The following is a 288,358-nucleotide window of genomic DNA, read 5'->3' on the forward strand; positions in this document are numbered from 1 at the left end:
CGCTTACTCTAGAGTAGCTGTCATCTGCTGTATGGTGTTTAATTGGTAATTTTTTTATTTTGTAATAAATCTTTGGGCAGCAATGATTTTTTAACTACTTACTCATAAAATAGTAAGTACTAAATTTCTATTTTTCAAGAATGTTAAGAGTTGCCATCCATCATGGGGCCTATAGCAACATCACTGACCACATGGAAACCTGAAGACCTGAACCTCTATAAAGCATCAGCATCTACTTCAAAAGTTATTTTCAGAAGAATGTGACCCAAAATTAAGATTTCCCACTTTCAGTTGCACAAGGTATATTTTTATATCACTCTATGAGGCACGAATTTTGATCTAGATCAAATGACTGTTCTAAATTAATTTTACTTATTTTATATTCCAAATGTTTCTGTGCAGATTCCAAAAATAAAGAGAAAGCTGGATGGATTGCCTCTGTAAGCAGAAACTGTCTGTTTTATATCAGTGTCAGCACTGAAGTTTCAAAGAGAAAAAATAATTGGTTAATTCCAAAAACAGATCTAATATTTTCAATATTTCTACCCATCTCATAAAAAACTTCAACAGTGAATATTAAAATTCCTATGTGGAAATATAATTTTTGAAATACAATATCATGGTTAATGCAATATTCTTACTAAATCAAGGAACCCATGGGGAGAGCAGCTGAAAAGGAAAGCTTGATTAAAATCCACGTGTTCTAGAAGACATACAGATGGCTAACAAACACATGAAAAGATACTCAACATCACTCATTATCAGAGAAGTGCAAATCAAAACCACAATGAGGTACCATCTCACGCCAGTCAGAATGGCTGCTATTAAAAAGACTACAAACACTAAATGCTGGAGAGGGTGTGGAGAAAAGGGAACCCTCTTACACTGTTGGTGGGAATGCAAACTAGTACAGCCACTATGGAGAACAGTGTGGAGATTCCTTAAAAAACTGGAAATAGAACTGTCATATGACCCAGCAATCCTACTGCTGGGCATACACACTGAGGAAACCAGATTTGAGAGACACGTGCACCCCAACGTTCATCACAGTACCGTTTACAACAGTTAGGACATGGAGACAACCTGGATGCCCATTGGCAGACAAATGGATAAGAAAGCTGTGGTACATATACACAATGGAATATTATTCAGCCATTAAAAAGAATTCATTTGAATCAGTTCTAGTGAGATGGATGAAACTGGAGCCCATTATACAGAGTGAAGTAAGTCAGAAAGAAAAACACCAGTACAGTACATTAACGCATATATATGGAATTTAGAAAGATGGTAACAATGACCCTATATGCGAGACAGCAAAAGAGACACAAAGAACAGACTTTTGGACTCTGTGGGAGAAGGCGAGGGTGGGATGATTTGAGAGACTAGCATTGAAACATGTGTATTACCATATGTGAAACAGATCGCCAGTCCAGGTTCAACGCATGAAAAGGGGACTCAAAGTCGGTGCCCTGGGATGGCCCTGAGTGATGGGATGGGGAGGAAGGTGGGAGGGGGTTCAGGATGGGGGACACATGTGCACCGGTGGCTGATTCATGTCAATGTATGGCAAAAATCACTACAATACTGTAAAGTAATTAGCCTCCAATTAAAATTAATTAATTAATTTTTTAAATAAAGTAAAATCCATGTGTTCTAAACATGCCATGTCAATGGCTCTTCTGATAAGTCTGATGTGTTTCTTAGCACAAACACCAACAACAAATGTAAGTACAACCTATGGAGCAGAAACGACTTGGCATTGGTTAAGATACAACATAATTTATAATTATGTCCAAATATGTTGCAACATTCCACCAATAAAAAATAAATATAATGGTAAAATTTTACTAATTTTTTTATATAGTGGTTACAGTAATTGAACCTGAAAATAGTTCACTGAAGTTGATGTAAAATGCAGAAAAAACAATTTGCCCATGAATTAGAAAATACTTCAGAAAACTATGCATTTTAATTATTTGTAATTCCTTTCACTTTCAAAAGTCTTAATTTTTCTCCAAAGTGTTCTGAAGGGCACTCCATCTAAAACTCAGGAGAACAAAATGAACACAATCAGAGGAAGGCAGGAAGAGGCAGATTTCAATTCAAGGTAGAAACCTTTCGTCTAATCAGAGACATTTGACAAGAGGGAGCATGGTGTGGTAGGAAAATCACCTGCCACATATCCAACGAGGCAGCTGATTTCATTATTGACAATGGGATGGGCCACTGCCAGAGGCCATGGGCTCACCATCACTGGAAATGTTTAAACACTATCAGTGAAGGGACCTCCCTGAGTTGGAGAAGGATCCAGAATTTCTCTGAGCTTCCTTTAAACCCTGTGACTGATTCATTCAACAAATGATCATTGCTCTCTCTTGCTCCTCACCCTGGGAGTAGCTAGTCAACCACTATGTCGTGAGGCATCTTACACACACGTTGTGTGAGATGATAGATGTTTGTTGTCTGAAGTTGTTAGAAAAAATTTGAGTGCCTGTTACATGTGAGGCGTGGTTCTAGCGGTGGTGAACAACTGTATGAAATGCCGATGATTGCTTGATATCTGGCTACCAGAAAAATAGGCCAATAAATCAAGCAGTGAAAAATGTGAAAATGAGTATGTGAAAAAGGACTGAAAACTGTCAAGTACAACACAGATGCGAGCTATAATTGTTGTTAAATTGAACTATGTATTTATGTCTTTAATTTATTCTTTGATAATTAGTCATACATAGAGCTGTTTTATATAGATGATTCTAGTCTTCCAGGTTCAGGTTTTCAGATTTCTGTTTTCAGTTGGGTACCCCTTAATTGGTGTTAACTTCTATTTAGTTTTCTGAAGCCATCCTTCCATGTAAGCATGTTCTACTTCCAGAATAGCTTGTGTGAGTCTCAAGGTCAAGGTCACATCTTCCCTCTTTCCACTCAGCACTCACAGTGTTTAGACCAAGGTTGAGCACTCATAGAAATCTCAGGACACAAGATTGGTTTCCACAAAGATACTTTCTTCCCCATTTGGTGTCAGTTAACTCTCAAAATTTTCCCACCTTTTTTTTTTTTAATAAGAAAAATCATTTATTTCAGGAAATAAGAAAATCTGTGGTAAGAAGAAGCCATTAGCCCACAGAGGATGTGCTAATAAGAGAAAAAAATATTTTATCTGCCTGATATACATTTTTCTCTTGGAAAATGTATATTTTAGTAGGTAAATATACCACTAGGAGTATATTTACATACTAGGTAAATATACCTACTAGGTACCTACTAGGAGAGCTGTGAAGAGGATGTTCTGATTGAGAAGGGGCATATTTCTGAAGGAGACAGTGCCTTGGACAGAGGGAGGAATGACCTGTGGCAGTGGTCCGTCTTGATCCGTGCTGGCAGGCTCTGCCTGGAGGGGGACCCAGCTCCCTGCATAGGAAGGTCCACGTGTCCCTGGGACTGTGCCACTCACCATTTTGATGACAGCTCTGGCCCGCAGGAGTCGCTCAGTGATGGCAGGCTGTTTGTCTCATCACTCTCGTGTTCTTGATAGGAGAGAAACCTGCGCTAGCAGTAAGGTGGAGCTCCTGGGGCCTGGAGTTCTGCTTTGTACCCATTTAATACTGAGGAATGAAGTCCGTGGTGAAGCTCCACCTTCTCTCCTAAGATCTGTCCAACAGCTGTCATGAGAGCCTGAGCTTCAACAGCGTTGCTGTCTGTAATCAGACTTCTTTCGACAGCTCTGCGGCTCTGAGCAGTTCCAGCAGCAGTCTTGCCTTTTTGGTGGGGCTGTTCTGGTCTTTTGCCTTTCTGGGGAAAAACCCACTGCAGAAAGTGCTTACTCCTTTCTCTGAAGTGGTTTTCTGAAGAAGCCTTCCCCTTCTTCAGGATTAACTGGTGAGACTTGCTTTGTAGGGACTCTGCCGATCCCTTTCTCTGGCCAGGGTGGCTCATCTTGCAGGCCTGGTAGGACCTCCATGCTGCCAACCCCTGTTTTATTTTTTTTTTAATTGAAGGATAATTTCTTTACAGAATTTTGTTTTCTGTCAAACCTCAAAGTGAATCAGCCATAGGTATACACATGTCCCCTCCCTTTTGAACCTCCCTCCCATCTCCCTTCCCATCCCACCCCTCTAGGTGGATACAGAGCCCCTGTTTGAGTTTCCTGAGACACACAGCAGATTCCCGTTGGCTGTCTATTTTACACATGGTCATGTAAGTTTCCATATTACTCTCTCCATACATCTCACCCTCTCCTCCCCTCTCCCCATGTCCTTAAGTCTATTCTCTGTGTCTGTTTCTCCATTGCTGCCCTGTAAATAGATTCTTCAGTACCGTTTTTCTAGATTCCGTATATGTGTGTTAGAATACAATATTCATCTTTCACTTTCTGACTTACTTCACTCTGTATAATAGGGTCTAGGTTCATCCACCTCATTAGAACTGACTAAAAGGCATTCCTTTTTCTAGCTGAGTAATATTCCATTGTGTATCTCTACCACAACTTCTTTATCCATTCATCTATCAGTGGACATCTAGGTTGCTTTCATGTTCTAGCTATTGTAAATAGTGCTGCAGTGACCAATGGGATACATGTGTCTTTTTCAGTTTTGGTTTCTTCAGGGTATATGCCTGGGAGTGAGATTGCTGGGTCGTATGGTGGTTTTATTTCTAGTTCTTTAAAGAATCTCCATACGCTCTTTCATAGTGGCTGTATCAGTTTACATTCCCACCAACAGTGCAAGAGCATTCCCTTTTCTCCAAACCCTCTCCAGAATTTATTGCTTGCAGACTTTGATGATGGCCATTCTGACTGGTGTGAGTGAAATTTCATTGTAGTTTTGATTTGCATTTCTCTAATAATGAACGATGTTGAGTATCTTTTCATGTGTTTCTTAGCTATCTGTATGTCTTCTTTGGAGAAGTGTCTGTTTAGGTCTTTTTCCCACTTTTTGATTGGATTGTTTTTTTCTGGTATTGAGTTGTATCAGCTGCTTATATATTTTGCAAATTAATCCTTTGTCAGTTGTTTCATTTGCTATTATTTTCTCCCATTCTGAGGATTGTCTTTTCACATTCCTTATAGTTTCCTTGGCTGTGCAAAAGCTTTTAAGTTTCATCAGGTCCCAGTTGTTTACTTTTGTTTTTATTTCCATTACTCTAGGAAGTGGGTCATAGAGGATCTTGCTTTGATTCATGTCATCGAGTGTTCTGCCTTTCTTTTCCTCTAACAGTTTTATAGTTTCTGCTCTTACATTTAGATCTTTCATCCATGTTGAGCTGATCTTTGTGTATGGTGTTAGGAATTGTTCTAATTTCATTCTTTTACATGTTGCTGTCAAGTTTTCCCAGCACCACTTATTGAAGAGGCTGTCTTTGCCCCATTGTATATTCTTGCCTCTTTAGTCAAAAAAAGGTACCCATAGGTGCAGGGGTTTATTTCTGGGCATTCTATCTTGTTTCATTGGTCTATATTTCTGCTCTTGTGCCAGTACCATGCTGTCTTGATGACCGTAGCTTTGTAGTATAGTCTGAAGTCAGGAAGGCTGATTCCTCCCACTCCATTCTTCTTCTCATGGCCGCTTTGACTATTCAGGGTCTTTTGTGTTTCTACATGAACTGTAAAATTTTTTTATCTAGTTCTGTGAAAAATGTCATGGGTGATTTGATAGGGATCAGGAATCATGAATCTGCAGACTGCATTTGGTAGCATAATCAATTTTCACAATATTGATTCTTCCTACCCAAGAACATAGAATATCTCTCCATCTATATGTGTCGTCTTTGATTTCTTTCATTAGTTCACTTCAGTTCAGTCACTCAGTTGTGTCCAACTCTTTGTAACACCATGGACTACAGCATGCCAGGCTGCCCTGTCCATCAACAACTCTCAGAGCTTGCTCAAACTCATGTCCATTGAGTTGGTGATGCTATCCAATCATCTCATCCTCCATCATCACTTTTCCCTCCAACCTTCAATATTTCCCAGCATCAGGGTCTTTTCAAATGAGTCACTTCTTCACCTCAGGTGGCCAAAGTATTGAAGTTTCAGCTTCAACATCAGTCTTTCCAATGAATATTCAGGACTGATTGCCTTCAGGATGGACTGGTTGGATCTCAGCGCAGTCCAAGGGACTCTCAAGAGTCTTCTCCAACACCACAGTGTAAAAGCATCAATTCTTTGGCACTCAGCTTTCTTTATAGTCCAACTCTCACATCCACACATGACTACAGGAAAAACCATAGCTTTGACCAGACGGACCTTTGTTACCAAAGTAATGTCTCTGCTTTTTAATATGCAGTCTCGGCTGGTCATAACTTTTCTTCCAAGGAGCAAACATCTTTTAATTTCGTGGCTGCAGTCACCATCTGCAGTGATTTTGGAGCCCAGAAAAATAGTTTGTCATTGTTTCCCCATGTATTTGACAGGAAGTGATCGGACCGGGTGCCATGATCTTAGTTTTCTGAATGTTGAGCTTGAGGCCAACTTTTTCACTCTCCTCTTTCACTTTCATCAAGAGGCTCTTTAGTTCTTCTTCACTTTCTGCCAGAATGGTGGTATCATCTGCATATCTGAGGTTATTGATATTTCTCCCGGCAATCTTGATTCCAGCTTGGGCTTCTTCCAGCCCAGCATTTCTCATGATGTACTCTGCATATAAGTTAAATAAGCAGGGTGACAATATACAGCTTTGACATACTGCTTTCCCGATTTGGAACCAGTCTGTTGTTCCACGTCCAGTTCTAACTGTTGCTTCCTGACCTGCATACAGATTTCTCAAGAGGCAGGTCAGGTGGTCTGCTATTCCCATCTCTTTCAGAATTTTCCAGAGTTTGCTGTGGTCCTCACAGTCAAACGCTTTGGCATAGTCAGTAAAGCAGAAGTAGATGTTTTTCTGGAACTCTCTTCCTTTTTCTGTGATCCAACGGATGATGGCAATTTGATCTTTGGTTCCTCTGCTTTTCTAAAACCAGCTTGAACATATAAGTTCACAGTTCACATACTGTTGAAGCCTAGCTTGGAGAACTTTGAGCATTACGTTACTAGCGTGTGAGATGAGTGCAATTGTGCAGTACTTTGGGCATTCTTTGGCATAGACTTCCCGATTGGAATGAAAACTGACCTTTTCCATTTCTGTGGCCACTGCCAAGTTTTCCACATTTGCTGGCATATTGAGTGCAGCACTTTCACAGCATCATCTTTCAGGATTTGAACTAGCTCGACTGGAATTCCATCACTTCCACTAGCTTTGTTCATAGTGATGCTTCCTAACACCCACTTGACTTCGCATTCAAGGATGTCTGGCTCTAAGTGAGTGATCACACCATTGTGATTATCTGCGTCGTGGAGATCTTTTTTGTATAGTTCTTCTGTGTATTGTTGCCACTTCTTCTTAATATCTTCTGCTTCTATTAGGTCCATACCATTTCTGTCCTTCACATCTTTGCATGAAATATTCCCTTGTTATCTCTAATTTTCTTGAAAAGATCTCGTCTTTCCCATTCTACTGTTTTCCTCTATTTCTTTGCATTGATCACTGAGGAAGGCTTTCTTATCTCTCCTTGCTATTCTTTGGAACTCTGCTTTCAAATGGGTATATCTTTCCTTTTCTCCTTTGCCTTTCACTTCTTTTCTATTCACACCTATTTGTAAGGCCTCCTCAGACAACCATTTGGGCTTTCTGCATTTCTTTTCCTTAGGGATGGCCTTGATCCCTGCCTCTGTATAATGTCACAAACCTCCATCCATAGTTCTTCAGGCACTCTGTGTATCAGATCTAATCCCTTGAATCTATTTCTCACTTCCACTGTATAATCATAAGGGGTTTGATTTAGGTCATACCTGAATGGTCTAGTGGTTTTCCCTACTTTCTTCAATTTAAGTCTGAATTTGGCAATAAGGAGTTCATGATCTGAGCCACAGTCAGCTCCCGGTCTTGTTTTTGCTGACTGTACAGAGCTTCTCCATCTTTGGCTGCAAAGAATATAATCAGTCTGATTTTGGTGTTGACCATCTGGTGATGTCCATGTGTAGAGTCTTCTCTTGTGTTGTCGGAAGAGGGTGTCTGCTGTGACCAGTGCATTCTCTTGGCAAAACTCTATTAGTTTTTGCCCTTACTCCAGATTTTTCTTGACTTTCTACTTTTGCATTCCAGTCCCCTATAATGAAAAAGGCATCTTTTGGGGGTGTTAATTCTAGAAGGTGTGCAAGACTTTTTGGGCCTGTGGCAGCTCTGCCCAGCGAGAGTTGAGTGTGAAGGTGGCACAGATGCTTGGCTTGCAGGGACCCTGGTGGCGCCCAGTGTGCAGGGACACGGACTGCCTCTGCCGCAGGAGTCGTGGCCCGATCAGAGTCTTTTTTCGAGCCTCTTGAAGCTGGTGATCAGAAGGCCTCTTTGGCCAGTCTTTCTCCATAGCTCTGCCCATTCAGGCACTTAGAGGGCTCCCTTGCCTGGGATCTTTCTCTGTTGTTTGGCATGTCAGGCACATAGAGGTCCGCCTGGCTGGGGTCCTACTCTGTAGATCGGTGTTTCAGGCACTTAAAGGGGAGCCCTGGTGGGATCCTACTCTGTACTTCAGTAGGTCCGGCGTTTGATGGGCCAGCCTCTCTACTGTTCAGCTGCCAATGCTGGCATGGGGTGGGGGAGCGGCTCTGGTGATGGCTCTACCCCCTACGCATGACTCAGCAGTATTGCCTTGCTGCATGGCTGCCCAGCTTTCCTCCGCAGGCATTTCCCACCACGATCTCCTCCCTCACTTCCCCTCAATCTGTCTCTCCACTGTCAATGGCATCCCTCACCCTAGGATTGCTCCACAATCCCTCAACTCCAGCTCCCAGACGCTGCCCCTTCCAGGGGACCTGCGTGTCTGTCCGGGGTGTGTATGGCTGCGGCAAGGACTGTCTGAGTCTCATTCCATTTAGGCTGCCACAGGTCAGCTGTTTCACTCTCAGCCTTAAATGTTTCTCGTCTGACTCAGACAATTGCCCTGATGTGGGGCTCGGACCCCTGCTTCAGTTCCCCCACCCGCCGAGGGCAGGTCCATTCCTACTGACACTCCTGTTTTTTCCCCCTAGTTCCTACGTCCTACCGAGTTTTGCGTGGTTCTATACATTCTTTTTCACTGGTCAGGTCCTCCTGTCCGCTCTCAGCTGGTGTTCTGCATGCACGTCTGTATCTGAAGGTGTGTTCCTCATGTATCCATGGAGAGAGATGTACTCATGTCCACCTACTCCTCCACCATCTTGTTCTCCCCCACCTTTCTTTTATAAAGAGTAAGCCTTTTCTGTGCTCCTTCATTGTTCCCATCTCCTACTATTCCCCCACAAAATGAAATGTTATTATGACCAAGATTCAGCAAACAAAAGTAACACAACTCAAATCCTTAAAACCTAAGAATACATCTCAATAGAAATTCAAACCCACTGCTGTGCCCAGCAGCTTTTGATTCCCAAAAAAGATTAAAAGAAAAAAAAACCTGTGCCTCAATATCTAATTCTTCTCTACTCCCCTCAATCACACTGGATCCTTTTATCATTATTACAATGTTTATTTGCATAAATGGCTGAAAGCATTCTATGCTCTTGAGAGCTCGTCTGAATCACACCCACACAGATCATATTGGGTGAACTTGCAATTATTTCCTGCGAACACTCTGTGAATGTGCCGAAACCGAGCATGAACACTGCCAGCCCAAGTGCATTTTTATTTTTCCCCCAAGACTGTGCAGCATCTAATTTCTGAAAACAGGGGGTGTAAATAGTAGTTTCTAACACAAAACTCTGGGTGCTCAATTTGCAGAGGCAAAAAGCTTCCAGTTCCTACATTCATGATTTTAATGTTTAAATTGGGCTTCTCTCATAGCTCATTTCGTAAGGCATCCGCCTGCAATGCAGGAGACCCCAGTTCGATTCCTAGATTGGGAAGATCCGCTGGAGAAGGGATAGGCTACCTGCTCCAGTATTCTTGGGCTTCCCTTGTGGCTCAGCTGGTAAAGAATCTGCCTGCAATGCAGGAGACCTTGTTTTGACTCCTGGGTTGGGAAGATCGCCTGGAGAAGGGAAAGGCTACCCACTCCAGTGTTCTGGCCTGGAGAACTCCATGGACTGTATAGTTCCTGGGGTCACAAAGAGTCGGACACGACTGAGCGGCTTTCACTTTCACCCGTCCACCTTCAGTAAAACTGTAAATAGTATTTGATCAGCTGCCACATCTCTTTCATTCCCAACAAATGTTATGACAGAAAACGTCCACAGTTTAAGGACGACAGGGGCTCCCACTGTCTTCTAATGTGCACATAACTGGGAAGACATTTGTGAAACTCTTACGGCTACATGGTTCATGTTCCCTGATCACTACTTCATGCCAGGGAGCATGAAGGTGGGATGGGAGGGGAGAGTCAACACCACACCAGGAAGGAGGAGAATGTGACATGGAGGAAGGCCCTTCCACAGAGGAAGAGAAAACGGAAAGCCTCCCACTTCGAGGTCCCAGTGCAATACAAGGAGGAGCGATCAAACGCCCGTGACTTCCCTGTCCCCTCTGAAGTGGGACCCGAGGAGCAGAAGCCATGATAGAAACATCCAGACAAGCAGACACAGAGACGCATGAGAACTCTGGATCTGTGATTGGCGTGCTTTCCTGAGCAGAGCTTGGGGAGCCCCTGAGGCTGCAGGGAGGGTTTCACCCTAAGAAGCATGGGCATGAAGTTCAGTCCTGGAGAGGGGGAGCCCGGACAGGGGAGCCCTGGCAGTGCTCCTGGCTTCCCGAGGCTGGAGCGAGGTGTGCCCCCAGCAGGGGCTGACTGTACAGCACAGGGAACTGTACCAAGCATCTTGGAACACCATCTACTGAAAAAGAAGCTGGAAAAGAATACGTGTGTGCAGGGGAGGGGTTCCCAGATGACTCGGTAGTAAAGAATCTTCCTGCCAATGCACGTTCAATACCTGGATCAGGAAGATCCCTGGAGATGAAATGGCAACCCAGTCCAGTGTTCTTAAATGGGAAATTCCATGGACAGAGAGTCAGACACAGCTGAGCAACTGAGTACACACATATACACGGAACTGAATCTTTGCTGTGTACACCTGATGCTAACACAACACTGTAAATCAACTACACTCAAATAAAAGATTTTTAAAGGCATCCAAGAGATCTGGGACCTCCCACCTGCTCTGGAACAGGGATCCAGAGACCAGAAGGGATTTGGGAAGGACTGTGATTAGGATGAAAGAGTTGCAGCAGAAAAAACTTCATGATCGAAGGCAAAAGCCAGAACTCAATGTTGGAGATCTGACATCCAAATGACCAGAGGGGCCCATCTCCAGCAGCAGCACAGGGAACAGACGGAGCAGCCACAGCAGAGAAGATCAGTGAGGGGCCAAAGACCACTGCACGGCTCGGAAATTCCCACCCCTCCCGTGCGGACGGGAGGTCACAGGAACCTCGCCCTTTGATCTACCTCAGTATCATCTCAGAATAGGAGGGGCAGGAGGGACCGGCCTCTAAAAGACTGAATAGTTACCCAAAGGGGACTTAGTCATCCAAGGGAGCCTATTTAAACCCAAAGGTACAGAGATAGCCTATATCTTTGTGACTGTGTGGATCACAAAAAAACTGTGGAAAATTCTTAGAGAGATGGGAATACGAGACCACCTTACCTGCCTCCTGAGAAACCTGTATGCAGGTCAAGAAGCAACAGCTAGAACCAGACATGGAACAACGGACTGGCTCCAAATTGGGAAAGGAGTGCATCAAGGCTGTATATTGGCACCCTGCTTATTTAATTTATAAGCAGAGTACAACGCAAGAAATGCTGGGCTGGTGAGGCACAAACTGGAATCAAGATTGCTGGGAGAAATATCAATAAACTCAGAGATGCAGATGACAGCATCTTTATGGCAGAAAGCAAAGAAGAACTAAAGAGCCTCTTGATGAAAGTGAAAGAGGAGAGTGAAAAAGTTGGCTTAAAACTCAACATTCAGAAAACTAAGATCATGGCATCTGGTGCCATCACTTCATGGCAAATAGATGGGGAAAAAAATGGAAACAGTGACAGACTTTATTTTGGGGGACTCCAAAATCACTGCAGGTGGTAACTGCAGTGAAATTAAAAGACACTTGCTCCTTGGAAGAAAAGCTATGGCTTATTAAAAAGCAGAGACATTATTTTGCCAACAAGGGTCTGCAGAGTCAAAGCTATGGTTTTTCCAGTAGTCATGTATGGATGTGGGAGTTGGACCATAAAGAAAGCTGAGCATCAAAAAATTGATGATTTTGAACTGTGGTGTTGGAAAAGACTCTTGAGAGTCCCTTGGACTGCGAGGAGATCAAGCCAGTCCATCCTAAAGGAAATCAGTCCCGAATATTCATTGGAAGGACTGATGCTGAAGCTGAAGCTCCAATACTTTGGCCACCTGATGTGAAGAACTGAATCATTGGAAAAGACCCTTATGCTGAGAAGGATTGAAGGTGGGAGGAGAAGGGGTCAACAGAGGAAGAGATGGTTGGATGGCATCACTGACTCAATGGACATGAGTTTGAGCAAACTCTGGGAGATGGTGAAGAACAGGGAAACCTGGCATGCTACAGTCCATGGGCTTGCAAAGAGTTGGATATGACTAAGTGACTAAACAACAGGAATATCATAAACTGACAAGTGTTAATTTCCACACCTCCCACTACCTACCCCCACCCAGCTGAGTATGGTCTGGTAAGGAAGATCACATCAGATTTTGGAAACAAAGAAATCCCATTTGCTTTGCACATCTGTGTGAGTCATGTGAATTTAACATACTACTTACTATCCGCAGTCCTAAGCTCTCCCTTGCTACCATCCAAGTTTAAAATACTCAATTTATTTCAAATGTTGTGTGTGTGTTTTCGGTCCCAATAAGATTTCCTTTTTCTTCTAGGTCTTATCTCATCAAGATGTACCTGAGAAAATATTGAAACTTGGTAAAAGATGCCCCCCAAAAATCCCACCACTGCCCTGACAAAACCAATTGGGGGACATCCCCAGACTGCCAGCCACTGGGATCCAAGGGCTACGCTGACTTAATGAAATCAGGAAGGAAGAAGTGTGTGTGTTTGTGTTGCCAGGCCAACGACCTCTGCCATTCACCCACTGAAACATTCAAAACCAGACTGGGGGGCTCCAGGGGCATCTAAATGTAAGGGAGACCTTTAAATTTCCCCAAATGAAACACACCTCCCCTCCAAATCTGCAAAGTCTTAAAAGTGGCTGCAAACTGACCCAGTGGTAGGAGGTTACAGTGAACCACCCCTGCACACACAGAGCAACCTTGTGTTAGCTTCCCACCACCACCTAACATGCCATCACCATGGTAACAAGGCTAACCTGTCCCTCTCATCCCAGGGGTAGTCTCCTGCTTGAGTCTCTAGGTTACCCATTTGTAAGCTGTTTTCCTCCATTCAAGTTCACCTTTGATGTTCCATCAACATCTTTAAATCCTTTTTGGAAAGAGAAACCGAGTGAGTAAATTCGTTTTATTCTTATAAAAATGAATACCATTCCAAGATTAACCTGGGACAGGAGTAGAAAGGATGGAACATGTGCCTTTCTCAAGGCAAGCCAAAGCCCTGCAGAACAGGGTTCCAGGGTTTGACTGCTGTTCCTTCTGTTGCTGTCAACACGGTCCCTTCCCGCTGACAGTTTTCTTTGCTTTCATCTGTCCACGGCCTACCATGGTTTGAGTTGTTCAGGCCTGAGCCCCCATTGTGTGCAGTGATGTCAGAGACCTTTGCCTTCTTCAAGGTAGCCTTGCTTCTACACTTTCCCTACGCACTCTTTGCTAGGCAGCGTGCTTCCAGTTACCAAAGACACACCGTTACACTCTGGTTTGCTATTTTAAAGTGCTGGCTAGAGGGTTGGGATGGGGGCATGGGAGGAAGGCTGGGAGGGAGGGCATATATATACATAGTTGTGACTAATTCGAGCTGTTGTACCACGCATTGTAAAGCAACTATCCTCCAATTAAAAAATAAATAAAAGGCTTCCCTGGTGGCTCAGGGACAAAGAATCTACCTGCCAATGCAAGGGACACAGATTTGATCCCTGATCCAAGAAGATGCCACGTGCCTCGGAGCAACTAAACCTGAGCACCATAACTAAAGAGCCTGTGCTCTAGGGCCGGGGAGCCCCAAATGCTGAGCCCGTGTGCCCCGATGACTGAAGCCTGAGAGCCCTGGGGCGTGTGCTGCGCAACAAGAAGAGCCGCCGCGGTGAGAAATCCAGGTACCGCAGCTAGGGAGGAGCCCCCGCTTGCCAGGACTAGAGAAAAGCCTGAGCAGCAGTGAGGGCCCAGGACAGCCAAAAATAAATCAAGAAGATTATTATTAAAAAAAAAGAAAGAAAGAAAGAAAAAACAGCCCAAGAAAGTGCTAGTTCTTTCTTATATTCTGCCTTGTAAAATGCCTCCCTTCTCTCACATCTCAGGCAATAATTAGCATCTGGGGGAGCTGGGGATGGAGCGTGGGGAAGGGGGGTCTGCTGTTAAGAAACAAAAGAAGGCATCCTCCTTCCAAATAATTTTCTTCCTCCTTGAGGTCCAGGTATCACTGGATGATGAAAAGTCCAGTTGCTGCTGCTGCTAAGTCTCTTCAGTCGTGTCCGACTCTGTGCAACCCCATAGACGGCAGCCCACCAGGCTCCCACGTCCCTGGGATTCTCCAGGCAAGAACACTGGAGCGGGTTGCCATTTCCTTCTCCAATGCATGAAAGTGAAAACTGAAAGTGAAGTCGCTCAGTCCTGTCCAACTCTTAGAGACCTCATGGACAGCAGCCCACCAGGCTCCTCGGTCCATGGGACTGTCCAGGCAAGAGCACTGGAGTGGGCGCCGTCGCCTTCTCTGGAAAAGCCCAGTGCACGCGGATTGTATTTCCCAGAGTTGCTCTTTTCATTTTTACAAGTAGAAACTTTTTTAAAATGCTCTATCAATATTTAATGATAGCAATTATCTTTGGCAAAAGTTCCTTCAATTACATAAGATAGCAGGACAACATTTGTATAGCCCTGGTGTAAAGATTCTCATTCCATTACATTCGGTGGGCGGCGGGGGGGAATGTGATAAATTATTAACTACCTAAAATTGTTGCCGTGAATAATAACGTAGTCAGCGAGGACTTCCATCAATACACAAAATCAATCCTATGAAGATGCCGCCACCTACAACCGTATACACAGCCCTCCCTGCTCACTCCTGAGGCAACCCCGGGGCCCGTTTCCACCCTGGCTACACCTCCTCTTCCTGAACTGGTGTCAGTGTTGAGAAATGAAATCTGAAACCCTGAGAGAGGCACAGAGTTTTCTGAAGGGGAAGTCTGGCTGGGAGCAGAGCCCTCGGCCCATGATGTCACCACTGACGCTGAAACACGGAACCCCAGTGCAGTCCTGACTGGGCTCTGTGCTTCATCACTCAACGTGTCCCACTCTTTGGGACCCCATGGACTGTAGCCCACCAGGCTCCTCTGTCCATGGGATTCTCCAGGCAAGGATACTGGAGCAGATTACCATGCCCTCCTCCAAGGAATCTTCCCAACCCAGGGATTGAACCCGGGTCTCCCGAATTGCAGATGAATTCTTTACTGTCTGAGCTACCGGGGAAGCCCATGGGCTCTATGAACTCTGGCCACTGGCCCGAACTCTCTCAGACTTCCCAAGGCTGACTGTGTGACTTCCACCAATGCTGTTTTGAAAAAGGCAAGAGAAAAGAAACTTGAGTTTTCATGTGAAAAACAATTGAGCATTTACATCTTCCCAAATATTTCTGGAACTCTAACCCAGTAATGAGCTCTAATCAGTAATGAAAAAATTACTGATAAACAAAAATTAGAAGGCACTTTCTTAGCGCCACAGCTAAATAGTTCTCCCTTGTGGGCCACAAGGGCACTGAGGCTGCTCACTGCAGTGCAAGTGAAGGTGTTAGTCGCCCAGCAGTCCTGCCAACTCTGTCCTGCACGGACTGTAATGCTGTAGGCTGATTGTCCACGGGATTCTCCAGACAGGAGTACTGGAGTGGGTTGCCATTCCTTCCTCCAGGAGCCTTCCTGACCCAGGGATCAAACCCAGGTCTCCTGCGTTGCAGCCAGTTTCTTTACCATCTCAGCCACCAGGGAAGCCCACTCACGGCAGCGATTCCCACTGTTTTGTCCCAGGTGGCACTTTCTGCCACGGCTACTTGAGCTCCTTGTCAAGAAGAATGCAGCTCTCCCTGGGAGAGAAGTAAAGAAGACCAAGGGACTGTCACATCTGATCCTTCATCACGTCTTCCTGAACATGGAAGAAAAGTTCTTCAGGAGGGAACCCTGGGAATTTCTCCCAGCTTCATCCTAAACCTGGAATCCATCCCTCTTTGCACTGGGTTCATGGTATATTTTCTACCCAAATATATCTCTGTAGTTACTGCAACTACCTTCTCTACCACCACAGCTCATCCCCGCAACCATTAGTAAAAGAATATGGATCATCTCTATGAGAATCAGCTGATAAATCCAGTGGGCAAAAATTCACCTAGCTAGACGACTGAAGCTAGCTTCGACCAAGCACATCCAAGATTTCACCGACAGGGGAAAGGAAACAGGCCTTGGTCCAGATGCCCCACTATCTGTTTGATGTCCACAAGAAGAGCATTTCCCATGGTCTTGAAGGATTCTTACTCAAAATGGCAGCAGGATAAAGAATTCAAGGAAGCAAATATCACATGGGCTCCCAGGACTTGGTGTAGAATATAACGTGTCAGAAGGCGCAGAATCGCACACGCGGTGGTGTGGAGCAGAAACTGCAGAGCATCTCTGCCTGGCAGGAAAGGAGATGAACGCCAAAAGCAGCTCAGCTCTGAAGCTGCCAACAAAGAAGGCTCTGTAAGTGAACTGGCAGGAAAGGAGATGAATGCCAAAAGCAGCTCAGCTCTGAAGCTGCCAACAAGGCTCTGTAAGTGAACCCCACTTTACAAGAGAGGGCAGGAAGCAGTTTGCAGTCTGAATGGAAACTAGTCTGTACGACAATGAAAACGTTCTCTGTATAATATTGATCCTGAAACTAATCATTACTTCACATGAAAATGAAAGAATTTGGCAATACTTACTCAACATCTCCCCCTACTTTTTTCATTTTTCTGTGACTACTAACAAATAAATGGTTTTTAATTAAATATGGTATATTACTAAAGACTATCAAGTTATGGCTTAAATTTATAACTTAATTTGCTATCTTGAAAAAAATTAACAGCTGAATTGAGGTTTACAAAATTCAAGGAAAGCAGGGAAGGAGGGAAAGAGAGAGGGGAGAGACAGGAAACAATCCACTTGTCTGAAAATTGAGGAATGGTAATCTATACAGTGGAATATTTCTAGAACCATTAAAATCATTTCACAAAAAAATAATCTATGTCATGATAATAATCTATGTTCATGATACAACAAGTAAAAAATCAGGAAATAATACATTGTAAGACAATTTTTCTGAAACAAAATAAAAATGAAACAACTTAGCCCTGGTAAAAATACCCCAAAATACTCACTTTTTCCCCTTGATGATGTGATAGAAGAATTTTTATTTCCTTTATATTTTTCTGTGTATGCATGCATGCTAAGTCGCTGCAGTCATGTCCAGCTTTTTGCAACCCCATGGACTGTAGCCCTCTGTCCATGGGATTTCCCAGGCAAAATACTGGAGTGGGTTGCCATGCCCTCCTCCAGGGGATCTTCCTGACCCAGGGGTCAAACCTGCAGCTCCTGCAGCTCCTGCACCGCAGGCAGATTCTTAACTATTGAGCCACAGGGAAGCCCGTATGTTTCTGTATTCTCTACAATACATGCATGTAACTTTTATGTTCAAAAAAAAATAGTGTTTTTAAAAGACTATCTCAATCATAAGACATACCATAAGGATTTAAGCATATAAAAAGATAAGGTAAAGGATCAGAGAGGTAGATATTGGCCGTGACCTTCCAAGTTCCATCTGGGGTGTGACCCTGGAGATGACCCCAGCTGATATTAGGGGTAAGAGCAGCAGGCTGTCCCTGACTGAGGCTATTTAGGATTCAGATTAGAACTACCTCTTCATTTGGGGGGGTCATTGTTGCTGAAAAGTCCTTCTGAAATTCAGTTGTATCTGAATTAAGTGGGTAAAATTTCTAACCTGTGATTATTCCCTAATCTGGCCATGTCTTATGATTTTATGCAATGATTAAGATAGGCTTTACAAGCCTAGAGATAAATCCATCCACCTATGGACACCTTATCTTTGACAAACGAGGCAAGAATATACAATGGAGAAAAGACAATCTCTTTAACAAGTGATGCAGGGAAAACTGGTCAACCACTTGTAAAAGAATGAAACTATGGTGTATATGTACCACGATTCATGTCAATGTATGACAAGACCCACTACGATATTGTAGAGTGGTTAGCTTCCAGCTAATAAATATAAATGAAAAAAAAAAAAAAAAGAATGAAACTAGGACACTTTCTAACACCATACACAAAAATAAACTCAAAATGGATTAAAGATCTAAATGTAAGACCAGAAACTATAAAACTCCTAGAGGAAAACATAGGCAAAACACTCTCTGACATAAACCACAACAGTATCCTCTATGACCCACCTCCCAGAATATTGAAAATAAAAGCAAAAATAAACAAATGGGACCTAATTAAACTTAAAAGCTTTTGCACAACAAAGGAAACCATAAGCCAGGTGAAAAGACAGCCTTCAGAATGGGAGAAAATAATAGAAAATGAAGCAACCGACAAAGAATTAACCTCAAAAATATACAAGCAACCCCTGCGGCTCAACTCCAGAAAAATAAATGACCCAGTCAAAAAATGGGCCAAAGAACTAAACAGACATTTCTCCAAAGAAGACATACAGATGGCTAACAAACACATGAAAAGATGCTCAACATCACTCATTATTAGAGAAATGCAAATCAAAACCACAATGAGGTACCATTTCACACCATTCAGAATGGCTGCTATCCAAAAGTCTACAAGCAATAAATGCTGGAGAGGGTGTAGAGAAAAGGGAACCCTCTTACACTGTTGGTGGGAATGCAAACTAGTACAGCCACTATGGAGAACAGTGTGGAGATTCCTTAAAAAGCTGGAAATAGAACCGCCATATGACCCAGCAATCCCATTCCTGAGCATACACACCAAGGAAACCAGATCTGAAAGAGACATGTGCACCCCAATGTTCATCGCAGCACTGTTTATAATAGCCAGGACATGGAAGCAACCTAGATGCCCATCAGCAGACGAATGGATAAGAAAGCTGTGGTACATATACACTATGGAATATTACTCAGCCACTAAAAATAGTACATTTGAATCAGTTCTAATGAGGTGGATGAAACTGGAGCCCATTATACAGAGTGAAGTAAGCTAGAAAGAAAAACACCAATACAGTATACTGATGCATATATATGGGATTTAGAAAGATGGTAATGATAACCCTATATGTGAGACAGCAAAGAGACACAGATGTATAGAACAGTCTATTGGACTCCGTGGGAGAGGCAGAGGGCAGGATGATCTGAGAAAACAGCATTGAAACATGTATATTATCCTATGTGAAACAGATCGCCAGTCCAGGTTGGATGCATGAGACAGGGTGCTCATGGCTGGTGCACTGGGATGACCCAGAGGGATGGGATGGGGAGGGAGGTGGGAGGGGGGTTCAGGATGGGGAACGCATGTAAATCCATGGCTGATTCGTGTCAATGTATGGCAAAAACCACTACAATATTGTAAAGAAATTAGCCTCCAATTAAAATATATAAATTTTTTAAAAAAGAAAAAACAAACAAAAAAAATAAGATAGGCTTTACAATCATAGAAGCTTTGTCTTATAACCATACAGTCAGACAGGAAGACAGTGCCTATCTATTTATATTGCATGGAAGAAAAATCCAATGAAGATATCTGTCCCTCAGGATGAAGAACAGAGAAATTAATCAATCTTAAATTTTCTCAAAAGTTTTCATCTTCGTTGACTGTTCAACTATCCAAGGCCCTTTGTTTGCTCTATTAGATCATAAATCTAACTTAATAGCTGGCGAAACCTAAGCAATTTTAGGTCCAAGTGGACTGTTTACCAGTTTTCCTTTAATTAAAGATGATTTTCTTCTTAAAGGAGACTCCTGCTTCTGACTTTACATTTTCTTTCTCAAAGAGGGAGCTGATATTGTTTCTACATACAGCTTACATCCTGGCAGCAGCAGTACCCAGCTTTACCAGACAGTAGCCTTCAAGCCACAGTCTTCAAGGTGCTGGAGGCTCCATTTTCATAGGGAATGGGATCTGGGTTAATACAGCAGGTCACTGAGGCTGCAGAAGGCTAAGGATGTTTCTAGAGGACTTCTCAGAACTATCTCGCCTTAGTATCTCTGCATAGAACTTGTCCCCCACAGCCCACCCTTCAGAGCACCAACATTTGCCGCCCTCAAGGTTTAGATTCCTACTCAACATTTATCTGTGTTTTCCCAATATCTAATAGAACTTATTACCTAAACAGAAGCATATTGAGCATCTCCACTCTGCTCAACAGACACTGTGATAAGTGTTGGTTTGAAGGCATTGAACAAGACAGACCCAGCTGCCATTCTCAAAAGAGTTCATTCAATAGGGAGAAATAGATGGGAAAAATACTTAAGCCCAATTTCAGTCAGTGTGAGATCAGTGCGGAAAATCAAGCACAGTAATGAAATAGCAAGTTACAAGGGCAAGAGCTTAGGTTGGATGAACAGGGAAGGCTCCATGGAGAAGGAGGAATTTAAGCTTAAATCTCATACAGAGAAGGAGCTGCCATTAAGAGATCAAGGGAGGTGAGCGCCAAGAAGAGAACTCCAAATTCAGAAGGACTGAGCAGAGCAAGCTTCATTCACAAGAGGAACAAGCAGGGAGCTGATCTGGCTAGCATCCAGGGAAAGGAGGGCCAGGCAACGTCAGAGAGGTGGACTGAGGCCAAGTCCTGCACGACCTTGTAAGAAGGAAGCTCGCATTTTATTTTAAACATGGATGGGAAGATGCTAAAGCTGTACTATCACTGTCTGAAGAAGCTATCATCTCATCTATAAAACTCAGGAAGGACGATTCTGGTCTGTACCATTTTACATCAAGGCACCACCAGCCCTGGGATTTCCTACCGGACACAGCTCCAGGGTATCTGAAGGTCTTAAAGATGCCCAAAGCCCCGCAGTATCTTCATGAATTAGAGGCAAGCCAATCAGTCCTTCTGTATTCATTTTTCATCTAAAATAGTTGTGCTTTCCCTTTACTTTTAGAAGATATCACAAACTTTAATTGTGGTTAGAGAGAGTATTGGAGAAGGCAATGGCACCCCACTCCAGTGCTCTTGCCTGGAAAATCCCATGGACGGAGGAGCCTGGTGGGCTGCAGTCCATCGGGTCGCTACGAGTCGGACACGACTGAGCAACTTCACATTCACTTTTCACTTTCACACATTGGAGAAGGAAATGGCAGCCCACTCCAGTGTTCTTGCCTGGAGAATCCCAGGGACGGGGGAGCCTGGTGGGCTGCCATCTATGGGGTCGCACAGAGTCGGACACGACTGAAGCGACTTAGCAGCAGCAGAGAGAGTATAGCCAAGTTCCACATTCCCAACTGCCTCCACAAGTACCCCCAAGCTCAATCTCAACCCAATCCCACCTGTCCTTCTCTGAAACCCACCTCTCCATAGCATCCTGCATCCAAGGACCAACAAATTCACTTCTCTAGTTTCAAAAGCCAGGTATTTCGGAATTATCTAACACCCTCACCTCCTATTTAATCCTCACCAAGTCTTTATAAAACCCTCAATTCCATCTGCTTCTCTCCAGCTCAGCCACCATCATACAGCAAGTATCTCTGAACTGGTCTCCTCACAGTCACTTCTGTTCTCCTGCAATACACTGCAGCCTGCAAGGTCTCAAAGACGCTCAAAGAGCTCGGCAAGAGCTTCTCGATGTGCTTAGGACAACTACTGAGCCGGCCTACAGGGTTCTGTGTGGTCAGGCTCGTTACTCTAGACTCATCTGTATGTCTGTGCTCCAGCCACCCTGGCCCCAGTCCATTCCTTAAACCATCTCCAGGTCTCTGCCCTTATTTTTACAACCCATATCTTTGCTTCACTTGGCTAATGCCTACTGATTTTTAAGATCTCACCACAAACATCACTTCCTTAGGAAAACTCTCTTGGGTTTCCCTATTTGATTTTCTCACAGCTTGCGAATTCATTTAGCGCTTATGAAAACAATGGAAACAGTGCACAAAACTAATTCAATTGTTTTTATTTCACATCCTGATACATGCACATTCTAGCAAACTTAGGTTAACTGATGAGTAAGGAAGGACTGAAAGGAATAGGAACTCTAGGTTGTCTAGTCTTTCCTTTTAGGTCATCATTCTCAGTGTAAGCAACTGGCTAGTGAAGGGACGTAACACAAGTGAAAATGGGCAAGATAGACATCTCTGGTGTCTTAGAATGCTATTGTTAACTCCCATCAGTCAAAGCAAGTTCTGGTTCAAATGCAAAGTGTGGCTTCATGGGTATGGTTGCCAGAGTTTGCAAATAAAAAATGCAAGACATTTAAATTTGGATCAGAGATAAATAACAAATCATTTTTCAGTATAAGTACATCCCAGATATTGCACGGGACATACCGTATCTTAGAGATGTTGGTGCTCCCTGCTTCCTCAGTCCTAGGTATAACCTTTTTTTTAATTGTGATAAAATACATGTAACATAAAATTTACCATACCAACCATTTCCATGACTCAGTTGCATTAACTACATTCACGTTGTGCAACCATCACCACCAAACATCCACAAAATTATTTTTATCTTGCAAAACTGAAACTCTAAACCCCTTAAACACGAACTTCATTTTCCCTTCCCCAAAGTCCCTAGCAACCACCATTCTGCTCTGTGTCTCTATGAATTTAGCTACTCTTAAGTGCTTCAAATGATTTAATCATAGAGGTTTGGGTTTGGTTTTTTTTTTTTTACAGTATTTTATAGACAGGCTATTTCAGTTAGCATAACATCTTCAAGGTTCCCCTGTGTTAACCAAGTGTATGTCAAGATTTCTTTCTTTTTTTTGTAAAAAAAAAAAATTTAATCTTTTTTCAGCTTTATTGATGTATAATTGACAAAAATTGTATATTTCAAAGGTGTGCAATATGATGGTTTCATGTAAGTATACACTTGATCACTAAATCAAGCTAACTAGCATTCATTACCTCCCATAATTACCTAGCCTCCTCCCGCTCTGGCGACCACCTGTTTGTTCTCTGTATCTATGATTCTGTTTCTGTTTTTTTATGTTTGTTCCTCTATTTTTTAGACTCCACATATTAGCGAAATCATACCATATTTGTCCTTCTCTGTCTGACTTACTATCTCTCTCACTTAGGATACTACCTTCTAGGTGCATCCATGTTGCCGGCAAGATTTCATTCTTCTTTATGACTAATATTCTGTTACATATACCTACCGTGTCTTCTTTATCCATCTGTCTACCAGTGGACACTTAGGTTGCTTCTACGTCTTGGCCATTGCACACAATGCTGCAATGAACCCAGGGTGCACACATCTTTTTGAAATAGTGCTTTTCTTTTCTTCGAAAAAAAGCCTGAAGTGGAATTGCTTTATTACATGGTAGTTCTATTTTTAATTTTTTGAGGAAACTACATATTGCTTTCCATAGTGGCTACACCAATTTACTTTCCCACCAGCAGTACGCAAGCAGCCCCTTTTCTCCACGTCCTCATGAAGACTCGTTTATTGTTGTCTTTGGGTGATAGATTCTGAGAAGTGTGAGGCGATATCTCATTGTGATTTTGACTTGCATTTCCCTGATGATGAGCGAAGCTGAGCATCTTTTCATGTGTCTTTTGGCCATTAGTAAGGATGTAAGACATTCTTATAGGCCATTAGTAAGACATTGGGGAAATGTCTATTCAGGACCTCAGCACATTTTTCAATCAGGTTGTTTGTTTTTTGATGTTGAGTTGTATGAGTTCTTGGCATATTTTGGATATTAACTCTTATCAGATATATCATTTGCAAATATCTTCTCCCATTAGTAGGCTACCTTTTCATTTTGTTGATAGTTTTCTTCATTATGCAAAAGCTATTCACTGTGATATAGTCCCATTTTGTTTCCCTGGCAAAATAGATCCAAAAAATATTCCTAAGATAAGGTCAAAGAGCATACTGCTTACGTTTTCTTCTTAGAGTTTTATGGTTTCAGGTCTTACCTTTAAGTCTAATCCATTTTGAGTTTATTTTTGTACCTGGTGTGAGAAAGTAGTACAGTTTGATTCTTTTGCATATAGCTGTCCAGTTTGGGGGTTCCCTACTGTATAGCTTCACTGTATATTTTAAATTGAATTATTACAGTATTCAATCAAGCTTTCCTACAAGTCTATGAGCTCCATGAGGATAAGGGTGTTGTCTTCTTAGTTAGCCATCACCATGATCATCTAATACTGAGCTGAGCACCTAAGAGATGTTCAACAAATATTTGTCGACTGAATGAATGGATTGTAACATCCAAGATTGCAATTGCATTCACATTCTATGCCTAGCACAAGCTAGGTGCTATGGTGATGTGAAGGAACTAAATGTGACCCTAGCCTCAAGAAGATCTGGAGATGAAAACAGACAGACAGTAACAGAGAAGGTGTGAGAAGCACAGTGAATAACAGAAGCAACCAGAGAAGGGAGAGATTAATTCTCTAAAGGAGATGGAGGCAAAGTTAGGAGATATGGTCTGAATCCCCAACTTTCATCTAGGCTTTCTTCAACCTCCTAACAGATTTTACATCCTACTCAATACTTTAGCTTTCCAAAATGAAGATCTAATTCTTTAATCTATTAATTTGTATATTGGACCAAAGTATATAAAGGTGAAATGGAAATAAAATTATCACTTTCATTTTCAAACCTGATATAGTCTTTCTTCTCCATCCAAAGCTGCTTGGAATGCTATCAGAAGATCTCAACACCAAGATCTCTGCTCCAACCTTGCTGTGTGTGTTAGTCAGCTCAGGCTGTCATAACAAAATACTATAGACCAGTTGGTTTAGACAACAGACATTTATTTTCCCACAGTTCTGGAGTCTAGAAGTTCAAGATCAGGTTGCCAGCATGGTCAGGCTCTGGTAAGAACCCTCTTCCTGGCCTGTAGATGGCCACTGTTGGGGAAATCCACTGTTTTTACCTCTATCCTCACGTTCTCAGCACTTCAGGTATCAGATACTCGGGGCTTTTTCCCTGACCAGTTTTCCGATCCCAGCTGAGTGTCCTACAGCTCAATTCTGACACTAATTGGAGTTACCACTAACCCCAGAGGATAAGGACTATAAGTCCTATAAGACTGCCTCCCTCCTCAGATGTTAATCGCAAGTAGTAGGTCCCCAGGTTACTACCCACACCTCTGTCTGACTTGGCTATAAATCATGTCTCACCACCTCCATTTCAGGTTTGAGAATTTGCTAGAGTGACTCACAGAACTCCAAAAACAGTTTACTTACTACAGCCCATTTAGTATATGTGGTATTTTAAAGGATACAAATGACCCGTCAGATGAAGAAATACATAAGTGAACTCTGGAAGCGTCCTTCCCTGTGAAGCTGGGGTGAGCAACGCTCCCAGCATGTAGGTTGTTCACCAGCCTAGAAGCTCTATCAACCCTGTACTCTGGGACTTTGTGGAGGTTTCATCACATAGTAAAAAAGTAAAGTCACTCAGTCGTGTCCGACTCTTGCGACCACATGGACTGTAGCCCACCAGGCTCCTCTGTCCGTGGGATTTTCCAGGCAAGAATACTGGAGTGGGTTGCCGTAGGCTTGACCAATTATTAACTCAACTTCTAGTCCTTCTGCCCTCTATGGAGAATGGGGGATGGAGCTTAAAGTTCCAAGCTTCTAGTCATGGCTTGGTCTTTCTGGTGACCAGCCCTCACCTAGGAACTCATCAAAATTGACCTTATTAGAACAACAGATACTTCTATGACCTGGCATAGATTCCAAGGCATTTTAGGAACTCTGTGCCAGGAACCAGGGGCCGAGACAAGTAAATTTTCTATTATTTCACATCTGTTTTTTCCCTGTGTCCTCACATGGTGGAGAGAGAGAGAAAGCGATCAGGCACTCTGGTGTCTCTCCTTACAAGGACAGTAATCTTACTGTATCAGGGACCCAACCTATAAGCTCATTTAACCTTAATTACATCTCTGTAGTCCCTATCCAAATATAATCACTTTGGCAGTTAGGGCTTCCACATATGAATTGGAGGGTGGGGAACACAATTCAGTCCATATTTCTGTGATCTTGATCAAATGCCAAACTACTCTGGTCTTCATCTTCAACCAGAGCCCACAAGCTTCCTGTTTTTGTGTATAAAGTTTGATTGGATTGCAGCCATGCCCAATCATTTACATGTCTATGGTCGTGTTTGCACTTCAAAGGTATAGTTGAATAGTTGCAACAGTGATCTATCTAACGGCCTGCAAAGGCTAAAACGCTGACAACTTGGCCCCATGCGGAGAAAGTTTGCTGACCTTGCACTTTGGTGATCCCTCACAACTCTTTCGGCTTTAACATTCTAGGATCCTATTCATGCCTGCGACCTGGGATAACTTTTAGTTCAAGTCTTCAGGTTCCATAAAAAACATTAGTGACCTAATGACTGTTTTAGTGAGCATTAAGTGCTTATACCAATAGAGATGTTTCTTTAATCTCACACTGTCTAACCTCTGCACTGTTATTAAGTGAGCTTAAGTAGACATGGAACAAAGTCCTTCCACATAGTAAATGCATTTTGTATCTCCATAGCCAAATACCTTCCCGCTAAATCATTGTTTTAGGGGCTCTGTTGAGTGCCTAATGTAGTGAGAAAAGTCAGAAGTAGCAGTGTTCTGGCCTCACTGGTTTCCCCTCTCTGCTCTTGTATAGCCCCTGTAATCTGCACCACACAATCTGGCACAGAGATATGCACCATTTTGAACTGCTTTCTAGTTACATCATGTGCATTAGCCTTGTATCCCACACTAGACAGCCAGCAGCTTGGGGTCAGGCATCATGATTTCTGAATCAAAAAGTACAGAATTATAGAATTAAAGAGCTAGAAAAGATATTAATCATCATAATCCAACCTTCTTGCTTCACACATGAATAAACTGAGGCTCAGACCAAACAAATAGCTTATCTTACTTCTCGTTAACTGCCATAGTATTTATCAAGTGCTTGATTCAGCATTTCTGTGTGACAAGGACTTGCAAAATGATTAGAGAAGGAAATTGAGAAGAAAGGAAATTTCCTGGGCCTTAACTTGAAAGACTTCTGGTGGTATGTTCCAGGAAGCAACCTAAACTCAACATATTCATGTACCTCTAACACGGCATTTTCTAACATGTAGTCTGTGGAACACCAACCCCAAGAGATACTTCAAGAAAATATGGTCTGATAGTTAAGTAAGTTTGGGAAAGGCCTCATACTGTATGCCTGCCTGGAGAGCCATATGCGCATCATTACAGCAATGCTCTGAGCAGCTCTGAGGTGAATATACCTGATTTACACCAAGATGCACACACTCCTGGCAACAGAGCAACTTTTTTTCACAGAATATCAATCATCTTCTCAGAAACACGGGGAAATATACAAGACAGACAAAGGTGGACAAACGTGGAGTTTGGCTAAACCAGTGGATAACTGCCCACTCTCTAGTAACAAGTGAACTCTCTCAAGTCAGGCCAGTACACTGAATAGATTTTCACTCCCACAGCCTACATACAACTGAAACACTGATGTTCAGTTCAAAGAAGGAAATTATCTTCTTCTCAAAATGAGTGCAATAATATCTTTCCAATTAAAAGTAGAAGCCACTCTATTGGCACCCTGCTAAAGAGTAAGTTGAGCTGATGAAGACAGCTATCAGTAATAACCATGGGTGTCAAACAAGTAACAAATTAATGGAATATATTTTGAGAGAAGAAAAGGTCTATTTAGAAACCACATGTAACTTGCTCTTCAGGCTTGGTCACAGTACTAGTAAGTTGGTGTTTAAAACACTCCCAGAGACTCCCATTGCTGGCCAAGACTGGATAGCAGGGACCAGATTTACCTTCCCAACTGAATCAAAAAGTGGACAAGTGTATGAAATAATAGTTTTCAAGGCATAGGACATAGGCAACAAAGAACAATGATTCCTGAAACACAGAAAACAAATGAAGTGAACCCTCCAATTGATCTGGCTTAGTGCCTTGAGAAAGCTCCGTGCCACAACACAGAGAGAGGGAATCCTGGCAGAGCCCATAGACAACCTGAGCCAGAGAGAGCTGGGGTATGGGGACACCCAGACAGCTGGAATTCGTAAGACAGAGCATCGGAGAGAAGAGGCATGAGACACGGCTGCAGAAATCTGAAGAAACCTCCTGGAAAGCTTAAAGGGAGCAATGCCCAGCTGTTCCCACCATCCAGAGTGGAGAACCTCACGGCTCATGGGTAGAACAAGTCATTCATGAGTAGGATGACCTGCAGAGACGGGACTTGCACTGACAATAGGGAATAATTGTTTAGTCACCAAGTCATATCTGACTCTTCTGCGACCCCATGGACTGTAGCCAGAGGGAATAATTAACCCAAGACTAAATGCTGCCCTGCTCCTCAAAATAAACCTTAAAAGCAAGACCCCGAAAGAACAAATGTTTTCAAGTAAGTTAATTGTTCCCATGAACAAAGCTCAAGAATATTAATAGTTATACAAAAATATCCAGTGTATAACACAGCAAAATTCAATGTCTTCTATTCAAACAGGAAATTTCCAGATATGCAAAGAACCAGAAAAATACAAGCAAAAATGAGGACAAAAAGCAAATTAGAATTGACACAGATGCTAGCATTAACAGATAAGACATTAAAACAGCTATTACAACTGCATTTCGTGTGTTTAAAATGTTAGCTAGAGACATGGTAATATAAAAAGACCCAAATTGAATTCCTATAGATGCATATGACAATGTCCAAAATAAAAAACTCATTTGTGAAAACAGTTGGAGTCATTTTTCTAAATTCAAATCTCTACAAAATCAACTGCTTTCTTAATTAAGAAAGCAATTGTTGACAATTTTCAATTTACCAACGAGTTTACAGATTCCAGAAGTTTTACTTGGTCAGACTTAGTGTGGAATTAAGAACTTATTGCCTATGAAAACAATGCTCGTATTTATTGATTCACTCAGCAAACTTCTAGAAGATTGCCAATAATATTGACTCCTTTGAGGATTCAGACTATGCAGGACATTGTTCCTATATACAAAGAGTATTTTAGTAGAGAAGATAAGCAAAAAACAAAATTAAATTAAAAAATATATATATATAATATATGTTGATGTATGTTAAGTACTAAGAATATCATTTAGATCAGTGTTCCTTAAAATTTGGTCTATAGCTAGTGAGCACCCCAATTCCCTAGGACTTGCTTAAAATGTAGATCCTTTAGTCTTTCTCCACTCTCCTGAACCCAGATCTCTGGAAGTTATTTGTAGAAACACCAAAGTTTCAGGGTAATGGCATAAATGATGCAAGCAATATACTCTAGAAAAAAAAAAATTTTTAATCTCTTTCAGCTGCTATGGTCAGGGAAAGGTTTAGAAATTCAGAAATTGATTAAAAGAATTTCATTACATGGAAACTGAAACTCCAAGCATTTTATGCAAGGATCTGACTTCTGAATAACAGAGTGCATGCGTGTGTGCTCAGTCACTAAGTCATGTCTGTCTCTTTACAGCCCCACGGACTGTAGCCCACCAGGTTCCTCTGTTCATGAGATTTCGCAGCCAAGAATACTGGAGCGGGCTGCAAGGATCTTCCTGACCCAGGGGTCAAACCCGCATCTCCTGCATTGGCAGGCGGATTCTTTACCAACCTGGGAGGCCTCACTGACAGAGTAAGGAACTCCAAAAATCCACTCCTCCCACAAGAAAGCAATGAGAATACTAGCAGAAATTGTCAAAATTATCTTTTTCAGGACTCTAGAAATTAGCCAAAGTTTTTAACAATCCGAGGTGGGTTTATTCAAAACAGGAGCTGAATCTCCATAAAAAACAGGGAGTTTTGTTTAACTAGCCTTATTCCCATTCCTCTCTCCCTAGCGCTGCAATGATCTTGAAAACCCACAGCCTTGCAATCACAATAGTCATGAACACCAGCAACCTAGAAACCATTAGAAGCGGAAGGATGAATTCGGGGCTATTCAAAAGCCCCATTCCACTATTTGACCTACCTGGAACATCCCTAAGAACCCCCACTTTCAAGGTTCATATTTATTCCTCCTGATTCAGAGCTCATTCAGCAAAAAGAGCCTTTTCCCCTTGAGTTACTGTTAAAAAACAATCAGCAGCAATTGCTTAATATTAGCTCGCTGAGGCAGCAGTAACAGCTGGGACAAATGAGATGCTCACCAAAAACTTAAGAGGAAAAGCTGGAGAACGGGATGTCCAGAGGGAACAGTGAAGGGTTGTGGCCTATTTTTGGATATTTAGAAGGTCTTTTGCAGGACTGGGTATAATTCTCACCTCTGTTTAACCATGAAGCTCTGGATAAGCAGGAAATAAAGACTAAGGTAGTGTTGTAAACTGTCTGCCACAGCATTAAAAACATTTCCTGACACACACAAACTCACACACACGCACACACACACACCCCCTTGCCGAGGCTTCAAGACTTATTAGTGCAAAGCATTTAAGGAAATCTCTGTCTTATCATTAACTGACCACTAAGCAACTGGGCAGAGACTGCAGTGACCACACACAACAAAGAATACAGGCTTTACCGAATTAGTTCAGGACAGTCACTAAACCAGAAAACCATCAACAGCAACCAAGCCACGGCAGCAGCAACAACCAAAACAAACGGCAAGAACAAATCCAGGTGAGGACGCGCAGGGAGTGGAATCTGACCTCCAGAATTCCTACATTACTTTATTTTAAATGTTCCAATTTTAACAAAAAATTATGAGACATGCAAAGAAACAGGTGAATAAGGCCCTATAGGATGTGAGGGGCAATAAATATCAGCTGTTCCTACAGTAGCTGTGTATCAGAATTACTAGGCAAAGACTTTAACTTAGATTAAGATGTTAAAAGAACTAGAGAAACATGTCTATAAGAGTAGAAGAACAAAGTCTCACCAAAGAGAAAATATCAATAAAAAGACAGCAGTTATTAAAAAGAAACAAAATTATTGAGTTGAAAAGTACAATAACTGAAATGAAAAATTCAGTAGGACATTTAGCATATTTGAATATACAGAGGAAAGAATCCATGACCCTGACAATGCAACAATTGAAATTATACAGTCTGACAATACTACAAAGCCACAGTAATCAAAACAGCACATTGGCACAGAAACAGACACAGGGATCAATGGAAGAGACTAGGGAGACCAGAAATAAACCCACACACCTACAGTCTATCAACTTTCAGAAAAAGACAAAAAATGAGAAAAAAGTCTCTTTAGCAAGTAGTGTTGGGAAAGTTGGACAATTTCTTGTAAAGCAGTACATTTAAAACACACCCTCTTACCATACACAAAAATTTAATCAAAATGACTTAAAGATTTAAACAAAAGACATGACACAATAAAATTCCTAGAAAAGAACATACGAAAAACACTCTTTGACGTAAATCATACCAGTGTTTTCCTAGGTCAATCTCTCAGGGTGATAGAAATACAAACAAAAATATATAAAGGGGACCTAATCAAACTTACAAGCTTTTGCACAGCAAAAGAAACCATAAGCAAAATGAAAAAACAACCTACAGAATGGGAGAAAGTATTTGCATACTATAAAAACAATAAGGGCTTAATTTTCAAATATACAAACAGCTCATATAACTCAAAACAATAGACAACCTATTTGAAAAATGGGCAGAAGACCTAAATAGATATTTCTCCTAGTGGAGAAATACAGACATCCAATAGGCACGTGAAAAAATGCTCAACATCGCTAATTATCAGAGAAACGCAAATCAGAACTATAACGAGGTACCGCCTCACATGAATCAGAATGACCATCGTTTAAAATTCAACAAATAACAAATGCTAGAGAGGGTATGGAGGCTACACAGTTGGTGGGAATGTAAGTTGATGCCGTCACTGTGGAAAACAGAATGGAGTTTCCTCAGAAAATTGAAAATAGAATTACCCTATGATCCAGCAATCCCACTCGTGGGCATATATCCAGACAAAACTCTAATTCAAAAAGATACAAGCATCTCTGTCTTCACAGCAGCACTGTTCACAATAGCCAGGACCTGGAAACAACCTAAATGTGTATTGACAATGAATGGATAAAAAAGATACGGAGAGAAGAGGGAAGGTAAGAATATTTGTAAAAATAACAGCCAATGGTAAAGGAAAAAATAAACATTAATCACATCCAAGAAACTCAAATGGGGATAACCTCAAAGATATTCTCACCCACACACATCACCATCAAACTACTGAAAGCCAAAGTATTCTGTACAGGACAGGAGACAGTAAGGGATCTGGATTAGATACTCACGGAGTTCCAGGACAAGCAGGAGAAAGCACAGTTTAAAAGTTCATTTGGAAAAAAAGTAAATAAATAAAAGTTCATTTGGGATTAGGCCCCCAAAATAGCACCAGCTTGAAGCGATAAAGGACTAAACCAAAACAGCAGCGCTGAAAAATGGAAAGGAAGGAGTAAAATAGAACATTATAAAAGCCAAATCAGTAGACCCAGACACTGATGCCATTGGCAGTGTGTATGGGGAGCACTCAGAAATGACCCAAGCTTTCAAGTCTCAGTCACTGCAAGATGGCAAAAGTAAAGAAATCAGGAATGGTTGGTTAGAAAAGGAAAGAAAAAATATGAAGAGTGTGATTTAGGATATGTGGAATCTGAAGCCCTGAACAGACACAGAAACCACTATAGTAAGGGATTGAAAATTTGGAACTGAGAGAGATGGGAAGGGCTGCAGTCCTGGTTTACGCCTACCGCCCGGACATCACATCCAGTTTAGCATTTGTGCCAGGCAACAGGGTCCCAATTTGGGTAATATATTATATGACCACATTATCTCTGAGGGAGAAAGTAAAAAGGTGAGCTGAAAAGCTCACAGCACGGAACACTGGGAAAAGCCCACACATAGGTGAGAAGAGAAGGAACAAAAATGAGTCCTGGAAACAGGAAAACAGAATCTGAGAAATAGGAAAGTACCTTCAGAGAAGAGAACAAGGTGTATGACTGGGGGAAAATGGTCATCTTTGATGTGATTTTTCAGAAACCCCAGGAGAGCAGATTCCATCAGGTGGATTATGAAACGTCCAAATATTTTTATTTTTGTCATTCAGTTCAGCTCAGTTCAGTCACTCAGTCATGTCTGACTCTTTGCGACCCATGAACCGCAGCACGCAAGGTCTCCCTGTCCGTCACCAACTCCCAGAGTTCACCCAAACCCATGTCAACTGAGTCAGTGATGCCATCCAACCATCTCATCCTCTGTCTGTCCTCCTTCTCCTCCTGCCCCCAATCCCTCTCAGCATCAGGGTCTTTTCAAATGAGTCAGCTCTTCGCATCAGGTGGCCAAAGTATTGGAGTTTCATCGTCAACATCAGTCCTTCCAATGAACACCCAGGACTGATCTCCTTTAGGATGGACTGGTTGAATCTCCTTGCAGTCCAAGGGACTCTCAAGAGTCTTCTCCAACACCACAGTTCAAAAGCATCAATTCTTTGGTGCTCAGCTGTCTTGATAGTCCAACTCTCACATCCATACATGACTACTGGAAAAACCATAGCCTTGACTAGACAGGCCTTTGTTGACAAAGTAATGTCTCTGCTTTTTAATATGCTATCTAGGTTGGTCGTAACTTTCCTTCCAAGGAGTAAGCATCTTTTAATTTCATGGCTACAGTCACCATCTGCAGTGATTTTGGAGCCCAGAAAAATAAAGTCTGACACTGTTTCCGCTGTTTCCTCATCTATTTCCCATGAAGCGATGGGACTGGATGCCATGATCTTAGTTTTCTGAATGTTGAGCTTTATGCCAGCTTTTTCATTCTCCTTTTTCACTTTCATCAAGAGACTCTTCAGTTCTTCTTCACTTTCTGCCATAACGGTGATGTCATCTACATATCTGAGGTTATTAATATTTCTCCCAGCAATCTTGATTCCAGCTTATGCTTCATCCAGCCCAGCATTTCTCATAATGTACTCTGCATGTAAGTTATTAAGCAGGGTGACAATATATAGCCTTGACATACTCCTTTTCCTATTTGGAACCAGTCTGTTGTTCCATGTCCTGTTCTAACTGTTGCTTCCTGACCTGCATACAGGTTTCTCAAGAGGCAGGTCAGGTGGTCTGATATTCCCGTCTCTTTCAGAATTTTCCACAGCTTATTGTGATCCACACAGTCAAAGGCTTTGGCATAGTCAATAAAGCAGAAAGAGATGTTTTTCTGAAACTCTCTTGCTTTTTCAATAATCCATTGGATGTTGGCAATTTGATCTCTGGCTCCTCTGCCTTTTCTAAATCCAGCTTGAACATCTGGAAGTTCATGGCTCGCATACTGCTGAAGCCTTGTTTGGAGAATTTTGAGCATTACCTTACTAGAGTGTGAGATGAGTGCAACTGTGTGGTAGTTTGAACATTCTTTGGCATTGCCTTTCTTTGGGATTGGAATGAAAACACCTTTTCCATTCCTGTGGCCACTGCTGAGTTTTCCAAATTTGCTGACATATTGAGTGCAGCACTTTCACAGCATCATCTTATAGGATTTGAAATAGCTCAAGTGGAATTCCATCACCTCCACCAGCTTTGTTCGTAGTGATGCTTCCTAAGGTCTACTTGACTTCACATTTCAGGATGTCTGGCTCTAGGTGAGTGTGAGTGATCACACCATCATGATTATCTGGGTTGTGAAGATCTTTTTTGTACAGTTCTTCTGTGTATTCTTGCCACCTCTTCTTAATATCTTCTGCTTCTGTTAGGTCCATACCATTTCTGTCCTTTATTGAGCCATAACAGAAGAAAGGAACAGAAAATGAAGGCGTTATCATTCCTTGCAGTCTGGAATGGCCCTTATTCATTGAGTGTAAATGCACCTGACCACGTGGATTCAAAGTCAGCTCTGCCACCAATTCTGTTACTTCAAGCAAGTTGTCTGACCTCTCTGTTCTTCCATTGCCTCATCTATAATAAGAATAATCATATCATTGTAGTAAGGTTGAGTGTACACAAGCAAAAGTGCTTAGAATAGTAAGTATACAAGTAATACTTACACAAGTAATAGTGCTTACTATGTAAGCACTCAATTATTATTTGCCTAGTATTATCTGAAGCTCCCTAAATATCCCACAAATATATGAAATCAGAGTTGACATAATCTGCTGGAATGGTGTTGAAAAATAAAGATCAAGAAGATGAGCATGCTAGAATTCTACAGAAGGCAAAATTAAAATAACTAACATATCAAGATCATGGTTAAGGGAGAGACTCCTAAAACCAAAGAAAGTTGATGGTGACTGGTATGTGATAAGGATGAAGGGAAATCTGTGTAGGTGTCAGGGAATGTGAGGGGAAGAACCCAGCAAGCTAAATGATGAACTCTCCAATATTCCTATATAATGAAATGCCCTAGTTATCCCCACAAGGTCTGGGAGATCGTATTAAGACAACATATTACAGAAAAGCACTTGCCAATTATGCACACACATGGAAACCAGATTAAAATGCAAAAATCTTCTTTGTTTTCTCATTAAGTCATCTTTCAGTTAATTTAGTCCACCTCAAATAAACCACCTGAAGTTTCACGTTGTCTTTCTGGATTTCTTCCCTCTTCCATCTCTCCCTGCCCCACCTCAGCTCACAGGTCCTCTTCTACCCCCTTCCTCTACTTCCAAGTCCCAGCTCCACCCAAAGGGGGCAGTATTGCTATATAAAGAGACTCCAGGACCTTCAAATCTTTCTCAGTTAACATTGACAATGTCTTAGAGCAAACCTGTCTGACTCTCTGTGACCCCATGGACTAAAGCCCACCAGGCTCCTCTGTCTGTGGGATTCTCCAGGAAAGAATCCTGCAGTGGGTTGCCATCTCCTCTCCCAGGGGATCTTCTCGACCCAGGGGTGGAATTCATGTCTCCTGCAGCTCCTGCACTGGCAGGCAGATTCTTTACCACTGAGCCACCTGGGAAGCCCAAAGCAAACTTGCTACTATATTAGCAAAATCTCTATCTCTGTCATTTAATTTAAAGAACACATATCCAAGATGAGAAAAGGAACAGAAGGTGGCAGGGGCAAAGGAGGCTCTGTCCTGTCAGGTAATCATTTTAAACACAAAGTTGGTCCCAGCCTCCAGAACAGTGTCTAAACATGATCGTCCCCTAAGGAACTTTGGATGGATGAATAAATGAATAAATACTAACTTCAAAGTAAAACATGACTGCCTTGAACAGTAATGACTGCTGGCATCTATGATAGTCTTTCCTGAACTTTTCGTTTGCTAACTCACGTTAGACCTGACTGCACTGAGTCCCAGCATTTCTCACTTCCCTGTATCCACACCCTTGGCTAGCTGTCTTCTCACCTTGACGCCGGGCACAGCCATTTGATCTGCTTTGGAGAATGAGAGAGAGCAGTCAACTGGACTGAGCAGAAGCTTAAAAAGATGCTTGTATATGAACTATCATGAACATGAGAACAAGCCTGAGCTAACCTAGTGGAGGAATGTAACAAACACACAGGAAGGACGGATGATGTGTCCCTGTCAAGGTCATCCTAGGACCACCGGCCACCAGCCTACCCACCAGCTGATCACATCATTGAGATCAGCGGGACCACCAAATTCATGAAATAGAATCGTTTCTGTTTGAAACCACAAGGCCTCCCCACCCTGATCGCATTAGACTGGCAGCCCCACTGCACCACTCTGAAGCGGGAAGGACCAGTTGCGCCATCATCTATGTTGTGCAATGCCGGGCCGTTCAGGCCGCACACAGCAGCACCGCTGGGGGAGCACCGGAGGAAATCAGACCCTCTCTCCCCTACGTGTGAAAGGAAAGTTAAAGGTAGCCTGAGCTACCAAAAATAACTGCGTATTGCAAAAGGCACCATTTCGCTTGACTGAACAGTTCAAACAAATTTCAGCTCCTGAGCATTTTAAACACAGAGAGAAAGCAATATAGATAATGTATGTGTGTGTGTATATGTGTGTGTACATACATACTCATACATATATATCTATATAGCTGTTAATGAATCATTTGCAAGGGACATTTTGAATGTAAAACGGTGTGAATTTCTACACTCCTTCTTTCTGGCTTTTCAGGCACAAGTGCCATCAATCTCTAAACCCTGACACCAGGCAGTTCATTGTTTTTCAAATTTATGACATTTTTCAGTCCATTGTTTTTAAACTGTCACCCTCAGTGGGTAGCTGGCACAACTCATTGCGACTCTCCTCTCCCACTGAGCTCATCGCCCTAGGAGTGATGTGCTAGCAAAATTTTCAGCTGACTGATCTCCAGGATGGCAAACACTCTCTGTGTGCTTCCTCTGATGACATCATTAGCTTTGTCCTCCAACCTTATCCAGAACAGAAATAATTAAGATTGTGATTGTCCATCCCAAACACAGATAATGAAAACGAAGGTAATTGAAAATAGAACCAGTCATTCTACTCAATGTCTTGGTGGAATAGAAGACTAACTCTCTCCCAGACATCCCAATAGTTTTATGTGACTGTTGCAAAACGTCTCTAATATTGCAGGGTCTATCTGGTCTATTGAGAGAATATTCTGTATCTGGTTCTTCGCTGAAACAGGCTTATTTTGATCTGCTGAATTTTCTCATTTATTTTATGAAATGTATAACTTATGCACTCAATTCTCATCTCAGGAAACAGTCTGATTTCTCCCAGACTTCTCAAACTAAGTACGTGGAATTCCGTGCACGTGGAAGTCGGATTCTCCCCTTTGTCCTTGGTTGGACATTAGGGTGGAGTATGTGCCTGAATGAGCTTGCCAGGTGACTCAGTGGTGAAGAATCCGCCTGCCAGGAAGGAGATGCGGGTTCAATCCCTGGGTTGGGAAGATCCCCTGGAGAATGGAAATGGCAACCCACCCCAGTATTCTTGCCTGGGAAATCCCATAGATAGAGGAACCTGGCGGGCTACAGTCCATGGGGTCGCAAAGAGTTGGACACGACTGAGAGACTGTTAGGTAGTTAGAATAGAAAAAAAAGGAGTTCAAAATGGCAGTGGCTAAAAGACAAAGAAGGGAAAAGCCCGTGAAAATAGAACAAAGGAAGGTCCAAGGACCGGAGTGAGGACCTCAGGTAAAACAAACATCCCTACTGGCTAGCCCAATTTACACAGGGCAGGCCCAGGAGGAGGAGAAAAAATGTATAAAAAATGGAGCCAAATTTGAGCCAGGGGCCTCTCCTCTCTTCTCGTCTTTTGGGTCAGCATGCCCTCATGCCTCAAGAATATATTTTCCCTTACTTTCTAAATAAAATGGAGCTGTATCGCTGGTCCATTTGAGGGCTGTAAAGCTGGTCCATCCGTCGCTTCAGATTTCTGTCACAAGACAGAACCGAGAATATTACACATTCCCCCAACACGAATAAAAAACAACATGTGCCTGAGTGGAGGAATCAGAAAACCAGGATCAGCTGCTTCTGCCCCAAGCAGGGCTGCAGCCTGCACGCGTCACAGTCACGTCTGATCCTCAGATTCCTTACCAACAAATCAAGGGCTCGGATGATCTCCAAGGCACTGAAAGCTTATGTGTCGGGTTGGGCAAAAAGTTCATCTGAGTTTTCTCAACAGATCTTATGGAAGACCCAAACGAACTTTTTGGCCAGATCAATATTATCCACAGATTTTTGTGATATTTCCGTTCACTTTTCTAGAGAGCATACACTTATTTCAACCTTTATGGCATTTCCCATTGATATACCTCCTTTTTTTCATTGTTTGCCTGGGATAAAATTTTCATGAGTATATTTTTAGTTCCCCCTTCAGTCTTGGGGTTGAAAGTATCTGAAAAGTAATTGTGCAACTCACGCATTCAACAAACATTTAGTGAGCACTTATTGTGTGCCAGGCCCTAGGCTAGAGGCTTGGGAAAATAAAATGCAAGTGATTATAATACTGATGTTCCTAATTATTTCTCTTCAAAAACACTGAGTCGGAGACTTGATCTCAGCCTCAACCCAGAGTATACATCTAGTCTAAGAAAATGCTTAATTCAGAAGATCACTGTGTTATCCCAGAACAAGAAGAGACTAAAACCTTTTGCTAACATGGTATTGGCAACACATACCCTCCAGCCCATTTTAAAGAGATAGTGTGAAAGTAATTTGAGCTCTGAAAGTGTGTTAGTTGCTCAGTCGTGTCTGATTCTTTGCAACACTATGAACTGTAGCCTGCCAGGTTCCTCTTCCCATGGAATTCTCCAGGCAAGCATACTGCAGTGGGTTGCCATTTCCCTGACTTGTCTAGCCAGGGCCTGGTACAGTAGGGAAGAACTGTTTTTAAGTTTTATCTTCCTACCCCTCCTTCCTTTCTTTCCATCTCTTTTTCCCTAAAATTAACCTGACTTCTCTCTCACTCTTCCTACCCCAGCTGAAATCAAAGTGTACGTCACTGAAGCAGCAAGATCAGCAAGCATCTTCTTCATCCCCACTTTCAACACTAATGAACTAACAACTGCCTTCTTTGCTTCTAACCCAACTACATTCCCAACCTTTTGTTCAGTACATGCTTCAGTTCAGTTCAGTTGCTCAGTCATGTCCGACTCTTTGCGACCCTATGAATCGCAGCATGCCAGGCCTCCCTGTCCATCACCAACTCCTGGAGTACATGCTTAACCAATATAAACTGGAAACCAAGTAGGTGAAAGGAAACCTGGTATTATCCATAGTTTGCTATGTTATTAAGAAAGCTGCAGAGTCTGATATTAATCAGGAAGTCAAATAATTCACATTTGCAGGAAAATTCTACATCTACTGTTCCCCACTCCCTGACAAGGCTTGGTGAGATTGAACCTGTTGTGTGACCACATATTTACATAACACATTTTTCTCTGCTTTTTTGTTGATTTAGCTAACTGATTTAGAATGTAACTCTAATCTCCGGTGCCTCTCCCACCAGGAACTAAGTCTATTAGAATTCAAGAATAATGAAGACTCATTAGTAGTGGTGTATAAGTCATTAGAAAAGATAATTCCCCACACGAAGGAAAGAAATAATTAAAAAGGTTTTCAAACACAGTGTTTGGTCACTTTTTTAATCAAATATATCCTAAGATGCAATCACATGGACCACAGCCTTGTCTAACTCAATGAAACTATGAGCAATGCCATGTAGGGCCACCCAAGATGGACGGGTCATGGTGGAGAGTTCTGACAAAATGTGGTCCACTGGAGAACGGAATGGCAAACCACTTCTGTATTCTTGCCTTGAGAACCCCACGAACAGTGTGAAAAGGCAAAAGGATAGGACACTGAAAGATGAACTCCCCGGGTCAGTAGGTGCCCAATATGCTACCGGAGATCAGTGGAGAAATAATTCCAGAAAGAATAAAGAGATGAAACCAAAGTAAAAACAACAACCAGTTGTGGATGCTACTGGTGATAGAAGCAAGGTCAGATGCTGTAAAGAACAATATTGCATAGGAAAGTGGAAAGTTAGGTCCATGAATCAAGGCAAATTCAAAGTGGTCAAACAGGAGATGGCAAGAGTGAACGTCGACATTCTAGGAATCAGTGAACTAAAATGGACTGGAATAGGTGAATTTAACTCAGATAACCATTATATCTACCACTGTGGGCAAAAGTCCCTTAGAAGAAATGGAGTAGCCATCATAGTAAACAAAAGAGTCTGAAATGCAGCACTTGGATGCAGTCTCAAAAAAGACAGAATGATCTCTGTTCATTTCCAAGGTAAACCATTCAATATCATGGGAATCCAAGTCTATGTCCCAACCAGTAATGCTGAAAAAGCTGAAGTTGAATGGTTCTATGAAGACCTACAACACCTTCTAGAATTAACATCCAAAAAAAGATGTCCTTTTCATATAGGGAACTGGAATGCAAAAGTAGGAGGTTGAGAAATGCCTGAAGTAATCGGTAATTTGACCTTGGAGTACAGAATGAAGCAGGGCAAAGGCTAATAGTCTTGCCAAGAGAATGCTCCAGTCATAGCAAACACCTTCTTCCAACAGCACAAGAGAAGATTCTACACATGGACATCACCAGATGGTCAACACCAAAATCAGATTGATTATATTCTTTGCAGCCAAAGATGGAGAAGCTCTGTACAGCAAAAACAAGACCAGGAGCTGACTGTGGCTCAGATCATGAACTCCTTATTGCCAAATTCAGACTTAAATTGAAGAAAGTAGGGAAAACCATTAGACCATTCAGGCATGACCTAAATCAAATCCCTTACAATTATACAGTGGAAGTGACAAATAGATTTAAGGGACTAGATCTGATAGACAGAGTGCCTGATGAACTATGGACAGAGGTTTGTGACATTGTACAGGAAACAGGGATCGAGACCATCTGCAAGGGGCAAAAAATGCAAAAAGGATTTGTCTGAGGAGGCCTTACAAATAGTTGAGAAAAGAAGAGAAGCAAAAAGCAAAGGAGAAAAAGAAAGATGTACCTATATGAATGCAGAGTTCCAAAGAACAGCAAGGAGAGATAAGAAAGCCTTCCTCAGGGATCAGTGCAAAGAAATAGAGGAAGACAATAGAATGGGAAAGACTAGAGATCTCTTCAAGAAAATTAGAGATATCAAGGAAACATTTCATACGAAGAGGGGCTCAATAAAGGACAGAAATTTAAAAAAATAAAATAAAAATAAATAAATAAATAAAGGACAGAAATAGTATGGACCTAACAGAAGCAGAAGATATTAAGAAGAAGTGGCAAGAATACACAGAAGAACTATACAAAAAAGATCTCATGACCCAGATAATCACAATGGTGTGATCACTCACCTAGAACCAGACATCCTGGAATGTGAAATCAAGTAAGTCTTAGGAAACATCACTATGAACAAAGCTAGTGGAGGTGATGGAATTCCACTTGAGCGTTTCAAATCCTAAAAGATGATGCTGTGAAAGTGCTGCACTCAATATGTCAGCAAATTTGGAAAACTCAGCAGTGGCCACAGGAATGGAAAAGGTCAGTTTTCATTCCAATCCCAAAGAAAGGCAATGCCAAAGAATGTTCAAACTACCGCACAATTGCACTCATCTCACACGCTGGTAAGGTAATGCTCAAAATTCTCCAAGGTAGGCTTCAACAGTCTGTGAACCATGAACTTCCAGATGTTCAAGTTGGATTTAGAAAAGGCAGAGGAACCAGAGACCAAATTGCCAACATTCGCTGGATCATGGAAAAAGCAAGAGAGTTCCAGAAAAACATCTACTCTGCTCTATTGACTATGCTACAGCATTTGGCTGTGTGGATCACAATAAACTGTGGAAAATTCTGAAAGAGATGGGAATACCAGACCGCCACACATGCATCCTGAGAAATCTGTATGCAGGTCAAGAAGCAACAGTTAAACTGGTCATGGAACAACAGACTGGTTCCAAATCGGGAAAGGAGTACATCAAAGCTGTATATTGTCACCCTGTTTATTTAACTTATATGCAGAGTACACCATTCGAAATGCTGGGCTGGATGAAGCACAAACTGGAATCAAGATTGCTGGGAGAAATATCAATAACCTCAGATATGCAGACGACACCACCCTTATGGCAGAAAGTGAAGAACTAAAGAGCCTCTTGATGAAAGTGAAAGAGGAGAGTAAAAAAGTTGGCTTAAAATTCAACATTCAGAAAACTAAGATCATGGCATTTGGTCCCATCACTTCCTAGCAAATAGATGGGGAAACAATGGAAACAGTGGCTGACTTTACTTTGGGGGGCTCCAAAATCACTGCAGATGATGATTGCAGCCATGAAATTAAAAGACAGTTGCTACCTGGAAGAAAAGCTATGATCAACCTAGACAGCATATTAAAAAGCAGAGACATTACTTTGCTGACAAGGTCCATTTGTCAAAGCTATAGTTTTTCCAGTGGTCATGTATGGATGTAAGAGTTGGACCACAAAGAAGGCTGAGCACCAAAGATTTGATGCTTTTGAACTGGGGTGTTGGAGAAGACTCTTGAGAGTCCCTTGGACTGCAAGGAGATCCAACCAGTCAATTCTAAAGGAAATCAGTCCTGAATATTCATTGGAAGGACTGATGCTGAAGCTGGAGCTCCGATACTTTGGCCACCTGATGCGTCAGAAAAGACCCTGATGCTGGGAAAGATTGAAGGCAGGAGGAGAACGGGACAACAGAGAACGAGATGGTTGGATGGCATCACTGACTCAGTGGACATGAGTTTGAGCAAGCTCCGGGAGTTGGTGATGGACAGGGAAGCCTGGCGTGCTGCAAGTCCATGGGGTCACAAAGAGTCGGACATGACTAGCAACTGAATAAAAAAACATGCACGTGAAATATATGTCTGGAAGTGAGAAGGGTGAAGGGAAGGAAATGAAATTAGAGAATTAAGCAGGAGTTCACATACTGAATGCTTTCTCCCAGAGAGAATGTGAAACCATGGGAGGATTTTAAGTGTGATCCTATTTGCATTTAAGAGAGGAAACATTGACTGTTTTATGAAGAGTAGACTGGAGGGGGCAAGAGAGTTTAGGGCAACAAGTTAAGAGATTGGTACCTATCCCAGCTGGTAGGCTCTCTCTACAACACCAGTATCAAGACACTTTGAGGCTCCTTCACAGCCTTTATCCCTCTGCTTTGAAGCATTTATTCTCTCTCCTTCCAGAACACTCTTCTTAAGGGTGGGAACTAAGTCACATAGCCTCATAATAGCTAGCAATTAACACTTACATACTATTGCCCTAAGTACAATGCAGGAGACTCCGGTTCAATTCCTGGGTAGGGAAGATCCACTGGAGAAGGGATAGGCTACCCACTGCAGTATTCTCGGGCTTCCCTTGTAACTCAGCTACTAAAGAATCCACCTGCAATGCAGGAGACCTGGGTTCAGTCCCTGGGTTGGGAAGATCCCCTGGAGATAGGAAAGGCTACTCACTCCAGTACTCTGGCCTGGAAAATCCCATGGACTGTCTTGTCCAGGGGGTCACAAAGAGTCAAACATGACTAGAAGACTTTCACTTTCACCTTTAGGTACGAAACTTTTAATTCCACAGTAACCATGGTTATGGTTGGTTGAAGTCACTCAGTTGTATCCGACTCTTTTCGACCCCATGGACTAATATAGCCCACCAGGCTCCTCCATCCATGGGATTCTCCAGGCAAGAATACTGGAGTGGATTGCCATTTCCTGCTCCAGGGGATCTTCCTGACCCAGGGTTACACAGTAACCATACGAGATAGCTATTATTCCCCATTTACCAATGAAGAAACTCTCATTCAGAAATATTTGCCCAAATAAGCTGGTAAATGGTGGCACTTGGATTCCCACTCAAGTCTGCCCTGCTCCAGGTCTCTCCACTTCTGCAGTGATAAATAAACACACATACCGCTGAGTTGCAGGATGTCTGAATCCAATCTTATCAAACTACAGATTTTCTTTAGATGTGTGCTTGCCGACAGATGGGTGGAAAACTGTTAGCCATATTTCAGGCTTTTTTTTTTTCCCTAGAGTATGCTATACCAAGGGGCTTTTTATTCTCACAGTAAATGTGAAGGTGCAATTTGGGGGGTTTCAAAACAATACCATAAGTACTGAACAGACTTCCCGGAAAGGTTGGATGAAAAGGAAAAGGATGCTGGAACCAAAGAGGAAAGCCAAGGCCAGCCAAGAGCACCAGCAGCAGGCTCTGTGCAGAACCAGGAAACAGTAAAGGCTGGCATCACTCCCCTCTTCATCCATAATGTGACTGAGCCGCAACCCCAGTGGTTTTGAGAAAAAAGAATCAGCAGAATTTTGCAACTTTAATAGAATGTATAAGCAACTAAAAGTTTCAGGGACACCTTCCCTTCATTACCTCAGCAGTCATACTCTGACCTTGTGGCCGCTCTTTGTGAAAAACCCTTTTATGCTTTCTCACTTAAGTAGAATTAACATTTTTCCTCTGTGGCATGAACTCACGGTAGACGAAAGCTAGCATAGATAGCAAGCAGTTTTTCAATGTCACATTCCTATCACAGTGTTATGGAACAAAACTAATTGTCATCAGGATTGAAGGCAATTCTATTCACAGCAAGATAAATTGGATTTCTAAACTGTGATTTCCATTGTGTTACCTCTGTGTATCATGAAAGTTATCCTGATGTGCACAGCAGTCAGGCTACTTGCTTATACAGTGAGGTCCAGCTTTCTGCTGAATCTGTCGTCTTTTGCTTCCCAAGGGAGGACAGAAGCACAACAGAAGCATAATTGGAAGGGGTTAATGGGGATACACTGCTTTAAACATCAGTGTGAACGTTCAAAGACTACAAGAAAAGAGCCCATTCCCTTAGAAGAGTAGGCATCCTTGTGAAGTATCCATTTCATCACTGTGGAGTTTTATGTGTATGTGAGGTTTTCTCTCTCTCTGCCTTTTTAATAATACTTTTTTAGATATACGCATACAGTATAACTGGGTTTCCCAGGTGGCTCAGTGATAAAGAATTTGCTGCCAACGCAGGAGACACAAGAGATAAGGGTTCAATCCCTGGGTAGGGAAGATCCCCTGGAGGAAGAAATGGCAACCCACCCCAGTATTCCTGCCTGGGAAATCCCATGAACAGAGAAACCTGGAGGGCTACAGGCGGTCCCAAAGAGTCAGACACAACTGAGAACAGCATCAGTTCAGTTCAGTTCAGTTCAGTCGCTCAGTCGTGTCCGACTCTTTGCGATCCCATGAATCGCAGCACGCCAGGCCTCCCTGTCCATCACCAACTCCCAGAGCTTACTCAAACTCATGTCCATTGAGTCGGTGATGCCATCCAGCCATCTCATCCTCTCCTCCTGCCCCCAATCCCTCCCAGCATCAGGGTCTTTTCCAATGAGTCAACTCTTCACATGAAGTGGCCAAAGTATTGGAGTTTCAGCTTCAGCATCAGTCCTTCCAGTGAACATCCAGGACTGATCTCCTTTAGGATGGACTGGTTGGATCTCCTTGCAGTCCAAGGGACTCTCAAGAGTCTTCTCCAACACCACACTTCAAAACCATCAATTCTTCAGCACTCAGCTTTCATCACAGTCCAACTCTCACATCCATACATGACCATTGGAAAAACCATAGCCTTGACTAGACAGACCTTTGTTGGCAAAGTAATGTCTCTGATTTTTAATATGCTATCTAGGTTGGTCATAACTTTCCTTCCAAGGAGTAAGCGTCTTTTAATTTCATGGCTGCAATCACCATCTGCAGTGATTTTGGAGCCCCCAAAAATAAAATCAGTCACTGTTTCCACTGTCTCCCCATCTATTTCCCATGAGGCAATGGGACCAGATGCCATGATCTTAGTTTTCTGAATGTTGAGCTTTAAGCCAACATTTTCACTCTCCTCTTTCACTTTCTTCAAGAGGCTTTTTAGTTCCTCTTCACTTTCTGCCATAAGGGTGCTGTCATCTGCACATCTGAAGTTATTGGTATTTCTCCCAGAAGTCTTGATTCCAGCTTGTGCTTCTTCCAGCCCAGCGTTTCTCATGATGTACTCTGCATATAAGTTAAATAAGTAGGGTGACAATATGCAGCCTTAACGTACTCCTTTTCCTATTTGGAACCAGAGAACAGCATACAGTTTAACTATTTCAAAATGTAAGCCACCATCAATAAAAATATCCCATCTTGCAATCTGTAAATTTGGACTCCACTAATCTTAACTTTTAATATATTGAGCAATGTCTTGGGTGGCATTTTCAAAATCTTTTAGAAAAAAATAAGATTTTCTAAGTGAATTAATAGATTAAACATATTATGGAAAACGTGGTGGACAGTATAAATGTTCATGCTTTTGTCATTAAAAGGCAAACTGGGACTTGCATGGTGTCCAGAGGCTAAGACTCCGAGCTCCCAACATTGGGAACCCAGATCTGATCCCTAGTCAGGAAACTAGATCCCACATGCCAAAACTAAGAGAAAGAGTGCCACAACAAAGATCAAAGATGCTGCATGCCGCAACTAAGACCCAGTGCAGCCAAATTTTTTAAAAAAAAATTGTTTTTTTGAAAGGCCTCACACACACAAAAAAAAAAAAAGAATGGCAAACTGGGGATAATAAAGCTTAGAACCGTGGACTTCAGAGTCAGTCTTCCGGCTTCAAATCTTGTCTCACCACTGTTGTGATCTGGACAAATTACTGAACCTTACTGTGTCTCCATTTTCTTATCTGTAAAATGTAGTTCACAGTAATACACACTTCATAGTAGATTGTCATGAAGATTAGAGCTAACAACACACTTAGAAAAATTCCTGGCACACACTAAACACTCAGTGGTACAACTTATTATTACTACTATTTTATTATTATCTGAAAGCAGCCTGTTTTTTAAACAAATAAGTGATAAACTACTCATAGTTCTATCTCAGTCACTCCAGCAGGTTAACTTAAAATCTCTTGCAAGCAGTATCATGTTACCTCATTCACATTTCTAAGCATCTTTGAAAATAAGAACACTGCAATCCTAAAAAAAAGAAAAACAAAAACTTGTCATAGTTTACTTTTCCCCACTTATTTCTTATTGATGGTAATTTTCTGTGGTGAAAGCAAATTCAAGATATCCAGCCCATTGCTCTTGTTCGGCCACTAAGTCCTGTCTGACTCTCTGCGACCCTGTGGACTGCAGCATGGCAGGCTGCCCTGTTCTTCACTATCTCCCAAAGTTTGCTCAAACTCATGTCTATTGAGTAAGTGATGCCATCCAACCATCTCATCCTATGTTACCCCCTTCTCCTCCTGCCCTCAATCTTTCCCAGCATCAGGGTCTTTTCCAGTGAGTCGGCTCTTCACATCAGGTGACCAGCGTAGTGGAGCTTCAGCCCTGGAGCCAAAAGAACAAAATCTACCACTGTTTCCACTTTTTCCCCTTCTGCTCGCCATGAAGTGATGGGACTGGATGTCATGATCTTCGTTTTTTGTTTTCTTTCTTTTTTAATTGGAGGCTAATTACTTTACAATATTGTGGTGGTTTTGCCATACCCTCACATGAATCAGCCATGGTTGTATATGTGTTCCCCATCCTGACCCTCCCTCCCACCTCCCTCCCCATCCCATCTCTCAGGGTCATCCCGTTTTTTGAATGGTGAGTTTTAAGCCAGCTTTTTCATTCTCCTCATTCACCTTATCAAGAGACTCTTTAGTTCCTCTTTGCTTTCTGCCATTAGAATGGTATCATCTGCATATCTGAGGCTGCTGATATTTCTCCTGGCAATCTGGATCTAGTTTGTGAGTCATGACAGCCTGGCATTTCACATGATGTACTCTGCATATAAGTTAAATAAGCAGGGTGACAATATACAGCCTTGATGTACTCCTTTCCCAATTTAGAGCTAGTCCATTTTTCCATATCTGGTTCTGACTGTTGCTACTTGAACTGCATACAGATTTCTCAGGAGGCAGGTAAGGTGGTCTGGTAGTCTCATCTCTTTAAGAATTTTCAAAAAAAAAAAATTTCCCACAGTTTGTTGTAATCCACACAGTCAAAGGCTTCAGCATAGTCAATGAACCAGAAATAGATGTTTTTCTGGAATTTCCTTGCTTTTTCTAAAATCCAGAGGATGTTGGCAATTTGACCTCTGGTTCCTCTGCCTTTTCTAAATCCAACTTGTACATCTAGAAGTTCTCGGTTCACATACTGCTGAAGCCTATCTTGAAGAATTCTGAGCAATATCTTGCTAGCATGTGAAATGAGTGCAATTGTATAGTTTAAATATTTTTTGGCATTGCCTTTCTTTGGGATTAAAATGAGAACTGACCTTCTCCAGTCCTGTGGCCATTGCTGAGTTTTCCAAATTTGCTGGCATATTGAGTGCAGCACTTTCACACCATCATCTTTTAGGATTTTAAATAACGCAGATGGAATACCGCCACCTCCACTAGCTTTGTTTCGTGTCCAATCAATACCTGGGCCTTTTTCCTTTGTGTCCTGTCAAATCCTTATAGGGTCTTGGAAAATATCACCAACTGCAACACTCCCCACTATAAGACACAGGGTAAAATTCCTTTGTTTTTGGCATGGGTCATTTATGTATACTGGAAATTATACAATCATACGTCTTATCTGCTAAATACTAAAGGGAAAGGAGACATTATGCCACCTTAGAGTGTTTTAGAAAGAGGTAAAATAAAGATAATTCAAACAGGTAAGGGTTTCCTAGTTCACTTGGATTAAAGAGAATTCCTAGTTACACACGATGAGGTTTTCACAAGCAGCAAGTTAGAGAACCTATATTTTTGTGTCAATGCAAAACTGCCAAATGATTTTTCCTAAAATTTAAATTTTTCCATCTAACAGAACTGATTTTCTTGAGTCCAAGGAGGGCATATTATTCATCCAGGCAGTATCTAACAAATATAGAGTATACAATATTTATTGACCTAAGTCCAGCACAGCACTGGACTCAAGGGAGACACTCAAATATTTTTCGAATGGAATGAATGAATCAGAGGAAGACTGATGGAAACTGGTTCCGGGTGATCTGTCTTGCAGGTTGTAATCCAGATTAAGACAGAACTGTAGGAGGGAAGAATGGATACCATCCCGAAGCAACACGCACACACATGCATATCTAATACAGAAAGTCCCCTCCATATGAATGCCTTCCATTCTGATACCATGCTCCTCCATTTGTTCAGTTGATTGTCAAGTCCAACAAAGGTAGCCCAGGTACCCAACCAACACAACTGGGTATATAGTACTGTACTGTAATAGGGTCATAATACTTTTCACACAAATAATACATTAAAAAAACACAAAAAATAAAACATGCTTAACCTTTCAGTGCAGCACCTTGAAAAGCACAGTAATACAGAACAACAGTATTACTGGAGCTGGCATCAAGTGAACAGACAAGAAGAGTTACTGACCAGAGGAGGGGGAGGAGTGGGAGATGGCAGAGCCAAAGGATCATCAGCAACAGGAGATGGAGGGCAAGCTTCAGTTTCACTCATGCCTGACACTGATGACATAGGTCCTGGTTCCTTGCTGAAACCAGATGCACATTTCCCACCTTTGAAAGTTTGCAACTTGAAGATTCATAGTAGTGGACCTGTTGTATATGTATTCCCATGCACACCCTGAAGCAACCTCAATAATTAATATTCAAAATTAATAGGAACCAGGACTTCTCTGCTGGTTTAATGGCTAAAGACTCCGAGTTCCCAATGCTGGGGCACTGAGTTCAACCTCTGGTCAGGAAACTAGATCCTGCTTTCTGCAACTAAAAGATCCCACGTGCAGCAATGAAGATGGAAGATCTTGCAAGTTACAACTATTATATAAATCATAACAATATTAAACAAATTGCTTGGATATAATCCACCATTTACCATAGGCTTGATCTGTTCTTGAGGTAGAAAATTTCCCCAATTTATATAGCTTTGGCTTTCAAATCTGAAAAAAAGGAAAGAAACTTTCTGAAGTGTTTACTGAGACAGATCTAAACTCCTGCATCCCTGTTCATCACATTCAAGTCTAGAGTAACCATGTGTCATCATCATTCCCCAGCACAGGACCGGAGAACTGAGATCAGTCCTCGCACGTGACATCATTATTCCTAAGATCTTTCAAGGCATCTGAAAGCCCCTCAAACTCTCTTATTCTTCTCAGTCCCTGTCCAGTCCAACCAGGAAGGCAGACAGTTGCCAGAACGGTTAGGTCAAGGATTGAAACAAGTGGGGAATATCTCTTTCTACAATGATGAGTATATTCATTCTATGCAAAAAGATAAGTAGATAGAGGTAAATCTATATTATAATCAAGGGTACTGCTCTCCATAGTAGAAATATGCAAGACATTTCCTCCAGATTTTATTTCATATGCCATCATTTCTCAACACTGATTTCTGTTCATAAACAAGTTTCACTGAGAAATTTCCATTTAAGACAGTATACTTAAAGTAGCCCAAAGAGAAACCATTTACACATTCTGCTGTAGTTCTGAGTAAGGTCAATTCCACCGAGGCATATGGCAAAATTTTTTAAATACCTAAAAGTCATTGAAAAAATTGCATAATCAGAGGAGATCGTATGCATGTTCACAGAGGAGATGCAGATGTTACACTGAGATTTGTCAGGTTGTCAAGGGAAACAGCTCAGGACCAGGGCCAGAAGGAAGGAATTCTTGTCTCCTGAGGCTAACCAAAGTAAGGGGAGGCACCCCAGCTTGCCTATGCCAAGAATGCTATTCCATAGCAATTAAAAACTCTGGATGGAATACTGAAAACATCTTTTTTTAATGCAAGCATGGGCTTATCGAGAAAACAGAGTCCTCAGAACCCAAAAGTCAAGAGAAAGGGGAAACACAGAGAAGCCAGAGCCCCAAAATTAACATTTACTCTGACGGCATGTGCCAAACCCCAGGGTCCTTAGACTTCATCTTCTGACCTCAAAGATCCGAAGGGTCAGTCTAAAGTGGGAGGCTCTACAAGAGGTTCCCTCCCTCCATAATGTGGAACCACAAAAGGCCACACTCACAATGTCAGAGTGAAATAGAAATCAGCCAGCCCCTGTTCAAGGAGGCGGCAAATAAAATTGCCTGCCTGCCCTAAATGCTGTCTCTAGATTGGGGGTGGGGGTGGAGGGGGTGAATCTCCCTTGAGAATTCTTAACACAAGCTGATTCTTTCTGATGCTTGTAGCCCAAACAAATAATACCTTGGAGTGAGAAACCTTAAATAGACACTTCAGAATAAAATGATCTCACGTTGGTAATGCCCCGGACATCTAGCAGAAAAAGATGAAAACCCTAGAAGAACCCACCTTCAATGTAGGCTTCAAAAATTCTCATGGATAAAAATAGGAAATCAGAGTCCAAAATCCCAAACCAGGGAAGGATGTAACTCACTGTGAAAGGCAGCAGAAACAGCAGACGACATAAACTAACTTGTAAACTTCAAATATAGGAAGAAACCTACAAGTATGTTTACTTTTGTTTAAAAATTAAAAAGGGAGGATTGAAACTGTGACTAAGAAGAAAAAGAATTCAGTAGCCACAGGAAGCAGCAGAGTCTGGAGCTACGGCAGGAAAAGAGGGACAGGCGGGGGCAGGGCCGCCTGGCCCACAGTCAGCCATCCCCCAGGCTCCCAGCCTGCACTGCTGCTGGGAGCTTAAGTATCAGAGATAGATACCCGAATGGATGCCTGTGGAGTCCTTCGCTGTGACTTCCAAAGAGTGACCACACCCTCACCAGCGCATTGTCAGCATTCCTCACACAGGTGCGCTACCGACTGAGAGGTGAATTTCCTCTGCTGACATTCAAACGTGTTTTCTGAAAGGGTGTTTGCAAGGAGTTGCTGTGGTTTATCAATCAAAGGATCCACAAACATTAAGGAGATGCCTTCCAAACAGGGTGAAAATCTAGGATGCCCACGGGTCCCGAGATCTCTTGGACAGCCTGGAACTCTTCACCAGAAAAGAAGGGGGCGAAGGCCCAGTTTACAGGTTTCAGTGGAGGTTTTGGGGGTTCCATATACAAAGATGTGGATTCAGATTATTCAGATCAAGGAATAATCAACTTCAAAGGTGATTGACACAATCAAAACCAGCCCTGAAAACAGAAGAATCATCCTCTCTGCTTGGACTCCAAAAGACCTTCCTCTCATCATCCCCCTCTGACCCCGCCTCTGTACCATGCCCCTTGCCTCTTCTGTGTGGGGAATCGTGAGCTGACCTGCTGGCTGTACCGGAGGTCAAGAGACAGGGCCTCGTGCGCCCTTCAACATCGCCACGTGGTCAGTGAATTTCAAGAGTGGTATATAGCGATTCCCCCAAATTTGAGCAAGCTGAATAATACCATCAGTCATAATAATGGCTAGTGTGGTTATGAACACTTAATGTTTATTTGTTTTATATCTTGCTGTAATAAAGAAGTGTTCTGCATTCAGAGAAAGACTTTAGAAAAAAATTTAATAGAATCCTTAGAAATAAAAATCTCATAATTAAAATTTAAAACTCAGTGAATAAGTTTACTGTGTGGCTAGACCCACTGAAAGAGCATTTGTGAAATAGACGATAATGCTGAAGAAGTCAGCAAGAATGTGGAGCAGAGAGACAAAGAAACTGAAAATAACGAAGCAATCATTAAAAAGCAAAGAAGATAAAGTGAGATGCAATGGGAGATCTAAGTCAGTGAGGTAAGGCAAGAAAAGGAAATAAATGAATTAAGTACTAGAAAGGAAGAAACAATTTTATTTGCGTATGATAAGTTATCTATACAGAAACCTCTGAAAAAAAATCATCATAGTTTTTTAATAAACAGTAGAACTTAACATGAGATCTGAATATAAAATCAACTGTCCTTCTAAACCACCAGCAAAGAGTTCAAATGCATAGTTTTTTAAAAAGATAAAATTTATGGAATTTTAAAAATGTGAAGAACCTAAAAATAAGCATACCAAAGATATTTATAAGAAAAAAATTATAAACTTTATTAATAGACATTAAAAATATCTAAATAAATTTAGGCCATGTTCATGTGTAAAGAGAATCATTATTAAAAAGACGTCAATTCTCCTCAACTTAATTTACAGATTCAAGACAGTCAAAACTGTAGAGAGTCTTCTGAGTCTTGACAAGCTAATTCTAAAATACATATGGAATAGAAAACATCCCATAAAACCTAAGGTATGCCTGAGGAAGTAGGTGGGAGAAGTTGTTTTTTAAGTGATACATGAAGCTATGTTAGTTAATATATTGTGGCATTTGCATTGGAATAGGCAAATACACCACTAGGACAGGATAGAAACCCAGAAACAGCCCCATGTGTTCAGAATGTGATTTATATTAACAGCAAAGGTGTGGGAGCACGGGGCAGTGGGAGAACGCTGGATTCCCAATGGATTCTGCTGCCCCGAGTAGTTATGCTTATTAGAAGGGGGTGGGAAATCTCACCAAACCCACAAAACTCAATTCTATATCAAAACTCAATTCTATATGGATTAAAACTTAAATGTAGAAGGCAAAACTGTAAAATGGGTGAAAATCTCAAAGATTATGCTTATGATATTAGGGTAGCGAAGGATTTCTTTAGTAAAGTACACATATGTGTGTACACAAACACACACACACACACTCCTAACCACAAGGATGGGTAAGTTTGAGTAGGTTAAAATTAAGAAATTCTGTTCACCAAAAGATACCATTAAGACAGTGAAAAGGCAAGGCACAGATAAGGACCTGACAAAATGACAAAATGTTCAGATCTAGACTATATGTGGAATGAATACAAATAAATAAGGAAAAGACAAACAATCCGATAAAAAAAATGAGCAAAGATGAACAGAAGTTTCGTGGAAGAGGAAGATAAAAAATGTTCAACAAGCACTGGAAAAGACACCAATCTCGTTAGTAATTCGATTCAGTTCAGTTTAGTCGCTCAGTCGCGTTTGACTCTTTGTGACCCCATGGACCTCAGCACGCCAGGCCTCCCTGTCCATCACCAACTCCCAGAGCTTACTCAAACTCATGTCCATTGAGTCAGTGATGCCATCCAACCAACTCAGCCTCTGTCGGCTGTCTCTCACTGTTTCCATTGATTCCCCATCTATTTGCCATGAAGTGATGGGACTGGATGACATGATCTTAGTTTTCTGATGTTGAGTTGGAAGCCAACTTTTTCACTCTCCTCTTTCACTTTCATCAAGAGGCTCTTTAGTTCTTCGCTTTCTGCCGTAAGGGTGGTGTCATCTGCATATCTGAGGTTATTGGTATTTCTCCCGGAAATCTTGATTCCAGCTTGTGCCTCATTCAGCCTGGCATTTGGCATGTTGTACTCTGCATATAAGTTAAATAAGCAGGGTGACAATATACAGCCTTGATGTACTCCTGTCCCGACTTGGAACCAGTCTGTTGTTCTTTAGTAATTAGGAAAATGCAATAAGTTATGACTTAGAGCCATAAATTATGACTTTACTCCTGCCAGATTTGCAAAAATTTAAAGATAATGTTATCAAGTGTTGGCAAGGATGTGGGATAACAGAAACAGTGATACCCACTGGTAGGGAGGGTAAATTGGTAAAAATCACTTTGACATTTTTATAGTTTGTCTGAACGTGCACACAGTATAGGATCTAGCAACTTCATTCCTAGATAAACTTGAGAAGCTCTTGTTCATGGGCACCAACTAACAATGTTCAGAGCACCACAGTTTGCTAGGGAAATGGATAAATTATGCTACCTCATGTAATGGAATTATTTGCTGACATGAGCTACAGCTACATGCAAACAAAGTGGATGAACCTTAGAAACATGTTGAGTGTAAGCAGTTATCAAAGAAAACTTACAATATGATCACATTTATATGTCAGGGACATGTAAGCTAAGTACTAGATTATTTGTGGACACAGATTTATGTAGCAAAACCACAAAGAAAAACAAGGGAATGATAAACTCAAAATTCAGGGTTGTGATTGTTCTGAAAAGAGGGTAGAACCAAAGGGACACATGCAGGACTTCATGAGTAATGAGTAAGTACAAGTTTTTAAACTGGGCCATGAATTCCTGGCAATTTATTCTATTGTCATTCTTTGGAGATTAAACACATTTCATATATACTGTTTTGTATTTACAATATTTAATTTAAAAATTTTTAAAGATGATAAGACAAATAAGTGACAGAAAATATCTATCAGGCGTGTAAAAACAGACAAAATGAAAAGCACAAAATAAAATAATCTTCTAACAATTACTAAGAGAAAATGAAAACACAGTAGAAAAATGAGCAAAGGGTATTGTGCAAATCACACAAGAAATACAAATGGCCAACAAATACATAAAAAGACATTTAATTTCACTAATCAGTGCAAATGAAACAGAACTATATTTCACCCATCAAACTGGAAGCATTTTTTAATGTGATAATAGCAGGATTAGTAATGGTATGAAAAATGAACTGACAAAGTCTTGTGGAGGACAATCTGATGTTATCTATCAAATTTTAAATGTAAATACTCTTCTGCTCAGCAATTCTGCATCTAAGAACCCATCTGATAGAAATACACATACATTTTGGTCATGTTGCATATAAAATGCTCATTGTAGCATTGTAATAAAGGAAAATTGGAAATGACTTAAATGCCCATCAATAAAAAACAGTTTATTTAGAATACAACTATATTTTATCATTTTGAAATGTCTTCAACTACCAGCAGAAATTGTGCCTTAAATAAATAGGGACTCTTTTTTTTTTAATCACATAACAAGCTATGAATAAAACTCATACCACTGTTTGCTCAGCTGCTCCACTTTGTCATCAAGGACCCAACATCTTTTCACCCCTCAACTCCTCCGTCTTTGAGTACTGACTGGATTACGTTCTCAGCTCTTCACTCTGTCTGCAGTGTAAGCTTGCAGTGTGCTAGAACAGGCTGATGTTAGACTTGGCCTTGCAACCTTGATTAGCCAGTTGAATGTGAGTGCAAGTAACTGTGTATATGCCAGTTCTAAGCCAAGATCATAAGTATCTTGTGTTTCTACTCACCTCCTTGCACTCCTGGGTTCCTTCATAAAAAGAACTACATTAGAGAGCTACTGATGCAAGGAAAATGAGGAAATACACAGAACAGACCTGAACCTAACACCCAACTTGGAGCCACACCCAGCCAGTCTCAAATGAGCCCAGCAGAGCCAGAGATAGCTTGCGTACCTCTGAGCATGGAAACAAAAGTTTACACTTGTAATCCACTGTGATTTCAAGGTGGCTTGTTAGACAGAAAAATGAAATAATAAGCTTGGCATGTTGACTTTGAAGCCTTATGCCTATGGCCTTGTGGCCTCAAGATAGTTTCAAGCTCCAGAAATTGCTACTGACTTCAAAGCAGGAAGTGGAGGATGTGAGAAGAACAGCCAGGGCAGAGATAAACCTCCTTGTGATGCTTTCGCTTTTTTTCAAGGAATAGAGATCTCCCGGACAGCTCTGACAATTTCCCCTCACATTTCATAGTCCGGATTGTGTCACTCAGTCTCTCTAGCTGTTACAAACGGTGGGAAGTACATACTTGCAAAGGGGGCCGACTGGCTGGAGAAAGGGCCTACCTTCTCTGAGAACAAGAGATATTTGCCCTTTCAGTCAGTCAGTTCAGTCGCTCAGTCCTGTCTGACTCTTTGTGACCCCATGGACTGCAGCACGCCAGGCTTCCCTGTCGATCACCAACTCCCGAGGCTTGCTCAAACTCATGTCCACCGAGTTGGTGATGCCACCCTTTACCTGGACCAAATCAAGGGCTACTGGCAAAGTATGAATAACTGTGGTTTCTTCCACACAAGTTCTGTAACACTGAGCAAAGCTCAGATACAGTAGATTTATATGTAGTGACATGAAAAAATTTCAAGATCATTCAAAAAGAATAGCAAATTGCAAAACAATACATGTAATATTTTCACTCATGTTAAAAAATAAGAAATTCAAGTTAGAGTGCATACATATGTATGTAAATACACAGATAAGGGTCTGAAAAATACATATCAAACTGTCCTAGCAACCACTGCTGAGGAAGAGGTGGTTTGGGAAAAGGATGCATTTAAAAGAACCTTCCTGAGAACCTTCCGAAAAACAAATACCGTGTATTAACATATACATGGAATCTAGAAGAACCAACCTATTTGCAGGGCAGGAATAGAGATGCAGACATAGAGAATGGACTTGTGGACATAGCATATGGGAAGGAGAGAGTGAGGCAAGCTGAGAGAGCAGTGTGAGAGTCAATTCCGAGGTAGGTCGGTAAGAAGTCCGGGGAGCCCGGGGCCCCAGGAGGGGGGGGCCTGGGGTCCTTGAGGAGAGGGGGGCCTGGAATTCTCAAGGAGGAGGAAAGGACAAACATCTTTGTTCTCTACATTCCTTAGTCTTAGTCACATAAAACGTTTTTTTCTTTAAGCCCCAAACTAATGATTACACAACAAAAAACTCCGTTCAAACTCTGTACTAAGGATTATATAACAACAGTGTATCCTGTGTGAGGACAGTTTGTCCTTCCTGAAAACCTTCTGACTCAGACTGTTATCTTAAAATGTACATCATGGGAGTGGGTCTGGTAAAAATCTTTACAACCTTGAGACATTCTTTTTATTGTAATAACCAATTTAAAAAGAATATAATTCCCTTGCTAAAGTCTAGCGAGGGGGTCACTGTCCATCCCCCTTCTGATGTCTCTTTCAGAAGCTTTCTCTGTTCCTTTTCTTACTTTACTAAAACTCTGCTACACAAAAGCTCTTGAGTGATCAAGGCTGGTCCCTGGTCCCGAAGCTAAATCTTCTTGGGAGATCACGAATCAGACATCATTCACTGCAAGCTATCAGTAACATTGACATATATACACTACCATGGTAAACAGATGGTTCCTGGGAAGCCTCTATATAACAAGGGAGATAAACTGGGTGCTCTGTGATGACCAAGAGGGTCAGGATTCAGGATGGAGTGAGAGTGAGGCTTAAGAGGGAATGGTACGTGTCAGTCACTCAGTCCTGTCCAATTCTCTGCAACCCCAGGGTCTGTCCATAGGATTCTCCAGGCAAGAATACTGGAATGGATTGCTAGAGATTGGATTGAAGAGATTCTTCAGGGGATCTTCCTGACCTAGGGATCAAACCCATGTCTCCTGCATTGCAGGCAGATTCTTTACCATCTGAGAATATACGTATACTTATAGCTGTTTCACATCATTGTACAGCAGAAATCAACACAACATAGTAAAGCAATTAACAGTCAGTCAGTTCAGTCACTCAGTCGTGTCCAACTCTGTGACCCCATGGACTGCAGCAAAACAGGTCTCCCTGTCCATCACCAACTCCTGGAGTTTACTCAAATTCATATCCATTGAGTCAGTGATGCCATCCAACATCACAGATGATGCTATGAAAGTGCTGCACTTGATATGCCAGCCTATTTGGAAAACTCAGCAGTGGCCACAAGAATAGAAAAGGTCAGTTTTCATTCCAATCCCAAAGAAAGGCAATGCCAAAGAATGTTCAAACTACCACACAATTACACTCATCTCACACACTAGCAAAGTAATGCTCAAAATTCTCCAAGCCAGGCTTTAGCATTATGTGAACCGTGAACTTCCAGATGTTTAAGCTAGGTTTAGAAAATGCAGAGGAACCAGAGATCAAATTGCCAACACTGGTTGGATCATTGAAAAAGCAAGAGAGTTCCAGAAAAACATCTACTTCTGCTTTATTGACTATGCCAAAGCCTTTGACTGTGTTGTGTAGATCACAATAAACTGGAAAATTCTTAAAGACATGGGAATACCAGACCACCTGACCTGCCTCTTGAGAAATCTGTATGCAGGTCAAGAAGCAACAGTGAGAACTGGACATGGAACAACAGACTGGTTCCAAATCGGGAAAGGAGTACGTCAAGGCTGTATATTGTCACCCTGCTTATTTAACTTATATGCAGAGTACATCATGTGAAATGCCGGGCTGGAGAAAGCACAAGCTGGAATCAATATTGCCGGGAGAAATATCAATAACCTCAGATATGCAGATGACACCACCCCTATGGCAGAAAATGAAGAAGAATTAAAGAGCCTCTTGATTAAAGTGAAAGAGGAGAATGAAAAAGTTGACTTCGAACGCAACATTCAGAAAACAAAGATCATGGCATCTGATCCCATCACTTCATGGCAAATAGACGGGGAAACAATGGAAACAGTGACAGACTTTATTTTGGGGGGGCTCCAAAATTACTACAGATGGTGACTGCAGCCATGAAATTAAAAGATGCTTGCTCCTTGGAAGGAAGGCTATGATCAACCTAGACAGCATATTAAACAGCAGAGACATTACTTTGCCAACAAATGTCCATCTAGTCAAAGCCACGGTTTTCCAGTAGTCATGTATGGATGTGAGTTGGACTATAAAAAAAGCTGAGCACCGAAGAACTGATGCTTTTGAACTCTGGAGTTGGAGAAGATTCTTGAGAATCCCTTGGACTGCAAGGAGATCCAACCAGTCCATCCTAAAAGAAGTCAGTCCTGAATACTCATTGGAAGGACTGATGTTGAAGCTGAAACTCCAATACTTTGGCCACCTAATGTGAAGAGCTGGCTCAATTGAAAAGACCCTGATGCTGGGAAAGATTGAAGGCAGGAGGAGAAGGGGCTGACAGAGGATGAGATGGTTGGATGGCATCACTAACTTGATGGACATGAAATTGAGTAAGCTCCGGGAATTGGAGATGGACAAGGAAGCCTGGCATGCTGCAGTCCATGGGGTCGCAAAGAGTTGGACAAGCTGAGCAACTGAACTGAACTTGCCATGTCTTTAAAATTGAAATTCTTTGTTAAGTCCTATCTCGCTTGTTAACAAGTTTCACTAAGAATGTAAGACTAACCAGCATTAATCTCCGCATACCCCAGCCTTCCTAACTGGGCAACTCAAAGACTAGCTTATTTATTGTGTCAAATGTTCATTGTAAGTGCATTCTCTTATATTCACATTGCCAGCACATGCAAGCGCTTTCATGTAAGTTCAATCTGCCTCAGATGAAATCATCCTTTACTTTTAAAACCGTGAGTATATAATCAAAGATGTTACCAAATCCAAAGATCACTGAGGAAAAAAAAAAAAGACAGTATAGTTCAAAACATAGCTTTTATAGAAAGTATTTCTATATTCTGAGCACTCTTTATAACGTAAGAAATTTTTCTGTATTAAATAAGAGAGTAGGGAACTTGTTTCTTTTATAAAAGATTTTATAATTCTTATGGAAACTTCTTTATTTTACTATATATATAAAGACTTGAAACTATAAAATAGTGTCATTTCAATTCCATTTATTACGAGCTGAACTAGGAATGAAACTGGGGTCTGGGTTCCAAAAAGATGAGTTAGTTGTGCTTCCTCCCCACAAAAAGCTTGTCATATGGTCAGAAACATAGAAGTAAAAGTAGATGAATTTAATCAAATGGGTAACCAACTTTAAAAGGGTAGCAATGTAATGAGACAGAGAAAATCGTGTTTTTCCGGAACTCCTCTCGAGGTTAACATGTGAGGTTGGAAGGCAGACTTGGGAAGAAGAAAGGAGATCAGGGAAGGAAAGAGGTGAGAACCAGAGGGAGCAACTGGGTTGGAGACAGCTGATAGATTGCTCACCACCCCCAACCCACCCTGCGGTCCCCTTCAGCGGTGTGTGTGGCTGGAGGTGTCAGCTCCTAGGGGGTCTGCCTTTCCTTCTCCTCTCTGGGCCCGCAGCCTCTCCAAACCTGTGCGGACAAAGCATTAGGAGAGAGAGATACTGTAGATGCAGGTGTGTTTTGTTTTGGGGGTTTTTTTGGAAGTATAGTTGATTGACAATGTTGTGTTAATTTCTGCCATACAACAAAGTGCTTCAGTCGTACATACATATGTTCTTTTTTTATACATCCTTTTTCATTATGGTTTATCACCAGATATGGAATGTAGTTCTCTATACTATGTGGGCTATTGAATGGGCTTCCGTGGTGGCTCAGATGGTAAAGAATCTGCCTGCAATTTGGGAGACCTGGGTTCGATCCCTGGTAAGGAAGATCTCCTGGGGAAGGGAATGGCAACCCACTCCAGTATTCTTGCCCGGAGAATCCCATGCACAGAGGAGCCTGGTGGGCTACAGTTCATGGGGCACTACAGTTCACAAAGAGTTGGGCATGACTGAGCGACTAACACTTGACTTTTCTTGCTATATAGTAAGGCCTTGTTGTTTAGCCGTTTTATATATAATAGTTTGTATCTACTGACCCCAGACTCCCACTCCATCACCCCCAACCCCTCCTCCTGGACAACCACAAGCCTGTTCTCTATGTCTGTGAGTCTCTTTCGATTTCATGGGTAAGTTCATCTGTGTCATATTTTACATTCCACATATAAGTGATATTATAGGATATGTGTTTTTCTGACTTACTTCGCTTAGTTTAACAATCTCTAGTTACATGTTGCTGCAGATAGCATTACCTCATCCTTTTCTATGGCTGAGTAGCATTCCATTGTATACATGTACCACATTTTCTCTGTCAATCAATGACATGTAGGTTGTTTCCATGACTTAGCTATTGTGAATAGTCCTGCTATGAACATAGGGGTGTATGTATCTTTTTGAATTGGAGTTTTGTCTGGATATATACCCAGGAGTGGGATTGCTAGATCACATGACAACTCTATTTTTAGTTTTTTGAGGAATCTCCATACTGTTTTCCATAGTGGCTGCACCAATTTACATTCCCACCAACAGTATAGGAGAGTTCTCTTTTCTTCACACCCTCTCCAGCATTTGTTATTTAGACTTTAATGATGGCCATTCTGACCAATGTAGTGAAGTGGTACACTTCATGTGAAGTGGTACCTCATTGTAGTTTCAATTTGTATTTCTCTAATAACTAGCGATATAGAGAATCTTTACATTGCCTGTTGGCCATCTGTATGCCTTCTTTGGAGAAATGTTTACTTAGCTCTTCTGCTCATTTTTCTATTGGGTCATTCATTTGTTGTTGTTGTTGACTTGTATGAACTGTTTGTATATTTTAGAAATTAAGCCCTTGTTGGTTACACAGTTTGTAAATATTTTCTCCCATTCTGCAGGTTGTCTTTTCATTTTGATTATGGTCTCTTTTGCTGGGAAGCACTTTTATTTTAATCATTGCCTCAAAGGAACCATAAACAGAGTGAGTTGCTTGTTAAGGCCAGAAACACACTGAAATCCATGATGTGTAGACAAAATACTTAAAAAAAAAAAAAGCATTAAGTTAAATTCGTGGATTTCCACTATACTCTCTCTTCCCTGAGAGGCTGGCACTTCTCTACTGAGCTCCAGACCTACATCGCTCATCACCAGAGTCAATCTCATCTTTGCCCAGCAAACCTGCCTTCCTTATCTCAGCAGATGAAACACCATCAACTCCTTTGCCTTCACCAGAAACAGGGAAGTTAGGCTTCACCCCTCTACAGTGAGTCCCTGTCTGATCAAGGCTACCTGCCGAGCATCTTTCAAATGCAACTCTGTGATCCCGGGGCGTCACTGCCTTAATTCAGATCCTCAGCACAGCCCCCTTCCTTCCGCAGCAGCTCTCAGCGCTGTCTCTGCCCCAGCCTCACCAGCCTCGAGCTGTGCATCTTTCTATTGCTGCCAACGACCTTTCTAAAATGGTCATTTGATTGTGTTATGCTGCAATTCTTCAGCGCTGTCATCCACCTACAGAAAGTTCAAACTTTTTAACGTGGTGAACAAAGTGTGTGATGATCTTTTTCAGCCAGGCTTTTCAGTCTCATCTCCCGTCACTCCCTACATGCAAATCCTATCCTTGACCTGCGTTCTGACTCTGAGAGCCACGTCTACTTTTGCTAGCTCAAACTCTATAGTGAACCCTAGAGACACAAGAGTGAGCCGAGAGAGCAGGGCCCAGTCCTCTGGGACTTAGGGTGCCCTTGCAGGACCCCAAGGGAAGCACCTCTCCCTGCCCTCTCTACCTCTGCACCTGCTTTTTACTCGCCCCACATCCTGCTTGTCAGAGGCATAGCCGCGCTGGCCCAGCCAATGGTTGACTGGGTGAGGGAATCACTTAACCCCTGCAGGCCTCAGTCTTTAATCTATAACATGTCTAGGTAGCCCACATGATCTTCAAAATTTCTCCCAATTTTTGCAAGTTATAAATCTAAAGAATACTTCTAAATTTCTAAATTAGGGAAGAAAGAGTCCTCAGAAATGTCCCAACAAATAGTGATGTTTAAACTCTTGTAAGCAGCTCTGTGAACATGTTGAAACTGCCAAGTTTTCTTTTGCCATAAAAGAAGAGATCCAGATTTCAAGCAAGATATGTTCTCCACTGACTCTTAAGCTCCGACACCTAATTAAGGTGTAGCTTTATTTAACTAACGCCCTTTGTAAATTAGAAAGCACTAAAGAAAATGTTTCAGCCATTCCTTTTAACTGTGTGCTGTGCTATTTTTCCATGAAGTCATTATATAAGTGCATTCCCTGAATTTCAAGGGAAAGGAAGATGACCTCACCTCTGAAAAGCTGTTTCTTTTGCGTCTAACAAAAGGAAAGTGGGCCTTTGGCATTTTTTTGCTGGACACCTCAAATCCAAATTTATACCATTGAATTACAAATAAGTCTCCTGGAATAGGGTCAGACAGTGCCAAACTGTCTTCAACTCAAAATAAAGCTAGCTTTGATGTATTTTTAACCTAGGTTCATAAATTAACTTTCAGAGAAAAACCCATATTTCAAGCTGAAATAAAACTGTGAAACACATATAATTAACCAAATCATGAACAGTTTTCATTTTGATTCTTTCACTAGACTTTTAAAGGGAAAATGTTATCAGATACGTTTTTAAATGTACTATTATTATGCTGGTGTCAATTTCCCAGTTTTGATATTGAACGAGGGTTATATAAGATGTTTACTTCAATAGCTATGGGAAGTTGGGTGAAGGATACATGTGACTCTCTTTGCAATTTTTGCAACTTCCTATGAGTTTATAGGGGGCTTCCCTGGTGGCCCAAATGGTAAAGAATCTGCCTGCAATGCAGGAGACCTGGGTCGGGAAGATCCACTGGAGAAGGGAATGGCAGCCCTTTCCAGTATTTTGCCCGGTGAATTCTATGGACAGACCCTAGGGTCACAAAGAGTCAGACATGACTGAGCGACTATATAGGGTAGGATGAGTTTATAATTACTTCAAAATAAAAGCCAGGGTCCACCTAATGAATTAATGAATCTAATCAGGGATCACCAATGGTTGTTACCATCACAAGAAGAGAGATAACTGGGTATCATACATCCCCTAACAGAAGCATAAGTCCATCTATGAATAGTGAGTGAAAGTCACTCAGTCATGTCCAACTCTTTGTGACCCCATGGACATACAGTCAATGGATTTCTCCAGGCCAGAATATTGGAGTGCGTAGCTGTTCCCTTCTCCAAGGGATCTTCCCAACCCAGGAATGGAACCCAGGTCTCCTTCATTGCAGGCAGATTCTTCAAGAGCTGAGCCACCAAGGAAGCCCAAGAATATTGGAGTGGGCAGCCTATCCCTTCTCTAGCGGATCTTCCCAACCCAGGAATCAAACTGGGGTCTCCTGCATTGCAGATGGATTCTTTACCATATTCTTTACTCATCCTTGAATGAGTCTTACCAAAAAGCAGCCATGAATGTAATCCAATCTCCATCCAATGACCAACTTGTAGGAAAATAAAGAGCAGAAAAATAGACTGAGAGATATCACAAGGGGTACAATCAGCAAGATGCAGTTAATGGGAAAATCTACAGAACAAATGATCTTGTTTCTTCAACAAGTAAGTTGCAAAGAGAGACAACAGACAGATGGGGAAAATCTGGGGACAAGAGCCTTAAAGACACATCAACCAGCCTCAATGCATGGGCCTTATTTAGATTCTGCTTTGAACAAACTGTTAAGACTAAAAATCCTATAGGATTTAAGAAATGATTCAGCATTTTAACACTCATTGAATAATTTATAATTTTTTAATGTTAACTTTTAAAAAAGTCCACATTTTATACGTATAATACTTTCATTGACGTGTATTAATGGCATCTTCCTAAGTGTTTAAGTGTTTTTGTATGGAGGGTACAGTGCCTGAATTGTGGTAACTAGACCCAATAATGACCTAAAGCCCTGGCCTGCAGGGGGCATCTGGTCACCAGGAGGAAAAGAAAGCAGGAAGGTTGAGAATTAGACACTGACTTAGATTTGTCCTCCTCTTCCAGTGAGGTTCCGTAACTCTCCAGCTGAAATATTAAATACTTGGCAAAGCTAAATACCGGATAGGTTCCTTTCATCAGCCTGGGCGGTTCCAGGTGTGTGTGCGGGAGTGAAGACTATCCAAATAGAAATCACTCTGCTCCACTAGCCTGAGATGTGGTTGAGAAGAAACTTCAATTACTGCTCCTGTTCTCAAGTATTTATTATCTGAACAAATTACCACTTGCACCTAAGTCTCCTACAGTTCTCAGCAAAAGACAAAGCAAAACAGTGAGTGTTTTAGGACAGTGCTAACTAAATTTTAATTTTAGAAGTCTCAATATGTTAAGTATGTTTTGTTCAGGAATTTTTCAGCAAGACTTTGTTGACAACTACCTCCTTCAGAATATTTCTCTGTGTGATTTACTTGATGTCCTTTGGGAATTTGAAAGGAGAGATTAAAGTTTACTAAACCTAGTTCTCAGGAAATAGCTGAGATTTTATAAACACACCAAGACTTCCCAAGGGTAAACTGAATTGGGGTGATGTCCCTAATCCTTCCTGTTAATGGGGCTGCTCAGCTGTGATAAAGGATGGGAGATCCCTTGGGATGGCAACAAGAGAGAGAAAAGGAGGTGGCTCTTACGGTTGGTTTTTTAAACCTCAGAGAGTGAGGTATATAGATTTATATGGAATTCATGTATTTGCATATAAACCCAAATATCAGTCTCTGCCACCCACCCCACACACCCTCACATCCCCCCCTGCCCCGCTCAAAGGGAACCTCCCTCCAGTGTAGTTTTCCTTTCATCAGCTCCTGCATGGGATTTAAGCTGCAGCTTCTCTGTACCCCAGGAGCAACTATCACGCATTGCCAGCCACAGCCTGCTCCCTTGGACCTCAACTTTGCTGCTCAACACAGGATCAGCAGGTTGGGGAGTGGGGCGGGCAGCCACATCTTCCTTTGCTGCCCACCCCTTTATTCCCTCGAATCATCCCTAAACCTGGTTCTACGAGTCTGTCACATCTTGCTAAAAGGATTGCCTGCAACAACACAAACAGTTGGCAATTAAATATTAAATATCCTGACCATCCACCACTCCACTTAAATTCATTCATAAAGAAATATGTATTGATCATCTACAATATGCCAGATACTCTGATAAGCTTAAGGGCTGTATTGGTCAGAGTTAAACTACAGATAACAGATATTATACCAGCTAGTTTAAACAGAGAATAGTTTTCAGAAGAATTTAGATGCTCCCCCAAAAGTCACTGGAAAGACAAGAGAAGCCTCTAGCTAAGCAAAGCAGCCAAGAGAATGTGTGCTCAGGTCTTTTTTTGAGAAGACACTCGCTTTGAGGAGCATGGTGAGCTGACGGCTGCCGCCTGCAGGGCACAGACAAGGCCACGCGTTTCCCAGGCTGCCCCCAGCCCCTGGCTGAGCCCAGCGGGCACTGGATCAGGCTCCTCCTGCGCCAGTTGCATTGTTGAGCAGTCTTTACTCAGGGACTTCCAATCATCCTGGCCGAGATTTTCTCAGCACTATGCTACAACCTGAGGGTCCCCCTTCCTTCCCTCCAGGTGTCGGAGCTTCATCACGGTCCGAAACTCTCCTCACCCACTGCAGCCGCCTCCCCCTGGTTCTTCACAAGTACTTCCTCCAGGATATTTCTCGCACATTTAACTCCATCCTGATACCTGCTTCCCAGCCCACCTGAACTGACTCTCTGGGCCTCCAGGAACAACTCCCAAAACGATGCAACAAAAGTGGACCACCGAAAGGGCCACACACGATCAGGAAGCCGGGGAATCGGACCACTTGGCCAGGTTCAAATTGGACCACTCGGCCGGGTTCAAATCGGACCACTCGGCCGGGTTCAAATCGGACCACTCGGCTAGGTTCAAATCGGACCACTCGGCCAGGTTCAAATCAGACCACACAGCTAGGTTCAAATCGGACCACTCGGCCAGGTTCAAATCGGACCACACAGCTAGGTTCAAAGAACCACCTGCCTAAGTCACCGCATCGCTACTCAACATGCACGATGCTGGGGGAGAGCCTCCACTACAGTTACCATGAGGGAAACAAATTCCACCCACAGGACCATGCCTGCCAGAAAAAGAAAATAACAGGAATGGCAAAAATGTGGCCTCTTCCTCACAGCGTTCATGCTGGCACCGCGGGTCACCTTCAGAGTTCCATCTCTAATGAGGTTGGATTGCAGGCCAGAGAGTATTTCTCAAAAGGAATACTGATCCAGAGAGGACGGAAGAACTTTGCTCAAAAACCTAAAGACTGCTCAAGTATTTACGATGGAGTTTGTCAAGGACACTTCCAGAAACACTGAACATGTTGGGTCATATGTTGTCTTTTTCTTATCAATTTTAGGAAGTGTGTGTGTGTGTGTGTGTGTGTGTGTGTGTGTATTTATATATCAGTTCAATTCAGTCACTCAGTCATGTCCAACTCTTTGCAACCCCATGGACTGCAGCGTGTCAGACCTCCCTGGCCATCATCAACTCCCAGAGTTTACTCAAACCCATGTCCATCGAGGCGGTGATGCCATCCAACCATCTCATCCTCTGTCATTCCCTTCTCCTCCTGCCCTCAATCTTGCCCAGCATCAGGGTCTTTTCAAATGAGCCACCTCTTCGCATCAGGTGGACAAAGTTTTGGAGTTTCAGCTTCAACATCAATCCTTCCAATGAATATTCAGGACTGATTTCCTTTAGGATGGACTGGTTGGATCTCCTTGCACTCCAAGGGACTCTCAAGAGTCTTCTCCAACACCACAGCTCAAAAGCATCAATTCTTCGGTGCTCAACTTTTTTTATAGTCCAACTCTCACATCCATACATGACCACTAGAAAAACCATAGCCTTGATTAGATGGACATTTGTTAACAAAGTACTGTCTCTGCTTTTTAATATGCTGTCTAGGTTGGTCATAACTTTCCTTCCAAGGAGTAAGCATCTTTTAATTTCATGGTTGCAGTCACCATCTGCAGTGATTTTGGAGCCCAAGAAAATAAATTCTGACACTGTTTCTACTGTTTCCCCATCTATTTGCCATGAAGTGATGGGACCAGATGCCATGGTCTTAGTTTTCTGAATGTTGAGCTTTAAGCCAACTTTTTCACTCTCCTCTTTCACTTTCATCAAGAGGCTTTTTAGTTCTTAACTTTCTGCCATAAGGGTGGTGTCATCTGCATATCTGAGGTTATTGATATTTCTCCCAGCAATCTTGATTCCAGCTTTTGCTTCATCCAGCCCAGCATTTCTCATGATGTACTCTGCATATAAGTTAAATAAGCAGGGTGACAATATACAGCCTTGATGTACTCCTTTCCCAATTTGGAACAAGTCTTTCGTTCCATGTCCAGTTCTCACTGTTGCTTCTTGACCTGCATACAGATTTCTCAAGAGGCATGTCAGGTGGTCTGGTATTCCCATCTCTCTAAGAATTTTCCACAGTTTTTTGTGATCCACACAGTCAAAGGCTTTGGCATAGTCAATAAAGAAGAAATAGATGTTTTTCTGTAACTCTTGCTTTTTTGATGATCCAACAGATCTTGGCAATTTGTTTTCTGGTTCCTCTGCCTTTTCTAAATCCAGCTTGAACATCTGGAAGTTCACAGTTCACGTATTGCTGAAGCCTGGCTTGGAGAATTTTGAGCATTACTTTACTAGTGTGTGAGATGAGTACAATAGTGCGGTGGTTTGAGCATTCTTTGGCATTGCCTTTCTTTGAGATTGAAATGAAAACTGACCTTTTCCAGTCCTGGCCACTGCTGAGTTTTTCAAATTTGCTGGCATATTGAGTGCAGCACTTTCACAGCATCATCTTTTAGGATTTGAAATAGCTCAACTGGAATTCATCACCTCCAGTAGCTTTGTTCATAGTGATCTCTCCTAAGGCCCACTTGACTTCACATTCCAGGATGTCTGGTTCTAGGTGAGTGATCACACCATTGTGATTATCTGGGTCATGAGATCTTTCTTGTACAGTTCTTCTGTGTATTCTTGCCACCTCTTCTTAATATCTTCTGCTTATGTTAGGTCCATACCATTTCTGTCCTTTATTGAGGTCATCTTTGTATGAAATGTTCCCTTGGTATCTCTAATTTTCTTGAAGAGATCTCGAGTCTTTCCCATTCTATTGTTTTCCTCTATTTCTTTGCACTGATCACTGAGGAAGGCTTTCTTATCTCTCCTTGCTGTTCTTTGGAACTCTGCATTCAAATGGGAATATCCTTCCTTTTCTCCTTTGCTTTTTGCTTCTCTTCTTTTCACAGCTATTTGTAAGGCCTCCTCAGACAACCATGTTGCTTTTTGGCATTTCTTTTTCTTGGAGATGGTCTTGCTCCCTGTCTCCTGTACAGTGTCACGAACCTGCATCCATAGTTCATCAGGGACTCTGTCTATCAGATCTAGCCCCTTAAATCTATTTGTCACTTCCATTGTATAAACGTTAGGGATTTGATTTAGGACATGCCTGAATGATCTAGTGGTTTTCCCTACTTTCTTCAGTTTAAGTCTGAATTTGCCAATAAGGAGTTCATGATCTGAGCCACAGTCAGCTCCCGGTCTTGTTTTTGCTGACTGTACAGAGCTTCTCCATCTTTGGCTGCAAAGAATATAATCAATCTGATTTCGGTGTTGACCATCTGGTGATGTCCATGTGTAGAGTCTTCTCTTGTGTTGTTGGAAGAGGGTGTTTGCTATGACCAGTGCATTCTTTTGGCAGAACTCTATCAGCCTTTGCCCTTCTTCATTCTGTACTTCAAGGCCAAATTTGCGTGTTACTCCAGGTGTTTCTTGACTTCCTATTTTTGCATTCCAGTACCCTATAATGAAAAGGACATCTTTTTTGGGTGTTAATTCTAGAAGGTGTTGTAGGTCTTCATAGACTACTATAGGTCTTGTCTTCATAGACTACTTGTCTTCATAGACTACTTCATAGACTCTTGTAGGTCTTCAACTTCAGCTTCTTCAGCATTACTTGTTGGGGCATAGACTTGGATTACCATGATATTGAATGGTTTGCCTTGGAGACAGAGATCATTCTGTCATTTTTGAGATTGCATCCAATACTGCATTTTGGACTCTTTTGTTGACTATGATTGCTACTCCATTTCTTCTAAGGGGTTCTTGCCCCTAGTAGTAGATATAATGATCATCTGAGTTAAATTCACCCATTCCAGTCCATTTTAGTTCGCTGATTCCTAAAATGTCAACGTTCACTCTTGCCATCTCCTGTTTGATCACTTCCAATTTGCTTGATTAATGGACCTAAGATTCCAGGTTCCTATGCAATATTGCTCTTTACACCATTGGACCTTGCTTCCATCACCAGTCATATCCACAACTGGGCATTGTTTTTGCTTTTGCTCCATCTCTTCATTCTTTCTGGAGTTATTTCTCCACTGATATCCAGTAGCATATTGGGCACCTACTGACCTGGGGAGGTCAACTTTCAATGTCCTATCTTTTTGCCTTTTCATACTGTTCATGGGGTTCTCAAGGCAGGAATACTGAAATGGTTTGCCATTCCCTTCTCCAGTGGACCACATTTTGCCAGAATTCTCCACCATGACCCACCCGTCTTGGCTGGCCCTACACGGCATGGCTCATAGTTTCATTGAGTTAGACAAGGCTGTGGTCCATGTGATCAGATTGGTCAGTTTTCTGTGATGGTGGTTTTCAATCTGTCTGCCCTCTGATAGAGAAGGATAAGAGGCTTATGAAAGCTTCCTGATGGGATAGACTGACTGATGGGGATACTGGGACTTGTTCTGATGGGCGGGGCCATGCTCAGTAAATCTTTAATCCAATTTTCTGTTGATGGGTGGAGCTGTGTTCCCTCCCTGCTACTTACCTGGGGCCAAACTATGGTGGAGGTAATGAAGATAGCGGTGACCTCCCTCAAAAGATCCCATGCTACAGTCGGTGCCCACAACCCTGCAGCAGGCCACCACCGACCCACGCCTTCACTGGAGACTCCTGGATACCCACAGTCAAGTCTCCTGTGGAGTCACTGTTCCTTTCTCCTGGGTCCTGGTGCACAAGTTTCTTTTGTGCCCTCCAAGAGTCTACTTCCATATATATATATACATATTCTAGACATTAAGCCATTGTCAGTTACATAGGATTGAAATTATCTTCCTCTAGGTTGTGGCTTATCTTTTTGTGTTATTTATATGCTTTTCTGATGGGCAGAAGTTATTTTTAATGTAGTTGAATTTATCAGTCTTTTCCTTTGTAGGACTTGCTCTTTGTGTCTTGTTCTAAAATCCTTCCCAAACCTGAGGGCATAAAGATATTCTCTAACATTTTCTCCTAAAATTTTAAATGTTTACCTTTAACATTTTAAGTCTTTAATCCTTCTAGAATTGGTTTCTGTCTATGATACAAGTAGTAATCCATTTTTTTTCAATAGAGACAGCCAATTTTCTAACACTTTCTATTGAATACTCCATTTTTCGCTATAGTCTGAAATATGCCATATATCCTTCCATGTACAAATGGGTCTATTTCTGGACTCTCTTTTCTGTTTCATTAAACTGTTTATCTCTCCATGAACCAATTCCACATTATCGAAATATTTGTACAAGATTTATAGTAGAATCTGTTTCCCATCTCATTATTCTTCAGCAATATATTAGCCATTTTTAATTCTTTGCTTCTCAATTTAAATTTTAGAGTAAGTTTTTCAAGGTCACCATAAACTCCTTTTAGGTTTTTTACTGGAATTTTATTGAACCTAATTGATTGATTTGAGGATAAATTGCTTTTTAATGTTATTCCTTCTATTCTTGAAAATAATACGACTCCTCATTTTTAAATGTCTTTCAGTAAATTTTTATTATTTTCTCCATAAAATTCCCACATATCTTTGGTGAGGTTCATATCTAGGAACCTTTTATTTTGTTAGCTAATATAAGTGTTAAGACATTAAAACTTTGTTTTTTAAACTATTTGCTGTTGATATGTAGAAACACATATGATTTTTGTATAATAGTTTTGTGACCAGCAATCTTATAAAATTCTCTTATTAACTCTAATAATTTTCTATAGGTTCTTAGAAGCTAAACAATCATATCATTTGAAAATAATTAGAATTTCCCTACGCCCTTTCAAATTCTGTATTTTCTTTTCTTGGCCTGTTATTTGGGTAAGATATCTAGTACAAAGTTGAACAGAAGTGTAATAGCATAACTCTTCCCTTTTAAATAGAATGTTTTGAACCGATCATCATTAAATATTGTGTCAGGTCTTCACCAGACCCACCCCTTCACAGTCTGCTCTGTGATGCCAAGGCTGGGAGCCTATTAATACATACTACATTTCCCAGACACCAACTTTTTGTTAGATTCTGCCAATGAGAGATTGGAAGGCAAGAGAAGGGAAGACAGGACTTCCTGTTTTTTAGTTCCTGTTGACATTCCTCCTCTAAATGACAGCTTCAGCTACTAAGTAAGACTTTTGGCAACTCAAGCACTAAACCCCAGGACGCCTCCTCAGTGAGCGAAGCATTAGTTCTGCAGCACGACCTCTCAATCGATGACTGTACAAGCCCCTTATGAGCCAGAAGGTGGCCTTACTTAGAGATATTAAGATATGCAAGTGTATTAAACGAGTTGAGAATATTCCCTCTTCTTCTATTTCTAAAATAGTCTAAATGTGATTAATAATATTTTCCTTGAATGTTCAGTAGAACTTGCCAGTGAAGCCATCTGGCATAGTGTTTTCTTTCAGGGACAATGTTGAACTACTGATTTAACTTCTTAAATCGTTATAAGACCATTTAGGTTTTCTATCTTTTCATAGAAAGAAAGACTCTTTTGAGAATTTGTGTTTTTCAAGAAATGTGTTCATTCCAGCTAAAAAATTTATAGGCAAAATGTTTTTCATCATAGTCTTAAATTTTCTTTTTAACCTGTACATCATCTGTGGTGATAGTCTCTTTTTTTCTTCCAAATATTTTCTTTTTGTGCCTTCTCTCCTTTTTAAGTATTCTTCTCAGAGGTTTGTCATTTTATTAATCCTTCAAAAATACAGTTTTGTCTCTTTTGATACTTTCTATGATATCTTTGTTTTCTATCTACTATATTTTTATAGCAGATATCTACATGGTATCTGCTATATTTTTACAACATGTGTGCATTCATGACTATATTTTTTTTCACAGTACTGTTTTGGCTTCATCTTACAAATTATTTGCTTTATGTTATTATTTAGCATTTTGTTTTTATCATAATTTCTTCTTTAACCCATAACCCTTTTTAGCTTTGTGTTTTTTAAATTTTACAAGATTGTGGGTACGATATTCTACCTATGTCCTTTAGACCAAGATTATCAATTACATTGCTAACATCTGCAATTTTGATTTTTTTATCTGCTTAATTTATTAATTACTGGGAGAGAGAGGTTAAAATCTCCAGCTCAGTTACCAGATATGCCTGGCAGCTCGACCTCTTTGTCTCTTTGCCTTTCTGTCAATTCTGCTTTATATATTTTAAAGCATTTTTTCCCCATTTATTTTTATTAGTTGGAGGCTAATTACTTTACAATATATATTTTAAAGTATGTCGTTAGTGTATATCAGCTGAGAATTTTCATATCTCCATGGCGAACTGAACCTTTGTCATTATGTGGCAACACTCCATCTCTAATAATAAATACTCTATCTTAAAGTCTCTTTTGTCTTACTTGATATAGTATATCCTCTTTTCCTGATTCTGTGAACTTTATTATATTTATCAGTCTACCTAATGAATTGAAATGGTAGCCATATCCTGGTCTCTTTGATCAAGAGGCCCAAATGACTCCACACCTTTCTCTCTCCTTGCTAAAGCATGATAGCATCCAAATAAGTATGGGTGGTTTCAACTTGCAAGTACATTCTAATAATCACTTTTGCCCCGTGGCAAGAGGTAGACTTCCCTCCTCCACGCTTCCATTCAGTGGCCCTATAGCAATATAGATGCCTATATCCACTATGTTACAAATGTAGGCATTGCTCCTTTATTGCTGGTGGCCAAATTATCACTGTCTGAAAGCTGCATTGGATGAGGTTCCATCTGCTCTGAGTAACAAGGCCCCTAAAAGGGTCCTATACTTACAGTTGTCTTTTTTATCAATTAAAGCATACAAATAGCCTCTTCAAAATATCTTAAGTTGAAATAGTATCCTTTTACTAACTCATCTATCAAGATTATTATCAACATAAATCTACTAATCTTACCGAATAAGATGGCTACCATACCTAATTAAATGAATGTGTTAGAAGATAGTTGACTGAAATCTAAATCACCTTGGATATCAAAAAGCTTTCTTCTAATCGTGTGTCTTCATGGTGACATGCAGTGAGTGTAAGGCATAGCAGAGATGACATAATAAAGCGGAGGGGAAAGTATGCTTCAGAACAAAGTCTCAGTTCTCTGATTTGGCAGCTGTGTGACCTTGGGCATGTTACGTAATCTCCCTTTCCTAGAGTTCTTCATCTGTAAGATGAGGATAAAAAGATACACCTCAAGGGACTTCCCTGTGGTCCAGCGGTTAAGACTGTACTTCCACGGTAGGAGCACAGGTTTGATCCCTGGTTGGAGAACTAAGATCCCACATCCACACAGCCAAAAAAAAGAAAGGATATATCTCAAAAGGCTGGTAACGGACCAGCTCCACCCCTTGCCTGTCTTTACTGAAATAAGTCCAGATTATGCCTAAGCAGAACAGCACAGAGTTAAATATCCAATGAAGTCTTGCCAGGTCCAAGGACTGAACTATTAGCTGACACTTGATTCACCAAATTTTAAGTTAAAAAACAAAAAGACTCTGCTGGTATTCCTCAATGCTAAATAAACTCCACACTCACGTTTTCGAATTGATAAGGCTAAAAATACTAATAGCTATGACATGGCCTGAAACCTTGGCAACTTTGTTAGGATTCAGAAGATGTTAGAGAGCGGCACCTGCTGGCAAGCTGAGATACTGCGGCCCACTGGGTCTTTCAGTGAAACAGTGAGACCGCTGAAAATCCTTCGTCCCAAAGTGGTCCTGCATTCACACGGAGGGGCAATCCTCCCGCCCATCTCTCGATCACCCCTCAATAGCCGAGGCCTGCCTGCCTGTCTGCCTCCCAAACAGTTCTCAGGGTCTTCCACCTCCCACACTTGGTCCCCATGCTCACCACCCCAGTCCAAGCTGCCACCACTAATTACCTCCTGGATCCAGGAACGACTGCCTCAGTGATTCCCCAGTGATTCCCCAGATTTCAGTCTGTTTTCCACTGGAACTTGTCCTTTCTGTGTGGTCTTGTTTACACTGCACCGTTACGATCCTGTCCCTCCCTGCACAGCAGTTTCTTATTGAAGAGGTTAATCTTCTACTGAGTTACCAGATTTTTCTCTTCACCATGGTTGCCCTTCTTCCCCCCAGCATCATCTCTCCACACAACTTCCCTCCGCTCTCTGCTCCAGCCACAGTGCACATCACTCAGTTGTGGTCACCTCACACACACCCCCTGTATCCTGCTCTTCCCTCCACGTCCCATTATCCCCTTCACCTTACATCTCTTCATCCCCATCCCACTCACCTAGCTCTTACTCATCCTTCGCCTTAACTTTCATTCCCCTGGGAGGACTTTTTTGACCTCTCTAGAACGGATCAGGTTCACTTGCTGTAAATCTGAAACTGTTGTTCACCTGTTAAACTGACTGTGTAATTGTCAGCCACCCCCTCTAGAATGTAAGCTTCATGAGGACAAAACACTTTACTATTTTGTTCACCACAGTAACTTCAACACATGGTATAGTGCCTTAGCAGAAACTTAATAAATATTTGTTAAGGTGTTGAATTGAAATCTAGTATATATTCAGTTGAACTACATAAAATCGCCTTTCTAAGGTCAAAATGGTCAAGTATTGACAATAATATATGTTCACCTAATAAATGCACCTAATAAATGCTGTCTCTTTGGGAGAAGAAAGGAGCCTTAAACAATTGATAGAGTTACTGAAAAAGATCAATAAATGTCTTTCTAAAAAGGTACTTTTAGATTTTCACTGAAATCCATATCCTGGGCCATGTGTGCGTGCTCTGCCTCTTCCGCCGTGTCCCACTCTTTGCGACCTTATGGACTGTAGCCCGCCAGGCCCCTCTGTCCATGGGATTCTCCAGGCAAGAATAATGGAGTGGGGTGCCATGTTCTCCTCCAGGGGATCTCCCTGATCCAGGGATTGAACCAGCGTCTCCTGCATTGTAAGCAGACTCTTTACCACTGAGCCACGGGGGAGCCCATCCGGGGCCATACACACAACTAGAAATCCATGAATTCGGAAAGTGACCTTCAAAAGGAAAAACCAAACACCTGTACTAGCCCTTAAAAACGCAGCTACCAAAAGTTAATTTTTTGACCTTCGTGAGTATTTTTGCTAAAAACGACTTTCTGACCTCACTGTGCCAAAGTGCCAACCATAATTGGCCATGCGCACAGAGGAGTTAAATCTAGAACATTCCCCATTCTGCCAAACGCTCATTGCAGCTGTTGCCTTATCCGTCGTTCAACATGTCTCCCAAGTGGACATCATCACTCATCCTGCCCAGCCCCGGACCATTTCCTTCATCTGAACAGGCAATTCAAAAGAAGCAAGGCTCTGCTTAAATAAATGCATCTGTATTTCCTCTGGAATTTGTTCATACTTTCAGATAAACAAGCTCAGTGAGAGAGAACAGGGTAACAGGCTCCAGGACAAAAGAAAGTCTGTCAGGCAGATGTTGCTCCGTACAGCTGACTATGCCTCAAAAGCTTCACATAAGACTAACAGAAGGCAGAGAGCCAGGGTAGAAGGGAAATTATTTTTAGCCTATTTAGTGCTTTCTCTACTTTTAGATGAAGAGGGAGCCTGGTCCAATTTCCAGGTACAATGGATTCCTCACAAACTTTCAGCGATTGGGATACTTTTATGTATTATAGTCCATATTTTAAATTCTAGATTTTAAATTATGTATTCTTGCTAAAATATACTGGCTTTCCACTTCTGTTTATTACTGTTAGGGCTGAAAACAGATTTTCTTATTTAACCTCCATTCCCTGTGTCTTATTGGTCCCCAAATAATTATCGTTTATGCTAAAACTTTTCCCACTTTCTTCCCAAGGGAAGGATGTAGAAAAAAAGAAAGAAGAGCAAGGCAAAGCCTTGGGGGTCACCAACATTTAGAGGCTGGTGAGAGATGGAAAGGCCAGTAAAGAAGATGGAAAAGTAACAGCCAAAGTAAATCATTAAATTGTCCTAATTAATAGCATAAAAATGAAACCATCTAAATGTCACAAAATGCCATATATTCAATCAAGAATGGAATACCTGTGTAAATGAAATCCATGAAGACATTAAAATGATTATTAAGACCTGTGTTTATTGACTTTGGAGGATAGTTATGAGACATTAAATGAAAATGTGAGTCTCAAAACAGCGTATATAATATGATTTCATTTTTTTAAGTTAAAAAATCTGGAAAGATACATGCCAAAATAATAGTGATAGGTTTTCGCAAATGTTCTGTTTCAGGTTTTCCTACAAAGAACATGTATTGTTACACAATAATAAATTCCTTTTATTTGTTTGGTTGGGGTAAGGACAGAAAGGGCTTCCCTGGTGGGTGATAAAGATCCCCCTGCCAGGGCAGGAGGCTCGGGGTCAGTCCCTGAGTAAAGAAGACCCCTTAGAGAAGGAAATGGCAACCCCTCCAGGATTCTTACCTAGGAAATCCCGTGTTCGAGACTGGTGAACTATAATCCATGCATGCATGCTCGGGCACTTCAGTCCTATCCAACTCTTTGGGACCCTACAGACTGTGGCCCCGGAGAAGGCAATGGCACCTCACTCCAGTACCCTTGCCTGGAGAATCCCAGGGACGGGGGAGCCTGGTGGGCTGCAGTCCATGGGGTCGCTAAGAGTCGGACACGACTGAGTGCCTTCACTTTCACTTTTCACTTCCATGCACTGGAGAAGGAAATGGCAACCCACTCCAGTGTTCTTGCCTGGAGAATCCCAGGGACGGGGGAGCCTGGTGGGCTGCTGTCTATGGGGTCGCACAGAGTCGGACACGACTGAAGCGACTTAGCAGCAGCAGCAGACTGTAACCCACCAGGCTCTCTGTCCAACTGGAATGGGTTGCCACACCCTCATCCAGGAGATCTTCCTGACCCAGGGATCAAACCCGAGTCTCCGGTACTGCAGGGGGATTCTTCACCCACTGAGCCACCTGGTAGGCCCTGGACTATAGTCCATGGGGTCGCAAAAGAGTCGGACATGACTTAGTGACTAAACAACAACAACGAAGGATAGAAAAGGTTAAAAAAAAAAAAGGTTAAAAGAAAGCGAAGGATAGAAAAGGTTTAAAAAGCCTGCAAAGTTAAGGGCTTGTCCATAGCAATGCCCTTAAATTTCAACCATGGAAGTTTAGCCTTGATTAGTCTTAATCTCCCTCACTGAGCCTTACATTTCATAGGTTGCAGTAGAAGCAACTAAAGTTAGGAAAGTTGGTAAAAATTTAAAATGCACCTATGTCATCTAAGAGAATAATATTTTATACTGGCATTTTCCAAATATTTTTAGCCACAGAAGGTTTATTTAAATTAAATATTTTAGGAAATCCAAAAGCAGGCTAAAATAGAACTACTGCAACTGAGGGGAGTAAGGAGGAAGTAGACCCCAACCAGTCTGAGTTCCCATGGGAAGAATAATAACAACACAATAACAGGAGAGAGGCAGTATCGTGTAAGGGACAGAGCGTACATCCAGGAGCAGATTGCCTGGGTTCCAGTTCTGGCCCCACCGCTAACCAACTCCGTGTGTTTAAGCACTTACTATCCGCCAGGCAACGCGCTAAGTCCTTTGCATGTAGTGTCTCAGTTAATTATCAGAGGACACAGAGAGGTTGATTAAATTATTCTAGATCCCACAGAAGAGCAGGAACCTGAATGCTGGCATCTAATTTCAGAGCCCATGCTCTTTTTTCCTTTTTTTATTGACATATAGTTGATTTACAATGTCGTGTTAATTTCTGGTATACAGCGAAGTGATTCAGTTGTACCTATATATTCTTTTTCTTCTCCAGTATGGTCTACTACAGGATATTGAATATAGCTCACTGTGCCACACAGTAGGACCTTGTTGTTTTATCTATTTTATATGTAGTAGTTTGAAGCTGCTAGCTTTTCTGTAGTTATACTGAGCAGTCATTATAAGTAACTGGAAACGACCCAGAGAGGGAGCAGAACAAAAACAGGTTGTCTCCTCATAGTATTTTCATCTGTAGAAGGGCTCCAAGTAGACTTACATCAACTTCATAAATTCTGAGAAAATGAAGTTTCACTATTGTACTTAATTAAGCTCTCTTACAAGTTCCCATCTCCCTTCTAAGCAGGAAGAGGGAACGAGATATTTTAGTTCAAGCCTATAATCTCAGTCCAAAGCTCAGATCTGAACAAAGTCCTTAGATAATTTGATGTCTTTAGGATAAATGTTATGCACTTTCCAGGTGGCACTAGTGGTAAAGAACCTGCTTGCCAATGCAGGAGACACAAGAGACACAGGTTCGATCCCTGGGTTGGGAAGATCCCCTGTAGAAGGGCATGGCAATCCACTTCAATAGCCTTGCCTGGAGAATCCCACAGACAAAGGAGTCTGGCAGGCTGTGGTCCACAGGGTCACAAAAAGTCAGACAGGACTGAAGCGACTTAGCAGGCACAGGATAAATATTCAGGTTTTCAGGCGTCCTTGCTTCTTCTCTTCCCCAAAATGATGTTCAAGGAAGGGGAGGAATCCTTGGTTCCAGACGGTGTCCCCTGCTTCAAAATGCCCAGCCTGGACTTGTTCTGAACTGATAAGCTTTAGGAAGCAGACAGCTGCTGGAGGGTTCTGGTGTCTCCTGCAGAAGACCCTAGCTGAGCAGTTCCACAATGGCCTGGTGGTTCTCCCTGGCTGACTCACATGAGCTCTGCCACATCCTTCCTCTGGCTGCCTATCTATGTGGCCAAAGCGGGGTCGCCTTCCTCTTGTCTTGCCAGATGCCAAGGCAGGCCCTATGACTCTCATTCGATTAGGTCCCCTTCCCCATCGGGTCAGGGGAGGCACATGGCCTCTTCTCAGTCTCCTCCATACCACAGAACTGGATGCAGGAAATGCCTGGGAGGAGGAGATAATCCAGCCACCTTCCAGAGTCCCAAGACTAAAATGAACCATCACCCTGCATCCTGGTAGGTAATGACCCAACACACCCATATCCCACCTGCCTCCTTTTTTTCTTTCCACAATCCCTGAAGCCAGAACAGGTGAGTTTTTATTTACCTCCCTTTCCTCACTTGCTAGGACTTGCCACCATCGCTTTCTTCTCCTCCTCCCAGATTCCAGGCTCATGGCTAAACCTTCCTGGAGAATAGAGTTCAAAAGAGGAAAAGATCATCTTTACCAATTAACATAAACCAAATTTGAAGTTTTATCATAAAGATGAACCTCATTATTCTGAGGAGAAAAGATCTCTACCAAATTCTCAGAGAGCTCTCTTAAAATCAGGCAAGCAATGATTTGAGGGTATCCTTGTATAAAGTCAACACAAATGGCATTTGAACTTGCACATAATTGGGATGCATAAGTATATCTATAGCAACAAGGTGTGCAAAACTTGTGAATCCCCTGACTCGGACCACAGAAGAACAGAATGTGACTATTATGCTAATGGATTCATTAATATCATGAATACAATTAACAAATGAAGTTGATTATCACTGGCAAGCATTCATTACAAAGAGATAAGCTACTGTGCTCAACCACACAAGTAACTATTTTACTGTGTTTGTCCGGAAGCATTCTTTTCATCTTTGCTCATTTATTACCGTTAAATGGATAAATGCCTGGGAATGTGGGCTCAGCTCATTACTTATATATATTACCTTGATTATAATTTGACCTCATGCACATTTCAGTTAGAAGAACCCTACAAAATATCACTTCTATTTATAATACAGCCGCATCTACCAAGTCTACAGAGAAATAACATCCTAATTGGAAAGAATAAAGGTTACCTTTGAGCGTAAACTGTACATTCATTTAGTCATTGATTTTATTCCTTTCTAATTATTGGTGGTTGTGCATCTCCTAGTAACTGAGATAGAGCTGTTTTTCCTCCTAACAACTCCTGAGAGATGGAAACCCTAGTGATCAGATAAGTGGATTGGGAGGACATAGTTTTAACATGCAGTTTATTGGGGCCGTTGAAAATTAAGAAATATGTAGGATTCAAACTTTAACTTCCTTAAGTTCTGCGGCCCAAGGTCTGTTTTTACATCACTTCTTCTCTGTGTCATTAGATGTACATCTTCTTTGCAGTTCAGAGTAAAATAATGTTGCCAATACACCCAAAATTAAATATGCATGCATGCATGCTAAGTCTCCAGTCTTGTCCAACACTTTGCAACCCTACGGACTATAGCCCTCCAGGCTCCTCTGTCCATGAGATTCTCCAGGCAAGAATACGGAGTGGGCTGCCATGCCCTCCTCCAGCGATCTTCCTGACCCGGGGATCGAACCTTTCCTCTTTATGTCTCCTGCCTTGGCAGGCAGGCAGCACCACCTGGGAAGCCCTAAAATTAAATACACATCTTGCCAGCGGCAGTTTTTCTTGCTGCCCATCCATAAGAAGTGAAGACATGGTCCGCGGCTGTGGGTTTTGAACTCCTTGAAGAAAAGAATAAAGTCCATCTCCACTGGGAAACTTCCCGATCACCAGCCCTCAGCACCATCCTCTTGCACAGTCACCTAAGTTGTCCCTGCCCATCTCATCCTGCCTCCCAGTCACTGAATCACCCGCTGTCTTAGTCTGCTCAGGCTGTCACAACAAAACACCACAGGCTGGGTGGCTTAAATGGCAGACAGATACTTTCTCACAATTCCGGAGGCAGGAAGACCAAGACAAGGGTGCCAGCATGACTGGGTTCTGGAGAGAGCTGTCTCCTCAGCCGGTGGATGGCCGCCTTCTTGCCACCTCCTCCTGTGGTGAAGAGACGCCTCTGAGGTCTCTTCCTCTTCTCATAAGGGCACCAGTTCTATCGGATCAAGGCCCCACCCGTGTGACCTCATTTAAACAATCACCTCCTTACAGGCCCTGTGTCCAAGACAGTCACACAAGGCTTGGGGCTTCCGCATATGAATGGGAGGGGGACACAATTCAGCCCACACCTCCCCTGGCCTGGCATCCTTAATTACAATTGATACCCTGAGTGGGGAGATTGGCTGGTAGGTAGCAAGGCTCAGCCAACTCACCATTTTTGCCATTTGGCTCCTGAAATAACTTCTCCAGGTGGCCCCTTGCAGAGACCAAGACATAACTTTCTCAAGGAAATTGTAAGGGTTGATGGCGTATGGAAGGTGTCAGTTAGCCAAAAGACTTAGGTGTGATTATCTGAGCAAAAAATGGCTCTGACTGTGGAAGGGTGAGCACAGGGTTACACTTCAGAATGGACTGTCACCTGCATCCTAAGATCTGAGAAGCACTGGAAATGTCCTCTGAAAATATTTCTCTCATTGGCCTGATGCTTTCACCATTAGAGATGTATTCCATTGGCTTAAGGAAAAGAGGCCCAATGTAGCTCTCAGTTAATAGAACATGGAGGGAGAAGAAGAGACTGTTTCTTAATTTTTTTTGTTTGTCTGTTTTGTAAGAGCTTCTAGGAGAGGAACAGCATTTTGTCACCTTTGAGCCGTCACTTCACCTACCATGGTGCCTTGCACAAAAAGGGTGTTCATTAAGTATGTCTTGAGTGACTGCTTATTATCCTAAAGGAATTGAATTTCTTTCACTTCCACAAGCCAAGTGCTGAGCAGAAACTATTCTCTTCACTGTTCTCTATGTCTCTGAATATATTTGCCCATTTCTTTTTTACTTCCTGAGCCAAACTGAATGTGAATGCCATACAAGGTCAAGCAATAAAACCACCTAAGCAGTCACATATCAATACTCACTTATCCCTAGACTTCTCCCTACTTTGTGAATATGTTAAATAGAACACAAGTTAGTTCCTGCTTGGTGTGGATCTGTATAACTGAAAGTCACTGTGGGCCACAGGATAATCACAACCATTCACGTTGCAAATAAATCTACTCTTTAGCATTCTAACCACTGATTCATTTATCATGTTTTCTGGTTGTTTTTATGTCGGACAGCTAAATGTTCTGCCTTCTTCAGTTTGGGGCATTGGAAAAATATTTCTGTTTTGAAATTGCGTCTCTTAGCTAGAGGAGTTGCCACTAAAAGAATGGACAAGTTAACATGGCCAGAGGAAGGTCTTGTCCCCAAAGGCACAGACTTGGTGTTCCCGACGGGGAGATGGGGAAGCAGGAGAAGGTGTCAGGCCATGGCCAAGGGGAGGTGATGCTCGGTGACTTGGACCCCGCATCGAGCTCTTCTCTAAATGCTAGCTTTTGATGCATCTTCTTGAAAGGAAGGAACAGAATCTCCCTCAAATTATCTTAAGAAAAGCATCTCTGTTCAAAAGGTATATCTCTTGGGGAATCCAAGGACAAAAATAGGAAAATAGGAAAATCAGGACAACAGTAAAACAGACCTCAGAGGACAAACCAGAGCTTGATGGGGACCCTCTACAGCAGAGTTCCCTGGTCTTCACACCAAAGCCACAGTGACAATGTCTGGCTCTTACTTCTGTCTGTCTCTGTGACTTAGTCCCTTCAATTGCTAAGTGTGGCCCTGGGACATACATCATTGCATCACCTGAACTTGTCAGAATGCAGAATCTCAGGCCCTACCCCAGCCCTACTGAACCAGGATCTGCATTTTAGCGAGATCCTTGGATGAGAAGAGAGAGAGAGAGAGAGGCATGGAGAAATGATACAATAGGCGGGCTCCTCGGCAGTGGACTGACCATCCCTGAGGCAAGAGGTCACACTTGGTTGAATGATCTTTAGGGCCTATAAACCAAAGGCCATGAACAAGAAGAAAAGAGAGGCACGTCAGGCAAACTGGCTTCCCTACGTGTTTGAAATGCGTTTCTGAGCTCAGTGGAGCCCGAATACATTTTGAGTGTTTCGTCCCTGAGAGTCTCCACTGCGGGCCGTTTCCACCTTTGTGCCCATTTCCTGATTAGGCATCCTTGTCTCTCAGGTGACAAGCACTGTCAAGTGTCATTAGCAGAGTGAATGTTTGTGAGCTCTGCGGTCCCACCAGAAAAATACATTCAACGCACACAGAAAATGAAAGAGAAACGGGAGCTCTTTATAATTCCCACCACTTCAGTGATGCAGTAATGAGCTCTCACCGCCTCTCTTTTTTTCTAAAATCCGAATCCTTCCAAAGCAGGATGTGCACCGATGCTTTCATCCTGGGTGGTGGTTTCTATACCTGCAGGTACAGAACGGAGCTCGACGTCATTTCTCCTCAGGGCTTAAACCTAACTTGAGAAGGCAAGCCTGTGGGTAGCTAATTAATAGATTTTTTTTTTTTTTTTACAATTGCATGTATCTGGAATTTTCTGATTAAATTTCTGAGCCAATTAAAAACGAGACCAAAAAATTAGTAAGCGTTTTCTTCCTGCCTTGTGGAGTTGAAAACTGGCTGGGGAAGCCCCCAGGCAAACTTCTGAGTTGGGAGACACGCCATAATAAAGTGGAAGGCTGTGGGAACAAGGGTTCAAACTAGACACTGTTCTCCCTCTTTCTCTCTCTCTCCCTCTCCCTCTCCCCTCCCCCACCCAATAAAGCGCTAATCTCTCTGTATCTGTGCTGTAGTTTTCAGCACACAGGAGCTTTTTCTTATCTACTGACAGCCAGAAACACAGAACCCTCCTCCTCCCCACACCCCAGGATCACAGAATTTCTACTCTACCCCAAAAGTCCACTTACTGTGTCCTGCCAGTCAACACACATTCAATGGCTCCTGCTCCCTGGGGACAGACAGCCTGCGTCCTGCCTTATCCTCCTGGGGCTCCTGCCCTGAGCACACCCTTTCTTCTTATCAGAAGAGACACTGGCAACTCACTTTTGTTAAGAATGTTCAGAAGCAACCATGCGCTAAAGGGAGATTAGGACCTAACAGAGGCTCTCTCTGTGATGTCATTTTTATAAATATAAGGAGTCAGAGGGAGGAGAGCTTCAAAGAAAAAATGTACTAAAATGATGCCCAGAACAGCATCTGCAGGTTAATACTTTCTCAAACCATGTGGTTCTAGCGGATGTTGCCAACATGCCCCAAGAGGAGGGTGCCTGACCCAAGATGGGCCAATCAGAACGTCTCAATCCTATCTCTGGGATTGGCCCAGGAATAGACATGTGACCCAAGTCAAGCCTATCAGAATTTTATTCTGGATTTTTTTCAAACCTGAGAGGTGGAAAGAGTCGTTCCTCTCCAGTCTTGGAAATGCAAATATGCCGGGTTGGAACTACAGCCACAACCACCCCAGGCACAGGAGAAGCCAGTCTGAGCAGACGAGGTGATGCTCAAGAAACCCAAGCAAGGCCGAACAGGGGGAGCCCTTGCAATGCCCGAGTCCCTGGGGCCAGCCTCCCCCAAGGCCCGCTCTGGCGCCGCCCTGGCCTGCTCTCCCTGGTCCAAGCTCCGTTGCCTTCATTTGCCCCCAGGAGAGCGCGGAGCCCAGGACCTCCACTGATGCTAGAGACGCCCAGTGAAACCCCTCCCTCCACTGATGCTAGAGACGCCCAGTGAAACCCCTCCCTCCACTGATGCTAGAGACGCCCAGTGAAACCCCTCCCCTCCGCTGATGCTAGAGACGCCCAGTGAAACCCCTCCCCTCCGCTGATGCTAGAGACGCCCAGTGAAACCCCTCCCTCCACTGATGCTAGAGACGCCCAGTGAAACCCCTCCCCTCCGCTGATGCTAGAGACGCCCAGTGAAACCCCTCCCTCCCTCTTCAGACAGAAACGCTGCCTGATGAGCAGGCAGAGTTGATAGAATTGTAAAGATCCACATCACAAGGCAACCAGAAGATTTGACGGGATAAGAAAAAATGAAGAAAAAACAGACAGCTGTCCAAACATTTTATGTCAAGATCAATTGCCATTTTACACACGTCTCTATCATGAATGGAATATGCCTAGATTTTTCTGCTTATATGGATCACACACAGCGCACTCACCGTCACATCACCCGAGAGCATTCAGTAGTGAGAGTGTGTGTTAGTCCTCAGCCGTGTCCAGCTCTTTGCACCCCGCAGACTATAGCCCACCGGTCCCTCTGTCCGCGGGATTTCCCAGGCAAGAACACGGGGCGGGTTGCCATGCCCTCCTTCAGGGCCTCTTCCTGACCCGGGGACTGAACTCGGGTCTCCTGCGTTGCAGGCGAATTCTTTGCCATCAGGTCCTTGCCAGTGCATAGGATAGAGGCTGAACTGAACACCCCAGGGGTTCAGCAGAGACTGTGAGTCAGCAGAGAACGCTGACTTTGGTGACCACTCACTTAGCTCTGCGACTCTGTTTTCTCATCTGAGAAAGGACTTTGATAAAGAAGGAAATTGGGGTGGGGGGGGGGGGAAGCTGTTAGAACTAATTAACAGGGACTTCCTTCACAGCCAGTGGTTAAGACGCCACACTTTCACCGCACGGGGCACAGGTTCAATGCCTGGTCAAAGAACTAAGATCCCACATGTTGCATGGTGCAGCCAAAAAATAAAAAAAAAAATTTAAATAATAAAGTAAACTTACAAAGAACTGATAAACTCAGCAAATAGCTGGATATAAGGCTAACACCCAAAAATCAGTTGCATTTCTGTACACTAACAGTGACCAATCTAAAAAGGGAATTATAAAAATAATTTCATTCAAAATATTATCAAAAAATAAAATACTTAGGAATTGATCAAGTAGGTGAAAGACTTGTACAATGAAAACTACATAATATTGCTGAAAGAAATTAAAGAAGACATGAATAAATGAAAACATCCTTTGGATGTGATAATTTCATGGATTGGAAAACTTAATGTTGTTAAAATGTCAGTATTACCCAAAGCAATCCACAGACTCAGTGCAGTCCCTATCAAAATCCTAAAGATATATTTTTAAAAAATAGAAAAATCCATCCTAAAATTTATATGGAATCTCAAGGGAGAGTAAACCAAGGTTCATGCATTCTCAGGTCAACTCCAAGCCAGAACAAACCCTTTTACAAAAATTTCTAAGGGACTTACAGCAAAGATGTCTAGGGCTATTTCATCCCAAGCAGGCTTCACAATTTATTATAAAACCAAATTTATTAAAACAGGATGGCACTGGCCTAAGACTCAAGATAAATCCATAGTTTAGAGAAGAAAACTATGAAAAAAAATCTTAAAAGTTAATGTGGGGACTTCCCTGGTGTCCCAGTGGTCGAGAGCCCGCCTGCCAATTCAGGGGACGCAGGTTTGATCTCAGTTCCGGGAGGATCCCACATGCCATGGAGCAACCAAGCCCACGTGTCAGAGCTCCTGAACCCATTGCTACAGCTACCGAGGCTGACGAACCTAGACCCCATGCCCCGCAACGAGAAAAGCCGCGGCAAGGAGAGGCCAGTGCGAGGCAACGAAGACCCTGTGTGGCCAAAAGTAAAACCAAATAAATACAAATAAATTTTTTTGAAAAGAATTAACATGGCTTATTCCATAGACTTAGGTATAAATTTAGTTACAGCTCTTCTACTTTTCTAATTGCTCCAGTTTCCCACCTGCCTATTAGTAAGAAATTCATTATCTTCTTCAGATTTTCCTTCATTCCAGTCAAATTGCTCGGGAACTGCAAGGGCCTGTAGCATCCAAGAGAACTGGGGTTCAGTCTGCTGCCCTCATCCTAGCAGAACAGGAACTGGGTCTAATCAAGTCACTACTTCCATTGTTTCTCGTTGTAATACAGTCATCTTACTGAAAAAAAAGATCCTACATATTTTGCTAGCTGTTGCTAGCCAACTGCTACAATAAGATTTTTGTGAATACAGATTTCTACAAAGGCAACTTCTTCAAAGAATGCTTTGTGCCAAGTTCAGTCAAGAGCACCAGATCTCTTGGGGCTCTCAAGATTGCGGTTCCTAGTGGTCTGTTTTTTCCATTCCCCTTAGAACCACCTTCCAGGGTACAAGATAAACACTTAATAGATTAGAAGGAGGCCGAAGTAGGTAGTAAATAATAAAAGACTTTTGCTGGCTTTTGTCCCCAGTTTCTAGGAGGTGGCCTCCTAAATCTTCAGAATTTCCTGATGATAGGACTGTCTTTGTTACTCATGGTGGGTCCATCAGACCACACGTGACTATTTATGCTAACAAAGTGATTCCCGGTGGACCTCTAAAGTGACTGAGAATGGGGGCTGGCCATACCAGAAAGAACCAACTGTGTGATTAGAGGGTTGAGCTTTAAAACACATGATGTTAGCCCAATCTCTAGGTAGGGAAGGGAGACTGGAGATTTAGCCACATGTCAGTGATTAAATCAACCATACCTATGTATGACACCTTGATAAAAACACCAGAGCATGGTGAGAAATGGCCGTGGACCTCTGAATTTGCAGCTGGTGCTTGAAGCTGAGGGCACTCTTGTAGATGACTGTGCTTTTACCTCAAATAAATAGAGGACTTAGAATAATGCAGGCTAGAAAATGTGGTAGTAGAGGTGAACAAAAGTGGACAGGTTCAAGAGATGTAGGGTGAAATCAATAGGACTTAATGATAGATATTGTCATGCACAATCCTGAAACGCAAATTTTTAAAAATCAATGAGTTACCAATCTTATGTTATAGAAAAAATTTTAAATAGAAATTTAAAAAACATGGTTTTTTAAATCATTACCAAATAATACCTCTATGTATCACTGCATAATAAGGATAAGGAAAAGCAAATAACTCTAATCTTTATTTTCATGTGCACTATTTCACACAAATCACATCAGTCAGGGACTAATAGACACAACTTCAGGGAAAACAAACTATAAACCATAATAGAGATTTGTTATTTTTTAAGCCATTAACATTATAATCTCGTGTCATCTGTCATAGGACTTGTCACTATTCATACAAGCCTCAGAACTGTGCCTAATTGACTGAGTAGAAAATAGCTTTAAATTTCTCTCTCCCTTTTTCTATGGTTGAAATTTAAATCAAGTCAGTACTACAGTGCTCATCAATGAGCTTGCCCAAAGGAAAAACCTTAAGAGAAGCTTATATGATGAGAGAGCTAGCACAAGAGCCAGAGGAAAACTGGGAGCCCACTGCAGAACACCACCTACAAATGAAACCTGTAACAGTGGCTCCAGAGCTTACTCTGTGCTGTCAAGTTGCAAAAAATTGAAGATGTAAGGTCTTTAAGCTACAAAGGTCCTGGGACTCCCCCTGGTGGTCCAGTGGCTAAGACTCCACTCTCCCAGCGCAGGGGGCCTGGGTTCAACCTCTAGTCAAGGAACTTGATCCCACATGAGCAACTGAAGATCTCGCATGCTACCGCATGCCACAGTGAAGCCTGAAGATCCTGCATGCCACAAGGGAGACCCCACGACAGCCAAAGAAATAAATAAGTATTTTTTTAAACACTTTACTTCTGTCAAAATAAAATCAAAGCTAATAGTCCTCAATGGCTTTGAGAATCAACTGGCCAAAGAGGCAGATTGTCACATGTGTCTATATCCCATGGATGCAATCAACAGGAAAGACTGGAAAGGTAGGCAGTTGAGAAACTGCTTCTCCACAATTAGGGGCACGGGGAACTGTAGGGAAAAGGAAACGTGCGGCTTTCTTTAAACATCTGTATTTCTGCCCCTGAGTAACCCGGAGGTCTGCAAACCGCGCCAACCTATGAGGTCACAGCAACACCACCCACACGTCGCAGTTTCCTAGCCTGGTGTTGTTAGGCTACGCGGCTGCCACTGCAAAACCTCGCCCATTCTGAGACTCTCCGCTTGTTGTTATGCTCAGACAGAAGTCTGTTCATACCCCCCTGCTCCAAGTGTCCACTGTCAAAGAGCCCCTGACCCTGCCACGGCTGCCCACGGCCTCAGACTCTGAGGGCCACCCTGGGAGGATGGCCTCATGACACCCAGATTCCCAAGCAGGAGCAGCTGGTTCGCCAAGGCTCGAAACATCCTTCATCGAAGTGACCCCTTCTCTTCTGCTGTCTCCCTCCACTGCTGCCTAAAATACCTTTTACTTCCTCTCAGAGTCAGACCAGCAGCAACAGATGGCCATGCCCATCCCAAGCCACAAAGCCCTCGGGAGCCCAAGTAGGGCTCGGTTCTGTGCAGAGACCCGGGGAATAAACTGAGAGAGAGAGGGATGCAGTGAGTACCAACACGGGATGAACCTGGAAGACAAAGCTTATACATCTATTCATTGTTCTAGGATTCCCATTTTTCTATAGATTTGAAATATTTCAAAATAAAAAGTTGAAGGAACAATTTAAAAATAAAAGGACTGCAGAAGATAGAAATCAAATTGCTTTAATGATTACATCCTAAATATGGTTCAATATAGGGCTTCCAAGGTGGCTCAGTGGTAAAGAATCCGCCTGCAATGCAGGATATGCAGGAGACATGGGTTCAATCCCAGGGTCGGGAAGATCCCCTGGAGGAGGAAATGGCAACCACTCCAGTATTCTTTTTTTTTTAATGGAAGGATAATTGCTTTACAGAATTTTGTTGTTTTCTGTCAAACCTCAGCATGAATCAGCCATAGGTATACATTTATCCTCTCCCTTTTGAACCTCCCTCCCATCTGCCTCCCCATCCCACCCCTCTAGGTAGATACAGAGCCCCTGTTTGAGTTTCCTGAGACACACAGCAGATTCCCGTTGGCTGTCTATTTTACACATGGTCATATAAGTTTTCACGTTACTCTTTCCACACATCTCACCCTCTCCTCCCCTCTCCCCATGTCCATGAGTCTATTCTCTATGTCTGTTTCTCCATTGCTGCCCTGTAAATAAATTCTTCAGTACCATGTTTCTAGATTCCGGATATATGTGTTAGAATACGATATTTATCTTTCACTTTCTGACTTATTTCACTCTGCATAATAGGTTCTAGGTTCATCCACCTCGTTAAAACTGACTCAAACGTGTTCCTTTTTATGGCTGAGTAATATTCCACTGTGTATATGTACCACAACTTCTTTATCCATTCATCTGTGGATGGACATCTAGGCTGCTCCCATGTTCTACCTATTGTAAATAGTGCTGCAATGAATAATGGGATACGTGTGTCTCTTTCGATTTTGGTTTCCTTAGGGTATATGTCTAGGAGTGGGACTGCTGGGTCATATGGTGGTTTTATTCCTAGCTTTTTAGGGAATCTCCATACCATCTTCCATCATTTACATTCCCACGAACAGTGCAAGAGCATTCCCTTTCCTTCACACCCTCTCCAGCGTTTATTGTTTGTAGGCTTTTTGAGGATGGCCATTCTGACCAGTGTGCGGTGATATCTCATTGTGGTTTTGATTTGCATTTCTCTAATCATGAGCGATGCGGAGCGTCTTTCCATGTGTCTGCCGTCTGCACCTCTTCCCGACTCCAGTACTCTTGCCTGCAGAATCCAACGGACAGAGGAGCCTGCGGGGCCACAGTCCACGGGGGTCACAGAGAGCCGGATACAACTTAGCAACTGAGCGCGCACCCGGCGCACACATAGTTTATAATCATTAAAACCGGGAGTGGTGACGGCCTGGGCGAGGGCAGTGGCGGTGAGTGCAGAAGCTGGATTTGAGAGAGGTGTCTGGCTGGAAACAAGAGGAGGTGATTTATCGGATACGTGGTATGAGGGAGGGGGGAGTCAAGGGTGACACTACGATACACAGGTTGGGACAGATGATTCAAGAAGAGGACAACACATGTGGACACGGAGCAAAGGACGCGGGAGAGGAACTGGGAGACCGGGACTGCGGTGCGTGCAGTGTCGTGCGTAAAACAGGCGGCTGGTGGGAACCCGCGGTGAGAAGAGGGCGCTCGGCCGGTGCCCTCTGGAGACCTAGAGGGGCGGGGCGGGGGCGGGGCCCAGAGGGCGGGGCTGGATGTGCGCACGTGGCTGGTTCGCGTCCCGGTGCGGCAGAAAGGGGCACAGCACTGTAATGCGACTCCACCCCCGCTCGGAAGTTAGTACGAGAGAGGACAAGAGATCAATTCTGTTTGCACAGGACAGCCAGGTGGGGGTGCTCACAGGACCCTGGACCATAAACAGAGCTGAATCTGTGAGGAGTTAGGCGCCAGGAGAAGCTGGAGCCAGTGCATGCATCAGGTCCTCCACCATAAGGGAGAAGCGGGAGCCGGTGCATGCATCAGGTCCTCCACCATAAGGGAGAAGGAGGAGAGGGGGAAATGAGGACAACCCGCTCAAGGAGCCAGGAGAAGCGGGAGCCGGTGCATGCATCAGGTCCTCCACCATAACGGAGAAGGAGGAGGGGGGAAATGAGGACAACCCGCTCAAGGAGCCAGGAGAAGCGGGAGCCGGTGCATGCATCAGGTCCTCCACCATAAGGGAGAAGGAGGAGAGGGGGAAATGAGGACAACCCGCTCAAGGAGCCAGGAGAAGCGGGAGCCGGTGCATGCATCAGGTCCTCCACCATAACGGAGAAGGAGGAGGGGGGAAATGAGGACAACCCGCTCAAGGAGCCAGGAGAAGCGGGAGCCGGTGCATGCATCAGGTCCTCCACCATAAGGGAGAAGGAGGAGAGGGGGAAATGAGGACAACCCGCTCAATGAGGCTAAGGGGAATCCCTCATTTCCAAGACAAAGTACTCATGTTAATCCCACACTCTATGTCGTCTCCCTGTATAATTCATTCCTGGGCAAATTCCACTCCTCATTAACATTTCTTCTTTCCTTAGATTGTTTTTTTATTATTTCAGTTTTATTATGCTGGTACAAAAGCCAAGTATTCCTCCTAATAAATGGCCTTTTTCATCTGTTATATCACCCAAATGAATTCAAGCGCTTATAATTAGCAAGGTTTACATAACAGGTATAATTTCTTGATAATAAAGTCAGGCCATTATCATTGGTTTTTCTTAATGGGAGCATTTTGTTTTTGAAATAAACAGCAGGCATTAACCAAAGATATCTGGATAGTAATAATATCCAACTCTGATCATAACCCGTTTGCTACTCTCTTGAAACTAATCATAATTCTACAACAAAATAAAAACATTAGGGGATTAATAAAAGCCATTTTATCAGACAAGGCTCATTCTTCTTTAGTGCTATATTTGTCACACAAGGGGAAATTACTTTATTACATGGATAGCAATGCATTTATGACAAGGCACTTGAAAAATAAGTCTGACACTCATTTTGAAGTGAAATTCCATTTCTTAGTAGTCAAAAGCCATGCAGTCATCAAAATCCTTTAAAGAGAAAAAAAAACACTGCATGCTTTTAGTGCTTTTAAGGGCTTTGTTCTTAAATAAAAGGACTTAGTAGGTGCAAGTATTAACAGTTTAGACTGTTGATAATGGTTTAAGTTAAATCAGAAATGAAATTCAGTACTATGGTCATACCAGACCAAAATAATTAGGCAAAAGAAAGGATTTTTTTTAATTAATCAGTAATGTTATATAGGCAAGCAGATGATTTCAAGGAAGGGGGAGAGAAAAAAAGCCACTCCTTCACTTAGAAGATAAATGGATAAATCATTGGTCTTGTCACCTATGTGTCACTGGCTTACCCCACCAGCCACTTAGGAAACTCCAAGGCTCTGCGAAGTATCAGCTACCCCACCCCAGTTCCACCCCTGAACAAGTATGTCTATTCAGGGTAGGAAAGACTACCTATCAGAATGGTCTCCAATTTCTCAATACAAAGTTGTAACTGGAAAGCATCTGCCCAGCCTGTAAAACCCAGTTTCCACTCCTTTTGCACCTAGGTGGAAACTCATAACCCATTCTCACTGTGAACTGTGCCCCTTCTGGACCTGGGCTTTTAAGAAGGCAGGCGTCTCTGCTCCATACTCTCCTTTTTCCCTCCTCCACCAGCTCGATGCAGATGACAACTAGGTCCAAGGGAACTGCAGAATCTCCGGATGGAAGTCTCCTGGGCCCCTGAGTCAACATATGGAGAACCATCCACTCTCCACTGGCCTGTATGTGAACAAAATGTAGATTCTTATTGTGTCTGAGCCATTATGCATTTTGGGTGTATATGTTGCAGCAAGTTATCCTCTGTAAGGTACCAGAGATGACGTGTATGTGCTGCTCACAGACAAGGCAAATCCACTGTCCAGCCAGCCACCGTGTACCGTAGCTTTCTTCTATCTTCTGCTCTATTCCTTGAACATGAGGCATCCCATTGTCAACTCGGTACCACTGCGTCTACTGGGCTTCGCTCCTCATGACCTCAGTCGGGCACATCTGCCGCTTCTGTTAGGACCCCCAGACTGGCTGCCACAGTCGCTGAGCCCCTCCGCCTCCGCCGGTACTTCTGCACAGTCCGGGTACCGCGCGTGCTCTGACCTGACACCACCACCCTTTCTGCATCCTGCTGCCTCTCCAGCTGGAGCCCATAAAACACCGAAATGCCTCCACGTTTTGTGAGGAAATATAAGCGAGAGGGGCTTCACAGGTGGTTCAGGGGTAACGGGTCCACCTGTCAAGGCAGGAGATATGGGTTCGATCCCTGAGTCTGAAAGATCCCCTGGAGAAGGAAAGGGCAACCCACTCCAGTCTTCTCACCTGGAAATCCCGTGGTCAGAAGAGCCTGGCAGGCCACGGTCCACGAGGTCACAAAGAGCTGGGCACGACCCAGTGACCAAACAACAACAATTTAAGTGAGAGTGTCTCTTTCCGTTTCAAAGTCAAACTCATTTGGCTCCAAGCAACTGACAGAGAAAACCCAGTTCATGGTGGCTTAAGCAATAAAAGTATTTCCTTACCTAATGTGACAAGAAGTCCAAACGTGCTGAACGCCAGACTGGGTGCACAGCTCCCCAACACCATCAAACACCTTATTTCTTTCTATCTTGACTTGGTCCTTCTCCTCAGCCAGCTTTTCGCTCTTAGTTATCGCAAGATAATGGCCACCAGCCCAAGCAGTATATCCTCATACAACATCACTTGGGTAAAAAAATAGGAGACGTTTTTCCCAGAAGCCCAACTGCAGATATCTCCCACCATAGCATTGGCCTTACATACATAGCCACCCTGACTCCAGGGAGCACTGGAAAAGGAAAACCCTATCGAAAGGAATGAGATTGCCAAGGAACTTCCCCGGCAGTCCAGTGGTTAGAACTCTGGGCTTTCAATGCCAGGGGCACAGGTTCAAACCCTGGTCCAGGAACTAAGCTGCTGCATGCCCCACAGCTCAGGTGAGAAATTTCTTTAAAAAAAAGGAATGATATTGCCATTCATGACTAAAATCCATCATGATTTTAGTCCCTAACTTGGCGCCACCGCCCCCGCCCCAAAGAAATTGCATTTACCAAAAAGGAGGGAAATGGCGATTGGGGGTGGAGAGGCAACCCACAACGGCTGCCAGATTCTGATACCACCACACTGCCTCCCACACAGGCAGTGCAGTCGAAAGCTTCTCTGCCTTCTGAGACCCACACCTGTGCCCCTGGGGAACTGACCAGGTACAAGGTTAAGGGGTAGACATCTGCCCTCTATGTTCACACACACATTTGTTATGTCAATGGTTTTGATAGTGGGTCACCCATTATTAAGCCTGTCTCTCTCTTAATATGATCACTCACCTAGTCATAAAGTGGCTTCCTCGCAGTGGCACCCCGCCAGTTTGAGAGATGAGCTCACCATACCTGTGTGTACTATACCTCATAATAGTCATCATTTGGGCTCAAGCCATAGATTACCAGCCCAGTCGTATCACGTCTTATTTTTGCTTTGACAGAGCTGGGCTTCAAATTGACAAGCATATCATTTTTGATACATAAAAAAACACTGGTCAGAATGTGTTAGAAAAAAAAAAGCCTTCTCCAAAAAGAAAATATCACTGGTGTTCAAGTCGCCTTAACAATAAACACTAATAATGACAACAGATTGTTTGTTCAATATTAACTGCATTTAACTGTGAGACAAATCAAAGATCGCCATAGGGAACACATGACTTGTTAGGAATAGTATGTTTTAATAATTCTGAGAGAAAAATTCTAATTCATCTACAGCGTCAAAGGGTAACATTTCCCAGGGGAAATGAAATTAATCATAGCAAAGGAAAATGCAGCTGAGTTAAATGCATTTTTTTTAATGCTATTAATACTTTCCTTCTACTTTTCTGAGTGAATTCCCAAAGTGATGGGCCCTTGTTGGCGAAAAACTCCAGAACAATCCGAAATGAGACTTTCTGATCACCCATGCTTCCTATTTGGGCCAATTCACAGGCCTTTGAGATAAGACAGACAGCGCCACTGACAGTGGGTGTCCAATAGCAAGAGTGAATTTTTTAAAACACGTTATCTATCGAGGTGGTAACAGGTAAGATGTCTTCGGGGCGTCAGTTTAGGTCGGTGATTTCTAATCTACATAAATTTCCTTGGAACTGACTGCAAACTAGTTAAATGGTTGGCTGATGACAAGAAGACGAGGAAAATAATGCATGCATATCAGGCAGCACAAAAGCTTTGGAGGGGTTTGTATCCACTCTGTAATTATGTTGGCGCGTGGGACATTAAAATTCTGGCTGGCCTCTCCCTTCGCTTTCTCCCTCCCCGCAGGCCCGCTCATCTTGGCCCCAGTAAATGAGCTCTTGGAGGAAAAAGTAGTTTGAGGTGGAAGAAAGCAAAGAGAAAGATGAGAGAGCAGGATGAAAAGACAGCCCAGCAAGGCCTCCCTGTTCCCCAGCGAGGCACCGGGCTCTCACACAAGCAGGAAAGGCTGTTTTAATTAAAACCTGTGGTCGGCTCAAGGAAGAAAGTCGTTCAGACGAATAGTTTTCCACAGACATCCCTCATTACAGCTTGCACTTTGGGTTGTCTATGTTATTTCTCTGGACCAGGGGCGAACAGGGACAAATCTAGCCCATCACCTGTGTTTGTATTGCCCTCAAGAACGGTTTTTACATTTTTTACATAAATATCCACATATTGCTCCCAGTTTTTCCTCTTAGCCTGCCAAGTCTAAAAAACATTTACGCTCTGGCCCTTTAAGAAAAAGGTTTCCTCTCTGTCTCTAGTTCAGACCTCCAGGGGGCAGCAGTGCTCAGTACATGCCTTTTCTTTTTTTAATCTCTCGGATTCTATAATGCCTGATGGTTAGGTTTCTTAAAGTTCCAAAAGAGAATCCTGAATGCGGGAAGACATTAAAAAAGAAGAAGAAGATGAAGAACCTAAGGCTTAGAGGTGCTAACTGGCTGGTCAAAAGTCGGTAAAGGGAGACCCAGCCGACTCCTACCTTGGAAGAATCTGTGTCCCAGCTTGGAGAGGATAGTAAGAAGTTTTATAGTAATGGTGCAAAGAGGGTGTGATCAGCTTGTGGACGTCCATCTGATGGACTGGTGGTGAGGTAAGTAGGAGTCAGCATGACCAACCTTCAGGTTCCTACTGGTCTGGGGTCTTAAACGCTTGTGGGCAGAGTACCATCCTTAATCCGTAAACTTCTCCCACCTGTAGCGGGTTTCAGAGATATTGTAGTTCAGCTGCAAAACAGCTCAAAGCTGTTGTTGTGTGTATCCACTGACAGGGAACGGCTTCCCTGATGGCTCAGTGGGTGAAGAATCTGCCTGCAATGCAAGAGACACAGGAGACACAAGTTTGATCCTGGGTCGGGAAGATCCCCTGGAGAAGGAAATGGCAACCCACCCCAGTATTCTTGCCTGGAAAATCCCACGGACAGAGGAGCCTGGCAGACAGGCCACAGTCCAAAGGGTTGCAAAGAATAGGACGCGACTTAGCAACTAAACACACTTTTTGATAGGGAACCAGGACCTTGCCCTAGAGTTACACTATTGTTTCTCCCTGGTCTCCCTCCTTTCCCGAATTAGCAACTGCTTGAATATGCCCCTTGGGATTCAGGGAAGGTCGTGGAGACTGAAAGAAGACTGTTTCCAAAAATCAAAAAAACAAGGGACGCAGGAAGGCTTTGTGCCCAGGGGCCCCACAGGACCCTGCAGAAGTGTACCTTGATGAAGAGAGGCCAATGCATTTAAAAACAAACAAACTAATATTATTCCTAAAGAGAGGTAGTTTGAGACTCAATCCCTGGGTAAGTGACAAACCTAACATTGCCCTAAACAATATATTTATGATTATACGGGCCTTTGGGGGGGCACTGAAAAACGTTTACCGTGGGGTTCAAAACTGATTTGTGATGTACTTAATGGTAAACTGAGAGAGGAGAAACACATTGAGAAAATAAATTCCTTTCATTATGTTTACTAAGAATTACACCAGTGAGAAAATAATTTACTTGATATACTTTATGCCCATTTTGAATGTCTCAAGTGATAAAGAGTTTCTGATGCTTTCCTTGGGGGAGGTGGGGGCTATCCCTAAGCTAATACTTTTCATTGTCATTCATGTTTTCTAAAGCAATAGCTCAAGGTCTAAAAGGTTTACTCACCACTCTACACAGATGCTGAATTAAAACCTTTCTAATAATACCCAAACTGTATTCTAATTTTTTGCTATGCTTTCAAAAGCTTGGGGATATAAAACCTTGATGTGTATATTTTAACAAATATTGATGCTTTCTTTGGAATTTGGGAGGCAAGTGTCAATGGATTGGCTATAACTAAATGAATTGGATATAACTAAACACTTTGACCTATCATCTGGGCAGTTGTAATTAGCCTAATTCTATTGCATAGGTGAACTGCGCCTTTATGTTATCTAGACAGTGTTAGAGAGAAACCCTTCATTCCTCTCCCGAGTGCTCTTTTGAAAGTCTTGCTGCTCTAGTTAGTTCAATGCTATTTATTTTTACTTGTGTTCATTACTTTAGTCCTCAGGAGTAATGTTCAATGTTTAGCAACAATAAATTTTATTTCCCATGTGACAGTCTGGTTACAAAGCTGATACAAATCCCTCTAAATCTTTTGTGTCGCCTAGTATGCATTCATTATTTTCTTCATCTTTTTGTCACCAGCCAACCATTTAACTCGTTTACAGTCAGTTCCAAAGTAATTTATGTAGATGAGGGATCAAGAGGAAGCAAAGCCCTCCAGGCATCTCACTTGGCCCTCTCAGCTGAGGACTGGGGTCTTCCTCTATCAAACCAATCCCTCATCCACCCTCTTCAGAGCTGTGATGTTGGCTTCAACTTCCAACTTCAGAACACACACTCTCTAATCATAATCAATCGACCAACAATTATTTATTTCTATCCATGTAATGCTCTCCTAAGGAGTTGCTCTGGGTAAAAAATAAATAAATAAAACCAAAACAAATGACAGCAGATGGCAAAAAGTAGTATGAAACAAGTGATTTTTCAGAGTTGATTTAAATGCTTAGCTAAGCATTCCAGAAAGTCTTGTCATTTCAAAAGTGAGTGTTGTACATATAGGGTAGAGGAAATCAAGCGGTCCTCAACTAAAATGTCTCTCGGTGTTAATTTATCAAAGGGCGGACCAAGACAACCTACGTTAAAATATATTTTGACTATTCAAGCTGTTGTGGACAGTTTTTAAATATTACTCCTGTAAAAGTCAAAATGGAATCAGTATTGCTAAGAGAGCTCTCTAAAATGGAGTTGAGAGCCCACTGAGAAAGTGTGAATGTACACATCTCAACTGGATGGTATCTCACCTTTTTTTTTTTTAATCAACAGCTTATACTGCAAATCACATATCTCATAGAAAAAAAGAACAGGGCATCAGGTCAGGTTGTATGAAAAATAACAAAATGCAGGCTTGTCCTGGTTGCTCTGTTAACACCCGGGGCAGGCTCTCCCTGACATCAGGCTCAGCAGCAGCCCTTGTCGGCTGCCCCTTGCCAGACGCATCCTGGGCACAGTCAGCAGGGCCAGGGGCCATCAGGAGCGGCAGCTCCTCCTGCGGGAGGTGTGTCTGCAGGTTTCACAGCCGCAGGAGCTGCCAGTGGAGCAGGAGCAGTCGGAGTCCGTTCGGAGGAGAGGTGAGGCTGGGGTCCCAAGCCAGAAAGCAGGCTCACTTGTCTGGTGGGAGGTGTGTTGGAGCCTAGGAACCCAGGTGCCCAGTTATCTGGAATCTGACCTTTAGGCCACATCATCTCATCACTGGCAACCGGGACGTCTACCCAGTGTTCCATAGACTCAAGATACACATCAGACCTTGACTCTAAAATAGCTCGTGACAGCCAGTTCACTGCATCCTTACCCTGACACAACTCATGGCAGCCAACACTTAAGGACAAATATTTCCTTCCCTGTGTCAGAGTACAGTCTCAGGGGCTTTGGCTTTGTAAGCCTCTGACTCTCTCTTCCCCAGAGTGCTTTCATTTTTCCCTAAATCTGTGTCTCCAGAATTACAGTTCTTAAGATTGCAGATAAAGCTCTTTTCTTATTTGCAGCCTTCTCCACTGGGGGAGGAGGTTGTTGCTGTTGTTGACACTCCAATACAACAAAAACTCCTTGTCTATTTCGGTTATATCAGATATGGACAATGCCGTTTTCTCTAAGGTAAAGTCGATCATCAAATATTTATTGAGTTCAGTTCAGTACAGTTGCTCAGTTGTGTCCGACTCTTTGTGACCCCATGAACTGCAGCACGCCAGGCCTCCCTGTCCATCACCAACTCCCAGAGTTTACCCAAACTCATGTCCATCAAGTCGGTGATGCCATCCAACCATCTCATCCTCCATCATCCCCTTCTCCTCCTGCCCTCAATCTTTCCCAGTATCAGGGTCTTTTCAAATGAGTCAGCTCTTCACATTAGGTGGCCAAAGTATTGGAGTTTCAGCTTCAGCATCAGTCCTTCCAATGAACTCCAGGACTGATCTCCTTTAGGATGGCCTGGTTGGATCTCCTTGCAGTCCAAGGCACCCTCAGAGTCTTCTCCAATACCACAGCTCAAAAGCATCAATTCTTCTGCACTCAGCTGTCTTTATAGTCCAACTCTCACATCCATACATGACCACTGGAAAAACCATAGCCTTGACTAGATGGACTTTGTTGACAAAGTAATGTCTCTGCTTTTTAATATGCTGTCTAGGTTGGTCATAACTTTCCTTCCAAGGAGTAAGCATCTTTAATTTCATGGCTGCACTCATCTGCAGTGATTTTGGAGCCCAGAAAAATAAAGTCAGCCACTGTTTGCACTGTTTCCCCATCTATTTGCCATGAAGTGATAGGACCAGATGCCATGATCTTAGTTTTCTGAATGTTGAGCTTAAAGCCAACTTTTTCACTCTCCTCTTACACTTTCATCAAAGGTTCTTTAGTTCCTCTTCACTTTCTGCCATAAGCATGGTATCATCTGCATATCTGAGGTTATTGATATTTCTCCCGGCAATCTTGATTCCAGCTTGTGCTTCTTCCAGCCCAGCGTTTCTCATGATGTACTCTGCATAGAAGTTAAATAAGCAGGGTGACAATATACAACCTTGACATACTCCTTTTCCTATTTGGAACCAGTCTGTTGTTCCATGTCCAGTTCTAACTGTTGCTTCCTGACCTGCATACAGGTTTCTCAAGAGGTAGGTCAAGTGGTCTGGTATTCCTGTCTTTCAGAATTTTCCACAGTTTATTGTGATCCACACAGAAAAAAGGCTTTGCCATAGTCAATAATGCAAAAGTAGATGTTTTTCTGGAACTCTCTTGCTCTTTTGATGATCCATCAGATGTTGGCAATTTGATCTCTGGTTCCTCTGCCTTTTCTAAAACTAGCTTGAACATCTGGAAGTTCACAGTTCATGTATTGCTGAAGCCTGGCTTGGAGAATTTTGAGCATTACTTTACTAGCGTGTGAGATGAGTACAATTGTGCGGTAGTGTGAGCATTCTTGTCATTGCCTTTCTTAGGGACTGGAATGAAAACTGACCTTTTCCAGTCCTCTGGCCACTGCTGAGTTTTCCAAATTTGCTGATATATTGAGTGCAGCACTTTCACAACATCATCTTTTACGATTTGAAATAGCTCAACTGGAATTCCATCACCTCTACTAGCTTTGTTGAGAGCCACTGTTTACTCTGTCTTATGTTGAGAGCTGTAGAGAATGTCATAACTGGACTCAAAGAAGTGATGATTGAAGACCGCTTAATACAAAGTTGTCAACAAGAAGGCCAAATCCAAAAGGATGGAAAGTGTGGAGGGAAAGAGAGGTGTATCTATATATCCCTTTCCTCTCCCTTTTTACCTAAAGCTCTCCCACCCACCAACAGTGTTGGGAAAATTAAACTTGATGCATTAGGACATGGGTACCATTAAAACTCTTAGAGCAGGAATAGAATAAAAGCCATTTTCATACAATTTGTTCGTGGGGTTCTCAGTGCAAGAATACTGAAGTGGCCTGTCATTCCTTTTCCAGCAACAAAGCTAAGACACTTACACCTTGGAAGAAAAGCTATTACAAACCTAGACAGCATATTAAAAAGCAAAGACAAAGTGATGTATAGTCAAAGCTATGGTTTTTCCAGTAGTCATGTAGAGATGTGAGAGTTGGACCATAAAGAAGGCTAAGCACCAAAGAATCAATGCTTTCAAATTATGGTGTTGGAGAAGACTCTTGAGAGTCCCTTGGACTGCAAGGAGATCTAGCCAGTCCATCCTAAAGGAGATCAGTCCTGGGTGTTCACTGGAAGGACTGATGCTGAAGCTGAAGCTCCAATACTTTGGCCACCTGATGCGAAGAGCTGACTCATTGGAAAAGACCATGATGCTGGGAAAGATTGAAGGCAGGAGGAGAAGGGAGAGACAGAGGATGAGATGGTTGGATGGCATCACTGACTCACTGGACATGAGTTTGAGTAAACTCCGGAAGATAGTGAAGGACAGGGAAGCCTGGCGTGCTGCAGTCCACAGCGTCACAAAGAGTCTTTGTGACCAAACAGCATCAACAAGAATAAGGCCATAGAAACAAGAGCAACCAACTTTTCTTGTGAGCAAGGTTTTGGATGGCATTTGCAAAGCTCTGTCCAAATTTTCTATGGCTCTATTGAAGTAAGCTCCCCCCCTCCCCCCACACACACAGAGAGAAAACTCTTGCTTCCAAATGAGATTGTATCTAGACCATGTTCAGCAGACTCATGCTTTATTTACACCTCTTTAAAATTACATTATTAAAGAAAAAATCTTTGAAAAGCCCAAATTTATAACTGTGTCCTTTTAGAAATTAGGTCATGAAAAGTTGAGTCAAAACAAAAGATTTAGGACTGCCCAATCCAAAGCAATACAACCAAAACCTTCATCAAGGGCAAACAAAAATTCACCCAAACAGAATTATGGTGATGGGAAGATAAAACCTATATATCAGATTTTCTTACTGAAACAATTGGGATATTTTGGAATTTTATTATATTTGACCATCTAGTCATTAGTTAAATATGTCATTTTTTAATCCACCATTATTTTACCATGCCTTCAAGTTTAAATAAATATTGTGGGTCATGGTTTTCTTTTGAGTTAGTAATTAATCTGTTCCTATGGGAGCTGATTTTCCACACCTCTTTTCATACTGGAAGTTTCCTTCCAAATTGTTTCATCTTCTGGACCATTCTAAATGGCAATAGCCCAGGCTTCATTAATAAACACCCAGCAGCCCTCTCACCTCTTCACCAGGGACGCTCAGGGTCGGTGTCAGGAGGATGTGTGCATCTTTTCCCAGCTCCTCCGCTTTGATGGTGACTCGAAGCACGCAGACTCCCTGGGCTGCTTTGCATGTTAAAGGTAGCATTGGCAGCTGTCTGGTTGAAGATCTAAAAGCTCCTCTCTTGTGTGAGCAAGGGCAAACGCTCCTCAGTGCCATGAATTGACAAGAAGAAACATATTCAATAAACTTCAATAACCCTTTGTACCCACCTCTTTAAGCCAGAAAACCTGCATTAGAGAAAGTTTGGACCTAATGTTTTCTACTGTGTCCCTCTGCCCTACTTGCCTTGGTTGTCAACATGAAACCTTTCCGCATGTCCCTGCTTCCTGATTCCAGCAAACAGAGGCAGAAAATTCCAAGTCTGGTTTTTTAATTATTTTTTCAATTCTTTTCCATTTCTAATTCCACTTGCAGATCACTCACTTGCTTTTTACACAGAGCAGAAGTGCTTGAATTATGCATAAAACCTTTTAAAAGGCATTTTTTCAGATAAAGCACTTTGTATTATTAAGCATTGTAAAATTATTATTGCACATCACTTTTATTATGTAGCTCATTTTAAATGGGCCAGAATATTTTAATCATCCAAGAAAAACCATAGTTTATAGCTTAAAATTGAAAATATATCTGCACATTTTTTCCATAAAATATGCATGCATGATTTTCAGCTCCATTTAACTAATGTGTTTTGGAAATATGTTACAATAGTAAATGCAACAAATCTCAGTTGAGGGGAAAAAAGTAATATAAAAAGTGTGATTAATAGCAATGTATACTTTTTTCATTTTACAGAAGTCCCTATTTTGAAATATGAATCATTTTACATAGATAACCTCTGTATTTCTGTGCCGTTTATCTAAACTGTAGTATATTACAACTCTGGGTGCAGAATTGCAAATTACGTCAAAGAAACAGTCAAAACAACATAAATTACCCATAATGCACTTGCAAAGAAAACATTGCAACTGGTAAAGAATTAAAGAGAAATAAAAAAAATCAGGTAATGCCTACAGCCTGCATCTAGGTAGGATCAGAAATGTAATACAGCCTCAATGATATTATTGAACATCATTTCTTAATTGAACTAGTGATGTAAAAATGAAAACTGTGAGGTCATTTGGATTAATGATCTTCATAGTCATTTCTTGGTAAGCATCTAAAACATGTATGGCCCTGTATGTAAGACACATTTCCTAGATGGCATCACTTTTCTCAGATGTAACTTCACGGTAAAACTGAGCCAGTCTTCAAAACGTGTATTAAAAAATTTGTATGGGAGCACATTTCTGTAAGGCAAAATTAGTTTGTGGTTTCTACTCTAAGAAAGGGAATTACTGTGTGCAGTATAGGAAGTCTAATTTTATGGTCTGCATGACCGGGCAGTAGCTAGAGTTTTCAGCTCTACCACACATGTCATGAATAACAATACGTTGAATTTACATAGCTATTTCCTCAGTGGAATTCAAAGACCACATAATCTCATTTAGACTCATAACATCTCTCCCAGGAACCACGAAGTAAGAAATATGTCCATTTTAAACAATGGAAAATGAGGAGACATATAGAGATTGAACCACATCTGGCACCAAATAGATTAGAAAATATAATACTTTCCTAATAATGGCAGAACTTCCAACAATCCACTCAGAGAGATTCCAAGAGTGCAGACCCTGCTGACCACATGCACGCACCATACTTTCGCAGTGGCCAGCTCAGACCACTGCTGTGAAACAGACAAACCTCAGTGTTGGGAGAACCAGACTTACCCATTTTCAACACTGACCCCAGCACCCTTCCACACCCAGACCACTGCCAACTACCACCCCCACTCACACCACCTGTCCGTCCCTCAGGACTGTGCTTAATCGCTTAGCTGTGTATGACTGTGCCCCCACGGACTGTGGCCTGCCAGGCTCCTCTGTCCACGGGATTCTCCAGGCGAGGATACTGGAGTGTGTGGCCATGCCCTCCTCCAGGTGATCTTCCCAACCCAGGGACCAAACCCAGGTCTCCTGCATTGTGGGTGGGTTCTTTACCATCTGAGACACTAGGGAAGCCCGGTGCCTTCTATTAATAGGGCCCAGCGCTCATCCCTTGGTTCAGCCCCTAATAGCTCTGGTCTTCCTAGACTTTGGCTTGTGCAAACTAGATCTTCTTCCCTACTATTCCTGTGGATTAGCATATCTGAACACAGGACTCTCCTCCTCACCTTGGACTTCTGGGCCTCAGGTCTCCGTCCTGACTTCTCCTTCCACATGGGAGCTGTTGATCATCTTTCAGCCCAGCCTGAGACTCAACATTCCCACACATCACTCCATAGGCTAGACGCTAGCCAGCCCGCCCACAGTCTGGATCTGCATGGCCCCAACTGCCGCTTGAGGGCAAGCAGGTCCTGTAGCAGTGGACTCTAGCATGTTCTATACGACTCTGACGGCCTGAACACAGAGGACAGAATCACAGACCTAGACCCCAGGCAGCCTTGCCATTCCATGGCCATAGGTGTACTGCCCAGTGACCAGCCAGCAATGCACTATAATCATCTTCACATTCTTCAACACAGAGGGGACATGAAGGCAATTAGTGGCTGGACAAACAGCTCCAAGATGTAGCTTCTACAAGCAATGAAATGTAGCAAAATATTAATACGATCTTCCTAGGAGATGCAGCATTGAGTAATCGTGGTCTTCTTGCTCAAAATCCAGCCCTGGGCCTGTATTGCTCTTGTAACCATTTATATTATCACCTAAACAAGACAAAAAACTAGCGGGGGGGGGGGGGGGGGGGGGGGAGGGGGGGAGGGGGCGGGCTTTTCTGCTGAGAAACAGACCAGTTTCCTGAGATGCTCATCTGTTGTCAGGGAGCAACTTGCAAACCACTTTGCGACAGGCAAGATACTGCTTCTTCGGAAGGTAGAGAGGTCACTTTGACTGTTTGACTTGGCCTTAAAAATTATGTCCATAAATGCTGATGTTTTTCTCTTGGCGCTGATCCTTCCTGGCCACTTCCTGACTTGGTTCCACCTTGTTCTTACAGCCTCTCACCGTCACTCCAGCTGGTTACCAGTGAGCCTGGCCCAGGCTGAACCAATCAGTTCCTCACCATTTGAAAGTTCAATGCCCTAGTGCTCTGGTCAGCAGCCTCTCCCAACTGAGCAATTGGTTTAAGTGATTTTTCAATCATCACTGTCCATTTACACTCACTCCTGACCTCACCAGCCAAAAAGCAAAAATCTAAGAATTGTATGTTTCTTATATATTTTTTCACTGAACATCCATTTCCCTTATTTTTTCTAATGTACATAATTTTGTTCAGTATGGAAGTGAACCCCGCTGAAAAATTCTCCTTCCTGGACTCCCCTGAAGTTAGGGTGGCCCTGAGACACAGTTGCGCTTTTTTTTGGCTGCACTGAGTCTTCATTATTGCTCAAAGGCTTTCTGTAGTTGCAGTGAGCGGGGGCTACTCTCTGCTTGCAGTGCAGAGGTTTCCCATTGTGGTGGCTTCTCTTGTTGCACAGCACAGGCTCTAGAGTATGTGGGCTTCCGTAGTTGTGGCACACAGGCTTAAGTTGCCCCCAGGGCATGTGGAATCTTTCCAGACTAGGGATCAAACCCATTTCCCCTGTACCCACAGCAGACTCTCGATCACTGGACCACCAGGGAAGTCCTGAGACCCAGGTCTTAACTCTAGATGCAGAGGGAAGTCTTTGGAGAGAGCATCCCTTTCCAAACACCAAAGATAGACTCAGAGGCAAACAGGCTGGGCACTTCTTCTTCCAGTATAGAATGTGTAGTTGGAGCTAGAGATAGAAAAGTGAACTCACAATCATTAGGCAACACACCTGAAGACAAACACTAAGGATGGCAGAAGAAGGAGAGGAGGAGCTGCTCGGATGCATTGTGTGGGTGCTTCCCCAGCCATGGACCACCCGCCTCTGGACTTCTTATAAGAAAAAATAAATAAAATCCCTGTTCGGTTAAGGCACTGCGGTCAGATATTTCTGTTCTTCTATTGCTTATAATCAAATGCCTTCCTGCCTTATACTTGCTTCCTTCTTTACCCATGGAATTTCTACCAGACTGGTCTATATTTATAACATCCTAGTGGTCAAAGCTCAGGTCTTATTTTCACACTTCCTGGCTTTTTAATTTTTAGCTGGAAAAAACACATGAAACATTTGACCTATAAGACTAAAGCCCCTTCATCTTTTGCAAAAGCACAGTAATGATGAAATAAAATAATATTTAAGCATGAATACTTCAATTATACACCCTGGCTTAAACCAAGGGGACATGAAGTAACAAAAAAAGCAAATCATTTCATCGAGATTTAAAGAAGAGAAGGTCAAGGTTTACATCTCCTCTTCATTAGTCACTATTTGTACAGACATGAGCCACCCACCTAACTCTCCCCAAGCTTCGGCTTCCTTGTCTATAAAATGGAGATAACAATAATGTCTACCCAGACGGTTGCCCTTGTCACCCAATGAAAAAGCAGACATATGAACAGTAACAGTTATAACTGACTGTAATAATTATCTAAGAGTCTTTTCATCATGTGAATAAAAATGCATTTTGACCTATTTTCTTTTCTGAACATATTTTCTACAATTTTGATAATACCCTCCCCACCATTTCCAGAAAAAAAGATAAGGTAAAGGAGTTAGAAGCTATCTTTCCTGTGAATGCTCAATTCTAATTAGAATCCTAAGAAGGACTCCTCCAGCTGTGGACTGGATCTGGGACACATTGATACTCCAGCCCACACCCGTGAAGCACAAAAGAGCAGATACCCTCCCCCATGTATGACGTGAAAACCAAGCACCCAAAGCCAGCTAGAGCCAGAAAACTGGGAATTTTCCAGTGAGCACATTCATTAAGGGGGATGTCTTTCACTTTGCATACCATGAATTCATCTATTCTTCACCATGCCTTAAACAGAGATTATCCTCTACGTTATATGAATGTGTGCCACATTACTACAATTTTTCAGAAAGTATAGAAAAAGCAAAACGTATCTGTAAAATTTTTCTTTTCTCTTCCTCCTTTCATTTTTCTACTTATTAATAATTGACCATAAATATCCAGAAACTACAAAGATTCGGGAAGAATTTGATACATGTCTTATAAATTTACAGAAGAAAGTACCTGAAACCAAGGACTCAGGGATTCTTAAGGACGCTGAGAAGCAGTTCATGTTTCTAAGAATCTTCTCCCAATGACAATAGCTCTCCTCAAGTTGTCATTGTCATTTCCATAATGCTTAGATCCTGAGATTTTAAAGTGCGTGGATTGTCTGCAACATCCAGCGCCGCGCCGATGAGGGCTGCAAGCGTTTCCTTGTAGAGTTTAGGCTTTTGTCCCTCCTGTCGAGGTTGGTAAGTGTCACTGTCTTCATCGCTGCCTGCGTTTCGTGCAGATCTGGACATTAACTTCTGTACCAATTTCTATGAATGCTCATTGCAACCTTGTTGATCATCAAGCCTGACAAGGTTAAACTCGAGAACGTGAAAGTCGGCTGAAAGCAGATTGGAGAACTGTGCTCAGAGAAGTGTCTGGATGTTCCCAAGCCTGGGAGGAGAAGGTGTTAATGCCTCTCCTAGCATCCCTGAAGCCTGAATCCAGCCCCCGGGCCTGGTCCCCAGGTCTATTCCCCCTGGGGAACTGGCCCCGTGTCCAATCCTATCGCCTTTCCTGCTGCTGAGTCACGATGCTGTGTGAAGGAAAGCAGGTCATTTGGAGTCTCGGACAGAGGATATTTGTGCAACTGCTTACCTTCTCTAAAATGCCCTTGCTTTTTCTGCTTACCTGCTTTAAAATGTAAAAATTACCTACAATGTATGGGTACCTTCCCAAGTTTCTGGGCTAAGGGATAGAAGAAGCTAAACAGAATGACTCCTCCCCAGAGCAATTTGTTATCAAGAGCCTTAAAAATATCTAGATCCTTCAGCACCACCATCCCCCACCTCCTCTGCCTCCTCCAGTTAGGGACTATACTTGCCTGTTCTCTTGATACCAGTCCCTGGATGAAACAGGTGTTTCATCCAGCTATATGACTGTACTTTTCAGAGTACTGTGCTGTAAGATTATACATGGGGTTTCTGTTTTTGTTGTCTATTTTTATATTTGTTTGGTTTTTATGTGTTATTTGTGTGGAAAGTATTATAAACTTATTACAGTACAGTACCATAAAGCTAACTGTGTTAGTTGTGTACCCAGGCTAAACTTTGTTGGACTGAGAAGCAAATCGGACTTGGGAATGTGCTCTTATTTGTCCGTATGTTGGGGACTACTATAATTATCATCCCCATTTTATAGATGAAAAGCCCAGGGCACAGAGAAGAAAAGCAAATGCTTTGCCCAGGATTCCACAGCAAGTGAATACGAAGTGGCAAAGCTGGGATCTGAACCTCAATAGTCTGCTCTGACTCTCCCCAAGGGAGCCCCATGATCTTGGAGATGGTGGAGGAGGGGAGGTGACAAGTTTTAAGAGTCCATTTGGTATACATTTCAAGCCACGTTCACTCACCAAGCTCTTAGAGTAATGAAGCTATTTGGTTACTGCAGTTGGACTCCTGTGTCTATTTCTCAATTGTTGCAGAATTTAGATGGAAAGGGTTGCAAATTGCTTGCTCCCTCAGAAACCCCAACACTAACCTTGTCCACTTTTACTGAATAAAGGATTAGGATAAAGGATTGAAATTAGATAACCCCGTCTTTCCAATTTACTCCAAACTGGGGACGCTTAGCTCAGTTAGGCAGCATTCATGCTTCCCCTGTCCAATGGCTAGACTTTCTTCCTCAACACTTGGACCATCACTGTATCAAGGACTCCCTAATTTCCGTGGTCCTCCAGCAGCCTTACCCACGGCTCAAATTTCTGATCTAATCCAGGTTTCCTTCCATTATGAGTGAGTAGAGGAGGGTGGGAGGCCCTTATTGATGGGTTGGCCCAGATTCTCTGAGGGGCCACACACCCAACTACACGTCTTACCCATCGTTCAAGTTGCACGTGCCCTCTTCTCACTCCATGAGCACACACCAGCCCTCTTTGTTCTCTCACCCCACTTTACACGTGTGGGTGCATGCTTAGTTGCTCAGTTGTGTCTGACTCTGCACCTGCTTAGATTGTAGCCTGCCAGGTTCCTCTGCCCATGGGATTCTCCAGACGAGAATACTGGAGTGGGTAGCGATTCCCTTCTCCAGGGGATCTTCCCAACCCAGGGACTGAACCTGGATCTCCTGCATTGCAGGCAGACCCTTTACCATCTGAGCCACCATGGAAGCCCACTGTAAACCTATACTCTAAAGCAAAAGCTTCCAACAGCTATTTATTGGGTACCATTTGCTCCTTGGAAATACCATTTGAAGTGCCCTTTGCTCTTTGGAAGAAAAGCTATGACCAACCTAGACAGCACGTTAAAAAGCAGAAACAGTACTTTGCCAACAAAGGTCTGTCTAGTCAAAGCTATGGTTTTTCCAGTGGTCATGTGTGGATGTGAGAGTTGGACCATAAAGAAAGCTGAGCACCGAAGAATTGATGCTTTTGAACTGTGGTGTTGGAGAAGACCCTTGAAAGTTCCTTGGATTGCAAGGAGATCCAACCAGTCAATCCTAAAGGAAATCAGTCCTGGGTGTTCATTGGAAGGACTGATGTTGAAGCTGAAACTCCAAATCTTTGGCCACCTGATGTGAAGAGCTGACTCATTTGAAAAGACCCTGATGCTGGGAAAGATAGAGGGCAGGAGGAGAAGGGGACGACAGAGGATGAGATGGTGGATGGCATCACCGACTCATTGGACATGAGTTTGAGCAAGCTTCAGGAGTTGGTGATGGACAGGGAGGCTTAGCATGCTGCAGTCCATGGGGTCGCAAACAGTCAGACACAACTGAGTGACTGAACTGAACTGAACTGAACCATTTGAAGTGAACTGAAAGTTGTTCAGTCACGTCCAACTCTTTGCAACCCCATGAACTGTATAGTCCATGGAATTCTCCAGGCCAGAATACTGGAATGGGTAGCCTTTCCTTTCTCCAGCAGATCTTTCTGACCCAGGAATCGAACAGGAGTCTCCTATATTGCAGGCAGATTCTTTACCAACTGAGCTATCAGGGAAGCCCAAGTACCATTTATGTACCTAGAATTCAGCAGCAAAGAAGAGACAAATGTGGCTTTTCTGTGGCTGGCCTCACTTAGAATTCATTCAGCCTGAGTTAAACAGCTGTAAGGGTATATGAATCTATGTTTTCCTCCTCTAAGTTCCAGACAAGCTGAATGCCACTCAGGACTAAGCCAGAAATTTTTGGAAAAGTTTCTTCTATGTTCAAAAATAGGAAGGCCCGTACAATTATCCAGTAGACAATGATTTCGATTAGGGATTTACCTTAGTTCTTGGATAGCTTTCATGGGGTCTACAAATCTTCTGATGTTGTTTGCAAATTTTTTGTGCATATACGTCTGTGCATTTTACTCTGGAAAGGGTCTTTAGAATCTCCAGACCTCCATGAACCAGGTAAGGTTAAGAAACCATTGCTTTAGAGCAACTGTGATGAACGGACTCCTAAGGGAGAATCTGGGAGGATTTCTTCACACTCTGAGTCCTGGGGCTCTGGTCAAACCACTAAAGCGACATGAAGTCAACTGGATGCCAGGGTACCGTGGGTATAGAACGTGCAGCACTCTGGATGCTGAGCCAGGAGCACTATGGGTAGTGAGCCCACAAGGTCGTCTGTCTGTCCTTCTGCACAGTGACTACTGAAGGCATTTCCCTCAGGCTCTCTCCCCCTCAAAACTCCTCTTTCCGCTCCTCAACGCAGGGCAAGACGTAGACAAGACATCACACACTGAGAGCATAAAAATCTGTGATTAAAATCTCCCCAATCAAGAAGAGGTTATGTTTTCCTTTCACTTTATATTTTAACTTAATAAAGTAAAATTTCAAAACTTTGATGTAACTTTGTTATAACTTAACTTGTAGCACAAAAATAGTAACGAGGCAATGAAACATTATCAGTCTCTCAGTTTGAAGAGTCTTTTCAAATATCCTGGAAAGTTGTGGGGCCATGTAAAAATTCATAATATAATGATAAACTGATCATAGCTACAACAAGTCATTCTTTTGCTAAAATAAGGTGCTTATGTTCAAGTTTGGATAAATTTAAAAAGTAACTCTCCCACTTTCCTCAGTCTTCTGTATTTATCACCTCCTTCTCTGAATTTAAATACCCACATTGCTATATTTCTGTTGCTTTCTTAGATTGTATTTTTTTAATTGGCAAATACATATATCTCCAAAAGGGAGAAAGACATGCTACAATTTGCACAGAATTTCACATGCCAAAACACAGCCTGGGGTTTCCTTTTTACTCTTAAAAAAGTGAAATGCTAACTTTCTAAGTGAAAGCTTCTAGAAGGGTAGCTTGAAATTTATACACAATGACATCCTAAACAACTCACCAGGGAAAAACCAGTTGCAACCCACAGCTGGTACGAACTGCCTGCAATTGAAAACGTTCTCAAAGCTCTTCCTTAGCAGGACCTACATCTCCTGAGACAATCATCTTGCCAATCTTTCTTTTGAGGTTTTGGTTTTATAGGATTGATCTGGAGTAAATCTGTGATGGGATGACAGAGAGTGTGGTGTCCCTTTCCATTGAGAGCTAATGTAAGAGACTCCACCACGCAGAGGTGGGGGCACAGGGCTGACAGACTGGCAGCAAACTTCGTCTTCAGGAGAGATCGCCTCTTCTCTGATGCCCTCTTTGGTTATGAAAGGGAAAGCACACAACAGCGTGATCAAGGCCAGGACGATGAGAGAGCTGAATTGGTCCACACATTCTAATGAAATGTTGAGGAATGTTGAGTTGCCAGAACAGGATTGCAGATTAGAGAGGCAAAGAGAAGAGAGAAGGAGGAAGAAGAAACTGGCAGTTGGCAGAAGGCCAGGGAGCTGGATTTTTCAAAACAAGAGGGGAAAATATTCCGCTTTTAAGTCATCTGCTATAGGTATTTTGTTTCAATGCAATTCTCATTTTTAACCATAAAACTTTTATGAAATTTCCTGCTTTCGTGAGCGGCGTCTGAGGTAAATGAAGGAGTCACCATGCTCTGCATCGTGATTGACTCAGGACATAAGCGAGAGGACAGAGACAGGAGTCGAGACAACAGTGAATTAGAAAATTCTGAGAAGCAGGAAATAGACCCAAACATGACTAAGACCAAGTTCTCCCCTGGAAACTGTCAGAGGGATGCTGTGTCCCTTGGACTTTGTCAGACAAGCAGAACCACCACGCGGGATTTACAATGGGGATCGCCCCTTATCCAACAGTGGGAGCTGCTGAGGAATTCTTTGGAGGCTGTTGGTCTCCTCGACTGATGTGGGCTTGAAGTCTCTGTGGAGCTCAGGACCACCGATCGGGAGGAAGAGCTGGGCATGAAAAGGGGAGAGCAAGGACAAGCTGGACCCCTCACGCCTTGTCACCTCTGACCTCAGAGACACAGGTGGTCTGCAGAAGGAGCTGCTGCTCTTCACCACACGTGCGGACCCACACACACACCTGGCCCAGGATTCCGAGCAGCTGAAGGAGGTGATCCAGCAGGAGCTGGAGGAACTATGGGTTTGGCTGCTGCCTTGTACTACCAAGATGTGCCAACAGATCAGTGACAACATGCCTGAAACCCAAGGGTGACTGGTGCCCCATGCTGACCTTCAATAACTAGTAGCTAAAGACCCTGATGCTGGGAAAGATTGAGGGCAGGAAGCAAAAGGGGCAACAGAGGATGAGATGGTTGGAAGGCATCACCAACTCAAAGGACATGAGTTTGAGCAAACTCCAGGAGATGATGAAAGGCAGGGAAGCTGGGTGTGCTGCAGTCCGTGGGGTCTCAAAGAGTTAGACATGACTTAGTGCTGACAGCAACAATGATGGGCAATGGTGAAAGGAGTCACTCCCGACTTTCACAGTGTTTTCCTGGACCCATGGATCCTAGTAATAGAAGAAATAGCATCATACACTGTTCATTGATTTAAAGCATACACCACATCCTGGAGGGTTGGATCTTAATCTACAAGGTGTTGCTATCCAGCTGGCATGGAAACTAAATCTGCAAATGGCTAGTCTGGCATTCTAACAGACCAGTGACCTCCAGACAATGAGGGACACAGTAAGATCAGTGAGATTCATTAGCACGAGTCCACGGCTGCACTTCAATTACTAGTAAATGAGTTCCTTGGTCAGGAGGAATGCTGTGGGAATACCTTGACATGAATCATACTCTGCATCTCCACAGATGGTGGTTTTGGCAAAAGCATTGAGGGCAAGGAAAACAAATTCATATCAGGAGTGTCACTTCCAGTAAGAACCAAGTACTGCCTCTTCCAAGATGGATGTGGTCCAGTGTACAATAATCAACCCATCCCCAGGTCTCATCCTCCTGGGGACTGGGGCCATGTAGTGGGGCTCAGAGTTGGTCTCTTTACTGGCTGGCTGGGCACTCAGCAGTGACTGTAAACAGATCAGCCTTAGTGAGCAGAAGTCCATGCTGTTGAGTTCATGTATAACCTCCATCTCCGACGCCATGGCCACTTTGTTCATGAGCCCGTTGGGCAAGGATGGATTGACTAGGGAAAGAACCTACTGACGTCCACAGAGCAGGGCATCTCTTCCATCTGATTGTTAACATTCTCCTCTTCTGAGGTTGCTCTTTCCTGAACAGTCACATCTTCATGCCCTATGACCATTCAGAAAGATCTATCCACACCCCTCCTTGTCATCAATTTTCCAGTTGTGTTGCTTCTTAGGCAAACACATTCCAGCCCATAACACTGACCATATTATCAAACCATTAGCCATGGTCTATGAATCAGCATGGGTTTTCCAGGTGATGCTAGTGGTAAAGAACCACTAGCAATGCAGGAGACATAAAAAATGTGAGTTCGATCCCTGGGTCAGGAAGGTCTCCTGGAGGAGGGGATGGCAACCCACTCTAGTACTCTTGCCTGGAGAATCTCATGAACAGAGATCCGTAGGGTCACAGAGAGTCAGACCCAAATGAAGCAACTTAGCATGCATGCATGCATGAATCAGCAAAGAGCCATATCTCAAGGCGTCTCTTCTTCCAGGAAAAATGACTGGATGTACTCCTTGAATTACTGTCCAACAATAAGACTTTCCTTCACTACTGTACATCAGAGCCACCTCAGAGGGGGCTAATAGTACTTACTGAGCTATCTGCTTTGGTTTGGGCCACATAGCATACAGATCTATAAACTAGGCCTGAGTTTTATTCTTCCTCAGTCAACTTTAGTCATGGGGAACTCCCTAAGAGGCTACTCATGTGAGTTGAGAAAGAGGAAGCAAGATAGCAAGAGTCAGGGCCATGGGCATCTGTGCCACCTGTTCATTCAACTCACCTGTCCTTTCAAGACTTCTCAAGCTGTACTGCAGGCCCAGCTTTATGATCTGGGGGGCCAGCCAACACTCAGTTTATAACAGGCAGCTCAGGCTCATTTGATGGCCCACAGTTAAGTGTTGACTCGCTAGTAAGGCCTAGTTATAAGCCATAAGCTGTTTCTCCAAAGAAAAATAGTCATCTACAAAGGATAGCCGAGTTTTGCTCCAAAATTCTGAAGGCAATATATGCTGTAGTTCACCTGTGGAGGCTTCCAAGGTGCCACATACATCTTAATCTATGGTTCAGTTCGGTCGCTCAGTCATGTCTGACTCTTTGCGACCCCTTAGACTGCAGCACGCCAGGTTTCCCTGTCTATGACCAACTCCTGGAGCTTGCTCAAACTCATATCCATCGAGTTGGTGCCATCCAACCAACATCAGGCCAACTTGCCGTGTGCTTTCCCCTTCTCCTCCTGCCCTCAATCTTTCCCAGCATCAGGGTCTTTTCCCATAAGTCAGTTCTTCACATCAGGTGGCCAAAGTATTGGAGCTTCAGCATCAGTCCTTCCAATGAATATTCAGGACTGATTTCCTTTAGGATTGACTGGTTGGATCTCCTTGCAGTCCAAGGGACTCTCAAGAGTCTTCTCCAACACCACAGTTCAAAAACATCAATTCTTCGGTGCTCAGCTTTCTTTATAGTCCAACTCTCACATCCATACATGACTACTGGAAAAACCATAGCTTTGACTATGCAGACCATTGTTGGAAAAATAATGCCTCTGCTTTTTAATATGCTGTCTAGGTGGGTCATAGCTTTTCTTCCAAGGAGCAAGCGTCTTAATTTCACGGCTGCACTCACCATCTGCAGTGATTTTGGAGCCCAAAAAAATAAAGTCTCTCACTGTTTCCATTGTTTCCTCATCTATTTGCCATGAAATGATGGGACTGGATGCCATGATCTTAGTTTTTTGAATGTTGAGTTTTAAGCCAACTTTTTCACTCTCCTTTTTCACTTTCACTGTAAAACTCTGACTTTCACTGTAGATCACTTTTTGATCTACAGAGACATGTCAGATACCATTGGATCCACTAGATCACATGGCAGAGCATCCTACACGGCAACCTGGACTTACTTACAAAGACTCCTCTTTTGCTAAGGGATATTTTGGGCTATTTCTACACTCACTCGAATATGCACATGCTATACGATCATTTGGGTTTTTCCCTCCACTAATTTAGAACTTGAGTAAGGAAACATGGACTCGTGTTGTGTGTTCCTCAGACGCTCTGACACATGGGATGCAGGGACTCCGGCTGCTCTCATTTAAATGTGTAAGGAAAGGGTAGCTCCCTGAAGCCGGAGTCCCCAGGACACCCAGGTGACACGTGTAAGATAATCTGACGGGTGTAAGACATAGGTCCTAAAATGGAGGAAAGGGCCGAACAGTGATGACCCTCAGACTACTTATCTGATGCCAACTATTTATCAGAAAGTAAAAAAATATAGTTAATTATCTCTTTGGTCTTTCTCACTGCACTAAGCATCCAGTTTGACTGATAGGCCCATCAGTCATTTTGGTCCCACAGCCTATAAATAACAATCTATGCTTCCATGAAAAGAAGGGCCTTCCATGAAATGGAGAAGCATTTTGACTATGTGAACCCTGTAATTTCAAACTCTTTGCTGCTTATCATATTTACTTTGTATTCACTCAGGCCAACATGAACAGAAATGCTAATTTAACCCAGTTTGAAAAACAAAGTGGACATAGACTTCACTTGAAATGGGATGCTTTTTATTCTGGTCATCTCTGCCTCGGACACAAACATTTAATATTTAAATGTTACTCCCTGTGAGATCTGGACTTTCTGCATTTTGTGGCTATGACAGGATTCAAATTTGATTCCATCTTGTGTGAAAATATCATTTCAAAGTGTGTGCCCCAGGAGAATAATAACAAACCCAAGTCTTGGCATTTTTTAAAATGGACTTTTTTCAGGGGTGTCTTAAAACATGATTCATCCTGTCTCCTTCTAGACACCAGGAATTCAGCAATGACGCTTTTCATTTTCTCCCAAGCTTAGTTTGAATCTGTTACTAGTGACTTATGGTAAGCAGAATGATAATTGCAAAATGAAGATTATTGTGTCTGCATTTAACACATTAATTATAATATTTTATAATATGTTAACCTTGCCCTTTTATTCTAAATTTAAATGCTACATTAATTGTATCTAATTATAATTAGACTAGTTAAAACCTATCTGTTGTTTTCCTTTGTTATTAGTATAATCCTAAAAACACCTGCCCACCATCTACTAAACACTAGGGCTGCAGTGATTAATAGCAACAAATCCTGTGAAATCACTTTTTATCCTTAAGCAGTCTGAACAAATTGGGCCGTTAAAATATCTTCACTTAAATGCTACACTGCTCTGGAATGTTTCATAAGGTTGCATAAATTCTGTCACTTCGCATCCCATAATTCACATAATATGACAAATGCAGTGCAGAGTTTAACCACTTAGCATCCATGACTGACAGTGGCCTGGCAAAGCTTAGTGGGCATGTTGTTCATCTAAAAAAGTATAAAATTATGTTTATTTTCTATTTTTTATTTAAATATATTTTTTCTTAATTTTTACAAGGTTGTGTTTGTTTCTGCCACACGACAACACAAATAAACCGTAATTATACGTACACCTCCCTCCTAGCCTCCCCCCCGGCCTCCATCCCATCCCTCCAGGTCATCACAGGGCACAGACCGGGCTCCCCGTGCCACACACCAGCTCCTCACCAGCTCCCCGTCCTACACCTGAGAGTGTGCTTATGCTGATGCTGCTTTCTCCATCCGACCCCCTCGCTCCCTCCCTCACTGTGTCCACAAGTCTCTTCTCTACATCTGTGTCTCCATTCCTTCGTGCAAATAGGTTCATCAATATCATTTTTCTAGATTCCATACACATGCATTAATCTATTATATTTGTTTTTCTCTGACTTACTTCCCTCTCTATAACAGGCTCTATGTTTATCCACCTCACCAGAACTGACTCAAATTCATTCTTTTTTATTTCTGAGTAATATTCCACTGTATACAATACCACATCTTCTCTATCCATTCATCCATCGATGGACATCTAGGTTGCTTCCATGTTCTGGATCAAAATGGGAGACAATAATTGCAAATGAAACAACTGATAAAGGATTAATCTCCAGCATATATAAGCAGCTCATACCACTCAATATTAGGAAAACAAACAGCCCAAACAAAAAATGGGCAGAAGACCTAAACAGACATTTCTCCAAAGAAGGCACACAGATGGTCAATAAACACAGGAAAAGAAGCTCAGCATCCCTAATTATAAGAGAAAAAGCTACAATGAGGTATCCCCTTACACTAGTCAGAATGGCCATCATCAAAAAATCTACAAACAATAAATGCTGGGGAGGATGTGGAGAAAAGGGAACCCTCCTACACTGTTGGTGGGAATGTAAACTGATACAGCAATTATGGCAAACAGTATGGAGATTCCTTAAAAAACTAGGAACACATCTACCATATGACCCAGCAGCCCCACTACTGGGCATATACCCTGAAAAAACCATAAGCAAGAGACATACGTACCCCAATATTCATGGAAATAGTCATTTTAAGATTTTCCTTAAAGAGGATTTTCTTGTTTGGGTTCTCCCAGACTTTTTTTTATAGTCTCTATTGTAATAGTATTCAAACGTCATCCTGAAGGAGAACTGACTTTAAGCAAATCTACTGTATAAGTTCTATCTTTCGACACATGTCAGAATGACCAGCTAATTCACACTTGAATTAGAGCTGGCTCTTTTGCTGTAGGCCATTTATATGACTAAAAGGCAATTAACAAAAATGTAGAAACATTAAGAAAAGCACTACTATGCCTCTATCTAGCTTTTGTTTTCAAAGTTTGTTATGATCAGAAACATAACAAACATTTCTGCTCTGTGCTAAGTAGGCCAAGACAGTGCCTAAGAGCAAGATTTCTGGAGTCAGACTAGATTTGAATCTCAAATTCACCACTTTACTTTGTGACCTTGAGCCAGTTACTTAACCTCTCTGCTCTTAATTGTCTTTATCTGGAAACTGAAAATCATAAAAACACCTAGCTTGTGGGGTTTTTCTGAGGATGTAAGTGTAAAAGTTTTTGAACATTATTTGGCCTATGATAAATATTAATGTTAGCTAATGGCTCAGATCATGAACTCCTTAGTGCCAAATTCAGACTTAAATTGAAGAAAGTAGGGGAAACCACTAGACCATTCAGGTATGGCCTAAATCAAATCCCTTACAATTATACAGTGGAAGTGAGAAATAGATTTAAGTGACTAGATCTGATAGACAGAGTGCCTGATGAACTATGGATGGAGGTTCGTGATATTGTACAGGAGACAGGAATCAAGACCATCTCCAAGAAAAAGAAAGCAAAAAAGCAAAATGGCTGTCTGAGGAGGTCTTATAAATAGCTGTGAAAAGAAGAGAAGTGAAAAGCAAAGGAGAAAAGGAAAGATATTCCCATTTGAATGCAGAGTTCCAGAGCATAGCAGGGAAAGATAAGAAAGCCTTCCTCAGCAATCAATGCAAAGAAATAGAGGAAAACAATAGAATGGGAAAGACTAGAGATCTCTTCAAGAAAATTAGAGATACCAAGGGAACATTTCATGCAAAGATGGGCACAATAAAGGACAGAAATGGTATGGACCTAACAGAAGCAGAAGATATTAAGAAGAGGTGGCAAGAATACACAGAAGAACTGTACAAAAAAGATCTTCACAACCCAGATAATCATGATGGTGTGATCACTCACACTCACCTAGAGCCAGGCATCCTGGAATGTGAAGTCAAGTGGGCCTTAGGAAGCATCACTACGAACAAAGCTAGTGGAGGTGATGGAATTCCAGTTGAACTATTTCAAATCCTAAAAGATGATGCTGTGAAAGTGCTGCACTCAATATGTCAGCAAATTTGGAAAATTCATCAGTGGCCACAGGACTGGAAAATGTCAGTTTTCATTCCAAACTGAAAGAAAGGCAATGCCAAAGAATGTTCAAACTACCACACAACTGCACTCAACTCATATGCTAGTAAAGTAATGCTCAAAATTCTCCAAGCTAGGCTTCAGCAATATATGAACCATGAACTCTCAGATGTTCAAGCTGGTTTTAGAAAAGGCAGAGGAACCAGAGATCAAATTGCCAACATCCCATGGATCATTGAAAAAGCAAGAGAGTTCCAGAAAAACATCTATTTCTTCTTTATTGACTACGCCAAAGCCTTTGACTATGTGGATCACAATAAACTGTGGAAAATTCTGATAGAGATGGGCATACCAGACCACCTGACCTGCCTCTTGAGAAAGCTGTGTGCAGGTCAGGAAGCAACAGTTAGAACTGGACATGGAACAACAAACTGGTTCCAAATAGGAAAGGAGTACCTCAAAGCTGTATATTGTCATCCTGCTTATTTAACTTATATGCAGAGTACATCATGAGAAACGCTGGGCTGGAAGAGGCACAAGCTGGAATCAAGATTGCCGGGAGAAATATCAATAGCCTCAGATATGTAGATGACACCACACTTATGGCAGAAAGTGAAGAAGAACTAAAGAGCCTCTTGATGAAAGTGAAAGAGGAGAGTGAAGAAGTTGGCTTAAAGCTCAACATTCAGAAAACTAAGATCATGGCATCCGGTCCCATCACTTCATGGCAAATAGATGGGGAAACAGTGCAAACAGTGGCTGACTTTATTTTTCTGGGCTTGAAAATCACTGCAGATGGTGAGTGCAGCCATGAAATTAAAAGATGCTTACTCCTTGGAAGGAAAGTTATGACCAACCTAGACAGCATATTAAAAAGCAGAGACACTACTTTGCCAACAAAGGTCCGTCTGGGTGTTCATTGGAAGGACTGATGATGAAGCTGAAACTCCAATACTTTGGCCACCTGATGCAAAGAGCTGACTCATCTGAAAAGACCCTGATGCTGGGAAAGATTGAGGGCAGGAGGAGAAGGGGATGACAGACGATGAGATGGCTGGATGGCATCACCGATTCAATGGACATGAGTTTGGGTAAACTCAGGGAGCTGGTGATGGATAGGGAGGCCTGGAGTGCTGTGGTTCATGGGGTCGCAAAGAGTCGGACATGACTGAGCAACTGAACTAAACTGAACTGAATGATATTTTTTTTTAATTTTTCCCTTTATCTGAAAAGCTTATAATTGCAAAAACTTCCATTCAGCATGCTTGAGGAAGGTTCTTTTCTACTTGACAGTTATCTCTGTAATGTAACAAGAAGAATCTGTTTGTATTTTAGGAAACCATTACCTCCAAAACATCTGCAGTGCTTCTGTTTTCAGTGGTTTCAGATGAACCAAGATTCTATCAATCGTTCCTACTACGGTATGACATGACATGATTTTTGCAAAGAATGAACTTTCATTCAGAAGTGACACAGACCTGCTTCCTCTCCTCAAGGAATCCTCATCCTAGTGAAAGAGTTAAAATGTATTATCAGCAACTGTAATAGGAGTAGAAAGTAACAGATGCAATTAGAAAGGCAGTAAATAAGACTTGTGGAAACCCCGGTCACATGCTTCCTCCTTAGGCTGGAAATTTAATCCAACTACACCCTTCAACTTAAATTAAGGATAATTATTGCTAATGGAGTTGTATAGACTATATCATGGGGATAAAACTTTCACACTATATATTGGTCAGAAAAGCATAGTTTGTAGTGCAGGGACAAGCCAAAAGTTGCAATAACTTCTAAGAAGGAAGTCTCCTCACTCACCATAAATTGACAAAGGAGTTCTGCCCATCTTGGTCCCTTGACATGAGTTCCATCTCATCACATGCTTCCACAGGGATAAAAGGTAGAGGTTATTTTTTAATTTAAAAAAGATTTTAAGAACCTTCCCTCGTGGTCCAGCGGTTAAGAATCAGCCTGCCGATGCAGGGTACACGGTTCTATCCCTGGTCCGGGAAGATCCCACATGCCTCGGGGCAACTCAGCCCATGCACCACGACTCCTGAGTCTGTGCATTCTGTGGCCTGTGAGCGGCAACGAGAGAAGCAGCCGCCGGGAGAAGCCCGTGTGCGGCTGCTAGAGAGGAGCTGCCGCTCACTGCAGCTAGAGAAAACCTGCCCACAGCAACAAAGGCCCGGCACCGCGAATAAAAGCAAATAAATAAATTAAATAATAATAACAACACATTGTAAAGCATGACTAGTCATATGTCTTAACATTTCTGCCTGGAAGAGTCCCCCTCCATTTCTGCACACATTTCATTTGTCAAAGTGAGTCACATGGCCAGAGCTTAACAGGGCGAGACTGTCCGATCCTCCCCTCAAGGGGCCACTGCAAGCCTGTGAACCAAAACATCAACCACACTAAGACTCAAACATCAAACGAAGAAGTAACCCCATTTACTTTCTAGCACTGATCTCAAGACTCTCTGGAGCCTAGTTCCCAGTGATGGGATTGCTGTCCAGGATTTCCCTAAAGACCTCTGATTACTTTTATTAATGTTTATTTATTTACTTATTTATTTGGCTGCATTGAGTCTTAGTTGCGGGACACAGGATGTTTAGATGCAGCATGCGGAGTCTTTTTAGTTACAGCATGTGGGATCTAGCTCCCTGACCAGGGATCAAACCCCAGGCCCCTGCATTGGGAGTGTGGAGTCTTAGCCACTGGACCACCAAGGAAATCCCACTATCATTACTTCCCTAAAGACCCTCAACCATCATGGCAGAAGGTGGACAAAGGTCCTTGGGCCAAGTCCTTCGCACTTTTCCTCTCCAACTCTCTGCTCCTTCCGAGCACTAAGGGCAACCCTCCAAATCTGGGGCCTGCGATATTTAAAGGGAAGCTTCTAGAATTTAGAAAGGATGTTCTTTTCAACCAAGCCTGGCTTTCAATAACTGCATCACTGTAGATTTAACAAATCTAGTGTAAATAGTATGAACTGGACAATGACAAATCATCTGTGTGAAAACATGGTACTCTGTCCATTTTTATGTCTGCACACTTTTCTTTGAAAAATTTCCACTCCCACTTGACAGTAAGAAAACTAACTGTAGTCCAATCCACCAAACTCTGCCCAGTCCAGCAGTTCCTTCTAACCCACTTCAGGAATTACTGTCTCAGTTAGTATCATCCAAGTCTCTTTCCTAGCTTCCTTCTCTTCCTACCCTCTGATGGTGGTGGTCGTTTAGTCACTCGTGTCTGATTCTTCTGCGACCCCATGGACTGTAGCCCCCCAGGCTCCTCTGTCCCTTGGATTTTCCAGGCAAGAACACTGGAGTGGGTTGCCATTTCCTTCTCCACCCTCTGACTCTACACCCTGGGTAAAAGGCAAGATTGCAAACCAGCCAGCCACTGCTCCACTCACTTGCACAGGTGGGCTCTGGGCCCATAAAAAACTCAAGCATCCTTGCCATGTTACATGGTGCTGGGGACCCAGCACCCCTTCCATCCCTTCCATACTCAGGCAAGGCACATCTGTGAGCCCCTAGTCTTCATGGGAGCTCCAGGCAAGAAGTAGGCATGAGCTTCAGGTTCTAGAATCACTGTTCAGACCCCATGTGCCACTCCTGGGCACCCCTTAGGCTGGTGGGGATTGCAGAGAGAACAGGTCAAGAACCCCTACAAAAGAGAGAAAGGGGAAGGGACCAGGTGTCTCATGTAACATTCCATGAACTCTGCCCTCTGGAATTCTATCCTCCTTTCCCAGATGGCTTTATATTTTCCCCTCCAGGCAGGAATTTGAGCCAGTTCTTCTCAGAGCACAGTCATTTTGGCTCAATCTGACAAGTATTATGGGCATGGACTTGGGGGATGCATGGGTGAGTAGTCACAAGGAAAGGAAAGCTGAACTTGTAGTCCAGCATTTCAAGTTATTTCACATGTAAGTATTTAACACAAGGAGCCTCTACAACTCGATCTTTGAAGGTCAAGCTCATGGAACTTATTTCTTGTCCCCAAAATGGTTAATACATACACAAGGGCCTAATTAATATTTTTGGAATACTGAATGGATGATCCCTAAAGTAACACTTTGAAAAGTTCCCAATTGTCATTCCCCTATGTTTCCTCTGCTTCTCCTCCCAGCCCAGGTCCTTAGAGCAGAGCCCACTGATGCCTTTTGCCCACAGGTCAGGGGCAACATCACCTGAGGGTTACGGTTCACAGGTGCTAGACTTAGGACCAGCTGGAGCACAAGCTTGGTCCTCTAGGAATGCTCAATCAATCAAGAACTGAAAAGAAGTTAAGAATTGGGCCGTGTCTAAAAAGAGTCAGGGTTGGGCTCTATTTCTTATTTTACTGGGAAATATCTAACTATCTTCAGGTCAATCTAAATAAGGATCTTCAACTTTAACAATTTCTCATGTTGTTTTCAGATTCTAGTAACAAGGAATAGAATGCACTTTCTCTCTCTCAACACACACACAAACACACATACACGGATCTTAAACATAGGCAGGTATCCCTCAGTTGTTTTAGTAGTCAGTAAGACTATTAAACCATGAACTATTAGATCATGAATTTCCAGATGTTCAAGCTGGATTTAGAAAAGGCAGAGGAACCAGAGATCAAATTGCCAACATCCGATGGATCATTGAAAAAGCAAGAGAGTTCCAGAAAAACATCTATTTCTGCTTAATTGACTACACCAAAGCCTTTGACAGTGTGGACCACAACAAACTCTGGAAAATTCTGAAAGAGATGGAATACCAGACCACCTGACCTGCCTCTTGAGAAATCTGTATGCAGGTCAGGAAGCAACAGTTAGAACTGGACATGGAACAACAGACTGGCTCCAAATCGGGAAAGGAGTATGTCCAGGCTGTATATTGTCACCCTGCTTATTTAACTTATATTCAGGGTACATCATGAGAAACACTGGGCTGGATGAAGTACAAACTGGAATCAAGTGCCAGGAGAAGCATCAATAACCTCAGATATGAAAATGACACCACCCTTATGGCAGAAAGTGAAGAAGAACTAAAGAGCCTCTTGATGAAAGTGAAAGAGGAGAGTAAAAAAGTTGGCTTAAAGCTCAACATTCAGAAAACTAAGATCATGGCATCTGGTCCCATCACTTCCTGGTGAATAGATGGGGAAACAGTGTCACACTTTATTTTTCTGGGCTTCAAAATCACTGCAGATGGTGATTGCAGCCATGAAATTAAAAGACACTTGCTCCTTGGAAGGAAAGTTATGACCAACCTAGACAAAATACTAAAAAGCAGAGACATTACTTTGCCAACAAAGGCCCGTCTAGTCAAAGCTATGGTTTTTCCAGTAGTCATGTATGGATGTGAGAGTTGGATTATAAAGAAAACTGAGCACCAATGAATTGATGCTTTTGAACTGTGGTGTTGGAGAAGACTCTTGAGAGTCCCTTGGACTGCAAGGAGATCCAATTAGTCCATCCTAAAGGTAATCAGTCCTAAATATACATTGGAAGGACTGATGTTGAAGCTGAAACTCCAATACTTTGCCACCTGATGCAAAGAACTGACTCATTGGAAAAGACCCTGATGCTGGGAAAGATTGAAGGCAGGAAGAGAAGGGGATGACAGAGGATGAGGCGGTTGGATGTCATTACCTACTCAATGGACATGAGTTTGAGTAAACTCCGGGAGTTGGTGATGGACAGGGAGGCCTGGTGTGCTGCAGTCCATGGGGTCGCAAAGAGTCGGACATGACTGAGTGACTGAACTGAACTGAAGACAGATTGAGGGCAGGAGAAGGGGATGCCAGAGGACGAGATGGTTGGATAGCATCATTGACTCAATGGACACGAGTTTGAGCAAGCTCCAGGATAGTGAAGGACAGGGAAATCAGGCATGCTGCAGTCCATGGGGTCACAAAGAGTCAGACACAATTTAGCAACTGAACAACAACAAAGACAGTATGTGCGAAAAGTTTTGTAATGTATAATAAGCTTTAAAAGTGTAAATCAATGTTAGTATAGAATTACCACTTTTATTGCATCTCTAAAACTGGGACCCTTGCCCTTACTTGGCAATAATAGAACAGAGTAGCCAGACTGTGGCCGTTGGTGTCACGGAGACTTGGGTTTAAACCTGGCTCTGTCACTTACCAGCTGGGACCCTGAGAAAGGGTCTTAACCTCCCTCAGGCTCAGTTATCCCATCTGTAAAAGGCAGATAATAAAACCTCTTAATAATACCGCAGAGGAGTCTTATAAGGATAAATGTATACACAAAACATTTAATGGATGTACAACAGTGTGTGTTTTAGAAAGAGCTCAAGAAAGGGCCCATCATTACTTTTTAAGACTTTATTTGTTACTTTTGTTGACATCACACTTTGCTTCTCCTGGACCCTTACTCAATAGTCCAAGAAAATATATATTTCTGGGCACCCAACACTCTCTTTTGAGAGTACACTTCATACAAGTATTGCGGAAAGAGGTTTAGTTGACAAACAATAGGGCCTCTCAAAATATCAAGCATCATCTATCTTGGAGAACCATTGAAAGCTAAGAAGCAAGGGTGGTTGTATGAGTCCAGCCCACAGAGGGTCTCCAGCGCCATGATCAACCTTTGCCCGACAAGCATCTGGCAGTTCTCAGCCTTGTTACACCCACTGCCACACCCGTTATGGATGACCTTCATGGCACCACTGAGAGTGAGAGCTTTGGCACAGATGGAATATGCGACATGGGGTTTACATCCCCCTTCTCCAGCTCACAGCATCACATGAAGAAATAGTGAGTCCCACGTCCTTGTGTGACCTCGTTGTACAGATCACTTTGAGTTTGCTCTAATTCCTAGTAAGTGATTCATTTCAAAACTTTTACCAGAACTTTTATGGGAACTTTTATTAATCACTGACTTGATGGACATGAGCTTGAGTCAACTCCAGGAGTTGGTGATGGACAGGGAGGCCTGGCATGCTGTGATTCATGGGGTTGCAAAGAGTCGGACACGACTGAGTGACTGAACTGAACTCAACTGATTATTAATCACAAATTGCCTGTGACCCACTTCACAAAGGACAGATCTCAATTGGGAACTGCTGCAGGTGAAGTGCTGCTCCAGGTGAGAGACACTGAAATTAGTTAAAAATATTGATGCTAAGTGTTATTAGTGGAAGTTGCAATAACCTTACTTATCCTATCACCTGTATTCACTTATGTTATAATTTATAGTCCACTTTTAAAAATCTGTTTAAATACCTAAGTTTTTTCTTCAGTGATCCAAAGTATTTAAAAGGACAGCATGTTTCAGAAATAGTTTATTACATTTTCTTATCTCAAACATTCTTCATGGAGCTGCTCACAGTTATTTTGAATATCATGAATTAACTGCCACCAAGCTTTTATTACACACTTTTCAGTAGGCATGATTTATAAAGTGACTTGTGTCAAAATATGTTCCCATGTTTTCTTTATGTAGTATAATTAAGATTGAAATATTCACTCGCCAGCACATGTATGCCTATGGAGTTCATATTTGTGGCTACTTCTAAAACACTTAGATGAGAAGGAAGTAAAAATGAAAGATACTTAATATAAATGGTTGTTCTCAAGACACACCGCCCATATTAAAGCGTCTGTAGATCTGGTGCTCATCTCAATGGGCAACCAACAGATGGAGTGTTCTGTCTGTCATATTAGTTTGGAGCTTCTAAACGTGCCTGGGGGAATTCCATTACTTGCACCAGCTGTACCAGTGACCTTCTTGCCTTCCACTCGCCAGATTCAGAATACAGGAGGCAATTTTAAGCATGATTCTAAAATACAACATATGCAAATATGACTGTACTTGACATATTTACTCTAATGCCAAAAAAAAAAATAAAAGTCCTTTTCACTTTAATCCCTGGAATCATGGGTTTTCCATCTTCTCAGTCTTTCTGCAAAAAGCCTTTCTACACCGGGAAAAATTTTTAAGATTTTTTTAATACCTATGGAAGGGGTTTTCTTCTGGGGCAAAACTTGATGAAGAGTTCTTATCAAACAGAATTAAATAATTAAAAGGTAGAATTTGGGAGACATCTGGAAGGTACTCTTAAGCTAGAAATGTCTTCCTTCAGAAAGCCTGAAGTTTCTCCATTAATTATGTGCTATTTGGGGTTCAGCAGTCTCTGTCTGGGCGCCCTTTTTGTAAAATGCAAAAAGGAGAGCCAGGATTGAAACTCAGTTCCTTGTTGCAACACTCTTGCGCTTTTCCCCCACTATATACTGCTTCCATCAGAGGATGGTCACCAGCAAGAAAATAAGTGGGGTTTCCTAAGCGAGAGAAAAAATCAGTACCTGAAAACACTGAGTCAGAAGAAATGAAGACACAGGAAACGGTGAAAGGACACGATAAGGAAGCTGGGAGGTGTCAGAAGAATAAGGCCAGGGCTTCCCTAGTGGTCCAATGGTTAAGAATCCACCTTCCAATGCAGGGGATGCAGGTTCGATTCCTGATGGGGAAACTAAGGTCCCACATGCCACAGGATCTGAGCTCCAAGCCGCAACTACTGAGCCCTGATGCAGTAAACAAAGATCCTGCATGCCTTGGTGAAGACCTGACAGAGCCAGATAAACAAATATTTAAAAAAACAAGAATGACGTCAACTGCAGTTTTGCCTCGAGTGGGCCTTCACTTGAGCTCGACTTCTAAGAACCCTATCTACAATGTCACCGGTAGAGTAACCCACACCTTCAAGACCTCCTGTCTGAAATTTCAGTTCCGTGCTCTCTGCTTCTTTAACGTGTATCACAATATGTCAGATCAGATTAAATTAGAAATGGAACATCCAGCTATTTTTATCTGCTGCCTTATTGAGTGGGTTATAAAATAACCTTCCAAAATATCACAGTAGTGATAAGCACCCTTAAAAGCAGTTTGTTTACCATTTCCCACTAAAAGGAAAAGTGCTTCTTGGATAAATTACTCATTCCAGGAAGATCTTTTGGACACAAGCTTCAACAATGAATGAATGTGCATCACAGGTAAATAGAAGCCCTTAAATGGGTCCCCACTGGCTTAAAGGAAGTCAGAAAAAATGGTAACTGTAATGGATTGAAACTCACCAGTGCTAGGAAGCACTGAAAAAGTGGAAATGCTATGGGGAAATGAGGAGGAGGAAATGTATTGGTTAAAAGAAACCTTGTGAACATACAATCAAATGCACTGTTTTTATCCTTGCTTAGCCCTTGTTTCAAACAAACCAACAGCAAGAAGACATGAGGACAACTTGGATATGGACTGGACATCCAATGATGTTAAAGAACTGCTAATTCTATTGAGTGTGATCATAGCTCAGAGGTTTTATTTTAAAAATAAAATTAACTTACCAGAAATGCAAATGAAAGTATTTACAGCTGAAATGACCCAAGTTCAGGAATTTGCTCTAAAATGCTTTAGCCAAAATAAAAAAGCTGTGGTAAAGGAAATAGATGAGGCCAAATTCACCACCTCTCTATTTGTTGACTCTAGCCAATAGGTATATGAGCTTCACTTTACTAATCCTTTACTTTTTTATTTAAAATACATATTTATACTTTTATTTAAATTGTCTTTAAATTAAGTAATTATTTAAAATGTGTTAAATTGTAGCTAAAGATTTAAATTTTTACATGGGGCTTTTTATCCATTGTATTATTATACCCGTGTCTGCATAACACCGGAAAAGGGAACTGAGAACTTGGTGGTTGCCGGCTTGCACGATGACTACTGCTGACCCTTGTTCCTGGCACTCCCGCCCCTGCCCAGTCCCCTTCCGCTGTTTCAGGGCTGGTCTGGGTCACCAACAGAACCAGTGGAATGATGCTGTGTGACTCCTAACGCTAGATAATAAAAGATATGTCTGCTTCTGCTTTGCTCTTCGGGTCACTCACTCTGAGCGTCCTGAGGATACTCAAGTGGCTTTATGGAGAGGTCTCCGCAGCATGGAACTGAGGCGTCCAGCCAACAGCCTACCCCAGTTTGCCAACTGTATGAATGAGCCATCTTGGAAAAAGATCTTCCAGTCCCAATCAAGCCTTGGATGACTGCAGCACTGACCAACATTCTGACTACAGCCTCAGGAGAAACCCCAAGCCAGAAGAGCCCAGCCAAACCATTCTATATAAGTCAGGGTTCAATCAGAGAAGCAGAATCAGTAGGCAACATATGGACTTAAAACAAGGCATTGGCTTATGAAATTGTGGGGACTGGCTTGGCAAGTCTGAAGTCCATCAGGAAGGCAGGCAATCAGGAAGAAACGGTCACAAGCAGACGGAAGCCCCAGGCACACAGACCAAAGCTGTTCGTTTACAGGTGGGAAGAGAAGATCAAAAGCAAATAGCAAGTAAGTGAGCAAAGGTGGAACTCCATGGATGCAGGCAGGGATGTCACCTACAGATGGAAGTGTCTCGCTCACGGTCATGTGGGCACACTCTCTCTCTCTTTCCTCCCAGCCCTCTCTCACCTAACCCTCTTTTAAAAGGCTTTCCAACTGTTTGACTCATATCCACAAAGGAAAGGATAATCTCCCCTCCAACTGGATAAGTCAGGCCCACCCAAAATAATCTCCCTAACTTAAAGACAACTGATTAAAGACTTTAATTATATCTGCAAAATCCCTCCCCAGCAGCATCCAGATTCATTCTATTAAATAAATGGGAGGATGTATATGCATGCTACAAAATGGTTATGCTTCTTCTCTATCCTCCAGCTCTCAAAAGACAACATCTCTAGGTGCCCACCCTATCTGGAAACATACTAGAAAGGGAATTTTGAAGGACACAGTTTGATCCAGCAAAGTCAACACATCCCAAACTCCCAACTCACTAAGACTGAGAAATATAATAAATGTTCATCATTGTTTTAAGACTTGGGTTTTGAGGTAAAGGGTTACCCAGCTGTTGAGAACTAATACTGGTTTGATGGAACAAGTTATTTGTAATCAAGTATAACAAGTGAAATGTCTAAGGTCAGCTGAATTTTACTACATAATATTTGTGAGTGGATAATGTGGGGGCAGTGACTATATGGGTCGGGTGGGTTTAGATACAGTCTTCATCAGAATCAGACCAGCAAAGTCACATAGTACAGGAGAACATCTTGATTATCTCTAAAACACTTCACGAATCCTGAAAACTTGCTGGAGAATGAAGTAAAAAGACTTAGGAACCTACATTAATACAGGTTCTTTGACCCACAATGCCTCATCTCTGAAATGACCCTACAACCTCAGGGTGGTATTAAAAGGGCAGGTTACATGGTCACACACACGTGGGTTCTTGCCTCAACTCCATCCCTTACCGGTGGCCACTTTACCTACCTGCCTGCTATGGACTGAATTGTGTTCCCCTCAAATCATGTTGAGGCCCTAATCTCTCATACCTTAGAATGTGACTGTACTCGGGCCTTGACAGAGGTAACCAAGCTTAAAAGAGGCCATCAGGATGGGTCCTAACGCAGCATCACCAGTGTCCTTGTAAAGAGAGAAACACCAGGGCACGTTCACACGGAGGAAAGAGTGGGTGGCCATCGAAAAGCCAGGGAGAGAGGACTCAGGAGAAACCAAACTTGCAGACCCCTAGATCTTGGTCTTCTGTAAGAATTAATTCCTGTTGCTTAAGCCACCCTGTGTGTGGTCTTTGTTACGGCAGCCCTAACTAACTAATACTGTATTCTTCCTGAGCCCCAGAATCTGCATCTACAAAACAGTACTTATAGCTCTAGGGTTTAGACCCGCCTTTGGCTGCCAGAGTCCTGGAGGGTTTAAAGACGGACAAAAATGTTTGGCAAGAAGAACCTTAGGTTTTATTGAAAGAATAAAGACCAGCCTTGGGAGTCAGACCATGTCGCAGAAGTTTTATAAGCCAGAATGTTACATTTTCCCAGTCTTCTCAGAGAAAACACCTTTTCTCAACCACTCATATAATAAAATGGGAAGGAAAAGAGGTTCCTGGGGCTGTCTTGTCCAGGGGAGTTATTTTCTTTGACAGCCCATGATTTAAGAGAACCAATTTACATTCACTGTTGTTCTCTGAAGAAGGCAGTTACCTGTATTTTCCATGTTGGTGAGTCTGATTCCTATTAGGGAAACGGGAGAAGGGGGAAGAGGTTTTTGTTAAGAAATAAGAAAGGATTTCCCAAAGAAATTACTAGGAGCAACAGAAAGATAAAACGAACAGGCATTCCACCAATACCAGGCTATCCATAGCCACGTAAAGCTATTCAGCTCTGACGTCCTTAGAGGAAATGGAGAAAGAGGAAAAGAAAATTTTCTATCTATCAAATTCACTCCCAGGTCTAGTTTCATATTAAAATTGCTTGTGGGACTTCCCTGGTGGTGCAGTGGAAAAGAACGTGCCTGCCAATGCAGGGGATGCAGGTTCGATCCCTGGTCCAGGAAGATTCCACGCGCCGCAAAATAACTAGGCCCAGGCTCTAGAGCCAGAGCCCCTGTTCTTCCAACCAGAGGAGCTGCACCATGAGAAGCCCGCACGCCTACAGCCCCTGCTGGGCCAACGAGGGAAGCTGCACCATGAGAAGCCCGCACGCCTACAGCCCCTGCTGGGTCAACCAGGGAAGCTGCACCATGAGAAGCCCGCACGCCTACAGCCCCTGCTGGGTCAACAAGGGAAGACGCACCATGAGACGAAGAGTAGCCCTGCTCGTGGCAGCCGGAGAAAGGCCAGGCAAAACAACAAAGACCCAGTGCAGCCAAAAGTAAATGAGTAAACATGTTCAGTTTCTTGTGATTAATAACTTTACTATTGCTTAATATCCACATAACACAGAGATTATTATGAGGATTAACACAGTAACACATAAAGCACCAAAAATAAAGCCAATGCTAAGAAAATGCTCAGTTCTTTCTTCTTCTTAAGACAACAAAGTCAATTCCTTGTTTAAGTTTTTATATCCTCCCACCTTCTCCTGTGCGTCACACACACACACACACACACACACACACACACAGCCTGGTGTTTTTGAAGACTGAAAACAACAAGGCCCCACCAAGAAATTCTCTAAGGTGAGGGATTTCCAAGGGCTGTGTCGCTTCCCCGTGAAGGAACCCACCAGAAGTTGTCTTCTTCCCTGGAATGCCTAAATGACCCCGTCTCTAGGCTGTGATCATTGACTTCGTCTCGATTCTGCTCTGTGGGAATCCTTTCCTCCTTTCAGTCCTGACTTGAGCAATGCCACAAAATGAGTCCTGCATGCTGCCTGTCCAAGTCGATAATGCTTCGATTAATACCTCACCGGTTTACCTCCAAATGCCTCTTCAGGAACACAGAAGCCTTTAAGCACTTTAACATTTGTTCTTTCCAGAGACCTGCTTGACAGACTTTTACAAGCACAGTTTAAATTAGGCAGGATCTTAGAGTCAATATTTTTTTCTCCTTTTCAGATAGGATTTTTCTTTTCCTCCTGGCAAGGGAAAGGTTTGGGAACAATACATATTTGTTTGATCTAGGAGACAGAAGGAAATCTGAAATGTGTTTATGTCACCTTTTTATAAAAGCATTTAAACAAGGTGCTCAGTACACAAAGAGATGCCTCCAGAAACGGAAGAGGGATGGATCTCAGCATATTTAAGGTTAGAATTTGGCCAACGGTTCTAAAGGTTGATTTCCAAATCTCTGCCCAAGAATCGTTTGTTTCTCTCTGTGCGCGGATCCCACGGAGCCAGTGGACCAGGGAAGGCGGCAGGATAACCGGGCAGCAGCACAGCTCATCTCTCAGTTGGCAACATTTTAAAGCCTTTAAAGTCCTCAACAGCAACTGGCCTTTCCTTTCCTCTTTTCTCCTGGCTGATGTCTGCACAGACTTCGCTGCCTCTGTCCTGATGGGCCTAAGAACTCCACCCACGGCTTATAACCAGGAACAACACCCAGCGCAAACCACCTGAACATAAAAAAAACCAGCCACCCAATAGCACGGGGTGTATTCTGGTAGCCAAGTTTCTGCCTAATGGGAAAAATCTATTTTCAGCTTGTACTGCAATAGGGAGATTATTTATCTTGTGAAAGATGGTGAAATGAAACAGTCCTTCCATTTGGTCAGCAAGCAACCCTCCAAGATCTGAGCACTAGGAAAAGACAGAACCCAGAGCTACACAAACAGTAGGAATTCCCAAGTTCAAAAGATTAAGAGCAGGCCTTTTGCAGAACTGCTTTTGAGGGAGTAAATCCCCTTAGCAATACTGAAATGCAAACTTTGGCTTTTGAAACATTGATTCGCAGCTCAGGCTGCACGTTAGAATCACCTGGGGAGATTTTTAAATCTATGTGCCTGGGACCCATCCCCAGAGATTTTTTTTTTTTTTTTAATCTCCACCAGGGATTCTGATACACAGCCAGAACTGAGAATACACAGCCAGGTTTGAGAATCACTGACTTAGAATATGGAGAAAGTTTACAAACAGAGACTGGATGGAGATCAGAACCCTGGCTGCAGGAAGAAATCTCCCAGAGCAGATCAGCCTGACAGGTATGTAGAAAGAGAGAGTAGATAAGTGGTCGCCAGGTGCTGAAGAGTGGGGGAAATATGGAGAGGTTGGCAAAAGGGTGGCAAGCTGCAGTTATAAGATTAGCAAAGTCTGGGAATCTAGTGTATAACATGGTGACTACAGCTGATAACACTGTGTTGTATAATGAACATAATTGTGATTTTCTAAGAGAGTGGAACGTAAATGTTCTCACCAAAAAATAATAGTTAATCTGTGAAGTGACATGCGAATAAGCTCAATGGGAGAAATCATTTTATGACTTGTACATATATCAGATCTCACTTTGTATACTTTAAATACCTTGTGATTTTGTCAATTATACCTGAGTAGAGCTGAGGGAGGGGAGAAATACGGCATACAGCTACAATGGAATATTATTCAGCTATTAAAAAGAAGGAAACCCCACCATTTATAACAACATGGATAAGTCTTGAGGGCATTATGCTAAGTGAAAGAAGTTAAATGAAGACAAATACTGTATGATCTCACTTACATGTGAAATCTAGGGGGAAAAAAGAACTCAGAGAAAGAGAGTAGGTTGAGAGCAGACTAGGGAATTGATAGATTAAAAGTCATAAAAAGACAGGACCAATGCAAATACATAGGCCTGATTTCAACGAAGCAAATGTTTAAAAAAAATTTACAAGGCAACAAGGAAATCTGAATATTGCTAGATGTTTGACGATCTCAGGACACGTATGTTACATTTTTAGGTCAGCACTCTTTTCAATGAAGGGCCAGACAGTGTGTTAGGCTGTATGTGTCCCAGTCTGTTGCAACTCCTCGACTCTGTCACTGCAGCCTGCAAGTAGCCAACAAAACAACACATAATGGACTTTGTCAAACTCTGTTTTACAGACGCATCCACAAGAGCTTCTGGATGGAAGAATGTGATTGGAGAGGAGAGGAATGTGAGTGAGTGATATAAATGAAACAAGCTTAGCTTGTGCTGATCGTAAGCTGAGGATGGGTAGGTTATACCAGTGATTCTCAAAGTGTGGGCCCCAGACCAGCAGCAGCAGCATCACCTGCAAGTTTGTTAGAAATGCAAATTTCAGGCCCCACCTGAGACTTACTGAATCAGAAACTCTGGGGGTAGATCTCAGCAATCTGGTTTAAGCCCTCCAGCTGATTCTAATGCACACTAACCGCTGCTCAATCCCAGCCACATTTCTGTCAGCAGCATTGAGAAGGGTGTCAAGCTGCTGGGAGTAGCTCAGGTGCCCGCTCAGAGCCTGCTGCAGACGTCTGCCTCCCTGGCCTCTTGGGCCCTTGTTCTCCCCGCCGTGGACACCCAAGGCATGCCCAGGAAAGACCACAACTTCAGATCAGAAGAGGTGAGTGGAGATGCAATACTGAAAATAAGGATGCAGTATCAGACCAAAACTGGGCCTCTGGGAGTAGTCAGGGAAGCAGCGTCCTTGGAAAACTGGGGGGAAAGTAGGACAGGACACCCTGATAAGCAGGATTCAAGTGAAAGTTGAAGGTGCAGAAAGCTTGGTTGAGACCTTCTGGGAGGAAGGTCACAGGCGCGATCACACCGAACCTATACTAGCAACTGTTTGCAACCTATCTTAAAATGCTTCTTAGATTAATTACTTAACTCACAACACACAACTAGCACACACACACATTTTTTGTTTGGTCCTGGGCTTTTTTGAAAAGCATTATTATTAAAATAGGAGCTAACCCACCAAAAGTAATGGAAGAAACCGCCAGTCAATGCAGGAGATGCAAGAGACGTGAGTTCAATCCCGGAGTCGGGAAGATAGCCTGGAGAAGGAAATGGCAAACCCACTCCAGTGTTCTTGCCTGGAAAATTCCATGGACAGAGGAGCCTGGCGGTTTACAGTCCATGGAGTCACAAAGTCAGACATGACTGAGAACACACACACATGTTTATTTTATATGTATCATCATCTGAACATCCTTATCAATGTTTCAGGGAAAAAAAATCAGTTCTTTGATCTCAAAACACCTCTATTATCAAGAATGTATTATTTTGCAATATATACAAATATCAAATCATTACACTGTACCCCTGAAACTAATATAATGTTATCTGTCAATTATTCCTCAGTTTAAAAAAAAAAGGAACATTTTTTTCCTAATACTTGATTTTTTATAAGTATCAGATTTTATTTTCCAGATTTTGTGACATTTCAATGATAATTCACATTATTTATTATGATGATGTCTTGAGTTAATTTGAGTTGAAAAATGTACCAACTTTCTTAACCTCATCACCAGCAGATTTTTTAAACTTCTCATTAAGCCAGCGAATAGTTTGCTATTGTTTTGGAGATGAGGTATGTGGAGCATGTCTCCATTATTCTTTAAAATTTATTCTAGCTCTATTCTTTGTTATAGAGCAAAGATGCTGTCTGTGTGGCAAGACAGTCTGTAACATGCCATTTTGTTGCATAAATTCACTGCAGACTCCAGTTCCTCTACAACTAAGCTCTCCTATAATTGCATCTAAGTCTATCAATCATGTGTTCTAAAACTACTCGTAGTGACAAGAACTCTAGAGGAGGCATCCAAAATATAATATGTTGTATCTAATGTAACTTGAGCAGAGATTCCATCACGCCTACTTCCTGATCTCATGTGCCTAAATGCCTCTAGTCTATCAGGATTGAAATACACTATCAAAAGTTGTCATTTTATGTTCAATATTCAGTATCTTTAAAAACATATTTTTTACAGAACGAGTGATCTGGGCATATTATTTTCCATCTGTATAATAAGATACAGATTCTCCTCTAATGATAAAGTGAATTATTTTATCAGTTAAGATGATCTGGTTGCAAGAAACAGAAACTGCCTGGGGAACTTAAACAGAAAAAGACTGTATGGGAAGAAGAGAGGGTAACTCACAATATGGAACAAAATGTGGAATAAACAGACTCAGAAAGGGCAGGAACTACCACAACCTCAGAGAAAACAGGAGCTAGCCAGACCTGATGGACGGTCACTTTGAGAAATGCCGCAGAGGTGAATAGTGTTGCCCATTTGGGGTCTTTATATCACTCTTTTCAAGAATGTGCATGCCTCCCGCCATCTGGCTGATGTCAGGAGTCACCATGTCACTAGTCAGTAGTCCATCAAAGCAAAGCTGGGGTGCTGTTAAGAAGGGAAATAGCAGATGGGGGAAAAAATGGCAAACGTCCCCTGAAATCACGAATTTTATTTCTTTTTCTTTTTGTTTAATTGAAGCATAGTTGAGTTTCAATGTTTTGTTAATTTCTGCTGTACAAAGTGATTCAGTTATACACATATGTACATTCTTAATATTACGTTCCATTATGATTTATCGCAGGATAGTGAATCTAGTTCTCTGTGCTATGCATCAGGACCTTGGTGTTTACCCATTCTACATTATGATAGCTTACTTCTGCTAACCCCAGCCTCCCACTCTATCCTTCCGTCTTCCTTCTGTGCCTGGACAACCACTCTGTCTCTTTTCTATGCCTGTGAGTCTGTTTCCGTTTCACAGAGAGGTTGATTTGTGTCGTATTCTAGATTCCACATGTAAGTGATATCATAAGGTATTTGTCTTTCTCTTTGTGACTCACTTCACTTAGTATGATAGTCTCTAGTTGAATGCATGTTGCTGCAGATGACATTCCAATAAGCCCCCCACCTACAAATCTTCACGTTGTGAACTTTCTAAGATGCGCACCTGTGTTCCATCAATGTCAGGTGTGAGTAAAACTGCGACTCGCCCTCCATCGCCTGCTGCTGATGGTCCTTCGGCTCCACCATCTCCCCCTCCTCCCCCTCCTCCAGACACTAGCTCTTCTGCCCTGCTCGCTCGAGGCCAGCCCCTGTGTGCCAGCTCTGTACGGTACCGCTGTGCTTTTCAAGGCGCTGTACTGTGAGACTAAAATGTTTTCTTTATTGTGTGTGTTTGTGTTTTATATATTATTTGTGTGAAAAGAATTATAAACCTACTGTGCAGGGCTAAGTCACTTCAGTTGTGGCCTGCTCTCTGTGACCCTATGAACTGCAGCCCGCCAGGCTCCTCTGTCCATGGGATTCTCCAGGCAAGAATACTGGAGTGGATTGCGTTCCCTCTCCAAGGGATCTTCCAGACCCAGGGATTGAACCCGCATGTCTTACATCTAACCTGCATTTGGCACGCAGTTTCTTTACCACTCAGTTCAGTCACTCAGTCGTGTCCAACTCTTTGCGGCCCCATGAACCGCAGCATGCCAGGCCTCCCTATTCATCACCAACTCCCGGAGTCCACCCAAACCCATGTCCATCGAGTCAAGGATGCCATCCAGCCATCTCATCCTCTGTCGTCCCCTTCTCCTCCTGCCCTCAATCTTTCCCAGCATCAGGGTCTTTTCAAATGAATCAGCTCTTCGCATCAGGTGCCCAAAAAACTGGAGTTTCAACTTCAACATCAGTCCTTCCAATGAACACCCAGGACTGATCTCCCTTAGGATGAACTGGCTGGATCTCCTTGCAGTCCAAGGGACTCTCAAGAGTCTTCTCCAACACCACAGTTCAAAAGCATCAATTCTTCGGTGCTCAGCTTTCTTTATATTCCAACTCTCACATCCATACATGACCACTGGAAAAACCATAGCCTTGACTAGATGGACTTTGTTGGCAAAGTAATGTCTCTACTTTTTAATATGCTGTCTAGATTGGTCATAACTTTCCTTCTAAGGAGTAAGCATTTTAATTTCATGGCTGCACTCACCATCTGCAGTGATTTTATGGCCCAGAAAAATAAAGTCAGTCACTGTTTCCCCATCATCTGCCATGAAGTGATGGGACTGGATGCCATGATCTTAGTTTTCTGAATGTTGAGCTTTAAGCCAGCTTTTTTCTCTCCTCTTTCACTTTCATCAAGAGGCTCTTTAGTTCTTCTTCATTTTCTGCCATAAGGGTGGTGTTATCTGCTTATCTGAGGTTATTGATGTTTCTCCCAGCAATCTTGATTCCAGTTTGTGCTTCCTCCAACCAGCGCTTCTCATGATGTACTCTGCATGTAAGTTAAATAAGCAGGGTGACAATATACAGCCTTGACGTACTCCTTTCCCGATTTGGAACCAGTCTTTTGTTCCATGTCCAGTTCTAACTGTTGCTTCCTGACCTGCACACAGGTTTCTCAAGAGGCAGGTCAGGTGGTCTGGTATGCTCATCTCTTTAAGATTTTCCACAGTTTATTGTGATCCACACAGTCAAAGGCTTTGACATAGTCAATAAAGCAGAAATAGATGTTTTTCTGGAACTCTCTTGCTTTTTCAATGATCCATCAGATGTTGGCAATTTGATCTCTGGTTCCTCTGCCTTTTCTAAAACCAGCTTGAACATCTGGAAGTTCACGGTTCACTTATTGCTAATGCCTGACTTGAAGAATTTTGAGCATTACTTTACTAGCATGTGAGATAACTGCAATTGTAGGTAGCCCCATGGGAAAGCAGCATTATATAGCAAATTGTGTTAGCTGGGTATCTAGGCTAACTTTGTTGGACTCACAAACATGCTCTTGGAATGGAACTCATTCTTATATAGGGGACTTCCTGTGTTTCATTCTTTTTTGTGGCTGAGTAGTATTTCATTTCACATATGTACCACATCTTCTTTATCCATTCATCTGTTGATGGACATTTAGACTGTTTCCATGTCTTGGTAATTGTGAATAGTGCTGCTATGAACATAAGGATGCATTATCTTTTTTTTTTTCACATGTGTTTTTTACAATTAAAGCCTTATCTGGATATATGCCCAGGAGTGGAATTGCTGGGCTAGATGGTAATTCTATTTTTAGTTTTCTGAGGAACCTCCATAATGTTTTTCATAACAGCTGTTATCAACTTACATTCCAACCAACAGTGTAGGAGAGTTCCCTTTTCTCCACACCCACTCCAGTATTTATTTCTGGAGTTTTTACTGATGGTCATTCTGACTGGTGTGAGATGGTACCTCGTTGTAGTTTTTGATTTGCATTTCTCTAATAATTAGCAGCATTAGACATCTTTTCACATGCCTACTGACCGTTTGTATTTCTTCTTTGGAGAAATGTCTATTTAGATTTTCTGCCCATTTTTCAATTGGATTATCTGTTGTTGAGCTGTTCGAATTGTTTCTATATTTTGGAAATTAAGCCCTTGTCCATTATATCATTTGCAAATGTTCTCTTTCATCCTGTAGATTGTTTTCATTGTGTTTATGGTTTCCTTCGCTGTGCAAAAGCTTGGTAAGTTTGATTAGGTCCCTTTTGTTTATTTTTGTTTTTATTTCTATTGCCTTGGAGGCTGACCTAAGGAAACATTAGTATGATTTATCAGAGAATGTTTTACCTATGATCACTGCTAGGAGTTTTATGATGTCCTGTCTTGTGTCCTGTCTTATATTTAAGTCCTGAAGCCATTTTGAGTCCATTTTTGTGTATGGTGGGAGGATGTATTCTAACTTCATCGATTTACATGCAGCTGTCCAGCTTTTCCCACACCATTTGCTAAGAAGAGACTGTTTTGTATATTCTTGCCTCCTTTGTCGAAGACTAATTCACTATAGATGTATGAGTTTATTTCTGGGTTCTTTTCTGTTCCACTGATCCATATGTCTGCTTTTGTGCCAGTACCTTGCAGTTTTGTGAAATCATTAATTTTAAAATAAAACTTAAAGTCAATCACAGTAGTTCCTCATTCAAGAAAAAGAGGCTGTCCATAATACTAAGTCTGTCATCTCTTTAATCCTGGTTATATAATTGAACAGACACACACACACACACACAGACACACACACAAATATCTGTAAAAATTACAGATAAAGTGTGTTAAGTTTCTGTTATATTTGATCTAATTATATAAGGAATTCATCCATTCATTTATCCACAAATATTTAGGCATAATTCTAGGTATTGAAGATACAGGACTGAAAAAATATTTTAATCCTAGCCTCACTGTTGTGAGAAAGAGAGAAACAATAAACAAAATAAGTAAATTTTGTAGCATCTTAGAAGTTGACATGTGAGGAATAAATAAGGAAATGTTGACAGGGGATAGGGAGTGCCAGGCTGAGTTTCAAGTTTGAAGAGAGTGATCAGGAAAGGCCCCACTGGGACTTCCCTGAGAGTCTGGTAGTTAAGATCCCACCTTCCTATGCAGGGGCACAGGTTCTATCCCCGGTCAGGAAACTAAGGTCCCACATGCCTCAGAGTGTAGCCAAAGGATTTTTTTTCCTTTAAGGAAAGGCGTGGACTTCCCTGGAGGTATGGTGGATAAGAATCCACCTGCCAATGAAGGGGACATGGATTTGATCCCTGGTCCAGGAAGATCCCACCTGCTGCAGAGCGACCAAGCCCAGTGGGCTGAAGCCGCTGATTCGTGAACCTCGGGTCTGCGCAACGAGAGAGGCCTCCGAAGTGAAAAGCCCGCATGCCGCAGCCGGAGAGCAGCCCCACTCGCCACAACCAGAGAAAACCTGCTTCCAGCAAGGTTCAGAGCAACATAGATACATATGTTTAAAAAGAAAGGCTTCACTGAGGTGACGTTGGAGAGAAGTCTGGCGGGGAGCGATGAATTAAGTGAGCAGGTATCTGCAGGAAAGTACCCCCTTCCGGGTCTAAGACCCTGAGGCAGGTAACGCCAGGGGCATTCAAGGACCACAAAGAAACCAGCGTAGCTGAAGCCACTGGAGTGAGCCCTAGGAGAGGGCTTGGAGGTGAGGTCAGGTGAAGAGTGTGATCGGGCCCGGCAGGCCTTGGAGGCCACTGTGAAGACCGGCTTTTCTCTAAGTGAGGCGGGAAAATCACACTGCAGAGAATCAGTGTTCCTACCTAAGAATTGATCTTCCCTCGAATCAGTTTTCCATTTCAAAATATATCTAATAACAAAACATTCTTCCCCGCCCCCCGCCCCACAGTTCTCAAAGCCTATCTACACACGTCCTGCAGAACTAAAAATCCCTGCGGCATCCAGGCATTGTCTCACCCCTCGAGCTCTGCTAGTCAGCTGTATCAGTCCGTGTCCAACGGGGAGACAGAAATCACACAGTGATTTTAAGAAGGAAAGTTGAATGGTAAGAGAAGATTAGAGTCATGGGGCATAACCAGTAAGGAGTGAAGAAAACTCAAAAGCATAGAGGAGTGCTCGCTTCGGCAGCACTTAACACTAAAACTGGAACAATACAGAGAAGATTAGCATGGCCCCTGCACAAGGATGATGTGCAAATTCATGAGGCGTTCCATATTTTTTACAAGCAATAAATGCTGGAGAGGGTGTGGAGAAAAGGGAACCCTCTTACACGGTTGGTGGGAATGCAAACTAGTGCAGCCACTATGGAGAACAGTGTGGAGATTTCTTAAAAAACTGGAAATAGACCTGCCATATGACCCAGCAATACCACTGCTGGGCATACACACCGAGGAAACCAGATCTGAAAGAGACACGTGCACCCCAATGTTCATCGCAGCACTGTTTATAATAGCCAGGACATGGAAGCAACCCAGATGCCCATCAGCAGACAAAGGGATGAGGAAGCTGTGGTACATATACACCATGGAATATTACTCAGCCATTAAAAAGAATTCATTTGAATCAGTTCTAATGAGATGGATGAAACTGGAGCCCATTATACAGAGTGAAGTAAGCCAGAAAGATAAAGACCATTACAGTATACTAACACATATATATGGACTTTAGAAAGATGGTAACGATAGCCCTATATGCAAAACAGAAAAAGAGACACAGATGTACAGAACAGACTTTTGCACTCTGTGGGAGAAGGCGAGGGTGGGATGTTTTGAGAGAACAGCATCACAATATGTATATTATCTAGGGTGAAACAGATCACCAGCCCAGGTTGGATGCATGAGACAAGTGTTCAGGGCTGGTGCACTGGGAAGACCCAGAGGGATGGATGAGGAGGGAGGTGGGAGGGGGCATCGAGAAGGGGAACACATGTAAATCCATTGCTGATTCATGTCAATGTATGACAAAAACCACTACAATATTAAAAAAAAATTTAAAAGGATATAGGAATTGTAGGTATAAGGAGCAAGGACCTTGCTTAGGGCTAAGATAGAGGTTCCAAGGCAGAGCTCCCCTCCTCCTAGGGCTGAGCTGTGTACCTTGTCAGAAGGAGCACCGTCATCACTCGGTGGATTGAGGGGAGTTGCTGAGGGGCCGTCACTGTTGGGACTTGCTAGCGAGCCACCCTCCAAGGTGCTGGAGGAAGCTGTTCGCAGAGAGGTGCACGGCTGCCCAGGGAGCCACCCGAGAAAGCTGCTGGGTGCTGTTGGGGGTCGTGCGCTCAGGGCTGGAGCCAAGCCATGGGGGAACCATTCACTAACGGAGCCGACTGGAGCAGCCCCACCCTGCAGACACTGCATGCGTGCATCCTCAGTCGCTTTGATCGTGTCTGAGCCTCTGCTACCCCATGGACTGTAGCCTGCCAGGCTCCTCTGTCATGGGATTTCCCAGGCACGAATACTGGAGTGGGTGGCCACTTCCTCCTTCAGGGGATCTTCCCAACCGCAGGGTTGAACCTGCACCTCCTGCGTTGCAGACAGATTCTTTACCTGCTGAACCACCTACAGAGACTGGGTCCTAAAGAAAGCGGCACCCTGCTGCCAGCCTGTAAGACAAGTCACACCACGAGCAGACCCCTGCTCAGAGGACACTCTGGACCAGGACCGAACTAGAAAGACGTAAGAAAGGGAGGAAGGAGGTGAGGAAGGAAACTAGAGGAGACAAACTTTCTCCCCTCTCCCTATCCAGTATCCCTCTAGTACCCTCCACTGACAAGATCAACATCATGCCAGTTGGCACGGAAGAAACATTTCAAGTATTTCCAAGAAATATTTCAAATATTTCCATGGTTTTTCCGGTAGTCGTGTGTAGATGTGAGAGTTGGACCATAGAGAAGGCTGAATGCCAAAGAATTGATGCTTTTGAACTGTGGTGCTGGAGAAGACTCTTGAGAGTCCCTTGGACTGCAAGGAGATCAAACCAGTCAACCTTAAGGAAATCAGTCCTGAATATTCATTGGAAGGACTGATGCTGAAGCTGAAGCTCCAATACTTTGGCCACTTGATGCGAAGAACTGACTCACTGGAAAAGACCCTGATGCCAGGAACGATTGAGGGCAGGAGGAAAAGGGGGCAACAGAGAATGAAATGGTTGGATGGCATCATTAACAGGATGGACGTGAGTTTAAGCAAACTCTGGGAGAGAGTGGAGGACACGGGAGCCTGGAGTGCTGCAGTCCATGGAATCGCAAAGAGTTGGACATGACTGAGCAGCTAAACAACTCCATTTTCATAGAACAAGCAGTAATGGATTTGAAGCTGAAAAACAATAAACTGATAACTGACATGCCCTCTTTCCTTATGCGGCTGCAATATTTGCAGCATAACCTGTTGAACTGTACTACTATACTTTTCAAAAGGTGGCAACTTTCTAATGCAATAAACCCCCTCAACCAAAAAATTTTGAAACCATGTAAGTGTGAAACTCCAGGTTCTGAAAAACAAAGTATAGTCTATCCTTTCTGAACCCTTGGCACTTAGAAGATACCTGAATATCTATTTAGAGCACTAAAAGTTACCCCTGTTAAATAATGCCCTATATAAGTCTGGGTGCATGCTGTGGTATATAATAATACATTCAATTGATTTTATTCACTTTAAATTCTTGCCTCTTAGTATTTGCTTTTATTTCTTCTTTCTGAGATAAGCATGCAGTTGTTGCTGTCCTCCTCTGCTTGGATGTTTTATGAATGAATAGCCTGGTAAGATATATCATAATGGAAAGAGCTTTGGTTCTCTTTGGGGCTGACCCAATTTCAAATTCTGACTCCGTTATTTTCTGGGTGTGTGACTTTAAGCAGAATATTTAATCTCTATAAGCTTCCATTTCCTCATCTCCAACTGGGACAATAACACCCACCTTGCATTGTTTAAAAAAAACTATCAGGACCATCTTCCAGAGTAATTGTCCAAGAGAAAGTACCTACTTTGAAATATGGCCTGGATCTATGATTTTTGCTGCTCTCATATCTTTAGGAATGTTATTCAACAGCCCATGGTGAACACTGTAAGGATGCCAAGTTAATTCAAACTTTCATTCCAAAGACAGTCACAGAAGCATAAAATAAAGCTTTGTAAAATGGTCCACTAATTACTTCAGAATTTCTAAACAATATTCCAGAGTTGTTGGGGGGGAAGAAACTAATAGGCACAAGACACCAAAGGTTAACAGATTAGATTCTCAGAAACATTAGCTGTCTGGCTGCCTCACCCTGAATTTTGTTATTCTTCATAATGAGATATATTTTTTAAGTGAAATTCGCTTTCTTCTTAAATGTCTTGCAGTAATTCTATTCTCAACTTAAAAAGTCAAATAACTTCTTTTAGGAAAACTAACCACTTCTCTATTTAGAATGCAGCTGTTGACATCAGTTTAACAAATGAAATGAGATGCTGCTCTAAAGGACTGTGAAAATGAAAACCCAACTGGAGATCTGTACTCTTTGGGTAGAAACACCAGGATGAACTCAGACTCAAGTTTCTCATCACAATAAAGCGGTTAGAACTTTCATCTAGTTTAATCTAATCTCAATTTTCATAGACCGCAATGGACTTTCCAGGCCATATGTTCCTTTGGTTCATTTCACATCACCAGTGACTTTCATATTCATCACCAGACCTGATGCTAAATATTTTTCCTACATTTTTAAAGGAGACATAGCCAGAGAGGAATGTAGCTCTTCCTTGGCAAAAGGTTTCTGAAGTTTCCTCTAAGCCCATTGAATTCTCAGCACAAGATCAGACCTACAAGAATATAATGGAACCCAGGTGTTAGACTAATTACAATTTAGCCATAAATGAAGAAAAGGGAAATATTAATCCATGATGCAAGTTGCTGTGTTATTACAGAATCCATCTTAATGAAGTGACGACCTCACTTTGCTCAGAGGTTAACTGTACGGATGGTCCCGTATTGACCGAATGTTAATGAGTTGTGTGTGTGGCAGCAAGCAAGCAGGAGATGGCAGAAGGAAACTACGATGGTAGGTACATAATTACAATGGAAGTCATGTCGCAGGTAATGAACAGGATTCGCATCGCATCTTCTCAGTCACAGCACAATTTCTCTGGCTCTGTTTATAGTAATCGGTGGGATTATTTGACAGCAAGATGACATTTTGACTTTGGAACAAATTTTTCTCATAGAAAGCACGATTACCCACTGATGTGGGGATATGCAATTAGACACAGCCATGCTAGGCAAGTTACATTGTTTTTAAATATGCAAATTGTAGCTATTCAGCCTTTATCTGTCGTCCTTTGGATCTAAACACCATGGTCATATGCAATGGATGCATTCTGAAATTTTTTAATTGCCTATTATTTAAGTATGAAGTTTCAAACTTTTTAATATAGTAGTATTCTAGCTGCTAAAACTAATATCTGAGGTGGGTCAGACCTCTATTGTATACAGAGACTGTGTTTCAAAGAACATTATTTGGCTTATATTCTAACTAAACCCATTTAACCGAAAAATCCATATCATAAAGGAATTTTATTACAGTATAAAATGTAATATGCTGGAAATACGTATGAATTCTTATGAGTCCAGTTGTTTTGTTTGAACTCACTGAGGCATTGGTAATGTGCCATACTGAGTATGTGAAAGACAGAAAACCTCCTTTTGTATGCTTTCCAGGCTTCACCAAATTCAGGAGGGGAATTCATTCTCTGGAAAAAGTGTGTGTGTTGTGTGTGTGCATGCACATGCATTCACATCTGTCTGCACATCACCGGCCATTCTTCACAACCACCCTCCTTCCTCCTCAGAGTGTATTCAGGAGAAATCAGTACATTTTAACATTAAGCAAAACACAACTGCATGGAAGAGAGGTCTGAAATAAGTGACTTGCTGTCTGCCGCAGTCAAATAATTTAAGCATCTTCAATGGGCTTCCCTGGAGGCTCAGACGGTAAAGAATCTTCCTGCAATGCAGGAGATGCAGGAGACATGAGGTCAATCCCTGGGTCAGGAAGATCCCCTAGAGAAGGAAATGGTAACCCACTTCAGTGTTCTTGCCTAGAGAATTCCATGGACAGAGGAGCCTGGCGGGCTACAGTCCATGGGGTTGCAGAGAGTCCGACACAAATACGCAACTTTCGCAACACAACACAACATGAAAAATATGATGAATGTATTTTCTTGGGACTTCCCCGGCAGTCCAGTGGTTAGGAATCTGTGCCTCTAATGCAGGGGGTGCCAGTTCAATCCCTGGTGGGGGAACTAAGATCCCACATGCCACATGCTGTGGCCAAAAAGAAAGATAAATGGATTTTCTTTCTGTGGTTTAGATGACATTTAAAACATCCTCAGAAAACACGGAAAATTTGTATTATCCTGTAACACACTACAAACATGTTGTTAGTCAAAAGCAAAAAAAATCCCACTACCTTCTTGGTATGATAGTATCTGATTGCTAGAGACTGGAGGACTAAACTGAAATCTTCATCTGTAACAGGGATAATATAACTACCTCACGAGGTTCCTGCTTAGTCACTCAGTCATGTCCGACTCTGTGACGCCGCGGACTGTAGCCCGCCAGGCTCCTCTGTCCTTGGGGATTTTCTGGACAAGAATACTGGAGTGGGTTGCCATTTCCTTCTCCACCTCATGAGGTTTACTGTGATGCTTTAATGAGATAAAGCAGGGGTTGATCAGCACAGTGTGGACCCTGAGTCCATACTGTGAGTCCAATCTGGCCCACCAACTTTTTTTTTTAACAGCCCACAACATAAGAATGGTTTTTACTTTTTTTTAAATAGGAGTGTAATTGTTTTACAGTGTTGTTCGTTTCGGCTGTACAACAGAGGGAATCAACTGTATGTATGCATAAGCCTCCCTCCCACCTCAGTGTTTACATTTTTAAATGTTTTTATCAAAAGAATAACTGTATTTCGTGATGCAAAAATTGTGCAAAATTTAAATTTCAGAGTTCGACACATGAGATGGTATTGCAGCACAGAACTACCTGTTCATTTTGTGTCATCTCTGCTGTGTCCACACAACAACAGTAGAGTCAAATATTTGCAGCTGAGGCCTCATGGCCTGCAGAGCCTGAAATATCCACTGTGTGAACGTCCACAGAAGAAGCCGACTGACCTCGAAATGAGCATGAAACTCGTTTAGCACAGGGCGCAACAGTAGGGCTCAATAAATGACACTCATTGATATAAATATAGACTTGGCATATTAACAGTTATTATACAGACTAAAAATGTTTGGCCCCCCAAGTGCTGTTCATGTCTACAATAGGCAGAGTAGAGTTCCAGCTCAACAGGACAGCTGGTGCACACGGGACCCCGAAAAGTCTTTCTTTCCCTCCCCACTACCCCAGGACTTGCCCCTACTCACACCATGAGCTGCCGAGCTGGTGGAGGGGCAGCTTCTGTGCACCCCACCTGTGGCTTTCTCTGCTGGCTCAGATCTTTGCTCAGAACCCCCCTCCCTCCCCCACCCTCTCTGCTGTTGGAATGTACCTTGGAAGCAGCCCTGTGACTTGCCTTGGAATGGAACGTAAGTAGATGTATCATGAACTGCTACAGGCTTTGCTTTCAGAGAATTTATTCTAGACCTCAGTTACCAAGGGAGCAAAAGTAGTTAAAACTAAGAATAATCTATGAATGAACTGGCCACCTGTGAAGTCCGTCCCCAGGTCAAACTTCCCTCACCACGGGGCCCATTCCTGCCCGTCAGATCCTAACTGTGATCTCTCTCCACTGGCCGAGCTTTCCGTCTGATTAGGCCCAAGGTCAGCCCCTCCAGTTCAGATGTCAGCAGCTCAAGTAGTTGCCGAGGTTTTATTTTTAGGTCTGCAAGAATACTGACATGGATAATTCACAAATAATAAGCCTCAGTTAAATGTATTCTTTCTGCCAGCCACATGAAAAGGAAAAGCTCTGGTGAAAACATAAAATGCAGTCAGCTGGGGTTACAGCTCATTTTTTGCATGGGATCAGCTTCAGATTCTCATCTAGAATAGACTGCTTCAAATTCACATGTTTAAAAGTGAAGAAAGAAAGAAATTACATTCCTAGTCATTTCAACAGTAAATGGTCTATAGACCCCCTTAACACTCCCTTGAAACCCCTAGGGTCCCAGGCTCTAGGTAATTTAAAAGAAAAAAAATCAGGCGAATGTGTTATCATTTATTGACAGAATGGAGGAGGCCCACACATCACTCCAAGTAGGTTTCCTACTGGGCAGGACATGTGCTCCTCACTAACATTCTTTAATAGCAAAAAAGAAACAGTTCATTCATTAAAGAACAGAGAATTCTGCTCAGAAAGGACACTGCCTCTAAAGATTCCACGCCACTAGAATTCTTGGCTCAATTAGGTAATGAAATTACCCAGATGCTTTCTACTACCACCACCCACCCTGATCAGACTTCCTTCACTTCTGGTTCATCTTTTAATAATATTTTTAACTTCTGCTTTTGTTTTTTAACTTTTAACGTAAATATTCAAAGCCAATTCAAGTCCTATTTGGAAGTTACTTCTTAGGGAGGGGAGGAGCTACTTCTTTGCCAAGGGCACTTTGGTTGCTATTTTCTGTTTTCAAGAAAGGGTATATTTCCATGTCTGAGCAGTTAGACAAGCATAAATGAATAAATTAGCATTTGTCTACATTTAAATTTCATCATCTAAACTACTGGACAGCTGACTCCAGTTGATTTATTATTGCTCAGAGTCACTGTTTGCCAATGGAAGCCAAATGTTATGGTAAAGGACAAACTACTAGCCAAAAAAGTGATGCCTTAGTGCCGAGGTGTTGGAGCTCGGAACTCTTCCTGAGGCCCATGACCGAGGACTGGGTGATCCTGGCTTTCTCCTGCTGCAGGCTCTAATAGCCTGTATGGTAGCGCAGCCCATTCTCGGCCGTCTGTTTGAGGGTTCGGGCTTCCATGGATTGCAAGACTAGGTTATCCAGAGGCCAGGCATGTCTGGGTCTACTTTGCCAGACCCCAAAGACTCAGCGGCACGTCTGTTGTTTCTGAGAACGAAACCCATGATCCTTCACGTCGCTCCTCCACTTCTGAGCGCAAACCCAGCGGTCTGAGTGTGTGTGTGTTTGATAGACTCTGCCCTTTCTCAGCTACATGCAAATTTGTTGTTCTTCCTGGACATCCAGAAGACCACACCTCCCAGTCCTCCGGCAGTTAGACGGGGCTGTGTGACTGGTTCTGGCCAAGACAATGTCAGAAGTGACTGGTGTCACTTGAAGGCTGAGGCGGCGAGTGACAAGACTCAGCGACCCTCAGCCGCTCTCTGGCCTCTCTCCTGCGCTGCGGGGACAAGCTGAGCTTGTCAGGCTGCGGAGCCACTGTCCGAAGCAGAGCGCCACCAACCCCCCACCCCACACCTGGTGACCCACCACCGCCTGCTCACGCTGGATGTGCTCCTTGGGCAAGAAGGAAAGCTTTGTGGGCTGGGCCCACATGTCACTGCAGCGAAGCATGGCCTAGCCTGACTCAGTTCAGTTCAGTCGCTCAGTCGTGTCCGACTCTTTGTGACCCCATGAACCGCAGCACACCATGGCCTCCCTGTCCATCGCAAACTCCCAAAGTTTACTCAGACTCATGCCCATCGAGTCGGTGATGCCATCCAGCCATCTCATCCTCTGTCGTCCCCTTCTCCTCCTGCCCCCAATCCCTCCCAGCATCAGGGTCTTTTCCAATGAGTCAACTCTTCGCATGAGGTGGCCAAAGTATTGGAGTTTCAGCTACAGGGAGCTAAAATAAAAGTTGCTCAATTTCAGCTCAATCCTCCCTAGCTGTTAAGATGATAGCTACCACACGTGAGAACTTTATCAATGAAGGGACATCTGTCTCAGGGGAACTTCTTTGTGTGATTCCTACATCAATGGGAAAAACGTTTCCTTGACTTATTTCCTCATACTTCAGACTTGAGTTTAAAGGATGGATAGGATCTGTAAGGTGAAGAAAGGCGAATGAGCATGCCACACCAGAGAAACAGGCTGACCATCATGGGAAACAATATGACTCAATAAGCACATTTCTTTGATGCAAATAGAAGGTACTCAATTTCAGCTTAATCATCCCTTCATAGTTGGGGGCAAAGGGGTCGGGATGTGAATGGTCACAAAAGATGAGCATAGCTGCTCCATGAAATTACTCATCAGAAAGAATTTCTTCCTTTCCACGCTTGACCTCAGCCAACCAGGTTTTGAGGGTTTGAGTGAATGCCTACCCCCACAAAAGGGACTTGGACCAGGCCCAAAAGATCAGTTTCCCACTTGAATGGACCTATCCCTGGGTATCTACCACAAAGCTATCTGACAGTTTTGAAGGTGGAATAGAAACCTTTGAAGGTTGACAGCTTCGGTAATGGTTGGGGTGGAGGAAATGTGTTTTTGTGATGTGTGTGTGTGGTGGTGGGTGTGAGCATATGTGTCGCGAGGAACATCACTGTGATACTTGCCACTCTTCTGAGAGGAGCGATGGTCAGAAAGATTGCATCACTTCTGAATTCCCTTAGCGAAAAAAATTCATATAAGACTTTTTTAAGGGGAAAAGTGTTAGCTTACATAGCTAAAGAGAGAATTATATATAAAAAGAAATAAAATATTTTTGAGCACTTACTATGTTTCTGACACTATTCCAAGCACCTTCTATGCATTAGCTGATGGATTAGCTCGTAACAACCATGTGAGGTATGAGCTCTTACCATATTTTATAAATTTCTAAAACCGAGGCATGGAGTGGTCAAGTTTGTCACCAAGATCTCACGGTTTGCCAACTGGTGGGGCCAGGATTTGAATACAGCAGTCTAACTCCAAAGCCCACGCTGGTGTGAAGACTGGTACATACATACCTTGAGTTTGATTGATAGGTACAAACAATTGAGTTTCCCTTTGGTAACATCCTAACTCTGGAAATCATTCTGCTTTGGGTACAGACAGCTTCTCTCCCTCAGGCATCGGCTGAGTCCTCTACTATTTCTATCAAGTGTATATTTTGGAGGAAAAGTAAAATATTTTTTACTGTAAATGGTCTTTTTAAAAATCTTTATTATGAGATCTTCAAACATCCAGAAAACTAGAGGAAGACTACGGTACAGTGAACTCCTGTATACCCATCATCACCCACCTCTTCAAAACCCATTTTTCCCCGCCAGTCCCCTTCCGCACTCATTATGGCTTCTTTTTTTCTTTTTCTTTTTTCCATCCCAGCTTCTGCCTGCACCACACTGTGGAAACTCATCGAAGTTCCCAAAGACTTCCTTGGCTTGCAGTCCAGGGGATGTTTTCCAAACATGTTCAACGTCATCCTTCTGATTTACCTGCATCTCCAAACACTCTTGAGAAAATACTTCTAATGGATATTAATATGATAGCTACCACACTTGAGAAATTTATCTGTGCCAAGCACTTTTATACATCATTTAATCTTCAAAACAGTGTTGAGGTAGGTACTAGTATAGTCTCCATTTTCAAAAGGAGGAAACAGACTGGTAAACGTTCCTCACTTTGAGGAAATAACGTGAGACACAGGAAGGCCAGATAAATTGACTGAGATTGCCAGAGCTCAGTGCTGGTGCCCAGTTGAACCTCAGAGACAGTTTTGGGTGGAGTATAAAGAGGATCTTTATTGCTGTGCCAGGCATAGGGGGACACAGCAGGCTCATGCCTCACAAAATTGCATTCTAACCCAGGAGGATTTAATGAGGATTTTATAGCAAGGATGGGGCTGCTGATGAGGATTAGGGGGCGTGCAGGGCCTGCAGCCCCAGTCTCAGTCTCCTGATTGAGGAGTTTGGTCTCCTAAACTTGATGAGCTTCTCCCGTTCCTTTAATCTTGCCTCAGATGGTTTCTCGGAGAAGGCAATGGCAACCCACTCCAGTGTTCTTGCCTGGAGAATCCCAGGGGCGGGGAAGCCTGGTGGGCTGCCATCTATGCGGTCGCACAGAGTTGGACACAACTGAAGTGACTTAGCAGCAGCAGATGGCTTCTTGGCTGCTCCTTGCTTGATTAGCAATTGTTTGAATCTGCCCTTTGGAACTCGGGAAAATGTCATAGAGGCTGGAGTCTTAGCTACAAGAAATGGGAGACAAAAAGGCTTTCATGCCCAAGAGCCCCACAGGGTCTTGCTTGGTTTCAGGATCACACAATCAGTAATGATTGGAACATGGACTGGAAATGAGGGCTGTCTGACTCTGAGGTCCATACTGCTTCATACCACTCCCCTAGACCCTGACTCTCTCCCCTCCCTAGCAGTAGGTATCACTGTCTCTGGGGCTCTTTGTATCACTGTCATCTTCCTTTACTGTCTCCTCTATGGGCTTATCTTCTTTCCACCTTTGAAATGATAGTGTGCCCTAGGGTGCTGCCATCAAACTCTTCTTCCTTACTTCTCTCTTATACTGTGTAATCTGAAGGACCTCATTCATGCCAGTGCCAGCCAGCCAGTGACTTTCAATCTATGATTCTAGCTCAAATATCTTGCAAAGATTCCAGTCCCTACATTCTCACTACTTACTGGACATCACAAACAGATGGGGAAACAATGGAAACAGTGACAGGCTTTATTTTGGGGGGCTCCAAAATCACTGCAGATGGTGGCTGAAGCCATGAAATTAAAAGACACTTGCTCCTTGGAAGTAATGACCAACCTAGACTGCATATTAAAAAGCAGAGACATTACTTTGCCAACAAAGGTCCATCTAGTCAAAGCTTTGGTTTTTCCAGTAGTCATGTGTAGATGTGAGAGTTGGATTATAAAGAAAGCTGAGTACCAAAGAATTGATGCTTTTGAACTGTGGTGTTGGAGAAGACTCTTGAGAGTCCCTTGGACTGCAAGGAGATCCAACCAGTCCATCCTAAAGGTAATCAGTCCTGAATATTCACTGGAAGGACTGATGCTGAAACGCCAATACTTTCGCCACCTGATACGAAGAGATGACTCCTTAGAAAAGACCCTGATGCTGGGAAAGATTGAAGACAGGAGGAGAAGGGGATGACAGAGGATGAGATGGTTGGATGGCATCACCAACTCAATGGACATGAGTTTGAGTGAGCTCTGAGAGTTGGTGATGGACAGGGAAGCCTGGCATGCTGCAGTCCATGGGGTCACAAAGAGTCGGACACAACTGAGCAACTGAACTGAACTGAACCGGACATCACCTCTTGACTCTCTCACAGAAACCTCCACCTCAGCATGTCCATTCATCATCTCACCCTCCTCCCATGTTGCTGGATTAGAGAAACTGTATCACACAGATGTCCACTAAGTCCTATCAATTCTGTCTCCAAAACAGTTCTTGAATCTGCCCCTTTCTCTTTATTCTTGTTAATTCAAGTCCGCATTATTTTTTCCTTAGACTATGGCAAGTACTTGATTATCACAGCCTTGAGTCCTCCAATTCATCCTCTGAAACTTTTCCAGATTGATTTTTAATAGATTTTGTCATATTACCTGCCTGTTTAAAACACTAACGACTTCACATAACTTTTCAGATAAAATCCAAATTCCTTATTATGGCCTACAAGGCCCTTTATAGTCTAGACTGATTCTAGAATTTCTGCCAGAATTGTACCTCACCACTACCCATTTGCCCTCAATTTTCTAGCTGTGTTGTATTTCTCTAAAATGCCTAAGTGCTTATAATCTTTCATATTTCCTTGTTCTTCTCCATAGTGTCTAGATTGTCCTTCCACTCACCCCATCCCTGCCCCTCTGCCACCACACCCCAACACAAGCTCACATATCCTATACTTGGTTAATTCCAAGTCATCTTTTAAGATCTAGCTCAGGAGTCATCTATAAGGACCTTTCTCTGAGCTCCCTCTCACAGCCCCAGTCCAAGTTTGGGGTCCCTCCTTCATGGTCCACAGCACTCCAGACTTCTGAAGCAGACACAATAAGTTGCCTACTCAATATCCTTTCTCCCCTCTCCTCACCAATCAGACTCCAATTCTGTGCAGCGTACAAGGTGTCCATGTAAAAATACTCATCACACGGACTCCCCTGAGCCAAGAGTGAACGTGTGACCTACTTTGGTCAATAATACGGAAGTAGAATTTTATTGGGTGGGGCTTCCAGAAAGCTATGGTTTCCCTGATTAAAAACAGACTTAGCAGGCACATGCCCTTGCCATTTACCATTTCCCTGACCTCCTGCCTAGAACACAGGGTACCCAGTATGAGAACAACCATCTTGCCTCTATGAGAATGGAAGCCCGGCCCTGAGGATGGAAGAGCAGGAAGTTGGATGAAGGCTGGTGTTCTATGATCCCTTGAGCATTGGCGCTGACCCTGGACTGCCTTCCTCTGGACTTCTCATTACAGGAGGGAAATAACCTTCCATTGGATTAAGCTACTGCTGTTGACTTTCTGCTAAATGTAGCCCAACACAGTTCCAGCTGGTCAACTCTCCCTTTTATCACTTATCACATTGTATTAATTGTAGTTGCCTATTGTCTGAGTCTACCACTAGACAATAAGTTTCATGAACACATGGACAGCTTTTATCATACTCCTCTTCTGCTTTATCTCACATCTCTTGGCCCACTTTTTAGTTCAGCCTGGGCCACGGCAAGCAGCAGGAGAAAACTGATAGTCTGTTCTCTCAGCTGCATCCAGTTTCTCTTGTTTTCTATCGGGAGTCCTCTGCCTCTGCTAGGGGGACCCCAAGAGTCACCCGGCTGTTCTGATTCTTACACAGACTTGGAAGTGGAGGATAATTCTTATCCAAGAGATCAACTGGTGCCCACTTCCATATCTCAAGGGGGCAATTCTTTATTTTTATTGGCGTATAGTTGCTTTACAGTGCTGTATTCACTTCTGCGGTACAACAAAGTGAATCCGCTCTGTGTATACATATATGCCTTCCCTCTCGGGCCTCCGTCCCTCTCCCTCATCCCACGCCTCTAGGTCATCACAAGGCCCAAAGCTGAGCTCCCTGCGCCACACAGCAGCTTCCCACCAGCTATCTGTCTTGCCTATGGTAACAAGTAGATGGGGAAACAGTGGCTGACTTTATTTTGGGGGGCTCCAAAATCACTGCAGATGGTGACTACAGCCATGAAATTAAAAGATGCTTGCTCCTTGGGAGAAAAGTTATGACCAACCTAGACAGCATATTAAAAAGCAGAAACATTACTTTGCCAAAAAAGGTGTGTCTAATCAAAGCTATGGTTTTTCCAATAATCATGTATGTACGTGAGAGTTGGACTATAAAGAAAGCCAAGCACCAAAGAATTGATGCTTTTGAACTGTGGTGTTGGAGAAGACTCTTGAGAGTCTTGGACTGCAAGGAGATCCAGCTAGTCCATCCTAAAGGAAATCAGTCCTGAATATTCATTGGAAGGATTGATGTTGAAGCTGAAACTCCAATACTTTGACCACTTGATGTGAAGAAGTGACTCATGGGAAAAGAAACTGATGCTGAGAAAGGTTGAAGGTGGGAGGAGGAGGGGACGACAGGGGATGAGATGGTTGGATGGCATCACCCACTCAATGGACCTGAGTTTGAGTAGACTCCGAGAGTTGGTGATGGACAGGGAGGCCTGGTGTGCTGCAGTCCATGGGGTCGCAAAGAGTCAGACACGACTGAGTGACTGAACTGAACTGAATGTATATATGTCAATGCTGCTCTCTCAATCCATCCCCCACTCCTCTTCCCCTCTGAGTCTGTATGTCTGTTTTCTACTTCTCTAGTCCTGCCCTTCAAATAGGTTCATCTATACCCTTTTTCTAGACCCCACATATATGCAAGTCTCTTTTAAGAGACTTTTAAGACTCTTTAAAGACTCTTTTAAGAGATTCTTTCTGACTTAACTTCACTCTGTATGACAGACTGTAGGTCCATCCACATCACTACAAATGACCCAATTTTTTTCCTTTCTATGGCTGAGTAATATTCCATTATGTATATATACCACATCTTCTTTATTCACTCATCTGTCAATGGACATTTAGGTTGCTATACCCTGGTATTGTAAATAGTGCTGCTATGAACATTGGGCTACATGTGTCTTTTTGAATTATGGTTTTCTCAGGATATATGTCCAAGAGTGGGATTGCTGGGTCATATAGTAGTTGAGTGTTTCGTTTTTTAAGGAAACTCCATTCTGTTCTCCATAGTGGACGAGTCTATTTACATTCCCACCAACAGTGCAGGAGGGTTCCTGAAGGTGGGTAACTCTGAGGGGCATCCCATGCAGCTTCTTGGAGGGTGCACAGTGGGGCCGAGTCCTCCTTGGCATCAGTGGTGAGTCAGCTCTGGAACACTTCCTCCTTCCTGTTTCATTGTTTTCAGCTCCCACTCTTATTCCCTGGAATAAAACTCCCTACCAATAAGTCTGTGTTTTGGGGGAGAGCAACCTCAGCCAAGACAGCTATGACTTACTGTGGTGCCCCATTCTGGACAAGAATTTGTTCACTAATCCATCACTGAATGAATGAATTTCTTTTCCAGTTACACATCTTTGTGAGAACTGCTTTTTAATTCATTTTAATTCATCAAAACATTATAATCACTTGAAAGGATAGAAGTGCTCATAGGGAATGGAGTTTAATAGCGGCTAACTTCCATATAAAATACTGGCCAAACCCTGATCAGTTTTCACCCAAATGTCATGCCCTCAATTTCTGAGCTAAATGAGAAAACAACTATTTTGAGTTGCTGCTTAGGCATTTTACAGTATTAATGACCCAGAGACTGGACATTTAGATAAGGACCTGAGTTTAGAACTCCTGCACTAAATTCCCACTTGCTTTTCCTGAGGCACCTTTCAAAATGAACACTTAGAGTTAAACCCACATAAAGTTACTGACCTGCACCCCAGCCACCTTATACATAATAGTTTCTCACTGTGCTGTTCACAGGCTTCCCAGGTGGCACTAGTGGTGAAGAACCTGCCTGCCAATGTAAGAGACATGGGTTCGATCCCAAGGTGCAGAAGATCCCCTGGAAAAGGGCATGGTTACCCTCTCTAGTATTCTTGCCTGGAGACTCCCATGGACAGAGGAGCCTAGCAGACTACAGTCCATGGGGTCACAAAGAGTCAGACACAACTGAAGCAACTTAGCATGCATGCATCCTGCTCACATGTGAACTGGGTCAGAGGCTGCCCTTGCCCTGGCTCGCTGCCTCCCTTTCCCTGTTCCTGGTTTCTGGGATCTGTAAGAAATCTTTCAACTTTACTTCCAAAAATTAAAATACTGGCCACAGAGAGAGAGGGAATCATAACACAGCATCCACCCAGACTTCAATCAGTGAGACTTTACAATTTATTAGGACCAACTAGATGGGGAATCCCTGAATTAGCAATATGAAATTTATTGCCCTAAATACAATGACATCTAAGCACTAAGCGTTGGCTTATCAATGATTCCAACATTCAGGCAAATGAATGAATTAAAATGTTATTTTAAAAAATCAAAAGATTTAGTTAAGAAATCAACAACATCTATGAATATAAAATCATGTCTTTCTAAAAGATGTGACTCCAGTCCCAAAATAAATCATCAACTGTGAAACAGCTATAATACTGTTCCAACCAATGATTTTATGTTATCATAAAATCAGAAGAGAAGTAAGTACTTTTTAGGATAATAAGAAAATGTTAGCAATAAAGCATTACTAGAAAATATAGAATAGCATTCTGTTACCATGGGCTTTGTTTTTAGATCGATGATTTGATAAAAATTCATGTGTCCCTTTCTATTTAAAAATATAAAAAACCAACCGCAGTAAAATGCCTCTAGGTCCATGCATAGCACCTTAGAAATAAAAATTTATTATCCAAAGGATGGCTACAGCCTTAGCCCATCCAAAGAGCTCCTCCTACTGTTTTTTTTTCAAAATATGAAAGGAGTCTGAAGAGACTAAAGAACCGGAGCATGACAAAGTCGAGTAGCAAGCAAGAGAGTTGAAGCTTCTAAGTCCAAGCTAGGTCTCCGACTCCTCAAGCAGAACGAGCCAGAGGCCGAAATCTGACACGGATGGGGCTCCCTGGGCTCCTCAGGGCCCTCCTTCCCCATAAACTGCTTTGTTGAGAAACTGCTCACCTGCAACTTTACCGGGGCTTTCTGGCACACTCCCTAACTCCAAGAATGTGCGTACATGTTGAGTCACGTCCGACTCTTTGCGACCCTATGGACTGTAGCCCGCCAGGCTCCTCTGTCCGTAGCGATTTTTCCCGGCAAGAATACTGGAGTGCGTTGCCATTTCCTCTTCCAGGGGATCTTCCCAACTCAGGGATCGAACCCACGTTTCCTGCATCGCAGGCAGATTCTTTACCGATGAGCCGCCGGGGCAGCCCCTAATTCAGCTCTAATAAGAAAATAGCATTGGATAGGGTTGTGGGAGAGAATTTTTGAACAAAACCCCTCTTCTCATCTCCAAACACTCCTTCAAGGGCAGTCTCTTTACTCTGCACACATTGTCATCTTGAAGAGGAGACAAAGGTTGGATTCAGGCATAAAGCAATTATTTTTAAAATGAGTGGTTCCTAATAACTTTCTAATTTAGAATTAAGTTCTAATTCTAATTGCTTAATTCATCTCTGACATTTTTGGTGCAGGGTAGTGGATTTTGTTTTTCAGTCTGTGAGATTGAGGACACGCACCGGAATCATAAAGAGTAAACTGCAAATTTAGAAAATCTTGAGAAGGTGAGGAACAGGGGAGGAGAAAGACTATGAATGGAGACTTTTTCTCCTCACTTGAGATAATTCTACGTTTTTTGAAAATGTAAAGAATTTGAAAAATAAAAATGTTTTTATGTGTAACTTCTGGAGTTGTATATTTTAAAGGATCGTCTAAACTTGTTATCTGTGATCTGCTTACCTGTCTAGGTAGTGGCCTGCCTTCTCTAACTGGCCCCTTTTGCTCAGTCACTCCACACACCAGAGCCTCAGGTCAACTGTCCCTGAGCAGGAATTACAAGGGCTTCACAAATGTCCTCATTATAAGCAGACGTTCACAGAGCGCCGACGACATGCCAGGTACTGTCTCAAGAACTTCGTCGGAACTATTTCATTTAATCCTCACCCAAGTATGTCAGTCCTGGGATGTCCATCCTCTCAAAGGAGGAAGCAAGGCCCAGAGAGATTAAAGAAGTTACCTGAGACTATTTAGCTGACAAGGATGGAGCTGAAATTCAGACCCAAGTAATATGGCTTCAAGCCACATCCCTAATCACTACACTCCGTTACTGCCCTAAAAGTGAAAACACTTAACAAACCTGGGGGACTTGCAGCCTAGTTGGGTAGAAATGAAGGAACCCATCACAATACTATGTGATAAATGATAGGATAAATATACACACAAATTTAAAAAGGAAGAAAACTTGATTGAGTGTGGTGGAGAGGGATGGGGAGAGTCAAGGAAGGTTTTGCAGAAGAAGCCCCCAGCCCAGCCAAAGGCTGTCTCACCATGGAGCTAAAAGAGGGGAGAGTGATACACACCTGCTGACATCTGCCTTTAACCAGACACCTGGTGAGTATTCTACACGGGTAGAATACTAGCCCACAATAGCCCCGTGAAACATGTGGTGTCGCCCCCACTTCACAAATCAAGAGACTGATAGCAAAAAGGAAAACAGCTCACCTAGAGTTGGACAGTTGGCAGGTGCCAGAGCCAAGCTAGGAACTCAGGAGATGCTCACCCCACTCCCCACCCCCCTCAACACACACACCAGCAGAGGAGAAAAGGGGGGAACAGTAAGTACAGACAATGTGCAGACATACATTGAAACATCCTTACACAGGGGAGACAGGTGAAGGGGATCGACTGCACAGTGATGGACGGTACCAGACTTGGAACTACAAAGTGATCACTTAGCAATATAGGCAGATGTCAACTTACAATGTTGCACAGCTGAAACATAAATCACATTTAAAATCCTGGCACAATAAATCACCATGTTCAAAGCCATGCAACTACGGACAGGACTCTCTTATTAATGGACTTGTGTCTCTGAAAAAGTTTGTGTGAATGGTCACACGTGGCTGCCTGTCAAGAAGGCAGAAGGTGACCAGACTACTGGACCTCTAGGGGCCCTTAAATCGAGAGCGAATATGATTTCTAGAGCAGCTCTGGGTTTCCACAACAACACAGGTTCCCTGAGAAGGTAAGCGTAGCCGTAGAAGGAAATGCTGCTTTGTCTCCATGGCTTCAAAGAAAAAGATCGAGTCGTCCTCTTTGTCATCCTGGGCAAGGGCCTCACTCTTGTCAAGGTCATGACTAACCTTTAAGAGACGAATCTGATGCTCATCTCTGTTCTCATCCCTCTCTCTCAGCAGTAGTAGACACAGTGAGCCCCGAAGCCCGTGCGCTCTAGAGCCGGTGCCCCACAAGAGGAGCCACAGCAATGAGAACGGGAGAGCAGGCCCTGCTCAACACAACTAGAGAAAGCCCAGACAGAGCAACGAAGGCCCAGCCCAGCCAAAAATAAACGAGTAAGTAAACAAGATACCTAGGACCTCATCCCTCATTTTCACCGGTACCCCAGCATCCAGAATAACGCCTGGCACATAATATGTGCTCAGTAGATATGCATTAGAGAAAAGAACGTAAATATTGAAGAGAGGTTTGGGATGAACTGAAAGGTTTTGGTTAAGTGATGATTTCATGCTGCAACTGGGGTTACAGGGGTTAAAAACATGAATCTCTGTTATAAACAAGTGATTACAGAGACCCGAGCTGCCCAACTTGCTCTAACAAATTTACATGAAATCTGGGACTGCAGGAGTGATGCAGAGAGAGATTGCAACCGCTGATTCTGGATCAGCTCCTTCTCTTTTGCATTCTCAGTTTCTCAGTGTAGAAAACTAGGTTTAAATGAACTAGCCTGTTTCTTTCCAGCCCCTACGGCGCACTTACATGGAACTCAGAGTTCCCAAGGCAGACAGCCTGCTCATGGTGCCGATTTGGACTGGTATATGAATTATTCCATCTATATTGTCAGATATGTGTCACGTTCCCCTAGGATATGATACAGAGTAATGTCATGAGACACACCAGATATCATATGAAAAATATCCACATGGACATTCTCTGCAATTCCTAGCTCCATTGCAAGTTCCACTTCCATTTTCAAAAATGTCCACTATTTTTAGATATTAAAGCAAATCTCATAAGAAGGATTAAGGATTAGGGACTATCAACATAAAGAGAAAACAATCATTCTTAATCATGACTGCATTACATGAAAAAATTACTTCCTTTCATCGGATTTTGGTTTAAACTGTTATACTGAAATTGGCTTCTGAAAAGTTGTCTCAAGTAACTTATTTATAGTCATGATGTGGAAAAACACAATTTGCCTCAAGTATCCTACTATTTCTACATTGCTCTGTGATTTGTGACCTGAATAAATAAGGCCTGGTGATTTAATTGGATGAGAAGGCTACTAAGATAGGTAGAGGCAAAGATAAAACTGTTGCCTATTCTCTCCAAGATGACAAACTTGATTCGATGGAGATGCAAGTCATAGCACTTCCAAAAGCATGTTTGTCCACCTGAAGCCTTTCCACATAGAGCCCTACTTCAAGGGACATCAGGGTGAAGTAATGGGGCTGGCTTAACTAAAGGCGATTTGAAGGGAAAAAATCATTTTTTGTGATAGGCGTCTGCATACCTCGGGACAATTCCCAGGTCATTTTTCATCATTTCACATTTCCCTTTGCACATCTTAACCACAACTGAACATTTCCTTTCTAGCTCCTCTATGAATGGTGCAACCATGAACGGGTTTCTTCCCTGCCAGTAAGTACGCCACATTGCTTGAGAAGGCAAAAAGAATCTTAGAGAAAAGGTGCCAGAATCCTGTGAACTATCACATCTCTAGAGAAGAAAGGCTACTGACAACTTTCCAGCCATCAAAATGAACATTTCTGTATTTTGTAAACTCCAGATCGTTTGACCAACCCCCTGATATAGACATCTACATCCTTCATTTGCTTTGGTTCATCTCACAAATGACATGAGGATGAGCTGCACTGATGAGCTGAAATTGAGTGTGTGCGCGTGTGCACGCTTGCATGTGAAAAGGAGAACATCTGTTTTCCCAGGGTGTGTCAAAGATGTATGATTCTTAACAACTTCTGCTAGGATCTACTCATAATCAAATGTTTAAATGTCTCATCCTCCAAACATCTGAGCCATACTAAATTAATGAAAGAAGATGGTAATTGTTCGCTAGGGGAATGAAACAGAATGCCACATTAAGAAATCATTGGAAACCCTGTTATCCATTAACACTGTCCTAACTCCAAAAGTTAGCAAGATAATATCATAGGAATTCAAGCTATATTTTCATTCAAACTAAAGATGTTTTAGCTCCTTGTCTAAACTGTAAAGTGTGAAAGTGTTACTCAGTCATGTCCGACTCTTTGCGACCGCATGGACTATAGCCCATCAGGCTCCTCTCCCCGTGGAATTCTCCAGGCAAGGATACTGGAGTGGGTTGCCATTTCCTTCTCCAGGGGATCTTCCCGACGCAGGGATCAAACTCGAGTCTCTGCAGCAGGCAGATTCTTTACTGTCAGAGCCACCAGGGGAACCCCTAAACTGTAGAGTCCTCTGCAGTAGGGTCTGAGTCACGTCTCTGGGTTCTAACCGAATGTCCTACGAACAGAAGGGGCGGAACGCATGTTTCTTTAATATGCTCTTTAAACGTACTATTGGCTGCGGTGGGTCTTCACGGCGGCACGCAGGCTCTCTCTGGTTGCAGCGCAGGGGCTTCTTTCACCGTGGAGCACATCAGGCTTCAGCACGTGCGCTCAGCAGTTGCGGTCCACGGGCTCAGTTGCCCTGAGGCATGGTGGGATCTTCCCAGACCAGGGATGGAACCGTGTCCCCTGCACTGGCAGGTGGATTCTTAACCCCTGGGCCACTCGGGAAGCCTGAATATGTTTCTTGATGATGATAATAGCAATGATGAACTAACTCCCCTTAATTCCTGCCATGAATAATATTCCACATATTTACTCATTAGATCCATACTTCTCAAAACATGTTTCACCTGCCTTGTAATATTGATAGTTCTAAAAATGGAGGAACAAAAAGGGCTCCTTAGATCAAATAAGATTGCAAAACCTGGGACGTCCCTGGCGAGCCAGTGGTTAAGACTTTGTCTTCCAATGCATGGGGCGCAAGTTTGATGCCTCCTCACAGAACTAAGATCCCACATGCCTTGGGGCCAAAAAACCAAAATATAAAATGGAAGAAATATGGTAACAAATTCAATAGACTTAAAAATGGTCCTCATCAAAAAAAAAGATTATGAAACCTGACCTTGCACAAAGTTAAAGATGTTTTCCTGCCGCAGAATTTCTTAAGAAACTTTATAACACATTTGTGCATTGTGAAACTCTAATAGTCAAAGTTTGCAATATTTTCCAAAATTGTTTAGTAAGGAAACCTTATGAAACTTTGAAGGGCACCAGTGCCTTTCAGAACAAAGTTTGGGAAATGCTGCCTTAGACTAATGTTCGATGAGTACTCACTATATGCAAGAACAGTGTCCATGGAAATCCATTCTTTCTCTCAGCCTCAGTTGTCGTTTTATCCGTAAAGAGATGATAATAACATCCACCACACAGGTTATCATAAAAATAAAATCAAATCTATAAAAGGTCAAGTGAAGTGTCTCAGTCGTGTCCGACTCTTTGCAGCGCCATGGACTGTAGCCTACCAGGCTCTTCCAATCCATGGGATTTTCCAGGCGAGAATACTGGAGTGGGTTGCCATTTCCTTCTCCAGGGGATCTTCCCAGCCCAGGGATCTAACCCGGGTCCCCCACATTGCAGGCAGACGCTTTACCGTCTCAGCCACCAGGGAAGCCACCTCACAAAAGGTCAGGCCTAGCCCGAAGCGGACACTTACTGAATGCTCCTTCTCTGTCGCAGAGGCAGCACGCGGGGAAATGAGACTGTCTTGAATTCCACTAGAGCTCCGTACATCTTTTAGGTGTGTACACAGGAGGACAGAACTGTGACATGTGACACATTCTCTGGTTCAGGAGCCAAGTCAGGCCAGCCATGGCCAGCTCCCAGCCCAGCTGGGATTGCCACGTCCTTCACCTGATAAACCTCCACCTGCCACTGCCTTTGTTGATTAGACCCATTATTACTCACACAGTCACACACACTTGCAGAGACCCGGGCATTCAAGCCTGAACAGAAAGCTCAGGACTTTCAATTGCCAACATGGGCTAAAGTGTGTCACTGTCAAGGGTCTCGGCAAAAGGCATGTGTCATTTAGGGCTGAACAGTACACTCGTCCTGCCTTTAGTTTCTCATCTGTGTTAGCAACGCCGCTTGGCAAAGTGGACTGAAATAAATATTTAAATAAAATCAAAGTAGCACAAAGCTTTGCGAAGAGCGAGCCTTTTATGAGTCGAAATTCATCCGTGATACTCCGGCGCCCTCTACTGGCTATATTCTCCAACAGCTCAGACTGCCCAGGGCGGCTTTTTCCTCTTTGGTTTTGTTTGGTTTTGTTTTTTCCTGAGAACATGCCGTGTTTCATCTCGATTAAATCTTTTTACACATAAATTAGTAAAAAGTGTTAGTAAAATTGTACTTATTGTAGAATCAAAATACATGGAATTATTTAAAATTATCACCTCTGAACATTACAATCCTCACCCAAAGAGGTATCTTCGTCAAAAACACTTAGGGATTTCCTGTTGAGCTGTAATCATGGAGTATATATTATTGCTGTTTAAACTGTAACGTATTCCATAAAGGATTTGTGCAGGCATCCTCTTGGCACATCTGTAGATTCTAATTTTTATTAATTATAGATGCAATTTTTGCCTTATTTTACATGGCCTATTGCTTTGGCTGCCAAATTTGGACTCTGTGGGAGAAGGTGAGGGTGGGATGTTTCGAGAGAACAGCATCAAAACATGTATATTATAAAAGGTAAGACAGATCACCAGCCCAGGTTGGATGCATGAGACAAGTGCTCGGGGCTGGTGCACTGGGAAAACCCAGAGGGATTGGGTGGAGAGGGAGGTGGGAGGGGGGATCGGGATGGGGAACACATGTAAATCCATGGCTGATTCATGCCAATGTATGGCAAAAACCACTGCAATATTGTAAAGTAATTAGCCTCCAACTAATAAAAATAAATGGGGAAAAAAATATATATATATATATACCCCATGTACCTGCATGATATATACTCATACTGATTACTTATACTAAAAAATACTAAATTACTGAGTACAGAAGAATCCATTGTTTATCTGAAATTCAGATTTAATTGGGTTGCCTTTATTTATCCAAAGACCTTACCTATTTTCACATGGGCTCTGAATTTCTTAATTGAAATTCTTTTCTCTTGTGATACGCAGTGCTTATCCTACCATAATAATGGATAAAAGCAAAACATCTCTCTTTGTCTTCTATTTCTTCCCTTGCATTTTCTGAGACACTGAATAGGTTTTAACATAAAGCAAAAGATTGCATTAGCAGGGTCTGCTAGGCATGACTGAAAACATTTGGTTTTGGTGGTTTTTTTTTAAGTTATTTAATTAGTGAATGGATTGAATGAGAAAAATTCTGAATTCCTGGATTTCTTTTATGCAGCAACAAAAAATACTATATGAAATATATAGAATATATTGTTTTGCTTTGTTTTCAGAATAATGAATTTGAAAATAAGGGCACCTAGATGGAACATGATTCTAAAGCAGGAAATCTCAAGCCTACACAGTAGAATCACCTGTGAAAGTTTTAAAACTCAAGTATACCCAGGTCCCACCTGGAAATCAATGAAATCAGAACCCTTGAGTTTGGGATCTCCAGGAACCTCATGGCTAAAAGCAGCTCTGGCAATTTTAATATGCAGCCAAGGTGGCCAACCACTGTCTTGAACCCATCAAGTCCCTTCAGAGAGGGCTTCTTGCCTTTGACTTGCATGTGAATCAGTGCAGATTGGTTTAGTAGAATCTGGGCATTTCTAACTATCTTCCACTTAATGAAGTTGCTGCTGGGCCAAGGACCACACTTTGAGGAGCAAAATTTTGAGAGGCCACAGAAGAGAAGGGAATTTGTTTCAATATGGAAGGACAGCATGTCTGTGTGAGTTGAAATTGCAGTTTGTTTAAACCACAACACCATAATGATAGCTGCTGCAGAAGCAAACGCAGGAGGGCGGCTCAGAGAAAAACTGACCTTAATGGTTCTGCACCAGGTTACTGTATCATCTTGAGTGATCTTCCTGCTTTCTGTCACAGTCTCCCTCACTGCCCAAAAGGACTTGATATTTGCTCCCTACTTTTGCAGAAATGGTATGAGAATTTGCTGTGCAGTAATTGCAAGCACACAACTTTAGGTCATATTAGAATTTAGTTCACAGTTGAGTTCCAGCAGACCTTCCGTAACCATTTTCGCCCATTGGAGCAATATGCAGACTGCAACCAAGTGAAGCTCATCAAATGAACCCTTGAAAGTATAATCGGTAAACCTCCTCATGAGCTTTTGAAAAATTCATCAAGACAGGTTTGGTGAACCTTGATGAGAGAGTCTCTTTAGGACAAATTATTTAGTTCCCAGTGTATTGTCATAAAGGAAAATTCCAGCAGCGAATCCCAAGGTGGCCCATTCCTCTTGCTTGGGTAGAACATAATGACTTCTTGAACACTACAAAGAATTCTGCTGGTTTAAAAATCAATTTGGTCAATATAATTAAATGAGACTGATCCTTCTGGTTTGAAAACCATCAATTGGACTCACGCGTTAACATTTTAATAAGGAAACAGCCACCATAATCTTCCAGTGCCTTATAACAGTGATTTATGGGGTGTATGGTGAGGCCACTGAAGATGACTGTCCTCTCACTCTCTGCATATCCGTTGCTCGAACTCTGCCTGCTTTCCCAGCTCACATGACTGTCCTTCCTACCTACTTGCCCAAGGCCCCACCTAGTGACTGTTCTTATCGAAGGGGCTGTGAGGGGCATGCCCCTCTGCTGGTTTCCCTGGGAACTCTTGAGCCAAGCTGACATCAATTCCCCCAGTGACTGGCACTTTCCCCGCCCCACCCAGCAGGAGGAAGCCTGCCGCCAGGTCCTGCCCACCATCTGTCTGCCGCACACAGTCAGGTCCAACCCCAGGACCCTGCTTGAGACACGTAGGCTCTCCCATCCACTAAACCACTGATGCTGTTGCTGACTCCAAGCTCTTTCTTAGGCCTTAAAGCTGGGCAGGTGCAGACCTTGCCAGCCTGTGGGGTGCAGACCAATGGGGTTGTGTTGTAGAAAGCAGTGCATACAGTGTTGTCTTTAAAATGTCTCCAGAACCAGTCATGGAAATTAGTATTGAAATTTTTCCTCTGCAAGCACTCAAAGCCAATGCCTTCATAAGGGCTTCTGCACACAGTCACCAGAGAAGGCAGAGGCATTACAAAGGGCGCCTCAGATTCCACTGCACAGCCCATCTCCCCCACCACCACCTGCAAAGTTACAAAACCTGCCTCCAGCACACAGATACGGTCAACGATATTTTCGGTTTTATCGTATTCACTCCATTCATGATACGTAAGCTGGTGACCGCTCCCTCTCTTGGAATTGTCTTGTTTTTCTTACAGGGCATCTGGTCTGCTCTTGGTCTTTTTCCCATGTCTCCATGTCTTCTTTCTCTGAAAAAACCTGAAATGCTACTATTCGCTAGCTTCTAATCCTCAGCCCTCTGCCCTTCCCATTTCATTTATCTCCCTTCATTCTTACAGCTTCAACTATCAGCCATAAAGTGACAGCTCCATCTGTAACCCCAGGCCTAGCCTCTCCTCTAAGCTCTAGATTCTTGCTGTTCAATAGGGCAGTTACTAATCACATGTGACTAAAAAATTTTAGTTAATTAAAATTAAATAAAATATAAAATGCCATTCCTTTAAAAAAAAAAAAACTCAATGATTTTATTTATTTATTTTGGCTGCATCACTTGGCATGCGGGATCTTAGTTTCCCTGTTCAGTGATCAAACCCACACCCCCTGTATTGGAGGCTTGCAGTCCCAACCACTGGACCGCTATGCCTCAGTCTCACTAGCCACAGCTCAAGACTGAATAACCACATACATTTCCTGGATAGTTCAGGTAAAAACCATTTCATCAGGGAGGTGGGAGGGGGGATCGGGATGGGGAATACATGTAAATCCATGGCTGATTCTTGTCAATGTATGACAAAACCCACTACAATATTGTAAAGTAATTAGCCTCCAACTAATAAAAATAAAAAAAATTAAAAAACCATTTCATCATCACAGAAAGTTCTACTGGACAGTAACAGCTAGACAACAACAGCTAGTAACACCTGTGCCAGTCATCCTTCTAAGTCTTTATATGTAAACAAGTTTAATCCTCACAAATTTCTCAGGTACTTAACAGTAGTCAAAATCACAGAGACAGAAAGTAGAACACTGGTTACTGGGGGGTCAGGGAGTGAAGACTGGGGAACTGTTTAAAGGGCATCGAGTTTCCATTTCGCAAGAAGAAAGAGTGCTGGAGATGGAGGATGGTACTGGCTGTACAGTATGAATGTACTTATTACCACTGAACTGCGCACTTAAAAATGGCTATGATGGCACATTCTGCGTGTACGGTAGTGCAATGAGAATGAACAAACAAGGTCTGTGCTAAGTACTGCTGAGATTACGGTGAAATTAGTATGCACTGTAGCTTTGGAAATGGGAATGTGGGACTCCTCATTATCAAAGATAACTAATGCCAGCAATAAGACTCCTGAAACAGAATTCAATTAAAATGGGAATTTAATGGTAGACACTTTCAAAAATAGGTGTGCTTGAGATTATAGCTTAAAAAATGAAACTAATATGATGAAAACAAATTTATCGTATATTTAACAACATTGAGGTTAACACTGCAATGATTTGCTCACACTTAGAACAAAGGCACTGGTTATACTGACATAACAGGTTTTTTAAAATTATGAATAAGTGCACATTTAATTTTTTAGTTACTAGATGCACATGTACAAAATTCAAAAGGTTCAAAATTGTACACAGCAAATAGTAACATTTCCTCCCTCTCCAACATCTAGTTCACGTTCCCTGGTGGAGACCTATTCATTGCATGCGTGCTCAGTCGTGTCCGAATCTTTGCAGCCCCATGGACGGTAGCCCACCAGGCTCCTCTGTCCATGGGATTCTCCAGGCAAGAACACTGGAGTGGGTTGCCATTTTTTTCTCCAAGGGATCTTCCCAACCCAGGGATTAAACCCATGTCTTCTGTGTCTCCTGTATCTGCAGGCAGATTCTTTACCACTGAGCCACCTGAGATAGCTCATTGTATTTACTTATAGGAATATTCTAGACACCTGTATGTATATGTGTTCAATCACGAGGTTGGGAAGATCCCCTCGAGAAGAAATGGCAACCCACTCCAGTATTCTTGCCTGGAGAATTCCACGGACAGAGGATCTTGGTGGGCTATAGTCCATGGGGTCGCCAAGAGGCAGACGCTACCGAGTCTCACACCCACACACACCGTTTTCCACGGTGGCTGCACCAATTTACATTTCCACCAACAGCACACAAGGATTCCTTTTTCTCCACATCCATCCTCACCAACACATTATTTCTCGTCTTTTTTACAACAGTCATTCTAACAGGCAGGGGGTGATAATTTCACTGTAGTTTTGATTTGCATTTCCATGATGATAAATGATGTGGAGCGTCTTTTCAAATACCTGTTAGCCATCTATATGTCTTCTTTGGAAAACTGTCTATTCAGACCCTCTGCCTGTTTTTTTAATCAGGTTGCTTGGGGGGAGTTATAGGAGTTCTTGCTATATTTTGGATATTAACCACTTCTCAGATATATGATTTGCAAATATTTTCTACCATCCAGTAAGTTGCCTTTCATTTTGTTAGTGGTTCCCTTTGTTATGAAGAAGTACTTTAGTTTGATGTATATTATATTTTTGACCCTTGTAAACCTCTTAGGTGAAAACAGTATGTCATAGCTTGTACATCTCTTACTACAAATAAGGTCACATAAATCTTATGCTTAAAGAGGTACCTATTTGTATTCTCTGTTTATGGTATTTGCTCATTTTTCTGTTGTTTTTTATATAGATGTAAACAGTCATCACTTTACTATAACATCTTTCATGCTACTGGGTTGAAAATATTTTTTATCTTCTTTTTTTGAAGATTAAAAATGCTGTTAAGAGTATCAATAGCAGCTTTTATGGTTTTGTAATTTTTGTGTCACTTTAGGCTTTCCCAATCTAAGATTATGTTTAAAATTCTCCCATGTTCTGGTATTTTTATGGCTTTCTTTTCTATTAACATCTTTGATATCTCTGGGACTTATTTTGGTATAGAAATAACTTAAGCATTTAACTTTTTTCCAGATGTCCAGTTTTCTCCAAACCATTTACAGAGTATTTCATTCTTTCCCACGGTTTACCTTTTCTGACACTCAAGTTACAGAGCTTCTCATCTCCCTGGGAATTGGGTACCAGTTTCCTTGAGAACCAGATACTTTATTCCTCACTATCCCTTCCCACAACCTTTCTCTCACTGTCCCTGCCCCCTTCTAAGCCCTTCACACAGCTTCCTCTTGTGTGGAAGTCTCCTTCCACTCCCCCTGGACTTGCTAATTCCTCCTCAAACTCAGGCCTCAGTTTAAGTGTCAGTTCCTCTAAGTTGGGGAGCAGACTTTACAGCCCCAAAGCACCCCACATTTCTTCCTCTTTGGTGCAGCTATTCCCCATGACAACAAAGATCCAATCCAAGATGGACATTTCCGTATCCCTAGTATATAGTATAGAGTAGACAGTCAGTACTTAGTAAATATTTACTGGGCCTGCCCTTGTGGTCCAGTGGTTAAGACTCCATGCTTCCAATGCAAGAGGCATGAGTTTGATCCCTGGTCGGGGAACTAAGATCCCACATGCCAGGCAGCACGGCCAGAAAGTAAAACTTAAAATAAGAATTTACTGAATTAATGCAATATCTATTTCTTCCCTCAGATTGACTCTCCTCCTCCTGCTGGGTTTGGGAAAATGCAGGGGAGGGGCGCTGTGCTTCCCTTGGTGAGTCCTGAGTCCCGCCTCTTGGCGCAAACTCCTCAGGGCCTGCTACCAATGACTAGCCACTCCAGGGACCAGCCTGGCCCCTCCAGGCACGCCTGGCTTTGACCCTGCCGATCCAGATTTGGAAGGGACGTGCACAAAGCTTTGGCCTTTGCTCTGGAACTCTGGGATTTACTAGTGCTCAGATAAGGAAGCATTATGGTAGAGTTTTCTAGACCCAGTTTGATTTTTTCCCCATTATGTACCACCTTCGATGAGAGGCGACACAAACGCAGACCGCAGTCAGGAGCTGCCAGCTCGCACTCAGGTGTCACCAGCGCTGACTTCTTCCACTGGGCTACCTACTTGGCCGCCTGCGGTCTCGGGCGCGGCGTTCAGGACCTCTGTCGTGCCATGCCGGCTGAGTGGCTGTGGTGCGCGGGTGGAGTCGCCCCAAAACATGTGGAATCTTAGTTCTCTGACCAGGGATCAAACCCACGTCCCCGCACCACAAGGCAGATCCTTACCCACTGGGCCACCCTTTTTTTTTTTTTCTCAACTTAGCCTTAATACCTGTTGAAAAAATATCATCCTTATAAAATCCCAGATACTCTACTTGCTCATTTCTATAAAACCAAATTCATTCTGTTTGGGAACTCTACCACTTGCATTGTCAAAGTTAGCAGTAGAAATCAGCAGGGAAAAGAAAACAGAAAATATGAGGGGAAAAAATGCAGGTTATTAGGAGAATACTTAGCTCTTGCTTCTCAAATATTTAAAATTCAGGGGAAAAGTTCCAAAATTCAAGTGCAATATTATCAGCAACATAAATTAACATTTAATTAATTATTCACTCAGGATATTGTTCTGAAGTGATTTTAATTAACAAATAACTAGGTTTGGTAATATCTTGCCTGGATATCTCTGTCCCCTTGAGAAGAGGAAGTTAAATTGCTGAATAGTGTGGTCTGGTTGCTGCAGACGAAGATTATCCTGTTTCATTCTTCAGGCTGCCCTTCCTTCTCTCTCCCAAGGGCAGGAATGAACAAAACAATGATTTTCTAATTGTTTAGCACTCAGTTTTCTGCCTAGCAAAGACTGTGTAGTTATACCAGTTCTCACTTTCTTTTTGAAAAAAATATAGTACTTAGAATTCAGTGCATATTAATCTTTAATTCATTTCCTCCAGTTTAAAAAAAATAGTGGAAAATTTCATTTACAAAGTATATTTTAATGAATTCTCTATCTCAATCAGTTTTGACACTTACCAACATTCTGCCATGTTGTTTAATCTATACCTCCACCCACTGTCCATGGGCTTTTCTAAGAATTTATGTTTTACTCATTTTTATTTTGGGCTGTGCTGGGTCTTTCTTGCTATGCAGGGATTTTCTCCAGCTGTAATGCGCAGGTTTCTCACGGCAGTGGCTTGTCTTGGAGCACAGGCTCTAGGGCGCCCGGGCTTCAGTAACTGTGGCATGTGGGCTCGGTAGGTGAGGCTCGCAGGCCCTGGAGCACGGGCTTGATAGAGTTGTGGCATTGGGGTTAGATGCTCCATGGCATGTGGGATCGTCCCAGACTAGGGATCAAACTGGTGTCCCCTGCATCGCAAAGTGGATTCTTAACCACTGGACCAGCAGGGAGGCCCTCAATTATTCTTTAAGGTAAATGTTACATATGTTTAGATGTCTATATATTAACTGAACAATTTTGACAGTGGATACATCTGTGTAACCCATATCACAATGAAGATACAGAACACTTCCATCAGCCCAGAAAGTTCCTTCTCTCTAATCCCAGTCAATTCTTTGTCCCCTCCCTCACTCCAGGCAACCACTGTTCTGATTTTTTTTCCAACACAGATTATTTTTACCCATACTAGATACACGGAATCATGAAGTATGTACTCTGTTCTCTCATGCTTTTAATCAGCATAATGTCTGAGCTTCATCTGGCTTATTGTATATGTCAGTGATTGATTCCTTTTTATTGCTGAGAAGTATTCCAAGGTAAAAATACACCATAATTTGTTTACTCATTCTCCTGTTGACAGACATTTCATTGTTTCCAGGTTTTAGGTATTATAAATAAGTTAACTTATTATGTTGTAGACATTCTTATACAAGTCTTTTTGTGGATTTATTTTCATTTCTCTTAAATAAAACCCCGAGTTCAGGACAACACAGTCAAGGGATAGATGAATGTCTAACTTTATATGAAACTGCCAAACCTTTTTTTGAAGTGATATTATTTTATATTCCTACCAGTAACGCATGAGAGTTCTGTTTGCACATTGTAACAAATATTGTCAGCGGTCTGTTAAATTTTTGCTTTCCTAGTGGGTGTGTAGTGTGTAGTTTCTTATTGCAGTGTTTATTGGTCAATTATGTAGCTTCCTTTGTAAAGTAAGTGTCCATTAAGTGTTTTTGCCAATTTTTAAAATGGATTGTTTTTTATTCTTAAGTCATATATATGTGTGTGTATCAGTCACTCAGTCATGTCCAATCTTTCTGGCCCCATGGCCTGTAGCTCACCGGCTCTTCTGTCCACAGAATTCTCCACACAAGAATACTAAAGTGTTGCCATTCCCTTCTCCAGGGATCTTCCCAACCCAGGAATCAAACCCAGGTCTCCCACACTGCAGGCAAATTCTGTACCATTTGGCCACCCCTATCTTGAGCCATAGAAACTCATTTTCACATTAGAGTTGTCAGACAAATGAATATTTTCTTCCAATCCATGGTTTGCCAGATTTTCAGAGTTATTCTCTTTAAATTTTGATTTTATATTATAGTTGATTTACAATGTTGTATTAGTTTCAGGTATAGCAACATAGCATCACCAACTCAATGGACATGAGCAAACTCCGGGAGATAGCAGAGAACAGGGAAGCCTGGCAGGCTGCAGCCTGTGGGTTGCAGAGAGTCAGACGCGGCTTAGCAACTGAACAACACAGAGCAACGTGATTCAGTGACTAAATATACATGTGTCCATCCTTTTCCAGTGTATGTAAGTTATTACAGAATAAAGAGTTCCCTGTGCTATACAGCAAGGCCTTGTTTGTTATCTGTTTTATATGTAATAGTGTGTATATGTTAATCCCAAACTCCTAATTTATCCCTCCCCTTTAACTTTCCCCTTTGGAAACCATGTTGGTTTTCAAAGTCTATGAGTCTGTTTGTTTGTAAATAAGTTCATTTGTATCATTTTTTAGATTCCACATATAAGTGATTATCATATGATATTTGTCTTTCTCTGACTTACTTCACTGGCTATGATAATTTCTCAGTCCATTGATATTACTGCAAATGGCATTGTTTCATTATTTTCCCTGGCTGAGTAATTTTCCACTGTATACGTGTTCCACATCTTCTTTATCCATTCCTCTGTCGATGGACACTTAGGTTGCTCCCATGTCTTGGCTACTGTCAATAGTGCTGCTATGAACATGGATTGCATGTATCTTCTCAAATTATAGCTTTCCCTGGACAGGAACAGGATTGCTGGGTCACATTGCAACTTTTTTTAGTTTAAGGAAATTCCATACTGTTTCCCATAATGGCTGCACCAATATACATTCCCACCAACAGTATAGAAGGGCTCCTTTTGCTCCACACTCTCTCTCAGCACTTATTGTTTGTAGATATTTTTGATGATGGCCATTGTGACCATGTGAGGTGATACCTCATGGTAGTTTTGATTTGCATTTCTGAATGCTCAAACTACTTCACAACTGCACTCATCTCACATGCTAGTAAAGTGATGCTTAAAATTCTCCAAGCCAGGCTTCAGCAATATGTGAACCGTGAACTTCCAGATGTTCAACCTGGTTTTAGAAAAGGCAGAGAAACCAGAGATCAAATTGCTAACATCCACTAGATCATCGAAAAAGCAAGAGAGTTTCAGAAAAACATCTATTTCTGCTTCATTGACTATGCCAAAGCCTTTGACTACATGGATCACAATAAACTATGGAAAATTCTGAAAGAGATGGGAATACCAGACGAACTGACCTGCCTATTGAGAAACCTATATGCAGGTCAGGAAGCAACAGTTAGAACTGGACATGGAACAACAGACTAGTTCCAAATAGGAAAAGGAGTACATCAAGGCTGTATATTGTCACCCTGCTTATTTAACTTATATGCAGAGTACATCATGAGAAATGCTGAGCTGGAGGAAGCACAAGCTGGAATCAAGATTGCTGGGAGAAATAGCAATAACCTCAGATATGCAGATGACACCACCCTTATGGCAGAAAGTGAAGAACAACTAAAGAGCCTCTTGATGAAAGTGTAAGAGGAGAGTGAAAAAGTTGGCTTAAAGCTCAACATTCAAAAATCTAAGATCGTGGCATCTGGTCCCATCACTTCATGGCAAATAGATGGGGAAAGAGTGGCTGACTTTATTTTTGGGGGGCTCCAAAATCACTGCAGATGGTGATTGCAGCCATGAAATTAAAAGATGCTTATTCCTTGGAAGGAAAGTTATGACCAACCTAGACAGCATATTAAAAAGCAGACATTACTTTGCCAACAAAGGTCCATCTGGTCAAGGCTATGGTTTTTACAGTGGTTTTGTATGGATGTGAGAGTTGGACTAAATAAAGCTGAGCACCAAAGAATTGATGCTTTTGAACTGTGGTGTTGGAGAAGACTCTTGAGAGTCCCTTGGACTGCAAGGAAATCCAGCCAGTCCATCCTAAAGGAGATCAGTCCTGGGTGTTCATTGGAAGGACCAATGTTGAAGTTGAAACTCGAGTTCTTTGGGCACCTGATGCGAAGAGCTGACTCATTTGAAAAGACCCTGATGCTGGGAAAGATTGAGGGCAGGAGGAGAAGGGAATGACAGAGGATGAGATAGTTGGATGGCAACACCGACTCAATGGACATGGGTTTGGGTGGACTCCAGGAGTTGGTGATGGATAGGGAGGCCTAGCATGCTGTGGTTCATGGGGTCACAAAGAGTCGGACACGACTGAGCGACTGAACTGAACTGAACTGAATAATTAGTGATGTTAAGCATCTTTTCATGTGCTTTTTGGCCATCTCTGTTTTCTTTGAAGAAATGTCTATTTTGATCTTCTGCCCAGGGTTACATGTTTTCTTGATATTGAGGTGCATGAGTTGTTTGTATATTTTGAAGATTAATCCCTTGTCAGTCACTTAATTTGCAAAGTATTTTCTCCCATTCTGTGGCTGTCTTTTCGTTTTGCTTATGGCTTCCTTGGACCTGCGAAAGTTTTTAGGTTTAATTAGGCCCCATCTGTTTGCTTTTATTTGCATTACTCTAGGATGTGGCTCCAGAAAGACACTGCTGCAATTCACATCAAAGAGTGTTCTGCCTATTTCCCTCTAAGAGTTTTATAGTATCCAGTCTTATATTTAGGTTGTTAATCTATTTTGAGTTAATTTTTGTGTGTGGTGTTAGAGAATGTTCTAATTTCATTATTTTACATGTGGCTGTCCAGTTTTCCCAGCACTACTTACTTTGCGACTGTCTTTTCTCTATTTTATATTCTTGCTTCCTTTGTTGTAGATTAATTCATCATAGGTGCATGGGTTATTGCTGCGTTTTCTATCCGGTTTCATTAGCCTATACTTGTTTTTGTGCCAGTACTGTTTCGATGACTACAGCTTTGTAGTATAGTCTCCAGTCAGGGAGCCTGATTCTTCCAGCTGTTCTTCTTTCTCAGGAATGCCTTGGCCATTTGGTATCTTTTGTGCTTCTATACAAATTTTAAATTTTTCTTGTTCTGGTTTTGTGAAAAATGCAAATCGTAATTTGATAGGGATGGTACTGAGTCTGTAGATTGCTTTGGGTAGTATAATCATTTTGACAATATTGATTCTTTCAATCCAAAAATACGATTTATCTTACGTTTGCATTACGTTTGATTTCTTTCATCAACGTCTTACAGTTTTCTGAGTACAGGCCTTTTGTCTCCTTGGTTAGTGTGTGGGTGTGTGTGTGTGTGTGTGTGGTGTGTGTGTGTGTGTAGTGTGTGTGTGTGTGTGTGTGTGTGTGTGTGTGTGTGTGTGTGGTGTGTGTGTGTCTGTGGTGTGTGGTGTGTGTGGTGTGTGTGTGTGTGTGTGGTGTGTGTGTGTGTGGTGTGTGTGTGTGGTGTGTCTGTGGTGTGTGTGGTGTGTGTGGTGTGTGTGTGTGTGTGGTGTGTGTGGTGTGTGTGGTGTGTGTGTGTGTGGTGTGCGTGTGTGTGCGTGTGTGTGGTGTGTGTGTGGGGGGGGTGTGTGTGTGTGTATGGTGTGTGTGTGCGTGTGTGTGTGTGTGGTGCGTGTGTGTGGTGTGTGTGTGGTGTGTGTGTGTGTGGTGTGTGTGTGTGTGTGGTGTGTGTGTGTGGTGTGTGTGGTGTGTCTGTGGTGTGTGTGGTGTGTGTGGTGTGTGTGTGTGTGTGGTGTGTGTGTGTGTGTGTGTGGTGTGTGTGTGTGTGGTGTGTGTGTGTGTGTGGTGTGTGTGTGTGTGTGTGTGGTGTGTGTGTGTGTGTGGTGCGTGTGTGTGGTGTGTGTGTGGTGTGTGTGTGTGTGGTGTGTGTGTGTGCGTGTGTGTGTGTGTGTGTGTGCGTGTGTGTGGTGTGTGTGTGTGGTGTGTGTGTGTGTGTGTGTGTGTGTGTGGTGTGTGTGTGTGTGTGGTGTGTGTGTGTGTGTGGTGTGTGTGGTGTGTGTGTGTGTGTGTGTGTGTGTGAGTGTGTGTGTGTGTGTGTGATGTGTGTGGTGTGTGTGGTGTGTGTGTGTGGTGTGTGTGTGTGTGCGCGCGTGTGAGTGCGTGTGTGTGTGTGTGTGGTGTGTGTGTGTCTGTCTGTGCGTGTGTGTGTGTGGTGTGTGTGTGTGTGCGCGCGTGCATGTGTGTGTGTTTGTGTGTGAGTTGCTCGTCGTATCCAACTCTCTGCAACCCTGGGGGTAGTCTGCAGTCCCGCAGTCTCCTCTGTCCACGGACTTCTCCAGGCAAGAACACTGGAGTGGGTTGCATTCCTTTCTCCAGGGGATCTTCCCAACCCGGGGGTAGAACCTGGGTCTCCCACATTGCAGGCAGATTCTTTACTGTCTGAGCCCTGGGTAAGTTTATTCCTGGGCATTTTATCCTTTTTGATGTGATGGTAAATGGGACTGTTTCCATAATTTCTCTTTCTGACTTTTCATTGTTACTGTATAGAAATGAAAAAGATTTCTGTGTATTAATCCTATATCCTGCAACTTCACTTAACTCATTAATGAGCTCTAGTAATCTTCTGGTAGCATCTTTAGGATTTTCTATATATAGCTCATGCCTTCTGCAAACAGTGACAGTTTTACTTCTTTTCCAATTTGGATTCCTTTTTATTTATTTTTCATCTGATTGCCATGGCTAGTACTTTCAAAACTATGCTGAATAAAAGTAGCAAGAGTGTATACCCTTGTCTTGTTCACTGTTGAATATGATGCGAGCTGTGGGTTTGTCATATACAGCCTTTATTATCTTAAGGTAGGTTCCCTCTATGCTCACTTTCTGGAGTTTTTATCATAAAGGGGTGGTGAATTTTGTCAAATGCTTTTTCTGCATCGATTGAGATAACCATGTGATCCTTTTCCTTCACTCTGTTAATGTTTATAATACACTGACCAGTTTTCATATGTTGAACCATCCTTGAACCCCAGCAATAATCCCACTTGGTTACGGTGTGTGATCCTATTAATATACTGTTGAATCTGTTGTGTTTCTATACACTAACAATGAACTATCAGAAAGAGAAAATAGGAAAATAATACCATTTATAATTACATCAAAAGGAACTAAATACCTAGGAATATATCTAAGGAAGTAAAAGACTTGTACTTGGAAAACTATAAGATGCTAATTAAAGAAACTGAACATGACACAGAGAGGGAAAGACATACCACGCTCATGGATTAGAAGAATCAATATTGTTAAAATGACCATATTATCCAAGGCAATCTGCAGATTCAATACAACCCCTATCAAAATACCATATCAAAAATACCATAGTATTTTTCACACAACTAGAACAGTATTCTTGCCTGGAGAATCCCAGGGAGAGAGAAGCCTGGTGGGCTGCTGTTTATGGGGTCTCACAGAGTCAGACACGACTGATGCGACTTAGCAGCAGCAGCAGCAGCAGAACAGAAAATACTTCTAAAATCTGTACAGAAACACAAGAAACAGCAGCCAAAACAATCTTGAGAAAGAACAGAGCTAAAGTTATCGTGCTGCCTGATTTCAAGCTATACTAACCTGAACAGTAATGGCACCGACACAAAAATAGACACACAGATTGATGGAACAGAATAGAGCCCAGAAATGAATCCACACTTTATATGGGCAACTAACCTATGACAAAGGAAGCAAGAATATACACTGAGGAAAATGACAGTTTCAGTGCAATAAATGGTACTGGGAAAACTGAACAACTACATGCAAAAAAAAAATCAACCTGGACTATTTTCTCACACAATGCACAAAAGTAAATTCAAAATGAATTTAAGACTTAAAAGTAAGACCTGAAACCACAAAACTTCTAGAAGAAAACATAGGCAGTAAATTCTTTGTCATCACCCTTAGTAATTTTTGTTTTGATATGTTTCCTCAGGCAAGCAAAAGAACGGCAAAAATAAACAAAAGGGACATCAAACTAAATAGCCTTTGCATAAAAAAGGAAACCATCAACATGAAAAGGTCACCTACTAAATGGGAGAAGATATTTGCAACAATACTGATAAGCAGATACTTAAAAAAATATACAAGGTTTTTTGTATTTCCATACAAATTGTGAAATTATTTGTTCTAGTTCTGTGAAAAATACCGTTGGTAGCTTGATAGGGATTGCATTGAATCTATAGATTGCTATGGGTAGAATAGCCATTTTGACAATATTGATTCTCCCAATCCATGAACACGGTATGTTTCTCCATCTGTTTGTGTCCTCTTTCTTTCATCAGTGTTTTATAGTTTTCTATGTATAGGTCTTTTGTTTCTTTAGGTAGATATACTCCTAAGTATTTTATTCTTTTTGCTGCAATGGTGAATGGTATTGTTTCCTTAATTTCTCTTTCTGTTTTCTCCTTGTTAGTGTATAGGAATGCAAGGGATTTCTGTGTGTTAATTTTATATCCTGCAACTTTACTGTATTCGTTGATTAGCTCTAGTAATTTTCTGGTAGAGTCTTTAGGGTTTTCTATGTAGAGGATCATGTCGTCTGCAAACAGCGAGTGTTTCACTTCTTCTTTTCCTATCTGGATTCCTTTAACTTCTGTTTCTGCTCTGATTGCTGTGGTCAAAACTTCCAAAACTTTGTTGAATAGTAGTGGTGAGAGTGGGCACCCTTGTCTTGTTCCTGATTTCAGGGGAAATGCTTGCAATTTTTCACCACTGAGGGTAATGCTTGCTGTGGGTTTGTCATATATAGCTTTTATCATGTTGAGGTATGTTCCTTCTATTCCTGCTTTCTGGAGAGTTTTAATCATAAATGGGTGTTGAATTTTGTCAAAGGCTTTCTCTGCATCTATTGAGATAATCATATGGTTTTTATCTTTCAATTTGTTACTGTGGTGTATTACATTGATTGATTTGCAGATATTAAAGAATCCTTGCATTCCTGGGATAAAGCCCACTTGGTCATGATGTATGATTTTTTTAATATGTTGTTGGATTCTGTTTGCTAGAATTTTGTTAAGGATTTTTGCATCTATGTTCATCAGTGATATTGGCCTGTAGTTTTCTTTTTTTGTGGCATCTTTGTCTGGTTTTGGAATTAGGATGATGGTGGCATACAGATGGCTAACAAACATATGAAAAGATGCTCAACATCACTCATTATCAGAGAAATGCAAATCAAAACCACAAGGAGGTACCATTACACGCCAGTCAGGATGGCTGCTATCCAAAAGTCTACAAGCAATAAATGCTGGAGAGGGTGTGGAGAAAAGGGAACCCTCTTACACGGTTGGTGGGAATGCAAACTAGTACAGCCACTATGGAGAACAGTGTGGAGATTTCTTAAAAAACTGGAAATAGAACTGCCATATGACCCAGCAATCCCACTCCTGGGCATACACACTGAGGAAACCAGATCTGAAAGAGACATGTGCACCCCAGTGTTCATCGCAGCACTGTTTATAATAGCCAGGACATGGAAGCAACCTAGATGCCCATCAGCAGACGAATGGATAAGGAAGCTGTGGTACATCTACACCATGGAATATTACTCAGCCATTAAAAATAATTCATTTGAATCAGTTCTAATGAGATGGATGAAACTGGAGCCCATTATACAGGGCAAAGTAAGCCAGAAAGATAAAGAACATTACAGCATACTAACACATATATATGGGATTTAGAAAGATGGTAACGATAACCCTATATGCAAAACAGAAAAAGAGACACAGATGTACAGAACAGACATTTGGGCTCTGTGGGAGAAGGCGAGGGTGGGATGTTTCAGAGAACAGCATCGAAACATGTATATTATCTAGGGTGAAACAGATCACCAACCCAGGTTGGATGCATGAGACAAGTGCTCAGGCCTGGTGCACTGGGAAGACCCAGAGGGATCGGGTGGAGAGGGAGGTGGGAGGGGGGACTGGGATGGGGAATACATGTAAATCCATGGCTGATTCATGTCAATGTATGACAAAAACCCACTACAATACTGTAAAGTAATTAGCCTCCAACTAATAAATGAAAAATAAAAAATTTTTAAAAATGAAAAATATACAAAAACTCATACAACTCAACATCAAAAAGCAAACAGCCTGATTTAGAAACGGGCAGAGGACCTGAGCGGACATTTTTCCAGAGAAGACACACACATCACACAAGGGCACACTTCACAGGTTTCGTGATCGAGCGTTAAAACAATCACACGTAATAAAAACAGATCACTATCACAAAACAAACACAAGTAATGACAAGTACGTTGTAGAAAAGCTTAAATGAACAATTTATTTGCTTTATCTGGTAAATAACGATCCAAAGCTACAAAGATACAATTTGCCTTTGCATTTAAGGCAATTTCATTTCTCACCACAGTTACTTTTTCTGATGTTAGAATCAGCATCTTCTGTGTCTTCCCTGTATTTAATTGAACGTTTATGTTTGTCCGCTTAGGAACCATACTTTCTTCATGACCACTGAAGCTCTATAGTATAAAATATCATTGTCTTCATATATTTGAGTAGTATCGATCCCGGTTTTGAAAGTCTCTATGAGCATATCTTGCATAGGTCTTGTTATGAGGGATCCTTCCAAAAGGTTCATGGTCATTGAAACAAGACTCAAACACTTCATCAACAGCTTTCTGAGCTGCCTCTTTGCTAATGTTCCTAACAGCCAGGATAGAGCGGATGGCTCTGTCTCGCACACAGGTCTAAGGAGCAAGAAAGTATATAGTGTTAATCTTATATGAAAATTTACTCATGAAATAGTAACACTTCACATAATGTCTGAACCACAGTCAAAATTAATTTTCTTTCATGTTATTTTATTAATTTCTATCAGTCCAAAAAATAAAGATTCAATTATGGAGCATGTTTAGCTCAATCTAAAATTATTGAGGTATAAGAAAGATCTCTTCCTCTCCTCCCTTCTTCTTTTCTTTCCTAATGATGATAAGTTCTAGGCAGTATCTGCTAAACAGTACCTCCCAATTTGAAAAATCATTTAAAAAAAAGTCTATAAATAAGGTTCTGATTGAATTTTTCTAACTTGAATAAATCTGAAATATACTGATGTACCTTTCTCTCTCAGTTTTTCATAGCTGACCATTGCTGGATAACTTTTCCTCTGAGAGGGGCATCTCCCCTGGAGGCAACAGGAAACTACACAAAATTTGAAGGTTTTCTAATTTTTCAGTGGGGGAAAAAAAAAAAAAATCAAACAACTTTTTTTTGGGCACGTGCTATACAAAAGCTAGGACTCTTCTCCCCCTGCTCCCACCTATCTTTCATCCTATTGCCAGCTGTATTCATCCACTGCTACTTCCAACCCAAGGTAAAAAGAGGAGAGATTTCTCTTTCAAAGAGTCTCGGCCCCGGATCACATTCCTTGAATGCATTAGCCTCTTCTCGGGGGCGTGCTGATGTGTGCCCGCCTTCCACTCTTTCCACTGAGAGTCAGAACACACTGCCCGTTCACATGCTGCCTGAGCTGACTTCACAGAAGAGCAGGGATTGGAGGGCTCAGAAGACGTGCTCAGGACGAGTCAGTGCCACAGGTGAGCTTGGCACAGGCTGAAGGCCTAACGGCCTTAGCCGAGCAGTCACCCTTCCCAGGCCCCAGGTCTGCCTTCCAACTCCCGTTCACTGAGTTCTCGACTGCTCTCAGTTCACTGTGATGTTTCGCCTTCCTCCCCAGAGCTGAGCTGAGTTACTCCACCAAGGACCTTCCTGTTGCTCCAATCCTGTCCTTTCTACATCTGGTTGAAACTGCTCTCCTGATGCCCACGTACATCACAAATTGGCCCAGCAACCTCTTCCCACAGAGAAGCTCTGACCAGCCTCTCTCCTCAGTGTGGACACAGAGCCCCTTGGTTGCCGTGGGAAGAACTGCTCACATCCTTCACCAGTCCGTCAGTTCTGCATTTCCTCTCCCCATGTCCATCTGTGGGTGACCTTAAAAGCTTTCCAGCAGGATTGGTCTTGCCTATAGTTTTCATTTTGTTCACAAAATCTCTCAGCTCAGTCCTTCTTAATGAAGTCTGTGCCAACCCAAAGCATCGCTGTCACATCACACAGCCTTACGAAGCTGCACAAATACACACTGCACTAAACTGCAGTCTCCGTTCTGACACGTATTACTTTTTTGTCTCAAGAACAGAACTCCAGGACTGTTAGAAGTAAGACAGGCTGTGATTTCATTTCCATTCATTATCTACCCCCATCCAAAATGACCCCATGCGAGATAGCATAGCTCTTTTTGCTGCGAAAATCTCCCAGTCACAGAGCTTGCCCATAATTATAAAACACAACTGAATTCCCTCTATTGGATTAAGTGATATACATGTTGTATTCTTTTCCAATAATAGTTCTTTCACATTTCAAATACTAAATGTACTTCTCATTTCTCTATTCATTATTTCCACTCATAGCACTCTTGACAGTTAAGTGGTTTCATATGTTAGTTTTTACCTGATGGTGTTGTTTTAATCCAAAATGCAACCTGAATATTTCATTTAAAAGTGAGCAGTCTCCACTAAGGTTAGCAGCTCGAACCTATCACAAGACAGAAGGCAGACAAAAAGAAAGTAAGCACTTGTGCTCTATACCTTTATATCAACTGATTTTTTTTATTATAAAAGAATATAAAATTGGCATATTTTTCTGAAGACAGAGTATCTGTAAGATTTTTTTTAAACTCTATTGACTTAAGAAGTTCTTTAGAAAGATGGTAATGATAACCCTATATGCAAAACAGAAAAAAAGACACAGATGTACAGAACAGAGTTTTGGACTCTGTGGGAGAAGGCGAGGGTGGGATGTTTCGAGAGAACAGCATCAAAACATGTATATTGTCTAGGGTGAAACAGATCACCAGCCCAGGTTGGATGCATGAGACAAGTGCTGGGGCCTGGTGCACTGGGAAAACACAGAGGGATCGGGTAGAGAGGGAGGTGAGATGGGGGATCGGGATGGGGAATACATGTAAATCCATGGCTGATTCATGTCAATGTATGACAAAAACCACTACAATAATGTAAAGTAACTAGCCTCCAACTAATAAAAATAAATGAAAAAAATTAAATTAAATTAAGAAGTTCTTAAGAAAAAGAGCAGAGGGCGTCCCTGGTGGCTGAGTGCTAAAGAATCTGCTGCCAATACAGGAGACGTGGGTTCGTTCCCTTGTCCAAGAAGATCCCACGTGCCGTGGAGCAGCTAATCCCGTGCGCCACAATTACTGAGCCTGTGCTCTGGAGCCCAGGAACCGCAACCACCAAGCCCTTGTGCCATGACCACTGAGGCCCATGCTCTGCAACGAGAGAAGCCACCGCGATGAGAAGCTGGTGCGCCACAAGTGGAGTGTGGCCCCTGCTGGCTGCAGCGAGAGAAAAGACGGCACGGCAACGAAGATCCAGCGCAACCAATAAACAAACAAACAATTACCGAACTCAGAAAAGCATTAAAAAAAAAAGACCAGACATCTATGAGCTACGCTACGAAACACCAAATATACTGAAGGGAATCACCTCTTCAAAAGGGATTTTCAAAATGTTTCTCTGGAACTTTAATGACAGAACTAATTTCTGTTCGAACCAAAAGTCAGAGTTGGACTTCTGAGTTAAAGATTATGCCCTCTATAATCTTTACAGATACTCTGGTCTCACTTCTAGAAATGACCAAAAGGACTTCAAGAAAGCACTCTTCCAAAGACCTACAAACTGATTTTCAGTGTGAGCATAAAACAGAACACATCAGTACCTAAGACACTCAGGCACACAAACCTCCCAGGCCTCCTAGCCCAAACCACTGACGCGCTCTTAGACCTTCCCTTAAACCCATGTAAGTTCATGACCTTCCTCCAAGGCCTCAGTTGGCCTATGAAAAATTAACGGGTACAAGAATCAAGAACTTTCCAAACTGTTCATGCTACGAATATGACAGCCTGAAGGTAGTGCATATCTTCTAACTTGCTGTGTCTTTAAGGTAAGAAGCAGCTTTGTGTGTGTGCTCGGTCATGTCCGACTCTTTGCAGCCCCATGGACTGTAGTCTGCCAGGCTCTTCTGTCCATGGAAGTTTCCAGGCAAGAATACTGGAATGGGTTGCCATTTCCTACTCTGAAAAGCAGCTTTAATATGTGAAATAGTTGTGGAACTACCCACATTCTATAGCCAGCCTGGCCACAATTTTGCTCATTCACTGCAATCAGATGGCCCACTTCATTTTACTCCTATAATAACAGAGCTTCATTCCTCTGAGGAGCTCAAAGCACTTAACACAGTTTAACTAGCTAACAGGCATTAATTCTTGTAACACCCCAGAGAGAGAGAAATATTCAAAAGCTCAGGTTTCAGTCTTTTTTCCAAATCATATGAGTTATAATCAGACGCAGTGAGGCCACTTATTAATTTCAAGGGAAAGAGAAAATAATCTAAGTTATGAAATATAAGCTTGAAATTTATATTAGTTTTTTTTTTTTAGCTTCTCAGCACATTGCACTCTTCAATTAATGAAATGCAAGTATGAAATACAAATGTCTTTCTAGGAGCATATATATGTGTATTTCTGAAAGCAATCAATCAACATAGGAAGATATTATTATGTTGTATTTTTCATACTGTTGATGGGGTTCTCAAGGCAAGAATACTGAAGTGGTTTGCCATTCCCTTCTCCAGTGAACCATGTTTGGTCAGAACTCTCCACCATGACCCATCTGCCTTGGGTGGCCTAACACAGCATGGCTCATAGTTTAATTGAGTTAGACAAAGCTATGACCCATGTGATCAGTTTGGTTAGTTTTCTGTGATTGTGGTTTTCATTCTGTCTGCCCTCTGATGGAGAAGGATAAGAGGCTTATGGAAGCTTCCAGATGGGAGAGACTGACTGAGGGGGATACTCGTTCTGATGGGCGGGGCCATGCTCAGTAAATCTTTAATCTACTTTTCTGTTTGATGGGTGGGGCTGTGTTCCCTCCCTCTTGTTTGACCTGAGACCAAAACTATGGTGGCGGTAATGAAGGTGATGGCGACCTCCTTCAAAAGGTCCCATATGGACTGCACTGCCGCGCTCAGTGCCGCTGACCCTGCACCAGGCCACCGCCACCCACACCTCCGCCAGAGACTCCGGGACACTCACGGCAAGTCTGGGTTAGCCTCTTGTGGGCTCACTGCTCCTTTCTCCTGGGTCCTGGTGCACAAGGTTCTGTCTGTGCCTCCAAGAGTCTGTTTACCCAGTCCTGTGTAAGTCCTGGCGGCTCTGTGGTGAGGTTAATGGCGACCTCCTCCAAGAGGGCTTATGCCAAACTCAGGTCTGCTGCACTCAGAGGCCCTGCCCCTGCAGCGGGCCACTGCTGACCCGGACCTCCTCAGGTGACGCTCAGACACGGTTCCGGCTCAGTCTCTGTGCGGTCTCTGGGTCCTGGTGCACAAGGTTCTGTTTGTGCCCTCCAAGATCTGTTTCCCAGTCCTATGTAAGTCCTGGCAGCTCTGTGGTGGGGTTAATGGCGACCTCCTCCAAGAGGGCTTATGCCAAACCCAGGTCTGCTGCAGCCAGAGCCCCTGCCCCAGCGGCAGGCCGCTGCTGACCTGTATCTCCACAAGACACACTCAAACATTTAATATCATCTTAAATGATCTGTATAGCTACTAGCAGGCTGCAGATGACAGAAAGGAAATGTCTGAAAGCTCAGAGACTGGCGCCAGGCCCCTCACCCACAACATGCATTCTGAGATAATACTGGCACGAGGTGAGTTCTCCCGGGCCACAGAACGATGGACATGAGCCTTGGAGAAAGGCAGGTTTCCGAGCAAAGCCGTTCAAACACTCGGGGCAGGTCTGGCTCAGTCTGTGTGGGTCTCCTGGTGCACACGGCTTCGTTTGAGCCCTGCACATGTCTCTGGCAGGTATGGGCTTTGATTTCACCCCTCCAGCCGTCTAGCAGGGGCTTCTCCTTTGCCCTTGCACATGGGGTATGTTTTTTTGGCAGGCATTCTCCTGTTGACAGTTGTTCAGCAGCGAGTTGTAATTTTGGAATTCTCACAGAAGATGAGCGCACGTCCTTCTACTCTGTCATCAAAGACAGGCAAAAAGATAGGACGCTGAAAGAGGAACTCCCCAGGTCGGAAGGTGCCCATATGCTACTGGAGATCAGTGGAGAAATAACTACACAAAGAATGAAGAGATGGAGCCAAAGAAAAACAACACACAGTTGTGGATGTGACTGATGATGGAAATAAAGCCTAATGCTGCAAAGAGCAATATTGCATAGGAACCTGGAATGTTAGGTCCATGAATCAAGGCAAATTGGAAGTGGTCAAACAGGAGATGGCAAGAGTGAACATCAACATTTTAGCAATCAGTGAACTAAAATGGACTGGAAGGGGTGACTTAACTCAGATGATCATTATATCTACTACTGTGGGGAAGAATCCCTTAGAAGAAATGGAGGAGCCTTTACAGTCAACAAAAGAGTCCGAAATGCAGTACTTCGGTGCAGTCTCAAAAATGACAGAATGATCTTTGTTCATTTCCAAGGCAAACCATTCAATACACAGTAATCCAAGTCTATGCCCCAACCAGTAATGCCAAAGAACCTGAAGTTGAACGGTTCTATGAAGACCTACAAGACCTTCTAGAACTAACACCCAAAAAAATGTCCTTTTCATTATAGGGGACTGGAACACAAAAGTAGGAAGTCAAGAGATACCTGGAGTAACAGGCAAATTTGGCCTTGGAGTACAGAATGAAGCAGGACAAAGGCTAACAGAGTTTTGCCAACAGAACGCACTCTCTTCCAACAACACAAGAGAAGATTCTACACATGAACATCACCAGATGGTCAATACTGAAATCAGACTGATTATATTCTTTGCAGCCAAAGATGGAGAAGCTCTATACAGTCAGCGAAAGCAAGACCGGGAGCTGACTGTGGCTCAGATCATGAGCTCCTTATTGCCAAATTCAGACTGAAATTGAAGTAAGTAGGAAAAACCACTAGACCATTCATGTATGACCTAAATCAAATCCCTATACAGTGGGAGTGACAAACAGATTCAAGGGATTGGATCTGACAGACAGAGTGCCTGAAGAAATATAGATGGAAGTTTGTGACATTGTACAGGAGGCAGGGATCAAGACCATCCCCAAGAAAAAGAAATGCAAAAAGGCAAAATGGTTGTCTGCGGAGGCCTTACAAATAGCTATGAAAAGAAGAGAAGCTAAAGGCAAAGGAGAAAAGGAAAGATATAACCATGTCAATGCAGAGTTCCAAAGAAAAGCAAGGAGAGATAAGAAAGCCTTCTTCAGTGATCAACGCAAAGAAACAGAGGAAAACAATAGAATGGGAAAGACTAGAGATCTCTTCAAGAAAATTAGAGATACCAAGGGAACATTTCATGCAAAGATGGCCTCAATAAAGGACAGAAATGGTATGAACCTAACAGAAGCAGAAGATTTAAGAAGTGGCAAGAATACACAGAAGAACTATACAAAAAAGATCTTCATGACCCAGATAACCATGATGGTGTGATCACTCACCTAGAGCCAGATATCCTGAAATGCAAAGTCAAGTGGGCCTTAGGAAGCATCACTACAAACAAAGCTAGTGGAGGTGATGGAATTCCAGTTGAGCTATTTCAAATCCTAAAAGATGATGCTGTGAAAGTGCTGCACTCAATATGCCAGCAAATTTGGAAAACTCAGCAGTGGTCACAAGACTGGAAAAGGTCAGTTTTCATTCCAATCCCAAAGAAAGGCAATACCAAAGAATGCTCAAACTACTGCACAATTGCACTCATCTCACACACTAGTAAAGTAATGCTCAAAATTCTCCAAGCCAGGCTTCAACAATACATGTACTGTGACCTTCCAGATGTTCAAGCTGGATTCAGAAAAGGCAGAGGAACCAGAGATCAAATTGCCAACATCCACTGGATCATAGAAAAAGTAAGAGAGTTCCAGAAAAACGTTTATTTCTGCTTTACTGACTACACCAAAGCCTTTGACAGTGTGGATCACAACAAACTGTGGAAAATTCTTAAAGAGATGGGAACACCAGACCACCTGACCTGCCTCCTGAGAAATCTGTATGCAGGTCAAGAAGCAACAGTTAGAACTGGATATGGAACAACAGACTGGTTCCAAATCGGGAAAGGAGTACATCAAGGCTGTATATTGTCACTCTGCTTATTTAACTTATATGCAGAGTACATCATGCAAAATGCTGGGCTAGATGAAGCACAACCTGGAATCAAGATTGCTGAGAAATATCAATAACCTCAGATATGCAGATGACACCACCCTTATGGCAAAAAGTGAAGAAGAACTAAAGAGCCTCTTGAAAGTGTAAGAGGAGAGTGAAAAAGTTGGCTTGGAATTCAACATTCAGAAAACTAAGATCATGGCATCAGGTTTCATCACTTCATGGCAAAGAGATGGGGCAACAATGGAAACAGTGACAGACTTTATTTTGAGGGGCTCCAAAATCACTGCAGATGGTGACTGTAGCCATAAAATTAAAAGACGCTTGCTCCTTGGAAGAAAAGCTATGACTAAACTAGACAGCATATTAAAAAGCAGAGACATTACTTTTGCCAACAAGGGTCCATCTAGTCAAAACCATGGTTTTTGCAACAGTCATGTATGGATGTGAGAGTTGGACTATAAAGAAAGTGGAGTGCCAAAGAATTGATGCTTTTGAACTGTGGTGTTGGAGAAGACTCTTGAGAGTCCCTTGGACTGCAAGGAGATCCAACCAGTCTATCATAAAGGAAATCAGTCCTGAATATTCGTTCGAAGTACTGATGCTAAAGCTCCAATACTTTGGCCACCTGATGTGAAGAACTGACTCATTGGGAAAGACCCTGATGCTGGGACAGATTGGGGGCAGGAGAAGAAGGGGATGACAGAGGAGGAGATGGCTGGATGGCATCACCAACTCGATGACATGAGTTTGAGCAGGCTCCCGGAGTTGGTGATGGACAAGGAAGCCTGGTGTGCTGCAGTCCATGGGGTCACAAAGAGTCGGACACAACTGAGTGACTGAACTAACGTTGTATTTTTGAAATGAACTGTTTATTCTACGGAAAGCTAGCAACTTTACCTGTGGAAGGCAGCACAGCAAACCCATCAAGAACCTTGATTGTAACCTTGCCTCTGCCACTTACTAACTATGGTATCTAAACAATTGCCTCATGTTTCACATAAATAAAATGGGAATAACAGTATCTACACCTCAAGAGATTGTTGTGAAGGTTAAATAAGAATCCACAAACAGAACAGTGTTAGGCACACAGCCCTCAGTAAATGTTGATATAATTTTATGATATAGGAAATGTTTATTCCACAGGAAAAACCATTTTTTATATTATAATTAGTCATAGTCATGTAATAGTCAAATCAGTATTACCAGGATTTAAAGGTTATATTTAAGACAAAAATTGTATTCAATAGTTAGAAACAGAAATCAAAGACTAACATGGAATTATGACAAGAAAACAAAGATGTTTAAATAAATCATACTTGAATAAAATGTTCAAATACACAATGTCAGGGTTGGGGGGAAGTATCTTCTACAACAAAACTTACCTCAGAGCAGGCCAAGTGTCTGACATTGGTGAACCAGTTGACGTGAGCGCGGCAGTGATCAAAGGCGTGAATGAGCTCATGGGTGACCACTCTGTTCATATGGGCCTGATTACGGATGTTATTCTGGCAGAGAACAATCTAAGAGGCACCAAAGGGACAGAAGCTCAGTTACGTCCGAGAGTGACTCTCACTGCGAAGGGTCCACCTTCAGTCTCCCCTGAGAGGGCGCAGTGCTTGGGAGGCCTCACCTCCTCTCCCCCATGGAGCCCACACCCTCCCCACCGTCGAGGCCCAGCCTTCTCCATACACGCCAGCGAGCCTTGCCCAGGGGCCCTCCTCTCCGTGGACACACAGCGCTTCGTTTAAGGACCTTTATTCACATACCACCCTCGCTGGGTGGACTGCACCAGCCTGTCTTGGACTCTACCGTCTCAATAATATTTAAGCGTGGACCTTGGAACAAAGCAGAGATTCAAATTCCAGCCCCACGCCTTACTAAGTCAGTGACCTTGGGCAAGTTTCTTAAGCTTTCTGTGCCTCAGTTTCCTCAACTATTAAAAGGAGATGACTTACGTTACCTACCTCATAGAACTGTGAGAAATAAATGAGAATATATGTAAAAGGCTTCTTATCAAGTTTCTGAATGAGCAATGAATCAACAATGCATGACCACACTGTCCCATTCTACTAGAATTGCCAGGAAAAGTCCTCAGAAAGACCTTCAGAAAGACGTGCAAAAAGCCCACAGCACACTGAACAGGAGACCCTCTAAGAATAACAAAACCATGAGGGTCCTAATAATAAGTTTCTATTTACTCCGTCCTTACTAAGTGCCAGACACTGGGACATGGCCCAGGTATTTCATATACGTTCATTCAACATTCATTTATTCAACTAATATTTATCAAGACCTATTTACAGGCTACAAATGGAGATAGAAATTAATCAAATATTTACCAAAATGTCTGAGCACAGGCAATAACAGTTGCTATGAGTACGTACAATGATCTGCAGAGTTGGGAAATGGTTCTCTGCATAAGGAATGTTAAAACTGGGATCTAATGGATGGATGAACAGGAGTTAAATTTGAGAAGAGGGGAAGGGAGCATTCCAGAGAGAGGGTAACACGTGCAAAGGGTAGGGGGAGGGTTGAAGGACAGGAATGTCTGAGAAGGTGAAGGTAGGCCTATAGGACTGAAGCACAAAGTTGGAGGTGGTAGGCATGAGGTAGGGCTGGTGAGCTCATCAGGGCCAAGTCACGCTTTATGCTGACAGCAGTGGGAAGTTGCTGAAAGGGAACAGTGAAACGGGGGAGGGTTCTTTTGCTTTCATCCTTTTGACCACAGTTGGAAAAACAGGCATAAGATGATCCAAACTGGATGCAGAGAGACTAACCAAATGAGAATAAAGTATTCTAGGCAAGAGATAATAGTGCCCGAGCCAGGGTGGGGGGAGCCTAAAAGGTATTTAGGAGGTAGACTGTGCAAAATGTGGCGCTGGATAGAAAATGAGAAGGGAATCAGAGGGATCAAGGATGATCCCTAAAGTTCTAGCTTGCGTAATAGGATGGATGGTGGTACCATTCACTGAGATACTGAAAACTAAAAGACCAGGCTGGGTGGAGATGGAGGATGGTAAAAATCATCAACTTGAATTTGGAGATGTCAGGTCTGAGATGCCTTTAAAACTTCCAAGTTTAGGTGTGCAGTGAAGACTTGGCTCTATGGATGTGGAATTCAAGACAGAGTTCTGACCTCGCAAAACAAATCAGATCGCTTTGGCAGAGTGCTGGAAAGAAAAGAAGGGGCTGTCACACTGTATTCAGGGACTTCAGCATTTAAGGGCTGGTACAGGAAGCTGAGCTGCCAAAGGAGCGACTGCAGGAGTGCTGCATCCAGAAACCATCAGCTGCTCAAGTCAAGTGAACACATGAGATACGGGCCAGCAATCCTCTCCAGGCAGAGACCCTGCAGTAGCCCCTGCCTGTGTGTGCTTCAGGAGAGGAGGTGAAGAATTCACAGGAGCAGTGTTTATAAATAATAACATTGGAAATAACATTAGAGGGAGTAAACTCTACTACAAATATACAATGGAATAATATACACAACAGTGACACTAAATAAACCAAGGATGCATACAAGACAGAAGACTCTCACAATGTTGTACAAAAGAATTAAATTACAGAGGGCTATATCCGGTATAATTTCATAAAATGACAGAGTATTACATATGACCCCAAGTATATATAAAGCTTGAAAGCAGGCAACAAAGGACTTTCCTGGTGGTACAGTGGCTAAGATTCCACACTCCCAGTGCAGGGTTCCGGGGTTTGATCCCTAGTCAGGGAGCTAGATCCCACATTTCACAACCAAAGGTTTTACATGCCATAACTAAAGATTCCTCATTTTGCAATGAAGATGAAAGAAAGATCTCACTTACCACAACTAAGACCTGGTGCAGTCTAATATATAAATTTTTTTTAAACTTTTTTAAAGGCAGGCAACTACACAGCACATTTTTTGACTGTATACATAGATGTTCAAACCATTCAGGCAAGCAGGGAATGATTATTATGAAAGTCAAAAATTAGGAAGGGGGGCTATGACCCAAGAAGGGGCACACAGGCTTCTAAAGTCCCAGCAGGGTTTTGTTTCTCAAATCTGTGTGGTAGTTATACAGATGTTCATTTTATTATTATGACTGAACACATACATATAGGTTTGTTATTCTTCTGCATGAATGTGATACTTCACAACAAAAATTTTAATTAAAAAGAAAAGAGTTCCCAACTGTGTATAACACTGCTGAGAAATAAGATGAAGATTCAAAATGTGCACTCTATTTAACCCCAAAAGGGAATGAACTCACCAGGATCCACCTGGAGAGCTATAGGTGTCACAGTTAGCAATTTACAAATGAGGAATGGATAAGAAAACTGTGGTACATATACACAATGGAATATTACTAGCCATTAAAAAGAATGCATTTGAATTAGTCCTAAAGAGGTGGATGAAACTGGAGTCTATTATACAGAGTGAAGTAAGTCAGAAAGAAAAATACCAATACAGTCTACTGATGCATATATATGGAATTTAGAAAGATGGCAACAATGACCCTACATGCGAGACAGCAAAAGAGACACAGATGTAAAGAACAGTGTTTTGGACTCTGTGGGAGAAGGCGAGGGTGGGATGATTTGAAAGAATAGCACTGAAACATGTATATTATCATCTATGAAACAGATCGCCAGCCCAGGTTCGATGCATGAGGCAGGGCGCTCAGGGCTGGTGCACTGGGATGACCCAGAGGGATGGGATGGGGAGGAAGGTGGGAGGGGGGTTCAGGATGGGGGATACATGTACACCCATGGCTGATTCATGTCAATGTATGGCAAAAACCACTACAATATTGTAAAGTAATTCGCCTCTAATTAAAATAAATAATTTTTTTTAATTTACAAATGAGGAAACTGAGAATAAAATGAGTAACTTGCCCAAGCCCCACAGCTAATAAGAAGGGAATAAGGATTTGAACTCAGAGTCTATCTGACTCCAAAACTCAGACACCTCACCCCTCTGCTACGTTGCTCTTTCCCTTGATTTCCCTCAATCAGCTATAAAAATAAATTTGGTTACAAGTAACCAAAATACACATAACATCCCCTAGCAGGAAACAATTAAATGTAGCTAAATGTGTGTTATATATTCATGATGGAATCAGTGACGTCCAACACTTATATCTACCCTCATCACATGACATATCCATCTACCACCTCGAGACTCTGTCAGAAACCCCCACTGACTTAAAACTAACATGTGTTGACTTGAGTGTACTTTACAAGAGAAATCTCATTTAATTCTCATAACTGTTCTGTGAGATAAATACAATCGTTACCCATATTTTACAGATGAGAAAACTCGCTCCCCTCATCAAAAATTCTCAGAGATGCATCACTTCCCACTGTGTAAAGATGAAACTCTTTATCCTGACATTCAAAGCCTCCCACCATACAGCAGCTGCAACATCCCCCTGGGAACCACACCCGCCTCCAGGAGTTTAACCTGCCTCAAATCCTGTCATTGTCTGCATTGGAGGCTTGTCTCCCCTGTGAGACTAACTCATTTGTTTTTAATCCTACACAAAGTCTACCCAGCAGAATGCCTGGCACGTGGAAGGCACTCAGCAAACACGAGGAGAACTGCAGGAAAGAAAATGACTTGGTAAAACGCCTACCTGAGACACTGCAGCGTCAAAACCTCCACTGACATTTCCGTTACAGTCTTCACAAGCAAAGTGTCTGTCTTTGTTAACAGCACTGGAAGGCAAGAACGGATTAAAGAGACAACGTGCAGAAGCAATGTCCACGGGGCACAGCCCTGGGCCAGCAGACCGGATCATCCATATCTCCACCACGGCCACCCAGGACACCTCGGGACAGCAACTGAACACCTTCAGCATTTAGTCCTCTCATCCTTAGAGCAGGGCAACTGTCTTTGCAAAATCGATCCCAGTTCAAATGCTACCCGTGAGTCCAGAAGGCACTGGCTCGACTAATGAAGACCGAACTGGAGATACGCTGGAGTTTCTGCCCTTGGGCCAGAATGTTAAGAAGGGGAGCTCAGAAGTCACTTTTTCTGATCCCCTCAAAGTTGAACGACACCTGGAAGGCTACCGCATGCATAACAAACTGAGACTTCTCCATGAAGGATAATGCTGAGACTGGCATAGTGGAAAAACCAGGTTTGGTAATTAGTTACGAGAAAGATGTTAGTCTTGTCTTTACTAAACACCTGAGGTGAATGGTGGAGCCAGAGATCTGGAGAGAAAGCGTCCTGCCTGGGGAGAACGCGGCCAACCACCACCTGCCACATGGAAAGGGCTTTGCGGCCTGAGTGAAAAATCTGAAGAGGTTCCAGTTTGTGGGGGGTGGGGGAGAAAGGGGTGGCTTGTTTTCAGCAGTCAGAATACAAAGGAGCACTTTAAAAAGATTTACTTACCAGCCTGAATGCTTCATGGCATCAAGTAGAAGTTTGACATATGGATCTAGAAAGATATTGATTCAATTACATATGGTAATTGGAAAAAAAAAAAGCAGCAATTAAATTATCCAAATATTATAAAAGAAAAACATACCTCTCAAATCTTAGTGAAATAGAAAAAAAAAAATCTTAGTGAAATAATACTACTATCTAATTTTAAGTCATACTAATTAGTAATAATTTTAAGCAATACTAATATCTTAAAATTGATTAAAAATGAATACAAAAAGATAAGCTTAAATTAACATAAAAGCAAGTCTTTAATGAGACACTGACAGAAATACCAAAATGTGTACCACCAAACATCTTAGATAATATCAAATATGTTTCTCAGTTAAACGATCAAACACAATGTGTTAAAATATGTACCAAAAGACTGAGGGGATGTATACGTACAAGATATACCAACAAGACTGTGGTCATAGCCACAGAGTACCAGATTAGAGGAAGGCAGTGCGGGGCCCCACTGAGGTCTGCCTCATCTGCACACAGCATCCCATTCTGAGTACCACGCCCTAAACAGGACCTGCCAGCCCAGGCTGTGCCACAGGGGAAGCTGCTGTAACAGTGCAGGGCTATGCTCCACAGGAAGCAAGAGCGGGATCTGGAGACTTGGAAGGGAGAAAGAAGATACCCGCTGGCCAACAGGCACATGCAAAGATGTTCAACATCTCTAGTTATTGAAGAAATGCAAATCAAAACTACAATGAGATCACCTCACACTGGTCAGAATGGCTACCATCAAAAGATCCACAAACAGCAAAGGTGGAGAGGGTGTGGAAAAAAGGGAACCCTCCCGCACTGTTGATGGGAATGTAAATTGCTACAGCCGCTATGGTGAACAGTACAGACGTTCCTTAAAAAACTAAAAACCGAGCTACCACATGACCCTGCAATCCCACTCCAGGGCATACATCTGGAGAAAACCAAGTTCCGAATGGATACATGCCCCCAGTGTTCACTGTAGCACTGTTTCCAGGAGCCAAGACACAGAAGCAACCTAAACGCCCACTGACAGGGGATGGATAGAGAAGATGTGCTGCATACACACAGCGGAATATTACTCGGCCACTAAAAAGAATGAAATAACGCCGTTTGCAGCGACACAGACGGACCAAGAGACTGTCACACTGAGAGAAGTGAGTCAAAGAGGAGAAACATCACATGACATTCCTTACATATGGAACCTAAAAGGAAACGATACAAATGAACTTAACCAGTGACCCACAGACAGAGAACAAACCCATGGCTGCCCAGCAGAGTGGGGGTGTGGGGAGGGATAGTTGGGGACTTTGGGAAGGTCATGTACACACAACTATATTTAAAATGGATAGCCGACAAAAACCTACTGTATAGCACATGGAACTCTGCTCACTGTTACTTGCCAGCTTGGATGGGAGGGGAGTTTGGCGGAGAATGGATACGTGTATATGGATGGCTGAGTTCCTGTGCTGTCCACCAGAAATTATCACAACATTGTTCACTGGCTACACCTCAATACAAAATAAAAAGTTTAAAGTAAAAAGAAAAAGATTTAACTAAGGCCCCAATAATTTCAAGTATCTGAAGAGGTGTCATGTGGGAATAGATTCTGCCAACATTTCTTCAGAGAGCAGAACAAGGACCAAAGGGCAGAAGTTACATGGGGCACATTTCAACTCGGCATGAGAAAGGATTTCTCCAACAATTATAGCTACAAGAGCCTGGTAGCCTCAAAGGGCTTCAAAGATAACCTGTTCCAACAGAGCTCTAAAACACTCTGGTCAATTGATGGCACAGAGGTTTCTGGTCAGTGATGGGGGTGAAAAGGCCTAGACAACTCCAGAGCCCCCCACCACCACTTCTAAGAATCTATGAGCCTGTTAAAATTACAGGAAAATATAAGGAACCCAGGTGCCTCTAACATCAACTTTTCACATAGATGTCCTGTCTGAGAATATAAATGCACGGCAAATTACATGACATAAGCAAAAAAAAGAAGAAGAAGAAGATATTAAGGTTTTCAAATGCTGAAAGCAAAAACAGGTGAGTAAAAGTATTGTTGGATGAGAAAGTTAAGTACTGGTTACTGCTTTTCTAACCTGACTCCTCTTAAAGAGTGTTAACAGTAAAACAATTATTAACAAATACTACTTAGTGTATATCAAGTATCAGGCACCATACTAAATGCATTATTACTGAAGCAACTGAGAGTTTTACAGAGCTGAAATGGGTTCAAAAGTCTAGTGTCCTCTTTAAAAAAAAAAATGCTGGTTTGGTTCTTCAAAGAAGGACCTGCGGTATTTAGAATGGATGTGCTTTGGAGAAAAATAAAACAAACGTCTCCCTTGAAGCCTGATCTCTTTCATCACACCCGTCCCAGGGATAGGATTTTAAAGCTGCAGGCTGATGCTTTAATACACTAACAAGTTCTCCAGCAGCTTTCCCCTTGGAAGGTTGAAACGGGTTAATTCCAACTGGGACTCAAGTTCAGCACCTGGCCCGTCTCACTTCCTATCTCAACTCTTCCTCCACTTTTTGACTCTTCCATTGTAAGAATAGCTACAGCTTCTTTATTTAGCTCCTGATACACTGGCACTTTACACTTATAAAACCTAATCCTCACAACAACCCTAGAAGAGGTACTTTCACCCATTCCCAACTCCCTTTTCCTTTCCCTGATAAAGACAGACAGGATCAGAGAGTTAAATCACTCTTCCATATGTAACAAGGAAAGGGATCAAAATTTAAACCCACATCTAAATCTGCAGCCCATGTCCTTTCCATCACATTTCACTTTGGAACATTTTAAAGGCAGGGTCCCAACTACTCTCTGTATTTGCCCAAAGCAGAATCTAGGAGGCATTTGATACATATTTGCAAAGTAAATACAATGTCATCATTCCCCTCTATTCCCCTTTCCCCTCCCCTGATTCCCGGAGATAAAGGTAATCTCAAGAAGGATGGAAAACTCACTGAGTGGTTGACTTTTGAACTGTCACTGGCCAGCTATGAAACAGTAATCTTATTTTGGGACAAACAAGTTTGTCTTTGATTCTCTTAATGTATCTAAAGTAAACTTGGGAAGTCTAGGGCCTTGTAAAAAAGTTAAGAAATCTCTAGTGCAATGTCCCTGGATTTAGAAACTGGTCAGCAGACAGTGTCCCTATGTAACCCACATCAATGGTTCTTAACCTTTTCAGGGTCATGGGCATCTCAGAACATCATGGGGCTATGAACTCTCTCCCCAGAAAGATGCCCTTAGGAGCATACATAACAGGAGTTTCGCAGTCCGTGTCAGAAGTTTCCACACTCTGAAGCCCATCCATGTATGAAGGTTAAGAACCCTTTTCAACAAAGAGCAGGACTGCAAAACTGTCTTTGCACTGCCAGCAGCAGTGAACAGGGCGGGGCACAACGCTTAAAGAAGGACAGAGCTGTTGTGGACATGACATAAAATGGTTAGAACCAGTCAGGCCCAAGACGGCAGAAGATCCAACTCTCAGTAGATCTTGAGCCTTATTATACGCTCATTTTAATTTATCAGCATGCTAAATGACACATTGCACAGCAGTTTCGAAGCTAACCATAAAAGGCCAAACAGTGGGCTCTGTCCCAAACCCTGGAAATCCACACCTCCGTCTCCAAAAGAGCTGGAATAATCCTCCCACTCATTAGCCTATGAAATTACCCAGCCCATAAAAACCAACCAGCCCATATACCCAGGCCACCCTCACCGCCTGAGACAGACCGCCTTCTGTCTATGGTACGTGGATCTCCCGGGGCCTCCCACCTTCTGAGACAGCCCACACTGTATGCAGTTTGTGTCTCTCTCAATAAATCTACTTCTTACCTATCATTTTGCCTCCTGCTCAATTCCTACTGCAGTGAGACATAAAGAACCTGAACTTCCTGAGACCAGGTGTGCGATTTCAATTAAAAGACAGCAGGTTCCGCTCCCAGCCTGCAGGGCTCAAGTCCCAATCTGAGTTTTAGCTGGGTTCAAATCCCATCTGAGGTGCGCGGTTTCAGCAAGTATGCTTTAATTAACGTAGCTCTTTAAAACTCTGCTTCACCGGGACTCTCCAGTCCCCATATAACTGCACAGTTTACCTATGAAATGAGAGGATCTTGTCAGAATGTGACGGAAAGGGCTAACTCCTAAGCCGACTCCTCATTCACGCCACAGGCAAAAGTCGTCCTGAAGGGGGGCTCAGCGCCTTCTCTGATCGAAACTGAGGCTCAGCCCCCCACACCCACCCCACGATGCCGAATCTGCCCTAACTGCCCTTGGGACCAGACCCCGGCCCCGCCACACCTGGGCCGAACCCGGAGCCCCCTGGCGGAGGGGTGCGGAGGCCCCTCCCTGCCCGCCCGCGCTCAGACCCCAGCCCGCAGACGCCCGGCCCCCGGGTCACGGCTCCTACTTGTCGCCAACGTCTTCAAGAGCATAAGCTGGCACTTCTGGTTGTTGGTGAAAAAACTGGAGAGGAACCCTTGCGGTGGCTTCTGCTGAGCCAGCCGCTCAGAGAAGACTTGGCACCCAACGTGCTGCTGCGGCAGCTGCTCCGCTGCCTCGGGGCCCGACTCGCGCTCATCCGGAGCTTCTGCCATGCCGCCCACGGACTTTGCCGCGGCTTCTTCCTCCCGCTTCGGGCGGCGGAGGGTGATAGAGGGAAAGGTAACCTCCCTCCCACCGCCCAGGACCCCCCTCTGCCAGGCCGAACCCGCGCCAGCCCGGCCGCCGTCGCTGGGCGGGGCCAAGGACGTTCAGTCGCTGGGGTCTGCAACCCAGGACACCGACCGAGAGCGGGGCAAGAAGCGCCGGGAAGGGCGACGGCAACGGGGCGGGGCGGCGAGTGCTGGGCGGGGCGACGGCTGCTGGGCGGGGCTAGGGCGGGGCTAGAGGGGCGGGGCCAGGGGCCCGCTGGCTGAGCAGACCTGTAGCCCCGCAGAATGCAGCCGGCCAGCTGGGGGCTTCGCCGCGGCGCCTCGGCCTGCTTTTGCGGTCTCCACAAGCCTTGCTCCGCAGCTCCGCTTCCTCGGGCACACCCCTTCCTTACCTCCTGACCAGTGCTGGTCATTAAATACTCTTCTCGCCCTGAAGGTGTCTGCCACCTTCCCACTCCCTGATTTGTCCACCAGCAGGCTAGCTGCCGTCTCTGCTCCACCTCTCTCTTGACCCCCCAAGACATATTGAAAGCACTATTTCCCGGAAACGTTTGAAAACTGCAATTATAACGATTGGTCGCGCTAAAATCCTCAAAATAGAAGACCAAACTCCTTTTTTATCCTGCCTCATCTAGGCCCATTCGCCCACCCTATTTTTTTGCCACCAAAAATAACTCTAATTGATGAAATAAATTCATATTTTATGACAAGAATAATTTAAACTTAAATTTTTTCTCTGCCAGATCAGGCCTCTTCCCTCCCCCTTAGAGTGTATTGTGCATCTGCATTAACCAGAGCTTACAGTTCTTCTCAATCTTGTATAGTGTCAGGATGACCCACTACTTCATAACTCCTTGAGAGATAACCTTCCTTCTGTCAATAATTCATTTGATGTATAGCCCTTTATCTCAAAAACATGTAACAGTGCTGGGACCTCTAAGGGGTGGGGCAGTCCTCAGAGAGCTTTCTGAAAGACTGTCTCCCAGGTTATAATCCTCAGATTGTCTCAAATAAAATTTTCCATTTCTTTCTTAGATCAACTATTAATTTTTTCATCAACATAACAAAATACAACATTTTAACTTATACCTCCAAGCTTTAACTCATAATTCCATCCTTAAGCTGTCATCCTCTGTCCTTACGGAAAAGGAAATGGCAATCTACTCCAGTATTCTTGCCTGGAAAGTCCTGTGGACCCCATCTGGTGGGCTACAATCCATTGGATCGCAAACAGTCGGACACAGATGAGCGTGCACACACACACACCTTCAGTCCTTAAATTTCAGGTCCTGATCAAATCTACCTAATCCACAGGGCATTCCCAGATACCTTAATAAAAATTAATCTCTCCTGATCTCCCAAAGTACAAAGTACTTTGTATCTATTATGGTTTCATCAATACCTGACAAGTTTTAACTAACTTGTGTTTCTCTTTTCCACTAAATTTACTCAGTTCAGCTCAACATTTATTCAGCACCTTCTATGATGTGCTAGGCATGGCAGCAGAAACATAAGAGAATTTTTGAGGTTGAAAGGAGCATGTGATTTATGTAAGAAAGGTATCTAAATCATAAAGATTCAAGAGATGTTGAGGAATATGAACAGTACCTATGTGTCAAAGGTGCTCAATAAATAACTAAATTGATTGAGATGCTCAGATTACTCATTCATTTGAAATATAAAATTATGAGTACCTCCTATGTACATAGACTGCTAAGGCTATAAGAAAAAAGCTACTTTTTATTAAGCTGAGATATGTTACTTCTAATCCCTACCACAACCCTGCAAAATAAATATTATTATCAGTATATTTTGCAGATAAAGAAAGTGGGCTCAACAAAACTGAATAATTTATCCAGGACCACACAGCTAACTCTATTATAATAGAGTTAAGGAACTAGGATATACAAAGATGGAAAACGAGACCATTATGTTGTTGTTGTTGCTCAGTCGCCCAGTTGTGTCAGACTCTTTGCAAACCCATGAACTGCAACAGGCCAGGCCTCCCTGTCACTCACCATCTGTCGGAGTTTGCCCAAGTTCACGGACTTTGCATCAGTGATGCCATCCAGCCATCTCATCCTCTGACGCCCTCTTTTCCTTCTGCCCTCAATCTTTCCCAGCATCAGGGTCTTTTCCAATGAGTCAGCTGTTCATATCAGGTGACCAAAATACTGGAGCTTCAGCATCAGTCCTTCCAGTAAGTATTCAGGATTGATTTCCTTTAAGATTGACTGGTTTGAACTCCTTGCTGTCCAAGAGACTCTCAGGAGTCTTCTCCAGCAACATAGTTCAATTCCTTGGCATTCTGCCTTCTTTGGAGAATCGACGGCAACTGACTCCAGTACTCTTGCCTGGAAAAATCCCATGGATGGAGGAGCCTAGTAGGCTGCAGTCCATGGGGTCGCAAAGAGTCGGACACAACTGAGCAACTTCACTTTCACTTTTCACTTTCATGCATTGGAGAAGGAAATGGCAACCCACTCCAGTGTTCTTGCCTGGAGAATCCCGGGATGGCGGAGCCTGGTGGGCTGCCGTCTATTGGGTCCCACAGAGTCAGACACGACTGAAGCGACTTGGCAGCAGCAGCTGCCTTCTTTACAGTCCAGCTGTCACAACTGTACGTGACCACTGGGAAGACTATAGCTTCGACTATATGGATCTTTGTCAGCAGAGTGATGTCTCTACTTTTCAACACACTGTCTAGGTTTATCATAGCTTTCCTGCCAAGAAGCATCGTCTTCTGATTTCATGGCTGCAGTCACCATCCACAGTGACTTTAGAGCCTAAGAAGAGAAAATCTGTCATTTCCACCTTTTCCCCTTCCATTTGGCTTGAAATAATGGGGCCAGATGCCATGATCTTAGTTTTTTTTAATATTTAGTTTTAAGCTGGCTTTTTCACTCTGGAGGAGGGAATGGCAAACCACCTCAGTATGCTTGCTGTGAGAACCTAGACCATTATAAGTTAATGTAATTAGTCTGGAATTCTCAGGGAAGGCTAGATAGAGAAGATGGGGCCTGAAATGGACTATAAAATGTGAACTTTTGAAATGCTATTCAACTAGATGAATAAGCAAAGAAATACAAATTAAAAGGTGTCATTCACCCCACTATATTACCAAACATTTTTTTGATGCTCATTGCTGAAGGAAACAGAGAAAACTAGAAAACTGTATACCAAAATATGATCAGTAGTTGTCTACATATCAGAATATTTTTATTACATTCATCCAGATTTTCCTAAGGTTCTACAGTAAGTATGTATTACTCTTATAATCATAAAGATAAACTTCTAAAAATTGAGTAGGCTTTGGATGCCATATGTGTAACTTCATCCATTTATACTATAAAGACATGAGTGGAAGGCATTTGAAAGAGATGGGGAAGTGCAAATACAAATTACTAAGTTAAAAAGAGAAAAATAATTACTGCAGAGAAATGAGAACTTAGGCAAAGATTTAGCTGTAAGAATTTTCATTTCTCCATTGCAGTACTAATTAAGAACAGAAAGAAGGGGTTTCCCTGGTGGCCCAGAGGGAAAGAATCCTCCTTGAAGTGCAGGGGACCTGCTCTCAAGGGACCTAGGTTTGATCCCTAGTCAGGGAATTAAGATCCTACATGCCTTGGAGCAAACACTGAGCCTAAGTGTGGCAATGACTGAAGCTGGCAAACTCTGGAGCCCGCGCCGCAACTAGAGAGCCTCCATGCCACAGCGAAGACCCAACACAGCCTCAACGAAGACCCAACACAGCCAAGCAAATAAAAGTTTTTAAAAAAAAAAGGATAGAAACTGTTTTAACAAAAAATACAATGGAAAACATACAACCATGTTGGTTTTTAAATGAAATATGCTTATAAAAGCTTTTTAGATTACAAAATAGCATGTACAATGTAATTAGAGCTTGAAACATTATATGCATAGAGACAGTCTGGAAGACTGCTCCAAAGTCTTTCCTGTGGTTGTTTACCCGTGAATGTTTAACCAAGCAGGACCCTATAGGGCCTTTCCAGGACAGGACCCCCCCCCCCTTCTCCCATAACCTCTTCTGTAGCTCCTCTCTGAAATACCAAGATAATAGTATCTGATACATACTTCCTGAATTACAGATACTAAAACCACCACCAAATGGGAGAAACCATCCGACCATCATGAGCCCCCAGACCCTACAGACACCTTAGGACAGACACTGTTAAATGCCCTATTATCTCAACATCAACCAGAGACTCGAGCAGGAGCTGATCAGTACCCTGCAACCAGCCTCCCTCGCCCGCTTTTATAAATCCTTTACTGCGGGCTTCCCTGGTGGTCCAGGGCTAAAGAACCTGTCTTCCACTGCAAGGGCCACAGGTTCAGTCCCAGAAGATCCCACACGCAGGGGAGCAACTAAGCCCTCCAGCTGCAACTACTGAAGCCCTCACGCCTAGAGCCCATGCTCCGAAACGAGAGAGTAGCACCGGTCCACTGACACTAGAGAAAGCCCCCGAGCAGCAACGAAGACCGCCACAGCCAAAAGAATGAGATAATAGATTTAAAGAAAGAAATCCTGGGCTGAAATCCTTCAGGGAATTTGGGGTGTTTGAGCCCCATCTCCCTTCTCTTTGCTGGGCCTGGCAAGACATTTTCTCTGCTTCAAACTTCCACATTTTGGGTTGGGCTCACTGTGAAGAGGAAATTTGGCGGTTTGGTTTTGTTTGCGCCTGTGTGTGCTTGCCTTCATTTTCTAAAGCAAAAATAGTTGTTTTATAGGAAGTTGTGTAGAGCTGCTTAAAATATCACATCAACAAACGAAGTTCCACATAACTTTAAAGCGCTTTCTAGCTTTTTTTGCAACTAAAAATTTACTTATCGAGAGCCACCAAAAATTCGGTGAAATTGGCCTTTCCTTACCGACCCGTTTCGAAGACAGAGAAAGAACAAAAGTCTCCACCACCCACTGCAGGAATATAACACACCCGGACCCAGAAACACCACACCGCTGAGATGCGCAAACCGACGGACGGGAGGAGTCAGGCCTCCGCACCCGGAAGTGAATTTGAGAGGCGCGCGGCATTCTGGGAAGCCTTACGCGAGCCCGGTTTGTGTGGCTGGCTGTTACCAGGGAAACCGGAGGCGCTCGACGGTTACCAATGGCTGGGCGCCTTTAGCCGGGGAGTCTGAGACGCTCATGATCATTTGGAAAGAGCGAAGAGGGAAGGACGGCCCTTTGAAGAGGCAGTTGCCCTGCCAGGTTATCTAGTCGTGCCGGCAGGCTGAGAGCCTGCTCTGGGAATCTGGGTCACGCCCGCTTGTTCTTTGAGCCTTTCAGCCAAATGAAGTGGCCCTGCGGCTCTTTGACTAAAATTTCTTTACTTTTCTGCCCCTTCTTAGAAAATGTAAGCTGAGAATTTGTAATTAGCACTGTAATGTGTTCTAATACCAACGTTAATTCTTGTTTATAAAACTGAGAACATTTTGGGGGACCACAAATTAAGAACTTAAAATTCACACACAAACTGTAGACTGCCCATTGAGATGTGCTAAGGGCATAAGGATTTTAGATGAAGAGAAATGTTACTTTTCCAAAAGGGAATTGTTTAATTCCGTTAGGAAAGTAAACAATATGAATATTTTTTCCCATGCGTTGTGCAGAAAATAGAAAGTGTGGGATTAATCACTTGTATTAGCGATCAGAGTGTAATCCTGGCCACAAAGGGATATTAATTACCACCCTCCTCCTCCTCCATGCTCAATTCCTGCCTTTATGTTCCAGCTAACTTTAAACTTCTGCAATAGTGTGCTTTTTCAAGTCTCCTCCCTTTGTAAATGGTAAAAATGATCTTCCTTGCTTTGATTTTCTTTGTTCGAATCCTCATTTAGTTATTATGTCCTTCCCTGAGACATTTGTCCAGCTCTCATTCAAGACAGAAAATACTCTTCTTTATGAACTTTTGAATATTTATGATAGTAGTTGTGATTAGAGACATCTGGTCTTCCAGCTTTAGAGGCCTTCCTGTGAGCAGAGCATATTTTATATTCATCTCAATTTCTTTGATGCTCTGGCTCATTTGGTTCTCAACATATTTGCTGGATAAATGTGAACTATGTTAGCTAGAGTCTAAAGGAATGTGAACTAAAATGAAATAAATGAGTGGCCACTGAAATAACAAATAAATAATTGACTTTTTTTAAAAAAGAAAACTTACCAGTCATCAGAAGTAACTTAAAATTTTCATGTATTACATGTAAGTTTTTTTCTCTACATGAATATTTTTGGCATGACCTGTGACCTGTGAAGTCGCTCAGTCGTGTCCGACTCTTTGCGACCCCATGGACTGTAGCCTACCAGGCTCCTCAGTCCATGGAATTTTCCAGGCAAGAATACTGGAGTGGGTTGCCATTTCCTTCTCCAGGGGATCTTCCCAACCCAGGGATCGAATCCGGGTCTCCCGCACTACAGGAAGATGCTTTACCGTCTGAGTCACATAGTTGAGTATATTTGGAGAAACCATTTTATGTCCTGCTTTTTTCACAGGTATATAATATAATTCTGTTATTAAAATCTTAACAGTAAAGATGGCACTGAAAATGTAAATCTGTTTGTAGTGAGTTGAAACAGATGAAGTGGACGTAGCATGTGAAAACAATTCTTCGAAGAAGTTTGGCTGTAAGGTAAAGGAGAAAGGTCAGTAGTCAAAGCAGAAAGGCAAGTGAAAGAAAAATGTTAGAGTTTCTCTGTAAGGAGAAGAGACTTGGTGATGTTAATAGTGTAAGATTAAAGAGTGGTAAAAATACTGCCAGGAAAGAGGATAACTAACTGATCGAATGATTACCTAAAGAAATAGAAGGGAATGAGATCCATAGATCAGTTACACAGATAGGAGACTGAACTAGGAAGGAGGATGTCAAAGTGGGTATGGATAATAATAATTTTTAAACTATTGAAAATTGGCAAAAAAAAAATAACAAAAATCTGTCAAAAAGGTATATTGTGTGCATGTGTGTGCTGAGTCACATCCGTCTTGTCTGACTCTTTACAACCCTATGTGCCATAGCCTGCCAAGCAACTTGGTCCATGGGATTCCCCAGGCAAGAATACTGGAGTGGGTTGCCATGCCCTCTTCCAGGGGATCTTCCCAAACCAGGGATCAAACTCCTGAATTGGCAGGCAGGTTCTTTGCCACTGGCACCACCTGGGAAGCCCAAAGATATGTTCAGTTTAGTTCAGTTTAGTCGCTCAGTCATGTCCAACTCTTTGTGATCCCATGGACTGCAGCGCACCAGGCCTCCCTGTCCATCACCAACTCCCGGAGTTTACCCAAACTCATGTCCATCGAGTTGGTGATGCCATCCAGCCACCTCATCCTCTGTCGTACCCTTCTCCTCCTGCCTTCAATCTTTCCCAGCGTCAGGGTATTTTCAAATGAGCCAGTTCTTCATCAGGTGGCCAAAGTACTCGGAGTTTCAGGTTCAGCATCAGTCCTTCCAATGAATATTCAGGACTGATTTCCTTTAGGATGGACTGGTTGGATCTCCTTGCTGTCCAAGGGGCTCTCAAGAGTCTTCTCCTACACTACAGTTCAAAAGCATCAATTCTTCTGTGCTCAGCTTTCTTGATAGTCCAACTCTCACATCCATACATGACTACTGGAAAAACCATAGCTTTGACTAGATAGACCTTTGTTGGCAAAGTAATGTCTCTGCTTTTTAATACCCTGTATTGGTTGGTCATAACTTTTCTTCCGAGGAGCAAGCATCTTTTAATTTCATGGCTGCAGTCACCATCTGCAGTGATTTTGGAGCCCCAAAAAATAAAGTCAGCCACTGTTTCCCCCATCTGTTTGCCATGAATTGATAGAACCAGATGCCGTGATCTTAGTTTTTTGAATGTTGAGTTTTAAGCCAACTTTTTCACTCTCTTCTTTCACTTTCATCATGAGGCTCTTCTTCACTTTCTGCCATGAGGGTGGTGTCATCTGCATATCTGAGGTTATTGATATTTCTCCCGGCAATCTTCATTCCAGCTTGTGCTTCATCCAGCCCAGCATTTCTCATGATGTACTCTGCATATAAGTTAAATAAGCAGGGTGACAATATACAGCCTTGACGAACTCCTCCAAATAGGGAACTATTTGGAACCAGTCTGTTGTAAATATATATTAGGTTGATGTAAAGGTAATTGTGGTCTGGACAGTGAATTTTAAATCATTGTAACTAGGCTCAAACACATCTTTACTAGTCAAAATAGGAACCATTATAATCAACACATTTTGCCAATGAGAAATAAGTTTGTTAATTCCCATAGCATAAAAATCCATGCCTGAACTCTTTACATTTTCTGCCTCCTGCAGCTTGTGGAAGCGTTTTCCCTATTTAAAAAATTGTTGAAATACTTAAAGAAGTGGTAGTCAGTTGGCAAGAGGTCAAGTGAATATGGCAGATGAGGCAAAACTTAGCCCAGCTCATTCAACTTTTGAAGCATTGGTTGTGCAACATGTAGGCAGCTGTTATTTGGAGAAAAATTGGGCCCATTCTGTTGACCAATGCCAGGCATTGCAGTTTTTGGTGCATCTCATCAATTTGCTGAGCATACTTCTCAGATTTTACGGGTTCTCTGGGACTCAGAAAGCTGTAGTGGGTCAGACCAGCAGCAGACCACCAAACAGTGACCATAACCTTTCTTTGGTGCAAGTTTGGCTTTAGGAAGTGCTTTGGAGCTGCTTCTTAGCCCAACCACTGAGCTGGTTGTCACCAGTTGTATACAACTCATTTTTCATCACACATCACAGTACAATCGAGAAATGGTTCATTGTTGTGCAGAATAAGAGAAGACAACACTTCAAAATGACGATTTTTTTTTTTTTGCAGTCAGCTTATGAGGCACCCACTTATCAAGCTTTTTCACTTTTCCAGTTTGCTTCAAATGCCAAATGACCATAAAATGGTCAACAATGAGTTCTTCAGCAACTTCTCATGTAATTATAAGAGGATCAGCTCCGATGATTGTTCTCAATTGGTCTTTGTCAACTTCTGATGACCGGCCACTGAACTCATCTTCAAGGCTCTTGTCTCCTTTGCCAAACTTCTTGAACTACCCCTGCATTGTAAGTTCGTTAGCAGTTGCTGGACCAAATATGTTGTTGATGTTGAAAGCTGTCTCCACTGCTTTGTGACCCATTTTGAATCCGAATAAGAAAATAGCTCAAATTTGCTTTCTGTCTAACATCATTTCCCTAGTCTAAAATAAATATAAAATAAACAGCAAGTAATGTCATTAGCAAGAAAAAAACAAAGTGAGAAATGTGCATTAAAATGATGTATAACATAACCACATTTAAGAATTATTTCAATATTAAATGGCAAAGTTCAACAATGCAAAAACCACAATTACTTTTGTACCAAGCTAAATATGTACAAGTGGCCAATAAATAGGTATGTTCATCCACATTACTTAAAAACATAAATGGCATATTAAATGCCTACTGAATTGGCAAAGATTAAAAAGCAAATAGTATAGGTATTGGGCAGCTGTTCAATAAAACAAGATTGCAGATGGGGATAGAAATTGGTACATCTCCCCCTTCCCAGGCATTTTAGAAATAGGTATCAAAATTCTTAAATGCTTTGACTAAACAGGTATGGGCTTCCCTGGTGGCTCAGATGGTAAAGAATCTGCCTGCAATGCAGGACACTTGGATTCTATCCCTCGGTTGGGAAGATCCCCTGGAGGAGGGCATGGCAATCCACTCCAGTGTTCTTACCCGGAGAATCCCCATGGACAGAGGAGCCTGGCGGCTACAGTCAGTCCATGAGATGGCAAAGAGTCACACATAACTGAGTGACCAACACAACAAACAAGTATACTTCTAGGATGTTTTCAAAAGGAAATAATCAAAACTACTCATGTATGTTAAGCTGGGTGGGGTTCATTTCAGTTTCTCCACCAAAAAATACAGGTTAGATATTGTTAGACATGGATAACATGAATGCAGATAAGAGACGTTCACTCATATCAATTTTAAGAACATTTGCAGGTTTTCTAGGAAGGGTGTGTAGAGCTGCAGTTTGATTAGCCTGATACACAATTATGGGATGCTTTGAACCATTTAAAATGACAATGTAGAAGACTATTTAATGATAAGGAAAGATATATATATAAGAAAGAAAAGTGGGTTATGAAAGCAGAATGTAGTTCTAACCACGTGGTGGTTTAACAGACAAGGAAAGAGGCTTACAGAAATAAACTGTCCTAGGTCACCTGGCTGGTAAAGGACAAAGCCTAGATTTCAAATCAAGTCTGTCTCATGCAAACCACCTTAACTACTGCACTTCAAGGATGCAGGTAGACTTTAGAGGATGGAAAAAGTTATATCAGGCAGGCAGAGACTAGGGAAGGATAACCTAAGTAGGAAAGAATAGCACTAAATCAAAAAGATTGGAAAGAATAGGGTATGTTTCAGAAAACACACACACACACACACACACACAGGAATATGAGATATATGCAGGTAAGCACTAGAGAATAAAGCAAGAAAGACTGAGGATAGATTTTTAAGATTCATAACCTTCAAAAACCTCACAGGAAAGTGGCCTCACTCAGGAGATACCTTACAAAGGTCTTGGGCCTCAGAGCCTGATAAAGCAAGAGTTGTAAGCACAGAGGTTTCAAATCTGAAAATGCTATGGGAGGGCCCTGAGTGGGAGATTTGGGGGACAATGGGTCCAGCTTGTGGATTTTCCCCAAAGTGAGGAAGGGGTCTAATGGCATATACTAGAACCCTGTGAGACTAAGTTCTATACAGTTGTATAAAATTGGTCAGGTGATGTTAAGTTCTTTGGACCTCAATTTCTCCATCCCTTACAGGATAGAAGGTGGAAGAGGGTATTACATAGGATGATCTTTTAATATCTCTTCCTGTACTGACATTCTGTGATCTTACAGGCCAAGGATTACAAATTCAAATGCCTCAACCAAGGATGAAGTGCTGCATGCGTGCTCAGTCACTCAGTTGAGTCTGATTCTTTGTGACCCAATGGACTGTGTAGGCTGCCAGGATTTTCCTGGCAAGATACTAGAGTGGGCTCCTGTTTCCTTCTCCAGGGGATCTTCCTGACCCAGGGATCAAACCCACGTCTCTTGTACTGCAGATGGATTCTTCACCACTGAGCCATGAGAAGAATGTTTCATAAATGACGAAATGAACTGAATGTAATAAAAATAAGAAGTGGTAGAGATTGATGGAGTCAATCCTAAAGGAACCATCCTGAATACTCATTGGAAGGGCTGTTGCTGAAGCTCCAATACTTTGGCCACCTGATGTGAAGAGCCAACGTATTGAAAAAGACCCTGATGCTGGGAGAGACTGAAGGCAAAAGGAAAAGGGGGCAGCGGAGCATAAAACGGTTAGATCGCATCACTGACTCAATGGACACGAAAGTGAGCGAACTCTGAGAGATAGTGGAGAACAGAGGAGCCGGGAGTGCTATAGTCAATGGGGCCACAAAGAATCGGACACAACTTAGGACTGAACAGCAACAGAGACTAGAGTAGTATTTCAGATGTCCCATCTAAAACTCCAGTCATTCTTCCATGAATGAGGAGCCAGTGTTGCCTGATCTTCCAACTTTTCAAGAGAAACAAGAATATCGTATTTGCCTGGTGGCTCAGACGATAAAGAATCTGCCTGCAATGCAAGAGACCTGTGTTCAATCCCTGGGCGGGGAGGATCCCCTGAAGAAGGGAACAGCTACCCACCCCAGTATTCTGACCTGGAGAATTCCATGGACTGTAGAGTTCTTGGAGTCGCAAAGAGTCGGACATGATTGAGAGACTTTTGCTTTCACTTTTCTTTCAAAAATATTATGCAGACCAAACAAAACATCTCTACTGACTAAATACTAACTTTCAATCTCTTATAGATTAAAAAAAAGGCCTAACAAGAATGATTAGTGTCTGAATGAATATAATTAAGTATGAAGAAAGAGGAAGAAATCAAAGAGAATACCAAGATTTCCCCCTGGGTAATGAAGAGGAGGTGGTACACATTAATGTAAACACTAAAATCAGCAGAAGGTTTAGAGACAGAAGGTGTTTGTGAGTTTTGTTTTTTTTTTTAACACTGGACAAATTTCTCATGTATAGGTGTCCACAGCACATGAATCAAATTCAGCTTTTGAGTTTGAGAAAGCTATGAGATTATCAGGGAAAGGGTGCAGGAAGTGTAGGACAGTAGTTTGGGGAGAGAAGATGAAAGAGGAGTTCAAGATGCAAGAATCACTCTCTCAAAGTTTCATTAAATCTATGTCACAGTATGTATTTGTTATTTCATGAGACTAAAATCCTATGAGAGTAGAAACCACAAATGTATTCTTCACTGCCTAGCACAGTGTCTAGATAGTAGGTGTCTTAATGTATGTTGAATAAACAAATAAATAAATACAAAACAATGTGTCTCACAGTTAAAGAGATGCAGGGTTGAATTCAAAAATGTTCTCAAAGAAGCTTATAGGCCAGAAAGTAAGACAGGGCTTATACAGAAGTAACTAATCCATGTTTGAAAAGTTCAGTTCAGTCGCTCAGTCGTGTCCAACTCTTTGCGACCCCATGGACCGCAACATGTCAGGCCTCCCTGTCCATCACCAACTCTCAGAGTTTACTCAAACTCGTGTCCATTGAGTTGGTGACGCCATCCAACCATATCATTCTCTGTTGTCCCCTTCTCCTCCCGCCTTCCATCTTTCCCAGCATCAGGGTCTTTTCTAATGAGTCAGTTCTTCACATCAGGTGGCCAAAGTGTTGGCGTTTCAGCATCAGTCCTTCCAATTAAAGTAGTTTGAAAAAAAAGTTTGAAAAGTTGAAAAAAAGTAGTTTGAAAAGTAGTGCCATTTAAAAAAAAAAAGTACCACCAAGAGATTCAGGAGAGAAAATCTGTTTTAGAAGAAGTTAACCCAGGCTTTGATAATGGATGGTTAGGATTGGATCATGAAGATTTGGGGAGGAACTGATCTGAAGCAGCAAAATAGAAAGGCTCATCCTTTCTTTAGAAAATAGTGAAGTGTTTGAGACTGCCAAGACAGTGAACAGAGAAACCAAAAACCTAGAGAATCATCCACACATGAAGAAAACAACCAAGTAACTAAGAAGAAGTCTCAGAAAGATAAAAGGAGCATCAGGAGAGAAAGTTTATAGAAACTATGAATTCATGCTTCAAGAAAGAAAGGTAGTCCAAATACTGCAGAGACACTAGGCCATCAAGGAAAAGGATCTAAACCCATTGGATTTGGTGATTAAAGAAATCATTCATGACTTTCAACTAAACAATTTATTTATAGTTGACCAAGGAATATAAGGAGAGGAGCTTAAAAGACCAGTAGAATTAGTCAGCTTTGTTTATGGAGGTAGGAAATGTAGTTACTTTGGAGCAGGGGAAAAAGAAAGAAACTAGAAGAGAAGGAGAGGATTATGTTGGAAAAAGGATAATTATATGAAGCAAAATGTTGGAGGATCTAAACAGTAATGAGATCAAGAAAGGGGAGATGAGTCATTTGTCAACAATCAGCATTATAAATTCTAACAAATATTATTTAATAACAAAGGTAATTTTTTTAATCCCTCACCATATTTTCCTATTCCATTCCCTGGTTTCTTTCCACTTTTATATCCTCAGAGTAACTTTTGGTATGCTGAAAAATAATATTAGAACTTCAATTTAGTAGTATTTCTTTAATATCCTCATATAAATCAATGGGTATTGTAATACCAAAACCTCCTACATCTGTGGTTATGCCTCATCTTTTCGTTTCAAGGAACCACCCCTCCCCAGTTGTAGCCTGGCTGGTTTAAGTGAGGCTGAGTACTAATTCCCCGCCCTGGCCCCGTGAGTATTTAATCCAGTTCTGACCAATAACAACCATCACCAATACTTTTACCGACACAGTAGGGAAAAAAGACTCTCTTCTGCTGTTGCAGGTGCTGAAGCCCATATAAGCCTGGAAGAGACAAACCACCTTTGTTACCACTTGGAGGCTTGCCTAAAACTGAAACTAAAAAAGCCAACCAACCCGGGAGACAGAAAACAAATCCTGGTGAAGTTATTTGAGCCCAGGGATCCAGACATGCCTAAAGACTAGCTTTACCACTGAACTCACTAGTTAAATGAGCCAATAAATGCTCTTTTATGCTTAAACTTGAGTTTTATCTGGATGTTCATCATTTACTACTCAAAGCACCCTAATACAGGTATACATCATTAAAGTAATGTTACTTTTTGATTCTGTACCCTATTTTAAATGTTATTCTATAATGTACTCTATAAGATATTCTATATTTTTCACAAAATCATCCACAAATTTAATACAATACCAATTTTAAATCCCAATAGCATTTTAAGAGCTATTTCTTTTTTTAATTTTAGAAATAAGCAAAATTACTTCAAAATTCACTCAGAGGGGGAACAACTATAAATACCAAGAACACAGGGGGGGGATTCATAAAGGAAATTGTATAATCAGATATTAAAATATAAAACAAAAATAATAAATATAGGATGGTAATAGAGTAAGAATAAACAGTCATGGAACAGAATTCAAAGCCTGAGTAAATATAGGAGTATTCCCCATACTTAAAATATGGTAAATCAAGAAAAGATTAGTTCAATAAAGTAAGGATAATGAGCTAGAAAAATCATTAGATTTTTACCTTATTCATCATCCCAGAACAAATTCCAAGTGGATTTATGATTAAATGCAAAAATTGAAGCCAGGTTTTCAGTATATATTTGTTGGCATATAATTGGGATAATCTCTAGTAATCTCTGCTCAAATTTTAAATGTTAACACCTTTTGATACAGATTTTTAATTCTAGAAATTTATCCTATAGAAATAAAATATATGTATAAAGATAAATATGGATAATATTGCATTGGAATGTCAAAAATTATATACACATATGGAATAACAAATAAGGAATGGAATACCAGGCATTCTAAAAGGGGTGCTATCACAACCAAGGAGGTGAAAATTGTGTCCTGAGGAGAGAAACCATTTTTATGTATAAAGCACAAATATGCATAAGGCATATAAACAGGTATACAGTATATATGTGGTATCGAAATTTCATGAGGTGGGTCATGATCAAGGGGTAAAACGTCTTAGGTGGATAATGATGGAAAAAAGACTGAAAAAAACTATCTGTGCAATTTGTTACTATGCAACTGTTGAAAAAAGAATGAGGTAGATGTATGTATATTGACAACAAAGGATGCCCAAGATGCATGATGCTTTAAATATATATATAATATAGTGTAATATACAAAGTATAATGTATTTGATACTCATATATGTATAATTATGTGTATACTTTCTATGTTACATATAAAGTATTGATGGTGTTTATCTTTGGGGTGAAAATTACAAGAAATGTCCAATTCTGGACTTCCATGGTGGCACGGTGGATGGCAATCCACCCGCCACTGCAGGGGACACAGGTTCAATCCCTGATCCAGGAAGACTCCACATGCTTCAGAGCAACTCAGCCCGTGGACCACACGGCTGAAGGCCGAGCGCCCGGAGCCTGTGCTCCACGACAGAAGAGGCCACCGCGACGAAAAGCAGCCTCCCTCACCACAACTCAGAGAAAGCCCACGCACAGCTATGAGGACCCAGTGCAGTCAAAAAATAAAAATGATAAATTTTTAAAAGAAACATTCAATTCTATGTTAACGTTGTAATATTTACCGTTTTACAGCAGTGTTTTAATAAAGAAAAGATAAGCTGTAAGAATAAATGAACATCAGAGTGAATATTCAAAACTTTAATATTCAAATATTAGAGTGAATATATAAAACTTTATAGTCTTGTGGTGAGAAAGGACTTTATAAACATAACCCCAAAGCCCAAAACTATTAAAGCTTAAACTATATAAAATTAAAAATGACTGCATGAAAAAAATAACAAAAACAACCCCCCACATCTACCATAGTTGAAGCAATAACAGAATAGAAAATATTTGCAACATCTATGATAAAAGGTGTATGTCATTAAATACACGTAAGAGCTCTTACATGTCAATAAAAAGGTTCAACACCATAACCAGCAAACCTGGTAAAGAGCATGAACAAGCAAATAACACACACACTCTACAAATGACTAACAAGCATGTGAGAATGTTTTTATTATTGCTAGTTAGGAAATACAAAAAATCCCAACAAAGACATAACGTTTTCATTGGATTAGCAATGTAGCAACACCCACAAAGGTTGGTGTTGGCAGAGAAGTGAGAGGGTCCTGCGGGATATGAACAGGGTCAGCCTTTCCGAGTGCAATCTGACAACACGTACCAAAATGTTAAGTACCGATACTTTGAACCAGAAGTGATACTTCTAGGAATGAATCCAAAGGTGATAATCAGATAAATGAGAAAATGATTTGTTACATTATTTTAAAAAATTGGAAACAACTTAAAGTTGTTTAAAGTTATTAAGAGACTAAATACAATTTTGAGTGAAAAGAGCTTGTTACAAAGCACCAGGTTCATTGTGCTCTTATTTATATAAATAGGTAAACACATAGAGAAGTAATTTTTAACATGTTAGTAATGGAAATCTCTGGTAGGAGTGTGAGTAAGTTTCAAGATTATGCAAAAGCAATACGAGCATGAATTCCTGTGTACCCACACTCAGCTTTTTTATTTACAGGAGTTCCCTGGTGGCCAAGTGGGTAGGATTTCAGGCTTTCACCAGGGAACTGAAATCCCACAGGCTGCAACAGAAAGTTGTTTTGGAATAATAACATACCCATCAGATAAACATTTATTGCTAGTTAATAGATGTAGCAAATATTAACATATGAAAGATGCTGATAATTGCCTACCAGTTCACACCTTCTTCTAAAGTAACTTGCTTTGAACACAGATCTTTTCCCTAAAGGACCATTTACTATACCCTATACCTACTATCACCACCACTGATGGGGCCAGGCAATGTAGCACTATATCCAATAGCAGTCCCCCTTCTCCCTTCTTCCATTCTCATAGAAAATTTTATTTGTCTGATACCTAAACAAAGTAAATTGTTGTTGTTTAGTCTCTGGGTCGTGTCCGATTCTTGTAACCCCGTGGACTGCAGCCCACCAAGCTTCTCTGTCGATCGGATTTCCCAGGCAAGAATACTGGAGTGCGTTGCCATTTCCTTTTCCAGGCGACCTTCCCGACCCAGGGATCAAACCCATGCCTCTTGCGATGGCAGGTGGATTCTTTACCACTGAGCCCCCAGGAAAGCCCAACAACAGCGACATCCAAGTGCATCACACCTCCTCCTCACCCTGAGAGGGTTCATCTTGATTGTCGTAAATCATTGATGATAACTGCCGTTTCCCTGGCCAGCTCTGCCCACGGGATGCCAAGGAAAGCCTGCTGGAGGCCTTCTGGGAAAGGTGCTCTTTAAAGGGAACAGACGAGCGCTTCCCCGGCACAACGACCGAAGCCCTCTCGCTGCAACCACTGAAGGCCCGGTGCCCTAGCGCGTGCTCGGCAACAGGGGCAGCCATCCCAGCGAGAAGGCCGCGCGGCCCCCACGCCCCACAGCCAGAGAAAAGCCCGCGAGGCACCAAAGGCCCCGCAGGGCCGAGAGTAAACAAAACCACATAAAAGGAGCACATGATAGGCACAGTCCACTTCCTGTTTCCTGGTGGTGCAACCCCTGAAACTGGCGGACACCTTAGAACAGCGAAGGAATCCTCAGCTTCGGCGGGAAAGCCAGCAGGATGAGGACGCCAGAGCAGAAAGAGGGCAGGAGCCCGGGTCCCGGAGGCTCTGCGCACGGCTCCTGCCTCCCTGTCGTTGCATAAAGTAGTCAGTGTTTGAGCACGTGTGAATTGGATTTTCTTTTACTTGCAGCCAAGAGCATCGCCACTGATAAAAGCACACTTCTGACTCAAGAGGAGCCAGTCTCTCAGCTGACCAGGTGGACACAGCAAAACACAAGGCGTCCATCACATTAATGCCAAGAAAGGAGCTAAAGTCCCCACACTTCTCCTTAAATTTGGAAAAGTTAGTACCTTGGAAAATATCCCGCTTCCTTAAAGAAAGATATAGATAGGCCTTGTCACCTTGAGCCTAAACAGCATAATAGATGCTTTACACCTCATATCACCTGTCTGCCTACCCCTGTAATAAACTAAAGAAGAAGCCCCCCAAAATCATAGCCCGAAAGTCAGAAATACATACAAATGCTTACCCAGAGAAGCTCATCATCTCTTGTATCCCTCCCACTCTCTTCCCACCCTCCCTCGATAGGCAAGTTTCATTAGTTTCTGGTTTATTCTTCCAGTGTATCTTTTTGTAAAAAGTAAGCAGATACAGGTATATTATATCTCCTTATTTCCTACCCCAAATGTATCATACTATTTATTCTTTTTCGCTCTTTGCTCTATTCACTAAACAGTAAATCCTGAAAATCAGTCCACAAAAGCTGCCTCATACGCTGTTATGGGCATAGGACTTTATTATGTGCATTCGCTCTATCTCCTATGTATACACATTCATGTTCGCTCCAACGGTTTGCAATGACAAGTACACTGAGATATACAATCTTACACGTGTAGTTTTGTATTGTTAGAAACGTTTCTTCAGGATAAATTGCTAGTGAATTGGGCAAAGGGTAAATTCATATGCAGCTTTCTTAGACATTGTCAAATCCCCTTCTATAAGACCAGTACTATATGATTTCATTTATATGTGGAATCTAAAAAAAAAAGACAAATGAACATATATAACAAAACAGAAACAGAATCATAGATACAGAGAACAAACAGGTGGTTACTAGAGGAGAAGTGGGTGGAGGGAAGAAAGAAATAGATGAGGGAGATTAAGAGGTATAAACTTACAGTTGCAAAATAAATGAGTCATGAGTATGAAATGTACAGTGTGGGGAATACAGTCAACAACTAAAGACTATCTTTGTATGGTGACATATCATAACCAGACTCATTGTGATGATCATTTTGAAATGTACAGAAAAAAATCACTATGTTGTGAAATGGAAAAATATAGTGCTGTGGGTCAATTATACTTCAAAAGCAAACATACAAACAAACTTATAGAAAAAGAGATCAGATTTGTAGTTACAAATTGGATGAAAGCAGTCAAAAGGTACCAATTTCCAGTCATAAGATAAATTGGAGCAAAGGATATAATGTACACCAAGATAAATACAACTAGCACTACTCTATGTTATTTGAAAACTGCTGAGAGTAAATCCTAGGAATTCTCCTAACAAAAAATTTTTTTCTTTTTTCTATTTAATTTTGTACCTATATGAGATGATAGATGTTCATTAAACATATTGTGATCATCATTTCATGATATATATGAGTCAAATCATTATACCTTAATTATTGGGTTTCCCTTGTAGCTCAGATGGTAAAAAAAAAAAAAAAAAAATCTGCCTACAGTGCAGGAGACCCTGGTTCAATCCCTGGGTCAAGAAGATCCCCTGGAGAAGGGAAAACTGGAAGAAAAATTAAAAATAAAAATGTAATCAGTTATGATGTTAAATTAACTAATTAAAAATTTAAAAATACAACAACCGTAATCATCGTTCATGTCTATTTTTACATCCTAAAATTGACACTTTTCCCAAAATAATTTTAGGTGGAAGCCCACAGAGCTATAAGCAACCTTTGCTTTCATGGTTTTTATTATGTGGATTTGGAACCAAGTGGATTTTTTATTATATTTTTTTTTTTTTTTTGCAGCCATGCTTTGGAACAATGTGGTTGAAAACCTGCAAAAAGGCAAGGTGCGTGTCCAAAACGGGTAGTCAGTCTGGCTGTCACCCTGAAGCAGGCTATAGCAGAGAAATGCCCTGAGGATAATCACTCAAAGTTACACCCACACGTCCCTGTCATCATATTGTCTCAAAGACTGGCTGTTGTGTTTATCTTCCCAGCAAAGTGTGTCTTAGTTTCATTCACATATTTTCATCCTGTAAGAAAATAATTTCCACTCTTGGAAACTTTGGCACAGAGAAACAAGGAAATACTAAATCTATGGGTGTGAAATTAAATGTCACCAAGAGAGACATGCAAGAAGACAGCACAGCGCAGATGTTTCCTGAGTCTGATAAATGCACGCTGCGACTCCCAAGAGGCTCAAGGATGTGGAGTGAGCACAGTGAATAGAAGGCGTAGGCCTTTCTTTTTTCTCATAGCTTCATTTTATTTTTTTATTTTTAATTGGAGGATAATTGCTTTACAATGTTGTTGCTTTCTGCCATACAACACCACGAATCTGCCTGAGAAAACCGTGACTCGGAGAGACACATGCACCCCAGTGCTCACTGCAGCACTATTGTAACAGCCGGGACATGAAAGCAACCCAAACATCCATCAACAGAGGGAGAGAGAAGGAAGGCGTGGCGTCTGTATACAGTGAAATACTACTCAGCCATTAAAAGGAGCAAAGCTGAATCATTCGCAGTGATGCGGATGGACCTAGATTCTGTCATACAGAGTGAAGTCAGTCAGAAGGGAGGCCAGGCCTTTAACCTCCACTGTGTTCTCACCATCCTCAGAATCCTAGGCAGCAAAAAGCATATCTGTCAGTGAACAAAGGGCTAGGCGCTAGTGGTAAAGAACCCACCTGGCGATGCAGAAGACGCAGGAGGTGTGAGTTTGATTCCTGAATCAGGAAGATCCCTTGGAGAAGGAAACGGCAACCCACTCCAGTATTCTTGCCTGGGAAATCCCACGGACAGAGGAGCCTGGCTTGCAACAGTCTATAGAGTCGAAAGAGTCCAACACAACTGAAGTGACTTAGCACACACTCACGATGAACAAAAATCGTGGAACCAGCCACAAGGCATAGGAGTTGAGCAACTCATCCGTGTCTTCCTCTTCCACCTCCTCAAAGCCACTTGCCTGGCTGGCTGTAAGGATGGGCCTCCAAGCCCCCATCCAGGACAGGTGGAAGAAATGGCCCTGCCGTCATCCAACCACCTTCCCCTGCGTATGCCACATCTCTCCTGTCTCTGCTCCCTTTCTCACTTCTGACCCCCACTTCTGTTGGCTGGTATTTCCCCAAGCCCGCTGTGGTCCTCTCCTACCAAGGCTGGCATAGGCTAGGTGGCATCCTGGAAACAGAACAGACTCTGGACTGAAAAACATAGGTTTTGGCTCTTGGAGGAGGACATGGCAACCCACTCCATTATTCTTGCCTGGAGAATCCCAAGGACTGAGAAGCCTGGTCGGCTACCATCCATAGGGTCACGAAGAGTCAGACATGGCTTAGTGAGTGAGCACGCAGGTGCATAAAAGCTCCACAGACTGAAGACTGGAAAGGTATCTTTATACTTTCTATTCTTTTATCTTCTAATCTGTGCTTCCTCGATTTAAAAAGGAAATTATCTTAAAGGTCTTTTCCAACATTAAAATTCTAGTTTTAGTTAATAATTTAATTTATTTAAATTATAAAATTACTAAAATTACACAGATGTCTACTAAAGGCCTTTTATGTGCAGAGACAGTCATGTAAAATTTCTCTAGGTGAACCAGATTAAATTAAAATCTGCTGGAAAAAAAAATAATCTTTAGATTTTCATTTTTTTCCTTCATACTTTCTTGCCAGTGGCATCACTATGCATATGATCCATAGGAGTAGCAAGTGACAACCAAGCATCTATGTGATAAGTACTTGGGCCATTGAGGCTCTTTTCACATGTGTACATTAAATAATGTTGATGCCTCAAAATTTTTATTTCAATGCTTCATTATTCTCTAAACCTTTGGCTGATCCTCAAATCACTAGGTATCAGTAGCTATCTGATGAAGACTGTCACCTTCAACAGTGCACCCTCATTCCAGGGAGCTCATCGGTACAAGAGCAGGCTGAGATGGTTGCCTTCTAGCTTCAGTAGCTAGCAAATTCATTTCACTGACATGGATAGAGTTCATGTAACCCAGCTAAGTGCTGTCCTGAGTACTGTGATAGCTTTTGGTGAGAGAGAACAAGGTTGTCACTTCTACTCTGCTTCTCCACTGAATATTACCATCTGCAAAGGTGTTTAACCTGGGCCATGAGATGTGCTTTGGTGGGCTCATGAACCTCTTGAAATTGTGTTCAGTTCTGTGTGTATATGAATTCTTCTAGAGAGAAGACCTGCAGTTTTCATCACATTTTCAAAGGTGTCTATGACCCTCAGAAAGTGAAACCACTAACATAAGAAATTAAGTACTGGGAATTCCCTGATGGTCCCATGGTTTAGACTCTGAACTTGCACTGCTGGAGGCGTGGGTTCAGTTCTTGGTCAGGGAATTAATGTCCCGCGTCCCATGCGGTGTGGCCAAAAAAATATATGAAATTGGGACTTCGCTGGTGGTTGAGTGCTAAAGAATCTGCCTGCCAATGCAGGAGATGCAGGTTTACTGCCTGGTCTGGGAAGATCCCCTGGAGAAGGAAATGGCAACCCACTCCAGTATTCTTGACTGGAGAATCCCATGGACAGAGGAGCCAGTCAGGCTACAATCCATGGGGTGGCAAAGAGTCCGGCACGATTAAGTGACTGAACGAGAACAACAAAATATGAAATTAAGCAGTGGGAATTAAGTAGCGCCCCGCCTGCTGTATCAGTTTTCTATTGTGTTGTGTTGTGCTTAGCCATGTCCGACCCTGTGTTCTTCTATTGCTTCAGTAACAAATCACCAAAAATTTAGAAACTTAACACTAATTTATTATCCTACAGTTCCATCTGACACGGTCTCTCCAGGTTAAAATGAAGGTGTTGGCAAGACTGCAACCTTTTCTGGAAGCCCTAGGGCAGAATTTGCTCGATCATTCCAGTTGTTGGCAGGATCCACTTCCTTGTGGCTGTAGAACTGAGCCCCCACGTCCTTATTGCCTGTCGCCTGGGTGCCGTTCCCAGCCTCCAGAGGCTGTCTCTTGGATGTGGCCCCCTTCCTCCATATTCAAAGCCAGGGTTTGAGTCCCTCTCAAGCTTCAAGTCTCTCCCGCCTCTTCTTCAGTCGCATCTCTCTGACTCATTTTCCTGCCTTTCTCTTCCCCTTTTAAAGGCTCATGTGATTACAACGTGATTACATCAGGTCCATCTGGATAATACGGGATAATCTTCCTATTTTAAGGTTCATAACCTTAATTCCCTCTGCTAAGTCTCTTTCGCCACATAATTTAACATATTCACAGACGCCAGGGATTAGGGGGCCGTTATTAAACCTACCACACCTTTCCACCCCAATTTGTGCTTCTTTTTTTTAATTATTTATTTTAATTGGAGGCTAATTACTTTACAGTAGGTAGTGGTTTTGCCATACATCAACATGAATCATCTTCTTGCCCCGTTCCAGTCACAGAGAAAGGAGGGCTGACCGGTCCCCGTGCAAGGTGTCCTGCAGAAAGGGTGTGATGCCATCCTCAGCAGCATCCACAGTCTTCTTTTAGTTACTAATTAATGAGGTACCACCTAAGACCCCTGCAGAAAGATTCAGTGAACTCAGGCCCCAACAGCACCGCACTCCTCTTTCTCCGAATACCCGGTTAAGGTGTCCAAATCTCTACCTTTTCTCCTCTTAAAAAAATAAAGTTTCACTATACTGTCCAGAAAAAATATCTAATAACAAAAAATTCCTTTTAGGGTCCAGTGGTTAAGAATCCACCTTCTTTGAGATGATTTGAGAGAATAGCATTGAAACATGTACATTACCTTATGTGAAATAGATGACCCGTCCAAGTTCAATGCTTGAAGCAGGGCGCTCAAAGCCGGTGCTCTGGGACAACCCAGAGGGATGGGATGGGGAGGGAGGAGGGGGAGTGGTTCGCGACGGAGGGACACATGTACACCCACGGCTGATTTATGTCAGTGTATGGCACAAACCACCACAATATTGTAAAGTAATTAGCCTCCAATTAAAACACATAAATTAATTTTCTTTTAAAAAGTTATTGCCAGGAAAAAAAAAAAAAGAATCCACCTTCTAATACAGGGAACACGGTTTCCATCCCTGGTTAGGGAAGGAAGGTCCCACGTGCCCTGGGGCAGCTAATCCTGTGCTTGGGACTGTTGAAGCCCCAGAGCTCTAAAGACCGCGCTCTGCAAGGAGAGAAGCCTGCATGCTTTACAAAGAACCCACGTGCCACAACAAATATCCAACTGCAGCCCCCCTCAAAAAAGTCCCTCTAAAGTGTTAAAGACTAATGAGCAGTCACCCTTCTCTAATAATATAGAGCAAAAAAAAAAAAAAAAATAGAATTGCGGAATTATTTAAATCACATAGAAAATTTATTACTAAATGTGAGTTGCATTTAAACTGTGTCGGAGGCCCATTAAATGCTTCTGCTCAACCTTGTCCTCTTCGTTTTGTTCCTATCCTCAGCAATCAACCCGTCACTTGGTTGTACCTTGGGGACTATCATTAATGCCCTGTCCCTTCTAGGGGGTCTCACCTTTGGCTCCAGACCGTCAGCCCCAGTTCAGCTCACTGTCTCCAAAAGACCACCGTGTGTATGCCTACTGTTAAGCTTACAGACCTCCAGGGCAGGAGTTTGCATTACAGAGAGATACCAGTGGCCTAGACCACTCTCAACTATCTCCTTTATATCTGGCCCAGGTATTGTCTCCCAGCACCCTTGGTTTTTAGAAATACTCAATGTAAAAAAAAGGTATTGGGAATAATCATCTTCACAGAATAGATGTGAAGATGTGTTTTCTCTTTATTTAAAACAAGATCTAGCAGCCAATATAAAAAGTTATGAAGAAATAAAATCATTCAGACATTGAAGACTGACTGGCTTAAAATCCCTGTCCTCTCCATCTCTCACAAGTATGTGCATGCACACACACCCCTTAAATATTAAAAATGTTCTGTTGCTGATAGACTTGCAAAACTGAGAAGTTTCCAGGTGTTCCTTTCATTAAATCACCTCCTGAGACGGTGGACAAGACACAGCCCCAGCTCGTCCACTGGGCGTGCGGAGTCCAGGTGGAGAGGCCACGGAATCAGAAGGTGCTCCTTTCCTTCTTTTTTTTTTTAAACTTTGTGTGTGTGTGTGGGCTCCTTCAGGTTTCTACATGTAACATCACGCGGCCTCTGAAGGGCGATAGCGTCGCTTCTCTATTTTCTCGTTTGATTTTTGTCTGTATTCATTCATCTATGGTGGGCTGCACGGGGTGCTCACTGCTGCTCTCGGGCTTTCTCCAGGTGTGGAGAGCAGGGCTACCCTCTCGCTGCCATGCAGGGGCTTCCTACTGCGGGGGCCCCTCTCGAGGCGGGGCACGGGCTCCAGGACTTGGGCTCCAGAGCTCTGGTGCACGGCCTTGGCTGCTCCATGGCATGTGGGATCCTCCTGACTCAGGGCTTGAACCTGCGTCACCTGCACTGGCAAGCGTACTCTTAACCACTGGACCGCCAGTTAAGTCCCAGGGGGAATTTCTATGTGAGCACTTCTACTAAACTGCCTAAAAAGAACCATAAAGTATTGAGTCCCCAAAGCATCAATCGTTTATCGTGATTTATTTCTTTATCCTAAATAAGTATCTAAATAGGCAATTTTCTACATACGTCTGCCTGCTTTTTTAAAATATACATATATTTATTTTGCTGCAGTAGGTCTTAACTGTAGCGCATAGGACCTAGCTCCCCATCCAGGGACTGAACCCAGGCCCCCTGCATTGGGATCGGAGTCTTAGCCACTGGACCACCTGCATCCTTTTTTTTTTTTAAGGAGCGCCCCAGATGTAATCCGCCTGCAATGCAGGAGACCCCAGTTCAATTCCTAGGCCGGGAAGATCCCCTGGAGAAGGGAACGGCTACCCACTCCAGTATTCTGGGCTGGGGAATTCCATGGACGGTATTACATAGGGTGGCAAAGAGTCGGACACAACTGAGTGACTTTTACTTCACTTTCCAAATCGTAGAAATTTCAGCCCTACAGAGCTTGGTTCTGCCTCTGCTCACCGTATCACAGGCCCTCACTGCATCCACCAACCTTACTTCCCTCCTCAACCCCTCCTAGCCCTCCTTCAGCTGTGGGAACTGCAAGGGTGAGAAATCAATTTAAATACTCTTTCTAGCACTTATTAGCTGTGCGGCTCTAAGTGAGATGTTTAAATTAATTGGGCTTCATATCCTTCACCTGTTTTTGAGGATCAGAAATTTTTGAGGCTCAGAAATAATGGGTGAACAGAGCCCACGGAGCTGCCGGGCAGTGGGCCCTGAATTTACATCACCTGAGACTTTCAACCGTGCGGGGAATGGAGACGAGGAATACAGACTGCACTCAAGCCAGGTAAGTTCCACGAACAGCTCTAATCATTACACGAACCTGTCATGACTTATACATCACCAAGTCTTAGCAGAGTATCGCTTCAGGTTGGACCCTCATGTTAACCATCTGAAATCTGTTAGTCACCCAGTCATGTCCAACCCTTTGCAACCCCATGGACTGTAGCCCACCAGGCTCTTCTGTCCATGGGATTCTCCAAGAAAGAATACTGGAGTGGGTTGCCACGTCATTCTCCAGGGGATCTTCCCGACCCAGGGATTGAACTCGAGTCTCCTGCATCTCAGGCAGATTCTTTACTGTCTGAGGCACCAGGGAAGCCTATGCTAACCATCTCTGAGCCCAGTTCTGCGAGTCTCATCCTTTAGTAATCCCTAGATCGACTTCCTTGCCTTTCCCGCAGGGACCCAAACTCTTCCTCGGAGGACTGCCCCTCCCAGGGCCTCTTTATAGAGTGCTTCTGCTCCAAACCTGTATTTTTATAGCTGGGGAAAAAAATGCTACTTTTGCTGGTCCACCATGTCTTCACTTGTTAGGGCTATTATAACAAAATATCACAGACTGAGTAGTTTATTAACAACAGAAACTTATCGCTCACAGTTTAGGAAGCTGGAAAATCCAAAATTAAGGCACAAGCGTGGGTGAGTGAGGGCCCTTTTCCTGGTTCACTCTGCCTTAACATGCGGAAGGGGCCAGGCGTCTCTCTGGAGGTCCTCTTTGATGTATGTGTATCTATTTTTGGCGGCACAGGCTTCCCTGGCTGCAGCGCATGGGGGTCCCCTCCAGCTGAGTGGCTGGGACTTCTCGGCGCAGGGGCTCCTCTTGCGGCCGAGCGCGGGCTCTAGGGCACAGCTCAGCGGCGGCGGCACACGGGCTTCGCTGCGCCTCAGCATGTGGGGTCCTCCTGGGCCAGAGACTGAAGCCACCGCTCCCACGTCGGCAGGCAGATTCTTTACCACTGAGCCACCGGGCAGTCCTGGAGCCACTTTCCTAAGGCATCAGTCCCAGTGAAGAGGGCTTCACCTCCTGGCTTAAGCATCTCCCAAAGGCTCTGCCTACCATACTAACGGCCTTCCCAGGTGGTTCTGTGGGTAAAGAATCCTCCTGCAATGCTGGAGACGCTGAAGACACGGGTTCATTCCCTGGGTCAGGAAGAACCCCTGGAGGAGGGCATGGCAACCCACTCCAGTGTTCTTGCCTGGAGAATCCCATGGACAGAGGAGCCTGGCAGGCTACAGTCTGCAGGATCCCAAAGAGTCGGACACAGCTGAAGCAACCGAGCATATTCACACTATACTAATACCATCACGTCAGTCATTAGGGTTTTGATATGAATTCCAAGAGTACATTCGGAGCATAGCACTCCCTTAAGCTACTTCTTAAGGATTTCTGTATAGTCAGTTATTCCTCTAATATTCACTGAGCATATGCACAGGACATTTTGCTGTGCTTTTAGGAGAAAACGAAGGAAATAAGACAAGACCTTTCTACCTAAACAGGCTTAGAGGGAATAAAATGGATTCAAAATTACTGCAAAAGGATACAGTATGTGTAAAGTGCTATGGAAGTTCAGAAAAATAAAAAAAGAAGTTTGGGTTGGAAGAATTAAGGAATGTTGAATTGTTGAATGAAGGACTGTTTAATCTTGACCTTAAAGGATGGAAAGAATTTTGGTGGCAATACAGAGGAAGGAGAAATGTGTACCAATGTGTCTAAGGGCCTAACTTGGAGGAAGCAAGCAGAAGAGTTCTGAGACATAAAGCTGAAAACTATAAGACATATAAGACTCAAATAAATGGAAAGACATTCTGTGATCATAGATTAGAAGAATTAATATTGTTAAAAAGTCCACATTACTCATAGCAATCTACAGGTTTGATGTAATCCCTATAAAAATTCCAATGGCATTTTTCACAGAAACAGAAAGAACAATTCTAAAATGTGTAGGGAACCACAGAAGACCCTGAATAACCAAAGAAACAGAAAGAAAAACAAAGCTAGAGGCATCACACTTCCTGAATTCAAACTACATTACAAAGCTATAGTGATCAGAACAGTGTGGTAATGGCATAAAAACAGACACGTGATCAATGGAACAGAATAAAGAGCCCAGAAATAAACCCATGCACATACGGCTCATTAACTGCAACAAAGGAACCAAGAATATCCAGCGGAGAAGTGATATGTGTGTGTGTGTATGTGTGCTCAGTCATGTTAGACTCTGTTTGATCCCGTGGACTGTAGCCCACCAGGTTCCTCTTGTCAATGGAATTTTCCAGGCAAGAATACTTGAACAGCTTGCCACATCCTAATCCAGGGGATCTTCCTGACCCAGGGATCAAACCTGTGTCTCTTGCATTTCCTGCATTGGGAGGCAGATTCTTTACCACTGCACCACGCGGGAAGCCCAGAGAAATGACAGTCTTCAATAAATGAAGAGAAAACAGAACAGCCAATATAAAGGGATGAAGCTGGACCACCACCTTACACCATATATAAAAGTCATTGAAAATGGATTAAAGGCCTGAACTTAAGACCTGAAGTCATAAAACTCCTAAAAAAAAAAAAAAAATAGTTGGTAAGTTCTTTGACATCAGCCTCGGCAGTGAAGTTTTTGGATTTGACAGCAAAGCAAAGACAACAAAAGCAAAAATAAACAAGTGGGACTACATCAAACTAAAAAGCTTCTGCAAAGGAAACCATCAGAAAAATGAAAAGGACACCTATGGAATGGGAGAAAATACTTGCAAACCATAAATCTGATAAGGGGTTAATAATACTCAAAATATATAAAGAACTTATAGAACCAATTTGATTAAAAATGGGCAGAGGAACTGTATCCTAGGCATTTTCCAAAATAAATGTACACAGACATGAAAAGGTACACAACATCACTAATCATGGAAGTGCAAATCAAATCCATAACAAGCTATCACCTCACATCTGTTAAAATGGCTATTATCAAAAAGACAAAGGATAAGTGTTGGTGGAGACAACAACCTATGTGTTCACGGATGAATGGATAAAGTATACAAATACAACAGACTGTTATGCAACCATAATAAAGAAGGAAATCCTTTTATTTGTAACAACATGGGTGGACCTTGAGGCATTATTCTAAGCGAAGTAAGTCAGACAAAGACAAATACTGTATGATCTCACTTATCTGTGGAATCTGAAAAAACCGCTCATAGAAACATGGCAGGTTGGTAGTTGGCAGAGGTGGGGTTATTAGGCGAAGGTGATCAAAATGCACAAACCTCCAGCTATACAATAAATAAGTTCTGGGGGTGTACAGCATGGTGACTGTAGTAGATAATACTTTATTACATATTTTAAACTTGTTAAGAGAGTAAATCAAAAGTTCTCATCACAAGGAAAAACATTTGTAACTACAGGTGGTGGAGAATGCTAACTAAATTTACTGTGGTAACCATTCTGAAAATACACATATTATCAATCATTATGTTGTATGCTTTAAACTAATACAAAGTTATATGTCAATTTTATTTCAATAAAATTGGAAAAAATGTAAAATAATAAATAGTACTTAAATCCATTCCTCCCTCAAAATGCCATTGCCACCACCTCAGGTCCTTATCATTCACTGAATTATTAAAGTACCCTGCTAATTTGTTCTCTTCTTCCTTCTCACTGCTAACCAATTTTTTTTTTTATATATAGAACGCAGGATCTTAGTTCCGTGTGTGTGTGTTAGCTGCTCAGTCGTGTCCGACTCTTTGCAACCCCACGGACTGTAGCCCGCCAGGCTTCTCTGTCTGTGGAATTCTCCAGGCAAGAATACTGGACTGGATTGCCATTCCCTTCTCCAGAGGCACTTCCCAACCCAGGGATCGAACCCCGGGCTTCTGCCTCGCAAGCAGACTCTTCACCATTTGAGCTGCAGGAAAGTCTCCAACCAGAAATCAAATCCCTGCCACCTGCAGGGGACCCACAGAGCCTTAGCCACTGGACCACCAGGGAATCCCCTAATCAAATTACTTTTAAAACCTAAATCTAATCCTGTCACTCTGTCACCCAAAGGTATGCATGTGTGTGTGTGTGTGTGTGTGTGTGTGCGTGTGGCGGTGGGGGGTGGGGGAGGGGTCCAGCTGCTCGCTGCTTAAAAGCCAGTAAACAGGCCAGGTTGGTGGAAAGGAAACTTCGCTCTATTTCAGATGCCAGCAACTGGGTGGAAGGGGGGCGGACATCTGTCCAAAGGCCAGCTCCCCTCCTGACAAGCGGGGGTGAGAGCTTTTACAGACAGTGGCATGATGGGGGATGCTACCTGCAGAAACTGTACAGCCCTCTCTTACAGTCATCTTCAAACTGGTCATCAGGGGTCTGACTAGCATCATCTTGGTTGTTTTAGGTACAGTTAATCGTCAGTTCGGGGTGCACTTGGGCCCATTGCTTTGCAGTCAGTTCTGGGAACTGTGGCAGCTCCAGGCCGGGCACAGTCTGCTCATCACGTAGTTAACTTCTCCACCTGGTGTTCTGGTATCCATAAGACACCTCCAGGATATGGCAGAACTTTATCTATAGCGCTTAAGAAAGAAGTAAAGGTCCCTGACTATGCTTCATGACCACATCATGATTCCTTAGTCTCCTTAGACTGTTTTCCTTTGTTTCTGTATTTCTCACTTCTCTGATCCGAACTTATCCTTTGACTAAAGTTTCCCACGGGCAAAAGTCAGGCAGGGCACATGGTGGGGGTGGGGGGTGGGGGGCGGCGGCAAGGACCGTCCAGTCCTGCTCCGTTTCAAGTCCAGTGTTCAAACCCTCCGTTGGTCCTCCAGCCCTCCCTCTCTCACCTCTTCCGGCCTAGTGTTCCTTTTCCCCGTTGTTACCGTCTGTCCCCCACATCGCCCCTGCCCCTCCTCTCTCACACTCCCCTCCTCATCGTTCACTCTCTCATCCATCCACCGAGGATCTATGGAGCACCCACAATGTGCCTCCCACCCCACGCCCTGTCGGCACCACCCGAACACCTAAAGGGACGTCCCGCCTCGCGGCTTGTGCTTTCAGCTGCCCAGGGCCTCCGTCTTCTATCTCCACCCTCACCCAGCCCACCTAGAAAACCCCCCGTTCTGCAAGACACAGATCAGGTGCCACCTCCTCTCTTTCAAGCCTCTCCCAGCCTCCGGGTAGAGGCGGCCGTTCTGCACCTCTGTCCTACAGCAAGCCCTTCCACTCTCACGGCATACTATGTGGCATTTGCCTGTTCATTTATCTGTCTTTACACTTTTAACTCCTTAGGGTCAGCGCGTATGCACTGTGTCTAATTCACCCTAGGTCGTTAAGGGCACTGAGTACAGAGACTAATAGTGAAAGTCTAGGGACCTCCCTGGTGATCTAGTGGCTGAGATTTCACCTTCCAGCACGGACAATGCAGGTGGTTCCATCCCTGGTTGGGGAACATCCCACATGCCTCACAGCTGAAAAAAACCAAAACATTATACAATATTGTAACAAATTCAATAAAGGCTTTAAAAATGGTCCACATTAAAAAAATTTTTTTAATAAATAATTTTTTAAATTCAGTACAATTTTGTTATCTAAATTCTAAGATCGTTTCCAGGTCTAAAATTTCTGTGATTCAGGCACAGCATAAAGATCAGAAAATAATAGTTGAGAATATGTCATATATTTATGTCATAGCCACACAAAATTGTAAATTTGGATTTTCATATTTGAGGGTTTCTTCACTATCCTTCGGGCAGCAAGCAGCAGTTGCAAATGCCATGCCGGTGCTGGCGCTCTCCTGGCTCATCTCTGCTTTATGAGTGTTAAGTAAAGGTCAACTGTTCACGCCCTTCCTGATCTCATCTTTATTTCTGAAATTCTACACACAGCAGGGAAAGGCTCCCGGGGGGTCGCGCTGTTGCCTCTTGCCACGAGAGGGCAGCAAGGAGTCCGGGTTTGTGTTAAAACCCTTCTGGCCACAAGATGGACCCCAAACACCAGGCTACCAGCAGCAAGAATCTACTTCCATCAATTGCACGCTGGAATCCGGTTTCTCTTCTTTCTTCTCCCTGAAAACTGAAGTCTCTCCCACACGTGATCGGGAAATCCCTGGGAACTGTCTACAGCTACATTTGTTTAGGAAGAGGGGATGTAGGAAGAGAGAGGAGCAACACTAAGAACTTCATTAAAATTAGCTAGAAGGAGAAGGCCCTCTTCCAGGCCAAGTAAAAGACCAGAAATTTGACTGTGGATGACGTTTTAGGTGAATTCAAAATATTACCTAAACAAATATTGATTTGTTTAGGTGTGTTAATTAATGATGTTTTGCTTAAGAATAGTGGTTTAATAAGTGGTGTTCAGCCCGTGAGGGCAGGACCCAGGTCTCTCCTGGCCACCACTCTCTCCGCTCTTAGCAAAATGGCACAAAGTGTGTGTTCAGTAAACAGTTTTTGAGTGAAGAGGAAGTTCAATGTTATCCAAATTCTACACATACATAACTAAAGGCAAACTAAAAGTCTCTTTTTAAAAAGTCCTGGGAGATGGGTGATGAATCGCAACCACAATCATCAAATTATATTCTTGAAAGCCTGGGTTTCTCATCATGGCTCAAACAAGCAAAATCAAAGTGCCTGTGAACTGAGGAAGCTCCCGCTCGGCGGAGACTTTTTCTGGTCCAAGAAAACCACATGCTGCTACTTGGCCCTTGGTGGGCTGGCAGGTGGAAAGGGGAGGAGGGTATGGGTGCAGAACACAAATCTTCCAGACCGGGCTTGGAGGAAGCTGCTTTACTGAAGGAATTTCTCATGTTAGTTCTGGACAGAGCTCTGGAATTTACGTTCTCCTTCGATGCTTTCAGGTCCTCCCATTACAGTTGAGCTAGTTATTTACCGCAAGCAAGAGATTTCCATTAAAACTGTGTTTGCGTGCTCAGTCGTGTCCGACTCTTTGTAGCCCCATGGGCTGCAGCCTGCCAGACAAGAATACTGGGGTGGGGTGCCATGCCCTCCTCCAGGGTATCTTCCCAACCCAGGGACCGAACCCGTGTCTCTTGTGTCTCCTGCATTGGCAGGCAGATTCTTTTTCCACTAGCACCACCTGGGAAGCTCTTCCATTAAAGATCATGATTCAAATATCATATGCTAACATATATACATGAAATTTAGAGAAATGGTACAGATGAACCTATCTGCAAAGCAGAAAAACTACACAGACATAGAACAAACATGCCAAGCAGCGAAAGGGGGGTGCGATGAATGGGAGGCTGAGATTAACGTCTATACACTGCTGTGTGTAAAACAGACAGCAAATGAGAACCTACCGCAGAGCACGGGGATCTCAGCGCTCTGCGGTGACAAAGAGAGGATGGATGTATGCGTGTAGCCGGTTCACTTTCTGCACAGCCGAAACCTACACAACACTGCCAAAGCAGCTACACTCCAATTTTAAAAAATCATGATTGACACCCAGATAGTAAGAAAAGACTGCCCAAAGGGTACACGGTACTTCCCTTCAGAAGACCTGAGCAGAAGCGGCTGTCCAGGGAGCCTCATCATTGTTTCAGTTTTGCGGCCCCCAGGAGAAACCGCCCTGTGTCCTGCTGTTCGTCTTCAGAGTGCTGCTGTTTCTCCTGTGTTAAAACTCTCGCTAGGCGGGTTGGTTATAGGAGGGATTTTCAACCAAAAATTAAATGTTAGTACCCAAGCACCCTGGGGCTTCCCTGATAGCTCAGTTGGTAAAGATCCACCTGCAATGCAGGAGACCCTGGTTCGATTCCTGGGTCGGGACGATCTGCTGGAGAAGGGATAGGCTACCCACTCCATTATTCCGAGCCCTGGTGTCTCAGACGGTAAAGAATCCGTCTGCAATGTGGGAGACCTGGGTCTAATCCCTGGGTTGGGAAGATCTCCTGGAGAACGGAAAAGTCACCCACTCCAGTGTTCTGGCCAGGAGAATTCCATGGACTTCCACGGGGTTGCAAAGAGTTGGACACGGCTGAATAACTTTCACTTTCACCCAAGCACCCAGAGAATCTATGCGACATTCCTTGGCTTCCCCCCACCGCCCACCATTTAACGATGATCCCCATATTATTCCCTGTCACGGCACTTGTGTATGTCCATCACAGCACAGATGACAGCCCTTAAGCCCTTGATTTGTTTACTTTTTATCACCTTTTCCACTAGACTAGGCTCCCTGAGGGCAGGGGCTGAGTCAGTTCTGCTCACCCCTCTCTCAGCTCTCCGCAAAACTTGACACAAAGTGTGCATTTAATAAACAGCTGTTGAGTGAAAAAATGCATGAACAGAAAGTCCAGTATGATCCAGTTCTACCAAATCCAAGAGGGGGAAATGGATTCCTGGCTGGTTTCTGTGCTGAACACCCTTTCAGGAGTGAACAGGGCTATTAAGCCTCCTGCTCTTTTTCAATAGAGTCCAATTATAATTACTGTTCATTTACCTGTGTTCTCCTGGAAGGACTAGTTAAGCCAATTACTAACATTAAAACATAGAAATGTGAAATTTCACTGTTGAGATGGCAATCTATTTAAAATAACGTCCTAATTTTACTCTCTTGTTAGAAGGTTCTCCTGACAAACCTCTTTATAACAGCTGAGTCCTCCCCTAATTGAGCCTAATCATGGTAGAATCATTAGCATTACAGCAAAGAACTGGCCTGGAGAGTGAGCTAGTCCTGAGATGAGACCCAGCTTGGCCATCTACAGCCTGGTGACCTGGAGCAAATCGGCTTTCTCAAGCTTCCATGTCCCCACCCAGTAATGCCTGCCCTCGGGCTGTGTGCCCGGCAAACCTGGACCTTCATAACTATTCGGTGCCCCACACTCACTGCCGGCCGAGAGAGCCAAGCTACCCAAGACACCTCAGACTTACTCACCCAAGCCTCAGTAACATTCGACGCGAGAAATAAGAAGGCATGTTACATCACTGTTGCCCCAACTCACTCTCTCCCCAGCCCCCATGTTTACATCCACCTCAATATCGGATGGGCACCCACAGCGCAGACACCCCCACCTCAGTCACCCCACTTACGCAGAACCACATTGGCCCTGTGCCTCCAACGGCAACCTTTTGCTTTAGTGTTCAATGTGGCCAAGTGTTCAGGGGCCAAAGAGGGCTGTGTGTACAATACACAGCCACACACATGGCCAAACAGGGCAAATTTCTTTAACAGTAAAGAAACCTTTAAAAACCAATTAGGGAAATCAATTAAGAAAAAGCAAACTACCCAACAGAAAAAAAAGAAAAATGAAGACTAAGAACAGGAAAAGAATGCAAAAGGTTAGTAATCCTGTGAAAATATTCCCAGACTTACTCATAATTAAGACAAATCAAAACTGTAAGGCATCATTTTTCACTTATCAGATTAATAAAAATTAAAACCGATAATGCAAAAAAAATAATAAAAAAACAAAACCGATAATGCCCAATGTTGGCAGCAGTGTGCAGAAACGGGCATTCTTATACACTCTTGACTGAAGTATAGGCTGGGCAATTAACACTAACAAAAAATTTAAATCAAAACGATAACATTAGTTCAGCTTTTGTTCATCCAAAGTCACCCACCTAAGACGTGAAAAGAAGTAGATTTTTCTCAAAAGAAGACAGAGGGCCGAGAGACACGTGAAAAGACGGGCAGCATCACTAATTATCAGAAAAATGCAACTCAGAACTACCAGGAGCCATCACTTCCCAGCAGTCAGAATGGCCATGATCAGAAAATCTACAAACTATAAATGCTGGAGAGGGTGGCGAGAAAAGGGAACCCTCCTACACCATTGGTGGGAATGTATATTGTGCAGCTACTATGGAAATAAGTATGGAGGTTCCCCGAAAAACTGAAAATAGAGATACCATATGACCCAGCAATCCCACTCCTGGGCATACATCCAGAGAAAACCGGAATTTGAAGAGATACTTGCGCCCTAAGGTCTACTGCGGCACTGTTTAGAGTAGCCTGGACGTGGAGGCGACCTAAATGTCCATCAGTGGAGGAGCAGATAAAGAGGATGTTTGTATACACATACATACATACATATATACAAAACTGGAATATTACTCTGCCATAAAAAGAATGGAATAACATCACCTGCAGCAACATGGAAGGGTGCAGAGATTGTCATACTGAGTCAAGTAAGTCAGAGAAAGACAAATATTACCTGATACTCTTTATATGTGAAATCTTAAAAAATAGTACAAGTTATTCTATTTTTAAAATAGAAATAGAGTCACAGATGTAGAAAACAAATTTACAGTTACCAAGAGAGAAGGAGGGAGACAAGAGGAATGTAAATTGGGAGATTGGAACTAACATATTCACACTGCTGTGTATAAAACAGATAACTAACAGGAAGCTGCTATAAGCACAGGGAACTCTACTCAATCCTCTATAATGACCTATATGGGAACAGAATCTAAACAAGAGTGGGGTAACAAAAAACTAAAAATAGAGTGGATATGTGCCTATTTGCAACCGATTCACTTTTCTCTACAGCAGAACTAACCCAACACTGTAAATCAACTAAACTTGAATAAAAGTTAATTATTAAAAAATAAAAATAAATAAAAGTGAAAAGAGAATCAACAGGTTGAGAAAAGATACCCATAACAGACCAGTAAGCACAAATATAATGAAATTCTACAAATGAATAAAGCAAGTGAAACAGGAGATCAAGGGGCTCCAGATTAGACATTTACAGCCAGCATCCTGTTTACACGTCCAAACAGAAATAACAACGTGGGGGACTTCCCTGATGGTCCAGTGGTTAGAGTCTGCCTTGCAATGCAGGGGACACGGGTTCAACCCCCGGTCTTGGGGAACTATTCATAAGATCCCACATGCCTCGGAGCAGCGAAGCTCCCATGCCACAGCTACTGAGGTCACACGCGAGGCCGCAGGCCGGAGCTAGAGTCCTTACGCCACAACGCCAGATCCATGTGGCTCAACTAGGACGTGACACAGCCAGATAAACAAAGGACAGAAGAACCTTACTGACACTAATCAAAGTGAAAGCTGCGTAACTGAAAAAAGAGACAACAGCAACGACAGGAAAAGGGTGAACAGCTGGACTTTGTCCCCAGTGGACGCTTGAAGGTAACAGTAATGGCAGGGGCAAAAAGGAGCTGGATTCTGCCCAAATAAAAGATAAAGAGACCGCAGGTTTCTCATTCTCAAGGTCAAGGAGACCTTCCTGACTACACATGAGCAGAAAGGCTCCCTGGGGGTCAAAAAGGGAGGGGGTGCCACCCCATAGTAAGTGATGTCAACCTACCCAGAGGCCTCCTCGCTAGAATCCATCTTGGCTAAGCAACGGGCCCTCGCACAGGGGAGATAAACCAAATACAGACTAAGAACCAGGCAAAGCAAGATGACTGGCCAGAGGAAACCTCGAAGAAATGCCCCACGTAAGTGATTCAACCATCAGCAGGGCTTGACTCTCTGAGCCTGCCCATGTGTCTATCCACAGTACACTCTCCCTCCTAATAAACACTTGTTTCACTACTTTCCGTCTCTTTGTGGAAATTCATGTCTACAAAGCCAGTGGGACAGGGCGTTGTCACTGGCCACTGGTCTAGTGGCCAGAATTCAGCAGTCTCCCCACCTCAGCCTGACTTCAGTCTCTGGCCGGGGAACCGAAATCCTGCTTGAAGCCACTGCAGCCTGAGGCCACCCAAGATCAGAAAGCACAAACACTCCAACAGGAAAAAATAGTGGTCAAAGGCAATTCACACCAGAGGAAACAGGCATGGCCACGAAATACAAGAAAAGACGCCCGACCTCCTGAGTAACCCAAGAAATGCGAACGAAAACCACAAGACGCATCTCACATCAGTCAAACTGGAAAAAGCAAAAGATCGAACAATGTCAAGTGCTGGTGAAGAGGTGGAGTGGCAGACTGGAGTGAGAGTGCAAAACCACTCTGGAGAACAGTTTCTAACATCATTGAAGGTGCTCACATTTCGTGAACTAGAAATTCCCTCCTAGGCAAGTATCCTAGAGAAACCCCCTCGGGAGATACAATCAAGAACACAAACGCTCGCTGCAGCATTATTTATAACAAAATAAAACTAGTACAACTTTAATGTCCATTAACCAGGAAATGGATCTATAAATTGTGACCCATTCATATAATTTGAAGTTATTCAGTACTGAAAAGAAATTAGCTCAAAGAATGGTATCAGCTTGGAAGAATCTCAGAAATATAATGCTGAGGAAAAGATGCAAGTGTCAGAAGACCTTTATGTCTTTTCATATGTCTTAAGGAGAGCAGAATAAAGTTTTTAAAATTTATGTACATATACTTTCACCTAATTCCACTGCTAGGAATTTATCTTACATGCACATTTGCATATATACAATAATGCAACAATATATACAAAGATGCTTATTATAACAGTTTATAAGAAGAAAAAACTGAAAATAACCTAAATATGGGAATATTATATAAAATATTCAATAAAATGCCAGAGCTAGACAATCATTTAAAAGCCTGAGCTAGACCTGTATGCCAAGATAAATATTTAAGTGGAAAAAAATAATTACAGGGCTATACCATTTGTGGAAAAATATTCGATTAGATGTATACACACACACAAACATAAAAACTTTCTGGATCATAAGAAACTATTAACTTTGATCATCTCAGGGGAGTAAGACTGGGTAATAAGAGGTGACTTCTACTTTTCATTTTACACCCTTCAGAATGATTTGCATTTCTGTTTTCACCATTAGTATATATTACCTTTCTAAGGCAAATAAATAAATAGATAAATCAGTAGGAAAAACAAATAACAGCTATAAGATTAGGATGTTAGTTTACCAAGATTTTATTTTAAAAGCAAAAATCACATGAAACTCTTTCAATCATTTTTTATGCTTATCTCTTTGGGGAATTGAGAGTACTCAAAAAAATGAATCCTAAAGGTGACTGCTTTGAACAGGATGATAAACAGTACTGCTGCTAGCGTACATTATTTGTGACTCTTTTGCAGCTTTATATAACCATCTGTAGAATATGCTACACTATCTGTTTTACTTCAAATCACCATTCTGAAAACCATAACCGTTTTCTGACCTCAGAGGGTTTGTTTACCAAGAAATACGTTCAAAGAGGAAATAAGGACCCAAAGCACATTAGCAGCGCGGACCAGCATACCAGCCAGTATAGTTTCCTGGCCCCGGGGACACAGGCATTACTGTCTACCATGTCAGGCCAGACACACCGCCCTGGGCCTTCTGCCTCCAGGCCCCGCTGGTTCCTCTTGGCTGGTTCGCACCCAGGGCAGCAGCCTCACCAGAGACAACACTTAGCCTGCACCACGGGCACACTCAAGGGTCTGCAAAGCCTTCGTGGGCTCCGGCCAGACCTCCAAAGTCAGGAAGTCTGTGGCTGAAAAGGTGGGGGAAAGAGGCTGAGTGTAGACAGAGGCTGTGGGTGCAGAACCCCACTTCCCAGCCTGACCTAGGGACAGGCATGAGGAGTGGAGTCCAGCCATGGAGACTCAGAGCCTCCTGATGCCACTGAAACCAGAACTCTGTAACCTGTATCTGTTTGGACTCCCGGGGAAATTTACTGCCAAAAATAAAAGTTTGGAAATCTTTAAACTAGCAGGTACCGCCAGACCTGTGGTTCTCAAACATAATAATCAAACTTTTTACAAGCTTTCTTCTGTTTCTTCAACTGTAGGAGAAAAAAGGGGGCCTGACAATACCCCCCTCCCAAACCTTGCAGGGCGGCTGGAAGGATCAAACGAGGTAATAACCATCTTCAGCTAAGAGGCCCTTAGGAAACAAATTTATTATTTCCTTCCTTTATAATGGAGGATATATCCGGTTCAAATAATTCGTCACACAAACAAGACTGTTTCTTCCAGAAGGAGAAGACGAAGAGGGGGTGGTAAGAAGAATAAAAAAAAAAAAAAGACAGCAACAGCTGAGTTACAATTTAAGAAGGAGAGACTCTGATTGAGTGCCTGTCACATAAACCAACGTGGGGTTGGGGTGAGAGAGGTGGGAAGGGTAGTGTGGAGAAGGAGGACATCTGGGCTAAGCGTGTGTGTGTGTGTGTGTGTGTGTGTGTGAGAGAGAGAGAGTCGTGTCCTACTCTTTCCGACCCCATGGACTGTAGCCCACCAGGCTTCTCTGTCCATGGGATTCTCCAGGCAAGCATACTGGAGGGGGCTACCATTCCCTTCTCCAGGGGATCTTCCCGACCCAGGGATCGAACCTGGGTCTCCCGCATTGCAGGCAGATTCTTTACCACAGAGCCACCGGGGAGTTGGTGCTATGTATGAAACACCATGCAGTGTGCAAGAGGCCGCATGCGTTTCCTTTAATCTGCATAGAATATGACTGCTGTTGCTTAGTCGCTCAGTTATGTCTGACTCTTTGCCATCCCACAGGCTGTAGCCGACCAGGCTCCTCTGTCCATTGGATTCTCCAGGCAAGAATACTGGAGTGGGTTGCCCCTTTTCCTTCTCCAGGGGATCTTCCCAACTCGGGGACTGAACCTGCGTCTCCTGCATTGGCAGGTGGATTCTTTACCACTGAGTTATCCAGGAAGCCCCACAGAATATGCTGCAACTGTGCTTATTCCATTTTACAGATCAGGGGAATGAACAACTTAGCCAAGTTCAGACAGAGACACTACCCACCCAGGCTGCAGTTCCCTCCACAGGGCTTCACCACTGGCTCCTCCTCCTAAACGTGGGTGTTCCTGCCCCCCCTCCCTTTATGTTATCTCCCTTTAAAATCTTGGGTCACTTCACCCCTTGGGTCATCTCCTTCATGCACACCCTCTGTTCTGATTTCCAGCCCCCTGGACAGTTCCCAGTTAAGATCCCACTGCCCTCACAAACACAACAGTCTCTAAAAGGAGTTCTTCACCTCCCCACTCACACACCCCATCCTCCCAGCCTCCCAAGCTCAAAATCACCATCACTTCTGGTCCTTTCTCCCCCTTCCCCATATACACAATCACTCAGTGATCTCAATTCTTTCTTCAAAATCTCTTACCCTTCACTTTTCATCTCTCCTTTTTCTCTTTGCAGCATAGCACTGTGAACCTTCTATCTGCCTGGCCCCTACAGAAGCCTCCAGCAGGTTTCCTAAAGGTTTTCAGTTCACCTGTACACCATGCCATAAACATCACACCGCATACCTGCTCCACACCTTCACTGGATGCAGGCTGCCTTGGTCAAATCAAGTACGCGCTCAGCCCTGCTCCCTAAGGCTGCCTGCATCTGGCCCTGTGGCTTTCCAGCCTCCAACCCCATCCACTCCTCGGTTCCTCAGTTTAGCAAAGGATTGCTGGCTGCACACACCCCTCACGTTCCTCCCCTCTCCTCCCCACTTGTGGCCCCAGTGCCCCCAGGAGGCTGTCCATTTTTCCCTCCTGCCACCTCTTAGCTGAGGCCTGCCAGCCCTCCCCTCCAAGCCTGCAAGACTCATTATCTGTACTGTTTATCAGGCAGTAATTATGTACTGCCTTGTAACTCTTCTATTTAGCCTGAACAGGCTTTGAAATACGCTAGTGCATGTAATCTCTCCCAGGTCTCTATCTTATCACCCCAAGCAGTATAAACCACTCAAGAAGACTGTCTAATGGGTCCAAGCTTCTCCCTGCAGCACCTAGTACTTAGATAGTGAGTGCTGAACACAGGTGTTGATTTCCTTTTTCTATGAACTTGTGTTGGCCTCAACCAACCAGGGCTGGCCAGAATAGTAAGCATCAGCCTTGGAAGCCTGCTTTTGGCCACCACAAATCTCCAGCAGGACAATTTCATCTTGACCTCTCAGATCAGGGTTCCCCAGGGTTCCCCAGGGTTCCCCCACCCCTGGGGCATCGAGGGCATCAACTGCTCTCACAGGGGACTGGACTGCCAGAGAGGTCTCTGACCCACACCGCCAACCCAGGTTGGATCTGTCTGCTACTTTCGTGATCACATTTTCATGTCCTTCCCTGCTCTCCAGCTAGAAGGAAACAGCCCAGAGAATGGAGTTGGGGCGGGAGGCTCCCTAAACCCCAAACCCTCTCACTGGGGACGCAACCTCCAGCGAGCAGCCGGCTCGCTGGCCGGTCAGAAGCCCTCCGGAGCACCCCTGCCCGTGGGAGAGAAAGAAGACACTGCACCTTTAAGTCTGCAGCCAGTTGAGAAAAACAAGCTGTGATTTATATAAGCGGGAAAATCATGTGATTTGCAGGAACGCTCCCTCCTCCGCCGGCCCCCTCCCCGTGTCGTGTCGCCTCCAGCTCTTCCCAGAGGAGCCCCGGCCCCGGCGGCCGGGCAGGGCTGGAGGGGAGGGGGCCAGGCAGGCGGGCCTGGGGGCGCCCCGAGCCGCCCTTCTCTGAGCGCGGGGCCCCCGCGCGCCGGGGCGCGCCCGTGGCCGAGAGGGGCCTGGGTCCCCCGCGCCTCACTGCGCGCTGCCCGGTGGCCCCAGACGCCGACGAAGGCGGCCTTCGGCCTCGGGGCGCAGCGGTTTGGGCCACAGCTGCCGGCTCGCCGAGCATCCCCTCCCGGGGGCCCCTTGCTCGGTTCCGACCAAAGCGGGCGACGGGGAAGCGGAGGCTCCTCCCCCGCCCAAGTCCTCCGGGAGAAAGAAACGCCAGCGGCCGACTTCTGCGTCCCCTGCACCCCGACACCCAGCGCGGGGCGGGGGAGAGCGATTTAAGAAACCATTTGATCGGGAAAGGGCATCATGAAAATCAGCCATTTCTAGAGCTGAAAGGCGGTTTGTGTTTTTAGCCCAAAGGACCTAGCTTTCAGGGGGGAGAAAAAAAACCGATGTGGCCTTTTCAGCCAGAGCCAAGGAAAATAAATACATGATTCGGAGGCCCTAAGAACCGGCACCGATCTTTTAAATATTAGAGGAAGGATAGTGTAGCTACAAGGGGCCCACGCCCATGCGGAGTTACCTCTGACAGAAAGTTAACTTTCTGAAGGAAAGGAAATGCTTAGATCCTCCTGAGCTGCAGGAACTGGAGAGTGGGCGAGACTTGAAGAGATCATCTCAGCCATCCCCCTGTCTCTGGAGGAATACCACACTAAGGCCTTGCAGGCAGTGCTTCCAGCTGGGAGAGGGTTAACCATCACTTCCGAAACCAAGCCCAAGATTATTTGGGGGAGCTCCCTCTGGGCAAAGGGCTAGGAGGGGAGGAAGTATCTCTCAATGCCATAAACCATAATATCCCTCTTTTCTATAAACCTCAGTGATGGGCCCTGGTACTGTCCAAGGAAGGAGACCCTTCTCTGAGTTACCAATTCCAGGAGTTAAACCTTGCCAGAGAGAAGGTTGGAATTCCATTTTATTTTCCTCCCTTGGTTATCTGCTAGGGATGAGGCATAAGCCCAGTGCTGTCACATGGAGAAAAACATGATGCAGTTAATGAAGCTGCTATAGCATCGTCTTGCGGTGACCTCCGCCATCGCCAGCACGGCCGGGCCAGCTCCAGTCCACCCTCTACATCCCACAGAGCCAAATGGACCCTGAGGGGTCCTTCCGACCCTCCTCCCGTCTCCCTTCCCCACAGATGGAGGGCCTGTGTCCTGAGATAGGTTCCGGAAGGGACAGCGCCCAATGCTCTCTGTCACACCCACAGCAAGCTCCTTCCTGAAGGAGAGAGCTCAAGTTAAGCAAATCTTCTCAATTACTCTTTAAATCCTGAAGAAGAAAAATAGAAAGTTAGCATAGGGTTCAAGGGAATAGCACTCCATGCGTTCAGACAGATACCAACTTCATTCATTCCGTTGTCAGTGAGCACCTCCTGGGCGCCTGGCCCTGAGCTGAGCCCAGGGGGACCGTGTGCTCCGGGACCACAGCCCCTGCCCTGAGCCTTACTCTCTGCTCCCCCACTCTGTCACCCCAGACAGGAGCCTGGGAAGGACTTTCCTCTCCCCCACCAGCCCCCTCCCCAGCCCACACCCAGCTGCGTTGCCCCCAACTCCAGCTGCGTGAGTCTCATTTGTCTGCCAAGAGCTGCTTCTATCAGAAGGCGACACCCCTCTCTGGTGATTGGGTGGTGGGTATAAGAAGTAACCCAAAGGCCTATCCAGAAAGTGAGATCAAAGTTGGCAGCCTCCTGGGCCCCTCCCAAAACTTACAATTCAGGCCCCATTTCACTCCGCGCCCCTTACTTTCTTTCTTTGCTCTTTTTTCTGTGGGACCCGGCTGCCCGCCATCCAGGGCTCCTCTTTCCTAAGGTTCATATGCCAGGGGTCTGCCCATCTTCAGAGCCTCCCTGATGCTCTGAGTACCATATTCTCAAGGCAGCCTCTCCGCTTCCACAGGAGCCCGAGCGCCCAGCCCTGCACAGATGCCGAGCCAAGGTCTCTTCTGTTGCCGTCAGGCTTCTTGTTGAGGGTACTCAGACCTTCACCCTTAACCGCAGGCCTGCTAACCCCCCCCCACCCCACTCCCAGGCCACACCAGCCCCTGCCTTATTCCACTCTTTTCCTGAGTTCCGTTTCTGGCTTCCCTCAGCCATTCAGCAGCGTGGCCCGATAACGTGCAAAGGGAGATCTGGCGAGAAGCCTGTGGTGAACAAACATTTTAATGAACAAACAGAAACGATGGCTCCAAACTGAAAACACCCTGGAAGCCACAAACTCAGTGACTTTTAAAGAAGCCAGATCAGGACCTCTGAGGTCTTTCTTTCTTTCTTTTTTTTTTTAAATGCACCCAGGAGGGCAATGAGTGAAATCAGCTCATCTCGGACACTGTCTCTTTCAGGAAACAGGGGCCTCCAAAGAAAAAAGGCATCCTAGCCCCTGCCAAATTCCACTCTGTTTCAGATTAGCCTCCCAGCAAAATGAGGGGGCTGTACTAGCTGCTCTTCCAAGTCCTTCTAGCACCGAGGCTCTGCAGTTCCCCTAAACAACCTATTTCAGAACCCTCCACGTCCTCATCACAGAATAGCGGATGCATCTGTGCTCTGGGCCTGGGTCCGCAGCTGGAGCTCAGAATTAGGCCTTTCACTGCACAGTTTTCAGGCCTGTTTTCCCTCTTTCTCATTTCCCTGAAAGGGCCTCTGGTCTTTCCCGAGCTGCCAGAGTAGAAGGGAACACACAGCTCCCCCAGAGCAGAGGGGCCCATCGAAGGGAAAGCTGGCCCGGCCCCAGGACAGGCTCGCCTGCAATTCTGCAGGGACATTCCTCCCTCCCAACCTGCAGGCAACTTCTGGAACTTTCCAACAGCACATCCCTGGGCCAGCCCAGGCCCCTCAGTATCCTGCACCTCAGTTTACAAGCTTTTAGTGGCAGCTAACACATTTGACAAACCTCCTCAAGTGTGGGCCAGGCTGGGCCCTTTTCCCCAGGACCCAGCTGAAGAAGGGATGCTGGGCTGGGACCAAAATGGGGTCCAGCCAGACAAGCTCTGAGCCTTGGTTCTCGGGGCCAAGGCTAGAGAGGGCCAGAGGAAAGTGTCCTCGGCCGGCCCCGCCGCCACCACGCGGGCTGCTCCCGAGATCTTAGGACGCATCAGTAATTCCAGGCAGGGCTCCATCCTCGATCCACACTCAGTCCAGGACCTGGTCAGGGAACCTCCAACGTTCCCAGTAACAAAGCTCGCCTTCCATGCCGGATTCCTCTGGGGTCTCTGGGTGGGAGTAGCCAGACCCTCTCGCGGGGCTCCTGGCTAGATCTGGGGGGGGTCCAAAAAGCATCTGTCTCCATCAGCGACAGTCACAGCTCCAGATCTCTGCTTTCAGACAGTTTTTAAAGAGAAGGGTGTTTTGAAAGCTCAAGACATGTTCCGGGCTTGGCTTTGGTTCTAGCTCCATCTCCATCTCTCAAAACAGCAGTTCTATCCCCCCTGAATCTGGACGTCCTGGAGGCAAGGAGCTGAGTTGACAGGATGGCAGGGAGCCTCTGCTTCCTGATGACCCGAGCTGTGCCCGGGCTAGATTTTACCAGAAGGATTCCAAGAAGCAGAACCCACATCCACTCCTTCCTTCAGGCTCCCTAACTGACACGCTGGCCCCAAGAGAGGCCTGGCAACTCCCTCCCAACTGCGGGGACCTCATCACTGTTGCCCACCCCCAACCTCCCAGTCCCCCTCGGTCTCCTGCTGGATTTCTCCACATCACCCAGGTGCAGCCACGGCCCGCGTCCCCCCAGCCACCCCGCCAGCTCACACCAGGCTAACCGGCACAGTAGTAGCGTTTCCCCTCTCCGGAGGAATCTTCCCAACCCAGGGGTCGAACCCAGGTCTCTTGCATTGCAGGTGGTTCTTTACCAGCTGAGCCACAAGGGAAGCCCAGACTTTTACTTAAACCTCAGGGGAATACAGAATCACAGTAAACACATTAGAATCTAACAAGACATCACTCTCCTAAAAATTTGTCAGCCATCCCCCACCTCAAAAAATTTCTCATGCTTCCTAAGTCCCAACTTACACTATCTTCTCCAGCCTCTCACTTCTCACCTCTCCTCCAGACCCCTCTATCCAAACTCCAGGTTCCTGCTGATTTCTCTCGCACAACAATTTGTTTTGCCTCCAGCCTGCCTAGAGGGTCACTCTGTTCTCACCAGACAGGGGGGGCTTCTCCATCAGGGTTCATAATCCTCAAAAAAGAGGCATCTACCTCCGGGGGCTGGGGTGGAGGGGAATGGTGCGCCCCTCCTGTAGAATGATAAAGTACAGCATTTTTTCTCTATGTAACACTTTCTTCCTATCCACCCTCCACCACCACCCCCTTACATCTGGTACCCCTCACAGTTGAGAAATCCACCCCAAATCACTCTTGTTCTCTTTTTTTCACCCCTTTATGGGCACAGAGCACTGCTAATTACTGTCCCTGTTATAGTTAAAAATGATGATCCAATAAAAAACAAGTCAATACAAAACAGACACAAAAGGACAAATACTATACGATTCCACTTACATGAGGTCCCTAGAGTAGTTGAATTCCTAGAGACAGTAGAACAGTGGCTGCCAGGGGCGGAGAGAGGGGAGAATGAGGAGTTATTTTTCAGTGGGTATGAGGTCTCAGTCTGGGAAGACGAAAAAGGTTTTGAAGATGGATGGTGGGAATGGTTGCACAATGATGTAAATATACTTAATGCCACTGAACTGTACACTTCAAAGTGGTAAAAACGGTGACTTTTATATATAATGCACACTTTACCACAATAAATAAGTACTGTCAGCAACATTCACTCTGACTTCAGGACTTCCCTGGTGGTCTAGTGGCTAAGACTCTGTGCTCCCCATGCAGGGAACCCAGGTTCGATCCCTGGTCAGGGAACTAGATCTCACATGCCACAACTAAGCGTTTGCACACCGCAATTAAAGATCCTGCATGCCACAATTAAGACCCAGCACAGCCAAATAAATAGATTTAACAGCAACAAAACCCATCCACTCTGACCCCAAGAGAGACTTGCCGTCAACTGAAAAAAGGGAGGCTTTTCCTCCTGCCACCCTACATTTCAGCAGCTCCGCAGACACCTTCAGGGAGCCCTGAGCGAAGGAGGATACCTTCACCTGCTCTCAGTCATCCCTCTGCTGACCCCACCTACATGGCTCTAGGCTTCAGTTCCGTTTCCAAGCTGACAGAAAGCAGAAGAACCGCAGAGGAGGCACCATCCATGTAGGCGTGCGTGGGTGCTAAATCATTCAGTTGTGTCCGACTCTTTGCGACGCCATGGACTGTAGCCTGCCAGGTTCCTCTGTCCATGGGATTCTCCAGACAAGAATACTGGAGTGGGTTACCGAGCCCTTCTCCAGGGGATCTTCCCAACTCAGGGATCGAACCAGCTTCTCTCAAGTCTCTTGCATTCGCAAGCAGGTTCTTTACCACTAGTGCCACCTGGGGAACCCAAGGAAGAGGATCTTGATTCTAAACCTAGTCAGTAGCTAGTTGTGCATCCTAGTAACTAATTCAGTAACTAGTTGTGCATCCTCAGGCTAGTTGTCTACTCTCTGGATCTCAATATCCTTATAAAGAAAACAGAGAAGGGAACAGGCTGCCCCTCGAGAGATAATGGATATGAACACAGTTTGAGAAGTGTATGCAAGCTGATTTCATCATCTCTAATTTCACTTTGTCAAATTAAAAACATCTCAAACGTTAGAAGTAAGTTTCCACCTGAAAATAAGGAGGTAGACAGTGAACCGCTCCATAAATACCACCTAAAGATAATACTTTGATCCTCCATCATCATCCCTAAATCATCAACCTCACTGAAGGTGGAATGAAGCCAAGTCCTTCCCAGCCTGATCTCTCTCTGCTGTGAAAACCCATTTTGTCAACACGCATTTTTCTCCATGATCTGCTCTTAATTCAGAGGTAGGATCCAGTTTTGCGCACAGGCTGCCCACAGCATTGCCTGCGTGAGGCGTGCAGTGGGGCTCCACACAGGAGCAGAGTCGGGCGGGGTATATGGCAGAGGCCAGGCAGAGCGGAGTCCCGTGAACACATATTCAAAGATGACACTAACCACGTTCAATCCTCCCCGGTGACTGAGTGGTAAACAATCCATCTGCCAGCGCAGAAGACATGGGTTCGAGCCCTGAGTTGGACAGATCCCCTGGAGAAGGAAATGGCAACCCATTCCAGTATTCTTGCCTGGGAACTCCCCCAGACAGAGGAGCCTGGCGGGCGATAGCCCAGGAGATGGCAAAGAGTTGGACGCGGACACAACTTAGCGATTAAACAACAACCACGTTCACGGCACTCACACGTTGACGTGACGGTCAGCAGCCTGGTGAAAAGCTGCCAGAACTGGCTCCAGGACCACAAACCCCATGAAGAAGGTGGTCCAGAGGTGGCTCCAGCTGGCGGAGTTGGCTGCCCCTCAGTCTGACCACCAGCCGGGTTGGCTGCTGTCGGAAGGCCGCCAGCCCCGGCTCTACCCCAGATGCAGGAGGCAGCATTTCTCTCCCACAAAGAGCCTCTCTGTCCCTCAGGCCCAAGCAGTACGTCGGGGTCACCCACACCCAGGTCAGCGCACACCTGGCGCCGCCCCTCCCTCCCTTTGGCCACCCCGACCTCACCAGGACCCCTTCTGGTTCTTTTCACAGCCCCCCCTTCTCTCTGAGGAGGGACTTCTCAAGGCCTCTCCGCTTCCTTCCATGGAATCCCCGAGGGAGGGGGGTCCCTGGCCTCTCAGCTAGGGTCCCCGGTTGGGCCCCTGGCCACTCCTCAGGACCGCCTCCCACCGCTCACAGGGACCCAGCCCAGCCCAGATGGAAGTCATCTCTATCCGGGCTTCACCCTGATTTCACCGATAATTACGTTATGCCTGTCCACACCCGTTTCCACAGCACCTCCGCCCCCACCCGCGCCCCCTCCACACTCACGCAGGCAGTGCCAAGAAGGGAAGATGCAAGCAGGCCTGAAGGAACCCCGGGCGGGCGAGCTGGGGACACAACCAGAGCCCCAGGCTTGGCCCGCGTGCAGCTCCACGCTCTGATCCTCAAGGGGCCCAGCCTCCCTCTGAGCGCAGAACTATAAGATCAAGGAGCCAATTCTTCCCCTGAGGCCCAGGGAGAGGTCTGCAGACAGGTCCTGCCTGAGAGGCCAGCTCCCTCTGGGCCTCCTGGGCACCCCAGGAGGCCTGTCCTTGCTGTGGCCCCAGGACCCTCACCCCGCAGCCAGCCACAGGCATCTCGGGGTCACCATGCCTGAGGTCCAAGGACCCCAAGGGACAGGGGCGTTGTTTTGAGATTGTGACTTCCAGAATGTCCTCTGTCCCATTCCGTGGACTCTAAGCTTTTCTTGGTACCCAGGAGGGCAGACCAAGGGGACTTTGATCCCATGGGCCTCTACTGAAATAAACCATCATTGCACATGGGCCTCCAGGCCACCTTTCCCTGCAAAGACGGCCTGTTTAAGAGCAAACCATTCTCTCAGGCTCAGCTGACCACACCGACCCAGGAGCTGCAGGGTGCCTGAGTGGGAAGCTAGGGGTGGGGAAGCTGAGCCTGGAAGAGGGAGGGAATTCAAGAACCACCCGCTCCCATGCCTGATAGAGCCAGAGCGGTTCCTCACAAGAAACCGTGAAGTGTCAATAACCAGACCCTCGCACAGCCTGAAACGTCGGAGCCGCCACCGCCTCCACCAGCCACCCTCTCAACTTCCCAGTGAAGGCTGGGGGAGGGGGCGGAGTGGGGAGGGAGAGGAGGGTCCTCACCGGCTGGGGCCCAGATCCACCCCCCTCCCCAGCCTCCTCACAGGGTGCTTTGAGGACCCGCAGCTCTGGCTTCTCTAGCCTGTGCCCTCACAAAGGCCCCCTCTGTCCCAGCCGCCCGGGGAACAGGCCGCCCACCTCCTCCCGCTGCCCACTCCCCCCGCCACACACACAGGCACTTCCTACAGCGGCGGATTCCCAGCCGAGTTCCCGAAGACGTGCTGGAACAAAGGCTGCACATGACTCGGAGCGCCGGAGTGCCTGTCAGGGCTCCGGAGCGTAATTACAGGGGGCACAGCCGCGCTCGGCGGCCACACCTGGCCGTACAGAAAACAGCACTTCTTCCTGTCAAGCTGGGGGGGAAGCTGAGAGACAGGGAGGCGACAAACCACAATTTGAATCATTTGGAGAGAAGCTATAAATATAATAATGAGTCATTTGTAAAATATAATTTCATCCAAAAGCCTGGAAAAAATGGGAAAGAAGTTCTTATGCTATTTCAGGCTAAATCGTTCAAGGGTGTTCTGCCAGAACCTGGGGTGGGGACCCAGCTGCCCCCTGAGAGCTGGGCTGCCCTCCAGGCCCCAGCCCTTCTCCTGACGCCGCCGCATGGCCTTGGACACCCCCTTCCCCAGTTCCCTTTTCATATCCTGGGATCAGAATGTCGTGATGCAGAGTTCTCTTTTGGAGAGCTGATAAGAATCATAAGCCTTGCATCCAGGCTGTTCAGCTGAGAACAGTTTAGGGCAGCCACGCTGTTGTTTTTGGCAACACGTTCCCCAGCCTTGGGGGCCCTCAGCCTTGTGAGCACAGGGTGGCTTTTCCAGTGTGGCCCCCAGGTCTCCTCCAGAGCTCTGCGAAGCCTTCATTCCAGCCCTGGGCCCCAGCTGCTCATGGGGGGAAAGGGGGACAAGCCTGAACAAGCCTCTGCCTGGGGGAGTGTAGTGAGGTCACCACTGCCAGTTTTGGTTACGGGGGAACACCTTATTCTCAGTGTGACCTGAAGTGAAGGACTTAACCTCTCTGAGCTCAGTTACTTCCTCCGTTAATTCAGTCACTCAGTCATGCCCGACTCTTGTGGCCCCATGGACTGAGTCCACCAGTTCCTCTGTCCTTGGGATTTCCCAGGCAAGAATACTGGAGTGGGTTGCCATTTCCTTCTCCAGGGAGGATCTTCCCAACCCAGGAACAGAAGCTGGGTCCCCTGCATTGCAGGCAGATTCTTTACTGACCGAGCTATGAGGGTATCCCTACTTCATCTATTACACGGGATTAATAACAGTACCTTCCTCAAACGGTTGTTGAGAAAATGAAATGAATTACTGTGTAAAGCACTCAGAAGAGAACCTGGCAGAGTGAGCCCTCAATAACGCCAGCTAAGATCCTGGTCATCGGTTCTCACCGGGCACGTTGTGCCGCAGGGGCCCCAGGAGAGAGGCACCACGGCGGACGGGATCGCCCCTGGGTGGTGGTGGGTAGACCAGGATCGGAGCCCAGGGCACGGCCTTCAGCCATTTCATCATCTCAGCTTGCCCGTTGACCTGAGCAAACTCCTCAGTCTCTGTGGCCGGAGCACCCCTCGTCCCTCCTCACGAGCAGCTTCGTCCCTGGACTGGACAGCAGGGAGTCTGAGGAGAGGAGGGGAGGGTTCTGTCCTAGCATCCAGAGGCTGAAGCCAACTTTTACCTGCGAGGGGAGCGTCTGAGCGCGTGCTGCGCTCTCTTTCCCGTTCTCTTCCCTGTCTCCTCTTTTCTCCTCCGTCTCTCCTTCCCTCTTTGCTTACCTCCTCTTCACGCCAGTTCTCTCAGCCTTCCTACTCTTGAACCCCTAGGCAGAGCCGAGAGAGCAGAAGGGGGCTGAGGTCCTCAAACGCTTCTCCCAACGCTTCTGGCGCTCAGACCTTGAAAGCCCTCAACAAGACGTCTTCCCCGAGGTGGCCCCTCACACCCGGGGTGGCCAGAGAAGGCCAAGAGAAATAGTCTCCATGTCAGTATCTGCATTTTTCTTTCTCAGGAACCAGAGCACCCCCGCCAGCCCTAGCCTGTGTTAAAGGTCAGAGGACGTGGGTGCAGCAAGAGCCTTTTCTCCTGTATCTGCCGACTCTCCCCCCTTCCCAAGACGGCGTGTCTTTCCCACCGCTATGCCCACCTTCTCGCTCTTGCCTGGATAACTGTTTTCCCCCCAGTCATTCCCTAGTAGATCTGTCAGTGTTCACATTTCCCTAAGTGCATTATCTTTTTTTTCTTCCCCCTTTCTAGTTAGTTTGAATTAAGAATCTAAAGATCCACACAGGGGACTTCCCTGCTGGTCCAGTGCCTAAGACTCCACACACCCAATGTACATGGCCTGGGTTCAACCCCATGTCAGGGAACTAGATCCCAAATGCCGCAACTATGAGTTCACACGCCGCAACTCAAGATTCCGATTGCCACGATGAAGACTGAAGATCCCACATTATGCAACTAACACCTGGTGTAGCCAAATAAATATTTTATTAAAAAAAAAACAGACAAACACAGTGGTGTCATTGAACTTGTTTCTCTTTCCCTCATATGTCCTATAAGTTGATAGTAGATTTTTTTATTGTTTTGTTATTTATCTGGCTGCACCAGGTCTTGGTTGTGGCTGTGGGCTCTCATTCCCCGACCACGGGTTAAACCTAGGTCCTCTGCACTGAGAGCACAGGAGTCTCAGCCACTGGACCCCCAGGCCAGATTCAGGTTTATTATTATTACCTCTTTTTGTTTCTGTTGTTTGACAGGATTATTTCACATAGGTAGTGAAGTGTGCCTCTGTCAACATGTATAATATCTGGTTGTGTCTCTTTGTGGGACTTCCCAGGTGGCACTAGTGGTAAAGTATCCACCTGCAATGCAGGAGATGTAAGAGATGCAGGTTCGATCCCGATGTCTATAAGATCCCCTGGAGAAGACAATGGCAACCCTCTCCAATATTCTTGCCTGGAGAATCCCGTGGACAGATGAGCCTGGAGGGTTATAGTCCATTAGGGTCACAAAGAGTCAGCACAGTGAACTGCCTTAGCACGCAGCACATCTCTCTTTTTGTCTTATTGTCAGCCATTGTTCTTCATTGCCTAGATCCATTATTTCAGTAGGGTTTTCAAAATTGTGATACTCTAGTTATAACATTTGGAGGAGGCCATGGCACCCCACTCCAGTACTCTTGCCTGGAAAATCCCATGGACGGAGGAGCCTGGTGGGCTGCAGTCCATGGGGTCGCTAAGAGTTGGACACGACTGAGCGACTTCACTTTCACTTTTCACTTTCATGCATTGGAGAAGGAAATGGCAACCCACTCCAGTGTTCTTGCCTGGAGAATCCCAGGGACGGGGGAGCCTGGTGGGCTGCCATCTGTGGGGTCGCACAGAGTCAGACATGACTGAAGTGACTTAGCAGCAGTAGCAGTTATAACATTCCTTCTTCATTTAGTAGTTGGAACATCTCACTTCTACCACTCTTAATTGTCTTGTATAGATCCACACTCCTACATAGTATAATTCTCCTTCTGCATGAGGGACTTATGTCAATATTTCTCATAGTGCAGGTCTGCTGGTGATGAATTTTTTCATATTTTGCCTGAAAATGTTCTCATTTCACCATAATTTTTTAAAAATATTTTTGTTGGGTATAGAACTCAAGGGTGACAGTTTCTTCTTTCAGTAGTTTGATGATGTTGCTCCACTGACTTCTGGCTTTCATAGTTTTTAAAAGAAGTCTCACCACTCTCACCACTACTATTCAACATAGTTTTGGAAGTTTTGGCCACAGCAATCAGAGCAGAAAAAGAAGTAAAAGGAATCCAGATAGGATAAGAAGAAGTGAAACTCTCGCTGTTTGCAGATGACATGATCCTCTACATAGAAAACCCTAAAGACCTACCAGAAAATTACTAGAGCTAATCAACGAATATAGTAAAGTTGCAGGATATAAAATTAACACACAGAAATCCCTTGCATTCCTATACACTAACAAGGAGAAAACAGAAAGAGAAATTAAGGAAACAATACCATTCACCATTGCAACAAAAAGAATAAAATACTCAGGAGTATATCTACCTAAAGAAACAAAAGACCTATACATAGAAAACTATAAAACACTGATGAAAGAAATCAAAGAGGACACAAACAGATGGAGAAACATACCGTGTTCATGGATTGGAAGAATCAATATTGTCAAAATGGCTATACTACCCAAAGCAATCTATAGATTCAATGCAATCCCTATCAAGCTACCAACGGTATTTTTCACAGAACTAGAACAAATAATTTCACAATTTGTATGGGAATACAAAAAACCTCGAATAGCCAAAGTAATCCTGAGAAAGAAGAATGGAACTGGAGGAATCAACCTGCCTGACTTCAGACTCTACTACAAAGCCATAGTCATCAAGACAGTATGGTACCTGCACAAAGACAGAAATATAGATCAATGGAACAGAATAGAAAGCCCAGAGATAAATCCACAAACCTATGGACACCTTATCTTCGACAAAGGAGGCAATGATATACAATGGAAAAAAGACAACCTCTTTAACAAGTGGTGCTGGGAAAACTGGTCAACTACTTGTAAAAGAATGAAACTAGAACACTTTCTAACACCATACACAAAAATAAACTCAAAATGGATTAAAGATCTAAATGTAAGAACAGAAACTATAAAACTCCTAGAGGAGAACATAGGCAAAACACTCTCTGACATGAATCACAGCAGGATCCTCTATGACCCACCTCCTAGAATATTGGAAATAAAAGCAAAAATAAACAAATGGGACCTAATGAAACTTAAAAGCTTTTGTACAACAAAGGAAACTATAAGCAAGGTGAAAAGACAGCCCTCAGATTGGGAGAAAATAATAGCAAATGAAGCAACAGACAAAGGATTAATCTTAAAATATACAAGCAACTCCTGCAGCTCAATTCCAGAAAAATAAATGACCCAATCAAAAAATGGGCCAAAGAACTAAACAGACATTTCTCCAAAGAAGACATACAGATGGCTAACAAACACATGAAAAGATGCTCAATATCACTCATTATCAGAGAAATGCAAATCAAAACCACAATGAGGTACCATTATACGCCAGTCAGGATGGCTGCTATCCAAAAGTCTACAAGCAATAAATGCTGGAGAGGGTGTGGAGAAAAGGGAACCCTCTTACACTGTTGGTGGGAATGCAAACTAGTACAGCCACTATGGAAAACAGTGTGGAGATTTCTTAAAAAGCTGGAAATAGAACTGCCATATGACCCAGCAATCCCACTTCTGGGCATACACACCGAGGAAACCAGATCTGAAAGAGACACGTGCACCCCAGTGTTCATCGCAGCACTGTTTATAATAGCCAGGACATGGAAGCAACCTAGATGCCCATCAGCAGATGAATGGATAAGGAAGCTGTGGTACATCTACACCATGGAATATTACTCAGCCATTAAAAAGAATTCATTTGAATCAGTTCTAATGAGATGGATGAAACTGGAGCCCATTATACAGAGCGAAGTAAGCCAGAAAGAAAGAACATTACAGCATATTAACACATGTATATGGAATTTAGAAAGATGGTAACGATAACCCTATATGCAAAACAGAAAAAGAGACACAGATGTACAGAACAGACTTGTGGACTCTGTGCGAGAAGGCGAGGGTGGGATGTTTCAAGAGAACAGCATCAAAACATGTATATTATCTATAGTGAAACAGATCACCAGCCCAGGTTGGGTGCATGAGACAAGTGCTCGGGCCTGGTGCACTGGGAAGACCCAGAGGGATCGGGTGGAGAGGGAGGTGGGAGGGGGGATTGGGATGGGGAATACATGTAACTCCATGGCTGATTCATGTCAATGTATGACAAAACCCACTACAATACTGTAAAGTAATTAGCTTCCAACTAATAAAAATAAATGAAAAAAATAAAATAAAAGAAGTCTGTGAGCTCATTTGGTGTTGTGTCTATATACCTTTGAATCGTTCCTGGTGTCTGGCATACAGTAGGTGCTGAATTAAAATTTTAGGAAAATGAATAAAGAGAAATCTATGATCACTTGGCCATGACCAACCAGGACCATATGGCCATACTCGTGACTGGTATGTGCTTCAAACTTGTCATAAACAGTGGGCACCAACTGTAACAGCTGTCCTCTGGGCACGTCCCTCTTCCTGAGCTGAGCTGGCAGTGTCCAGAGAACTCCCAAGAATGTGGCTTTAAATATCCTGACCTTGACAATTCCAAGGCCTTTGATGGAGGGTGTGTAGAGTTGAGACACATGAGTCACTCAAGGTGTCACAAAAGTGTGACTGCTCCACTGAGGCTCTCAGAATGCTCCTTGTCCTGAGGTGTGGTGGAAGGAAGAAAATAAACATGGAGAAGCCTAGTAAACGCTCCCCGACATTCGACACATTGCTCCTTCCCACAGATGTGTCCAGAACTCTCTGCCTAAACAAGGGACACTGGCAGAGGACCCCGGGTGTATTCGCAGCCAGCTCAGTGTCTGGATGAGGCCACCCCAATAGGTGCAAAGCAGGAGCGAGCAGAGTCAAGGGCCAGGGGAGCAGGGACACAGGGCCCATCAGTCTCTGGGATCAGGGTCTGCATACTTCCCAAATCCACGTTGGCTCTGGATACCTGTGCTTTTCCGGTCTAGGGGGGCACGTCTCTGCCAAGCTCCCCTTCCGTGCCCTACACAGCACTAGACACCATAAGGACAAAAGGAGTCCTGCTGTCACTAAGCAATTTCATCATCTCCCTAAACGCAATCTCTCCCAATGTGAGGTTTCCCAGTCACCTGCCTGTGAGCCACCAGGGGCATTTGTTAATAGTGAAGATGCCTGAGCTCAATCTCCGACAGAAGGGGTCATATTCTTTAGGAACGAAGCCCAAGAATAAATACTTTTTGGGGGGAGTGGGGGAGGGAGCCATGCCATGAGGCTTGTGGGATCTCAGTTTCAAATCAGAGATCCCAGAGATGGAACCGGAGTCCCCCACAGTAGAAGCACAGAGTCCTATCCACTGGACCACCAGGGAATTCCCAAGAACTGACACTATTAATAAATTTCTTATATACATAAAAGTGTAAAAAATACTGCTGTAATGCTTTATCCCTATGAAGTTTCATTCACTGTATTTGGACACCTAAGAAATTCCGTTAGAGTTGAAGTCCCTGGCCATTGGCATCTGGGCTCAGGGTTTCTTTAGCACTGTAAGTCTCTCTATAGGCTTCCGATCTACTTGCTTCTGATGGATTCTGTGAGCTAGTACCTAAAACCAAAAGTCTTGCTGAGACTGGTCTCTGGGTCTGACGTCAAGTGCAGGTATTTCTTTAAGCAACAAGCCTCAGTGCTCTTCCAGACTCTCAGCCTTACCTTAGGATACCTATACCTCAGGACAACAGGAGAGGCACCCCAAGGCTGGCCCTTGCCTGTAGGCTATGTCCCGTGTACATATCAAGGGAGAGAAAACCAGGAAGTAGTCAGGAAAGGACATGTCCCAGTCTTAGCTCCTGTGATGTACACCTCATCCCTGCTTCTGTTTATACTCAGAGACTCTGGGGCAAAGCTTTGGGGACTTTACAGTTCTGTCAGTTTCCAGGATCTTAGCCATTTTCTACCATAGGCAGAAAGAGCTTCTCTTTGCAAAGCTCTATTTTCTTCCTTTTCTCTTTTTGGGTAGGCTAGTTTGAACATAAGTTTACCTTTTTATAGTACTTTACTAATAGCAACGAGAAGGAACCAACCCCATCCAACACACTGAATTTCTCTCCTAAGTAATGTGCTGCTATAACCACAGCACGCATGTGAGCTGCATTCCAAGGCACAACAGGAAACTATATAACTAGCTGGATCAGATTGCTAATTTCTCAACCCAAGAGAGAGGGGTTATTACTGCCCTTCATCTTTCCTCTTTGGTTGAATCACTTTGGGACTAAACCATTTGTGTGGCCTCTTACTCATGGCTTCCCTGGTAATTCAGATGATAAAGGATCTGCCTGTAATCAGGAGACCCTTCGATCCCTGGGTCAGGAAGATCCCTGGAGAAGGAATGGCAACCCACTCCAGTATTCCTGCCTGGAGAATTCCGTGGACAGAGGAGCCTGGCAGGCTACAGTCCACGGGGTCACAAAGAGTCGGACCCGACTGAGCAACTAACACACATTACTCATGGCAATAATTGCTGTGCTAGTTAGGACTCTTCAAGTTGGAATAAACAAAAATCCAACTCAACTGGCTTAAACAATAAAGACAATTTACTGGCTCAGCTTACTCTAAAGTCCAGAGGAAGAGCTGGCTCTGAGCAAGGCTTGACGCAAGGGTTCACACCGCGTCACCGAAGACTTCGCTTCCCGACTCTGTCACTCAAGCCTTCCATGGTGGCTTCATCATCATGTTTCATACAGTGGCCTTCCGTCAGCTTCAGGCTCAGAGCTATAAAATGGTCACAGCAGGTCCAGACCCACATCCTCATGCTAGTGACTGCTTTACCAGTCCTGAGACTCACACTCTATTCACTTGAAGTGGATCAAATGCCCACCCCATCCCTGAGTGCCTCCTATCTGCTCAGCTGCCCAGTCGTGTCCGACTGTTTGTGACTCTCCGGACTGTACTGGTTTTTCCAGTAGTCATGTACAGAACTGGGGTTTGGATCATAAACAAGGCTAAGCGCGGAAGAATTGATGCTTTCAAACTGTGGTGCTGGAGAAGATCCTTGAGAGTCCCTTGGACTGCAAGGAGATCAAACCAGTCCATCCTAAAGGAAATCAACCCTGGATATTCATTGGAAGGACTGATGCTGAAGCTAAAGCTCCAAAACTTTGGCCACCTGGTGCAAAGAGCTGACTCACTGGAAAAAACCTTGATGCTGGGAAAGATTGAAGGCAAAAGGAGAGGAGGGCCGCAGAGGATGAGATGGTTAGACAGCGTCACCAACTTGGTGGACATGCATTTGAACAAACTCTGGGAGATAGTAGAGGATGAAGGAGCCTGGCATGCTACAGTCCTTGGGGTCACAAAGAGTCGGACACGACTTAGCGACTGAGCAGCGACAGCAAGGCGTGCCTGAAACAGCCGCTGCGGCCGGTGTGCTGAGTAGCTGAGGCATAACGGGATAAGAGCCCACCCCACCCCAATCCCAGGGCCAAGAATGGATGAAACCCTCTAAAAGGGAGCCAGGTACTGTGAAGGAGTTTACAGCCAAATGCAGAGGGCAGCAGACCTCTGAATGGTATTACCAAAATGAGGTTAGGACTGTAACATGAACCAGGGGGAATAAAAGAAGGTGCACCGACATCTGCCTGGAGAAATTTAGAAAGGCTTCTCAAATGTTGGCAAGGATGTGGAAAAAAAGGGTGCAGCCATTATGGAAAACAGTAAGGAGGTTCTCTAAAAAACTAAAAATAGAACTATCATATGATCCAGCAACTCCACTCCTGGGCATATATCCAGACAAAAGTAAAAACACTGATTCAAAAGGATACATGCATCCCAATGTTCATAGAAGCACTATCTACAATAGCTAAGACATGGAAGTAACCCAAGTGCCCACCAACAGGCAAGTGGCTTAAGAAGATGTGGTATAAATTATACAATGGAATATTACTCAGCCATAAAAAAGAACAAAATATTACCATTTGTTGCAACATAGATGGACCTAGAGAATATTATGCTTAGTGAAGTGTCAGACAAAAAAAAAGATTGTAGGATATCACTTGTAAGTGAAATCTAAAAAAACAATACAAATAAATGTTTATGCAAGGCAGAAACAGACTCCTAGGCATAGAAAACAAACTGACAGTGAAAAGGGGAGAAGGCAGAGGGGGGATATAAATCAGGAGTATGGGATTAACTATTAGATAGCTATGAATTATTATATATAAAACAGATAAACAATGAGGCTATCCTGTATAGCTCAGGTAATTACCCTCATTATCTTGTAATAACCCGTAATGGAACATAATCTTCAAAAATACTGAATCACTACGGTGAAGACCTGAAACTAACACAGTATTGAAAATCAACTATTCTTCAGTAAAAAGATTAAACTTAAAATAAACCTACAAGACCTCGTTGCCTGTATTTGTCACGGTCAGCCTCTCTCTTTGACAGGTTTCATGGACACAATACTTTCTTGGTTTTCCTCCTACTTCCTGGCTGCCAATTTGTTTCCTTTGTTAAATTAAGTTAATGGTGTTGAAACTGGCAATGAGCTCATAGGAGGGTGTGGTAGTATTTTATACCTCTCTGGATTCTACACATCCCCAAAAAGACTTTTGAAGGACTTTTTTTGGCCTAATTTTGGGACTGACTGAAATCTCAGTTCCCTGACCAGGGGTGGAACCCAGGCCCAGCAGTGAAAACACCGACTCCTAACCAACAGACAGCCAAGGAATGTCCCAGAAGAATAACTTTTATTTTTATCCTATGAAGGGAATAGAAAATGTTTATTGATTATAATATATATACATTAATGTATATCTATTATAGTAAAGTTGCTCAGTCATGTCTGACTCTTTTCGACCCCGTGGACTGTAGCCTACCAGGCTCCTCAGTCCATGGAATTTTCCAGGCAAGAATACTGGAGTGGGTTGCCATTTCCTTCTCCAGGGGATCTTCCTGACCCAGGGGTTGAACCTGGGTCTCCCGCATTGCAGGCAGACACTTTACCGTCTGAGCCACAGGGAAGCCTATATATATTAATGTACAATATATAATATACACACATGCATGTGTATGCAATTAATGAAAGTTAGTCCCGCTCGGAGGAGAGCCGTTCTACAGTGGTGTGCTGGGCTTCTGCTCTGCAGCAAAGTCCATCAGTTTTCCGTGTCCATGAATCTCCTCTTTTTTGGGCTTCCTTCCCATTGCGGTCTGCACAGGGCACTGAGTTCCCTGTTGTACACAGTAGGCACTCACTGGTTATCCTAGTTATCCATTTCATACATTGTACCAGTAGTGTATACATCTCAGTGACTTCCCTGGTGGTCCAGTGGTTAAGACTTTGCCTTCCAGTGCAAGGGGTGTGGGTTGGATCCCCCACTGCAGAGCTAAGATCCCACATGCCTCAGCTAAAAAAAAAAATCAAAACATAACTCAGAAGCAGTACTGTAACAAATTCAATAAACACTTTTTCTTTTTTTAATTGTGTGTATATATGTCAACCCCAAGGAGATCCAACCAGGCTAGGAGATCCAATCAGTCCATCCTAAAGGAGATCAGTCCTGGGTGTTCATTGGAAGGACTGATGTTGAAGCTGAAACTCCAATACTTTAGCCACCTCATGCAAAGAGTTGACTCATTTGAAAAGACCCTGATGCTGGGAAAGATTGAAGGCGGGAAAAGGGGACGACAGAGGATGAGATGGTTGGATGACATCACCAACTCAATGGGCATAAGTTTGGGTAAACTCCAGGAGTTGGTGATGGACAGGGAGGCCTGGCATGCTGCGATTCATGGGGTCACAGAGTCGGACATGACTGAGCGACTGAACTGACTGACTGACTGTCAATCCCAATCTCCCAATTCATCCCACCCCTAAAATAATTTTTAAATGAAGTTTCTCTTCTCATCTCTTGCCTTCTCCATTTGCCCCAGTTGTTCTCAAATAAGTGCAAAAGCACACATAAGCATTGCCTGGGAATTTTGCTAGACCCTTGCTCTCCTGGCCCTTCTTGCCCCCAGCCCTGCTATCTTCTCGACCTTATCTCTGACTTTATCTCTACCCACACTGTGGCCTTATGCTGACATCACTGCAGCCACTCCAGCCTTCCTATCTGTCCTCAAATACACTGGGAAGCTCTCTATGACCTTTGTACTTGCACGGTCACAAACAGCAGGATCCCCGCTCAAGTACCACACCGTCGGAGCAGTCACTCTGAGAAAGCGTGCACACACACACAGGTTCAATCACACGCACCTGTTTTATTGTCTGCACAGCATTTAGCATTTACTAGCCAAAATTATCTGGTCTTCTTGGATTTTGGTCCACTTGTTCCCTATTGTTGAAGCCCTCCTAGAAGTTGAGTTCCTATTTACTGCTTTAGGGGCTTCCCCGGTGGCTCAGAGGTTAAAGCGTCTGCCTGCAATGTGGGATACCTGGGTTTGATCCCTGGGTCAGGAAGATCCCCTGGAGAAGGCAATGGCAACCCACTCCAGTACTCTTGCCTGGAGACTCCCACGGACGGAGGAGCCTGGTGGACTACAGTCCATGGGGTTGCAAAGAGTGGGACACGACTGAGCAACTTCACTTTCACTTTCACTTTACTGCTTTATCCCAACTCCTGGCAGATTCAAACTGCTTGATAAAGGGAATTCCCCGTGGTCCAGTGGTTAGGACTCGGTGCTTTTACCGTCCAGGCCCACGTTCAATCCCTAGTCAGGAAACAAAGATCCCACAAACCTCTCCGTGTGGCCAAAGGGGAAAAGAAAAACCTTCTTGATAATATTTGTTGGTTGAATGAATAGATTTATGCGGAACTCAGGAGAGAGGACTGGGGGTGTGGATTTTGGAGCTGGCATCACAACAGAACAGCTGAAACCATTCCATGAATCGGTGTGCCCAGTGAGGGTGGGTAGACGTGAGGATGACCAGAATAGAACCTAGGAGATGTCTACCGAGTGGGAAAAAGGGAAAGACGCCTGGGAGGGAAAACAAGAAGTGGCCACAGAGGCTGCAAAGCAGCACTGGAGGAAGACTCGGCCTAGAAACCCCGGCAGAAAAGAGCTCTGGAGCAGGAAGTGGGGGACACGCAGAGCAAAGAAGCAGCTGAGTAGCAAGGTGCCCGCTGGATTCTGGCCACCGGAAGTTACTGGTGAACATCCAGTTCCCGGAAAAGGAGGGGCAACTGACAACCCATGGACGTCGTTGGATAAATGCCCTACCTCCTGCAATATGGAGGGACAATTCCAATGTCCCTCAGAGGGTCCCAAGCAGCACTGAGCCCCAGGGTGACAAACTCAAAAACAAGAATGCCCTTTATTGGTTTGTCTTCAAACCTTTCCACTACCCTCTCTTCTGCTCCCTGGGAACCCCTGCCGTGTAAACCGTTAGCATTTGAATCCTTTCTCAGGCTCTGCTTTCAGTAAAATTCACATCCATTTCTCATTTCTCTTTCAGTTTTTCAGGAAGAGAACAAGACTTTCCCTTACATTTCACGGTTCAGAACTGGACCATGTATGTGCCCATGCATAAACTCATCGTGAGCCCAAGGAAAGGGGATGACTGTGATTGGTTTAGACCAGTCATGACCCATTCCCTGGGGCTGGGCACAACATCCATAGAAAGCATCAAGCTACACCCCAGCTCCATCTCCAAACCATCATGATTCCCACGACTAATGAGTGCGAGGCCCCTCACAAGGATGGCACATCTTAACCCCCACACATTCCACCCTTCGCCAACCTGCACCAACCATAGCTATCCATAGCTAGGCACTGTTGGGCATTCAGTTCACACCTGTGCTCTGCACGGCACCATGCTAACTGCTTGGGGCCTGAATACAAGCAGCACGAATTAGAATTCCTGACCTGAAGGGCTGTGTCATCTAGACACATTATACACACAGGACGATGAAGCAGAAATATAGACATCAGCACAGTTGAGTCTAAATCACAGGGGGAAGAGTTATCAGAATAGATTGTTATGCTGAAGAAGCAAACACCCCCTCTGATTTATTAATCCTGCAATAGCCAGCCCTCACAGTGGACAGAAGGTTCTGCTCCATGGCATCGTGCTCACACCAAAAACCAGCCTGATGAAGCAGCCAATATATGGATATTGCTGAACCAGAGGGAAAGAGAGCTCGAGAGGGTTGTGAATTAGCAGTGGAATTCTTGGCCCAGAAGTGAAATGTTTGACTTCCACTCACAACCCATTGGCTAAAACTGGTCACATGGCCCCATCCAGCCTCAGAGAGCCAGGAAAGTGAGAGCCTACCATATGCCAGAAGGCAGAGAGGCAGAGATATTTGGTGAACAGTGCAAAGACTTCCAGAAAGCATGAAGGCAGAATGGCACTTGAACTGAGCTTTGAAAAATAATTTAGTCTTAAATAGATGAAGGGGAGTGGGGAGGACCTGCCGAACAGAGAGCTGTGTAGGAGAAGGTATGGAGTCTCATGAACGGAGGAGCGTGGTAGGCTACAGCCCATGGGGCCGCAAAGAGTCGGACACGACTGAGCGACTTCACTTTCTTTCTTTTATGGAGGTCTCAAAGTGCCTAGCAAATGTGAGCCAAGTCAGGCTTCGTGAAGAGAGAGAATGAAGCTGGGGCTGGCACTAACAGGAAGGCTGGGTTTAGACTCTGAAGGTCTTCGAGTATCAGAATATGAGTTTTATACTCCTGTAGGTTATTGGCAATGAGGAGCTACCCAAAGATTTTTAATCAGGTAACTAACATAATCTTATTTGTGTTCTAGGAGGATAACTTTGGTAGAAAAATGGGAAAGAGCTTGGAAGGGAGAGAAACCAAAGCCTGGGAGACTATAGGCGGCTGCGGTATTAGTCCAGAGGGATAAGGTGAGGTTGAAGCAAGGGCAGTGCTGAGAAGATGCGCAGGAGGAGACACCGCCCGGCTAGAAAGGATGCCTGCCTTTTTTATACAAGGGCAGAGAAGATAGCTCAACAGTCCCCCATATACCGTCACCCAGCTTCACCTGTTCTCCACACACGGCCAATTTTGCTTCATCTACGCCCCAACCTCCTGCTTCAATCCACTCAATTATTTTAAAGCAAATCCCAATTACCATGTTATTTCACCTGTAATTTCTTCACTATGTGCCCTAAAAGATAAACAGTCTTTTAAAGAGTAACGACAATACCGTTATCACACCTAAAACATTGGCAATAATTACTTAACATTATCAAATATCCAGCCAGTAGCAGAATTTTCTTGATGGTGTCTTTTTTTCTTCCAGTTGGTTTATCTGAACCTGGATCCAAATAAGGCCCACACACTCCATTTTGTTCTATTTCTCTCTCTTGTCATTTACCCGCGGAGGATTTCGGGTCATTTGTGTCCTACAGAGTTTGTGAAACGCTGGGTCTTGTCCTGCTGTCATCAGCATCCTTGTTTGCCTGCTGCATTGCCTGTGAACTGGTGGCTGGATCTAAAACGTCTCCCCTTCCAACAGAAGCAGAGGGAGGAGAAGGGAAGGAGAAGTGGGTCATTATTTACACAACACCTACTGTATGCCAGGCACTGAGTGGGTTCTGTACTGATGATCTATTCTATTATGAAGATGATCTCATTGCATCCCCACCTCAACCCTTTGAGATGAGTATGCATGATCACTGCTTTGACAGGCGAAGAAACTGGAACTCAGAGATGTTAAGTAACCTACTCATTTCACAGAGCCAGAAAATGGAGGAGATGGGTTGGAAACTAGTTCTGTTTGACTCCAAAGCCCCTTCTCTTTCCACCGCCCCAGGGTGGGGAAGGGGCTCAGCCCACAAGTGGCCATCAGGAAGGAAACCTAGCTATCCTGACTCCCAAGAGAATTTCCATTTTAGTCATAGACATCGTGACTTGTGACATGCCAGGTGCCTTACGTACATCAAAGTACCTAAATGATGGATGCATCATTATCCCCATTTTACAGGTGGGGAAACTGAGGTCCAGAAAGGGTAGGTGACTTGCCCTGGGCACTGAAGTTGGTGAGCAGAGTGCATCATTATTCTCATTTTACTGGTGGGGAAACTGAGGTCCAGAAAGCATAGGCGGCTTGCCCCGGACACTGAAGTTGGTGAGCAAAGCCAGGAAGCACTCCTAGGCTGGTCTGACAGCACAGCCCATGCTCCCCAAGGCTGGAACACCTCCAGCCTTCCTGGTGGCCGTGGCAGGATGGAGCTGCATGCCGAGGCAGAGATCAGCAGGCCGCCTTTCCTGTCCAGAGCCTGGAGAGTGAGCTCTCACTGTTGGCCTGGAGTGGAGCTACTCCTTTCTGTCACATGCCCCCACCAGGGATGGCACAGGCTCAGCTCACAGCAGTGAGGCAGTGAGCGAGGGCTGGCCGCGCCAGCCCCATCAATCTTGGTGGCACGGACTCCCTCCTAGAGCTTTCTCACGAGGCCCCACTCCCTGCTGTGGTGGAGCAAGGATCCAGGAGGAGCCCATTCAACGGAGAGCTGGAGGCCACGCCGAGAAGCCCTGAGAGCCCTCTTCCGCCCCAGAGCTGTTGCGGACAATTGAGAGAAAAACCGGGACGTTCTCCCCACCAGGGTATTTTGTATGCTGTGCACTTGCTGCTGCGTTTCCTTCATCTAAAAGCTCTAAAATTTCAAATAAAAAGGTACAGTGAAAGCAGCAGCAGGATAAATAGCCACAGAGATCTGAGCTGAAACCTTGCAAGCTTTATTCACATCTTTAGAAAAACTCTGAAGGCTCCTAGTAGCGGCTGCAGTACAAAGCCTCACACTTTAATTCTAAGGCTGCCAGAAATAGGTCTGTCAGGCCTGAAATATCACTGCATTCATTACTCTTAAATGTGCATTACCATCTCTGTCTCATTACCAGCTGGGGGGTATTCTCCAGACCAACTCCGGAGAGAACTGGGAATCTGGGACTTGTGGGGAAGGGGAAGATTGAGTTGGAGCTAGGACATGGGGATGGGAGGGGAGATCCAGAGGCTTAAAACCTCACGAGAACACAGATCAGATGAAGAGCCACAGAAGTGGAGGCTGCTGTTATTAACGTGGCCCCATCAGGCAGGCACTTGGGAGAGTGTGATGTCACCAAGCTGGGCGGTGAAGCCGGGAGGAGACAGGGAAGAGGCAGGCCGCCGGGGCGGCTGTTGAGCCAATAGTGGGGCCCGAAGTGGAGGGTAAAGGGCACCGACCCAGGCCTTCGCGCCTGGTGGCAGGTAGGGACTAGTCAAAGGCAGATGAGGCCATCAAGGCTGGGGGAATCTGAAAGCACAGGCGCAAAGCAGCCAGTGACAAATCCTGGAGGGAGATGGCTGCTGGAGATGTGGAAGTTTGGAGCTGGGAGAAATCTGCATGTTTATCATAATACTGACACTCAGGGTGGCTCTGAATAATTCAGTAGGTGCTGTGATCTCGTGATCTCGTTACCGTGCATGTCCCTGGGGTACAAAGAGAGAGGGGATGGATAGGCCCAGGCCGGCTGCCGACGCCTGGCTTTCTGAAAGGGCATGACAGATGGGCCAGCGCTGGCCACCACCCAGTCACGCTTTGCACAGTGATTGGTTTTCAAAGGAGAACAGGGTTTGTGAATGGAGCCAGCTTGTTGCTTGCTGCCTTCAAATGGACGCTGCTGGGTCGCGTGGCCAACCCGGGCCCCCTTATGAATGGGGCATCACCGGTGGGTGGTGAACAAGCCGGAGGTGACTCCCCATCCCCTCCCCCTGGCCCTGATGAGGCTGAGGCAGGAAGAAGGGGGAGAAGCATCCCAACCCTTCTGTCTGCTGACAAGTTTAACCCTCTGTCAACCCTCCTCTGTGCTAGCCCTGTAACAGCTGCTGAAACCAGTTCAGTTGCATACACACACACAAAAAAGTTAGGATGAAAGTTTCTTTTTCTATCATGTAAAGAAGTCCAAAGATAATCAGAGATCTAGGCCCCTTGCCTCTGCTGCTCTGCCATCCTTAGTCCTAACATACCACTTCTGGCCCAACATGGCTGCTCACATTCCAACATCACGTCCACATTCCAGCCATCAGGAGAAAAGATGAGAAGGGGCCCAGGACATATGCCAGTCTTTTCTTTTCTTTTGTGCAGTTTACCAGAAGCTGCCACACAAAAGCTTACACTTACTTCACCAAAACTTAGTTAGATGTTTATACCTTGCAAGAGAGGCTGGGAAATGTGTTCTTTGCTTTATTTGGCTATGTGTTTCCTGGCAGATAATTCATGGTTCTATTCCATTTCTGCATATCTTGCAAGTGAAACACTGATTTTCCATTTCAGATTATCATTTCCAGGATATAGTGAACATCCATAGAAGGTATAAGATGCCTTCTTCCAGAGGGAAAGGCAGGCACAGTGCCTGTTATAAAAGATTTGGGTTCCCCAAGTTCGGATTCCTATCCTGAAATGCAAGCCACTGTGTGTCCAGGCATCATCACCTGGCTATCTTTGTGAAGCCCTGTGGGAACGAAGGCCAATACTCCTCTGTGACTACTGCTGTAATAAACTGGCCTTCATCTCTGACCCAGGAGTCTCAGGTGCCCAGCAGCTGTCACAGGGACTAATTTGCTAGCTTGTAAATAGAATAAAATCTCAGATCCTCACAGTTCTTGACAGTGTTCAGCTAAGAATCAGGGATTCTGTGGGGCTGATTACTAGATACCACACCCAGCTGCAAAAACTGTCCACACGGGTGTTTCCAGGTACCTCTGCCCCTCCCACAATCAAACAGAGGGAGTAGCCTTCAGGTGAAATTCCAGCCACTTCCAGAATTCAAGCAGGTTCCAAAATGTCCAAAGTCAGAGGCGCTAAAACACGTGCTCCCCTCTGAGAGTTCTCTGAGGGCCCCATGGACCTCCTTGTCCCCGCGTGGTCTGTTCTCAGATGCCAGGAGGACGCTGGATGCTGCTCTGGCCTTTCCATCTGGAATGACTTGATGACCTTCCCTCAGTTCCCTGAACCAAACTGCCTCCTTCTCCATCCTTCACCCCATTTCCTCCAGAGCCCCTCCTCCCTGCTACCCCACCCTCCCACCGGGGTCTCCCAGGTCAGGGCCCCCAACCTACCCGAGGGAGCTATAACACTCAGTCGGCCTGTTCTGCTGCAGTCTCCCTGCCCTAAGTCAGTTCTCCTCTGGGCAGTGAAGCTGGGGGTCCAGCCAGCCCATCTGTGCAACACCCCATCCCAGCCCCTACATCTGTCTGATGAACAGGCCCCTCAGCTTCCCTGCCCTTCCTCCTGCAAGCAGGGGTCTGAAGTCACCCTTAACCCCTCTAACCTCTCGCTGCTGCCCCACCATCCGATCACAAAGCCCTGCCTCCTAAGTATCTCTGGCATCTGTTCCCTCTGCCCTAAACCCCATTGCTTCTTATCTCTCATTGCAGCTGCCCACCAGGTGCCCTCAACCTCCAGTCCAGGATCCACAGAGCGCCCAAGTGACCATTCTAAGAAGTAAACTGATTCACAGCCTCACTCCTGATGAACAAGTTTCAAATGCCTTACCATGGCACCTGAGGCCTGACTGTTCCACCCATCCCAGTTGCCTTTCTGGCCACCCTCTCCTAAACCACCCGATGGCAAGCCACACTGGGCTGCCCTGCAGCTCCCCCAAAACGCCCTATTCTCAAACACCCCAGGAGAGTCACACCTTCTCTCAATCCTCCTGGGAATGCCCTTCTCTCCTCTCGCTGCCCGCTTCCTGGGCACCCGCCACTTCCTGTCCATCTTTCAAGACCCAGCCCCAGCATGACTTCATTTGAGGAGCTGGCCCTATGCTCCGCCACAAACCCAGCAGCTGGGCTCTTCCCCTTGTGCCACCAGACAACAGCGCACACACTGTCTCCATGCACACATGTCCCCACCTATGCAGTTATTTGTGCACATTGTCCCTTCCTGCAGATAGTAAGATCCTGGAGAGAATGGACAAGAATTGTTGTCTTTGTGACCAAGTCATGCTCAATAAATCCTGGCTGACCAAAGAAATAGATTGTCCCTCACTTCAGAGCTTCCCTGGTGGTAAAGAACCCACCTGCCAATGCAGGAGATGTAGGTTCAATCCCTGGGTCAAGAAGATCCCCTAGAGAAAGAAACGGTAACCCACTACAGTATTCTTTCCTGGGAAATCCCATGAACAGAGGAACCTGATGGGCTACAGTTCACGGGGGTCGCAAAAGAGTCGGACACAGTTTAGTAACTAAACAACAACAACGCTCATTTCACTCATCTCAAATCCAAGGCTTGCTCAATGATGGGCTGTGGCCAAGCATCACAGTTCAAAAGAGACAGGTCTCCCTGAGAGTTTCAGGCTGGAAGACAACTCCAGGATGGAGAAAGAGGAACAGTGAGGCTGGGGAGAGGTGGAGGGGGGATTGCCCCTCATGAAAACTAGGAGTTGCAGCTAAGTAATGAGGGGCATAGAGAAGAGTCAGGTCTCAGAGGAAATGCAGACCTGGAGCAGCATGGTCATTCTTTGGCAGGTACAAGCATGGTGGAGGGAAGGAGACAGGAAGCAGAGACCCAGTGAGGTCTGGATTTGAAGCAGATGCTACTGGAGGAAGCAGACAGACGCAGAAGGGATCCCTTAAATAGCACTCTCAGGAAATCCAGGGCTCAAAGTATTTCTTTGGCCCCCTGGACAGGGAGGGAGCTCAGTCCAGTGTCAGGAACAACAGTCTCCTGCCTCACTGCCTGGGAAGGAGACCCTACACAATGAGATCTGGCTTATGTATTAAAAAGCTTCACACCCTAAATGCGTGTGATATCCCTGACTGGATTTCAGAACAAGAGAAAAGGACACGAGTGGAAAACGTGAAATCCTAAAGAAGTCGATACTTTGTTTAATAGTATCCCGCCAGAATTCATTTCTTCATTTTGACAAATAAACCACAGTTAGGGAAGTTGCTAACTTTAGGGGTAGTTAGGTAAAATAAAGAGTATTCTGGAACTCTCTATAATACTTTGCAACTTTTCTGTAAGTCTAAACTTATTCCAAATATATTAAAATAAAACCCAAAAAAATCTTTAAAACATAAGTTCAAAATTTAAGAGGCTGAAAGAGAAAGCAGAAGTTTAAAGGGAAGGTAAAGGAGCAAAGGTCCGTACACACAAGGCTCTGGTTTTCCCAGCGGTCGTGAGCGGATGTGAGAGTTGGACTATAAAGAAAGCTGAGCGCCGAAGAACTGATGCTTTTGAACTATGGTGTTGGAGAAGACTCTTGAGAGTCCCTTCGACTGCAAGGAGATCAAGCCAGTCAATTTTAAAGGAAATCAACACTGAATATTCATTGGAAGGACTGATGCTGAAGCTGAAGCTCTAATACTTTGGCCACTTGATGTGAAGAACTGACTCACTGAAGACCCTCGTGCTGGGAAAGATCGAAGGCAGCAGAAGAAGGGGATGACAGAGAACTCAATGGACATGAGTTGAGCAAGCCCCAGGAGATGGTGAAGGACAGGGAAGCCTGGTGTGCTGCAATCCAAGGGTTCACAAAGAGTCGGACACAACTGAGCAACTGAACAGCAAGAAAAGATGCCAAAAGGCTTCCCGGGTGGCTCAGTGGTAAAGAATCCATCTGCCAAGCAGGAGGCCCAGGGTTCGATCCCTGGGTCAGGAAGATCCCCTGGAGAAGAAAATGGCAACCCACTTCAGTATTCTTGCCTGGGAAATCCCACTAACAGAGGAGACTGACCGGCCACAGTCCATGGGGTCGCAAAGAGTCGGCCACAACTTATCAACTAAACAACAACAAAAGGTGCAAAAAGTGGGACTTAGGTTTAATTCTTAGTTAGAAATCTGAAGACCTTGACTGTATACATTTATCCACTCAACAAACTCTTACTGAGCATCTGCTATGTGCCAAGCATTGTTTTCAGAGTGGGGGATACAGCAATGAACAAAACTGAGCGAACCCCGGCCATCCTGGAGCTTACACTTTTAGTGCATCTGGAGCTTACTCTGCCTAACCCCACTCTACCGTACAGGCTCCCAACACTCGGCTCCCAGGACTGAAAAGTGGGCCCAATTCCTCCTGGAGTCGCATCAGGGGCGTAGGAAGGGCTTTGTTTGACCAGCAAGGGTCAGGAGGCCTCAGGTGGCTCCAAACTGGACGCTGAGTTGGCCTAACTTTTGGCTTCTGACTAGAGATGGAACTCCGTGCCTGCCTTTTCCCATCTGTTACAGGCTTTCTGTAAGAAACCAACTTTCTGCCGGAGATATGTGAAGTTCAGTGGGCGCGATGAAGGCACTTGCACTAATATGATCATTGCAACTATTTAAATTAAGACTAAGACGTGGGTTAGGACCTCTCTTCTGTAATTATTACAAACCCTCCTCCTTCCGTCGTCGAAGAACTTTCGGAAGTGGAGTAAAAAGTCGAGGCAAACATTGCATGCTCAGCGCGCGCAGGGCTCCAGACTGGGCGGTCAGCCTGGAGGATCAGCTCGAGGATCAAGGCCAGGGTCAGGCCCACGCAGCCGCTGGGACCTCAGGCAGCCCCGGCGCTGCGGGCAGGAAGCGCGGAGCGGTCCCCGGCCTGCGCCCCGCCCGCGCCGGCCTCGGCTCCCAGGGGCGGGGGCGGGGGCGGTGGCGCCGCGCTCGGGGCGAGCACCCGCGGCAGGTACCAGAGATCGGACCGCACCCCTTCGGAGGCCCACGCCGGCGAGCTGGGCCGCGCCCCGCGAGGGGCCCAGCGCAAGCCTCCCCGCCTGGCTCCGGCCCAGCCGCCTTCGGAGGGAAAGTTGTTGCTCAACCCTGAGGAATGCGGAGCCGCGGCGGCGGCGGCGGCGGGAGGAAGCGGCGGGAGATCACAGCGACGGGCGGCGGGGGACCGCGCTGGGGCGGCGCGCGGCACACTTGGTCCCGAAGTAAACCGCGGGCGCACCCCGGGCTCCAGCGGGCCCACGGCCGGTGGAGGGGGTGACAACCACGTGGCGCAGCGGGGGGCTAGGACTGCGGGCCGTTTGGGAAGAGCGGTGGCAGAGGCAGAGGACAGAGAACTTCCCGCCGAGAACTCCGGGAAGGCAGAGGTATCTGCCGTGATCTCGGTTAGTCTCCCACGCCTGCAAAGCGCCTTGACCACAGTAGGAGCTTAATAAGCAGTTCTGAAAGCGTGAGCTAATCCCGCCCCCAGCCCCCGCCTCAGTTTCCCTCTCGGGTGCAACAAACGGTTTGATCTCGAGGCCCCTAGCAACTGTGAAATCCTAGGATGCTGAGGCTAAATCCCATGTGTACTGCTGTGGTTTTGCTTTTAGTTTTTCAGGGACATTTTTAGTGCTACCCTTTATGATGTGCCAGGAGTGAATTTGACACCAGATGGCTTTTTTTTTTTTTTTTTTAAATAAGAAAGAAGACAAAGGGAGGGAGAAAAATATTTTCCAACTGGCAGTGCTGACAGCATTTTGGAAGAGAATCCAGGGAGGCAAAGAGGAGCTGTCTCAGCCTGATTCTTCCTCCTCCCGCACACCCTGCCACCCTGGCCTCCACCATAAACGGGGGAGATCAGATTGGAGCTTTTTATAGATGAGGCGCAGGGAACATCATCACAGGAAACTCCACCCAGAGTTAGGACTGGCTCTGTCCTCTCTGGCTCTCACCGAGACGGCCCCTGAGCTACAGGGACACGGATTCCAGCTGCAGGCAGGGCTCTGGCTAAAGGTGGATTCTGGTGTCAATTAGAACAGAGAGACACCTGGCAAATCAAAATCCGGCGCTCCCTGCCTGGGGAACATTAAGGAAAAATAGCCAAAATGGCATTGTCTTTTCTGGAATTCCTCTCTTGGATCCCAACTCCCTCTCCTCACACAGGGAGGAGTGGACCTGGTCCTCACTCAGAATGGCCTCTAGCTCAGTTCTTAATGTTGTGGCAAGGAGAAGGGAAATTCCTAGAATGAGCCAATTTGGCAGCGTGTACTGTGGTGTCAAACGGGGAGGCTTGCAGTCAGACTGCTTGGGTTCAAATCTTGGCTGCGCGACCTGCTAGTTGTTTGACTAGGACAGTGGCTTTGCCTCTCTGTGCCTTAGTTTCTTCCACTGTAAAATGGAATAAAGTCCCCTCCCCACCCCCACCACCCCCATCGGATTGTTATGGATTTAATGAGAGAGTACAAGAAAAATGTGAAGGCAGACAAGAAAGTCTGCCTCTTCAACAGCACTTTTCTTATTTGTCCATGGGACTTCCCTGGAGGTCCAGTGGTTAAGAATCCACCATGCGATGCAGGAGATGCAGGTGCGATGCAGGAGACACAGGTTCGATGCCTGGCGGGGAAACTAAGATCCCATGTGCCCCAACAGCTGAGCCCACACACAACTAGAGAGCCAGCGCGCCACGATGGAAGATACCGGGTGATGCAGTGCAGATCCCACGTGCCACATCTAAGACCTGACAGTCAAATAGATAGTTATTTTTAATATGTTTCTTATTTGTTCAGCTTCAGGATCCCCCAAACGAGGGCCCCTTGCGGGGTAAGAAGAGCCCCACTGGGGCACTGTTTCCGGACAAACTGATCTCAGTCCAGCGAAGTGGTCCCTCCTCCTCCTCCTCCTTCTCATTCCCAGGACACTGGAGGAAGCAGCTTGGGATGAGGAGAAGTCATGCATCAGGCTCCAAGTTGATGAATCACCCTAAAGGGATGGGGTGGAGTTGGAGGGGTTCAGTAAGAAATAGGCCACCCTTAACCCTCAGGAAAGAAGGGGAAAGTGGGTGAGGAGAGGGGACCCTTGGTACTACATTGGGAGGTTGTGACCAGTAGACAGTGAGGGGTTTGCGATGGTTGCTTAGCATACAACTCTGTGAGATGTCCTTGATTTTCTGCTGGTAAATTGTTTCCTAATTGTTTCAGATGCAGAGTTCTTGAATCCTTTACCAGCAAGCTCCTTGAGGTCAGGTTTTTTATCTTTCTGTTGTGGTAGCCACTTCACACAAACTCCCAGAAGAAGCTACACAAAAAGTTAACACTCTCGAAGTGCCTAGTAATTTGGTTGAGCTGTTCGTCATAGACGAAAGGTTTGTGTCCCCTTCCCCAAATGTATATCTTGAGATCCTCACTCCCAGTGTGATGGTATTAGGAGGTCGGGCCTTTGCAAGGTGATCAGATCATGCACCCTCATGAATGGAGTTTATGTCCTCTTAAAAGAGATCACACGGAGCTCTCTTGAACCTTTTGCTAGCCCCCTGTGACCCAGGAAGAAGGCTCTCACCAGACACTGACTCTTCCACACCTTGATCTGGAAATGGGAGTGTGAGAAATAAATTCCTCCCCTTTATAAGCCTTCCAGTCTGTGGTATCATGTTAGAGCAGTCTGATGCGTTGAGACTCCAGACTGGAGGGACAAGGGGAGACAGGTGTAGCGCGAGGGGCGTCTGTTGGCTCCACGTGTCTTTCCTTCATCTCACAGGTACTCTCAAAATTCTCCGCTCAAACCTTTTCAGCCTCTAGAGAGTCAATGACACCTGGGTTCCCAGCCCATCCTGTCACAGGGGTGCGAATGTCCTTGGCAGACCTGGGAAACATGTCCTCAGTTATTCCGTTACTCCTGGCCTGTGTGAGTCTCCAAGGCAAGCTTTGCCGCCATGTCTTTCCCTTTTTGGAATGGGCATTAGACTCCCAGCCAGGACAGAGCCAACTGCTGCTTCCTGAGACATTTTCTGGCGTCTCCATATGGTTCGTCATGTGTCTGGCTAATTCTCACCCTTTGGGTTTCCTCCCCGGAGTGGACTTCCTTGATCACCATCTATCAAAACTAACCACTGCCCAAAGATTAGTTTCCATTGCCCCATCCTGTTTATTTTGTTATTTGCACGCTTTTTGTTTCTCTGCTCCACTCAGACCGAAAGTTCCATGAAAAGCAGGCTCTGTCTTCTCATCAGCACATCCTAGCCCCTTTCACAATGCCTGGTATACAGCAAGTATCTACTTAACAACAAGCAGTCTCCTCCCAGTTATTCCTCTTCTCTCTAGCATTTTTAGTCAGTGCTTATTCATGAGGTGGGCTTCGCAGGTGGCTCTAGTGGTAAAGAACCCATCTCCCAATGCAGAAGACATAAAAGACGTGGGTTTGACCCCCGGGTCGGGAAGAGCCCCTGGAGGAGGAAATGGCAACTCCCTCCAGCATCTTTGCCTGGAAAACCCCATGGACAGAGAAGCCTGGCAGAGAAGCCATGGGGTCACAAAGAGTCAGAGATGACTGAAGTGACTTGGCATTTATGAGGTAATTCTTGTATCTTCAAAAGATACATCGGCCTCTATCAATCCCACTCTGTAACCACCAGCTTACTTTCTCCCTCCTCCACCGCAGGCGACCAGGGACAGACACTTGGCAGCGTCTTATGTGTCCGCTGGGGCTTCTCTGGTGGCTCAGACGGTAAAGAATCAGCCTGCATGCAGAGGCAGGAGACCCAGGCTCGATCCCTGGTTCGGGAAGATCCTCTGGAGAAGAGAATGGCAACCTACTCCAGTATTCTTGCTTGGAGAATTTCCTGAACAGAAGAGCTGGGCAGAATATAGTCCATGAGGTCGCTAAGAGACACGACTGAGAGACTAAGCATGTGCTATGTCAGACAGGACCTTCCGGTGGAAAGCAACAGAAGACCAACTACAAGCGACTTAAGCAATGAACAAGTATATCCTTTCTCAGAGGTAGAGAGGGTTAACTGCACCTTCAATAAAATCAAGATGGCTCCAGTCAGCTTCTCCGGGATTCTGTGGAGACCCCTGGCGGAGTGGGCTTCCCCTTCTGTCTCATTGGCCAGGGCTGCATCACATGCCCGAGGCCTAAACCAATCACTGGCAAGGAGACAGAAGCACCCTGATTGGCTGCTTAGACTTATCAATATGCATCTCCTGTGACTGAGATGGGGGGTGAGGGTTCTTTCCCTGAGTACGGGGCAGGTAAGTTCTAGAACAAAATCAAGGCTCCCCAGCCCAGAAAAAAGGTAGGGAGTGGCTGTTGAATCTATGAGCTGCCCAGTAACCATCCAGTAAATTGTTTTTCTGCTTCAGTTAGCCAGAGTTGGTTTCTGTGGCCTGTAACCACAGAATTTTGGCTGGTGCAGCCCGCGGGCTGCACGGTGAGGAGTGACAGAGCGGCATTCATGGCCAGGAGGCCTGATGTCAGCACACGGCCCTGAGAGGGGATGGAACGGCCACACGGGGAGCCGGCCTGAAACCGTCCTGAGACCCCGGAAACAGTCTGCGCGGTCTGGGGAGCTGGGTGATTAGGTCTTGGAGCCAGAGGCTGTATATTTTCCAGTGACTTTACTGTGGCTGTAGCCCCAGGCTATGTAACCTGGGAAAGGTGGGTCACATGGAGGTTCAGTAAATATTGAAGTTGACTGAAGCGACCGCCCTCCCTTTTAAAAACTCGGCTCTTCCCTGGTGTCCAAGAGGCCGTCCATGTAGATGACTGGCCTTTTCCACCACTGCTTTTCCCCGAAGACTTGAGCAATCACATCGCCACTTCCTCCACCTCACGTCTTGCCCTCCTCAAGGAGATGCCTCTTCGTGTTCAGCACTCGAGCCGCTATCTCACCTCTGGACCCAAGACGCCACCGGTCTCTTAGACCTGCCCCACCCTCACACCTGAGCCTCAGACCTGATATCTCTGACCTTAAACTCCGGTCCTTCCTCTCCTCCTCTCGGCTGCCCACTCGCGGCCCTGAAGAACTTGGTTCAGTCCCTGGCACATAGTGACTATGATTAACGGTTATCAAGATCGTCTCATCCTCTTCTGCCTCCTGGTGAATGGCCTGCCTCAGGGCCAGTCACGTTACTATCCCCTCCCCTATTGAGAATGCCCCGCAGCCTTCTCACTCGCTCCATCTTGGGGGCGGTGCGGGTAGGGAGGGGGTTTCTCCCTGCCTCTCACTACCTCCATGACTGTTCCCTGCTGCCCTCTCCACTGATTCTCCATCTCACCTCAAGGAGGCCTCGCTGGGGCCCACTAATCCTTGTCATCTCTGGAGAGCTCCCGGTCCAGGGCCCCCGGCAGCTCTCCTGCCCTGCCCGCTCCGCCTGCAGATAACCGCCTCCCCCTCTGTCAGCAGGGGTGTCAGCCTCTCCTGTTCACCTCAGGGAGAACAGCTCAGGCTTCTGGTCACAACAGAGTGGAGTATGGTCCTTTCTGTCTCCACTTTTCTCTCAAAAAAACCACTCCTCAAACAACAAGGAGAATCAGCGACAGAAACCTAAGCTCCACCTTCCGCTAAGCCTGGAGACATTAAGTGTCCTGAGCTAGGGGCTTCCCTGGTGGCCCCGGGGCTAGGATTCTGAGCTCCCAATGCAGGGGCCCTGGGCTGGATCACTGGTCACAGAACCAGATGCCACATGCTGCCACGAAGAGTTCCAATGCTACCAATTCCACGTGCGAAACTCAGACCTGACGCAGCCACATACATAGCATTTTAGAAAAGAATCCTGAAGTACGTCATATGGAAAGTGGACGGGAGAGAGGCAAATGACTAAGAAAGGCAAAACAACCCGCGGCAACTGCCCACAAGAAGCAAGCTGACCCTTCCCGCAGGGAAGCTAGGAATTGGAAGGAGCGAGTAAATTAGGAGGCAGGGGCCTAAAAACTGGGAGGCTTGTTTGAAGAGCTACTTAAAGAACAATCTGATAGGACACTCAGCGGGTCCTATCAGTGCTGATAGGTACTCAGCACTACCAAGGACTTACTGTGACCCCTTCGCCACTCATGCAGGAGATATCAATTCTGGAGATACAATATTGTAATAGAGAGATCAGGGACTTTGCAGGGGTTGGGTGGGAAGGAGTGGGATCAAAAGCTTAGGGAAAATCAGCATTCTGGATTATGTTACTCGGCTTGCTTGCCACACACCTCTCTTTACCCCCCCACACTCCACCAGCATGAGGAACCCCAGCAGGTGGGCTTATAACCTCCAAGCAGAAGGCTAGACTACAGGATTGTCTTCTGGGAAAACCAAACTGTGCCATTGATGCTGACAACTGCTGCTAAGTTACTTACATCATGTCCAACTCTGTGCGACCCCATCCCTGGGATTCTCCAGGCAAGAACACTGGAGTGGGTTGCCATTTCCTTCTCCAATGCATAAAAGTGAAAGTGAAGTCGCTCAGTCATGTCCGACTCTTCGCAACCCCATGGACTGCAGCCTACCAGGCTCCTCCGTCCATGGGATTTTCCAGGCAAGAGTACTGGAGTGGGGTGCCATTGCCTTCTCTGGATGCTGACAACAGGAGCTCCCCAAAGAAAGAGTTCAGCCAGCCCCTCAAGTGCTCTCCCAGGAGCCTTCAGTGAGTGCTCCCAGCTGGAGTAGAGTGCTCAGTGAGTGCTCCCAGCTGGCTCACAGTGCCTCCCTCTCAACATGAGTGGACAGCCAAGGAAGACAGGGTGTGTGAGCAAAGTCTCTGATATGATACAACAACAGAAACCATGAAATCAAAGGAAACAAAGATGATATAGGGAGACCGCTTCAAATGAATATCCTCCAAGAGGTGATGCGACTGCATCCAGAGAGCAAGAACATGAAACCATTCTGAAAAGAAAGGAAAAGAAAAAACAGGGAACACAAAAGCACTCTTGAAAATTAAAAAAAGAAAGAAGAAAAAGTCATAACAACATACTTTGTAAATGGATTGGGAGAGAACACTGGGGATAGAACATCTCCCAGAAGACAGAAGAAACAGTCAGTAAGAGAGAAATAATAAGAAAACTAGAGGATCAGTCCTCTTTGATCATAGCCTCTTGCCGACTAACCAAATAATAAGAATTTTAAAAATTTGAAGTAAATAAAAAAGATATTCCCAGATCCAAAGGACATAAATTGTTAGGACAGAGATTCTTCAACATTAGCTTGGATCAGACTACATGGAGAGCCTGTCAAAAGACAAATTGCTAAAACACAGACATATAGGGAATATTATTCAGCCTTAAGAAAAGAAGGGTCTTGGGACTTCCTTGGTGGTTCAGAGGTTAAGATGTCACCTTTCAATGCAGGGGGTCACAGGTCCGATCCCTGGTTGGGGAGCCAAGATCCTACATCCCTCACAACCGAAAAAAAAAACAAAACATGGAATAGAAGCAAGATTGTAACAAATTCAATAGACTTTAAAAGTGGTCCACATCAGGGACTTCCCTGGTGGTATAGTGGATGAGAACCCACCTGCAAGGGGTATGGGTTCCATCACTGGATCGGGAATATCCCACAGGCCACAGAGCAATTAAGCATGAGTGCTGCAGCTACTGAGCCTGAGCTCTAAAGCCTGTGAGCCACGACTACTGAGCCCTTAGGCTGCACCTGCTGAAGCCCATGCGCCGAGGTGCTCCATAGCACGAGAAGCCCCAGTGAGAAGCCCATGCACCACAACCAACAGCAGCCCCCTGCTTGTTGCAACTAGAGGAAGCCTGCACACACAAAGGCCCCGTACAACTGAAAATAAATAATTTTTAATGGCCCACCTTAAATAAATAAATAAATACAGGATTTTGGCCCTTGCTACAACATGAATGGATCTCACAGGCATTATGTTAAATGAAATAAGGCAGACAGGGAAAGACAAATACTGTATGGTCACATTTACATGTGTATCTATAAAACAAAAACAAACAAAGAAAAATTTCATACAGAGAACCCACTGGTGGTTGCCAGAAGCTACGGGGGTAGGATAAGGGGTGGTGGGGGTAGGAGAAATGGGTGAATGGGTTCAAAAGGTGCAAACTTCCAGTTATAAAATAGCAATGGGGATGTAACATACACCATGGTGACTTAATGAGTTAATAATACTAGTGTATATTTTGAAAGTTGCTTGAAGAGTCAATCTTAAAAGTTCTCATCACAATAAACCATAATGGAAAAGTATTAAATATATATGTGTGTATGTGTAAAACTGAGTCACTTTGCTTGCAGCAGAGATTGGTACACGTTATAAATCAACTTTACTTCTATAAATAAATAGGGAAAAAGTTCTCTTCACAAGAAAAGTAATTTTGTAACCATGTATGGTGACTGACTCCTTTAAGGATCACAGCCCTGTCATGGCATAGGGGCTTGCAGAACTCGATGAAGCTACGGGTCATGCCGTGCAGGACCACCCAACAGATGGGTTGTAGTGAAGAGTTCTGACAAAACGTGGTCCACTGGAGGAGGGAATGGCAAACCACTCCAGTGTTCTTGCCTGGAGAATCCCACGGGCAGTAAGAAAAGACAAAAAGATATGACACCAGAAGATGAGCCTCCCAGGTCTGAAGGTGTCCAATATGCTGCTAGAGAAGAGCAGAGGGCAATTACCAAAAGCTGCAGAAAGAAGGAAGCAGCTGGGACAATGAAAACGACGCTCAGGTGTGAGTGTGTCTGGTGGTGAAAGTCTGACTCTTTAAAGAACAGTATTGTGTAGGAACCTGGAATGTTAGGTACATGAATAAAGGTAAATGGGATGTGGTCAAGCAGGAGATGGCAAGAGTGAACATCTACTACTGTGAGTAAGAATCCCTTAGAAGAAATGGAGTAGCCCTCATAGTCAACAAAAGAGTCCGAAATACAGTACTTGGGTGCAATCTCAAAAAGGACAGAATGATCTCAGTTCATTTCCAAGGCAAGCCATTAAACATCACAGTAATCTAAGTCTATGCCCCAACCACTGATGCCGAATAAACTGGTTGGTTGATTCTGTGAAGACCTACAACACCTTCTAGAACTATCATTAAAAAAAAAAAAAAAATGTCCTTTCCATCATAGGGTATTGGAATGCAAAAGTAGGAAGTCAAAAGATACCTGGAGTAACAGGAAAGTTTGGCCTTGAAGTACAAAATGAAGCAGGGCAAAGGCTAATAGTTTTGCCAAGAGAATGCACTGGTCAGAGCAAACATACTTTTTCAACAACACAAGGGACTTCTTTACACATGGACATCCCTAAACAGTCAACACCAAAATCAGATTGATTGTATTATTTGCAGCCAAAGATGGAGAAGTTCTAGACAGTCAGCAAAAACAAGACCTGGAACTGACTGGCTCAGTCATGAACTCCTTATTGCAAAATTCGGGTTTAAATTGAATAAAGTAGGGAAAACCACTAGGCCATTCAGGTATGACCTAAATCAAACCGCTTATGATTATACACTGGAGGTAATGAATAGATTCAAGGGATTAGATCTGGTAGACAGAATGCATGAAGAACTATGGATGGAGGTTTGTAACACTGTACAGGGGGCAGTGACCAAAACCATCCCCAAGAAAACGAAATGCAAGAAAGCAAAGTGGTTGTCTGAGGAGGGTTTACAAATAGCTGAGTAAAGAAGAGAAGTGAAAGGCAAAGGAGAAAAGGAAAGATGTACCCAACTGAACGCAAAGTTTCAGAGAATAGCAAGGAGAAATAAGACATTTTATAATGAACAATGTAAAGAAGCAGAGAAAAACAATAGAATGGGAAAGACTAGAAATCTCTTCAAGAAAATTGGACAGATCAAGGGACTATTCCATGCAAGGATGGGCACAATAAAAGACGGAAAAGGTAAGGACCTAACAGATGTAGAAGAGATTAAGAAGAGATAGCAAGAATACCCAGAACTATATAAAAAACATCTTAATGACCAGGATAACCATGATGGTGTGGTCACTCACCGAGAGCCAGACATCCTGGAGTGTGAAGTCAAGTGGGCCTTAGGAAGCACTACTACAAAAAAATGGTAGTGGAGGTGATGGAATTTCAGCTGAGCTATTTAAAATTCTAAAAGATGATGCTGTAAAAGTGCTGCACTCACTATGCCAGCAAATTTGGAAAACTCAGCAGTGGCCACAGGACTGGAAAAGGTCAGTTTTCATTCCAATCCCAAAAAAGAGCAATGCCAAAGAATGCTCAAACTACTGAACAATTGTGTTCACTTTACATGCTAGTAAGGTAATGCTCAAAATCCTTCAAGCTAGGCCTCAGCAGTACATAAACTAAGAACTTTCAGGTGTACAACCTGGGTTTAGAAAAGGCAGAGGAATCAGAGATCAAATTGCCAACATCCATCGGACCAAAGAGAAAGCAAGGGAATTCCAGAAAAACATCTGCTTCTGCTTCACTGACTGCGCTAGGGCCTTTGACTGTGTGGATCACAGCAAACTGTGGGAAATTCTTAAAGAGATGGGGATACCAGAGCACCTTACCTGTCTCCTGAGAACCCTATATGTGGGTCAAGAGGCAACAGTTAGAACTGGACATGGAACAACTGACTGCTTCAAAATTCAGAACGGGGTACAACAAGGCTGTATGTTGTCACCATGCTTATTTAACTTATATTCAGAGTACATCATAGGAAATGCCAGGCTGGATGAACCACAAGCTGGAATCAAGACTGCAGGAGAAATATCAACATATTTGGATATGCAGATGATACCACTCTAATGGCAGAAAGTGAAGAAGAACCAAAAAACCTCTTGATGAAGGTGAAAGAGGAGAGTGAAAAAGTTGGCTTAAAACTCAACATTCAAAAAACTAAGATCATGGCATGTGGTCCTGTGACTTCATGGCAAACAGAAGGGAGGAAAGTGGAAGCAGTCACAGATTTTATGTTATTGGGCTCCAAAATCACTGTGGACGGTGACTGCAGCTTGTTTCTTAGAAGGAAAGCTATGACAGACTTAAATAGTGTATTAAAAAGCAGAGACATCACTTTGCAGACAAACGTCCATATAGTCAAAGCTATGGTCTTTCCAGTAGTCATATATGGACGTGAGCATTGGACCATAAAGAAGACTGAGCACAAAAGAATTGATGCTTTTGAATTGTGGTGCTGGAGATTATTGAGAGTCCCTCAGACAGCAAGGAGATCAAACCAGTCAATCCTAAAGAAAATCA

At 43.7% G+C, this 288,358-nt stretch overlaps 1 protein-coding gene, 2 long non-coding RNA genes, 1 other non-coding gene and 1 pseudogene across 9 annotated transcripts; 4 read left to right on the forward strand and 1 right to left on the reverse strand.

Moving 5' to 3' along the window:
- The first annotated feature begins 52,369 nt into the window (after nucleotides 1-52,369).
- LOC110124910 (thymidylate synthase pseudogene) lies at nucleotides 52,370-52,996 on the forward strand (annotated as a pseudogene).
- Nucleotides 52,997-98,127: 45,131 nt separating this feature from the next.
- On the forward strand, nucleotides 98,128-187,726 carry LOC139030876 (uncharacterized). 2 transcript variants are annotated; one of them, XR_011483318.1, is made up of 4 exons: nucleotides 98,128-98,395; nucleotides 163,835-163,993; nucleotides 165,258-165,302; nucleotides 186,947-187,726. It is a non-coding gene; the product is annotated as an uncharacterized lncRNA (long non-coding RNA). The 2 variants fall into 2 exon arrangements; XR_011483317.1 differs by lacking the exon at nucleotides 186,947-187,726 and adding an exon at nucleotides 177,403-177,623.
- On the forward strand, nucleotides 144,626-144,733 carry LOC139030998 (U6 spliceosomal RNA). The gene has a single exon (XR_011483428.1). It is a non-coding gene; the product is annotated as a U6 spliceosomal RNA (small nuclear RNA).
- Nucleotides 185,511-209,493, reverse strand: ATP23 (ATP23 metallopeptidase and ATP synthase assembly factor homolog). Of its 5 annotated transcripts, none has more exons than XM_070454688.1 (7): nucleotides 209,410-209,426; nucleotides 206,538-207,305; nucleotides 199,828-199,873; nucleotides 199,064-199,145; nucleotides 194,831-194,968; nucleotides 187,720-187,803; nucleotides 185,511-185,960 (listed from the first exon to the last, which is right to left on the reverse strand). In XM_070454688.1, exons 3-7 carry the CDS (start codon nucleotides 199,842-199,844, stop codon nucleotides 185,757-185,759), a joined length of 525 nt encoding a protein of 174 aa, XP_070310789.1. In that variant the 5' UTR covers nucleotides 199,845-199,873; nucleotides 206,538-207,305; nucleotides 209,410-209,426; the 3' UTR covers nucleotides 185,511-185,756. The 5 variants fall into 5 exon arrangements, with proteins under 5 accessions (XP_070310789.1, XP_020729101.1, XP_020729112.1 ...); XM_020873442.2 differs by lacking the exons at nucleotides 206,538-207,305; nucleotides 209,410-209,426 and adding exons at nucleotides 203,702-203,961; nucleotides 204,276-204,362; XM_020873453.2 differs by lacking the exon at nucleotides 206,538-207,305 and having other exon boundaries at nucleotides 209,410-209,493.
- A 123-nt stretch (nucleotides 209,494-209,616) lies between these two features.
- LOC110124783 (uncharacterized) lies at nucleotides 209,617-218,689 on the forward strand. Its single transcript, XR_002309885.2, has 4 exons — nucleotides 209,617-209,894; nucleotides 211,105-211,183; nucleotides 213,412-213,602; nucleotides 218,468-218,689. It is a non-coding gene; the product is annotated as an uncharacterized lncRNA (long non-coding RNA).
- The last annotated feature ends 69,669 nt before the right edge of the window (nucleotides 218,690-288,358 follow it).

Source organism: Odocoileus virginianus, chromosome 24 (genome assembly GCF_023699985.2).
Source record: "Odocoileus virginianus isolate 20LAN1187 ecotype Illinois chromosome 24, Ovbor_1.2, whole genome shotgun sequence".
Lineage (NCBI taxonomy): Eukaryota > Metazoa > Chordata > Mammalia > Artiodactyla > Cervidae > Odocoileus > Odocoileus virginianus.

Excerpts from the sequence above, each read along its gene's own strand:
- ATP23 (XM_020873436.2), bottom strand. The coding sequence starts at position 204,462 with ATGGCAGAAGCTCCGGATGAGCGCGAGTCGGGCCCCGAGGCAGCGGAG. Across the intron at positions 199,874-204,275 it reads CTTGAAGACGTTGGCGACAA|ATCCATATGTCAAACTTCTA; the intron begins GTAGGAGCCGTG and ends ATATCTTTCTAG. Across the intron at positions 187,804-194,830 it reads GACACTTGGCCTGCTCTGAG|GTTCGAGCTGCTAACCTTAG; the intron begins GTAAGTTTTGTT and ends GTCTTGTGATAG.